The 288,358-nt window shown below is 42.9% G+C and overlaps 1 protein-coding gene across 1 annotated transcript; it reads left to right on the forward strand.

The window, feature by feature from the left end:
* Window positions 1–52,078: 52,078 nt before the first annotated feature.
* Window positions 52,079–222,497, forward strand: LOC126249491 (uncharacterized). Its single transcript, XM_049951142.1, has 3 exons — window positions 52,079–52,240; window positions 180,375–180,623; window positions 222,382–222,497. Exons 1-3 carry the CDS (start codon window positions 52,132–52,134, stop codon window positions 222,495–222,497), a joined length of 474 nt encoding a protein of 157 aa, XP_049807099.1. The 5' UTR covers window positions 52,079–52,131.
* Window positions 222,498–288,358: the final 65,861 nt, after the last annotated feature.

Consider the following 288,358-nt stretch of genomic DNA (forward strand, 5'->3'; position numbering starts at 1 on the left):
CAACCTGAAATGTCGCTTATGCTCTTTGATGCTGGTGTTAATTGATCGTCCAGTCATTCCGACATAAACTTTTCCGCATGTGCATGGTATACGGTATATTCCCGACATTGCAAGTGGGTCTCTTTTCTCCTTCGCCGATCTAAGACACTCTTTGATCTTCCTTGTCGGTTTGAAAATCGTCTTTACGCCGTGTTTGCGCAATATACGGCCGATTCTGTCCGTCACTCTGGGAATGTATGGCAGAAAGGCCGTACCCGACATTTCTTTTTCTGGTTCCTTACTTCGTCGAGTGTTTGGCTCTGTTACACTTCTAATGTAATTTGTGGAGTACCCATTGCTCCTCATAACAGTTTCCAGGTGTTGCATTTCTCGTTTGAGGTGTTGAGGCTCACATATTCGTCGTGCTCTCGTTACGAGCCTACTGATCATGCCTCTTTTCTGGCTCGGGTGGTGGTTTGACAGTTTGTGCAGGTATCGGTCCGTGTGTGTCGGTTTTCGATACACGCTGTGTCCCAGGTTTTCGCCGTCCCTTGTGACCAGCACATCTAGAAATGGCAGTTTCTTGTCCTTTTCTACTTCCATGGTAAATGTTATGTTGGCATGGAGGCTGTTCAAGTGTCTCAGGAATTCACCGAGCTGTTCTTCACCATGGCTCCACACCACGAAAGTATCATCGACGTACCTGTACCACACCTTAGGTTTGCAAGTCGCCGAGTCCAGTGCCTGTGCTTCGAATTGTTCCATGAAGAAGTTGGCCACCACTGGACTGAGAGGACTACCCATGGCGACGCCTTCCAGCTGTTCATAGAAATCGCCATTCCACGTGAAGTAGCTCGTGGTGAGACATGCATGGAAGAGCTTTTTGATGTCTTGCGGAAACATGGGACCGATGTGCTCCAGAGCGTCACTGAGTGGCACTTTTGTAAATAACGAAACAACATCAAAACTGACCAGGATGTCGTTTGGCGCAAGTTTCAGTGTCTTCAGCTTCTCAATGAAATGTCCTGAGTCCTTAATGTATGTGTCGGTCTTCCCCACGTGTGGCTGGAGCGTTTTCTTCCACTTTTGTACACTGCGGTAATGTCATACTCTTGAAGACGTAGTGCCCACCTGGCCAGTCGTCCTATTGGATCTTTAGCCTGCCGGAGTGGCCGAGCGGTTCTAGGCGCTACAGTCTTGAACCGCCCCTGCCGCTACGGTCGCAGGTTCGAATCCTGCCTCGGGCATGGATGTGTGTGATGTCCTTAGGTTAGTTAGGTTTAAGTAGTTCTAAGTTCTAGGGGACTGATGACTTCAGACGTTAAGTCCTATAGTGCTCAGAGCCATTTGATCCTTAAGACCTGTCAACCAACAAAGTGAATGATGGTCTGTAACGACTGTGAATGGCCTTCCATAGAGATACTGTCGAAATTTACACATGGCCCAGATCACAACAAGACGTTCTCTTTCTGCAGTTGAGTAGTTTCTCTCGGCTTTTGTAAGTGTCCTAGAAGCATAGGCTATAACCTTCGCTTTTCCACTCGGAATTTGCAACAGAACAGCAACTATCCCATACCCATTGTCATCTGTGTGTAGTTGTGTAGTTTGTGTAGTTCTGTAGGTGCTCTCTCATCATACAGACCAAGTACAGGGTTAGTCGTCAGAGCTTTTCGCAGCACATCGAAAGAATCTTGTTGAGCGGAACCCCAGATAAATTTAGCATCCGCTTTTAACAACTCTTGCAGTGGCCTGGCTTTGATACAAAAGCCTTTGACAAAACGACGGTAATAAGAACATAATCAAAGGAAGCTTCTCACATCTCTAAAATTTTTATGAATAGGAAATTCCGTTATAGCTCTCAACTTTTCTGAGTCTGGCCGCACACCTTCGTTTGACACAAGGTGTCCAAGTATTTTGATTTCGTTTGCTCCAAAGAGACACTTTCTTGGATTAAGTTTCAGTCCGCCATGTTGGAGACACTTAAGAACGGACCTCAGTCTTTTTACGTGTTCATCGAAAGTCTCTGAGAACACTGCAATGTCATCTAAATAACAAAAACACATCGTCCACTTCAGGTGACTTAGAAGATTATCCATCATACGTTCGAAAGTTGCTGGTGCATTACACAAACCAATAGGCATTACCTTAAACTCATGCAAATCAGCCTCATCTACTTCGATTTGCCAGTATCCCGAGTACATGTACATGGTTGAGAAAGACTTAGCCCCCTTCAGACAATCTAGTGTATCGTCAATTCGTGGAAGGGGGTAAACGTCCTTTTTAGTTATCTTATTAAGTTCCCTGCAATCAACACAAAAGCGCCAACTACCATCCTTTTTCCTGACGAGAACCAATGGTGACGACCATGGGCTCTGCGAAGGCTGAATGATGTCATTCTTCATCATTCTCTCGAACTCGTCGCTAATTATTCGACGTTCCGTTGCTGACACACGGTATGCTCTCTGGCTTATTGGTTGATGGTCTCCAGTGCTAAATCGGTGGTTCACCGTCGATTTCTCTACTTTGGTTTTCACCTGTGGATTGAAGCATTCTGAGAACTCTTGAAGAATGGCAAGTAGCTTCTTCTGTTGTTCCTTGGCGATATCTGGTGACAGTCGAGGTAGAAGATCTTGTCTCGTAGAGGTAGCGCTAATTTCATCCACAGACTCGACATGGGAGGTTACTATGACGCTCAGCTGTTCTGCGATTAACAGCTCAGCGTTTTCTACACACATGCGTCTTGGAAGGATCTGCGGTTCTCGGCGACAGTTAACTGTCCACAATTCACCGAATCCGTTCTTAAACGAGACGACAGACGCTGGGATGACCAAGTTATTCTCCAGTGGTATGCTTCTCTTACATTCCACTACAATATCCATGGGTTGATGCATGGCATGACACGTGACAGTTACCTTTCTAGCGCTGACTGCAGGAATGATCACTTCATCCAGCACACATAGTCTCCACACACTCCGATGCGCATCTTCCTGTCCGCAGTATCTCATCTCGTCTAGCATAATCTTCGAGCGACCACAATCAATAATTGCCTGAGAAGCTTTCAAAAAGTTCCATCCGAGAAATACATCATGACTACAGTCTTGTAAGAAGATGAATTCTAAGGGCTGTGTATGACTACTTATACCCACACGAATGACACATCTTCCTGTAGGTTTTACATATTTCTCATTAGCCACCTTCAGCAAAGATGTTTTGCTGTCGACGAATACGGTTTTCTGCAACTGGCGACGGTACTTCTCCGAAATGAGTGAATATGATGCTCCAGAGTCCACAAGAGCTTGGGCTGGTCGGCAATCTAAAAGGATATCGACGTAGTTTCCTATCATTTTTGTAGTGATCGACGGCGTAGGATTTTTCTCTTCGGCGGCCTCACCTCCATGGAAGGTCGCACCCTTTAGTTTCCCAGCTTGCGGCGGCTAGGTGATCGGCTGGAGCTTCTAAACGGCGATGGAAACCTTGATCGGCCTGTTGGGGAGCGTCCTCTCCAGCGGTTAGCTTGCGGCGATGGTGACCTAAGTCGTCCTACACCCACATCTTCTTGTTCATGTTACTGGCTATGCTACTGGTGAGCGCCAGTTTCCTCGTAGACGGGACTTAGTTTCCCACACGTGGCCTATTGTGTTTATTCGTCTTCTCCCAACGGCACATTATTTATATTTCTGCCTTTGTTATAATAATTATTGCGAAAGCGCGGTGGTTGTCTACCTCCTCTTCCTCTACCACGGCCTTGACCACGATAATTGAATCGTGTATGCTGAACGTCTATACCTCTAATACACACATTCCCATTGTCATTATTTTTGGTTGTATGTATGACTATTAGAGCACCTGCTATAATTCTCCACCTGCTCCTCAACAGCAGGTACTCTCTCCACTCGCTCCAGATACTCAATGGCTCTATCCATATTATCTCTAGGTGCGGGAACTATTCTTTTCTTCCAGTACCAAGGCGGCTTACCTTCTAGTCCCAGAAATGCGGTTTTAAATTAAGAAAGAGTTTTACTTCTAATAATTACGTCTGTAATGCCTTCCTACGAAAGAAATTTTCTCACGTTCTGACAGTGCATCCTCAAAATCTTTCCAGAACTCTAATGGGAGAATTTGTTTGTCTGGATCAAAACGTAAAAATTGACGACATCCGATGAAAACGGCATCAGCTGAAGCAACTTGGTGTATTACAAGAACTACCAGAGGTTACTCTATTTTTTATGTAAATAATATTGGTATTTATTTCTTCTACTTGTATTTCCACTGCTACCACTCGGTCAGAAAACTTTTTGGCAACATACATAATTTCACACAGTCAGATTTGTCTTTCTTAATATCCTTCTGACAAGCGTTTACTTTATTGGTTACTCCCTGAAACCTATTAGAGCAAAGTTTGGATTCGTTGCCTATTCTTTCTGACCACCTCACTTCCATAAGATCATCTGTGCTTTAAAATTTTTACCAACTTCAGCAATTTCGGGTTTGAAAATACTATGGAAATTAATTAGGTGTTGCCCTACTTTAACTTGCAGATCATGGTGGTTAGAATCAATTTTATAATTTAAGCTATTCAGTTTTGAGGTCAGTTCATTCTTTAGTTCTTTACTACTATCCTTTACTTCTTTGTTACTATCCTTTGCCGGCCGCGGTGGCCGAGCGGTTCTAGGCGCTTCAGTCCGGAACCACGCGACTGCTACGGTCCCCTAGAACTTAGAACAACTTTAACCTAACTAACCTAAGGACATCACACACATCCATGCCCGAGGCAGGATTCGAACCTGCGACCGTAGCAGTCGCGCGGTTCCGGACTGCGCGCCTAGAACCGCTAGACCACCGCGGCCGGCTCTGACTGAACCATACTCGTTAATTTCAATTTCGAATTCTGAGGATTCATCGTCAAAGACTGGTTACATCTTAACTTTGACATCATCCTTATCAAATGGTTCAAATGGCTCTGAGCACTATGGGACTCAACTGCTGTGGTCATAAGTCCCCTAGAACTTAGAACTACGTAAACCTAACTAACCTAAGGACAGCACACAACACCCAGCCATCACGAGGCAGAGAAAATCCCTGACCCCGCCGGGAATCGAACCCGGAAACCCGGGCGTGGGAAGCGAGAACGCTACCGCACGACCACGAGATGCCTTATCATTAGAGCCTATTTTTAATAGACTGTTAGAAGCAATTAACAAGTACTTTGAATATTCTTGACTTATTTTAATTGCTTGACCTAAACGAGCGACGCCGACGCAATGAACCAGCAAACATGATGCGATGCGTTGCGATGTAATGCAGGCAGCAGCAGCAGCTGTGGCGGTGCGGATGGCGGTGGATATCTCCTACTGCAGGAGCTCCTGAGGGGTGCGCCGGGGGCACAGTGGCTTGCTGGAAACTTGCAGGTCCATGCACGGTCTTCTTGTAACCGCACCACCGATGGTAGCCGCGATGTAGTGTCGTCTTCTTACCTCCTTTTTTTCACGTTCAAGGTTACTCTGGCTAACAATCACATTTTAGTTTCCATACTCGCGAGCAAATCTTAACACTGTTCTCGTACTGGTTTCGGCATATTTGACTTCGGTATTCTGTTAGTGCCTACCGAACTCCCTCTTTTGAACTTATCACTTTCGCAGTTCAGTTTCCCGGCCAGTTAAAACCACATGTGGGGCGGTGGGTAAATAATCAAAATGGTCGTTACTTCGTTATAATAGGCACTTAAATTGTTTGTGCGTGCTTTAAACTTATCTTCGCCATTTACAAGAGCCTGAAAACTATTTTTGCTGTCAGTCAGAAAGCGATGGAGAACATACTGACCATAATTTCCAGTCTACAGGTCCACATTACTCTTTGGTCTTCACTGAAAGAAAATGTTCCTACTTACTGTTTACTCAGCGGGATCAGGAACTATGACTATAAATAAAGGTTTTGAGTTTTAAGTGAGTGATATGCTCTGCAAAAGTTCACACGAACAAAATATAGTAACATCCATGATAATAATAACAATAATAATAATGATATCCTTTACGGAAATGGCAGTATTAAAAGTTCAGAGGCGACCCCTATCACTAAAAGTTAATTGTTTGCCTTAAAAGTGGAAAATTAATCTCACCACTTGCCACGTGGTTTTTTCATTATTGCGGGCTTCACACAAACAGTTACTTCCATGAAATGGAAGCAATCCAGGATGGTGTACAGTCCTTCCGATTTAATTTCCTACTTTTACGGAAAACGCATTTAAGTTTGCTCAGCTCTGACATCATCCAAGGCACTGACTGACGCCAACGGATTGATATCTCTGTGTGACGTGTCTCTTCTTACTGCCTCTCTGGCTGTATTTGTGTATGGGCGCAACGGATCGCCAAACGGAACATCTGCTAGCAACATCCATAGGCACAGGTAGCAGCACGTAAATGGCTCCTATCTTGGACATGTACTAATTAATAGCTCTGTCCTTTAACAATTTAAAGTCTTCTTAATTTTTATGTAAACGGAGCTAAGCTTGCTTTAGTTACTTAAGAACTTTTAGCTCTACTGCATTTAAACCTTGCTGGTTATAATTTTTAGAATGGAACCAACAGTAGAACATGACCCCTGAACTGCCTCATTAAGATTCCTTGTACTCGTAGTTATTTACAATGTAGTCCTGAAATTTGGTACAGATGCATTATAGTATACATGTAATCGAGAGCTGTAATTAGAACTTTTTATTACAAATCTAAATGATACTTAATCAATCTTGGATAAGGACACTATTGTTCCAAATTTGGCTTTCAGTAAATAACTTGAAAACTAATAGAGGTAGGTTATTGGTGACACCTATTTAATATTTTTACATCAAACTGAGGCTAAATGCGAATTTTCATCATTCTTAGTCTAATATTTAACACCTTCAGTTTTTCGTAAAAACGCCGATTTTGCCCAAAATAATGCTCTAATAAAGTTGATACATGTAACTTTTAATTATGACATACGTTTGGACATTCTGAACAATTTTTAGCTTTGTAGTCTTATTATTCAGCACCACATATTTTTTTCAAGTAGTATATTTTGTCCAAATATTCATTTGATCATTCTGAGTGTTCACATTAATATACTGAAGCATATACTCACGAACTTTGGCAAGTTTATTTTAATTTTTAATTCCACTCTTAGATTATGATGCATCCCTTTGTATGTTAAGCACATGGGTGTTACGATGACGTGGCGCTGGTTGTAGTGAACTGGGGTAAGCCCCGGCACACTCGCTCGCCTCTGTACCTATTACAGTGATACAGCGCATGTTCCACTTGACTCCCTAATCAAAGAGCTGCCTCCTCTCTTCAGACTACCACCCACAGAAGTGGCGCATATTTCCTCATGGCTTCAACACGTCAAGAAATTTTCTTCGACTACATCCACACTGATCTTATGAGCAGCAGGGCCTCACGGCACATGATGTTTACCGACTGATGATGACAGGATATAACCGGAACGTGATGGAATACCATCAACTTGCTATAGCTTGATCCTTGGTTTGACATTCAGTACACCAGGCTCTCCTCGACGTGGACGCCCGGGTGAACTGTTGTCTGTCGGTTATATAAAAACATATGACGCAGAAACGGCTCCATACCGTTAATATGGTCGACTCTACATTCTGCAGACAGAATCGTCTGCTTGATACGGGTGTACATCACCTGAAGTGCGAATCTTTTGTGGAGGTGTGGCCGTTGACAAGAAAAATGCTTACCCTTCTTCTTCACGTGAACCTACATGCAGAGGTCGTACAGTCGCTTCTATTCCCGGATGAGACGTTTTTCCCTAGAACTAATGCCGTGGTATGGATCAAAGGAATGTCGATGTCTTATTTGTTCCACGAGAGTGATAAGAGTATTCTAGATTTTCGGGCTCTTTACAGGAACCTTTTACTCGTCTTCAGCAGTACCCGCACTGTCGACAATAATATGCCAATTTTTTGGGCAGTATTATCTTGGACACTCGCCGCAACTGGGGTGTGCCAGGATGAGAAGGTAACTTCATTGTGAGTATTTAAAAGTTAACACAGAACCCATGACAGGGACATATTGCATTTTTCTTCCAGACAATGTGCTCTGACCTCGCGTGCATGACAAAGGAATCAACTTGTTACTAATTGCATACAACAACGGGTGTGTGGTCTTTTCTTGCTTCCGCTAGATGGGCGGCCTTTTCCTTTTTTTCATTATTGTACATTATATTGTTTTTTCTTATCACAGTGAACGCACTGTGCAAAATATACTTTGATGTGTTCCTCTTTTACCTATTTTTCGTTATTGTACAGTGTAGTGTTGGGAAAAAATTCCAGAAACAAATGTGTGTATTAGATTCTTTTAAAAAATCGGTAAAGGTGACCGCTTGCTTAAAGCAAGAAATATGGCTGTCATAATAAAAAAAAAGGAAAAAAGCGGTTAAGGTGGACAGCTCGCGACAAGTGGGAAACCAGGTTCGAATCTATTGGTACTTAATCAGCATGGTTTCAGAAAACATCGTTCATGTGCAACGCAGCTAGCTCTTTATTCGCACGAAGTAATGGCCGCTATCGACAGGGGATCTCAAGTTGATTCCGTATTTCTAGATTTCCGGAAAGCTTTTGACACCGTTCCTCACAAGCGACTTCTAATCAAGCTGCGGGCCTATGGGATATCGTCTCAGTTGTGCGACTGGATTCGTGATTTCCTGTCAGGAAGGTCGCAGTTCGTAGTAATAGACGGCAAATCATCGAGTAAAACTGAAGTGATATCAGGTGTTCCCCAGGGAAGCGTCCTGGGACTTCTGCTGTTCCTGATCTATATAAATGACCTGGGTGACAATCTGAGCAGTTCTCTTAGGTTTTTCGCAGATGATGCTGTAATTTACCGTCTAGTAAGGTCATCCGAAGACCAGTATCAGTTGCAAAGCGATTTAGAAAAGATTGCTGTATGGTGTGGCAGGTGGCAGTTGACGCTAAATGACGAAAAGTGTGAGGTGATCAGCATGAGTTCCAAAAGAAATCCGTTGGAATTCGATTACTCGATAAATAGTACAATTCTCAAGGCTGTCAATTCAACTACCCGGGTGTAAAAATTACGAACAACTTCAGTTGGAAAGACTACATAGACAAGATTGTGGGGAAGGCGAGCCAAAGGTTGCGCTTCATTGGCAGGACACTTAGAAGATGCAACAAGTCCACTAAAGAGACAGCTTACACTACACTCGTTCGTCCTGTGTTAGAATATTGCTGCGCGGTGTGGGATCCTTACCAGGTGGGATTGACGGAGGACATCGAAAGGGTGCAAAAAAGGGCAGCTCGTTTTGTATTATCACGTAATAGGGGAGAGAGTGTGGCAGATATGATACGCGAGTTGGGACGGAAGTCATTAAAGCAAAGACGTATTTCGTCGCGGCGAGATCTATTTACGAAATTTCAGTCACCAACTTTCTCTTCCGAATGCGAAAATATTTTGTTGTTCCCAACCTACATAGGTAGGAATGATCATCAAAATAAGAGAAATCAGAGCTCGAACAGAAAGGTTTAGGTGTTCGTTTTTCCCGCGCGCTGTTCGGGAATGGAATGGTAGGGAGATAGTATGATTGTGGTTCCATGAGCTCTCTGCCAAGCACTTAAATGTGAATTGCAGAGTAATCATGTAGATGTAGAATCCCGGTCTGAAACAAATTTGCATTTGTTCTGAAACATTCTATAGATGATGCTGAATCACAATCACAGTTTTTAATTATTTCTTAATAAATTATTTCCCATAGAGTCCAGGCAAAAATGTATCTGGAAGAAATTTAGTGGGAGTTTAAATGCAAGGACACCTATTTCGTCCGTGTCGAAAAAATTGAATATATCAGAAAGGTTCAGATACAACGACCAGGCTCATGATTTTGCTAATTACTACGATGGAACTGTTTCTACTATGTCTTACAGCTGACTGTGGACCTGGATGGAAAAATTTGGAAACTTGTGGTAAGTTCCTACGGGACCAAACTGCTGAGGTCATCGGTCCCTAGGCTTACACGCTACTTAATATAACTGATGCTAAGGACAATACACACATTCATGCCCGAGGGAGGACTCGAACCTCCGACGCGGGAACCCCGTGCGCACCATGGCAAGGCGCCTGAGACCGCTCGGCTACCCCGCGCGGCTGGACCTCGCTCGTAATAAAACTGAAGCAGGTTTACATTTCTTGGATAAACGTGTAACAGTAAATGAACTGGATGGCGCGCTGTCAGTTGGCACAAGTTCCTCTCGCTGTATAATTTGACCGAAAAGGAAAAACTCACCTCTGCAAAATTTTAAGTAATTCCAGTAGGGTTTACCCTCTGGACTGAAGAGAGTGCGAGTTATTCCAGTTTTAAAGATGGGAAAACTCGCTGTTGATTTGTAATCATACAGGGTGTTACAAAAAGGTACGGCCAAACTTTCAGGAAACATTCCTCACACACAAAGAAAGAAGATATGTTATGTGGACATGTGTCCGGAAACGCTTACTTGCCGTGTTAGAGCTCATTTTATTACTTCTCTTCAAATCACATTAATCATGGAATGGAAACACACAGCAACAGAACGTACCAGCGTGACTTCAAACACTTTCTAACAGGAAATGTTCAAAATGTCCTCCGTTAGCGAGGATACATGCATCCACCCTCCGTCGCATGGAATCCCTGATGCGCTGATGCAGCCCTGGAGAATGGCGTATTGTATCACAGCCGTCCACAATACGAGCACGAAGAGTCTCTACATTTGGTACCGGGGTTGCGTAGACAAGAGCTTTCAAATGCCCGCATAAATGAAAGTCAAGAGGGTTGAGGTCAGGAGAGCGTGGAGGCCATGGAATTGGTCCGCCTCTACCAATCCATCGGTCACCGAATCTGTTGTTGAGAAGCGTACGAACACTTCGACTGAAATGTGCAGGAGCTCCATCGCGCATGAACCACATGTTGTGTCGTACTTGTAAAGGCACATGTTCTAGCAGCACAGGTAGAGTATCCCGTATGAAATCATGATAACGTGCTCCATTGAGCGTAGGTGGACGAAACTAAAATGAGCTCTAACATGGAAATTAAGCGTTTCCGGACACATGTCCACATAACATATTTTCTTTATTTGTGTGTGAGGAATGTTTGGTCGTACCTTTTTGTAACACCCTGTATATATCTTATAGATTAATATAGATATCCACCTTTGTCTTGGCAACAAAAATAAGTGGTTGATGTGGATATTGAGAAAGTTGATGCAGTTGACCTTTGGTTATTAGCCAACAGGGCGAAGCGGAGCAGTATCCCTCTTAACTTCATTCGCAACCTCATTTTTCTGCTTAATGACAGAGAAATTTTTATCAAGGTTGGTTATAAAAACGTGGGACGTATAAGGGAATCCGACAAGGCCCAGTTCTGTCTCCAATGTTTCATGCTGATGGCTGGTACTGCTACACTACAAGCGACAGCCTGGTAGAAGGGCCGGCCGGTGTGGCCGTGCGGTTAAAGGCGCTTGAGTCTGGAACCGCGTGACCGCTACGGTCGCAGGTTCGAATCCTGCCTCGGGCATGGATGTGTGTGATGTCCTTAGGTTAGTTAGGTTTAATTAGTTCTAAGTTCTAGGCGACTGATGACCTCAGAAGTTGAGTCGCATAGTGCTCAGAGCCATTTGAACCAACCTGGTAGAAGGACATCATAAATCCTACGCAGCGATGAGTCTCAGCCACTGGATGGAGGAAAACGGACAAACCATTTCACACAAATAGTCTGCTGTGAGCATATACACTAGACCACCGGACGCAAACGGCTACGTCTATGACGCTAGGAGCATACATTCTCCAGGTGAAGCCAGTGATGAAATACTTTGGCCTATACATCGAATGTAAACTGCGATGGACAGCACACATAAAGCTAGTAGCGGAAAAATTTGAAACATTAACTTGTTAAGAGCAGTGGTAGACGTAACACAGGGTGCAGACTACAACGCCTGCATGAACACGCATCGTGGCCTAGTGTGGTCACATCTGGAATACGACTCGGCGACGGACATATTACTACTAAAATTTAATAAGGTACAATACAAAGTGCTTAGACTATGTTAATGTGCCATGAAGTCAACCCCAACAAATGCGTTACTTGTGGAAAGTAATGAAGCCGGCCAGAGTAGCCGAGCGGTTCTAGGCGCTACAGTCTGGAACCGCGCGACCGCTACGGTCGCAGGTTCGAATCCTGCCTCGGGCATGGATGTGTGTGATGTCCCTAGGTTAGTTAGGTTTAAGTAGTTCTAAGTTCTAGGGGACTGATGACCTCACAAGTTAAGTCCCATAGTGCTCAGAGCCATTTGAACCATTGAAAGTAAAGAATCACCCCTATATTTGCAGCGTGAACATTTAGCCATAAAATGCCTAATTAAAAACGCTCAATTGTTCAGAGGACGCCTTGTTGTCCTGCATTCAGAAACTTTCTGTAATATGTTACACGTCTAATAACAAGTTGTTTAAGAACCTACCTCCACTAGAAGGGGAATATATAGAGGCAGCACGACAACTTCTCATGTTTGAACAAAGTTACTTCTGTACTGTTGTTAATCCTGATGTCGGATTTGACCTGCCAGTTTATTCAAGAATTTCAAACTACGCATTGCGCGAGCTCCGAGCTAAATACTCACAGGCGACGATCCTCTACGTAGACGGCTCAGAGAACCGGGATGGAACGGGATGTAAATTTTGGGTTTCTCATGTGCAAGTAGGATTTAAGCACAAGCTGCCAAAGGAAATGTCAGTGGTGACATAACGGCCGAGCTTGTGATGACGTTGAATGTGCGATAATGATAGAGGCAGAAGAAATGATTTAAAATTTGTGCCACGGACGGGACTTGAATCCGGGTCTTCTGCTTAGCTATTAATCACCTGCCTAGTAAACAGAAGACCTGGGTTCAATTCCCGGCCGCGGCACAAATTTTAATTCATTTCTTCAGCTTCTATCATTATCGTAGATAAAGCTGAAACTTATACGTCTCATGGAAAATTTAATTATATGTGATCTATAGGTCTTGGATGTCTTTAACTACTTCCACACAGGATTTTGTCCTCGTCCAGAAAGAGTGATTCCAGTACATAACCTCACTGACACACCAAGCAAATAGGTCTCATCACATTTCAAAGGACCCTAAACTAACTGTAAAGCAGCTGATGACGGCAGAATGCTACTGAAACGCGTCGTGCTAATAAATATTGTTAAATAAAAGTGGCTGAAGCCGAAAAATTATTTTGTATGTATTGTAATACAATAGCTGACCTCAAAAAATTCCATACAACATGGAGAAATTCAAGTACAGTAGTGTTTATTTGCACCTTTGTCCTTTGGGCTTCCTGGTTGCGGGGTACATACTGCTGATCTATTGGAACGTAGCCACTCCGATGTGAACTGTTGTCACGTAACGTCGCGGATCACTCCTGCATGGAGGGTTCCGTCGGTGCACAGGCACAGACCACATTAATCAGTACCACTGCTGTTTCAGCATCTCTTGCCCTCAAGCTTTCCTGGACACTGCGTCAGAAATTTTGTCTAGGAATGTGTTAAGCTGACCCAAACATGTGGAGTACCCTGTTGAGTCTTTCTTCGCAAAATGAATAGTGAAGTCTGTCTTATAGTTTACATCTCTGAGTTGCATAGCTTATGAATATATGTGTCTTGCACGGGGGCAAATGTTACAGTCTTTTGTTTCAACCCATCCGTAAACCCGCCAAACGTTACTGAAAACAACAATGTTGATGACATCTTGGGTTGTCGGGTGTTCTGCCGGATATCAGCGTCGTACTTGCACGATATTTCGGTCACGTAGCTCGTAACCTTCATCAGGTGCGACCTGAGACTGTCTCAGGTCGCACCTGATGAAGGTTACGAGCTACGTGCAAGTACGACGCTGATATCCGGCAGAACACCCGATAAACCAAGATGTCATTAGATCGCCGAGAAAGCCTGAAGAGTTACAACAATGTTGATGTTTATGCTAATGATTTATTTATTTATCGTGTCTCAAACAAACAACATACAAAAATGGGCGAAATATAGACACTACAAAACTGAAACAACTGTACAACAGGAAATGGTCAATTTAAATGCACTGATCGTAACTTTTGTTAAGTCCTCTATAGTGCACGAGACTTCGGCAGTTGAGATATTACAGGAAGTGGACTGAGGTCTGCTCAGGACGTTATTCACGAAACGCACACTCCACGTTGAGATATCATCTCTGGAAATGTATTTTGGCCCTTGCGACACAAGAATGGATGCAGTCGAGTGACTTCCAGGTAGAGCATTCTTCTTTGGGGCCATGATGGAGTCCTTCTTCAGGTATACTCTGGTTTCTAGCTCGCCACGTTTGCTGTGGTGGTGCTGTGAGTGTATCAGCTGCCTTAAGAAAACTCTTTTCAGGCCTCAACCATGAACGTGTTTGCTGGTAACTAAACAGAGAATGAACGTAAGAGATAGTTGCTTTGATATTTCCTTTTCTGGAAATTAATTCTCTTAGATTAGAATATGCAAAATTATTATTCTACCAGTTATGCTGTGTGGGTGTGACACTTGGTCTCTCACTGTGCAAAATGAAAAGCCGTTTCGAGTATTTGAAAACAAAATTTTGAGGAAAATTTTCGGAGCAAAAAGGGATGACATTAGCGGAGAGTGGTGAAAACTGCATAACGAAGAGGTTCACGAACTCTATTCAAGCCCTGTCATAATCAGTATTATTAAATCACGTAGGCTGCGATGGGCGGGTCACGTAGCTCGAATGGATGAGGGCAGGGCAGCGCGCAGAATACTGGTAGGGCACTTAGAGGGCAAACGTCCCGTGGGGAGACTGAGGCGTAGATGGGAGGACAATGTGAAGGCTGATTTGAGGAGCCTAGGTATTGAAAGTGAATGGAAGGAAATAGCCCAAGACAGGGACAGATGGCGAAGATACGTTGCTGCGGTAATGGACTCTCGAGTCCGGTATGACCAGTGAGTGAGTGAGTGAGTGAGAATGACAGGAGGAGGGAAAGGAGGAGGAGGAGGGATAGCTGCAGAGAGTCATTATGGTTTTTGCGAATATGTGGGCCGAAGACAGCATGTAATGACGTGGAATGTATCGTTGATTGCTAAATCTACTGCTTTGGTCTCCTGAGATGTGTATCACATGGGACATACGCATTCAGCTATACAGTGCTGAAGTCCTCACAGTCTCCTGTTGTGTTCCCCTGGAATTTCTGGCAACTACTTTCAGCTTAGTGTTCTGATAGTGCTGCTTAAAATACTAGATGCTGACGAACGTAACCGTACGGGTTTTGGAGTCACACAATATTCCAATAACTTTTTTATTTTCAGGAGAGAATTAAACACCTTTTCTTTGCCTCCCTGTTCCTGATATGAAATACACTTGCTTCTGTTCCCGTGGAACGGTGAATCACCAACCTGTTCTTCCACTCCAAAAGCACCAACTAAAAAAGATGCTGCTAGCGACGATTATATAAGCGGCAGGAGCAATGTGAGAACACCTCAGCGCTCCTTGCGACCATATAATTTGATGTCCCACCCTGAACTCGTAATCACTCCTCTTAAAACTTGAAAGCTACCACTAAGCCTCGGAGAGACACCGAAATTTAAGTCTAATTAAAATTTTGTAAGACTTTTAACGAATGGTTAATCGCGCGAACTTGGCCCACGTGCTGTGACATAACTTGGGAGCCCCTGATGCGCGAGGCAGCACACGTGCGCGACCCCCAGCACAGCGCTCTCAGGATTAGAAGCCTACCGCCCACTAACGCTTCGTAGCACAGCAACTTTATAGTGTGCCAGTGTCAAAGAATATCAACATTTCACCGAAGAAAACATCAGACACTAGTTAGAAACATCTCAGTATCTGATGTAAAGCGTATTTCTTCTCCGAAATATACAGAGTCTACTACACTAACTCTAGTGTACCCACCACTGCTCCTATCACTTTCATCAAAACCTCATCTGTTGTTAGAATGAGAAGAGTGCAACAGCTAGAATTTGGGAAGGATGTCATGGAAATTTCCTTGTCCTGGTCAAAGGAACCATCCCAGAATTCACTTTCAATGATTTAGGCGAACGACAAGAAACAAATCTAGATGGCTGGACGGGAAATTAAAAACAAGTCCTACCTAAGGTATCGTCATCGGATGATCGTAATGAAATGCAGAGGGACTTGGACGAAATATCCACTTGTTATAATGAATGGCAGTTCTCTTTAAATGTGAAAAATTGGACACAATGCTTGTAACAAGATAATAAAGTCAGGTGGGATCCCATTGGAATATTTGTGGCAAACATCTGGAGCACGTAAGATTGTTTAATTATTTAGAGATAATATTAATAAGCGATATAAAATTAGACCAATCGGTAATTTCGCTCTTATGGAAGGTCAACGTAAAAGATTCCTAGTGTTCTTCTGTTTTATTTACTTTATTCATTAATGCCATTTATCGTTTGATTACTATCTGACTTTGAATTTCGATTTTTATTAAAATACGGGATAAATCTTTCGTTGTATACCAGACAATTCATGAATCCAATGTGATTTTTACCATGAGTAGGCAAGGTCTATCTATACAGGGTGTCAACGGTATAAGGTGCCAAAATTATACAGATGGTACATCTCGGTGTGCTTGACAAAAAAGTCTAATGACATTTTCTTGTATCATATACTTTATTTCTGTATTATTAAAACCTAATGTTCGTAGGATAGATAGTATACGCATTTCTGTTTATGTAGTCAACCGACAGTACACCGAGTACCGAGCTTATGGCGTACAGTGAGGGGGCGGCCAGAGAAAGGCAACGAGCCGACCAGAGGATTGAAATCATTGGACGTGTACAACGACGTGGTGTGATAATCAGATGGTACCGAAAACAGGAATGTAAAAGGTTTTTGGGTTGTCAAGAATGTGTAATTCCCTTTCCGTGAATTGAATACAACCAGTCTGTTTCTCAAGTCGATAACGAAGGTCGTAGTAGTAATGACGCTGGCCGAAGTGGCCGAGCGGCTCTAGGCGCTACAGTCTGGATTCGCGCGACCGCTGCGGTCGCAGGTTCGAATTCTGCCTCGACCATGGATGTGTGTGATGTCCATAGGTTAGTTGGGTTTAAGTAGTTCTAACTTCTAGGGGACTGATGACCTCAGAAGTTAAGTCCCATAGTACTCAGAGCCATTTGAACCATTTGAAGCAGTAATGACAAGCTAATATCAAACACAATGTATTTCCATTAGTACAAATTCAATCAATCACCAAGTAGATAGTTGTGCATTAATTTCAATCAACTGTTTCACCTTTTTACGGCAATGCAATAACTAACACTAATTCACATTATTTTCCTTCTGTACAACAACATCGTAACGAAAAGAAAACCCATTACTTCGTTTCCTCTTACAACAATACTACAATAAATGTTCGAAATGACCACCATTCGCTTCTACACATGCTTCATTACGGCGAACCCAGTTTCGTCGCACTCGTTCACACACATGCACATTGGCCTTTATGGTATTGGCAGCATCTAAAATGCTCTGCGTCAATTCGTCCACATTATTTACTGGCTCAGCATAAACAGGTTCCTTCATATGGCCCCAAAAGTAAAAATCCAGTGGATTTAAATCAGGGCTGCGTGCTGGCCATCGACGTGGACCCAAACGCCCGATCCATCGTCCTGGAAATCGACTATCCAAAAATCTGCGTACTCTGTGACCAATGTGGGGAGGAGCACCATCGTGGAGGAACCACATGTTATGACGTATGCCTAACGGAATGTCTTCTAACAACGTTGGTAACAATGTTTCCTCTAGAAACGTTCGGTAATAGTTAACAGTCAAACGTGCAGGTAAAACATAGGGCCCAATAATGTAATTATCGAGCATACCCGCCCACACATTTACGGAAAATCGTCGCTGAAAATGTGTTGCCACTACGTGGCGAGGATTGTGTACACTCCATGTGTGCATGTTATGGAAATTAGTTATTCCGTCGCGAGTGAAACACGCTTCATCTGTGACTAGTATTTTGTCGACAAAATCATGCTGCGCACTGTTAACAAAAACCACTCTGAGAATTCACGTCGTGCAGGGAAATCTTGTTCTTTCAATGCTTTTATGCGTTGAATGTGGTAAGGCCGCAGATGCTCCTCTTGCAAAGTGCGATGAACGACAGTGTGCGATATACCCACGTGGCGGGCGATGCTTCTAGTACTCTGAGAAGGATCCTCCTGGATGCGGTCCAGAATTCTTTCCTCAGCTTCCAATGTACTATCGGCGCGTTGTGGGCCTCTGCCTTCTGCGCGGGGCAGTAAAGATCCAGTATCTCTCAATCTAAGGAAATTAAATACGTACTCTTCAGTTGTATTCTGTCATGATGTAACAAAAACGGAAAGCATATCAGAACAGAAGATACGTTTCGCATACGGACGAAAATTTACAAAGGTGCAGATAGCTACTGTACTTTATTAAGATGTAAATGCATAATAATCCAATACAAGTAGAGAATTACAATGACACAAATCTTTGGTGTACAGCAGAATATGTCTTTCGTGCAGGAAGTCGTCGTTGTGGGAAGCGTTCTCGATAAATTCGTACAGCTGCCATCGCAACACCTTTTGCCTCGCCATAAATTAAATGCATATCGTATAGTTCAGCTATAGTAAATCTCCTTTCCATCCTAACAGTTAACAGAGTTACAATAACATCTGCACAGGTTACTCGCCTACTGTCGTCGCTCGGTGTATTACAATGACGCAGCAACTCAGGCCGCAATTGCCTATGTGTTTACGATTTACGCTCGCGATGTCAATACGCGCAGCGGGCAATAACAGGAACCGATTGCTTACGTACGTGCACGGCCCAGTATCTACTTTTACAAAACCATTATCCTGAGACGAACTGTTTTTTTCTGGGACAACCGTAGGAAATACGCAAACATGTTACTAGACTTTTTTGTCAAGCATTGCGAGATGTGCCATCTGTATACTTTTGGCGCCTTATACCGTTTACACCCTGTATACACGTTCCACTGTGTGCAATGTCCTCTGAAGTCACAGCCGCGCGGGATTAGCCGAGCGGTCTAAAGCGTTGCAGTCATGGACTGTGAGGCTGGTCCCGGCGGAGTTTCGAATCCTCCCTCGGCCATGGGTGACTGTGTTTGTCCTTAGGATAATTTAGGTTAAGTAGTGTGTAAGCTTTGGGACTGATGACCTTAGCAGTTAAGTCCCATAAGATTTCACACACCTTTGAACATTTCTGAAGTCACAAAGAAATTTTCTGTTATTCGACCCAGCGATTTACTTGCGATGCCTAATGGAATGCCGGCCGCGGTGGTCTAGCGGTTCTAGGCGCTCAGTCCGGAGCCGCGCGACTGCTACGGTCGCAGGTTCGAATCCTGCCTCGGGCATGGATGTGTGTGATGTCCTTAGGTTAGTTAGGTTTAAGTAGTTCTAAGTTCTAGGGGACTGATGACCATAGATGTTAAGTCCCATAGTGCTCAGAGCCATTTGAACCACAATGGAATATAACTACGCGACTTCATAACGACTGACAGGAAATGAATTACATTCAGCAATTTAAAAGAATTTAGGACAGCTAGCGTTAATAATCACAGGAGGTGGTGTATAGTGGTGGAATGTACGTGGGACAAAAGGCTAATGAATTAAATACCATGAAAGAGGACATTTATTATCAATAAGATGTTCTCTCCCCGCCATTAGCAGTCTTTTAACAAAGCAAGTCATCTTAATAATATGGTTTCTTTGGGGGGTGGGTTCTTAACAAACTTTCTTGACATATGGTTAACTTCTATGGTTGGGGTTGACAGTCATGTAGAATTTTTTTAACGATATTATGTTCGCCGTTGACGCTAGAAATCATTCATTTCACTATTGCAGTTGTGGCGTTTGAGCCATTATCGTATGGTACTGCAAACGATTTTGCTTCAGCACATGTCAGACAAAGGCCGAAATGGCGATAGAGAAATAAATAATTTCCACAGTCAATGGCGAACATGATGTCATTTAAAAACCGCTTGACATAATTCTCTCAGCGAAGGATCGTGTCATCAGAAGGGTGTTATACGGATGCTCTGCGAATGCAGTACAACTCGTTATAGCCGGCAAAGAAAGTCGCTAGAAGATAAGTACTCCCATTAATTCCAACTAATTGCAAGTTGTTGCCATTAAACCTGGCTTGTGACTATTTATTCTACTCAAGAAATTGAGAAGTGCACAATGAAAAAATCCTAACATAGGTGCGTAACGCAATCAAAGTCATCCTTACAAATACTAAATTGAATCCAATAAATTCGTGGAAATGTATAGCGTCTTTTCAACTAAATGAAAGGCAGTTTGTTTTGAGCCGTACGCGTTTCGTTCTTTTACTTGTGAAGCATCTTGAGTGGCCTGTAACATATATGTTTTATGTGTATAATAATTTGTCCTCTATGTATCGTTATTTCAATTTCCCACGAAAGGAATGAACTGACAGCGCATAAAACCGCTCTTAATCCGTAGGTTATACAGATTGTAAAGATGGTTTAAAATACATAAAAACAGATGACAGTAAGTGAAGACTTTTTAAGAACACAGTGTTGGAAAATAATTACGTTTTTTGCAGAAGTGCAGATGACAATATTAAGATTAGAAAAACACACTGGTGGACAATATTGCAGATTTTAAAAAAATTAATGATTTCATATTACATTTAAAATACAATCACTGATGATAATGTGGATGATGCTCTGGTGTATGGGTGACGCTTTTAATGTATGAAAATGGTCGTGGTTATGACGAAGACGAAAGGATGAGTATAACTATGGCACGCTGTGGAAGTGCGGAAGCGACTAAAAATCAGCAAGGTGGAGGAAGTGGGACGGAAGAAAATGAAATGGTGTGAGCTGGAGTGTATTGACTGCGGCTGGAAGGAGAAGTGTATTTCAGGAAGGATTTCATCGCTGGGCAGTGGGGGTGGGTGGAAATTCCGGCGGGAGAAGATGGATGGCATGAAGGAGCATGGAAGGTGAATATAGCTATAGTGGCGCAGCAGGGTAACTGGACCAATGATAAGTTGCTGAATCGAGGGGCGGGCCTAGGTTTTGCTATTAATGTGTCGGATCCGAAGATTCTTGATGAAGAGAAGGTATGGGAAGTTTATGCTTTTATGTGGATTTACCTGCTCGGCCAGGAGATTCAGGTGGTGTTGGACGGAGGCATGGGAGGGGAGGGTTAGGGTTGACGGGGGTGGTGATTGGCTACGTAGGCGCTGTCGTCAACATATTGCAGGAGACATATTGGGGATGGCGGTTTGAGACTGTCTGCTGTGTACATGATGTAAGGGAGGGGTGAAAGGACAGAGCGTTGAGGCACACCTGCAGTAGCGTGGAATATGCAGGAGCAGGCATGGGTGATTCTCACATATCTGTATGTAGGACGGAAGTGAAGGAAGGATGCTATAAGGCGGACGTAGTTAACTGAGAGTGCATAGGTTTGTAGCTTGAAGAGCAGTTCAGAATGCTATACTCAGTCAAAGGCTTTTTGGAGATCAAGAGAGACAAATAAGACGAACTTCCGTTGATTTAGTTGATGGGACATTAGGTGGATAAGGTTAAGAAGTTGATCGTCAATGGAATAGTTGGGACGAAAGCCACAGTGGCTGTTGGGAATGGGTGGGTAGGTTGTAAGGTACTGGTGGATTCGTTGGGCAGGAATGGTTTCAAAGATTGTGCTGATAACTGATATGAGGCTGATAGGTCTGTGTGGGTAGCTTATCAGGTTTCAGGAAGAGGAGGACTTTGCACGTTCTCCAGTGCTCTCACTGGTGAGCCAAAACTTAATGACCACTTACTTAAAGCCTGAACCAGAGATTCCGAGAATTATGTGGCAAGCTAGGCTGTGACTCCCTAGACTTGCGTCGTAGTGTTGACATTTGTAGGATCCCCCTAAATGGGTCAAGTGTGCACTACACATTAGAGACAGATACCTGAGTAGCTGACTTTATGTGTGAAATACGCACAAGGGTATGTAGCGGCAGAAGTATTAATCTCCTAGTGGGCAACTGCCGAAGCACTCGCTATTAAGTGTTAAGAAAGCTGGTTAAAACCTGAAGTTGATAGCAGTGAGACCTTTGGGGATAAGTTAAGCGTATACAGAAGGGATAGGGAAATGGGAAATGGAGGTGGTGTATTTGTCGCAATTGACAAGAAACTCTTTTGGGGATAAGTTAAGCGTATACAGAAGAGATAGGGAAATGGGAAATGGAGGTGGTGTATTTGTCGCAATTGACAAGAAACTCAAATTCACCCAGATAGAAATTGAAGCTACATGTGAGATTTTTTGGGCAAGACTCAGTATCAACGGTGGGCATAAAATTATGACAGGGTCGTTCTATCGACCGCCAGACTCACCTCCTTATCTAACTGAAAACTTAATGGAAAATCTCAGTCGCTGTTACGTAAGTTCCCTAACCATAATGTAATCATTGGAGGAGACTTTGAGGATCCACCAGTCATTTGGGAAAATTACAGTTTTGTTAGTGGTGCGCGTGACAAGACATAGCATGAAACATTACTAAGTGCCTTCTCTGAAAACTGCTCAGGACAGATAGTTCGGAATATATTAGATCTAAGGGCAACAAATAGACCTGACTTCTCTGAGGATGTCCGGTATCACTGCCCGTGAGGCAGTTATAGCAACAATGAGTACCGAAGTACAAAGGACTATTAAAACAAGTAGAAAGAATTGTATGTTCAGCAATATAGGTAAACAAACGCTAATATCATATCTCAGTGCGGAATTTGAAACTTTCAGCTCAGGTTAGGAGCATGTAGAGGAACTATGGCTCAAATTTAAAAGAACATTTTACCATGCACTGGATAGATATGCCAGTAGAACAGTTCATCATGGAAGAGATTATTCATGGTATACGGCCATTCCAAAGAAGCTTATGAGGAAACAGACTGCTGCATTATAGGTATAAAGCAAAGCATAGGGCTATAAATAGACAGACGCTGATTGAAATGCTGTTGGCAGTCGAGACAGCACTGTGTGAAACCATTAGTGACTACCATATCAGAATATTGTCGAAAGAACTTTCACAAAACCGAACAAGTTCTGGTAGTATGTAAAGGCTGTTAGTGGCACCGAAGTTAGTGTCCAGTCACTCATGGACAATACAGGAACTGGAATTAAGAGTAGCAAACCAAAATCAGGAATGCTTAGCTCTGTTTTCAAATGTACCTTGACAAAGCAAAAACTAGCAATACGAGTATTTCTCCAATTTAATTCTCGTACCGGTGAAAAGCTGAGTGAAAGAGATATTAGTGTCAGTGGAGTCGAGGAACAGTTGAAATCTTTAAAACTGAACAAAGCTCCAGGATCCGATGGAATTCCTATCAAATTCTATGCACAATTTGCTGTTGAGCTCGCCTGTTTAGCTGCGTGGTAACGTACTTGCCTACCATGCAACGGGCCCGGGTTCGATTCCCTGCTGGAATGGAGATTTTCTCCGCTCGCGGACTGGGTGTTGTGTTGTCCTCATCATCATTTCCTCCTCACCACCCGCACACAAGTCGCCCATTGTGACGTCGACTGAAATAAGACTTGCACTCGGCAGCCGAACTTCCCCAGATGGGGCCTCCCGCCCAACAATGCCACACGCCCATTAAATTTTCATTTGTGGTTGCGTTAGCCCCTCTATTAAATATAATCTGTCGCAGATCCCTCGAACAATAAACAGTCCCAGTAGCTGGAAGAAAGCACTGGTCATACCTGTCTACAAGAGGAATAGCAGAAGTCATCCACAAAACTACCATTCAGTATCCTGAACGTATTCTGAGCTCAAATATAATTATGCACTTCGAAAAGGAAGACCTCTTCCAAGCCAACCAGCATGGATTTCGATATCATAGATTATGTGAAACCCATCTCCCACTTTCCTCACGTGACATACTGAAAGCCATGAATCAAGGCAGTCAGGTAAACGCAGTACTTCTCGATTTCCGAAAAGTGTGTGACTCAAACGCTTCTTATCAAAAGCACGATCGTAAGGGATATCAGGCGAAATTTGCGACTGGATTGGGGATTTCTTGTTAGGATGTATGCAGTTTGTTATCTTGGATGATGACGTATTTTTATGTGTTCCTCAGGGAAACGTGTTGGATCCCTTGCTGTTCATGTTGAATGTTAATGTTCTTGCGGACAACATTACTTTTAATGTCAGATTTTTCACGGATGAAGCAGTTATCTACAGTAAAGTACAGTCTGAACGAAGCTGCACAAATATTCAGTCAAGCAATGGTAAGATTTCCAAGGGGTGCACAGATTGTAAACTTAATTAAAATGTTCAGAAACGTAAAATTGTGCACTTCACAAAATGAGAAAGCATAGTATCCTGTGATCATAATATCAGCGAGTCACAATTGGAATCGGTAAATTGATACAAATACCTGGGCGGAACACTTAGTAGGGACATGCTATGGAAAGATAAGATAAACTCAGTCGCGGATGCAGCAGGTAGTTTACTTCGGTTTATTGGTAGAATACAAGGGAAATGCAATCAGTCTGCAAAGGAGATGGTTTACAAATCACTCGTGCGACCCATCCTAGAATAGGGCTAAAATATTTGGGACCTGTATTAAAGAGGACTAGCAGGAGATATTGAACGTACACAGAGAAGAGCAGCAAGAATGGTCACAGGTTTCATAATGTGCGTCACAGAGATGTTGAAAGAACTGAACTGGCAGACTCTTTAATATAGACGTAAACTATCCAGAGAAAGTGAACAAAGAAAGTTCGAAAAGGCGGTTTTAAATTATGAAGAATATAATACAGACTCCTACATATCGCACCCAGAGGGATTGTGAGGACATAATTAATTACAGCACCCACAGAAGTATTTAAACATTCCTCCAGCACTCCACACATGAACGGAACGGGTAAAAGCCCTAATAACTGGTTCAGTGGGACGCACACTTCGCCTTGCACTTCACAGTGATCCGCAGAGTATAGGTGTAGGTGTAAATAATGCCCTCGCACCTAGGATGAGTGGGTTTAAAACACCAGTCAACAGACCAATACAATTTTTCCATTGAACCCTAAACCACTTAAATGAAATGTCGAGTTAGTTCTGTTGAAAACGTCCCCATCTCCGTTAGTTTTAAGCATGAACGCCATCCGGACTATATCATCTTTGACGGCTTATTAATCCCTGATATTCCTTTGTTTCGAAATTCTCCGAAAACCTTACTAAACGCGCTCTGTATGATGTCAGGCTAAACACTCAGTAGCCTATAAGTGAATTATGCTAATTCGTCTGCTACAGAGGACTTTTCGTGCGTATCATATCTTCATCTACTTATGCAAAATTAGTCCAGTTATTAGCGCATCGCGTATCAACAGCGGGAAGAACGCCTGCTTAGACGCCTCTGCCCTCGCTATAATTAGTCTACTCTTGTCTTGGCGGTCCATAGGGAGCGCTATGTAGCGGACTGTATTAGATTCCTAGATTCCCTACTTATAGCTGATTCTTGAAACGTTGCAAGTCAGCTTTCTTGCCATCTTTTGCATCCATATCCAAGTGGCTGCCAATTCAGTTTCTGCAGTATGTCCGTGACATTCTCCCATGGATGAAATACATTTACGGCAATTAATGCTACTCTTATAAGTGCGCGTTCAATATCCCCTGTTAGTGTTATTCAGTATGGGTCCCAAACACCTGAGCAATATTCTAGAAAGTGTTACGAGTGATTTGTAAGCAGTCTGCTTTGTAGACTGATGACTTTTCCCAATGGACCGAAGTCTGCCACACGCTTTGCCTACGACTTTGCCTATATGACCATTCCGTTTCATATCTCTACAAATTTTTACACCCCCTCACCCTCCCCTCCCCCCCCCCTGCTATTAGCATGAGTTGACTAATTCAGATTGTAGCTCAGTGATATTGTAGTCAAGAGATACTACGTTTCTTCGTTTTATGAAGTGCACAATTTTACATTTCTACACATTTAATTCAAGTTGTCAATCTTCGTATCACTTTGAAATCTTACAAAAGTCACGACTGAATATTCGTACCGCTTTTCCAGCAGTATTTCATTATAGATAACTGCACCATCCGCAAAAAGTATGAAGTTACCATTGATATTGTCCGCAAGGTCCCGGACTGAAGCACCTAGAACCGCTCGGCCACAGCGGCCGGCTTACGAAGTAGTGCTGGAGGGAACTGACATCATGAATCCTGCTGGGCTGTCCATAAATCCGTAAGAGTACGAGAGGGTGGAGATCTCTTCTGAACAGCACGTTGCAAGGCACCCCAGATATGCTCAATAATGTTCATGTCTGGGGGGTTTGGTGGCCAGCGGAAGTGTTTAATCTCAGAAGAGTGTTTCTGGAGCCACTCTGTAGGAACTCTGGACTTGCGGGGTGTCGCACTGTCCTGCTCGAATTGCCCAAGTCCGTTGGAATCCACAATGGACATGAATGGATGCAGGCGATCAGACAGGATGCTCACGTACGTGTCACCTGTCGAAGCCGTATCTGTGAGTATCAGGGGTCTCATATCACTCCAACTGCACACGCCGTACACCATTACAGAGCCTCGCTGACATTCAGGGTCCATGGACTCATGAGGTTGTCTCCAAACCCGTACACGTCCTTCCGCTAGATACAATTTGAAACAAGACTCGTACAACCAGGCAACCAATTTGCGGAAGGGTTGCACTTGTGTGAAGTTGAACGAGTCTGTTCAGTCATCGTTGGTCCCTTTCTTGCAGGACCTTTTTCCGGCCAAAGTTTTGATGTTCAACCGGATTCCTGATATCCACAGTACACTCGTGAAATGGTCGTAGGGGAAAATCCCCATTACATCGCTACCTCAGAGACGCTGTGTCACATCGCTTGTGGGTCACGTTCAAACTCACTTAAATCTTGATCAGCAGTAACTGATCCAACAACTGCGCCAGACCCTTCTATAGACGTTATCCACCGCAGCGCTGTATTCTACCTGTATTTGAATACGCATGGCTATACCAGTTTCTTTGGCACTTCAGTGTAGTTCTCAAAGCAGCACGCATCAGTCTTGCCACATTACAGATGTACGTGAGCAGTTGGTAACTGATGCGTAAATTCCGAACTAGGAGAGTAACATTTTATACTATGGATTTTCCGATAGGAATACATCGCTTTAACACTTAATTTCTGTATCATTTTCTGTTATTACGGATGCCTCTGTAACTAAGTACACGTACGCACCATCGGCGGGTATATAAATGATTAGAGTCGCAATTCTCTGTGAGAGGAGGAAGACCACCAGACAGCATGAGTGTTGTTTGTCTTTAGCGTTGTTACCAATCGTTGTAGGATGCATAAGACGCGTCGTTGACAGCATCAGATGTTGAGTGATCACTGTGAAGCACATGGAGATGCCGCGTACTCGTGTCACACAGCTATGTCGGCACCTGACAGGAGTGTCACAGTAGGTCTCCATTTGACATAATAGTCGAACCGTGCAATATCCAGATTTTATGGGTATTCAGTGGATCCATCTTGGACTCCATGGGAACGTCAGGGCAGGCATACTCGTCGTCAAAGTTCCTGTCGATCATGTTTGAGCACCGCAAAGGAGGATCGCCGTATGTGCACCAAGCACATCGTAACCCCTTCACATCTGCGCCTCTCTACCGAGAAGAAGTAATGGACAGCATGCAACGCTATGCGTTGTCCTGCACCTGTCGTCGGAGACAAGCAGCAGCTGGACTTGGGAATTAGCGTCCCATGCTTAGGCTGCCCCAACACAAACAGCTGCGTTTGGTGTGGCGACGCGACTGGCAAGCGTGCACTGTTGATGGATGTCGCCGTACTGTGTTCAGCTTTGAATCACGTTTCTACATTAATCCGCACAGCCATCGTCGGCAAGTAAAGTGGAGAGCGCACAGGTACCATTCTTCCACTGTTTTGGAAAGGCACAGCGGGGTTTCTACTGGCGTCACGGTGTGGGAGCCAACGAATATGAAAACAGGTAACGGCTGACAGTGATTGAGTGAACTCTGACGGCACAATGGAATGTCACATATATCCGGCGTCAGCACACGTTGGCTCTCATGTCTTTCGTGCGACTATCCTGGTGCCATTTTCCAACAGGACAACACCCCTCCATATATGGCACATGTTAGCTCTCATGCACTCTCGTGCGGCTATCCTGGTGCCATTTTTCAACATGACAACACTCCCCCATATATGGCATGTATCTCTAGATCCTCAAATCTATCCTCGATAGAATATGTGTGGGACCAACTTAGACGTTAACTTCGTTTCAGTTACGTATCCAAGACATCAAGGGCCAGTGACAACAGCTGTTGACCAGCACGCCTCACGAAATGGTGTAACAGTTTCATGATAAACTTCACTACCGAATTAGTGCACACATCCAGAGGGGGTGCAACGTTATACTAATAAGTGGCCTCAAACAGACAAGTTCTTCGTAAATTTGACTGGAATTTGTAATCACTGTATTACCATCACTTATCCCCTCAACCAGTGAAGTTTCATTTCGTTGCCTACTACCCTTTTGAAAGCCTAACTTTTTTATCAGGCGGAGTACTTGTACTCTACTAAGTGTTTATGGTGTAAAAGTAATACAATATACACCTACAAATACAGAATGCTGTGGCTCCGTAGTGGGAAGTCGCAGTGGATGAACAACGTAATACGAACACATTATCTTCCAAATACACTACTGGCCATTAAAAATGCTACACCAAGAAGAAATGCAGATGATAAACGGGTATTCATTGGACAAATATATTATAGTAGAACTGACATGTGATTACATTATCACGCAATTTCGGTGCATAGGTCCTGAGAAATCAGTACCCAGAACAACCACCTCTGGCCGTAATAACGGCCTTAATACGCCTGGGCATTGAGTCAAACAGAGCTTGGATGGCGTGTACAGGTACAGCTGCTCATGCAGCTTCAACGCGATACCACAGTTCATCAAGAGTAGTGACTGGCGTATTGTGGCGAGCCAGATGCTCGGCCACCATTGACCAGATGTTTTCAATTGTTGAGAGATCTGGAGAATGTGCTGTCCAAGGCAGCAGTCGAACATTTTCTGTATCCAGAAAGGCCCGTACAAGACCTGCAACATGCGGTCGTGCATTATCCTGCTGAAATGTAGGGTTTCGCAGGGATCGAATGAAGGGTAGAGCCACGTGTCGTAATACATCTGAAATGTAACGTCCACTGTTCAAAGTGTCGTCAGTGCGAACAAGAGGTGACTGAGACGTGTAACCAATGGTACCCCATACCATCACGCCGGGTGATACGGTAGTATGGCGATGACGAATACACGCTTCCAACGTGCGTTCACCACGATGTCGCCAAACACGGATGCGACCATCATGATGCTGTAAACTGAACCGGGATTCATCCGAAAAAATCATGTTTTGCCATTCGTGCACCCAGCTTCGTCGTTGAGTACACCATCGCAGGCGCTCCTGTCTGTGATGCAGCGTCAAGGGTAACCGCAGCCATGGTCTCCGAGCTGATAGTCCATGCTGCAGCAAACGTCGTCGAACTGTTCATGCAGATGGTTGTTGTCTTGCAAACAACCCCATCTGTTGACTCAGGGATCCAGACGTGGCTGCACGATCTGTTACAGCCATCCGGATAAGATGCCTGTCATCTCGACTGCTAGTGATACGAGGCCGTTGGGATCCAGCACGGCGTTCCGTATTACCCTCCTGAACCCACCGATTCCGTATTCTGCTAACAGTCCTTGGATCTCGACCAACGCGAGCAGCAATGTTGCGATACGATAAACCGCAATCGCGAAAGGCTACAATCCGGAAACGTGATGGTACGCATTTCTCCTCCTTACACGAGGCATCACAACAACGTTTCACCAGGCAACGCCGGTCAACTGCTGTTTGTGTATGAGAAATCGGTTGGAAACTTTCTTCATGTCAGCACGTTGTAGGTGTCGCCACCGGCGCCAACCTTGTGTGAATGCTCTGAAAAGCTAATTATTTGCAGATCACAGCATCTTCTTCCTGTCGGTTAAATTTCGCGTCTGTAGCACGTCATCTTCGTGGTGTAGCAATTTTAATGGCCAGTAGTGTATATTGAATACTGAGCAGTGGTTTATACGTAGAAGTTTATGTCATTCCACACAAAGACACTTTTACAATTTCTAAACTAAGTCGGAGCATCATAGCAAACATTTTGTGACAAATGAATAGAAAAATATACAATTTATTTCCGTTTTAAAGAATCTTAAGATTCGTCGTCGAGCGGATACATACAATTAGGCAATAAGCCTATCCCACCGACGTCAGTCTGTTGTAGAAGTTTGGAACACGTATTACTCTCGTGTGTTGCGACCTTTATCGAGGCCGAAAATGTCCTCTCTAGGAATGTGACATAGATTCCGCAAACTAAGATCTTGTGAAACACAATTTGCTCTGTTCGTTCATGAGACCAAGATAGCAGTAGACATTGGCACCCAGGTTGTCACCGTGAAACTTGGCTATCGGAAAAAGTTCTGTAGTATTACATAGTTAACAAAAGTTCCACAGTATCACATAATTAAGGAAAGTATGAGCGGACGCAATATCAGACCAACTTTGTGATTGGGCTGATGAGCTACTAGCAAACAGGACACAATCAGCTTCGATAGTAACCAAAGGGAGTGTTACAGTACCATTACTGTTCACAGTATATATGAATGATTAGAGAGGAATTCTGCGTTATGCAAGACACCGTTTTGTAGTTTTGATTTCACCCAAAGATTTGTCAACACTCTTTGTGCTATATTTCGGTGGGTTTATTTTTTTATTTTCTTTCTGCAAAATTGTATGAACAAGTTAATCTCTAAAGAAACTACTGCTACAAAAAATTTAAATTCGTAAAATGAGCGATTACTGTCAAATATTTTACATTAATTTGTATACAATACAGAGTTCAGGCATGTATCACTCAGTTACGGTATTGTTTATTTACTATATATCTAAAGGTTTTAGTTTCATAGTAAATTTGAGAATGAAGTGGATATATACATTCGTTGACATTACTCATATGAAGCGGTTGGTTCAAAATGCTGGTAGCTTTAGATCTACTACACAATCTACAGCATGTCATCTGCAAACAACAAATTTTTATTTATTTTATTTTTAAATTTATTATGCATGTCCGACTGAAAATCATTGTTTATCGGGTTATTTTGCATGTTACATACAGTGTCTGATGTTGTGATGTTTCTTACTTTGTTTGTGTCGAGATAACACGCTAATTTCTTTAGCTGTTGTCTTTACATGTGCATTTTCTCAAATTTGTTCGCCAAGCATAGAGTTTCCGCCGCCGTTACGTGTTGTTATTTCTGTATGGTGCTCATTTCTTTCATGCTCGTGTGTGTGTGTGTGTGTGTGTGTGTCCAAGACAAAGAAAGAGAGGGAGAGAGGGTGGGGGGTGAGGGAGTTATAGACAGATAGGTAGAGTGATGGGGTGAAGTATGGGGTAGGGAAATTTAATTTCAGAGGGTGATCGTATGCAATCTTGCTGTCGGGGCTGTTTGTATAGGTTTTCCATTGTGGGAAAGATTTATTGCACAGTGATATGTGTTTATTTATAACTTTCTTTCCGTGCGCTACTGATTTTTGGATGTGATAGTTTTCGACTGTTGTTAATTTTTGGTACAGGCTGTTACTAGTTTTAAAAATTTTGAAAGTAATTTCTACTGTATGTTCATTTAGTGGTGATCCTGTGCGGTTACCTCACAGAATAGCAAGGGGTAGGCAATTACAGACTTTTATTAAAATTCGTTAAGTTTGCCACGGGCAAAATTAACTCATGCATGACACAGAGATGGAAGCAGGAAGCGAACTGGTGTGAAGCAAGGGGGTCAGGTCAGTGACACATTATGACAGCATCTGCTGAATGAGAATACACATTCAGCAGAAAGAAGACTGAAAGAGAAAATCAAAGGACGTGAGGCAGGCATATCCATTAGCTCGTAAGATATGGTGCAACAAACTCTATCTCTTACACAAGATCATGTAGTGGGGAACTGAGACAGCTGTTGCGGTCAGTACAAACTGATACATGCGCCATAGCCTAATGCTAGCTCCCTTTAAATACTTCTTCTTTCCAGTTCTTATCATGAGTTGATCATTGGGATCGATGGCATTCACAGTAATTGCAAGCAAATACATGATTACTATGCTGTAGTGAATCTATGTCCTAGATGCTCCAGCAACATCTATGAACTAGCTGAAGGTTTCATCAAGATGGTGGTCTTCACCTAATGAACTTATTGCTACACGCTGCCTACCATCTACTGATGAAGAAACTGGCTGTTTTCTGACAATTCAACATCATAGGTTGCTGCCAGCACTGAATTTCAAAATGGAAGCCAGCAACAGGGCCTCTTGGGGTCCATGTTCCTGTGCAACATCCAGGTGCAAGCAGCTGCTGAAATCTATCAGACATGCTGGCTGGCTGGCTGGCTGGTTGGTCGATCTCCTCTCTAGGAGATCGACCAACCACACAAATACCGACATCAGGAACACTGTGAATGGATAATCGAAGATAGTAGTAGTATTCTAAGTGGAGCAAAGGACTCTCCAACAGCCAGCAAGAGACCACCTAGCGATGGGCAACGGCGTCGCCTGCTTGCCGGCAACCCGACGTGGGCCCACTAACATCAGGGTCATTAACATCTTCTCTCGGGCATGCAGATACCGAGCTGACTGGACAGACGTCAGCTAGAATCCAGCATTCAGTCGAATGAAGCATCAGACAAAGCTCGTGTAGAACGATGACTTCTAAACACTATCTATCGCTTGAGCCTTGTCCCGCAGTTACGCAGGGTCAGCCATCGTTAATCGGATTTGGCATATTAATGGTTAAGGGGTGGCCGGATGCCCTTCCTGCCGCCACCCCGTACCCCCCCTGGGACGGAAGTAGTGTACCCCAACTGTCTGCGTCGAGTGTAATCCATGTAATAGTGCGAAAGTGTTCAAATGTCTGCGAGCCGTGTAACTGAGGCGGAACATGGGGACCAGCCCGGTATTCACCTAGCGGGATGTGGAAAACCGCCTAAAAACCACATCCAGGCTGGCTGGCACACCGGCCCTCGTCGTTAATCCGCCGGGCACATTCGATCCTGGGCCGGCGCGCCTACCCGAGTCCAGAAAGCAGCGCGTTAGAGCCCTCGGCTACCCTGGCGGGTGATGACTTCTAAACACTGTGAATAAATAATTAAACTCTAATAATGTATTACTAGCGTCGAAGATGCTTCATGGGTTCCCAGCAACTATCCCGACTTCATGCAGCAGTGTCTCCGCTCGGCCCTTCTGTCAATTCGTGCAGAAGTGTTCACTCCAGCACAGACATCAGATGATTTGGCATTGGGAGTGTTCGAGACCAATGCCTGGAATTTGGAGGAGTGGTCTTCATTTATGAGATTCACACATTGCATCTGTAACTGCAATGTTTTCGTTGCTCGTGATATGGCATAGTTTAAGTGCGCTGATGGGTGTGATATGTCAAAAGAATATTTTGTGAAACCTACAGAACTTAATTATTGTCGGAATTCAAAGAAAATTGCAAAGAAACATATTTGGCACCAGTGACACTTACTACATATAATTTAGTGGGTCATGTTGAAACATGTTCTAAGTTTGTACCAGTAACTAGTTCTACTTGTAGAAGTTGTGGTCGTTCAGCATACGAGTGTATTGAGTGTCATTAGACGATGATCAGGCAAAAGAAGAAGTTGAGTCTAGTTCCGTACACTGTCAGTGGTGTTTGTCCCTGTTTGATGCAAATATTTTCAGTATACATGAGGTAGTGATAAAGTGCACAAAAACGCTAACTGCAAAGCCAGCTACTACTAGTGATAGTATAGCCACTCTAATGGAGCAAGTGTGACAGCTGGTAGAGAAGAATGCTCAATAGAAGATACGCCATGATGATTTGAAGGGTCAATTAGAATCTTTTCGGGCTGTGCAAGACTCACAGTCGGATTCGAGTGACTTTAAGTCGCCAGTAGTAATGTCTCACTTTTCAGCAGAATCTTCAGTAACTAACCTAATCACACCTTTCTCCGGCAAAATGATGGAAGATGTGATGGTATTCATTAATTCTATATTGGCTACAGGCGGAATGAGTAATTCGTCAGATGGAACTAGTCTGTAGATGGCAAATTTACACCTGATGGGTGGAGCCAAGACATACGTGATGTATCACTAAACGCTAAGCAGGACAAGTACATTTGAACAATCAGTGGAATGTTTGCGTCAGACATACCATAGGCAGAATAGTGGCAGGTTTTTTTTTTTAGAGAAAAGTTGAGAGGGTTGACAGAAAAGGACCATGAAACTATAGAGACTTTTTCAGACAGAACCCTTAAAGACAATATGCAAAAATATGAGTTTACAAGAAATGCAGAAACGAATTACGTCATACTGAGGGAGGCAGAAAACAGAGCTCCAGATATTTTTTACGAGGGGGCTGTACCAAAACTACCAAAATTCTTCAACTCTGTGTGCTTCACATTTTGACATGTTGACCCTTCGAGAGTTGTTATGCAACTGGTTGAACGATTTTTCAACTGCTGTACGATTCAAACATTAACAGCAGTGTTTGAAATATGAAACAGAATTTACATCATATTCGCTTTTTCAGGTATAAAAGCAAAAGTAGAATGGGCCCTACAGTCGGTTCATTGCCATGACTCGAGCAGATACTGTGGAAAAATTAAATAAGGTTATTACAAAACCCTGATAAATGTACAGCTATAGTTGTAGATTTAAGTGAAGACAACAAATGTATACTGCACGTTCAGCCTGTACATCGAAAACACCCATTTAACTCACTTTTAAGGAAGCTTGATGACTGCATGACATTAATGTATTCAAAAAATCTAACAAGCCCAGATATTCTAAATATTATGGACCTAATTATTCCCAAATATGTCATGACGAGGAAAGTGGAGATCTAAGGATTCGATGGGAAGAAGAGAAAATTGCTAATGCTTATTACGTGTTCAAGTGGCTAAGACACAAAATGTGTGTAAGCTGCTTTTAGACATTTATAGGGAACTTCCACCCCTATGAACCATGGACCTTGCCGTTGGTGGGGAGGCTTGCGTGCCTCAGCGATACAGATGGCCATACCGTAGGTGCAACCACAACGGAGGGGTATCTGTTGAGAGGCCAGACAAACGTGTGGTTCCTGAAGGGGGGCAGCAGCCTTTTCAGTAGTTGCAGGGGCAACAGTCTGGATGATTGACTGATCTGGCCTTGCAAAACTAACCAAAACGGCCTTGCTGTGCTGGTACTGCGAACGGCTCAAAGCAAGGGGAAACTACAGCCGTAGTTTTTCCCGAGGGCATGCAGCTTTACTGTATGGTTAAATGATGATGGCGTCCTCTTGGGTAAAATATTCCGGAAGTAAAATAGTCCCCATTCGGATCTCCGGGCGGGGACTACTCAGGAGGACGTCGTTATCAGGAGAAAGATAACTGACATTCTACGGATCGGAGCGTGGAATGTCAGATCCCTTAATCGGGCAGGTAGGTTAGAAAATTTAAAAAGGGAAATGGATAGGTTGAAGTTAGATATAGTGGGAATTAGTGAAGCTCGGTGGCAGGACGAACAAGACTTTTGGTCAGGTGAATACAGGGTTATAAATACAAAATGAAATAGGGGTAATGCAGGAGTAGGTTTAATAATGAATAAAAAAAATAGGAGTGCGGGTAAGCTACTACCAACAGCATAGTGAACGCTTTATTGTGGCCAAGATAGACACGAAGCCTACGCCTAATACAGTAGTAAAAGTTTATATGCCAACTAGCTCTGCAGATGACGTAGAAACTGAAGAAATGAATGATGAGATAAAAGAAATTATTCAGATAGTGAAGGGAGACGAAAATTTAATAGTCATGAGTGACTGGAATTCGATAGTGGGAAAAGGAAGAGAAGGAAGCGTAGTAGGTGAATATGGACTGGGGTAAGAAATGAAAGAGGAAGCCGCCTAGTAGAATCTGCACAGAGCATAACTTAATCATAGCTAACATTTGGTTCAAGAATCATAAAAGAAGGTTGTATACATGGAAGAAACCTGGAGATACTGACAGGTTTCAGATAGATTATATTATGGTAAGACAGAGATTTAGGAACCAGGTTTAAATTGTAAGACATTTCCAGGGGCAGATGTGGACTCTGACCACAATGTATTGGTTATGAACTGTAGATTAAAACTGAAGAAACTGCAAAAAGGTGGGAATTTAATGAGATGGGACCTGGATGAACTGACTAAACCAGAGGTTGTACAGAGTTTCAGGGAGAGCATAAGGGAACAATTGACAGGAATGGGGGAAAGAAATACAGTAGAAGAAGAATGGATAGCTCTGAGGAATGAAGTAGTGAAGGCAGCAGAGGATCAAGTAGGTAAAAAGACGAGTGCTAGTAGAAATCCTTGGGTAACGGAAGAAATATTGAATTTAATTGATTAAAGGAGAAAATATAAAAACGCAGTAAATGAAGCAGGCAAAAATGAGTACAAACGTCTCAAAAATGAGATCGACAGGAAGTGCAAAATGACTAAGCATGGATGGCCAGAGGACAAATGTAAGGATGTAGAGGCTTATCTCACAAGGGGTAAGATAGATACTGCCTACAGGAAAATTAAAGAGACCTTTGGAGAAAAGAGAGCAACTTGTATGAATATCAAGAGCTCAGATGGAAACCCAGTTCTAAGCAAAGAAGGGAAAGCAGAAAGGTGGAAGGGGTATATAGAGGGTCTATACAAGGGCAATGTACTGGAGGACAATATTATGGAAATGGAAGAGGATGTAGATGAAGATGAAAAGGGAGATACGATACTGCGTGAAGAGTTTGAAAGAGCACTGAAAGACCTGAGTCGAAACAAGGCCCCGGGAGTAGACAACATTCCATTGGAACTACTGACGGCCTTGGGAGAGCCAGTCCTGACAAAACTCTACCATCTGGTTAGCAAGATGTATGAAACAGGCGAAATACCCACAGACTTCAAGAAGAATATAATAATTCCAATCCCAAAGAAAGCAGGTGTTGACAGATGTGAAAATTACCGAACTATCAGTTTAATAAGTCACAGCTGCAAAATGCTAACGCGAATTCTTTACAGACGAATGGAAAAACTGGTAGAAGCCGACCTCGGGGAAGATCAGTTTGGATTCCGTAGAAATGATGGAACACGTGAGGCAATACTGACCCTACGACTTGTCTTAGAAAATAGATTAAGGAAAGGCAAACCTACATTTCTAGCATTTGTAGACTTAGAGAAAGCTTTTGACAATGTTGACTGGAATACTCTCTTTCAAATTCTAAAGGTGGCAGGAGTAAAATACAGGGAGCGAAAGGCTATTTACAATTTGTACAGAAACCAGATGGCAGTTATAAGAGTCGAGGGGCATGAAAGGGAAGCAGCGGTTGGGAAGGGAGGGAGACAGGGTTGTAGCCTGTCCCCGATTTTATCCAATCTGTATATTGAGCAATCAGTAAAGGAAACAAAAGAAAAATTCGGAGTAGGTATTAAAGTCCATGGAGAAGAAATAAAAACGTTGAGGTTTGCCGATGACATTGTAATTCTGTCAGAGACAGCAAAGGACTTGGAAGATCAGTTGTACGGAATGGACAGTGTCTTGAAAGGAGGATATAAGATGAACATCAACAAAAGCAAAACGAGGATAATGGAATGTAGTCAAATTAAGTCGGGTGATGCGGAGAGAATTAGATTAGGAAATGAGACACTTAAAGTAGTAAAGGAGTTTTGCTACTTGGGGAGCAAAATAACTGATGATGGTCGGAGTAGAGAGGATATAAAATGTAGACTGGCAATGGCAAGGAAAGCGTTTCTGAAGAAGAGAAATTTGTTAACATCGAGTATAGATTTAAGTGTCAGGAAGTCGTTTCTGAAAGTATTTCTATGGAGTGTAGCCATGTATGGAAGTGAAACATGGACGATAATAGTTTGGACAAGAAGAGAATAGAAGCTTTCGAAATGTGGTGCTACAGAAGAATGCTGAAGATTAGATGGGTAGATCATATAACTAATGAGGAGGTATTGAATAGAATTGGGGAGAAGAGGAGTTTTTGGCACAACTTGACAAGAAGAAGGGACCGGTTGGTAGGACTTGTTCTGAGGCATCAAGGGATCATAAATTTAGCGTTGGAGGGCAGCGTGGAGGGTAAAAATCGTAGAGGGAGAGCAAGAGATGAATACACTAAGCAGATTCAGAAGGATGTAGGTTGCAGTAGTTACTGGGAGATGAAGAAGCTCGCACAGGATAGATTAGCATGGAGAGCTGCATCAAACCAGTCTCAGGACTGAAGACAACAACAACAACAACAACATAGGGAACTTAAAGGTAGGCAACATACTTCGAATGCAATTGACTATTGTTTGTATCCTAAGCAAATTGTACCATTGTTATGAGATATTTCACATTGATTTCTCTGGCTATTTCAAATGTTTCAGACTGACGGACTTACTACGAGGGGCGTTCAGAAAGCAAGCTCCGATCGGTCGCGAAATGGAAACGACTATGAAAATCCGATAAAGCTTTGCACAGATGTGTTGGGTAGTGTCTCTAGTATAACCCCAGTTAGCATCACGTCGCTCTTCACATTTCTGAGCTCGCAGTGAGTGCGTAAAGATGTCTAGAAAATAGTGTCTGCCGCCAAGTACGAGGGCCTGGTGAGAAATTTCGCCTGAAGCTATGCAGCTAACATTACATAACTGTCGTGCTGTTTCTTCTTCAAGACAATTCTCAGACGCATTCTGCAGGGGCAATGAAGATGCTCCTGCATCGTTTTCAAATGGAAATGTGAGATTACCCACAATACAGTCCGCAATTGTCTCCCCCTGAGTTTCATCTCTGGTCACATGAACCGCTGTCTTTGAAGACAACATTTTGACACAGACAACGAGGTGTAGGCCAGCGTGGAGAATTGGCGGAAAGCACTGGCGGCTGCCTTCTATGATGAGGCTATTGAAAAGTTGGTACAACGCTATGACAAAAGTCTAAGTCAGAACGGCGACTACGTAGAGAAGTAGCTGAAAGGTGTAGCTAATTGTTACAAGTAAAACATTTCTGATGTTCACTGTGGTTTCAATTTGGCAATCAATCGGAGCTTACTTTCTGAACAGGCCTCGTATTAATTAAGAACCTTGCAGTACGATTAGAAACTATATTCCGGATGCACAGTGTCAAAGTGATGGACCTCCTCCCGTTAATCTGCACTGTGATGGTTGTAAAATGGAACAAATAAAATGATTAATCAATTTATTATTTTTTCCTTCTTTCTTAAAAATAATAGTAATATTTGCAGTAATTGTAGCTTAGCAACTTGGCTGGATTATAAGTAATTGTACTATTTCTGTTTCACCTTACTCACTGAGACAGAGTGACTATGGTGGAAATTGATTAACTTTTAATTCACATTTGAACGACAGGATGGTGTGAATAAATGAATCCTGACTGTTAAATAGGTAATGGCCTGTCGGTAAGATCGAGGCTGCTGCTGCTGTAGAAGGAGGTGCGATTTTCATCACTCAGATGTGTGTGTGTGTGTGTGTGTGTGAGAGAGAGAGAGCATTGGTCAACTCTTGGGAAGAGGCAACCACGAGAAATTCCAACTGGCACGACTCTTATCTTTAGCCCATGTGACAAAGAGCGGCCATTCTCCACTTTTGTCTCGCTCTCATCTATCAGGTATTTGGGACGCTTATGGAGGAAGCTAGCAGGCCAGTTGATGTGGACGGACTGATCTCTCTCCAGAGAGATCAGCTTTGTAGTACGTATTATTTTACTACATATGTACTAATTTTCAATTTTAGTAATATTTTTAAAAAATGCAATGATTCTGTTTTGCAATATTTGCCAGATAATAGTTTCCTGTATATCTTAAATTAACCCTGTAGTGACATTCAACCCTATAGGAGCAACAAAATACATTGGTATTCCGTCTGCGGATTCCATACTTACGGGAGCAGTAGCGGCATACGCAGATACTGCATGAACAGACGAATTTATACATTGTTCTAACTCAGTCACACACACTCTGTGCCCACATAGATAGCTTACAAAGGCATAGAATATTGCTTGGACATCTGCCGGTCAGCAAATCAATTTGGCAATCAATCGGAGCTTACTTTCTGAACAGGCCTCGTATTAATTAAGAACCTTGCAGTACGATTAGAAACTATATTCCGGATGCACAGTGTCAAAGTGATGGACCTCCTCCCGTTAATCTGCACTGTGATGGTTGTAAAATGGAACAAATAAAATGATTAATCAATTTATTATTTTTTCCTTCTTTCTTAAAAATAATAGTAATATTTGCAGTAATTGTAGCTTAGCAACTTGGCTGGATTATAAGTAATTGTACTATTTCTGTTTCACCTTACTCACTGAGACAGAGTGACTATGGTGGAAATTGATTAACTTTTAATTCACATTTGAACGACAGGATGGTGTGAATAAATGAATCCTGACTGTTAAATAGGTAATGGCCTGTCGGTAAGATCGAGGCTGCTGCTGCTGTAGAAGGAGGTGCGATTTTCATCACTCAGATGTGTGTGTGTGTGTGTGTGTGAGAGAGAGAGAGAGCATTGGTCAACTCTTGGGAAGAGGCAACCACGAGAAATTCCAACTGGCACGACTCTTATCTTTAGCCCATGTGACAAAGAGCGGCCATTCTCCACTTTTGTCTCGCTCTCATCTATCAGGTATTTGGGACGCTTATGGAGGAAGCTAGCAGGCCAGTTGATGTGGACGGACTGATCTCTCTCCAGAGAGATCAGCTTTGTAGTACGTATTATTTTACTACATATGTACTAATTTTCAATTTTAGTAATATTTTTAAAAAATGCAATGATTCTGTTTTGCAATATTTGCCAGATAATAGTTTCCTGTATATCTTAAATTAACCCTGTAGTGACATTCAACCCTATAGGAGCAACAAAATACATTGGTATTCCGTCTGCGGATTCCATACTTACGGGAGCAGTAGCGGCATACGCAGATACTGCATGAACAGACGAATTTATACATTGTTCTAACTCAGTCACACACACTCTGTGCCCACATAGATAGCTTACAAAGGCATAGAATATTGCTTGGACATCTGCCGGTCAGCAAATCAAGCTCACTGCACTGTATAGGTCACGACAGTTCGCAGTACTCGAGTGTGTTATGTAAATACACGAATCTCAATTACAGCGTTGCTACCCTATACACATCGATGACAGACATCTTCCTTCCAAAGTAACAGATGTTGATAGGAATATGAGAGCAGCTACACACGGTCGTCACCTCCTCCTGGAGGTACTCCATCATGCTACATCGGTAGTCCTACTCAAACGACGTATATTGGATTTTGGCACCAAGACAATGAACGTTCTCTACTTCTACTATACATTTCAAGTCTATGTTAGGCGCTAACCCTACATTCACTCGCTTCGATATGCTGGCACTCACGTTATTAAATGGCATAAAGTTGCATGAATGGCTGGAAGACCTTGAACAGCAAGTTCAGTAACCTAATTGTAAATGTTTTCCCTATCCTTCACACCCACAGGCACCTTTCCTTCGTGAAGAATGAGAGCTGCGTGGCTAATGGTGACTGTAATGGATGCGTGTGTTCATGGAGGGGATGATGAGAGCAGGCAGAGGGTGATACCCAGTGTGGGCACCAAGGGGGCCTCTGAGCCAACCAAATTCACCAGTCCCACATGTCCTCATTTTATGAGACACAAGATTTGGAATTTAATCCAGACTTAAAAAACAGTATTTCATTTGTGTCCTTAGTCGTATCGCGGCGCTACGCTGAACAGATATTTGAATGTTGTGCAGGGGCAGTTGAATTAGTGAAACTAAACTGCAGGGACTTATCCCTTGCACGCTTCCCGTGAAACTCACATTCCCAACTGTCCACAATTCTACATATGTATTGTATCTGCCCACCCACTCATTACTCGCGCTATTCATCTGTGTCCCCGGTGGCTCAGATGGACAGTGCGTCTGCCATGTAAGCAGGAGATCCCGGGTTCGAGTCCCGGTCGGGGCACACATTTTCAGCTGTCCACATCGAGGTATATCAACAGCACCTGTCGGCAGCTGAGGTTGTCAGCTAGTCATCATTTACATAAATAAATCATATTGTAACCTCCCCCTCACTTATCGACCTTAAAGATAGTGAAAAATTAAACCGCGTGTACCTAACGGAAATGTGAGAAAAGCAATCGTCACCGAAGTTAATCTGTCGGTAAAGAGGGAGGAAAGGGTTTCATCTAAATGAAAGGAAAAATGCAAATGAAATTGGTGGAAATTAATTTTGAGAAAAGGGTAAAATTAATAAAGAAAGTAAATGTGCGGTCGTCACGTTAACAATTAATTGGCGTTAATTAGATATTTGAGATTTGGGGAAAATTACGGTCGCCAGTCCTATGGACAACTACTATAATAACTGAAAAAGAAAGATTAGTGCACATATAATGAGCACTAAAAGCGTGGCAACTGAAGGTTGACACGTGTAGTGTGAAAACTGAATGTTTGTCAGAAGTAATAAATTTCGCTACACTCTGACTTATTTTAGCAAAAGAATTAATAAAACCGGAAAATTGAAAGTTAATTTAGTGACTGAAATTAATAGTGAACTTTGTTTCTGAAGCACTACAAAATTCAATAAAATAAGGTTAGTCTTGGGCTACCTCAACAATGATTTCAAAAGCTACTTAAATATACGCAATTTAGAAATAAGAGGTTTAACTTTGAACTTGAATTAAATTATTCTGATTAACAACAGTAAAATTTAGTATGTAGCCAGCTGTGAATACCTTAACTGAACTTTGAAATTAAAGCAGTGAAATCGAATGATATTACTTTAATGCTGGCGTTTGAAATTCAACGACACTCGGGTGCATTCCGGAAAAGGAAGGGACCCTGCTTGGTAATGCAATTGGGACAATGAGCAACAAAGGTTCATGCTAAGTTGCTGTAATTTTGTTAATGGAATATTTTGAAAAGCTAAGGTCTGCCATGCAGTTCTAAAACTTTACGTGCTTTCGGTATTCCTTGTTGGTTGATTGAAGGTTTCGTGTCGTCGATCGAGGAGGTGGCGGCAGTTACTCATTGTCGGCCGTCGCTGTTGCAGAAGCTGGATGCTGGCGCGCCTTCTTCTTAACAAGGTCACCAGGCGAAACGGGCTCTTGATGTGCGCCAGCTAATGCTTCCCGTCCGCGACACCGTGTCAGAAACTATCATAGCAAGTCCAGCGCAATTACATGCTGCCAAACCCCGAAAGCGCGGCAACTCGCGGGAGCGTCACACAACACACCTGATCAACCGCACTACTCCAGCCAGACTCTCTCTGCCCGCGCTCCATGCGGCAGAGTTAGCCCTGTCAAAGATCGTAAACACTTTGGTTCTCCACACGACCTATCGATGTAATCGTTCGATGGCATAGTTTTCCCTAGGCAAGACCCAGCGTAAAAATACAAATAATATTTACAAAACAAACCAATTATACATCGACATAAATGCATAAGTGTATGTATATTAAAATACTAAAACAATTACAATATATAAAGACAGAGAAATGTCATATCTTCAGGTAACAAAATAAGGAAAAAAATTATAGTACAATAGATGGAAATAGGAGGATATGCATTTCCGGCGTTACAATATGATCTGATGCTGACTGTGTTTTTTTCCAACTAGGGTGCAGGGAAATAGTAGCACAGCCATAGACAATATTTTTATTCATTCCTCGTTACTAGATGTGCATCTGTTAGTAAAAGGGTGAGTGGCCTTTCAGACAATGATGCACAAATTTTAACACTAAAAGGCTTTTGTACTCAAAGAAATGTCACATATAATTAAAAAAATGTAGGAAAGTTAATCTAACGGTAATAGAGAGTTTTTCAGACCTCGGCAAGGAACAAGAGTGGCAGGATGTTTATAGTGCCGATAACACACATGACAAGTATAACGGTTTCCTTAACACATTTCTAGTGCTCTTTGCGAATTGCTTTCGATTAGAACGTTCTAAACGGGATACTAGCAGTAACAGGCAGCCCGGGTGGCTGACTAGTGGGATAAGGATGCCAAGTACAACAAAGCAGGAATTACATAAAAATGTTAAAAGTAGTCACAATCTAGCTACAGTAGCCCATTATAAACAGTATTGTAAGGTGCTTAAAAATGTTATTAAGAAGGCAAAGAGTATGTGATACGCAAATACAATAGCTAATACACAGGATAAAATGAAAACCATATGGTCAGTTGTGAAGGAAGTGTCTGGTCAGCAGCACAAGGTCGACGATATAAAGTCAGTTCGTAGTAAACATATTTCTGTTAGTGATAAATCAGATATATGTCCAGTATTTAACAATCATTTTATGAGCATTGCTGGTGAATTAAATAAAAAATAATTTTTACAGGGAATCATATAACTTTCTTGTCAAATGCCTTTCCGAGATTGATGTGTGAAATACTCCTCTGTGATACAGACAAGAGGGAGATTGAGTCAATAATTAAATCACATAAGACTAAGGACTCTTATGATGGAGTGCGTAGCAAATACTGAAGTACTGTGCTGCACATGTTAGACCTGTATTTAGCCATATTTGTAATTTTTCCTTTACGAATGGTAAGTTTCCAGAACGATGAAAGTACTCAGTAGTAAAGCGGCTTTATAAAAAGGGAGAAAGGGATAATGTAGAAAATTTTATACCTATTTCTATGCCATCAGTGTTTGCTAAAGTTATTGAAAAGACTGTGTATGTAAGGATAATTGATCATTTTATATCACACGATTTGCTATCAAATGTACAGTTCGGCTTTAGAAGTCGTTTAACAGCTGAAAATGTTATATTCTCTTTTCTCTGTGAGGTACAGGATGGGTTAAGCAAAAGTTTTCGGATGCTGGGCATATTTTTTGATTTAACTAATGCGTTTGATTGTGTTGATCACAAAATATTGCTCTAGAAGTTGGACCACTACGGAAAACGGGGAGCAGCTCACAATTGGTTCACCTCTTACATTAACAACAGACAGCGAAAGGTCACTATTCACAACGTTGAGAATGGCTGTGATGTGGAGTCTGAGTGGGGCAGGCACGGTCAAGGGTGGGGGGGGGGGGTGCCCCAGGAATCAGTGTTGGGACCACTCCTGTTCCTTACTTACTTATATATATTATATGCCCTCCAGTATTACAAGTAACTCTAAAATATTTCTGTTTGCTGACGACACTAGTTTGGTAGTAAAGGACGTTGTGTGCAATATTGGCTCGGTTTCAAATAGTGCATTTCATGACCTAAGTTCATGGCTTGTGTAAAATAAACTAACACTAAATCAGAGTAAGACCCAGTTTTTACAGTTTCAAACACACAACTCAAAAAACCTGTCGTTTTAATTTCACAATATGGGCATATAATTAGTGAAACTGAACAGTTTAAATTTCTAGGTGTTGAGATAGATGGTAAGCTGTCGTGGAAAGTCCACGTTCAGGATCTTCAAAGATTTAATGCTGCCATTTTTACTATTCCAACGGTACCTGAAGTGAGAGATCGTTCGACATGAAAATTAGTCTACTTTCCTTATTTTCATTCGCTTATGTCGTATGGTATTATATTTTGGGGTAACTCTTCCTGTTCTAAAATGATGTTTCTGGCTCAGAAACGGGCGCTTCGAGCAATAAGTGGTGTAAGTTCACGAACCTCTTGCCGACCCCTGTTCACGAGTCTGGGTATTTTGACATCGACCTCTCAATATATATATTCCTTACTGTCATTTCTTGTTAACAATATTAGCTTATTCCCAAGACTAAGCAGCTTTCACGCAGTTAATAATCGACAGAAATCAAAGCTGCATTTGGATCGGAGTTCCTTAACTCTAGTGCAGAAATGTGTGCAGTATAATGCTGCATCCATTTTCAATAAGCTACCACTCGATTTCAAAAACCTCTGCAGTAATTCACGCGCTTTCAAATCGAAACTGAAGAGCTTCCTCATGGGTCACTCCTTCTATTCTGTCGAGGAGTTCCTTGAAAAATTAAGCTGATTCTTGTGGTATTGTTGACTGCGTTTACTTAAACTTATGGACAGTTTTTTTTCGCGTTCATAAACATTTATTATTATCTGTTATTACTTTTATGTTGTAATTTCAAGTAGTGACGCCTTCCATGACATTGGAGATTTGCTTCTCAATTTAGTCCTACGGAACGTGACGTGTAAATAAATAAATAAACATTGGCACAAAGACTGGTTATTCGGGTCTTTACGCCACCACCCCTCCTATCCCCTCTGCCTTAAAGGCAGCGGGAAAATGGAGTACAGTGCATTGTATACCCTAACTTGCTCCATGTCCTGCCCACAACCAACGATGCATAACTTCAGTGACCTAACGGGAACTGGTGTATCCACCTTGGCACAGTCTTGACAGTCACATGACAAATATTGACGAAGAGCAGTATTCTGGAGCCACTTAACAGCTGCTCAACGGGTTGAGAAAATTCTGCTAACCCGTCGCTAAACTGTTGCTGCTGGGGTCTATACACTGGCTTCGTTTTTTCAGCCCACAATTCAGTTTTGTGCTGCCGCTGCTGTGGTGTAGGATACTCGAGCGGCTGATTCGATAAATCGGGGGATGCTGCGGTAGCGTGAACACGTGCAAGTCCTGCTCCAACGTAACAGACAGTGCTGATTCCCGCTACACAGCACTACGGAGGCGCTGCACTCTTAAAATAAAAAAGACTCATAAGTAAAATCACATAAAATATATTAATCAATGAATAATAATGAGAAAGATGGATGTAATAATTCTTACATTCGAATGTGGCCCTTTTCTTATTATTTTTATTCCGTCCAGAGTCTGATTTCTGCTGGTGCTTCATGATTACAACGGTGCACAGATCTCGAATGACGAGGCTCACAAATTTTCTCTAAAGAGGAAAGGGGTGAGAGGGATTGGGAGAGGGGAACTTGTTTTCTCACGATTTGTAAGTCATCCTATTGACCTAAATCAGTGAGGAAAGGGTGACCTTGATTTTAGGTCCTGTACCAGTACAGAGGACGGGTGAACTTTATTTTCCCGCCATTTTTATGTGATACAATTGATCTACAGGTGTGGGTGACGGAAGGGAGAATCTTATCTTGACACGTGACGAATATCAGGTTACATACTTATGTAGAATTTACTACACACAATTGGCCCAGAGACGTGGGTGTGGCATCAGCTTACACCGTAACCTTGAGATTAGATCGTTATCTGGCATGTAACTGGTTCACAACCAAAACTCATATCATGTTTTAATAATAATATTCTTACATTTTAGCATATATTAAGTGCATTTTGAGTAAATGAAGAAAACAAGAAACATTGTTCGCAGACAAAATACGTAGAAAAAGACAACTTCTGTTGACAAATTTGCTCTTGTAATTAGATAAACACAGTCTGAAAAAGGACCTTGGGTCCAAACTATTGTAAGCTATCCCACTATAATAATTTTGTCGTGGTCTTCATTTCAAAGGGAGATTTGATGCAGCTCTGCACACCAGATTATGCTGCCAAGCCTTTTCATGTCTGCGTAAGTAATGCAACCTACATCTATTTGAAACTACTTAACATAGCCCTCTGCAATTTTTACTCCCCCCCCCACGCCCCCCCCACGCCCCCCACCCCCCCCACCCTACACACACACACACACAAAAACTTACCTCTACTACAAAACTGACAATTCCTTGAAGCTACCGGATGTGTTCTCTCATACGATTATTCCCTTATTCAAGCTGTGCCATAGCTTCCATTTTCCCCCAATTTAGTTCAGTACCTTCTCGTTAGTTACCTCGTCTGCCACTCTAATCTTCACCCCTCTTCTGTAGCACCACAAATCAAAAGTTTCAATTATCTTCTTATCTGAACTATTTATCGTCCAAGTTTCACTTTTGCACAAGACTAAATTTCAGAGAAATAACTTCAAAAGACTCCCTAAAACTTCATTTTGTACTCGATATTAACATATTTCAAATTAAGAAAATATTTCCTTGTTATTTTTAGTCTACATTTTATATCTTCTTTAGTTCTGACTTCGTCAGTTATTTTTCTGCCCGTTCAGCAAAACCCATACACTACTTTTAGTGTCTTAGTTCGTACTTTAATTCCCTCTGCATCGCCCGATTTAATTCGACTACGTTCCGTTCCTTTTGTTTTAATTTTTTTGATATTCATCTCGTAATCTCTTTTAAGGATGGAATCTTCTGCGTTCAGCTGATCTTCCAAGTCATTTGTAGTCTCTGCCAGAATTATGATGTGATCCGAAAACCTGAAATTTTTAATTTCTTCTCCCTGAAATTTAACGTCCTTTCCCAGCCTCTCCTTAGTTTCCTTTACTGCTTTGTCACCACCGAGCGAGGTGGCGCGGTGGTTAGCACACTGGACTCGCATTCGGGAGGACGACGGTTCAATCCCGTCTCCGGCCATCCTGATTTAGGTTTTCCGTGATTTAACTAAATCGCTTCAGGCAAATGCCGGGATGGTTCCTTTGAAAGGGCACTGCCGATTTCCTTCCCCATCCTTCCCTCCCCCGAGCTTGCGCTCCGTCTCTAATGACCTCGTTGTCGACGGGACGTTAAACACTAATCTTCTCCTCCTCCTCCTCCTTTACTGCTTTGTCAATGTAAATAATGATATGCTTTGTAAAACATGGCACTGGAGTAAAAATTTATGTTTCGCCACTAATTTTCTAACTGATCAGCTTTTTTGTTAATCAAATACAGTCGCCGCATTTGGCTGTTTTATCTTAGATTAGAATTTTCTTGTTCTCTACCGTACAGTTTGCCTGTGTAGCTATTTTCAAGTGCATCAAATTACCTGTCAAAGGAACATATTTGCGTTACAGTCAGAACTTAGTGGACGGTATACTGTTATACCGCAGGTGGTATCTTACATCAAAACCATATAAGTAGCACTGAATGGCATAATCTTTTTTTAAGTCTGGCCACCCAGTTTCATATTAACAATGTATGCCCGTTGACCCTCAGAACTTTATACCCTTGGAGAAGCCAGTCATAAAAAAACTATTTCACCTGGTATGCAGGCGAAATATTCTCAGACTTCAAGAAAAATGTAATAATTCAAATTCAAAATAAAAGCAGGTGTTGACACGCGTCAATATTAACGCCCTATCAGTTTAATAGGACATGTCCGCAGAATACTGCCACGAATCATTTACAGAGGACTGGAAAAACTGGTAGAAGCCTGCTTCTGAGGAGATCAGTTTTGGTTCCGGTGGAATGTACAAACATGCAAGGCAATACAGACCCCACGACTTATCATAGAAGATAGGTTAATAGAAGGAAAGCCTATGTTTATAGCATTTGTAGACTTAGAGAAAGCCTTTGAACATGTTGACTAGGATAAACTCTTAGAAATTATGCCTTAAAACTGCCATCTGGATTTTGCACAAAGGATACGAAAAAGAAGCAGCAGTTGAGAAGGGAGTGAGACAGGTTTATACTCTATCCCTGATCTTATTCAGCATCTGTATTGAGCAAGCAGTAAAGGAAACTAAAGAAAAAGCTGGAACCCAAATTAAAATACAGAGAGAAGAAATGAAATTTTTTCGGGGCTGCCGATAACATTGTAATTCTGTCAGAGAAAGCAAAGGACTTGCAACCGCAGTTGAACAATGGATCGTGTCTTCAACGGGGGATACAAGATGAAAATCAACAAAATCAAACAAGGAAAGCGGAATGCCGTCGAATAAAATCAGGTGGCTCCGAGAGAATTAGATTAGGAAATGCAACACTATTATTAGCGAGTTGGTAGTTGAAGGTTGGAGACACAATATCGATGTTACAGTCTACGGAAACCAGTTCATAGATGTTGACCTCTGATGGAATCGCGTGTGCGCTGTAGTTATCTCCTCGGCCTCAGTTAAGGCCCGAAGATGGTGAATTGAATCATCAAAACTCGTATCTACATAACAAATAACATCGAAAGGACGGCTTACAAACGTGAACGGCCGAATTCCCTCAGACCTTCAATCAGAAGGATTGACTAAGTAACTAACTAACTAACTCCCCCCACACAGGCCATGAAGGCCCAAAGGTACCGACCGGCTGCCGTGTCAACCTTAGCCCACAGGCGTCACTGGATGCGGATATGGAGGGGCATGTGGTCAGCACACCGCTCTCCCGGCCGTATGCCAGTTTCCGAGACCAGAGCCGCTACTTCTCAATCAAGTAGCTCCTCAGTTTGCCCCACAAGGGCTGAGTGCACCCCGCTTGCCAACAGCGCTCGGCAGACGGGATGGTTACCAAGCACGACCGCGCTTAACTTCGGTGATCTGACGGCAACCGGTGTTACCACTGCCGCAAGGCCGTTAGCCAATCAGAATGATGAAAATACAAAAACTAACATTATTAGTTGATTTATGCTATTTCGGCAGTAAAATAACTTATGATGGCCAAGCCGCGCGGGATTAGCTGAGTGGTCTGGGGGCTGCAGTCATGGACTGTGCGGCTGGTCCCGGCGGAGGTTCGAGTCCTGCCTCGGGCATGGGTGTGTGTGTTTCTCCTTAGGATAATTTAGGTCAAGTAGTGTGTATGCTTAGGGATTGATGACCTTAGCAGTGAAGTCCCATAAGATTTCACACACATTTGAATATTTTATGATGGCCAAAGTAGAGACGATATGAAATGTAGACAGGGAATGGCATGATAAACTTTGCTGATGAAGTGAAATTAGATCACGTCGAATATAAACTTAATTGTGAGGATGTTTCCTCTGAAGGGATTTGTCTGGAAAGTAGCCTTCTGAGGAAGCGAAACGTGGACGATAGGTAGTTATATCAAAAACAGAATAGAAGCCTATGGAACTTGATGCTGCACAGGAATGCCGGGCTAGATCGGAAGATCGCATAGCTAAAGAGGAAGCATTCAATAGAAATTGAGAGAAAAGTAATTTATGGCATAACTTGATTAAAAGAACAGATTGGCTGATAGGACACATTCTGAGACCTCAAGGAATTTTCAATTTAGAATTGTCTGGTTGTTGTTGGTTGGTTGGTTTGGGGGAGGGACCAAACAGCGAGGTCATCTATCCCATCGAATTAGGGAAGGATGGGGAATGAAATCGACCGTGCCCTTTCGAAGTAACCTTAGAGGGAAGTGTGTCGGCTAAAAATTGTAGGAGGCCAACAGACGAATGCAGTCAGAAGTTTCAAATGGATCTAGGTTGCAGCAGTTATTCGGAGAGGAGGCTCGCACAGGATAGTGTAGCGTGGAGAGCTGCATCAAACCAGTCTTCAGACTGAAGACCGCAACAACATGACCAGTGCAAACTCTGTCACCCAAATTTCCCTCTGACGATTCATACCATCCAACTGAAAATAGATTCACAGTCTAATCTGTACAGCAGTGAAAAAGAAAAATATAAGGATATCCTAATCAAAGTTAAGACAGCCTCTGAGGTAGATTTTGTCGTTCAAAAATATTTTTCTGCTGTGGACCCTGTTTGCAACTAAAATAATTAAATGCATTCGCTTTGCTATTTTGCGTCAGTATGATTTTAACAGTGTGTGCCAAACTATAGGTGGGACTCAGAGCTGTCGCTTACAGCCATGTACATCATTTGTTTACATCTTGTCGGTTGGTTGGTTTGTGGAGGTTGAAGGGACCAGACTACTAATGCCATCGGTCCCTTACATATTGTCCACCCAATCTATAGCTTAAGACGTGGATGTCACAGTCCGTTGACACCAGTGTGTAGGGTAGAAAGGAAACGTTCTCCGCTGACTACTGGTGTCGGTCACATGTCAGCTCTTCCGGAGTGAGTGGCTCGGCGGCGGTTGCGTCGGCGTCGGCAGCGGGAGGCGGCGCGCCGCTGTGGTGGGGACGGCGTCGCGGCGGTGGGGGGCGCCGGCGGCGGCGGAGGGGGCGGCGTCGCGGCGGTGGGGGGCGGCGGCGGCGGCGGAGGGGGTGGCGTCGCGGCGGTGGGGGGCGCCGGCGGGCGGGCACGTGCGCAGCCAGAAGGCAGGCGGCGGCGCAGGCGGCCACACACCGCCACCATGGTGCAGCGCCCGGAGAATGTACGTCATCTTCCCGGCTGAAGAAGTCGTGGATCTCACGCTCGGCATCGTCACCGAACCGCGCCACCACGGGCTGCTCTGCCCACTCCACCGAAACCTTCTCACAGGTGAACCATTTCGTCTACACTTTTCTTTTCTCTTAGCATTTATCTTCACCTTTTCCCATTTTTGCAATTTTTTGCTTCACGAAACTTAGTGTTACACTACTGAAACTTGCGGGATGGCACAAGTAACATTTTCTCGCTCTGAGAGCTCCACTGTCAATACAATGCGGACTAAACCGTAGTAATTCCAGCGGAGGTACTGAATTGTCGTACCTTATTTCATCCTGGTAATTTACAAATGAACTTTCACCTGTCTCGTAGAAGAGGGACACTATCTAGCTTCAATTTTGAGAGTCAGACACTGTACGTAAAAAAGTGACAGCAAAATTTTATTGTTATTGCGTTAACGGCCACGGGGAATGTAGAGCAATACGTAAACTCACGTGGAATAAATCGAGTATACAGGTCGTTTACTTTTGTTCCATCCATACAATAATATTGGTACGTGTGAGTAATCACTGAATTTCTGTAAAGTAATGAGGTAGAGAATGTGGCGCTGGGGCGCTATCGCGGTCAGTTGCTCCACAAGTGCGACGCTTGCTTCTTGGCGCCGGTGAGCTGCTAGTTGGCACGTGTGACCCGCCACTGTTGTACGGCGCCCAAGTATTGCTGACGCTCGCGGGCGAAAAAGAGGGAAAAAAATTACCTGGCCCTGGTATATATTCTCCGGCTCCGCGTTTCGAAGGAAACAATAGGGAACCGCAGGTACGCAGATTGCAATGCAGTTTAAACAATGGAGTTTTTGATAGTGTTGTGTGTGCGTGTGTGTGTGTGTGTGTGTGTGTAAGCTGATTATTTGCGTGGCCCAGTGGGAGCTGGGGTACTATTTATAACTTCCTCTTCACTTGCGAGCCACACTGAAAACTAACTACCTTTTGTTAATACTGATGCATGCAAGTGCAATCGTGGCTACCGAGTAGGGACGAAATTATAAAACAACGAGCGAATCTTGCAGCGAGACGGAAGCGTGACTGATGGAAGACGTTCGTCTGTAGCGCGTAACGACGTCTACCGCGAAGTAGGCGACAGTAAATATGTTATAGCGGTTTCCAAATACTAGAAGTGTGTCATATTCATGAAGTACGACCTTCTATCCGCTTCTTTTATTACTTTTAAGCAACATCTCTCGTGTAACATTGGCAGCTTAATTGAAAGCTAAATTTTCTCGATGACTAGTATGAGGTGCTCACAACGAAACATTAATCTACTGTTTTGAGTTACCTAAAACGTTCAGTGTGTCGGACGTACTGCTAGAATCTATTCAGTGAACGATATATGTGTTAGGACTGCTCTTCCTCCTGTGTTTCTTTATCGAACATAAACAATAGGTTTTATACTTTCTGTTAGGACTAAAAATTTCCATTTTACAGCTATACGTTCATTTTCCTGTACTGCTGAGAACAGGAGAACTGGTCATTGAGAAAATGTTATCTTTCTTCGATTGAATGAAGTGGAATGCAGACAGATGAAAGGGACATGCCAATTGTTTCATTCTTCCTTGCTGGCAAAATATGATGATGCGGCTATGAAATAGTGAAATATGGTATCACCATAAATAAATAAACTACGACGATTATTCCCTTTTCCGTAGTTCTCACTGCCTAGTATACAAGTACGGTTTTTGAGTTTGCGCCTTTTCATGCAGACTTGTTCCTCACCGTGTCTTTAGGAGGAGTAGGAAACAGACACAATGAAGAAAAAGAAACATACATCTTTCTTGAGTCTGTAACATTATCGAAATAAATTGAGAAAATCTATCAAGCACGTACAGTACATTAAATGAAATTCAATTTTCTGTTGATGTGTGTGTGTAGTAGATGATAAAGCTATTGCTTCAAAACTGACAGTTATAAACTTGTCGAGAAGGAAGTGTACTACAGATTAATCAAACATTAATGATACATAATTACTGTCCCAGACAATTAATGAAATGCGCAGAATATAGTGTTTACTATGAATGTATCTGAAAATTATCGTTAGTTTTTATTAGATACTGTTTATTCGCTTAAATACTCTAGAAATCTTGATCTACAATGTCCATCCGTGTCTTAATCAGTTCCATATTACAAGAACGGGTTCATTGAGAGATGCGATGCAGTTTGAACCGCTGGACTCGAATGGGTGTTCAAGTTATCGTCTAGTTTATGCTAATTGGAGGCGAAATTTTCTCTTGCACCGGTTAAAACTTTACTACAGTTAATAAATAAACCACAAAACTATGCAGCCCATTGCAGAAGTGTGAATTTCCTCCCTATTCTTCCCCATCTGAGGTTCTACTCCATCTTTAACGACCTTGTCAGGGAGTACGCTTTGTATACCACCTTTATTCCGAAGAACAGTTCTGTCATTCAGATCTGTTTAAACGAGGTGGCGCAGTAGTTAAGGCAGTGGACCTGCTTTCGGCCATTCATGTTTTGGTTTCCCGTGGCGAATTTCATGAAGTTTCTTTGAAAAGGGATGCGGTCGTTTCCTTGCCCAGTGTGAGTTTGTGCTCAGTCTCTAATGACTTCGTTGTAGGTTTGATGGTATCTTTCAGTGTAAACAATTTTATTAAAATATCTGTAGACCTCTTAGAAATCATTTTCACCAGCTACAGAAAAGTGAAAGGTAAAGAAAAGAATACGTGATACAAATTCAGGATTTTTCACCGCATCAGTGAAAGGATTTTGCAACTGTTATCGACAATTCCCATTAAAATTAGTTTCCGAACGCTACTAAACATAAAAAAAACAATAAAGGATTTCCAGATGTTGAAACTCCACACAGTTGTCACTTTCTACTCATTCCACTACCGTTCAAAGGGCACTTGCTACATGAAATTTGACGATTAAATAATTTTGCAATTTCAAATCAAAAACTTAATTTTCTGTTACACCACTGAGGAACTGTCAACAGCAGAATCATTAAACGGTATGATTTCTATATGCTTTCTCTTTGTCTTATACCCTTCACAATTCTGGAAACCATTTCAGGACAATAACTTTTCAGTCTGAAGCTGCGAAGGACTTTTTTTAATGATTTTGTAATGCCTTCAGCTGTCATTCTCTTTATTTCATGTTCGATTGTATAATTTCGGCCTAAGAGTATTTTCAAGTATTTTATGAACGATTATTTAGTGATGTATTATACCATGTGCGTCCTTGCTCCTATGACTGCATGTAACTGTCATAAAGTAAATTACAAAATAGCGAAAAACTTTTTCTAATTTATTTTATGACATTTACATGCAGTCATCACAGCAAGGACGTACACTGCATAATATACCACAAAAGAATCTTCTATAAAACACTTGAAAATGGCCTAAGGCCGAAATTGTACAATCGTACATGGAATAAAGGGAACAGCAGCTGAAGGCGTCACGAAACCATTCAAAATATTTTAGGACAAGTTTGATATATTGATCCAATTTTGTCTGCGTCTTTTAATGGATATACAAAAAAGTGCGTTTACCCTTCCATAAGGGGTAAACGTTCTGATTCATTTCAGTATATACCACATGAAATAACAATGGAAATGTGCCTCTATTCTTCGTTTGTACATCAAGGAATACAGACAGATGAAATGGACATGACAGTTATCTAGTTTCTTTGGTAGTTGATTTTAGCGTATAGTAAAGGACATATAGCACTAAAAACAGGTCTGCAGTAATTATAGCGGCTACAGAGGATAATGACAGAGCCAATCACACGAACTATTTGTTAATTACGTTGTCTTCCTTCTATCCATTTCACTCAGCGAATATCGGAACAGAACTCTGCGGCAGGAAGAATAAGGCAAGGATACTTTTACTTTGACAACTACAGTACAAAATAAAATGAAAGACTCTCTGAAGCTCATTTAGTTTCTGATTTTACTTAAATGTGTGTGAAGCATAAAAATAGAACTAAAGCAATCAAAATATTTTAAAAACTTATATCGATCAAGGTTTAACTTAAGCTGACGTACATTACTTATATTATTAATTTGTTCTTCCACATTGTTGCTCAGGATTCGTTAAGATAGTTATTTTGCGTTTCGCGCCTATAAGTAGATTTAAATAGATGTCGTTAATTCTAAATTTTGCAATGAAGGCCAAGTCGCCATCCAAGGCAAAAGGCGCTTCACACATCACGTACGTGGGTTCCAGCATTGATGTTGGAGGCGTCATTGTCTTCTCTGACAATATACAAAATGAAGGCGAGAGTGCGCAGGAGCTGAACGGCGAACTATGGCCTTACAGGGACAGCCAGAGGTATTTTGACAGCTTAAATGATACTTGTGTAACATCATAATCGAGGGGGAAACCAGAAATAGAGAATGTGGAGCTGGCAGCGGCGAACGTGACAATAAATACACTAGTAAACGAATGATTAGCAACAGAAACGAATGAATTCTCTATTTCTGTGTATATAGTACGTGACGATTTGAAAGTGGACGTTCACGTTAACAATCCTCCAAGAGGCAATAGTGTTCCGATCGAGTTCCCAATTACGCCTCAAAGACATAAACAAAACATTAATATACGGCAAGGTCAAGCACTGTAAAGAAAGATTGAGGTTTAACGTTCAGTCGACGATGAGGTCATTGGGGATGGAACACAAGCTCTGACTAGGGTAGGATGGGAAAAACATTGAGTCGTGTCTCCAGATGGGGTTTGAACCGCCTTCCTCCCGAACGCGAGCCGAACGTATTGCTTGCTACTCCGTTCGGTGAGAGGCGTGTAGGTTGATCATTCCTTTCAAAAAGAGAAATAAAGGAAATTATATGTGTGAATTGAAGTGGGAGGCGTGAAACGTTTAAGGTCCCGTCAAGATCGAGGTCATTTGAAGTAGTCAAGGACGTGAAAGGAAATGAATCTGTGACTGCATAAGGACACATCCCAGATTCCACCCGAAGATATTTAGGGAATGCACGGAGAACCAAAAGCAGTACGGCTGGACTAGGATATGAAGGACGGCCTCCCCGTATACGAGACCATTAACTTAACCACTGCACCCTCTTAACCGCGTCAGTTTTAGAAAGAACATTGCGAACTGACTGCCTGAGAATAGCATAGAACTGATCATAGACTTTTATCGAAATAAAAAAAAATGCATGGAAGGTTAGGGTGTAACATGTTATCTGTACCGAGTTCATTAAGCTCGTAATAAAAAAAAAAGTTGAACTGAAAGCTACCTAGAAAATTAATAAGGGTCTCATGTGTGAATAATGTTTATGTGTACTATTACTTATCGCAGCTCCTTTATATGTTCCTCTCTGTGTGTGTCTCTCTCTCGCTCTTTCTCTCTTTCTCTCTCTCTGTTTAAGAAATAACTTCATTAACAGTGAAGTAGAAGCCTCTTGAATAATCTAGTCGTTAACTTCTTTTATAGCAGAACAACTATTTATAAATGCATTGTTTAGTTCCTTTAAACCAACAACTGAAATCTACACGCTACCTTTGTGGGACAGAAGTCTTATTGCTTCATGAATAATTGCCGTCATTTGGTATAAAGATCTCTCGTTACTGGATTGATAGGGAACTGATAGCCCACGAGGAATCACTGCCATGGCCCTCGTGAATATTAACTATTTTATTCTTCACTACACCATTGAACAGTAAAGTGAATGTTCTCGTTCTCTTTGATGCGTAACGCGGAAACTTGGCTTCTAGCGCGTAGAGTAAATTCAGTGATTTCATGCAGCTATTGTGCAGTATACAACATAACATTCGCATTTCTCGCATGATCAAACGATAATATGAAGGCTTTAGATACTCAAGCTCTTCTTAACGCAATTCACGCATACTTTTTCAATCGCAAAGACCCTGTTATTTTCATGTTTCTGTGTGGACAACTGTCGACTAAATTTCTTGCTGGCTCGATTAGTTCACACATTATTATTACATAATTATCTATTTTCTACCGGTCTATATACTTTCTATTTGCTAACAGCTACTGCTTGAGTGCTCTGAGTCATTTTAGTTACTTTTAATATTAGTGTTAGTTTATTATTGATTTGATATGCAATTTTTACACATCTGATTTCGTGCTTTTCAGCTAATATTGAACATCGAATCAAGTAAATAATGACTGGTACTTATCGCAACTCCTCATTACACTGCTATCACAATCGTGAAGGGCGTTAAAACGATACAACCGTGAGAATATAATGATAAATTGCTATCTTTGCAGCAGAAACATTTAACCCACTGAGTCAGCTGTGACCGTCTGCGCACCGTTATCCTAGATTAGATGGGAGCGCTGTGGCAGTCATAAAACAGAAGTCGAAACGAATCGGACAAGTAAATACGACAAAGCTTCCATGTCCTTCTGGGCTGTTTGAGGCAAACAGTAAAGCAGTTTGGGAGCCGACTGTGCTTCATCTATTCAGTATACGAATTTGAATTTAATGCACTTTATTTCGTTCAACTACAAAATAAATCTCTCAATCTGTAGCAATGTGCGGTAAAATGAAGCTCGTTTGATGATGAATATTGTGTGCTTGGTTCAGGACTCGGTCTCTGATATTTGCCTTTCGCAAGAAACATTGTGTCAGCTGAGCCACTTGAACAGTCAAACTGATTGCTTAACGTACAATTAAAGACACTGGATTCGTATTAGTGGAGAGCGTGGTTCAATTTTTCGCACGACCCTCCTGTTTCACTGTTTTTGAGCTGTCCTCAAATCGGTTATCCTTGGACAAAAAACAGGGTTCTCTCTAAATTCACTTCGGTCTCAGACATTAAATTCTCATCTTCCATCCTTACATTCCAGAATATCAATTCTACGAAACGTTGTCTAGAAATGATCTTCATTCACTTTTCCACTAAATTTGTTAGTGGAATCATGGAATGTTTCTACTGAAACATATATTAGAAGCTTCAATGTGTGATGTACGAACGTTTGGAGTTATTACGAGCAACCGTCTTTCCACTGTTAGAACGATAAAGGTGTTACCTTGTCCATTGAACTGTTCATAGTTTCCCATGTTTGCGTGCGAATCTCCGTAAGCTAAACACAAAAAAGTAGTAGGTTCGTGTCATGACCCGGTGCGCTTTAATAAAATCCACGTGATGGAACTACAGGAAATGCTTGAAATTCATACAACACATTACGAAAGGTGGCATCCCCTTTCTGGGATACTAGTCCGGTGAATGACGCAGGAGGGTCCAAGTGATATTTGTGAAGCAGGAGGTTCCTCACTACAGACAACGCCGGGAAAATCTAGCATAGTCTTCCAGGAATCGAAATCGGGATGTAGAGATAAACACCTGCCACATATGACTGAATATGCCATGTAAATTAACCGTCTCACTAATTTGGGTTGTTAGTTGTTGAGAAACTTGCTGCCATTAAAATTGTATGCCGATCCAGCACTCGAAACCGTACCATGGAAATAACCCTGAGGCTTCGAGTATGACATTTTCCCAATCTTTTTTCGGGAGTGCTAGTCTAGAAAATAACAGAGGAGAGCTGTGTGATGTTTGTGAAGCAGGGGAGCGCCATATATAGACATTCTAGCACAAGAAAGATCAAGGATGGTCTGATAGAATCGAAATCGGAATGATCTGTGGAGAATCTAAAGGAGGACGTCTGGACGTAACTTTGAATTCTGCTATCTCAGAACACGAGTTCATTGTTTTAACCACTGCACCGTCTCATTGATTTTAGGATAACGTCTTTTTAGCTGTTTTTCTACCTAGGTACGCCGAAGATAAATGTTAAATCTTATTGAAAACCATATGTCCCTCTTGTGCGCAGCGTTCGTCGAATATATGTTACGGAGAAAAGAACAGTAATCGATTGCTGCTGTTTTCTAAATGTTAAATTATATCAGGTTTTTTCTTCCATACGCAAATGTGCACAATTGGCTGTCTTGTTAACGGACTCCAGAATCGAGAAGAAACTTGAGCTTCATCAGATTTGACGCGATCGTATTGTACTCGACTCCAGCCTGACAACGGTGTAACGTAATAGGCATGAAACCAAATGACGGACGCTTGTTATAATGAGTAGACGCAATTATAGGAACAATTTGATGGAATCTGAAGCATCAGAAGCGTAGACGAGCCAGCAAAACGGACACTGTAAGCGCGTCTAGTTTGACAGCTGGAGCGCTGCGTGCAACTCCATCCCACAGGCTGATATCCGGCACCAGTACAGCACAACGCATCCGCATTCAGCATTCTGGCGGTTACATCGGTTATTAAGGTACCAGCATTTCACATTTGCAATGGCTTTTCTCGCGCTTGTACTAACCTGTGGTCTTGCAACGTTAATCACTTAAATATGTTACCTAGACAAATGCATTTCCGAAATTTCATTACTCTGCATTAACTATTTTTTGGTGTTGGGATTTTTTTCCGTCAGTGTATGTAGTGTAGATTCTTTGAACAAAAAACGGTAACCAGTGGTTAGAAGAAAAAATAAGTCACACTCGTCTACAACGAGGGTAGTAAAAGCGATACACGTAATTACTGTTTAATGTCACTGACATATTAGGATACATTCTGGTCTTCTGTTCTCAACTTAGTGAGGTCTTTCGAACAAAATTACCGATATGACACCCAACATACATTACGAAAAAAACCATTGGCAATGCGAAACCCAGTAAATGCTTTTCTCCTTTGACATTCTGGAAGGATGGATAAAGGAAATCAGGCGGAAGCTGTATTTCTCGAATTCGGAAACGCATTTCATTCAGTATAACTTCACAGCTTATTAAGAACGTACAATCATACTGGATATCGAACAAAATTTATGACGGGATGGAGGACTCGTTGCTAAGGACGGCGCAGCATCTTTTCTTGGATGCAGAGTCTTCGACAGACGTAGAGGTAAATTCAGGTATGCCCCAGAGAAATAGGTTATGAATCTTGCTGTTCGTCTTGTATATTAATGGCCTAGCAGGCAATATTAAGGTAACAGACTTTTTGCAGTTGATACAGTTTCTTTAATGAAGTATTAACAGAAAAACCTGCACAAATATTCAGGCAGATCTTGCTGAAAACCCAAGGAAATTCTGGTCTTACGTAAAATCGGTAAGCGGGTCGAAGGCTTCCATCCAGTCACTCACTGATCAGTCTGGCCTGGCAACGGAAGACAGCAAAACGAAAGCTGAAATTTTGAAATTAGCATTTGAGAAATCTTTCACGCAGGAGGATCGTACAAACATACCGCCGTTTGAGTCTTGTACATATTCCCGTATGGAGGACATAGTGACAGACATCCCTGGGGCTGTGAAGCAGCTGAATGGGTTGAAAATAAATAAATCGCCAGGTCCTGATGGGATTCCAATTCGGTTTTACAGAGAGTACTCTACTGCATTGGCTCCTTACTTAGCTTGCATTTATCGCGAATCTCTTGCCCAACGTAAAGTGCCGAGCGACTGGAAAAAAGCGCAGGTGACGCCTGTGTATAAGAAGGGTAGAAGGACGGATCCTCAAAATTACAGACCAATATCCTTAACATCGGTTTGTTGCAGGATTCTCGAACACATTCTCAGTTCGAATGTAATGAATTTCCTTGAAACAGAGAAGTTGCTGTCCATGCATCAGCACGGCTTTAGAAAGCATCGCTGCTGCGAAACGCAACTCGCCCTTTTTTCACATGATTTCTTGCCAACCATGGGTGAAGGGTATCAGACGGATGCCACATTCCTTGACTTCCAGAAAGCGTTTGACTCGGTGCCCCACTGCAGACTCCTAACTAAGGTACGAGCATATGGGATTGGTTCCCAAATATGTGAGTGGCTGGAAGACTTCTTAAGTAATAGAACCCAGTACGTTGTCCTCGATGGTGAGTGTTCATCGGAGGTGAGGGTATCATCTGGAGTGCCCCAGGGAAGTTTGGTAGGTCCGCTGTTGTTTTCTATCTACGTAAATGACCTTTTGGATAGGGTGGCTAGCAATGTGCGGCTGTTTGCTGATGATGCTGTGGTGTACGGGAAGGTGTCGTCGTTGAGTGACTGTAGGAGGATATAAGATGACTTGGACAGGATTTGTGATTGGTGTAAGGAAAGGCAGCTAACTCTAAATATAGATAAATGTAAATTAATGCAGATGAATAGGAAAAAGAATCCCGTAATGTTTGAATACTCTGTTAGTAGTGTAGCGCTTGACACAGTCACGTCGATTAAATATATGGGCGTAACGCTGCAGAGCGATATGAAGTGGTACAAGCATGTAATGGCAGTTGTGGGGAAGGCGGATAGTCGTCTTCGGTTCATTGGTAGAATTTTGGAAAGATGTGGTTCATCTGTAAAGGAGACCGCTTATAATACACTAATACGACCTATTCCTGAGTACTGCTCGAGCGTTTGGGATCCCTATCAGGTCGGATTGCGGGAGGACATAGAAGCAATTCAAAGGCGGGCTGCTAGATTTTTTTACTAGCAGGTTTGATCATCACGCGAGTGTTACGGAAATGCTTCAGGAACTCGGGTGGGAGTCTCTGGAGGAAAGGAGGCGTCCTTTTCGTGAATCGCTACTGAGGAAATTTAGAGAACCAGCATTTGAGGCTGACTGCAGTACAATTTTACTGCCGCCATCTTATATTTCGCGGAAAGACCACAAAGATAAGATAAGAGAGATTAGGGCTCGTACAGAGGCATATAGGCAGTCATTTTTCCCTCGTTCTATTTGAGAGTGGAACAGGGAGAGAAGATGCTAGTTGTGGTACGAGGTACCCGTATGGTGGATTGCGGAGTATGTATGTAGATGTAGATGTAGATCTCGATGAGTGTTCGAAGTGGTGCAAAGACTGATCACTTGCTTTAAAAGTTCAGAAATTTAAAATGGTACACTTCACAAAATGCAAAAACGTGGTATCGTATGACTAGAGTGTCGGTGAATTGCAGTTGAAAACACCAGTGTGTAACAATTTACGGGGAAATGAAGTAGAATTATCATACGAGAACCCTTTCCCATACACTTCGCAGTCGTATTGGTGTAAATCTAGAGTATTTCATTTCTGTGATTCTTCTGGGAATTATGTGGCAGTTTCTAACGTGATGTGCCAGAGGGCTTCAAAGGAAGGGAAAGTGTTTTGTTCAGTTATACGCAGTGTCAGAGAGATTTTGCGATAATATGCATGTAGCAACTCTGATTATGGTGGCGACGCTTCGTGGCACGAACTCCACGTGACACCGAATTCGATGGAGTTGAACCCGCTCTACATACACTAAATATCCGCCTACTACGTATCGACACAAATATTCAAGAAGAGGACCGACGTCGGGAGACTTGAGGCTCCACAAAAGACACTCATATATGTGTGCTGTTCCTTAAAAGTCATTGTGACACATGTGGGGGTGATGAGATGATACATTGTCAGTGCTGATCGTCCATGGTGCTGTAAGGGAACAAACTCATGCATACGATCAGACGGTAGTTCCTGCATCTTTTGCTGGTGAGACACGACGGAAGATATACTTGGTGATCAGTACCCGAATGAACGGTGCTGTTTTTGCACAGCGGATTCATGCCTTACTTGTAGACTTTGACGTACTTGTACTTTGCCCATGGCAAGTACTAAAGTGTACCGCGTATGATCGGTTCAGGTGAACTTTATCTATGTGTCTAGGATACAGCGGCGTTCTGGTTGGCCCTATGTTAATGACTGTGATACAGGAAGTGCCGTGTGCACGGAACGGCTCCTGTGCTCCACAGAAATGATGTGGTTGTTCACCAGCTCTTGTCCTTCAAGGCTGAACTTCCGCGTTACATGTTGCATTCTGGCCGTGTATTGCTTTTACCATCAGCGACATTCGACTTCGACGCTATCAACAATGTGTTCTTATCCACGGTGTTGGACTCTGGTGGGGGTTATTTTTACTGATACACTCACGACTCGGTGGTATGAGTACCTCGCACCTGCACAATCTCGCAGGTGGAGTGTTCCAACGATTATGTGCGATTATGTCACACGCATTGCCCACTGTGTGCCGCTGTATCGTCATTCCGACGGCAACTTTTTCATTTGACGACTGAACTGCTCCATTCGCCGTGGTAGAAGGAACTACCTGTAATTCAGTTGTTGTTCAAAGGAGGCTATTTTAAACTAATATGCAAGTATGAAGAATTACAGTCCTTGAACACGATTCAGACATCAGCAATTTCACTAAAGTAGTCGGTTGTCGACATCGGCTGTTCTGTGTGTCATCGGACGAACATTAGAAATAGTGTGAGCGTAGCACCATGTTAGTGTTAACATACTGCTTATTATCTTCCCAGACGAAGAGAGTTTATATGTGGTCCATGATAACATACTTACCTCACAAATTACAAAAGCAAAATACATTATTGTTGGAATCCTACAGTACTCTTAAGTTTAAGATTCTGAGATAGTATGATCATCTCATTTATTTAATATATCATGATTTAACCTGAGAAGAATAAAGAAATGTGTAAAGATGGTGAAACAGGATGTTTGATCATATTATGTAAATCAGCCTATGCAGACACTCTAGGTGTTTTTCAGAATGAATATTTCGCTTTGTAGCGGAATTTAGGCTGTTTTGGAACTTCCTCACAAATTAAAACTATGTTCCAGATCAGATTCGTGTCCTGTTCCGGCACACAACTTTAATGTGTCAGGAAGTTTCAATTATTCTGTTGTGTTCGTAGAAGGCATAGTATCTGTCGGAGTCGTTTACTTCTGCAACCATCTAAATAATATTTAACGATTCCATTTCAGAAGGATAAAACAATTTGCAATAACTTTTTGGAGCATATTATGTAAATCCACCTTTACAGGCAAGAATATTGATATATCGATACAAGAAGTAGTATTTGTCGGAGTCGTTGCTAGATTCGTAATGTAAATTACGAAGCAGAGTGTAAAAGTTTCTTGAAACGTTATTCGAATTGCTGCTTTTATTCATACTATTTACGCGTGTTAGGCAGTCAGTGGCAACACAGTCTCAATCAAAAGCGAAATTTTAGGCGTAAGTAGGTATTCTTCACATATTGCTCGAGTTCTATTCTTTTTCGGAAAACTTGTACATGAGAAAGCAAACAAAAGTATTTTCGTGTAAGAAATCTTCATCTTGTTTAAATACACATATGCACGATAATATGAATCTTTGTATTGGTCTATGCAGCAAATGAAACAAAAGATAATGTGCTCCATTGGATGACTGCTAAAACCAACTAATAACTTTGAGATAAAATACATTAAATCCACAGCGATAGGCAGTAATATTGTGCAGATTACATTTTCAATTTGGGGAATCGTGGTTGTTATAGGTCCTTCTGAAAATTTCTGGAGCTAGTAAACGTAGTGTAAGGCCTTTTGGAAACGTGATGGGTATTACTCTGTAATTGGACGAAAGCTCTGGATAAACATGGCGAAAATTGCCATCTACTATAGCGCATTATCTTCGGTGAGACGGTGGCGTTCGATTTTGTCACTTAAGGAGGAACGAGGGGGATCCAGAGTGGGGCATCGGAGTGCTTACAACGAGAGCGGAGTGTGTGATCACAAGACGCGCGCACGGGCACTGGGGGCTTCGTCGTTCAGGAATTAGAGAGTGGAAAAGGCAAGTTTTATGAGCAACATCTCTGGAAGGATGTATGCTCCCTCGAGCAGTAGGCTGGCTGAGGAAAAGCAAATCAGCTAATGGAAGTAAAAATGTCACAGAGATTGTGCGCTGTGCAAATCTTACGCCTGCTGATCATGTAAAGGATCGTTAACAGCTCCAAGCACATGATGTATTACCGTACAATTTTTTCTTGGCGGTGAGTCGGTAGAATACACACCTCTCTTAGCCAAATTTGGGGAACAGAAGCCGACGAAAAGCGCTGGATATTTCCCAGCGAAATAGATACATATTTTGGCACATCATACCCGTTACTGAAATATATCCCTGACGTATATGCAGCATACCCCCGAAAATGTAATACTCGCCTTTTCTGCATTCAATAACTTACCTGCTGTGCCACTTCAGCGTGACGGAAGAAAACGTAAATTGTGTAGAAACGGTTCGTTTAGCGACAAATCAAAACGTCTACGGATTATACCGGAACCACTTACGATCTTATTCTAGCATTTCTATTGTAACGTAACACTGCTCGGTACAATTTTCAAATATCGTGTATGAAAGCGGAAAAATAATAAGTATGTCGACTGGAAATTTTAGTGATTAACAAATACAAAGAACAAGTACTTAATTTTAGTATTGAAGTTGTTAAAGTATGTTGTAGGGGAGTATGCGCAAAGCAGTAAAGCATAGCGCTATGAACGGGGTTTTAACGACAGCAAACAGAAAAAAGGTAAAAGAAATGTTTTACAACATAAAGGCTATGATGTTATTTGCATACAGAAGTAACAAACGAACGAAAAAAACAAAAAAAAGGATAAAAAGGACATGTGAGGAATATAAGCTTGTGAGAAGAGAACCAGATAAGCATTGCTGAACATACGTCTTAGGAATACGAGCTCTGAAATAAAAACAGAATTAGGAATAAATCAATCAAATGAAATTTTATGTATTGCTACCGAACTATAGGAACACACAAAAGGAAAGTAGGAAGATTTGTTGTAATAAGCGTTGTAAAACGACATTACATATACGTGATTACTCTGGAATTCACAATTAAGTGCCTTACAGAGGGTTCATCGAACCACTTTCAAGTTATTTCTCTACACCGTTCCACTCTCGAACAGCGCGAGGGGAAAACGAACACTTAAATCTTTCGCTGCAAGCTTTGATTTCTCTTATTTTATTATAATGATCATTCCTTTCTATGTAGGTCAATAAAATATTTTCGTATCTGGAGGGGAAAGTTGGTGATTGAAATTTCGTGACTCCCTTGTTTTAATGCTTGCCAGACCAATTATAGTATTATGTCCACGGCACTCTCTCCTCTATTTCCCAATAATACAAAATGAGCTACCCTTCTTTGAACTTTTTCGATAACCTCCGTCTATCCCACCTTATGCGGATCCCATACAGCATAGAAATACTCAAGACGAGGACAGACAAGAGCAGTACACGCAGTCTCTTTAGTAGATCTGTTGCGTCTTCTAAGTGTTTTGCCAATTAATAGCAGTTTTTTGTTCGCGTTCCCCACAGAATTATATTTGTGATCGTTACAATTTAAGTTATTCGTAATTGTAATTTCTAAGTATTTAGTTAAATTCTCAACATTTAGACTTGAGTGATTCGTCGTTAAAATCTGGATTCGCAACATTTAGACTTGAGTGATTTGTCGTTAAAATCTGGATGACTTCACACTTTTCATTATTTAGAGTCAATAGCCACATTTTTTTCACCATACAGATATGACGTCTGAATCATTTTTCTGATGGTTACGATCATCTGATGACTCTACAACACGTTAAATAACAGCATCATCTGTACGCATCTAAAGGCGCTGCTTAAATTGTCTCCTACATCGTTTATGTGTATCAGAAACAGAAGAGGGCCTAATACACCTCGTTAGGGTAGGCCAGATATTACTTCTGTTTGACTCGATGACTTTCCACCAGTTAGTACGAACTGCGACCTTTCTGGCAGGAAATCACGAATCCAGCCGCAGAAGTGAGACGATACTCCATAGGCACGCAATTTGATTAGAAGTCTGAGGTGTTTGCTGTTTCTAGACGATGTCGGCGCTGTAATATACTCCTACCTGCCACCAACGCAGATGGAGTCGAACCGTCGATGGAGAAGCTCAACACCTGTTGTAGTGCTCGACTGTCGGATCGAAATCTACGAACAAAGCTGTGCAGTCCTTTACAGCCATGAGAATTGGAAGGCGGTCATTACAAAGTGGGCCGCTTTTTATTCCTTAAAAATGATAAAAAGGCCTGTTGCCTTCTGTATGGAAAATTGTATAACGGAACGAAGACTAGAATTTTGGATAAGGATCGCGCAACGGAAAGCGCTAGCACAGGTGCACGTAATAATGAATCACATGGTGACCAGCAGCCTCACAACATTACTAATCGAAATTAAATAACGGAATTCAGTTAATTTTCTTGTGAGGTAATTTGAATATCGTGATTTGTATTTGGTAATGACTTGCGGAAAATGATCATATACTTAACTTCCAGTAGTATAGATACGGTGACTATAGCTCCCTTTAAACTTTTCCTGTCAGGTTCCATAAACCGAGGACAGAGGATTGATTACATGTCAGGAGAATTTACGGCATGAATGACCTTGAGCACATAACATTATCAAGATAGCAGATACTGTAAAATTCAAAACTCCAAGATGGCGGATGATGGGAAATTAAAAGGAAAGAAGAAAATTCAGAAATGCAAGATGGTGGAAAGTACAACAATTAAAAAGTGCAAGATGGTGAAACTAGCCCAACTGCGATTTGCAACCCCTGCCCCTCACCTCCCCTAGCTTCAGATTTCAGTATTTTAACTGCCATAGAAACAAAACAGGCAGTGGTAGCATATTATTTTAGTGGCCATTAAAATTAAGCAGCCAACCGCATTGTATCCCCAGGGCTGTCATCTTGGCTGTGCTCAAAAGTACCCGAACGACCTGATTTTTTGTTGCATCACATTCAAAAGTATTTATCTAAAAAATTATGTAAAGCCTGTAACTTATGGGTGTAACTTGCAGTATTTCCACGTCTGAAATTTGTCAGCACACACACAAGTGGTTATGTCAAATACTGCAACCTCGTCAGTGAATTTCACTGCTTTTATTATTTGCTTTTTTGCCGAAAAACTATAAATGTGTGTAGTACATTTCACACAGGTCAGTTCGAGTGTTTCAGAATGGATGACTTTTTTATCAACATTATGATGTGTGAGGTCAGAGGTCAGCCTCCTATTAAACTGAAGTAATTTTCAGACGAGATAAATAAAAGCAATGTATTAAATGTTTTGTATTTTTCACACAATAAATCAGTTACAAACCATATTTATCTTTCTCTTGCAGTACAAATTTCATTTTACATTTGCATATATGCACAAGAAAATCAGTCACTGTATGAAGGAGAGCAGTGGTTGGCACACTGGACTCGCATTTGCGAGGACTATGATTCAGATCCGCTTCTGGCCAGCATGATTTACGTTTTCTGTGATTCGCTTCAAGCAAATGTAGGAATGGCTCTTTTGAAAGGGGATGGCCGCTTTCCTTCCCCATCCTTCCTTAACCCGAACTTGTGCTCCATTTCTAACGGCCTCATTGCAGACAGGGTATTTAACTCTAATTTCCTTCCTTCCAATAAAATGAGTCACTATCTCTACATTTATTTCCATCCAATGAAATGAGTCATTATCTTCCAAGTGGCAGTAAACCCCAACTAACTATTTACATTATCTAGAAGTATAAAACACTTATCATCTTGTGCTGAGAAACCTAACTTGTGCCTTGTGATGTACAGGAGTAGGAACCATATGGTACAAGGGTTAAGTAACGTATATGCGAACACAGCATACGAGAAAGTGATTTAATGGCATGGGAAAGACGTTGTACAGAAAACAATTATAATGTACAACTCTGCTGTAACATGTACGCTTGTATTGCATTACAGCACGCTACTGCTAACTCAACCGTTTCACTCACAGCAATGAATTTATGCAACAGTGGTCAATTTAATGATATTTTCTTCGTGTGGGACTAAAGTGATGTAGAAGTTTTTTAAACAAATTACCGCTACTTTACTGTAAATTGTTCATTTATTTTACACAAACATGATTTCGACCTTTGTAGCCATTCTCAATCGCTCATTGAAATGTTAAAAAGTATCTGACCTATCTGTCATATGTTATCGTCGAAAAAATATATTTCTATTACATGATATGGGTACCTATCAAAGGTACGTAATATAGCTGATAATATGCACAGTGAATAGCCATTAACACCTAGTATGACATGCTGAACAGCCTATGTATTCCTGTGACCTGCATTCGTAACTTCTGTTCATCAAGAAATAAAATAAATTGTAGAGTGCAAACGTACTGTAACATGAAAACTTGTTATTACAATACAGCATGCTACCATTAATTCAACTGTTTCACACACAGCAGTGACCACCTACAAAAGAAGGTTCTGCCGCTACGTAGTTAATATGGTAGAGGCGTGAGCCAGCAGTTGCAGGAAGTGCTGGGGAGTGAGTAAAAGGTCACCAGCATTGTGAAGCCTAGAGCAGAGTTGGCTCAGGTGACTGACAGCACAGGGGAGTTACGTAGGAATTTTACGAAGAAGGATCAGGTAGTGGTAGTGGGTGGAGCAGGGAACAGTCTCGATAAGGACGGGGAACATGATAAAGGCAGCTACTCAAACTGGTGGCACTAATGTGCATTTCGTGCAACTGTTTGAGCGTCATGATCGACCTAATCTTAACGCGGCTGTTAGGCGTGTTAACTGGGAGCTGAAGAAGGCACTGGTGGAAGAGGGCATGGGTAACATTGCAGTGCTGCCAGCTGAGTAGATCGGGTATCACTAGGCATGACCTGCACCTCAAAAGATATGGGAAGGGGAGGCTGCCAAAGCTTATAGGTGACAGTGTAGTGGATGGTGGTGGGATCACACATGGGAAAATTCCTGCAGTAGTTGGTGTTTGAGCTGCACCTTTCTTAGATTGAGATCAGCTGATAGGTATACCTGCTTAAAGGCAGTCGCTTTAACTAACGAATAACCTTCAGAGGACGTCATGTTTCCGAGCAGAGAAGTAATTAGCATATTTTATCAAAATATAAGAGGTATTAGAGATGAAGTTAGTGAACTGCTTATAAATGTTGACTCTGAAGTTATCGGTATATCGGAGCACCACTTAAATAATTTGACAATTCAGAGGCTTCCTTTATTAGGATACAGATTAGCTGGCTATTTTTCAAGGAGTTGCTTGCGGAGTGGGGGAGTGGCCATGCACGTAAAACAACAGTATTCCGTTTGAGTCCATAGTCGTATCAAGGCACTGCACCGAACAGATGTTTGAATGCTGTGCATGGGCAGTTGAATTTAGAGAAACTAAACTTGTAATTGTTGCTGTTTATAGGTCCCCTAACTCTGACTTCAGAGCATTTCTGCTCAAGCTAGAGAGGGTTCTTGATTCACTTTATAGGAAATACCAGAAATTAGTTATATGTGGTCACTTCAATATTAAATTTGCACATGACTGTGCAAGAAAAAGGATGTTGGTAGATCTCATAAATTCATATGATCTGATGCAGACTGTGTTTTTTGCAACTAGGGTGCAGGGGAATAGTAGCACAGCCATAGACAATACCTTTATTCATTCCCCATTACTAGATGCGCATCTATTAGTAAAAGGGTGAGTGGCCTTTCAGACAATGATGCACAAATTTTAACAATAAAAGGCTTTTGTACTCGAACAAATGCCACATATAATTACAAATTGCGTAGGAAAGTTAATCCAACGGTAATAGAGAATTTTTCAAACCTGGGCAAGGAACAAGAGTGGCAGGATGTTTATAGCGCCGATAGCACACGTAACAAATATAACCCTTTCCTTCACACATTTCTCATGCTCTTTGAGAATTGCTTTCCATTAGAACGTTGTAAACGGGGTACTAGCAGTAAAAGGAAGCCTGAGTGGCTGACTACTGGGATAAGGATGTCATGTACAACAAAGCGGGAATTATATAAAAATGTTAGAAGTAGTCACAATCTAGCTACAGTAGCCCATTATAAACAGTACTGGCTCTGAGCACTATGGGACTCAACTGCTGTGGTCATTAGTCCCCTAGAACTTAGAACTACTTAAACCTAACTAACCTAAGGACATCACACACATCCATGCCCGAGGCATGATTCGAACCTGCGACCGAAGCAGTCGCACGGTTCCGGACTGCGCGCCTAGAACCGCGAGACCACCGCGGCCGGCTATAAACAGTACTGCAAAGTGCTTAAAAATGTAATTAGGAAGGTAAAGAGTATGTGATACGCAAATACAATAGCTAATTCGCAGGATAAAATTAAAACGATATGGTCAGTTGTGAAGGAAGTGTCTGGTCAGCAGCACAAGGTCGACGATATTAAGTCAGTTCGTAGTAAAAATATTTCTGTTAGTGATAAATCAGATATATGTACACTATTTAACAACCATTTTATGAGCATTGCTGGTGAATTAAATAAAAATTTAGTGTCTACAGGGAACCATATAACTCTCTTGGCCTTTACGAGACTGATGTCTGAAATAGTCCACTGTGATAGAGACAACGGAGAGACTGAGTCAATAATTAAGTCACTTAAGACTAAGGACTCATGGATATGACGGAGTGCCTATCAGAATACTGACGTACTGTGGTGCACATGTTAGCTCTGTACTTAGCCATATTTGTAATTTTTCCTTTAGGAATGATCAATTTCCTGAACGATGAAAGTACTCAGTAGTAGAGCCGCTTTATAAAAAGGGAGAAGGGATAACGTACATAATTTTAGACCTATTTTTGTACTATCAGTGTTTGTTAAAGTTATTGAAAAGGCTGTGCCTGTAAGGATAATTAACCATTTTATATCACATAATTTGCTGTCAAATGTACAGTTCGGCTTTAGAAGTCGTTTAACAACTGAAAATGCTACATCCTCTTCTTTCTGTGAGGTACTGGATGGGTTAAACAAAGGTTCCGTTCGTTAGGCACATTTTTTGATTTAACTAATGCGTTTGATTTTGTTGATCACGAAATATTGCCTCAGAAGTTGGACCGTTACGGAATACTGGTGGTAGCTCATTATTGGTTCACCTCTTACTTTAACAACAGACAGCAAAAGGTCATTATTCACTCTTTTGAGAATGGCTGTGATGTGGGGGTCTGAGTGGAGTAGGGTCAAGGGGGGGCTGCCCCAGTGATCAGTGTTGAGTCCAATCCTGTTTCTTATTTATATAAATGATATGGCACTAGAAGGAGACCAAGAGATGAATACACTAATCAGATTCAGAAGGATGTAGGTTGCAGTAGGTACTGGGCGATGAAGAAACTTGCACAGGATAGAGTAGCATGGAGAGCTGCATCAAACCAGTCTCTGGACTGAAGATCACAACAACAACATGGCACTAGTATTATGGTAACTCTAAAATATTTCTGTTTGCTGATGACACTAGCTTGGTAGTAAAGGATGTTGTGTGCAACATTGACTCGGTCTCAAATAGTGCAGTTCAAGACATAAGTTCATGGCTTGTAGGAAATAAAGTAACGCTAAATCACAGTAATACTCAGTTTTTACAGTTTCTAACACACAATTCAACAAAACCCGACTTTTTAATTTCACAGAATGGGCATATGATTAGTGAAACTGAACAGTTCCAATTTCTAGGTGTTCAGATAGATAGTAACCTGTCGTCGTGGAAACCCCACGTTCAGGATCTTGTTTAGAGATTTAATGCTTCTATTTTTACTGTTCGAACGGTATCTGAAGTAAGTGATCGTTCGACATGAAAATCAGTCAGTATTTTTGGCTCAGAAACTGGCGGTTCGGCCAATAAGTGGTGTAAGTTCGATCACCTCTTGTCGTCTCCCGTTCCCTAATGTGGGTATTTTGACATTGGCCTTTCAATATATATATATTCTTTACTGTCGTTCCTTGTTAACAATATCAGCTTTTTCCCAAGAATAAGCAGCTTTCACTCAGTTAATACTTGGTAGAAATCCAACTTGCATTTGGATCGGACTTCCTTAAATCTTGTGCAGAAAAGTGTGTAGTAAGAACTCAAAAATCTTAGCAGTAATCCACGCGCATTCAAATCGAAACTGAAGAGTTTCCTCATGGTCACTCCTAATCTTTCAAGGGTACCTTGAAAACTTATGCTGATTCTTATGTTATATTGTTGACTGTGTTAACTTAAACTTATGGCTTGACTTTTTTTGGGTTGTTAAACATTTTATTTTTATCTGTTATTGCTTTTATGTTGCAATTGACTACAGTATCAGAACGGAAGATAACAAGAAGTTTGTGAACTTATACCACTTATTGCCCGAACCGCCCGTTTCTGAGACAAAAATATCATTTTAGAATTGGAAGAGCTACCCCAAAAGAAGGTTGTATACCTGGAAGAATCCTGGAGATACTAATAGGTATCAGATAGATTATATAATGGTAAGACAGAGATTTAGGAACCAGGTTTTAAATTGTAAGACATTTCCAGGGGCAGATGTGGATTCTGACCACAATCTATTGGTTATGAACTGCAGATTGAAACTGAAGAAACTGCAAAAAGGTGGGAATTTAAGGAGATGGGACCTGGATAAACTGAAAGAACCAGAGGTTGTACAGAGTTTCAGGGAGAGCATAAGGGAACAATTGACAGGAATGGGGGAAAGAAATGCAGTAGAAGAAGAATGGGTAGCTCTGAGGGATGAAGTAGTGAAGGCAGCAGAGGATCAAGTAGGTAAAAAGACGAGGGCTAATAGAAATCCTTGGGTAACAGAAGAAATATTGAATTTAATTGATGAAAGGAGAAAATATAAAAATGCAGTAAATGAAGCAGGCAAAAGGGAATACAAACGTCTCAAAAATGAGATCGACAGAAAGTGCAAAATGGCTAAGCAGGGATGGCTAGAGGACAAATGTAAGGATGTAGAGGCTTGTCTCACTAGGGGTAAGATAGATACTGCCTACAGGAAAATTAAAGAGACCTTTGGAGAGAAGAGAACCACTTGTATGAATATCAAGAGCTCAGATGGCAACCCAGTTCTAAGCAAAGAAGGGAAGGCAGAAAGGTGGAAGGAGTATATAGAGGGTTTATACAAGGGCGATGTATTTGAGGACAGTATTATGGAAATGGAAGAGGATGTAGATGAAGATGAAATGGGAGATAAGATACTGCGTGAAGAGTTTGACAGAGCACTGAAAGACCTGAGTAGAAACAAGGCCCCGGGAGTAGACAACATTCCATTAGAACTACTGATGGCGTTGGGAGAGCCAGTCATGACAAAACTCTACCATCTGGTGAGCAAGATGTATGAAACAGGCGAAATACCCACAGACTTCAAGAAGAATATAATAATTCCAATACCAAAGAAAGCAGGTGTTGACAGATGTGAAAATTACCGAACTATCAGTTTAATAAGTCACAGCTGCAAAATACTAACGCGAATTCTTTACAGACGAATGGAAAAACTGGTAGAAGCGGACCTCGGGAAAGATCAGTTTGGATTCCGTAGAAATGTTGGAACACGTGAGGCAATACTAACCTTACGACTTATCTTAGAAGAAAGATTAAGAAAAGGCAAACCTACGTTTCTAGCATTTGTAGACTTAGAGAAAGCTTTTGACAACGTTAACTGGAATACTCTCTTTCAAATTCTGAAGGTGGCAGGGGTAAAATACATGGAGCGAAAGGCTATTTACAATTTGTACAGAAACCAGATGGCAGTTATAAGAGTCGAGGGGCATGAAAGGGAAGCAGTGGTTGGGAAAGGAGTGAGACAGGGTTGTAGCCTCTCCTCGATGTTATTCAATCTGTATATTGAGCAAGCAGTAAAGGAAACAAAAGAAAAATTCGGAGTAGATATTAAAATTCATGGAGAAGAAATAAAAACTTTGAGGTTCAAATGGTTCAAATGGCTCTGAGCACTATGGGACTCAACTGCTGAGGTCATTAGTCCCCTAGAACTTAGAACTAGTTAAACCTAACTAACCTAAGGACATCACAAACATCCATGCCCGAGGCAGGATTCGAACCTGCGACCGTAGCGGTCTTGCGGTTCCAGACTGCAGCGCCTTTAACCGCACGGCCACTTCGGCCGGCAAACTTTGAGGTTCGCCGATGACATTGTAATTCTGTCAGAGACAGCAAAGGACTTGGAAGAGCAGTTGTACGGAATGGACAGTGTCTTGAAAGGAGGATATAAGATGAACATCAACAAAAGCAAAACGTGGATAATGGAATGTAGTCAAATTAAATCGGGTGATGCTGAGGGGATTAGATTAGGAAATGAGACACTTAAAGTAGTAAAGGAGTTTTGCTATTTAGGGAGTAAAATAATTGATGATGGTCGAAGTAGAGAGGACATAAAATGTAGACTGGCAATGGCAAGGAAATCGTTTCTGAAGAAGAGAAATTTGTTAACATCGAGTATAGATTTAAGTGTCAGGACGTCGTTTCTGAAAGTATTTGTATGGAGTGTAGCCATGTATGGAAGTGAAACATGGACGATAACCAGTTTGGACAAGAAGAGAATAGAAGCTTTCGAAATGTGGTGCTACAGAAAAATGCTGAAGATAAGGTGGGTAGATCACGTAACTAATGAGGAGATATTGAATAGGATTGGGGAGAAGAGAAGTTTGTGGCACAACTTGACTAGAAGAAGGGATCGGTTGGTAGGACATGTTTTGAGGCATCAAGGGATCACAAATTTAGCATTGGAGGGCAGCGTGGAGGGTAAAAATCGTAGAGGGAGACCAAGAGATCAATACACTAAGCAGATTCAGAAGGATGTAGGTTGCAGTAGGTACTGGGAGATGAAGAAGCTTGCACAGGATAGAGTAGCATGGAGAGCTGCATCAAACCAGTCTCAGGACTGAAGACCACAACAACAACAACAACCCCAAAATATAATACCATACTGTACTGACACGACCCATCACCTTGGAGATTTGCTCTTCAATTTGGTCCTACTGAGCTTGACGTGTAAATAAATAAGTGCTCAATTTAATCATTTAGCCTTTGGTTACTAAATACGCCATCCTGTGTGTAACACGTTATCCACTGTGAACAATGTCAGCCATATTATGTATCTTCAATATGCACTCATCTCCTATAGTACAACAACTGGTCTACAAGACCAGAAATATGTTTTTTCGACAATGACACGTCACAGATGGGTCAGATGTATTTTTACATTTCAATGTACATATGAGAATTACTATACAGCCGAAATCATGATTGTATAAAATAAATGAACAGTTTATAGCCAAATGATGGTAATGTCTTTTGAAAAAGTTCTCAATTTATTTCTAGCATGAAACGCTTATCATCTTTAGACAAAAAGAAGAAGGTTTTCATACTGCTGAAAACCAGTGTGTCTCGTAAAACTATACAAAATATACAAAACGTGAGAAAAATCGAACTAGTGACATCCTAGGAAGGTACAAGATATGGAGCAGATACAATGGTTGCAAAAACAAGTTTTTAAGGGAGCGTTATTTTTAACAACTTGAATTTGTGTCATGAGCAATAGTATCCAAACGATTTGAACATTGCATTAATTGGCGTCATGTTCTAAAGTATCCAAAAGTTTCTTTGGGTGCTTTGATAACGCTTAATTGTTTCTTATAACCAGCAATAATAATACATATGGATGTAGGTTAATGACATAACTGATGCATACCACAGTAATGCTTGCTGTTTCTATAAATCATTCGGGAAAGTACTAGAAATTTCATTAGTCGCTTCACGACTCCCAGAAATGCATCTGACTTGGCGCAATATGACACACATGTCAATTTCTTGCCAGGCAGCCAGGCAATGAGAAGTCTGAACCCGTTGACAAAGCGCTTATGATCGTTGAAACAAACCGCAAATTTTTCTGGCTTGCCTAGGAAAGGCACAGATGCATTTTTGTCGAGTGGGCCATTTATCACAGGCTTGGAGATTGCGAAAGTATCGACTCGCTTACAAAGCGGAAAGATACGTAATAAAGTGAGGGAAACATTAATAGAAGTTAGTCATTAGATACTTCTGTTCTCTGTGCATGTGTCCTCTGTGCATGTGTGCTCATCAGAATACAGTGAAATCTCTATTTTGCAATTTATTGATGAAAAAGAGGAGTTGCCAGATAACTGTAACATCTTCATTGTGCAATATGTTGGTAAAGACGAGGGTTGCTATATAATTATAAATAATTAATCAGTGAGCCATCCATGAAACATGTTAAAAATAATGATGTTTGGATAGAATGGGTTTGTGAGGGTTCAGTTTTTAAAAGTCGAATATGTGTTGTCATAACAGCTAATCAGGACGGGTTTCATTAAGATAATGTATAGTTGTTTTGACATCAGATAGCAAAACGACTTATTGATTGTCATCAGTGGTTAACTCCTAAACGGAAGACAGTTTCACATCCTTTGCTCTGTGCCTTATGCATCCTGATTCAGTAACGAGTTCGTACATTTTAGTTCATAGGCTGACCGATTCAGTAATAGATTGACCATTCAATTTATCTTTAGGTAATTCATCCCCACATTTATTTACAATCGGATTGTTATATTTGTAATTCTCAGGGTAACGTGAAGTACCAAACTACTAAATATCCTTGTAACCAAGTCCTGCAAGTTTTGCTGGAAACCTGTTTAGTATACATCCATAACGAAAGTTTATTAGATGGGTCCTTCATATATCTAAAATAGCCACTGCTACTGTTATTAGCTTATCAAACACTACATTACGTCTGTTTGGATGCGGCTGACCACAAATTCCTCTCCTGTTCCAACCTTTAAACTAATAGTGTTCAGTAATCAATATATCTGCTCATATCTACATTCCCAGAATGACGCTTGTTTTATTGTCTTATCTTTCATTCAATTTGTATAGTTTTACCAAACATACTATTACTCACAAAATTTTCTTTTCAGCTGAAGATAATAAGTGTTTCATACTAGATGATAAACACAGCACTATAGCGTAGGGCCACTACTGTGTGAATAATAGCTAATTTAGCAATAGCATAGCGTAAAGTAGGACAAGTTAACATGTTAAAATATAAATTTGCGCCCTGCACTTTTTTTCTATGCAATGTGTTTCTCATTTCATTAAACCACTTTCTGCCATGCTATGTGCACATGTACGTTACTCAATACAACTACCATGTAGTTTCTAAAGATAAACAACGAAAGTTAGGTTTATCAGCACAAAATATAAACGTTTTATACACTCAGATAAAGATACCTCACCTGAGTGTTGCTATCATATTAATGATGATGACTGATTTTGTCGCGTATGTATGAAAACGTCAATTTACGTGTGAGTTTTGTAAATGCGTGAAAGTGTAAAGATATTGAATGTGATTTTTAACTAATCTATTGTGTGAAAAACATAAAAAAAATATAATAAATCAATTTCAATTATTTCATCTCAAGTTTACTTCAATTTAATAGGGAGACGAACATTAATGTGACAAATTATAATGTTGATAAAATAATCATCCATTCCGAAACACTTGAGCTAACCCACGTCAAATGAACCTCACACAGTTAAAGGTTTTCTGTGAAAGAGCAAATCAGAAATGCAGTTAAATTTACTAATGAGGCTACAGTATTACACACAAAATTTTATTTCATTTTTTCTTTTTGCTGATGTATTTTAGATGTGAAAATCTGCAGATTACAGCCTATACGCATTTTATGGATAAATACATTTGAACATGGCGCTAAACGTTTGGATGCTTTTGAGTGCATCAAGGCTAGTTCCAACCTTATGGACTTTCGAATTTCTTACTTTCTTTCTCCTCATCTTGCATTTTTTTAATCCCCAGAGAGTCCCATCTTGCACTCCTAAATTTCCCGCCATCCACCATCTTGAGTTTCGAATTTCTCGCCACCCACCATCTCGATAACGTTATGAATTAAGCTTCATTGCCCCTTACATCTAGGCAAGTCATTGCCCGTAAGTGTAGGCAACTCCATGAGCAAAAGCCAATGTGAGTTGAGTCTCCATAGCTTTACCGCTACTATGCATATTTTTCATTCAATTAGCGCTTATTGATAACATAAACTAACCGGAATTCAATTAATTGCAACCGTACTGCAGTGAGCCATACCTTAGGAGCTTCGCACTTGGTGGTTCCCTCGTGGATGTGTTAAGCACTTATAATCTATTACATGACATTGGCAGATGTGCCCCAAGTGTGCATACACAGAGCGTAATTTGTGCAGCAGAAGTAATATACAGAAATGGAGGAGTGAACACATGTTCACGGTTAGGCACATTAAAAGGACTATACAGTGCGACCTGTAATGAGACTACGCAAACAGCATCCTGTCCACAAAAACCGGAAGAATGTTCACCAACATAACTGTTGCGAGGAAAGGGCCTATCGTGACTGGCGGCTTGTTGCCTCTTCAATCAGTCCGCGTAAAAAAGAATTAAAACAGTAATTTCGTAAAAATCAATATTCTTCTTCTTGACCCTTCATTGGTTGGGCACTTAGCATGTGCCACCTTCAGAAATTGTCTATCCACTATTCACTCCCATGAAGAAGTGCTGGAAGAATCATAGTTTTGTAAAATTTTACTCTCGTATCTTGCCTGGTCTTATTCTTAAATAGACTGTGAATGGTGCCATATGTTTCCAAGAACCGCCTTTTCTAAGTCAAAACCTTTATTACTGTCTAGGCCAATTTGACTATCAAATAGTGAAAGATAATACTTGTCCTAAAATCATATTATCCACTCTCGGTTGAACCGGATCTTTGTCCTAGAAAACCATCACTTTAGGTTTGGCTTTAGGAACCTCAACGTCGCATTGTTTTTTGCAAAGGCAATTCAGGAAATGGCTATTCACGAAGTGAGGAATAGTATTACGAAACACACTAAACTAATAACCACTTGATGTACGGCCAACAACAGACAGATGCTTCTGTCTAGACGCACGTGGATAACTAGACTCGATACTGTCCTCCATAGCAAACTCAGTTTCGTAAACGTCACTGCACGCACTACCGCACATGTAAAATATGGCAGGAATTTATACGACGCAGCTCTTGTAAAATGTGGATAGACGAAAGATAATCTTAGTACCAAGGGAAATAATCCGATAGTACTCGACTAAAAAATTAGTTGTGTATCATATTGAGCACTTCATATTGTAAAAGCATTTGAAGGCAAAACTAAGAAGCGATATGAAATAGCACGATGTCGTAAAACCATTATAGGGTACGGGAATGAAAGACTTGCATTCGTAGGAAAGGTTTTGGGAAGTGCAGTGCATCTATAAAGGAAATGGCATTCAAAAATTTTATGATACCGATTCTAAAATATTGTTCCAACATTTGGAGCCTTCACAAGTAGGCATTACAATAGACCTCGAACGAATTAAGAGACATACTACTAGGATCGCGAAAGGATAGCGAAACTAATACGAAAAAGTAAATAATGTGCGCTAATTTAACTGGAAAAACCTTGGAAGAAAGCGACGTAGTTCTGGCGAAAGTTTGTTGGGTGAATTTGGAGAAGCGATGTCTGAGGAAGACTGTGCGACCGTTCTGCTGCCACTGCTGCACATCTTGCATAGGGATCATGACAGATTAGGGTGCGTACAAAAGCAAGTAGACAGCCATATTTGTCTAATTCAGTAAGCTAATGGAATAGCACAGAAAATAGCTAATATTGCTAAGATGTGCATGCCATGCATTGGATAGCGACTGAAGACTATACAGGGTGATATCGTGATGATGTTACAGACTTTCAGGAATGGGGAAGAAGGATTAATGTATCAGTTTGAGGTAAGAGCCCTGGTCCAAAAACGACCGAGTCGAAGAATATAAGTGAAAATCGTCCTGATACCTCTGAAAATGGAGTACATGTGCCGGTACTGTTGTCGCTAAGATTTTAGGGTAGGAACTTTCAGACTGGAATATGACAGAAGAACATAAGAGAGAAATTAATCATTAACAATATATTCCCTCGCATTATCTCAAACAGTCTGATGATTATCAGGCATCTTTTGGATTCCGTGCTTGTACAAAGCTACTGATATGGATATAAAGACGTTAACAATCCAAGTTTAAAGTGAATTTTCAAATAGCTCTGAACAGTATGGGACTTAACATCTGTGGTCATCAGTCCCCTAGAACTTAGAACTACTTAAACCTAACTAACCTAAGGACATCACACACATCCATGCCCGAGGCAGGATTCGAACCTGCGACCGTAGCAGTCGCGCAGTTCCTGACTGAGCGCCTAGAACCGCTAGACCACCGCGGCCGGCAGTGAATTTTCGTTCACAAAGAAATTTTCTTGGTGGTTGTTCTATGAGTGGCGAGAACTGTAAACGCTTGACGGTGCTAGATCAGAATAATAAGTGCAGCAGGGATTTATTTCCAGCCAAGTTCCTGGATAAGTTCTATTCTGAAATAAGCAGAGTGAAATGGGCGTCCTCATACAGTAGCAACACTTCATGCAGTCTCCTTGGTTGCTTTCCTTCTTTCTGTTGCCATTGAGATCCCTTACACTAGAAATTTTAATTTATTTAATTGTCCAATCGGCACAGAGTGTTATGGAACATTTTTTCCTTATTTCATTTGAACATGAGATGAAAATATTGGTGCTGGACTGGCATCTGTACTCAAATCTCTCCTTTCGCGTGATGTGACCCCTTTGGAATGATACAGTTTCCCAATTTCGTTATTTCCCCAAGATTCCAAACATACAAGATCTCCACGAAAGGCACAAATATTCACATAACATCATTTCAGGCTCTAGCATGTCTACAACAAACTATTTCTGAAAAAAAAATTATTGCTGACGTTTCGTCGTGGGTTGTCAGCAATAACGAAACGTGGCGATTTTGATTCGTAGTCAGACACATAACTTTTCATACATGATTGCAGGCTCAAATATTCCACTCCTAGCTACTGGTGAAAAAGTAATAGACATTTACGTGACGTCGTGTGTAGTCAACAACCATCATATGCTTTGGTTTGACTCCCAGCCAATATAGAACTCTTTAACACATATCTCTTGGTCCAACATCCGCACGTCTAGCTTGTGACAAAAAAAGTTCGGTATCTAACATTTGCCTGTGCTTAGTTAAAAATTCGCTTAGGTGCTGAGTTCGAATCCCCGCGCAACACAAAATGTTACCACACATCATTTCAAGTTAAATACGCTCACACTTTGTTATTTGTGACTGAAGCCTTATTTAGGAACTTTTGTGTGTAGTTAATGGGGGCGATAGTTGCTGGTTAAGAGTCGAAAGTTCCGATCCAGTACACTGATGTTTGTCAAGTAATTTCAAGTTCAGACTTGCTTTTGAAAAGTCACTTATTGTCATAAATTTGAGCTTACAAGCGTTACATACTGTCTCACCTATGATAACATGTTTCTGATATTTGCAGTATGGTGGCATTAATTTATACCCGTACTGTATGCCATGCAGAGCAATGTTCTCTGGTATTGTCACGTGGTATCCATTTTGTACAATCAAACGACTATACCGAAAAGAGGTTAGATGACCTGCAAGAAAGTTACATTACGTGGGCTGCAAGCAAATCAGGCGGAACGCAACTCAGTTCGTTCGGATACTTTTAAGCATGATAGCGCATATGCAGCTATCCTGACTAACACACTGAGTGAAACGTATCTCACAGAAGTTTATTGTGTCCGTTAAATATCACAGTGCTCTCGTCACTGAACATATTTGTCAGTCACAACATTACAAGGAATCATTAAACAGAGGTTTAAACAGCTTCAGTCACTGATATTTAACCTGAAATGAATTCAACGAATTTTTCTTCATCCTTTTTATACACAACATTCATTTTGCGAATAAGTGTTATTCATAGTGGTTGTAGGGGTTTTGCCGACCAGAGTTATTTGGCGTCAATATGCTATTGAATAAAACACTGTACACACGTCTCACGATACTAGTATATACAGCATTCTATGGCAATGTACTAGGTAATGTATATTTAAAGGTGAGATTCTTGTTTCTGATTTTTAGATAACTTGCTGCCTTCTTTGTGACAGGGAATTTAATTTTTATAGTCTAGCAATAATACGTAAAAACGGCACAGTAACTCTCCCTGCAATTTGTGTCATCCCTCTCATGAAACAGCATACGGCAGAATTCAGACTTTACGCAATTACACAATTTCTGCTTTAAATTGTTATTGCGTCGTAGATTTATACATCTACCAAAGAATGTTAATCAGTTTGTTTCTGAAAACGAACAACAATCAACAATATAGCGAACATGCATGTTAATCAATTTCAGTTTTGATACTATGTTGCCGAAATACATTTAGCTCTAGTTCCATATAGACAACTCTACATATTGATCCTGCAAATCAGCTGCATATATTCGTGTTAAAAACCAGCATAGACGACACTTAAAAGGAAACAGACAGATTAAAATGTCATTACATACATTCATTTGTATTATAAGATACATTAAGTGTCGGCCACTTTTTTTATTTGCTTTACATTACGGATAATTACACAGTGTTGTACATTAATAGTATTTTCCTCATACTGATTATATTTCTGCACGTGTACTGCTTAAATAAAGCGGGTCATACGAACAAAATACATACCCAACTCTTGAATCTGTACAATATTTCAACAGCGATAGCTACATGAATCTACATGCAAGCTTTCGACTAATGATAAAAAAAAACGTCGAAAATACTGAAAAATCTATAGCCAGAGCTAAATGCTGCCGCGTGGCAATATATTGATGACCAGTTTAATTATAGGCGTTTTCGTATTAGAGATCTTTTATTAGAGATCCCCTGTGTAGCTGATGTTGCTAACGCTTCCTAGCGCTGTAGATAGAGGTAGCTGGGTCGACTCCTGCTGGTGGAAGAAATATTCATCATCACCATCTGACTGGCAAGGAGGCAAGAGGCCAGGTCACAAAGTTCCTGCCTACCAGACATTGCATCAATGTTATAATCAGCCGTTTCCCATCCATTGTGGAATGAAAGCTTTCGCTTCACTTTTTTGTGCACTGCAGTCTTCAACAATATGAATTAACTTTATTTCAACAAGATTCAAAATGACATCGACCTACATCTACTAGACGTACTTGGATTTAAGATTCCAGAAAAGTATCTCCTTGCTCCATCTGCCACCCATTTATGTGGTTGTGGGTCGTGTACATTTACATTTTAGTTCAATTGCAGACATAATCCCGTTACCATTGTGATTTGTCCCCTGATCAATTTGTCAGTTTTTCTGCCTCTCTTAATATGCCCAAGATGTGCCTTGCCGTTTGTAACTAATATTTTGAATGGTTTTCGCATTAAAAATTCATGTACCACTGCCAAAACTGGTAATACACGTAGACTGTAAACTTTTCTGACACATCGGTATTTTTCGTTCGAAAAACCTGTTTAGTTTACCGAAAGCACACTAGGAAATTTTCCTCTTCTACTTATTTATTTTACCTTTAATTCAGTCGTTGAGTTCAACTGCGATAAATATAAAAATTCATCCACTATTCCTGACGCATTGAATATAAATTACTTTATTCTTATGATAATTGATTTCATGCGTACTGAAAAGATACTCTCTGAAATTGCCAGTTCCTATACTGGCTGTGATACTCTCTTCCACTGGTAGCGTGTTCTCTCCTTAATATAATCTTAATCATTAAAGGACTATCTGTCTTCGATCATTGACACAACCAAGCCAATGTAGTCAGGTTAAGATAAAACGTTCTACTCTTTATTCAGAAGTATCAAAAATTTCTCCAAAAACTCCTTTCAATAACATAATGCACAACTGATGTATTTTCACATATTCATTTCAAACATCAATTTTAAACAATATAAAAAGATGATACTGACAATGGTGAGCCGATGTTCTTGCACACACTACCGATTTGCTGTGTGGATGCAACAACGGTGAATCATCTGCCGGGAAGTCTTCCATGTGAAATAAACAGATAGAAAACACCAACATTTCAGTACACATATTGTATACGTAATTTTACATGATTAAAGGGAGGTGACAAAAGTCATGGGATACCTCCTAATATGTCGGATCTCCTTTTGCCCTGCGTAGTTTAGCAAATAGACGTGACATGGACTCAACAAGTTGTTGGAGGTCCCCTGCGGAAATATTGAACCATGCAGTCTCTATAGCTGTCCATAATTACAGAAGTATTGCAGTTGCAACATGTTGTGCGCGAACTGAACTCTCGGTTATGTCCCATAAATGATCGACGGGTTTCATGTCGGGCGATTTTGGTGGCCAAATAATTCCCGCGAATTGTCCAGAATGTTCTTCAAACCAATGGTGATAATTATAGCCTTGTGACATGATATAGTTGTTTGGGAACATGAAGTCCATCAAAGTCCGCAGCTCGAGGTCTAGGGCCTAGCGTTGCTGCCTCTATATCACGGGGTCCTGGCTTCGATTCCCGGCCGGATTGGGTATTGCCTCTGCCCAGGGACCAGCTGTTTGTGTTGTCCTCATCATTTCAACATCATTTGTGAGAGTGACTACATTGTATTGTGGAAAGAAAATGGACTGCGTAAAAATTGGGACTTTGTACAGGCGTTGATGACCGCGCAGTTGAGCGCCCCACAAATCCAACATCATCATCAAGTCCATTAATGGTTGTAAATGGTCTTCAAGTAGCCGAACATAACCATTTCGGTCAATGACCTATTCAGTTGCACCGGAGCAACCAGTCCAATCCATGTAAACATAGCCAACACCATTATGCAGTACCTTGTTGTCAACTTGGTCCATGGCTTCATTCAACTTGGTACATAGGTTCATGCAGTCTGCGACACACTCGAACCCTACCATCAGCTCTTACCATGCAATCATGGACTGTGCGGCTGGTCCCGGCGGAGGTTCGAGTCCTCCCTCGGGCATGGGTGTGTGTGTTTGTCCTTAGGATAATTTAGGTTAAATAGTGTGTAAGCTTAGGGACTGATGACCTTAGCAGTTAAGACCCATAAAATTTCACACACATTTGAACATTTTTGAACTCTTACCAACTCCAAATCGGAATTTATTTGACCATGCCACGGTTTTTCAGTCTTCTAAGGTCCAACCGAAATGGTCACGAGACCAGGACAAACCTGCAGGCGATGTCCTGTTAGCAAGGGCACTCGAGTCAGTCGTCTGTTGCCTTAGCCCATTAACGCAAAATTTCGCCGCACTGTCCCAACGGATACGCTCGTCGTACTTCCCACACTGATTTCTGCAGTTATTTCACGCTGTATTGCTTTTCTGTTGGCACTGACAACTCTACGAATACGCCGCTACCCTCGGTCGTTAAGTGAAGGCCGTCGGCCAATGCGTTGTTCGTGGTGAGAGGTAATTCCTGAAACTCGGTATTCTCGGCACGCTCTTGACACTGCAGATCTCGGAATTTTGAATTCCCAAATGATTTCCGAAATGGAATGTCCTGTGCGTCTATCTCAAACTACCATTCCACGTTCAAATTCTGTTAATTCCCATTGTGCGCCCATAATCACGTCGGAAGCCTTTTAACATGAAGCACCTGAGTAGAAATGACAGCTCCCTCAATGCACTGCCCTTTTATAGCTTGTGTACGCGATACAACAACCGTCTGTATACAGGGTGGTCCCGTGATCGTGTACGGGCTAAATATCTCACGAAATAAGCGTCAAACGAAAAAACTACAAAGAACGAAACTTGTCTAACTTGAAGGGGGAAACCAGATGGCGCTATGGTTAGCCCGCTAGATGGCGCTGCCATAGGTCAAACGGATATCAATTGCGTTTTTTTTTTAAACAGGAACCCCCATTTTTATTACATATTCGTGTAGTACGTAAAGAAATATGAATGTTTTTGTTGGTACCACTTTTTTCAATTGTGATAGATGGCGCTGTAACAGTCACAAACATATGGCTCACAATTTTAGACGAACAGTTGGTAACAGGTAAGTTTTTTAAATAAAAATACAGAAAGTAGGTACGTTTGAACATTTTTTTTTTTTTTTGGTTGTTCCAATGTGATACATGTACCTTTGTGAACTTAACATTTCTGAGAACGCATGCTGTTACAGCGTGATTACCTGTAAATACCACATTAATGCAATAAATGCTCAAAATGATGTCCGTCAACCTCAATGCATTTGGCAATACGTGTAACGACATTTCCCTTAACCTTCCAGTAGTTCGCCTTCCGTAATGTTCACACATGCATTGACAATGGGCTGACGCATGTTGTCAGGCGTTTTCGGTGGGTCACGATAGCAAATATCCTTCAACTTTCCCCACAGAAAGGAATACGCGGACGTCAGAGCCGGTGAACGTGCGGGCCGTGGTATGGTGCTTCGACCAATCCACCTGTCATGAAATATGCTATTCAATACCGCTTCAACCGCACGCGAGCTATGTGCCGGACATCCATCACGTTTTAAGTACATCGCTATTCTGTCACGCAGTGAAACATCTTGTAGTAACATCGATAGAACATTACGTAGGAAATCAGCATACATTGCACCATTTAGGTTGCCATCGATAAAATGGGGGCGAATTATCCTTCCTCCGATAATGCCGCACCATACATTAACCCGCCAAGGTCGCTGATGTTCCATTTGTCGCAGCCATCGTGGATTTTACGTTGCCGTATAGTGCATATTATGCCGATTTACGTTACCGCTGTTGGTGAATGACGCTTCGTCGTTAAATAGAACGCGTGCAAAAAATGTGTCATCGTCCCGTAATTTCTCTTGCGCCCAGTGGTAGAACTGTACAAGACGTTCAAAGTCGTCGCCTTGTAATTCCTGGTGCATACAAATATGGTACGGGTGCAATCGATGTTGATGTAGCATTCTCAACACCGACGTTTTTGAGATTCCCGATTCTCGCGCAATTTGTCTGCTACTGATGTGCGGATTAGCCGCGACAGCAGCTAAAACACCTACTTGGGCATCATCATTTGTTGCAGGTCGTGGTTGACGTTTCACATGTGGCTGAACACTTCCTGTTTCCTTAAATAACGTAACTATCCGGCGAAGGGTCCGGACACTTGGATGATGTCGTCCAGGATACCGAGCAGCATACATAGCACACGCCCGTAGGGCATTCTGATCACAATAGCCATACATCAACACGATATCGACCTTTTCCGCAACTGGTAAACGGTCCATTTTAACACGGGTAATGTATCACGAAGCAAATACCGTCCACACTGGCGGAATGTTACGTGATACCACGTACTTATACGTTTGTGACTATTACAGCGCCATCTATCACAAAGCGAAAAAAGTGGTCCAACTGAAACATTCATATTTCTTTACGTACTACACGAATATGTAATAAAAAATGGGGGCTCCTGTTTAAAGAAAACGCTGTAGATAACCGTTTGACCTATGGCAGCGCCATCTAGCGGGCCAACCATAGCGCCATGTGGTTTCCCCCTTCAAGCTAGACAAGTTTCGTTCTTTGTAGTTTTTTCGTTTGACGCTTATTTTGTGAGATATTTGGCCCGGTCACTATCAATGGACCACCATATATATGTGCATATTGGTATCCCATGATCTTCGCCACCTCAGTGTAAGGCTTACCTGATGTCGATCTAGCGAAAACTAAGGATGGTGCTGTTCACTAAATCTGGAGCGCCACCTGTCCTACATGGAATTCTTCTATTAGTTTTTGAATATTGTCTGCGTTAGAGGCAAAGAGATCAGTGACGTCAGCAAACTGAAAGTGTTTCACTTATGTTCCATCAACACATATTCCCTCTTCTTATTATCAACGTAGAAATCAGAAAAGTTCCCTTAGATAAACACGGGATACTTGAAACTGCTTTCGCTGTTTTTAGTTACGAATTTTCCAAATTTCTGTACATTGATAAGCCAAAACATTGTGACTATTTACATAATAGCATGTTTCCACATATGGAACGCCTTACAGCAACGATTCTGCGTCCTTGGTAGGTTAGTGTAAGTATGGGGCACCATTTATCTAGGGACAGGTCACGTAGTTCCAATAAAACTTCCCATTGGTTTGTGGGCGCTGATCTGGCGAGCGATAGCATCCCTGATGTGTTTCATTCCATTCAGACCAGACGAACTTTTCGGCCAAGATATCAACGTGCTTTCAGTATTATGCTCCTGTCCCACTGAAGCATTATTATATCCTGTGACACTGACAGGTATCCTGCTAGAAGATGTCATCGTCGACAGACAAGACATCAAGCATAAAGGGATACACTGGTCCTCATTAATGTTCACATAGTCTACACTTGTCAAGATATCTTCGATTACTACCACCAATTCGTTGGAAGGACAGGTGATGTCACCATTAACATAATACTGCCTCCATCAAATTGCGTCCGTGGGGCAGCGATTTTTTCGACCAGCCGTTTGCCTGGATGACAGCGCAGCTGGACACGACCACTGACCTGGTGTCGCGATTCATCCAACCAGCGGACACGTTTCCACTGATTCACCATCCGGTCTCTACGGTCCTGTGAACACTGCAATCCTAGCTGACGATGTCTTCGAGTCATCATGAGAACACGTAAGGGCCTTCAGATGCGGGAGCCCCATGTTCACCAACGTTCTCGGAGACTAGAAATCTACTCTGTAAGAATCAGCATGGGTTTCGAGAAAGACGATCGTGTGAAACCCAGCTCACGCTTCCTGGCAGAATAAAACTGTGTGCCGCACTGAGACTCGAACTCGGGACCTTTGCCTTTCGCGGGCAAGTGCTCTACCACTGAGCTACCCAAGCACGACTCACGCCCCCTCCTCACAGCTTTAATTCCGCCAGTACCTCGTCTCCTACCTTCCAAACTTCACAGAAGCTCTCCTGCGAGCCTTGCAGAACTAGCACTCCTGGAAGAAAGGATATTGCGGAGACATGGATTAGCCAAAGCCTGGGGGATGTTTCTAGAATGAAATTTTCACTCTACAGCGGAGTGTGCGCTGATATGAAACTTCCTGGCAGATCAAAACTGTGTGACGGACCGGGACTGGAACTCGGGAAGAAAGGATATTGCGGAGACATGGCTTAGCCACAGCCTGGGGGATGTTTCTAGAATGAAATTTTCACTCTACAGCGGAGTGTGCGCTGATATGAAACTTCCTGGCAGATTAAAACTGTGTGCCGGACCGAGACTCGAACTCTTCCAGGAGTGCTAGCTCTGCAAGGCTTGCACGAGAGCTTCTGTGAAGTTTGGAAGGTAGGAGACGAGGTACTGGCGGAATTAAAGCTGTGAGGACGGGGCGTGAGTCGAGCTTGGGTAGCTCAGTGGTAGAGCACTTGCCCGCGAAAGGCAAAGATCCAGAATTCGAGTCTCGGTCCGGCACACAGTTTTAATCTGCCAGGAAGTTTCATATCAGCGCACACTCCGCTTTAGAGTGAAAATTTCATTCTACAGCTCACGCTATTCGTCCACGAGACTCAGAGGGCCATAGACAATGGGTTTCCAGGTAGATGCCGTGTTTCTTGACTTCCGCAAGGCGTTCGATAGTTCCCCACAGTCGTTTAATGAACAAAGTAAGAGTATATGGACTATCAGACCAATTGTGTGATTGGATTGAAGAGTTCCTAGATAACAGAACGCAGCATGTCATTCTCAATGGAGAGAAGTCTTCCGAAGTAAGAGTGATTTCAGGTGTGCCACAGGGGAGTGTCGCAGGGCCGTTGGTATTCACAATATACATAAATGACCTTGTGGATAACATCGGAAGTTCATTGAGGCTTTTAGCGGATGATGCTGTAGTACATCAAGAGGTTGTAACAATGGAAAATTGTACTGAAATGCAGAAGGATCTGCAACGAATTGACGCATGGTGCAGGGAATGGCAATTGAATCTCAAAGTAGACAAGTGTAATGTGCTGTGAATACACAGAAAGAAAGATCCATTGCCATTTAGCTACAATATAGCAGGTCAGCAACTGGAAGCAATTAATTCCATAAATTATCTGAGAGTAGGCATTAGGAGTGATTTAAAATGGAATGACCATATAAAGTTGATCGTCGGTAAAGCAGATGCCAGACTGAGATTCATTGGAAGTATCCTAAGGAAATGCAATCCGAAAACGAAGGAAGTAGGTTGCAGTACACTTGTTCGCCCACTGCTTCAATATTGCTCACCAGTGTGGGTTCCATACCGGATAGGTTTGATAGAAGAGATAGAGAAGACCCAACGGAGAGCGGCGCGCTTCGTTACAGGATCATTTAGTCATCGCGAAAGCATTACGGAGATGATAGATAAACTCCAGTGGAAGACTCTGCAGGAGAGACGCTCAGTAGCTCGGTACAGGCTTTTGTTGAAGTTTCGAGATCATACCTTCACCGAGGAGTCAAGCAGTATCTTGCTCCCTGCAACGTATATCTCGCGAAGAGATCATGAGGATAAAATCAGAGAGATTAGAGCCCACACAGAGGTATACCGACAATCTTTCTTTTCACGAACAATACGAAACTGGAATAGAAGGGAGAACCGATAGAGGTACTCAAAGTACCCTACGCCACACACCGTCGGGTGGCTTGCGGAGTATGGATGTAGATGCAGATGTAGATGTATTCCGAAACACTTGTGCCTGCACCAGCATTGCACTCTGTAGTTAGATCTGCCGCACTTCGCCGCCTATTCTACTTTACACAGCGAACTCCACGTTCTGTGATGAGGTGTGAATGTCCAACACCTTGTCGCCTACTCGTCTTGGCTTCACAGTCTTTCAACAATTTTCAATAGATGCTTTTGACGATAGCACGAGAACTTCTTACCAGCTTCGCCAATAACGAGATGCTCGTCACCAGACAGCAGGTGGTAAAGATCCGTAGTTTGTCAAAGTCCCTCACGCCAGCGGATTTTAACCATTTTCGGTACATATCGTCTCTACAATAGTTCACACTCGTCTCTACTCCGCTCATATGCTTCTCTTACCGCTTCATGCCAACAGACAACATAAAGTGTGGCGGTGGGGGCAGTAGCAATGTTTAGGCTCATCAGTGAATATTTCCTCCAATATAGTAACTCAGTTTGAAACGGCCGCAAGTTTCAAGTGCTGTTGCAATACTGTTCTACATTGTTTTATGGCTTAAAGGCATATGGTACTGTTGTCTGCGTATTGCAGCCTTTATGTTCGTCAGGCACTTGCTTACCATTCAAGAAGATTACACAGTACTCGCAGTTTAGAGGAGTGGGTTTCTAATTCCCGATTCAGATTTCTCGTCGTTTCTGTAAATCGAAGGGAAGTGTCGTGTTGTTAGCTTAAAAAAAAAAAAAAGACTCGGCCTGCTCTTCCCCCGTCGTAAACTACCTGAGCTTGACTTACATATCCATTATGATATCGTCGTCAGCGGAACGTTCAGCCATTCGAGGGGCCTGGGTAGCATGTCTCACTACAATGAACGACCAACGTCAATTCTGAGTGTATCCTAAATACGTCTGTTTGAAAGGTTATGTCATACACTTGAAAATGGCAACACAGTGGAAACTTTACAGTAGCGATCGATACAAAATAAAAGAATATTTTCATGCAAGTAACGACGGCCAGTGCGACAGACTACTGTCACATAGAAAATTTATTTTGGCTGTGGACTCTGTTGCAACTAAACTATTAAGTCTTAACCGTCCTTCCTTTCTAAAATATTATCAGCACAGAAATAATGTACAAATCTACTAAATGCAGATCAGCAGCTCTTCGGATTACTTGCGTAATCATTACGTAGGAGAAAACTGCACGATTCAGAACAGAATAGCAGATGATGGAATGAGAGAACGGGTGAGGTAACCTGTAACTTGACCGAATGACTTCGTCGCATCGTACAGCGGATGAACTTACGTGGATGGCCACTGCAGACTAATCAATCAAACATCACACGTCACCACGTAGTTAACTGTTCATCCTTCCGTTATTGACAGTGTAGGGCTACCATTTCTCACCATGGATTTGCACGGCCGGCCGCGGTGGTCTCGCGGTTCTAGGCGCGCAGTCCGGAACCGTGGGAATGCTACGGTCGCAGGTTCGAATCCTGCCTCGGGCATGGATGTGTGTGATGTCCTTAGGTTAGTTAGGTTTAAGTAGTTCTAAGTTCTAGGGGACTGATAACCACAGCAGTTGAGTCCCATAGTGCTCAGAGCCATTTGAACCATTTTTTGATTTGCAAACAGAATATTCAAGCAAAGACAGCTAGAGGCTATGAAGGGGGCCAATGACTGCTATTTGAAGACACTGATACAGAATAGGACCGGAACCCTGTTGCAATAATAGTGACGATTTGCTGCTTCAACTGGAAGGGTGATACAATCCAGAGCTGTGCGTATAAGGCTTAATCAGAATAGTCTGTGTTCTAGGCGTCTCATCTGATGTGTAGCAACCAGCGTTCGTTTTCCGCCAACATGTATGATGGTCTGCAGATCAATGGACGACGGATGAATCCCAATTAAACTTGAGAAGTGACACGGACATGTTTTGATTCGATGAAAAACCAAAACTTTTTATCATCCGTAAAACATGCCACACAAGACTACCTTCCGACCTGATAATACGTGTTTGGGGTGGGCGCATCTCTCTGTCGTGTCTGTCTAAGTCGTACAGACACTCAGAAAGTTTATAGAGAGAAGATTGCTACTGTTTGCGTACAACCTTGCGTCGCCTTAGTGGGCTATTATTTTATGGTATTAAGTGACAATGCTCAACAATGTTCGTCCGTGGACAACTATCTGCAACAACAAATTCAGTATGTGCAGTGGTTAGTTCATTGTGTCGATTGGAATGCAATAAGGGTAATAATAAGTAGCTACATGACAAATACTAGATTTGTTGTTCGGGTTTTGGAAAAGTTAGTGCATCTGTAAAGAAAATCACACACGAGGTGGTATTGTTTCATATTATAAAGTTCTGCCTCAATACTTAGAGGCCATGTGAAGTAACAATGATGAAAAACATGTAAGTAATTCAAAAATGTGCTGCCAAGTTCGTAACAGGTCAGTATAGTACACATGAAAGTGTAACAGTGATGCTTCGGAACCTTGAATGAAAATTTGTGGAAGAAGGGTAATGTTTTCATTGTCAACTCTATTGATTAATTTCTAGCACCGGCATTCGAGAAAAACTGTCCAACGATTCGCCTGCCACCGACTTACATCTCGCGTAGGGCTCAAGAGAAGAAACCCTTGTATTAGACCGGTAATAGAAAGGGTAGATGATGCAAATGAACAGGCTGACTCCTTCTTCCCAGATATCTCAAAGGCATTAGACACCAGACCACATTCTAGGCTAATGGTTCAAATGGCTCTGAGCACTATGCGACTTAACTTCTGAGGTCATCAGCCGCCTAGAACTTAGAACTGATTAAACCTAACTAACCTAAGGAGAACACACACATCCATGCCCGAGGAAGGATTCGAACCTGCGACCGTAGTGGTCGCTCGGTTCCTGACTTCAGCGCCTAGATCCGCTCGGTTAAAATGGCCGGCTAGTAATGGACACCCCTAAGAATGTGTGATAGGTTCACTAAAGTTCTCAGTATACGTAAATGATTTATCAGACAGTATCAGCAGCACCACCAGATTGTTCATGTTCGATGCTGTCGCCTACGGGAAAACAAACAGATGCTTATGGCAATTAAGTTGAAATGTGTGGAAGAAAGGTGGTGTTGCTCTCATGAAGCAATATTGAGTAAATTTAAAGAAACTGTTTTCGAAGAATCCCTCGCAGTGATAGTGTGAATAAGGGGAGAGAGATTAGGGATCGTACTAAGTCATATAACGATCATGTAGACCTCGGTTGATAAGTGAAAGGAGTAAGACAGAAAATCTGTAACATTGGCAGGAAGTACCATCCGCTATTCACTATACAGTGGCTTAAGGAGTGTATATCCAAATGAAAGATTTCTGTGTGTAGAACAACAGGCTAATGTTTTATTTATGTTCAAATGGTTTAAATGGCTCTGAGCACTATGGGACTCAACATCTTAGGTCACAAGTCCCCTAGAACTTAGAACTACTTAAACCTAACTAACCTAAGGACATCACACACACCCATGCCCGAGGCAGGATTCGAACCTGCGACCGTAGCAGTCCCGCGGTTCCGGACTGCAGCGCCAGAACCGCACGGCCACCGCGGCCGGCTTTTATTTATGTCGTCTCATACATTGATGAGATAAAACATTATGAAAACTGGTCACTGCGAGACTAAATGTCGCTTGGTGGCTTTGTGGGCACATAAGGAAAACACAGGGTGGTTAAAATTAAACTTCCGCTACTTAAGAGGGCCCCTAGGAGAGACGAGTGCTCGTAGGATAATGAAGATTTGTGAAAACATTTGTAAGGACATTCGAGAGACAAACAACGAATCAACCATTGAGAGAAACACATTTCAGTTTCCATACGAGAGGGTAAGGTTCAAGGTTACAAACGTTGCTCGATGTGACGACCACAACAGCCTGATCCTGCAAGATAAAAACCATTTCACGAGATCGCACATTGCGTCCAGCATTCTCAGCCATGGCAAAAATACACAACCGGCCATTAAAATTGCTACACCATGAAGATGACGTGCTACAGACGCGAAATTTAACCGACAGGAAGAAGATCCTGTTCTATGCAAATGATTAGCTTTTCAGAGCATTCACGCAAGTTTGGCGCCGGTGGTGACACCTACAACGTGCTGACATGAGGAAAGTTTCAAACCGATTTCTCATACGCAAACAGCAGTTTACCGGCGTTGCCTGGTGAAACGTTGTTGTGATGCTTCGTGTAAGGAGGAGAAATGCGTACCATCACGTTTCCGACTTTGATAATGGTCGGATTGCAGCCTATGGCGATTGCGGTTTATCGTATCGCAACATTGCTGCTCGCGTTGGTCGAGATCCAATGACTGTTAGCAGAGTATGGAATCGGTGGGTACAGGAGGGTAATACGGTACGCCGTGCTGGATATCAACGGCCTCGTATCACTAGCAGTTGAGATGACAGGCATCTTATCCGCATGGCTGTAACAGATCGTGCAGCCACGTCTCGATCCCTGAGTCAACAGATGGGGACGTTTGCAAGACAACAACCATCTGCACGAACAGTTCGACGACGTTTGCAGCAGCATGGACTATCAGCTCGGAGACCATGGCTGCGGTTACCCTTGATGCTGCATCACAGACAGGAGCGCCTGCGATGGTGTACTCAACGACGAACCTGGGTGCACGAATGGCAAAACGTCATTTTTTCGGATGAATCCAGGTTCTGTTTACAGCATCATGATGGTCGCATCCGTGTTTGGTGACATTGCGGTGAACGCACACTGGGAGCGTGTATTCGTCATCGCCATAATAGCGTATCACCCGGTGTGATGGTATGGGGTGCCATTGGTTACACGTCTCGGTCACCTCTTGTTCACATTGACGGCACTTTAAACAGTGGACGTTACATTTCAGGTGTGTTATGACCCGTGGATCTACCCTTCATTCGATCCCTGCGAAACCCTACATTTCAGCAGGATAATGCACGACCGCATGTTGCAGGTCTTGTACGGGCCTTTCTGGATACAGAAAATGTTCGACTGCTGTCATGACCAGCACACTCTCCAGATCTCTCACCAACTGAAAACGTCTGGTCAATGGTGGCCGAGCAACTGGCTCGTCACAATTCGCCAGTCACTACTCTTGATGAATTGTGGTATCGTGTTGAAGCTGCATGGGCAGCTGTACCTGTACACGCCATCCAAGCTCTGTTTGACTCAACGCCAATGCGTATCAAGGCCGTTATTACGGCCAGAGGTGGTTGTTCTGGGTACTGATTTCTCAGGATCTATGCACCGAAATTGCGTGAAAATGTAATCACATGTCAGTTCTAGTATAATACATTTGTCAAATGAATACCCGTTTATCATCTGCATTTCTTCTTGGTGTAGCAATTTTAATGGCCAGTGGTGTAGCTTCTTCAACATTTTGTGGTACAGTTGCCCGACGGCCTGTCCCAGGAGCAATTCCCAAACCGCAAGCAGAATGTAAGTTCAGAATCGTGTTCTTCAATCCCAGTGAGAGAAGAGGATCTCTACGTATTCCTTTAATGAGTCGATGTTCGCGAAGAGCTGGAGCACTACTGCTGTTGTTTTAATAGTACAACTTTGCGAATAAGGCAGTGCTCACTATGTCCAAACCCATGTTGACTGCAGCTGTAATGCACAGTGATGGTGTTTCAACCCTACGTCGCCGTACCAGTACCGGCGCCTGACGGCAACTCGTGACACTAACACTACTATAACTGCAAATCATGCAGCGCACAGTTTCAACATCATTCTTATACAGTTGGTTAACCATATGGTACATAGTTTTGCATCTACATTGGATCAGTGGCGAAACCTTAATTGTAACCATCCTGTATGCAGGTGCGAGCTCCTCAGAAGACGATCCCTACTTATTCCCATGTTGACCCAATGACGTCGTCAATTATGTCAGAAGCAGGCGTAGAATCATTGAGAGACAGCAAAGGACTTGGAGGAGTTGTCGAACTGAATGGATAGTGTTTGAAAAGAGGTTAGAAGATGAGCATTAGCGAAAATAAGGAAAGGTAATGAAATGTAGTCAAATTAAATACGGAGGGAATGAGATGAGGAAACTAGTTTTGCTATTTGGACAGCAAAATAACTAATGGTGACCGGAGCGGAGAGGACATAAAATTCGGACTAGCAATAATAAAAAAAAAACATTTCTGGAAAAGAGGAATTTGTTAACATATAATATAAATTTAAGTGTCATGAAATCTTTCTGAAAGTATCTGTCTGAACTGTAGCCTTGTACGGAACTGAAATGTAGCCGATAAGCAGTTCTGACAATAATAGAATAGAAACTTTCGAAATGTGGTTCTACAGAAGAATACTGAAGGTTATATGGATAAATCAAATAACTAATTAGAAGGTACTGAATCGAAATGGGAAAAAAATGAGTTTATGGTACAACTTGACTAAAAGTAGGGACTGGTTGATAGGACTCAGGCATCAATAAATCATTATTTTGGGAATACAGGCGAGGGGGGAGGGGGTAGGGGGTAGAAATTTTAGAGATCTAGGTGAGAATATAATAAGCAAGTTGAAATGAATATAGGTTGCAGTGGTTATGCAAAGATGAAGAGGCTTGCAAAGGATAGACTAGAGTGGAGAGCTGCACGAAACCTGTCTTTGGACTGAAGACTGCAACAGCAACATCTAACACAAAAAATTTTAAGTAAAAATCTTTCCGTCAAGATTTATGATAACGATTTCCAAGTGCAGTATATAGCAATGTGAGATTACGGCACCATCAGAGCGCATTATAGTATGCAACAAAAGGAGAAGATATCGACCCTGTTGCATTTGCTAATGAGGAACATTATTGTGAAAATATGCAGGGTACACGAGTTTTCCTCTCGGGCTGTTTTTGATTATTCAGTGTGATCTTGTACCTTTCAGGTTTCCCATAGGATAGCATCTCTCTCTTTTTTTCTCCTCTAACTGACACTCTCTAGGATCGGTCCATCAGTTTCTGAGAATCAAAATTTCCTGATCTGACGTTCAACGACTGACTGCCTCTATCCCCTGACCGTCACTCACGCTTCCATGTTGTACGCACATTTCAGTACTGCATCAACAGCTGTCTCTCAGCGGCTGCTGGTATTTTGAAGGATCGCTTGCACTCACATCCATGGCTCTTAGCAGCCGCAGCCAACGAGTATAAATAAATATACATTTTTCAACGTACAACGTGCGTCACTGAAACCTATACAGTATTTTTCGAAAACCAAAACTTATGATTCTGCCTCGAATTTGCAGCACTGACAGTGTTTTCACAGCTTTCATGAGTTCTTCAATCACGTTTCGTCCTGTAGTTTGTTACTCTATGCACACGTCGTGTTATCTACTTCACTTACGTTAGTATTTATGTTCAGTGTATCATTTTGCTTCTTAAAATGTGCCTATGATTTCAAATAAGACTAAAAAATTGAGAATGTAATGGATATACAGTTATGTTGTGTTTTATGGAGCAGCTTCTGCCGTTGCATTTCTTTCCCTACCGGAGGACGACTATTCCAATAGTACTTACTACTTTGATGGGGACATATCTGCGAAAACATCTGATGTTACCTTACATGAATTCAGTGTTAGACAATTAAAGTTTGTATATGTAAAGTAACATGTAAATTAACTCTGAACTCAAACATCGGGTTTGTAGCAGTTTGGTTAGAAGAAAGAATCATTCAAAAAAAGAAATTATTGAAAAGTATTGCATTAATCGTGAAATCACATCAAGACATATCTTGCAGTAAGTGGAAATCATCATACATGACGCATGAAATCCACCCAGTGTCGTCAGCCGAGAAGATATGCCTCTGGAGGGGGTTGCCAGCGGCAGTGCGGGACGGAAAGAGTTGGGGCCACACAAGAGACTGCTGCTGGACTTCGACAGTGAATCTTGGCGAGTCAGGTCGAATTATGCCAAGATATTGTGTGTGTGTATTGTGTACTGAGCGGGGGCTAGAACGACGTCCCGCCATAGCCCTCAGTGGCTCACAACCCCATAACCACAGCATTTCACCCTCCTCACCTCCGCCCCACACAGAATCCAGGGTTATTGTGCGGTTCGGCCCCCGTGGACCTTCCCTCCCTGCCCCGAAACGTCTCATACCAGACGAGTGTAACCCCAATGTTTTCGTGGTAGAGTAATTATGGTGTACGCGTACAGTCGAGACAGTGTTTGCGCAGCAATTGCCTATATAGTGTAACTGAGGCGAAATAAGAGGAACTAGCCCGCATTCGCCGAGGCAGATGGAAATCCGCCTTAAAAGCCATCCACAGGCTGACCAGCACACCGGACCTCGACACTAATCCGCCGGGCGGATTCGAGCTGGGAAGCAGCGCGTTAGACCGCACGGCTAGCCGACCGGACTTATGCCAGGATATACTGAGATAAGTAATATATTTTATATAGTACACCGAGGGCGGAAGATAGTGCTGAATATTGAATATAAACATACAAGTTCATTTTTTACAAATACAGCATAATAAAACGCGTTTGCACTAGGTAATAAGCGTATATGGTAAGAGATGGTGTCACAAAATAACAGTGGAATTACGAGAGCGTGCTGAAAAATAATGCCTCCATATATTGCATGTGAAAACTCTTAATTATTTTAAATAAAATGAACCTTAATAACATTCTACATCTTTACTCTTCATGCTTATGTATTCATTTCTCAACGTAGTCACCCTGGTGATGAACACATTTCTTCCAAGAAAAGATCAGTTTGCTGATACCGTCACTGTACAATGTTTGACTTTGTTGACGGACCAGCAACCTTATCTCCGCCTACATCCCATCATCACTATCAAAATGAAGTCGTTGATGGAAATAGGATGGGGCCAAGTCGGGACTGTTTGGAGGATGATCGATAACGGTGAACACAAAACGTCTAACTGTTGCACATGTCGCAGTGCTCGTTTGTGGTCTGAACAGGGTGCTTAATGTGTGGACGAACTCGAAACTCGATTACAACAAGGTGTTTCTCGTGCAGTGACGTAGTTACGTTACACACCGCCATGTTACTCGTTACAGTTCAGAGTCCTCTAGAGGCGAAGGGCTGCAAATATGTAGGCATGGAGGATAAAGATGTAGAATGTTAATAACGTTTTCTTTATTTATAAAGCTTGAAGAGTTTTCGCATAAAAATTTTGGAGGTATTAGTTTTCAATACGCCCTCGTAATAAATGATAATGCAGAAGGAGTGACTGTAGGTCTCTCGTATTTCATTAATAATCTGCTTACAAATTTACCTCAGAGAAAGATCGACACACTCCATCACATCTCAACCTCATATTAAGGTAAACGCATTTTTGTTTCAGAAGTTGCAGCATAGTTCTTCAGATGAAAAAATACACCCTTTCAAGACAAGAATTGGGAACGTCATTGTTGTTTACAAGTCACAGGATAACCCATCTTGCATTCTGATTCCATTCATAAACCGTACTCAGATTCAATAATATTGATAGACGTATAAATTTTGTTGCACACAAACATCAACATTTAACAGACAGATAACAGCAGGCTTACCATACTTGGTTTATTACACACAGAATAGACATTTATAACGAAAGGGTACCTTATACTACTCGATACTAGTTTCTCCTAAAATAAAAAAACCTATTATAACACTTCAACATCCTGTAAATTATCCCTTAAGAGCAGCCAGCTATTGAAATGGCGAAGTGGTTAAACAATGCACGCGGTTCATTTCAGACCTGTGTTTAAATCGCTTGAAGACCATTGTCGCGATGTTTCCTTTGGAAAGAACATGACCGATTTACTTCCCGAACTCGAGCTTGTGCTCATCGCCAACAGTATGTTAAACGCTAATCTTTCTTTCTTCCTTCGTGTTACCACCCAGTCCTGATAATACCATGTGAGAAACGGTGTATCTGTTTTCACGAGCTCTGTTAAAATGCTTGCAGAGTTATTCTTCTGTTTAATTACGGGCGTAAATAAACCACGGGGATTCCAGTCCAAGTTGGGAAATCGCCTAATTGACAGACATTCGACGGACCTTGGATGTGTTGGGGTGTGGGTGATGGGGGAGGGTGGGAGGGGGGTTGCGGCGTTGAAGAGACCCAAAATGATGAGCGCAGCAAGGTTTTAGTCAGTGCTAACTTCGATTTTCCAGACTTAGCATTCATTGATTGCTAACAGCGTTGATAAAACTAGCAGGGCTTCGCAGTCAGTGTGTTCGGCGAGCAGCCAGACGGTGAACGCAGGCCTGCGAGCAGCGGGTACCCCTTCCGCCGTCACAGGGAAGAGTGTGGGGAGCCGTGTGGAGACTTACGGAAACAAGGTTCAAAATGGCTCTGAGCACTATGCGACTTAACTTCTGAGGTCATCAGTCGCCTAGAACTTAGAACTAATTAAACCTAGCTAACCTAAGGACATCACACACATCCATGCCCGAGGCAGGATTCGAACCTGCGACCGTAGCGGTCGCTCGGCTCCAGACTGTAGCGCCCAGAACCGCACGGCCATTCCGGCCGGCACGGAAACAAGGAAACTGATCCTGAGGGAAATACGTGGAGGAATCTGAACAATCGTTATATTCCCTGTCACATTGCAGATCAATTAGTTCAACCTACAGGTCAGAGCGAATTTGGTGCCGGAAGCCTTTCCATTTTCCCATTCAGTTGCGTTACGAATCCTGGTTTATTTTCCAACGTGCCTGGCGCTCCCTCCGTAGACACATAAATTAATAAAGTCCATGACAATATTTTTTTTTTTACACTTTCTTCAACGCTGCTAAGAATGTTACATCTAGCTGTGTGCCTGTGGTATATACATTTTCATAAAGCGCTAAATAATATGTAACAAGTTCTTTGCAAATATTTTGGGAGCTAGTTCTGAACGTCGTCTGCCATAGCCTGTGTAGGCGCTCGATTGTCATATTTGCTAATGACACCACGCGAAACTGATCTACCTGAAGTGAACATAAATATTGAGGTGTAACGGTTAAAATCGCTCTGAGCACTATGGGACTTAACATCTGAGGTCATCAGTCCCCTAGAACTTACAACTACTTAAACCTAACTAACCTAAGGACATCACACACATCCATGCCCGAGGCAGGATTCGTACCTGCGACAATAGCGGTCGCGCGGCTCCGGACTGAAGCGCCTAGAACCGGTCGGCCACAGCGGCCGGCTGAGTTGTAACTACCAACTGTTATTTTATTAAGTCACCATCCGTAAAAGTGTGCATGGAGTTTCCTAAAGTAGTACAGTTTTGTAGCTCGTCCGAACGGATTTGTCTTCCTCTTCTTCCTCCTTCTCAGAGATTTTCCTTTTAAGTTTTAAAACCTAAGGGTCTTCATATCTACAGTTTCCGTATTCTTGGACGTGGTGAAGCACGTAGTGCCTCTCTAAATTGAATTTTATGACACTATCCAGTATCTTATGATACACTAAACATTTTGCGTTCTCAACGTTTTGTATAAAGAATAAGATTCCTCTCACTGCGGATTGAAATGAAAAGACATTGTCGGTGTTACATAACGCTGACTCGTGATTTCTACTCTTAAATTACACCGCTGTCGAAAGTGACCATCTCCTATTTCGCAGTTAACTCTTCTCACTTGTCACGACTAAATGCTGTGGGCGCATTTCCGCCACTCCCCATCACGCCACAGCTGGTCTGCTCGCGAGTAGGAGCGTGAGCAGACGTGAGTGCTCACGCTCAGAATGAGCAAGTAGTTTCCTGGTTATCATAGAAAGGTTGCAAATGTTTTTAAAACACACGTGGCGCCCAGTCGTGACACAACCTGGCCATAAATTCCTTGGTGGTGCTGTTTCACTTGCTACCCCTCACAGAGGTGTGGATCGAACAGTTACGTGAATTGTGGGGCCTGGAATATCCAGCTGGGACGGATTGCATGCTAGTCCTTACCAGAAGCATGCTTTTCGTCCAGAAAGGCAATTCCCTACACGCCTTTGAAGAGCCGCAAAATATTGGCATACGGTGTGGTACTCTGTCCTTGCTGTTAACTTAAGTGCTCGAGAGTGATAATGTTGTTGAGGGACCTGGTAATGACTTTTAGGATAAGGCACTTGAGAAATTTCTCCATTACGCCCAGAGAGAATTGGTGACACGGTTTTGGAGAAGGTTGCGGTTGTTAGTAGATTTATGTGGGGTTATTAGTTGAACTGTTCTCCAGACTGTGGGGAGGTATGTTCGAGGCAATTTTTCTGAGCTAGGTAACAACAGTATGAGGTTGGAAATTATCTTCAGATGTGTTATGCTTATTTTGTCAAGATCAAGAGTTCTTGTGCTTTCTGAATATCTGATGTTCGCGCATACAAGAACTCGGCAAAAGGAACAAACACTATTCGTGGCATAATTCCCCTCCCACAGGTGTACATACAGTCTGTCAGTCCACCTATATAACTATGAGTGAGGAGCATAGAGATAACGTGGATGCCAGTGAAAATTTGCTTTTGTTATGTTGGTAGCTTACACGTAGCACAACAACGTTAGTCAAATGTCAACTTGTGCCGCGAAAGATCATTTCTTCTAGCAGTCCATACACACAATGTGTGTTTAGTTCAAACAAAACACTTGGAATACTATGGAGTCATAAAATTTTATGATTTGGAAGATTTATCACCAACAGAAGTCATCCCAAGTTAGTGCTAAGGGACCTGTCCTTCAGTTTAACAGTTATGTGATGAGTGGGTGAATTTAATTCTTTCTGTGAGATAAGAATGACTGAAAATTCTAAAATGTGCACATTTTGGTAATGGACGATCGGTGATTAAAAGGTATGCATTTCTGACACCATAAGCACATGATAAGAAAGAATCGGAACATTTTGCTCGGAGAATTAATTAGGAGAAACCTTTTTTTTAATGAGTACCTCATTTGTTTTATACGTAGCTAAATCAAATGAAATAACAAGTTTTTGTCTATGTCTGAATTCTTTTACAAAGAATCGTACTGGTTCTGTGTTTCAATTTGTTGATTTAGTAGAGACGTGGATCCACCACTTGTAACCATAAACGAAATGGCACTCAAAGCAGTCGAAGTAAGTCGGTGGGCCGGCCGGGTTGACCGAGCGGTTCTAGGCGCTACAGTCTGGAACCGCGCGACCGCTACGGTCGCAGGTTCGAATCCTGCCTCGGGAAAGGATGTGTGTGATGTACTTAGGTTAGTTAGGTTTAAGTAGTTCTAAGTTCTAGCGGACTGATGACCTCAGAAGTTAAGTCCCATAGTGCTCAGAGCCATTTGAACCATAAATCGGTGGGTACGCCTACTGCAAATGTTATGGTTGGCGTTTTTCATGGGACAGAGAAAGGATTATTCTAAGATGAGTTAAATAATAATTACAAGTTGGTAGATTAAATGAGAGATACATCAAAAGGAGACTGGATTTCAAAATAAAAAAAGATCGCGTTTCACCAGGACAGTACAAACTGCCCACTAATGTGCCGAGTCATTATGTCGTCCGAAGATATCTGCAGCATTAACTGTAGGGACATCCACTCTCTTCTTTAAAAATGACATGATCGTGTGGCACTGATGGCCACCCCTCCCCCACCTCCACCCCTCGCCCCCTTCTGGCTCCTGGGGAAGTTCCATCACCGAGTTGACGCTACATTGGGCGGCTTGCGTATCGATGATGAAGAAATGATAAGGAGAACAAGACAACAGTCTATTCCGGAGCGGAGAAAATATCCGACCAGGCCAGGAATCGAGCTGCATAGCACCCATTTTTTTGGGTGGGGGGGGGGGGGGGGGGGAAGGCGGGACAGGAAGCAAGTTACACAAAACTCCTTTACTTGTACAAGAATAAATACAAAAATAAATAAACCAACATTAGACGCTGCACACGAACAAGGCGTGCAAAGTCTTTATTAAAATGGTGTGGAAAAAAAAGAACTAAAACGATGTTAAGAGGTGTGACGCCGTAGAGAAGGAGGGAGGAAGGGGTGGAGGCATGGTGAGACTTGCAGGCATCCTGTCGCTCGGCAGATGGGGCATGGGGGTAGAGTGGGTAGGGGTCAACATGCGAGGCCTGGCCACGGTGTCCTCGGCACCACTACCGGGCAGAACCGCACGAAAGGAGGGCGAAAGCCAAGGAAGGGACAGTAGTGTTCTAAGAGTGACCAGCTTGGTCAGGTATAGTGCATAAAAGCAAGAGGCGCGTGTTGGTTCAAATGGATCTGAGCACTTTGGGACTTAACATCTGAGGTCATCAGTCCCCTAGAACTTAGAACTACTTAAACCTAACTAACCTAAGGCCATCACACACATCCATGCCCGAGACAGGATTCAAACCTGCGACAATAGCGGTCGCGCGGCTCCAGACTGACGCGCCTAGAAGCGCTCGGCCACTCCGGTCCGCCAAGCGGCGCGTGTCTATGCGCCTATCCCGCTGTGGGGTAGGATATAGAAATGGGAGACTCAGACGTCAGTAGCGGAACGGGCGGTGGGAGGGGTGTGGAGAGGGGGAGGTGGGAGGGTGAACGGGAGGACTGTCCGGCCGCTCGCATGTGCCACCATCCGGGCGAGAGTGACGTTAAGATCGCGCGAAGGTAATTGGCGAAGAAGGTGATGTGGCGCGGTCGGCTCATGATTTCATTGTTGGCAGTTTCTAAGTACTGCCAGAAGTCAAGAAGTGGTTTATCGCCATCAGTATACAGCTAAGGCATCATCCATCCCTTGATCCAAACAATCATATGCTTTTTGGTGACGGGGAAATCAGTATCCTCAGGATAGATAAAACTCTATGGGTCAATAGAGTCTAATTTAATGCAGAAGTAGCAGGCGTGTCGACCCTGTTTCCAGACGTCACTGGTGGCAGCGCAAGTCAGGTGGTGGGCATCATCGTCCACGTGACGAATTATACAGAGCGGAGCGTCCAATAATCTGATTGCGTGAAGACGTTGATTTTTGGCGAATTTTCCACACGCAACATGGTACCATGTTGCCCAGACATTGGATGGAAGCAAAGGCTGGTGGACATAACGCCTAACCGTGGGCCACCGTGTCGATGGATGTTGTTCCAGGGTATGCAACGAAGTAGTGGGGTGTAGAAATCTTGAGTTCGAAAAAGGTGCGTGTTCGGTAAGTGGGTGTGAGCGTAACTGAAGTTAACGATGCAATCAGAAATTTGCGCCAGATAGCGGGTAATGTGGCCTACTGGCACTGACGGAGATATGACCGCGGCCATGTCCAACAAGCTGCACATAAGGGAGGCGCCCCAGTTCCAATGCTTGTGCATGGTGGCCATGTTCAAAGACGCAGCTCTAAGTCGAACATTGACAAGGTCAAGGCCCCAGCTCACGAGTGAGCGTTTCGTAACAGACCGTAAGAAAGTATCGAAACGTGGCCTGGAGGCTGCGTACGATAGTTGTTGGCAATGGGAGCACCTGTGCGATGTGGACCATATTCGACGTCACATGTTGATTGAGGCATTCGATACGTTTTAAGGGGGGTAGAACGTCAAACGGGCTGACTTGGAGCAGGAGAGCCACCACAGGACATTTTAATTTCTACTGTCTATACTTTTACAAATAAATTCATAAAACTTTGTCACCATGACCAGGAAGGATTGAGGACTCACACTTATCGCAGTGGAAGTTCAAAAACGTAGCAAAATACCTTTTTTTACATGTGCAATTTCATCATTTTTTCACTTATTACTGGCTGCATTTGTTGCTGTAGGTACACTTTTCTTCCTAAGTAAGAGAGATTCTTCGATGAATTTTTCATAGCATACAAACAGTAGTTACAGGTGTATGAAACTCTAGAATTTTCCAAATCTATTAGAAAACTGCGGAAAAAATTGAGATAATTAACTATAAAACTTTAATTTTTTCTAAACATGAAGTTTAAAATGTAACTGTTCAATCATTTTTTCATAAATTAAATAACTTCAAGAGTTTCATACACCTGTCGCTATGGTTTGTATGCTGTGCAAAATTCATCAAAAAAAAATCTCTTACTTAGGAGGAAAAGTGTACCTATAGCAACAAATGCAGCCAGTAGTAAGTGAAAAAATGATGAAATTTCACATGTAAAATAAAATGTGTTTTGTTACGTTTTTGAGCTTCCACTGCTATGAGTACGAATCCTGAATCCTTCCTGGTCATGCTGTTAAAGTTTTATGAATTTATTTGTAAAAGTATAGACAGTGGAAATTAAAATGTCCTGTGGTGCCTCTCCTGCTCCAAGTCGGCCCGTTTGACGTCCTACCCCCCTTAAGGAATCGAGGAGATTTTGTCGCATTCCGTGCGGGTAAGTTGGGAGTACGCGGCAAATTGATGGCAGCGGAGCGCCACGCGGTGGGGGCGGAAATGATACCAAAGTATGGCAAGTCGTCGTGTGAGAGGTCGCGTCTAATGGGCTTCGCCGAGGATTTAGCCACATTCATGGTTCTGCCCGCCGCAGTTTCATACGTTGATGTCAAATTGAATACTGCTGTGCTCGGGTCCGCGAGCGGATAAACAGGACGAGTTCGTCCGCATAAGAACGACAACGAAAAATGTGCTGTAGCAAAGTGAGACCAGAAAGGTGGATCGTCAGACTCCCGATGTGTGGCTCCAGAGCTATGGCATAGACTAGTGTCGGAAGCGGGCAACCTTGCGTTATGAAGCCGCCTATGGCAAGACAGCCGCTTACCTGGATGAGGGGTTCGCGCTACCGTACACGCGCCGGATGATAGCAATAAAGAGGGATGGAAAACCCGTTCGGCTTATTATGGAGAATAGAAAACGATGCCGCACCTCATCGAATGCGCAGTCAAAATCAGTGGCAACCACAGCGGCGCGGAGTGTGCACGCCGCTGCCAGTGCGATCAAATGCCCTGTGGCCGTTTGTATATTAACTGAGCCACGTGAAGTTGTCGGTTCTGACGGTAGAATGCAAGGGAATATCTTGCTGTAACACGCCACTAAGTTTCGTGTAAAATGTTATAGTCTGCATTAAGCTGAGTTAGGGGTCGTTGATACGCTGTAGTCGCTCCCGGTGTCGGTTTGCGGACGGGTATAATAATTCCCGTGACAAAGGTTGGCAGGTACGGGGTTGTCCGTCGTCAACAGTTCTTGAAGCATTGTCATCCACCGTGACGCCATTAGCGTAAAGAAGGCGCCATGAAATTCTGTCGACGCCAGATGACTTTTTCAAAGCACCTTTCCTGATTTCGTCTTGGACCTCGTCGCACGTGGGCCTCCGTCAGCTCGTCCGCCTCGTCGCTGGCGAGGGTGTGTGTGACCTGCGGTAACACAACCTCGTCAGCACGGGTGCTGGTAGGCTCTTCCTGGTATTGACTATGTCGGCCTGATAAGTGACGTGCTGAGCGCTACTGATGCAGATCTCGGTGACGAGTCGTTATCGCCGTTGTTTTCCATCGCAGGCAATATGACGCATGGTGAGGTGTTCCTGTTCCGCCGAATCTTGACATACGGTCCTCAACAGCGCTCCCTGCGGCCTACGGCGTGTCAACGTCTCGATTTTTGCCTTAATCCTACTGCATTCCCTCTGGGTTTCAGAGGTGGGCCGCCGGGAGTCCAGGTCGCGGAGAACGGCGTAGAAATAGTCGGTAGTGTACTGGCACCACGCTGCTACTTCCTTATTGTTCTGAATCAAGGTACGTCGAATGGGAGGTTTGGCATATTCCAGCCAAAAGTCAACGTTTTGCAGTGCTTAGGCAAACGAAGTTCACAGATGGCCCATGTCTTGGTAACGCCTTGAAAACATTCGGGATCGTGGAGGTGAGATATTTTCAACTTCCACGATGAACGCCTGCACCAGACCACTTGTTGCGGGAGGAGAATTCTGCAGATGTAGGCACAGTGGACCGGTAAGGCCAAAGGCCAACGTTCTGCACCTTGGAGGGCAAGTGTGAGTTCCAGAGAGACGTAAATCCTGTCAAGGAGGCTTGCAAAGTGACCCGTCTGGTAAGTATGTCCAGGTGCGTCACCGTGAAGAACTTGACAAGTGTCGCGGAGCAATAGATTACAGATGACAAGGCTCAGTTTGTGACAGGTTTTGTAATGGCGCATTTGATTATTAGGGTGCAGGACACAGTTAAAATCACCCCCAAGTAAGTAATGGTCACAGGGCCTAACAAATAACGGTGATTTTTCTTCTGAGTAGAAGTGTGCTCTGTCGTGTCTATTTGTGGAGTCTGACAGAGAATAAATGTAGGCAATACGTGTCTCCATTACAATTTTCGCGATGCCTGACAGAAGGTATGTGACATCTCTCATGGACGCAGATGACTACGCGAGGTCCCAGGTGATGAGCAGGGGAGGGATAAGTGTTATAGTCCGCGATGTCCGGAAGTGTGGTCAAGTATACTTCCTGTAGTAATGCGATGTCGACGTTCAGTGTCCAGATCATCTTTAGCAGCAGTTGAATTTTCACTCTGGAGCTAATTTTGTTATTGTTGATCGTTGCTGTTCAGTACGTTTGGAGCCGTGCCGCGTCGTGGAGGGGAATTTCATCATTGGGATCTGAAGAGCGCCGAGGCAGCGGCGAGAAGTGCGTACGCCACTGTCGATGTTGGCGTCGGCGTAACTAGGTCTCCGTCTGGGGTAGCTCCGGTCGTAGGGAGTGGTTCGGGTCGTCAATGTAGTAGCTCTGGTCATAGATAGTGGTTCGGGTCATCGTCAATGTCGTAACTCCACGCCATGTAGGGCGCTTGTCGTTGTGTCTTTTATGTGCTCCGAGGAGGAAGTCTCGGTGACAGTCGTAAAGGTATAGTACATCGCTTCAGGTGTACCTGGGCGAACCGAAGGAGTAGGTACTGGCGCAGACAGATCTAGTTGTCGTCATTCTTGTCGTCGTAGAGGTTCTCCAAGGGCTTGTCGAGCCAGACAGCCTCTGGAGTCTCAGGGGGAGGTGAGTTGTATCTTTCCGCGACCGTACGACGCCTCCTCTTTCGCGGTTTAGCTGAATATTGTTTGGGTGTCCATCCCTCCATATCGGAAGATGAGAAGGAGTCACGGCAGTCTGGGAGGAAGGGCGTCGCGGGGACGATAAGCGAAGTGATGTCCACATCATCAGCCGGGAGGGGATCGGCAGTCGTTACTGTTGTTAGTGGCGTCGATGTAGCTTCAGGTTGTGAGCGTGCCGCATCGGCCGTGGCGTTATCCGTGGCAGCTCGAAGGCACACTGGTACATAGTCCGACAGACGACGGTCGGCGGGAGAAGAAGAGAGGGCCGATGCGTAGGTGATGGGTCAAACCGTCGTCAGAGTCAGAGGGTAGCGGACGGGAGTTGGGTGATGCGCCACTGAAGACACTCAGATCTCAGGTTTCCATCATCGCCTCTGCAGGTACAGGTTTTGAGTTGGCCGTCGTATATTCACATAGTTTACACGTGTTGGTGATTACAGCAAAAAGGCTTACATCTGTTACGACATAAAAGTTTCCTTGGAAGTCTAAAAATGTTCACCTTTCTCTCAGTATTGACTTAGTGCCTATCACATGACATGCGTCATATGCAAAGCGTTGTGGGCATCACGTCCGGAAGGTTCTCTTAAAAGTATACAATGAAATGGATGGGAAAGGGGAAAGGAGATGAGATACGAGGCACGTCAGTGGTTGATGGAAGGATTGGTGGATAGGGTTTACCGTTTCGTCGACGAAAAGAACATTAGGGAGAAAAATGGAAGCAAAACTAATGTTTTCGTCCCGTGAAGTTTGAGGTCACTGGAGACGGAGAAAATTGTCGGATTGGGAAGAAAACTGGCCGTGTCGTGTAACTGTCAAGGAATTTGCAGTAGCAATTTAGGAAAACCCTAGAAATCGGAAATCTGGATGGCAGGAGTGTACACTGGTGGGTATTAAAATTGCAATTAAAATTGTAACACAGCGAAGACGGCATGCAGCGAACGTCAAATTGGCAAGAAGTGTACCGCATGTTTGGATATGCAAATGATTAGCACTTCATAACAAAGTAGGCAGGAGTACCACCATCTGCAGTCTCTATGTAAGCGAATACTACGCAGCGAGTAATTTATTTATTTATTTATTTATTTATTATTATTTTTTTTTTTTTTGTTAGAAGACGGAGAAATGTCTACCAGCATATGTCGGAATTCGACAGAGACAGAATCGCGGCCTGTCGAGACTCCGATTGATCTTTCCGCGATAGTGATGCCCGCGTTGGTTGTGACTCCTCGATTCGCATGCCAATTTGGAATCGGTGAGTTCAGTATGGCTTTGTTGCCACGCCCTATCTCAAGGATCCCACGTGACTAGCACCCGACAGGACACCTATCTCGTTCGCTAGGCCGTGCAGTCTCGTACAGCGATATCACGTACACACAATCAAGAAACGCGCTTGTTTGCAGCAAGAAAAATATCCACACGGATAGTGAGACAACGTCTGGAGCAGCACGGCCTGTCACCATGATGATCATTATTCCCCTGACGCAACAGCAGTGCGCTCAATGAGAACACTGGACACAGGAGCGGCGCCACGTCATGCTTTCAGTCTCGATTCTGCATACAGCATCACGATGGTCGTATCCATGTATGGTGGCTCCGTGGAGAATGAACGTTGCCAGACTGCATTCATCATCGTCATACGAGCCTCGCACCTGGTGGGATGGTATGGGGTGCCACTGTTTACACACCATGATCACCGGGAATTCAGAAAGCAAGCGATCTACCTCTGACGTGTTGAGGCCGGTATCTGTATCCTATCGTTGAGATCTCCGTGACGCCTTGTGACCGAGCGGTTCTAGGCGCTTCTGTCCGGAACCACGAGGCTGCTACGGTCGCAGGTTCGAATCCTGCATCGGGCATGGATGTGTGTGATGTCCTTAGGTTAGTTAGGTTTAAGTAGTTCTAAGTCTAGGGGACTGATGAGCTCAGATGTTAAGTCCCATTGTGCTTAGAGCCATTTGTACCATCTCCGTGACGTTATCAAAAATGGTTCAAATGGCTCTGAGCACTATGGGACTTAACTTCTAAGGTCATCAGTCCCCTAGAACTAAGAACTACTTAAACCTAACTAACCTAAGGACATCACACACATCCATGCCCAAGGCAGGATTCGAACCTGCGACCGTAGCGGTTGCGCGGTTCCAGGATGTAGCGCCTAGAAGCGCTCGGCACCCCGGCCGGCCGTGACGTTATCATTCAACAACATAACGCAAGACTGCATACCGCCCATGCTGTTCTGACCTCCCTTGATACACGCCACCTTCGGATGATGCCCTGGCCAGCACGTTCTCCAGATTTCTGACCTGTTGAAAATGTCGGTCACGGAATTGCTGAGAAACTGGCATAGAGTTGAAGCACCATGGAATGACGTACCCGTATCTGTTATCCAAGCTCGATGCTTAGCTGTGTTGGGGTCATTGTTGCTGCCACTGGCGGCAACTGTATGTACTAAATTTCGCACGTGGACGCCGTCAAATCACCTGCAAAATTAATCGTGTATTCTTCCTGCTACGGTGTACATGCAGAAGCGGTACGCGTATAATTTCGCTTTTTGCTATCCTCCTTCCTGTTGCAATTATAATAAGAAGCTGTGTGGTAGATATATTAGAGACTGAGCATCAGTCTTCAATGGGAGGCCTAGAAAATTAGTCATTATCTTTTCGAAGGAACTATCCCGTATCCGGCTTTCAAGCTGTTTAGGGGAGTGAGGCGCGGGATTAGGCGAGCGGTCTCAGGCGCTGCAGTCATGGACTGTGCCGCTGGTCCCGGCGGAGGTTCGAGTCCTCCCTCAGGCATGGGTGTGTGTGTTTGTCCTTAGGATAAATTAGGGACTGATGACCTTAGCAGTTAAGTCCCATAAGATTTCACACACATTTGAACATTTTTGAGGGGAATGAGGCAAAAACAGATCACGACTGTCTGAGCGGTTATGTGAACCACGTTTCTCCCGACTGCGAGTGCTGTGTCTCACTCGGCCGCTCCGAGCTGTTTACAGATGGATAACAACAAGGGTGCTACGGTACTGAGAGGAGCAGGGGGCTCTAGCGGCCTGTCGGATTGCCGTGTACTCCTCATTTATTCATCCACTTCCTTCGAGGACGACTCACGCGAGAGATGCATAATACATCTGTAAGTGCGACATCGCTACTCACGTATTTGTTGCCACAGTGTGTGTTGCCTGTTGCTAACGGAAAAAACTAACTCACGCAGAAGTTTCTCTAGTGGGAAATTTTCTAATGTTGTTGTTTACTTGCGAAATACTTACCGGTAAACAACAAGAATGTCGATTCCACTCCACAACGTCGCTATTACTGCACAGGAAACACAAAGTCAGATATGTCTGGCTTTAACACTTTTTTACTCAGTTCAACTTACTGGATTCGTAGTAGTACTGTTAGACTGAAGATCGTGAGACAGTGGCATCTGTGTCGTCCTGTGCCAAACCAAATTGTTGGGATGCGAGATTAAAAGAGACTGGTTTCCATAATTAAGGAAAAACTATGAAATTTTCAATAAAATAAATTGTGTATCGAATGTAGTGAAACATATTGTACTGCACATAACACGATATACAACAGGGAAGAGCGCTGTATCTTGGGACACTTCTCAGAGTTTTTCGTTTATCCAACCCTGTAATAATATATTTTACTATTCTATTATTAAATGATGGAATTCACATTTTGTATGCTGTAGTTTTTTACTGGAATTAAAAAACGTACTCCGGAAATTGATTTTCAAATGTGAAAACATGTCCGAAGGCACAACACGGTCATGCTCCTAGGAACAAATATTCGACTGAAATATAAGAGCGTTGCAGTCAAGAAAATCTTTTCAGTACAGTATTTAATAGAGTGTTTCTTACATTATTACTCCAATACTCACTAATAATCAGTAAGTGAAACAGAAGTATTATCAAGAAACCCTTACAAGATAAATACATTTTGAAATAGAAGCTATTGAAAACTAACAGAAATTTCTATTTTCAGGACAGATGAAACTGTTTAGTTACTATAGAAACTCTGTTCATTCGCAAGTATCACGTGTTCCATGGTAAGAGACCTTCTTCTGTTTCAAGGTACAGGCTGGTACACGACAGACGAAGTATCACTTAACTGTCCACATGTTATATAAATAGTTCGAAAAATATATGTAATTTTACCTACGGTAACTCCGCCTCCGTAACTGAGTGATCAGTGCGGCTGGCTGCTGATGTAGAATATGCGGGTTCGATTCCTGGTACTGCCAGGGATTTTTGCTTGGTGTGAGAAGTAGTGTGGGGTAGACTCTGCCTCGTGGGGCCAACTGAAAAGCTACTCATCCGATCAGTAACGGTTCCAAGGTCAAGGAACCCGACAACGACCGAGAGAGCGGTGTGATGACCGTATACACCTCCATGCCGCATCTGGTGAAGCCAATGACAGAGGATGACGCGCCGGTCGGCCGGGACCTATTGGCTCGTCTAGGGACAGAACGTGGAACTTTACCTTTACCTAACCACCATAAAATTATGTACCTGAAGAATTAACCATATATTCCGAAAGGTCTAATATATTATACAGCAATTAAATGTTTAGATCGCGAAATATTTACAATATTTACTTCCTCACGTCTCACAACAGCAAAAACTGTAGAAAATAGCGGGAACTGCTTATTACATTCTTTAGTTCGTATTGCTTCATGTGATTCTAAGATCAGTAACTATACTAAAGTGCTGGCCACAAAACGTCGTATGTTCCTACAACTCTCTCCCCTACATAAAACAGGAAAACGTAGTTTCGGCAAACAATTATTTCTTCCAATTATTAACATGTGTTTAATGTAAAAAAGGGATTTCCCATCATAAAATAAACAGTGTGTAAGGTATGCCGAAACGGAAAGAAGAGTTCAGTTACATGTAAGGAAATTTTAGTAGCATATTATTATCACAGCTCATGTGGAACAACGCAAATTTACATAACTACCATTGATACTGATACACTGATTTCAGTGCGTCTGAAGGGAGAGGACGGCTTCAGTGTATAAACTCCTATGTTGCTAAGGGATCCAGTTTTCCATGGTGGCCGGCACGAGTGGCCGAGAGGTTCTAGGCGCTACAGTCTGGAACCGCGCGACCGCTCCGGTCGCAGGTTCGAATCCTGCCTCGGGCATGGATGTGTGTGATGTCCTTAGGTTAGTTAGGTTTAAGTAGTTCTAAGTTCTAGGGGACTGATGACCTCAAAAGTTAAGTCCCATAGTGCTCAGAGCCATTTGAACCATTTTCCATGCTGTCCTGTACTTTCTTATCACAGGTGAACCTCTGACCTGGGATCGAAGATATGTGAGTCACTTAGGGAGCTATCGGGGCTGTAAAGGTGACGTTCCAGGATCTCCCATCGAAATTTTTGAAGGAGCTCGAAGGTTCTTCTTGGCCACACATCCCGCCTCATAACGCTGACACCACCAGAATATTGTGCACCACACGAGACACTGCTCTCCATACACCTCTTTCACATTGCGATAAATTTGTGAAGCATATTCTCCTTCTGCGCGAAGGAATTGGGTAGCCTCCCTTTGTGCTGATCGAATGGCTCTGAGCACTATGCGACTTAACTTCTGAGGTAATCAGTCACCCAGAACTTAGAACTAATTAAACCAAACTAACCTAAGGACATCACACACATCCATGACCGAGGCAGGATTCGAACCTGCGACCAGAGCGGTCGCTCGGCTCCAGACTGTAGCGCCTAGAACCGCACGGCCACTCCGGCCGGCTTTTATGCTGATCGGGAGAAATCCATCATACAACGGAAACAACTGTCCAGAAATGAGGAAACTCCTGCGAAGCCGTTAATTTTTTTTTTTTTTTTTTTTTTTTGTGCAACTGGGAATACTACTACAATATGTCTCAGTAGAAACATTCAACCACTGGGACCAAAACCTACATTGCTTGAACAAAGATGTCCTTTTCAACTGCCCATACATCTCGGTTCTCACCAATCAAATTCATTTTCGTTTTCAGTCCATACAGTACCGAGAACAGTTAATTCCAAGATGAAAGTTTCACTCTTCAGCTAACACTTCATTGTTGAAACAAGCCCGTAAGCTGTAGTTAAGCGAAATGTTCGTTAGAACATTTCTTCTACCAGTACTAGTCCACAAAGGTATGTGTGAAAGCTTCTGTGAAGTTAAGGAAGTAGCGGTAGGGGAGGGGGGGAGGTGGCTGGCAGACGTGAAGCTGAGAAGGGGGGAGTGGGTCAAGTCGTACCTCGGTAGATCAGTCTGTAACAGCAATGTGCGCTAAGGTCAAGGTTCCGGATTAGAGCACCAGTCCCGAACACAATTTACCAGCTAATTCACTCTGAACATCACTCGCAGTGGTGTATGATCAGTGGCGCAAGACGTAACCCGAAGGTTCGGAGGTTACGAGTACAACTGAATACATGTCTGAGCTTCTGGATGCTAAATAGATGGGAGCTGTCTATCTCGCTAGAAAATTTGCTTAGCTTACATCTACTGTCCAAATGCAATGGATGGCAGTTAAATTGGACACCGCCACATAGGGTGCAGCAACCATTTTGCGCTTACAACAGAGCAGATATGTTGTGGTGCGGTCGCCGCGAAAATTATAAAGCCTTGAGAAGCTTTCTCGATCCATGAAACCGCCGCCCATAAGTATTTTTTTGTATGTCGTCTTCTGAAGCACTGGAAGAACTTATAAATAGCCCTGTATTGCAATTAGGTCTGGTCGTAAATATTGTAGGAAGTCACTTGTCTCTAGCCGAAATGCATGTTTCGTAAGCTGTCTGTAACAAATTATTCCGAATGTTTGCTACGTTAACAAAGAAGTGTGGTTACGTATTTTATGACAAATTTATAAGCGGAACTAATATTCCAGAAGAAATTTTTCACTCCGGAGCGGAGTGTGCGCTAATATGAAACTTCCTGACAGATGAAAGCTGGGTGTAGGACCGAGAATCGAACTCAGGACCTTTGCCTTCGTGGACAAGCGCTCTACCGACTTTTTTTTTCTTCATTAAACCCTTTTGGGTATGGAGCATGGCGGCAGGGAGGACATGGGTCGTCACCCAAGGTCTGGCCTCTGTGTCACCCAGCACACCGATCGGGAACAATGTTCTTTTTTCGTAATTACAAAATAAAGACCATACTAACTAGGTAGAGAAAACCCTACAACAGCTGAGCATGCGGACTGTCCTGGTTGTCTTCTCGTAGGATGAGGAAAATTCTAATCTTACGTCAGGTTGCAGCTCTTGAAGGAAAACAATATCCATGTCTGTCGCCTGTATAGTATCCCTTAACATTTGTACCTTTAAGGGGATGCAAATGCCGTTGACGTTAACGGTACCTATGCTGTATACTTGCGACATCGCAGTTAATTAGTCGGGATGTGGGTGGTCACGGAATCTCCGTGTCCGTGTACTGATTGTCGTCCTGTCACTGGGGTAGCCAGCACACGAGTTAAAGGTCACCTTACTTTCGAGGCCCGTCCGACGCAGCGTCGCCGAGGAACATCGACTGATCATCTCTCTCCTGCATCACATCGTTCAACTCCACTTCTTCATCAAAGTCTCCCAATGGGTACTGCGGTACGAGTTCCCGACGGTTGGCGTGTGCTAGTCCCCGCATCCAGGGGGGTCATCCTGTTACATAGGAGCATCTGTTTCGTCGCCATGCGTTTGGTGCTCCAGGTCGTGCTGGGGCATCTGCGGGACGAGAGTGGTAGCATCTAACGCAGCTGGCAGCGACGTGTTGAGGCCGTCCCCGTTCTCGGACTGCGCACGTCCCTTGTACAGCCCTTCTTCCGTGGACAGTCGCCTCTTCTTACGACATTTGGGTGCCTTTTGTTTGTATTGGATGTGGGTCGAAGATCGGTATGGTCCTCCTGAACCGCCGCTTTCACACTGGGAGAGTGGGTCGATTGTGCCGTCACTTGTTCCTGACCTGATGTAGTTGTGGGGTGACGGGAGTGAGATGCTGCTTGACAGAATGCAAAACTCAGAGTAACTTGAGATGAGGGCCAGTCCTGGTCCACAACCACATCATTCCTCAACGCTTACACTATGTGAAAGGGAGGGACACCATCTGCGGCGTCAGTGTCTGTTTTGCAGGAGGTACCTGCACGAAACGTCTCTGAAGGCACTCCGAGAAAACATATCCTTCTTGTCTTCAATTGAGCGACATACACCGATTAACACACATGAAGGTTTGCGTTTACGGAGAAAGCCAATTGAACAGACTCGCTCCTCAGAGAGAGCTCGCTTATATTTACATAACATACGAGGGCAGTTCAATAAGTAATGCAACACATTTTTTTTCTGAAACAGGGGTTGTTTTATTCAGCATTGAAATACACCAGGTTATTCCCCAATCTTTTAGCTACACAACACTATTTTTCAACGTAATCTCCATTCAATGCTACGGCCTTACGCCACCTTGAAATGAGGGCCTGTATGCCTGCACGGTACCATTCCACTGGTCGATGTCGGAGCCAACGTCGTACTGCATCAATAACTTCTTCATCATCCGCGTAGTGCCTCCCACGGATTGCGTCCTTCATTGGGCCAAACATATGGAAATCCGACGGTGCGAGATCGGGGCTGTAGGGTGCATGAGGAAAAACAGTCCACTGAAGTTTTGTGAGCTCCTCTCGGGTGCGAAGACTTGTGTGAGGTCTTGCGTTGTCATGAAGAAGGAGAAGTTCGTTCAGATTTTTGTGCCTACGAACAAGCTGAAGTCGTTTCTTCAATTTCTGAAGAGTAGCACAATACACTTCAGAGTTGATCGTTTGACCATGGGGAAGGACATCGAACAGAATAACCCCTTCAGCATCCCAGAAGACTGTAACCATGACTTTACCGGCTGAGGGTATGGCTTTAAACTTTTTCTTGGTAGGGGAGTGGGTGTGGCGCCACTCCATTGATTGCCGTTTTGTTTCAGGTTCGAAGTGATGAACCCATGTTTCATCGCCTGTAACAATCTTTGACAAGAAATTGTCACCCTCAGCCACATGACGAGCAAGCAATCCCGCACAGATGGTTCTCCTTTGCTCTTTATGGTGTTCGGTTAGACAACGAGGGACCCAGCGGGAACAAACCTTTGAATATCCCAACTGGTGAACAATTGTGACAGCACTACCAACAGAGATGTCAAGTTGAGCACTGAGTTGTTTGATGGTGATCCGTCGATCATCTCAAACGAGTGTGTTCGCACGCTCCGCCATTGCAGGAGTCACAGCTGTGCACGGCCGGCCCGCACGCTGGAGATCAGACAGTCTTGCTTGACCTTGCGGCGATGATGACACACGCTTTGCCCAACGACTCACCGTGCTTTTGTCCACTGCCAGATCACCGTAGACATTCTGCAAGCGCCTATAAATATCTGAGATGCCCTGGTTTTCCGGCAAAAGAAACTCGATCACTGCCCGTTGTTTGCAACGCACATCCATTACAGACGCCATTTTAACAGCTCCGTACAGCGCTGCCACCTGTCGGAAGTCAATGAAACTATACGAGACGAAGCGGGAATGTTTGAAAATATTCCACAAGAAATTTCCGGTTTTTTCAACCAAAATTGGCCGAGAAAAAAAATGTGTTGCATTACTTATTGAACTGCCCTCGTAGAATATTATAGAATATACTTCTGTTAAGCATATATGTCTATAAAACAAATAATAAAGTATCAGAACCTACTATAAAACGCGAAGTTTAGTAAAAAATAATTCGGATCAAGTGGTGAGAGGACCAGCAACACATCACGTACTTCACTTTACAATTCTGCGCCTCTGCTGCGTACACTATACCAACCATTACTGTTATGCGATCATATCTTGCATCTTGCCTTCTTCTAAAATCTTTAATAGTAGACATGTTATTAACTGACGTTTCACTATAGTAAACTGTACCAACAACACTGTGTTTTCATGGATCCTCAATGCGCCGTTGCTTTAAAACGGCTTACTTTCATAATATGCAAGTTACAATGCTTTCTTTAACCAACAATATAACATTTGGTGTCATTTTATTACAACAAATCGTACAATTCTCGACTGATTTTCGAGAGATCCTTAATTTGTTGGTGCTTAGAAATGGTATGTATAACACATATACATATGGACTTCAAGTGAAAGCCAATATGACGTCTAGCGACTCTGTACTGAAAAGAGGTGGCGTCGTGTAACGTCGGTGGCGTCCTCCCATCCCTCTGGTTTACGTTCAAACGCACGGTGAAAATATCCGACTTAATAGATATTGCTCTGCACGTTTAGAAAGACTCTCCAATGTGTTTTTAACATGTTACGACGTCAGAAACTCGGCACACTCAAGGTTCAACGTTCGAATGCACGATCCGTGTGCCTACGGTGTAAGACCGACTGCCCGACTGAGCTACTGAATCACGACTCAGGACTTCCTCTCATCGATTTGCTTCCGCCAGTACCTCATCTCCTACTTTCCAAACTTCATAGAAGTTCTTCTGCCAGGCTTACCGACAATCATTCTTCCCGCGCACTATTCACGAGTGGAACAGGGTTGGAGGGATCAGCTACTGGTACCGAAAGTATCCTCCGCCACACACCATTAGGTGGATGGCTGAGTATGATATAGAAAAAAGAAAAGTTTCACAGCAACGCACACACAGCTGGAGAGTGAAAATTTCATTCTGGGAACATACCCCACGCTGTGGCTAACAAGGGGAGGCCGCCAATTGTGAAATTCAGATTCGATTCATACTGCGCATAATAAAAGCTCATGGCAAGAGGTGTAATGTGGCAAAGCACCAAGATGCACATCTCAGCCGTTGTCGAGAAAATCGACAGTTAAAAGAAACCGTTGAGGTGAAATACTCTCTACGATAAGTAACTTTTTACAGCGTGGAGGTGCAGCGGTAAGCGCTCGGGTTCGTAATCCGAAGGTCGCCGGATCGAATCTCGCTCCATGCAACTTTTTTTTTAGTATTTGATTTTTGTAATTCATATATATATATATATATATATATATATATATATATATATATAAAATTCCCGGCAATCAGTTGCAACAATTATGCATATAATAAGTTGTTGAAAGTCGTTTGTCGTGGAAAAACTGGCGACTTCGAACATCATTATGTTTTCCGCAAACAAAGTTGTATTACACAAATGTTATTCATTGTCTTCATAATGTTAACCACGTATAGTTAACGGAAGACGTAGAAACGAATACGTATAGCGTAAGTCAAACGTTCGAATTAGAATAGAGACCCCACGAACACAAACTTGCTGTGGCAGGTATGAAATATAAACTCCGTTACTCGCTCGTTACACTTGAAGGACAGATGTTGAATGGGTCGAAACGAGCCGCCCCATAACAGCGTAGTTGCCTGCTATCTTCGAAAGAAGGTAGATGCGGTTCCTAGCGCAACTTATAACATGGTCGAAAATCAGTGCGGACGGGACAGCTTTGGTACACCCTGTTAAACAAACGGAAAAATGGAGGCGGTACAATTGGAGAGCGATCCGCCTTCACCAACATGCATAAGCAATTCATTAATAGTTTTTATATATATATATATATATATATATATATATATATATATATATATATATATATATATATATATATATATATTTCAATTGCAAAAAACTAATAATAAAAAAATATTGCATGGCGCGAGATTCGATCCGGCGACCTTCGGATTACGCACCCCAGCGCTTACCGCTGCGCTACGACGCTGTAGAAATTCATTAATCGTAGAGAGTATTTCACCGCAACGGTTTCTTTTAACTGTCGATTTTCTCGACAACGGCTGAGAAGTGCATCTTGGTGCTTTGTCACATTACACCTCTGGCCATGAGCTTTTATTATGCGCAGTATGAATCGAATCTGAATTTCACAATTGACGGCCTCCCCTTGTAAGCCACGTTTCTGCAGCGATTTCCTTTCTTCCAGGAGTGCTAGTCCTGTAGGTTCGCAGGAGAACTTCTGTGAAGTTTGGAAGGTAGGAGATGAACTGCCGGCGGAAGTAAAGCTGTGAAGACGGGCAGTGATTCGCGCTTGGGTGTTTCAGACGGTAGAATGCTTACTCGCGAAACGCAAAGTCGCAGGTACGAGTCTCGGTCCGCACACGGACGTAATACTGTTAAATGCCTCAACACACTTAGGACGACACACTAAATGATCAACCACTGAAGAGCCTAAACATTATGAGCCCTTGATCAGCAATCCGTAGGTTCACTTTTGGAACGCTATACAGCATCGTTTCGGGGTGGAGTGGATTCGACAAGTCCTTGCTGGGTTTCCGGAAATATGTGGTGCTAGATGTCTACCGAAAGATCACGCAATTCCCGTAATTTATGGGACGTTGATTATGGACGCGGTGCTGGCAACCGAAGCGTCCCAGATGCGTTCCATCGCGGACAACGATTTTGGTCTTGCGACACGGACAGTTGCCCTGCTGGAAGATGCCATCGCGGTCGACTAAGACTATCACAGGTCTCGCGGATGCCCAGATAAATGTTCTCCATCGCATAATACTGCACCCACCGCCCTACGTTCGTGGCGCGGTATATGTTTCGAAGAATCTGGATGATGGCTTATCTGGACACGACCATCGACCTGTTGAAACTAAAAATGTGATTCTTCCGACCAGACGACACATTTCCAATCTTCCACTACCCTATCTCGATAATTCTTTTGCCCACCGGAAACTTAATTGGCAATTTAACGTGAGTCAGAATGGGGACACGTAGGAGTCGGCTACTGCGCAGCGCCATCTTCAAAAATGTGTATAGAACAGTGTGCTCCGCAATCCTTCTGCCTGAATCAGCACTGTACTCTGTCGTTAGATCTGTCACAGATCGCTGTTTATCTTGTTTTACGGGGCGGGATAGTCTCCTACCATCAAGTTCCGCGATAATGCGTCGACATCCAACGTCTTGATGCCCACTCGTGGTTTCACCGCCCTTAACCGCTTTCCATAGATGCTCACAACAGTCGCAACTGAACACAGACCAGTTTCGCTATTCCCGATGTATTCGTCCCCAGACGCTTGGCCCTAACAATATGTCTTTTGCCAAAAGCGTTCATGTCATCGGATTCCCCCGTTTAAGGCTCTTATCGTCGACAGAACCATTCTCTATTCGTTTTTGCTCCGTTTACACATGATGATTCTGTGATGATGTTATAAACTTTCGGGAATGATGCAGGATGAATGTGTCACTCTGAAAATTAATAGACAGTATGCTACTTGATATTTGACTTTGTAAATAAGCTTATTTTGGCTTTATTCCCTTAAACAGCACATCCGCAAACAATTGCATTTATTTATATGTCCTGACGTCGTAGACGGACATAAGGCAACTTTGAAGTTTGATACCTAGTTGTTTATATTGTTACGTGACGTGTATCTATGGAACTGTTATTGATGTGTTTCTAATCTCTAGTGTTTTGATTACCTGTTATTCCTCAAAATTTTTTTAACTACATCAGTTTCAAATTCCTCCAAAATATTCGTGATTGGACCTTTTCGGGTTTTGCGCAGGATTTGTAGTACGTTTTCAATGTTGTTAACTTCGTATTTTTCATTTTTGAGGTGTGTAAAGAAGGTAGATTGGTTGTTATTTGTTTCTCTTGTGTGTTCTCTCAACCAGACGATGAAATTTTTTCCTTCTGTCCTATACAAAATTTTGTGCAGTTATTGCAGTTAATTTCGTAAATTCGAGAGTTTAAGTGTTTCGGGAGTGAACCTTTTAGTGAACGTAGTTTTGTGCTAATATTATTTGTTGTTTGAAAGGTTAATTTCACGTTTGTATTTTTTAGTAGGGAGTTTATTTTATCGGACCACTTCCCCATATCGTTTGTTATTATGTAGATGGGTTTCTTTTTTAATGTAGTTTCTATTGTTAGTGTTATTTTATCATTTATCGGATCATTTTTAGGGTGTGCTGTTTCTTTTGTAGCTGTAAACTATATTAGGGTTACAATTGTTCTTGTATGCGATGTACTCTAGTGAAGTTATTTCTTTATGTATGATCTCCTGTTACAGTGGCAGATTTATGATTCTGTTAATCATGGAATGAATAAATGCATTTTTGTGAGATTTTGGATTTGAAGACGTATGGTTAATTACTTTGTATTCCAGCAGTAGTGGTTTGTTTTCTGTAGATTTCAAAAAATGTGTTTGTAATTATTGTTGGTTATTGTGAGAACCAGAAAGTTTATCGATTTGTTTTTCTTTTGTGTTCAAGAAAATTGTGGTAAATGTATCAATTTGAGGTAAGGGACACTGGTCCGGAAACGGACGAGCAGAAAATTATAAGCAAAAATCGTTCTGATAACTCTGATTGTGGACCTCTTCTACTTCAAGCCCTTTGCTTTCCATAGTTTTGAAGGAGGTAGTATGGACCGAAACAAGAAAACTGGCCAGTAAACATGGCCTCTGAAGTGCTTACCTTAAGAACTAAGGGCACTATTTATCTTTGTTACTATGAAAAACACCTCTTCTACTAAACAAGTGCCTATAGCTCTTAAATGCAGCCGCGCGGGATTAGTCAAAATGGTTCAAATGGTTCAAATGGCTCTGAGCACTATGGGACTCAACTGCTGTGGTCATTAGTCCCCTAGAACTTTGAACTACTTAAACCTAACTAACCTAAGGACATCACAAACATCCATGCCCGAGGCAGGATTCGAACCTGCGACCGTAGCAGTCGCACGGTTCGCCTAGAACCGCGAGACCACCGCGGCCGGCACGCGGGATTAGTCGAGCGGTCTTGGGCGCTGCAGTCATGGACTGTGCGGCTGGTCCCGGCGGAGGTTCGAGTCCTCCCTCGGTCATTGGTGTGTGTGTGTTTGTCCTTAGGATAATTTAGGTTAATTAGTGTGTAAGCTTAGGGACTGATGACCATAGCAGTTAAGTCCCAAAAGATTTCACACACATTTGAACATTTTTTTCTTTTATGCAACTTAGATCCCATATTTAGTAGACAATTTTTCCTTCTTTTGATCCATACCGCTTCCTCCCAAAATACGGTTAGCACAGAGCTTGCAGTAGAAGAGATCCGCTGTCAGAGGTTCAAATGGTTCAAATGGCTCTGAGCACTATGGGACTCAACTGCTGAGGTTATTAGTCCCCTAGAACTTAGAACTAGTTAAACCTAACTAACCTAAGGACATCACAAACATCCATGCCCGAGGCAGGATTCGAACCTGCGACCGTAGCGGTCTTGCGGTTCCAGACTGCAGCGCCTTTAACCGCACGGCCACTTCGGCCGGCGCTGTCAGAGGTATCAGAACAATTTTCGCTTATAACTTTCGACTGTGTCGTTACCGGAGTGGGGTCCCTTATCTCAGATTGATACATTTACCCTTCTCCATCATCGCTGAAAGTGTGTAACATCATCACAGTGATTTTTACCACTGTCGTTCTCCTATTTTTCGTCACGATCCTCTTCAATGACCGTCTGTCACGATCACTCAACACAATTTTCGACCACGTTTTGTGTTCGTGGATGTTGTTTCTCGGATTTCTATGTATATGGTATAAGTCTTCGATATGATACCTCTTGAAGCACCAAACACTTCGGCTGCTTTGGTGACGGTAACACCCACCATACGAGAGCCAACAATTTGCCCACGCTCGAAAACACTTAGCTCCGACATAACGCACGCACATCTACATCTATATCATACTCCACAAGCCACATAATGGTGTGTGGCGGAGGATACTTTTGTCCATTTAATGAGTCCTCCAACATTGTTCTACAAGCGAATAGCGCATGGGAGGAATGATTGCCGGTAAGCCTCTGTATTAGCCCGTATTTCTCGAAGTTTCTCCTGTCTCGAAATTTCAATAGCAAATCTCTTCGTGATGCAGAACGCCTCTCTTGTAACGTCTGCCAATGGAGTTTGTTGAACATCTACGTAATGCTCTCGCGCCGACTGAACGATCACGTAACGAAACGTGCCGCTCTTCGTTGGATCTTCTCTGCCTCTTCTATCAGTCCTACCTGGTACGGATCCCAGACAGATGAACAATATTCAAGAACCGGTAGAACAAGCGCGTGTAAGCCACTTCCTTCGTGGATGAGTTACATTTCCTTAAGATTCTTCCTATGAATCTGAGTCTGGCATCTGCTTTTCCCACTATTTGTTTTATGTTGTCATTCCTCTTAAGGTCGCTCTAGATAGTTACTCCTGGATATTTTAGAGTAGATAATGTTTCCAGCGGTTTGTCATCAACAGCGTAGCTGTACAGTACTGGATTTCTTTTCCTATGTATGCCAAATACATTTATTTACGTTCAGAGTCAACTGCCAGAGAATGTACTAATCATCAATTCTCTGGAGGTCATTCTGCAAATCGTTACTATCTTCTGGCATTGCTGCTTTATTATAGACAGTCGCGTCATCTGCAATCAGCCTTAAAGAGCATCCGACGCTTTCTACTAGGTCATTTATATATACTGTAAACAGTAACGGTCCTATCACATTTTCTGGGGGTACTCCGGAAATTACTTTTACATCTGTCGATTTTGTTCCGTTAAGAGCGAAGTGCTGAGTTCTATCTGCAAGGAAGCTTTGAATCCAGTCGGAAATCTGTTCCGACACTCGATAAGCTCGTTTTTTTCTTTTCACTAAACGGCAGAACGGGACGGTGTCAAATGCCTTCCTGACGTCAAGGAACACGGCGTCAACCTGAGAGCCGTTGTCTACAGCGCTGTGGATGTCGTGCAGGAACAGAGCGAGCTGAGTTTCGTAGGCTCTCTGTTTGCGGAATCCATGTTGATTTTTATAGAGGAGATTTTCATTGTCCAAAAATGTCATAATTCTTGAGCATGTAACATGTACCATAATTCTACAACAGACTGACGTCAACGATATAGGTCTGTAATTGTGTGCATCTGTTCCTACGGCATTTCTTAAAAGCGAATGACTTGCACTTTCTTCCAGTCGCTAGGTACGCTTCGTTGCTCAAGCGATCTACGATAAATTAATGCTGTAAGGGAAGCAAGTTCTTTCGCATAATCTTTATAGAACCTTATAGGTATCTGATCTGACACCTTTCCACTACTAAGCGATTGTAGTTGTTTTTCTATTCCGAGATCGGTTATCTCAAAATCTGCCATTTCGACGCTCGTACGACGATTGGCTGCGCAGAACACTGTTCAGACCAGCACTGACATTTGCAACTTATGGAGGACATTGCACAGGTGCCGCTCGTGGTCAGATACCACAGCGGAACCTGCATGTTTGGCTAGCATCTGTATTTGTGTTCAAGCACGCATTTCACGCAGTGTTTCCATACTTTTGTCGAACCCCCATCCTTCTCACCAATGTCAAGCATTTTTATCTTGCACCACTCACTTGTGGATACAGGGGCGAACGGCGGTATTCATTCCTTCGTATGACCGCTTATTTCTCTTATCTAGTTACCATGATCCTTCGGCGATATATACGATGGAGCCAATAGCATTATTTGTCAGTCTGTCTCGATAGGCCATTTTATAAATATGTACCCAACAGATTTCACGAGAAGAATGTCGGTTCCGTTCAACGAGCTTACTGAACATCTTGTGATGCATCTGTGAAAATGTACTGTCATAAGAGTAATTAGTCGATCCACATTTTAATCCAGATAGTGGTTTTACGGGCATTAATTAGTCACTAATATAAACACAGCACCCAATTTAATTTTGGAAGACATTCTAAATAGGAAGGCATGTAGGATACTCCATTTGTCGGCAACCTTGGACTGGATGAACAAAATTCTGAGCCTAGTGTGGCATTCGTAAAAGCATTAAATAAAGCGGTAGACATCTCGGTAAATAACTAGAGCTAGTCATGGGACTCACTATGTTTAGTATTTTTCCCGTAACGTCAAATGAATATTTCTGGTACTTTGTTTGCAAATGAGATTACGAGTTGTTTTTCCAGGCGGCAGCACCAAATTCAGGGTTGGTTTTAGCTGTAGAAGGGGCTGAACCATTGATAATGCCAGTTAATAGGAAAAAAACATTTTGCATCCACAGCACCGATTGGCGAAAATACCTCAGTTTCCGAAATATTTCGAGAGCTTGTCTGAACTAAATAAAATCAGAATAGAACATGAGCCTTTGTTGATGGGAAAAGGCCGATGTAGGTAATCGGGACGCAATGTGCTATTAGCAGTTCAGAGCGTCTTTGACAATGTAGTGCAGGGATGCGTGCTTTTACGAAGGCAGTGTGCCGTATTTCTGGCTGATCGACAGTTGCCAATTTTGGAGCCGGAGGCACAGTTTTTTAGCTCAGGCGGCCGTTGTTATTTGCCGTCAGTCTTTTATGGAATGGAGAAGTTGGAGGAGATGCTAATCAAAGAACGGGTCTTGGCGAGGTTAAATTGTGCATACACTTTACTGTTTCCGTGATAAATTATGTGTTTGATTTTGGTACGCCTTCCTGAAGTTCAGACTTTTCAAAATTATCCTAATGCTTTGTGTCTGCTATGATTATTGCGGACGTTGCAAGAAGCTAGTTGGAATTCAAACTTTTTCAGTACAGTACAGGTTGTAACATGGAAATGCTCTGAGTTCAGTCTTGTTGCTACAGGGTAATGATCAGTTTAAGCTGTTCTCCTGGGAAAATCAAGGCTGGCACGCTTACCAGAAACTGTTTAATCAGCATAGTCGAGTGGAGGGGTGAGCAGAATCGTGTGCCTGGTAAAGGCCTGGGATTCTTCTGCCACGGCACGGACGTGCTGCCGCGACATACACATAGCTATGAAACTGAGAATGGGAGTGTTAAAACTTCTATTACACTTCCATACCTGCCAGTTAGCATCCCAGCAGCATTTCTCTCGGTTTTTCTAAGACCTTTTTCTTCAAGATGACTTGATAAAACACCGAAGACTGTAGTAGTACTTCAGAATGCGCACTTCGCTTTCCCAGAACTCTCCAAATAAATCTGCATATTCTGTATTATTTATTCTATTACTCGTGGCTCCAGCAAAACGCTCAAGCCACATGGGTGGAAGTGTCCACCAGTGGCTGCAGCCGGCCGAAGTGGCCGTGCGGTTAAAGGCGCTGCAGTCTGGAACCGCAAGACCGCTACGGTCGCAGGTTCGAATCCTGCCTCGGGCATGGATGTTTGTGATGTCCTTAGGTTAGGTAGGTTTAACTAGTTCTAAGTTCTAGGGGACTAATGACCTCAGCAGTTGAGTCCCATAGTGCTCAGAGCCATTTGAACCATTTGAAGTGGCTGCACGAGCACACGTCAGAGTATCTTCCTGACCCGTAGAGTTCTCAGCTCAAAAGTTTGTGCCGGCCGCGGTGGCCGTGCGGTTCTAGGCGCTTCAGTCCGCAACCGCGTGACTGCTACAGTCGCAGGTTCGAATCCTGCCTCGGACATGGGTGTGTGTGATGTCCTTAGGTTAGTTAGGTTTAAGTAGTTCTAAGTTCTAGGGGACTGATGACCTCAGATGTTAAGTCCCATAGTGCTCAGAGCCATTTGAACCATTTTGAACCATCAAAAGTTTGTGAGTTTTCCTAGATCGCCGTATTTTCTGCGTGAATCCTCCGCACACCTTCCCCGTCCCCCCCTCTTAAACTGGGCTGCACTTGCCAGTGTTCGCGGTGAGTGCTGCCTTGTGACCACTTCGACGCCGAAAGACATTATGCCTCTGGGGGTCGGGCTGGTAAAGCAATAATATTTTTCCATTTGTTGCTGGCAAACACATAGGTCTGCTACTTACACACTACAGTATGCCGTACCTCTCCAATGTTGATTTTAACTATAATTCTTTAATTTTATTTAGTACCGATTTCCAGAGAAGTAACATTTCCCTGATAATTCTCTAATTAATACGGCAACACTGTTTACTAATCTTTACTAATTTAACTGCATCCACCTCAACTACTTGCTAATTCGCGGTCCTTTCATTTTGCTTCTGTCCTAGCACAAACGACTACATGTGTTAGCCGGCTGGGGTGGCCGACCGGTTCTAGGCGCTACAGTCTGGAACCGTGCGGCCGCTACGGTCGCAGGTTCGAATCCTGCCTCGGGCATGGATGTGTGTGATGTCCTTAGGTTAATTAGGTTTAAGTAGTTCTAAGTTCTAGGGGACTGATGATCTTAGAAGTTAAGTCCCATAGTGCTCAGAGCCATTTGAACTACATGTGTTAAAATAATAATTATTATTCTTGCCTTGTGTATAATGAGTTTCATGTGTAAACTGGATTGTACTTGAGGTTGACTATACTAGGTTTGTGACGTCCAGCAGTAGCACAACGTTTCTACATCTACATCTACATCTATACTCCGCAAGCACTCTTCTGTTTGTGGCGGAGGGTACTTCCGTAGCACAATCATTTTCCTCCTTTTTCGTTTCATTAGTGAATGGTGCTTGGGAAGAACTACTGACGATAAACTTCCTAATGAGCATTCTGATTTTTCCGTCATGGTCATTTCGCGAGACATATTTGCAAGGAAGTAATATGCTTTGCGATTCTTCTTCGAAGATACGCTCTCGGGATTGCAACATCCAACTTCTCCGTGATACTCAACGCCTGCCTTGTAGCACCTGCCACTGGAGTTTGCTGAGTATCTCCGTAACGCTCTTCCGCTTACTAAACGATCGCATGACGAACCTTGCAGCTCTCCGTTGGATCTTATCTACATCTGCTATTAATTCGACTTGGTAATGGTTCCATAATGATGAACAGCACTCAAGAATCGGTCCAACAAGCGTTTTGTAAGCCATTTCTTTCGTGGATTAATTACATTTCGTTAATATTCTTCCTATGAACGGCAGTCTGTCATCTAGTTTTCCTACGACTACCTATATGTGCTGTTTCACTTCAGGTCGAGCCGGACGGTTGCTCCTACTTACGTTACGGTTATTACAGATTCCAATGGCTTTTCATCAACAGCGTAATGGATTAGTAACGGATCTCTTCGCATGTTTATGATCAATATGTTACACTTACTTACGTTCAGGGTCAACTGCCGGTCCATGCACCAATCATCAGTTCTCTGCAGATCATTGTACATTTCTCTACAGTCTTCTGGCGCTGAAGTCTTTCTATTGTCAACAGCATCGTCTGCACAAACCTCGTAGAGCTTACGTCGTTATGTACTCCATCGTTTATGCACTGTCCAGTCGCATTAATGTGACCACCTGTTAAAAGCTTTAACGACACCTTTTGCGGCGCGGACCGCTGCGAGAAGAGAGTCAGCGGGGTTCAAGGTTGGTTCAAATGGCTCTGAGCACTATGGGACTTAACTACTGTGGTCATCAGTCCCCTAGAACTTAGAACTACTTAAACCTAACTAACCTAAGGACATCACACACATCCATGCCCGAGGCAGGATTCGAACCTGCGACCGTAGCGGTCGCGCGGTTCCAGACTGTAGCGCCTAGAACCGCTCGGCCACCCCAGCCGGCGGGGTTCAAGGAATATACCTACACGGATGTGGAGCCATGGCGACTCCAGTGCTTTGGCCAGCTACGCTAGGTTTCTGGGTTGACGATCCATGGCGCGGACAGCCCGAGCGAGGTGGTCCCACAGATTCTCGATTAGGTTTAAGTCCTGGGAGTTGGTGACCAGGGGAGTACGGTAAACTCATCCTGATGCTCTTCGAACTATGCACGTACACTGCTACCTGTGTGACAGGTTGCTAGTAGATACCATCGTGCCGAGGAAAAACAGACTGCATGTAGTGGTAAACATGGTTCCCAAGGATAGATGCATACTTGTGTTGATCCACTGTGCCTTCCAGAATGATGAGATCAGCGAGGGAACGCCTCGAAAACATTCCCCACATCATAACGATCCCTGCTCCTACCTGGATCCTTCCGACGATTGTTGCAGGGTGTTTGCTTTCCATACAAGCCAACGGCCGTTCGACAGATGGAGCATAAAACGTGATTAATCCGAAAAGGCCACCTGTCGCCACTCAGTGAACGTCGAGTTGCGCTACTGGCGTGCAATTTCCAGTCTGCGTCGCCGATGAACTGCAGTCAGTATGGATGTATCAGGCACCTGCTGTGGAGGTCCATAGTCGGCAACGTTCGATGAACGGTCGTTGAGGAGACACTGATCGTAGCCGTTGGTTTACCTGAGCTGTCAGTTGCTCAACAGTTACACGTCTTTTCACTCGTACTCATTTTTGCAACCGTCGTTCACCCTTGTCCATCCATGGCCCGTGCTGCATCACAGTTGCCTCGGCGCCGGTTTTGGAAAATGCCATTTTGCTTCGTACGGTATACTTTATCCGTGGCGGCACGCTAATAGTTTACGAACTTAGTCCTTCCGGAAATGCTTCCAACCTTGGCCCGAAAGCCAATGATCATACCCTTTCGGACGTCAGATATATCGCTCTGATTCCGCATTACGACAACGACTGCACTGTTGTCCGCATCCCCCTAAGACGCTTTACTTTCCGACCACTGCTAGAAGTGCCATCTGCAGCCTTTGAGTGGTTATTGCACGTCGGCGACAGTGTCCCCCCCCCCCCCCAAAAAAAAACACACAGAAAATCTTCAGGGATAGGTTCCTTACACCAAAACAAGAAAAAAGTGTCTAGTAAACATGGGCTGTAAAATGCATACCTTAAGAGCTACGAGCCCTTGTCCAGTACAAGAGATGTGTTTCACACTAGCAGATATGAACAAGTGCTGGAAGCTCTTAAGGTATAAATTATAGAAACCATGTTTACTGGACTTTTTTTTGCTTTGGTCCATATTACGTCCTCCCAAAATTAGGAAGCAAAGTTCTTGCAACAGGAGAGATCTGTTTCATAGCATCGAAGATGAACAATTGCTCATAGTTCTTAAGATGTGCATTTTACAGCCATTTGCTCGATATTTTTGTCTTGTATTGGTGTAAGAAACTTGCCCCTAAAGCACGTCACTGTTCTTTTGGCACACCCTGTATACTGTAAAGAGTAATGGCCCTATAACACTCCATTTTGGTATTCCAGAAACTACCTTTGCATCTATCGATTTCATCCCGTAAGGAGTAACGTATTGAGTTCTGTATTTCATCTCCTAAAGAGTAACGTATTGAGTTCTATATTTTAGAATATCGTTCCCAATCTGATTCGATACTCCGTAAGATTGTAATGTGTTCACTAAACGACAGAGTTGAACTACATAGAACGTCTTGTGGAAGTCAAGGAACACGGTTTAAACTTGGATGCCTTGTCCACGGTGTTCTGGACATTATGGACGAACAAAACAAGCTGTTTTCCATAAGATCTCTGTTTACGGAAAATATGTTGGTTTTTACATAGGAGTTAGTTCTGCTAAAATGTCATAGTGCACGAAAACAAAACATGTTCCCCAATTCATAAGAGACTGACGTCAGTGATATAAGCCTGCAAGGTTATTCCTAAATACCTCCAGGGCTTCAGAATACGAATGCGCGATAACTACAAGACATACAGGGAAATGACACAAGCGTGTGGCTAGAACATCTCTCCTAATTTCGATTCATAACACAAGCCCTTACGGAGTTGCAAAGCGCAGCACTAGAGGGCAGACGTATCAGAAAATATAAACATATCATACGCTTCATATTGTCACATCGAATAAATTCGCGCCTGGTAATAGGCAGCCCAGTGTACAGATTATCAAAGAGGGCTGCTGTCACTGCACACTCAAGAGAGTCGCACGCACGTATTGCCGTTTGCCGTCTCACAAACGGTGCCAATATTGAGCACCCGTACTGAGAATTAAAAATCTGGAGAAATACTCCATTCACTGATATGTTTCTGTTTTCTATATGTCTTGTAGCTTTCGTGTAGTTGTCTTCTGAAGTCCCGGAGGTACTTATGAATCCATACATATTTTAAAAAAATGGATGTAAGTATACAGGGTGTTCATTTTAACTGCAGACATTCTAATATCTCGAAAACCACACGTCGGATAAAAAAAATGTTATATTTCCTATTTGTTTATCTCGGAGGGGGACATACGATGATACCACACTTGACCCCCACCCCACCCTGCGCTTGGGTAGCGGGAGGCAACTTTGAAATTTTCAGTGTGAATCCCAGTTTTTTATTGCAGATTACGATGCTATGGAAAAATTTATATACTTTTTGTCTAAATAAACTTCTTCGTTTTACCACAGATGGCGCTGTAGTCGGAGGTATAGAAATGTGTACACAATCGTAATTTATGACACGCTACCCAATGGCCATCGAATATCCAAAGGCACGTGGGATCCCACCTCCATACTGCGAGGGTAGGACAGGCCAGTATTTCAAAACATTAGCAAACTTGCATTCCTCCGACATATCGAGAAGACGACTACTCGGCATGCCACTGTGGCTGGGGCTTGAGGCGAAAGCTACTCTACTTTTCCAGTTAGAGTACGTGTTCAAATGTTGTACCGCCGCCTTCAGTACACTTAGTTCTCCACTTTCCAAATGACCGTACACTTGGCAGAAGCATATCTGCGGGAATGTCATCACAAGCGTTTCTGATGCGGACGCCTATGTCTTTACGGCCTGTTGGCACTTTCTAGTACACGTAATCTTTTAGATATCACCACAGAAAGAAATCCAGCGACGTCAAATACAGCGACCTAGCAGGCCAATTAATAGGGACACCTCTGTCGATCCACCGACCAGTGTAAACACACCCTAGTACCTCCTGTGCTTCAACTGCCTAATGCGCTGGGCAACCGTCATGCTCAAACCACATATGTTGTCGACGTCCAGGCCAACATCCTGCGGTAGTACCGGTATTTCCAGTTCCAAAAACGCTCGATATTTGTATCCACTCAAGGCGCCGTCGATAAAATATGGACCAATGAGTTTCTCCTCCATGATGGCACACCATACGTTAACCGACCAAGGACGTTGATCTCTGTTGGACCTTCATGGACAGTGGACATCAGCTGGTTAAGTAATTGTGAATGTCAATGAAATTCACCAACAGCCGTGTAACTTAAGATGTTATTTTATTTTGAGGCTACCAGTTTCAGCATTTCACTATGCTATCAAGTCTTCGAATGAAGCACTAGTGTAACGATTAAACTCACAACATCCAGAGGTTTACGGCCCTATATAACATTTTAGTTTATTTGGAGGGATGCATGTGGGGGCTGTAGATGGCATAGTCAAATGCCGAAACTGGTAACCTTCAAAAACAAATAAAATAACATCTTAAGTTACACGACTGTTGGTGAATTTCATTGACATTGACGGGGACGTTGATGGTCAGCTTGCCGAAACCAGTAGTAGGGATTGTGCACAGTCCCGTAATGCATGTTATGTCAGTTAACGCTATCGTGGTTTGTGAATTTAGACTAACCGGAAAACAGTACCCCGGCAAAGAACGTGGCGGTTGTTTGCATTTGTTGACGTGCCCGTTCACAAAACGCGACCCGTTTATGGAAATCAGCACCTTGAAGTTCTTGATGCAGTGACACTTGGTATGGATGATACTTATGACGGGTATGGATAATACTTATGACGAAGCAGTACTGTGACAGTACTACCTACGGACATACCGTAATCGCGGTTTAGCTGACGTGCGCATATCCGTGGGTTGTGGCGCGCTGCTGCTAGTACACCTATTTCATTAGCTTCTCCTGTAACACGTTTGCTTTGTTTCCTTTTGTCGGTCTTTACGCTGCCATCAAACCTAAAGGCATTCACAACCTTGTAAAACAAAGAACGAGAGCAAGCTTTCTCCGGAAAACGCTCGGCATAAAAGATAATGGCAGCCTCAACATTTCTCCTACATTCTCGGTATTCATTATCATTTAAATTCATTTCTCTGTGGTTGCACTTCTGTTCTCTAAACGATAGGTAGGTTTACAAGCAGTAAACACTGCTCAAGCATTGCAATGTTTAGAGCCGCTATCTGTTCTGCGTCTGCACGAATGTGAGCTCCGGTCGCAGTGTACCACCCGTTATGAGACCTCATAGTTTCCTACACGGCCACGGTGGCGCGTCGAGCGCCCTGTTCGACATGTCGGAGGAATACAAAGTTGCGAATGGGGTTTCCAAACAGATGTCATGAATTACTCGCCTGTCCTACCCTCGCAGCATGGAGGTGGTGTCGCACTTGCCACTGGATATTCAAGGGTCATTGAGCAGCATCTCGTAAATTACGATTGTGTACCCATCTCTGTTCCTCCGACTCCAGAGCCATCTGTGACGAAACGAAGAAAATGATTCAGACAAAACGTATGCATATTTTGCCATAGAATCGTAATCTGCAGTAAAAAACGGGGATTCTCATTGAAGACTTCAAAACTGTCCCCCACCACTCACGCACGGGTTGGGGTGGCGGATCGAGTGTTTAATCGTTGGATGTCCCCGTTCGAGACAAAAAACTAGAATTACAACATATTTTGATCCGATGAGTAGATTCCGAGATATTGCAATGCCTTCAGTTAAAACGAATACCCTGTATATGTGTGTACGTTCCACACTTCCTTCTAAACCAAACTTCGTACACATATCACATATTGTCAGGAAACATAGCTCTGAGGGTAACAAATACCTACACTATTTGATCAAAAGTATCCGGACACCTGGCTGAAAATGACTTACATGTTCGTGGAGCCCTCCATCGGTAATGCTGGAATTCATTATGGTGTTCACCCACCCCTAGCCTTGATCAAAGCTTTCACTCTCGCAGGCAGACGTTCAATCAGCTGCTGGAAGGTTTCTTGGGGAATAGCAGCCCATTATTCACCGAGTTCTGCACTGAGGAGAGGTAAGGCCTCACACGAAGTCGGCGTTCCAAAACATCCCAAAGGTGTTTTATAGGATTCAGATCAGGACTCTGTGCAGGCCAGTCCATTACAGCGATGTTATTGTCGGGTAACCACTCCGCCAAAGGCCGTGCATTATCAACTGGTGCTCGATCGTGCTGAAAGATGCAATCACCATCCCCGAATTGATCTTCAGCAGTGGGAAGCAAGAAGGTGCTTAAAACATCAATGTAGGCCTGTGCTGTGATAGTTCCACGCAAAACAACAAGGGGCGCATACCCCCTCCATGAAAAACATGACCACACCATAACACTACCGCCTCCGAATTTTACTGTTGTCACTACACACGCTGGCAGATGACGTTCACCGGGCATTCGCCAAACCCACACCCTGCCATCGGATCGCCACATTGTGTACCGTGATTCGTCACTCCACAGAACGTTTTCCCACTGTTCAGTCGCCCAATGTTTATGCCCCTTACACCAAGCAAGGCATCGTTTGGCATTTGCCAGCGTGATGTGTGGCTTATGAGCAGCCGCTCGACCATGACATCCAAGTTTTCTCACCTCCCGCCTAATTGCATTCGGGAGAACGACGGTTCAATCCCGCGTCCGGCCATCCTGATTTAGGATTTCCGTGATTTCCCTAAATCGCTCCAGGCAAATGCCGGGATGGTTCCTCTGAAGGGGCACGGCCGACTTCCTTCCCCGTCCTTCCCTAATCCGATGAGACCGATGACCTCGATGTTTGGTCTCTTCCTCCAAACAACCCAACCATCCCGCCTAACTGTCATAGTATCTGCAGTGGATCCTGATACATTTTGGAAGTCCTGTGTGATGGTCTGGATAGGTGTCTGCCTATTACACATTACGGCCCTCTTCAACTGTCGGCGGTCTGTCAGTCAACAGATGAGGTCGGCCCGTACGCTTTTGTGCTATACCCGTCCCTTCACGTTTCCACTTCACTAGCAAATCGGAAACAGTGGACCTAGGTATGTTTAGGAGTGTGGAAATCTCGCGTGCAGACGTATGACACAAGTGACACCCAATCCCCTACCACCTTCGGAGTTCCGCGGAGCGCCCCATTCTGCTCTCTCACGACGTTTAATTACTACTGAGATCGCTGTTACGGAGTACCTGGAAGTAGGTGGCAGCACAATGCCCCTAATACGAAAAACGTATGTTATGGGGATGTCCGAATATTTCTGGTCACATAGTGTACCTATCAAAGCGGTGGGCTGGTGGTGTGGGTGGATAAGCACTGTAGCCCACGACGTGCGAATTTCAAAACTTGGTCGTCCAGTATTTGAGAGTGGGAGCACTTAGTGAGTTGCAAGAAATTTTACAAATACTTTCAGACCTTTGCCAGATTTTTTCTCGCTGACAAACCCCGCAAAATGATGAAATGAGAAAAATCTTTTCGTTTACTACATTTTCGCTATTCGTGCAGTAAAACTGTAGCATGTGCCACTGCATTTACCTACAAAAATATATCATTTTATGCCACATAATGCCACACAGTTCAGGAGATATGATGTCAAAAACACTGAGGTGCGAGAAAAACTGCCACATAATGCACGACTGGTTCTTTTATTACTACTTTAGATCTAATTCTGTTCACAACATACGTCGCAGATCATAGGGAGATATACCAGTGGATGTACCTGCAAAAATGTTATCATCATGTAACACATAGTTCAAGACATACGACATCATACACATCGAGCTGCATCAGAATGAATTGCATGGTGAAATTTGCTAGAGATATAGGTGAAATACACTCCTGGAAATTGAAATAAGAACACCGTGAATTCATTGTCCCAGGAATGGGAAACTTTATTGACACATTCCTGGGGTCAGATACATCACATGATCACACTGACAGAACCACAGACACATAGACACAGGCAACAGAGCATGCACAATGTCGGCACTAGTACAGTGTATATCCACCTTTCGCAGCAATGCAGGCTGCTATTCTCCCATGGAGACGATCGTAGAGATGCTGGATGTAGTCCTGTGGAACGGCTTGCCATGCCATTTCCACCTGGCGCCTCAGTTGGACCAGCGTTCGTGCTGGACGTGCAGACCGCGTGAGACGACGCTTCATCCAGTCCCAAACATGCTCAATGGGGGACAGATCCGGAGATCTTGCTGGCCAGGGTAGTTGACTTACACCTTCTAGAGCACGTTGGGTGGCACGGGATACATGCGGACGTGCATTGTCCTGTTGGAACAGCAAGTTCCCTTGCCGGTCTAGGAATGGTAGAACGATGGGTTCGATGACGGTTTGGATGTACCGTGCACTATTCAGTGTCCCCTCGACGATCACCAGTGGTGTACGGCCAGTGTAGGAGATCGCTCCCCACACCATGATGCCGGGTGTTGGCCCTGTGTGCCTCGGTCGTATGCAGTCCTGATTGTGGCGCTCACCTGCACGGCGCCAAACACGCATACGACCATCATTGGCACCAAGGCAGAAGCGACTCTCATCGCTGAAGACGACACGTCTCCATTCGTCCCTCCATTCACGCCTGTCGCGACACCACTGGAGGCGGGCTGCACGATGTTGGGGCGTGAGCGGAAGACGGCCTAACGGTGTGCGGGACCGTAGCCCAGCTTCATGGAGACGGTTGCGAATGGTCCTCGCCGATACCCCAGGAGCAACAGTGTCCCTAATTTGCTGGGAAGTGGCGGTGCGGTCCCCTACGGCACTGCGTAGGATCCTACGGTCTTGGCGTGCATCCGTGCGTCGCTGCGGTCCGGTCCCAGGTCGACGGGCACGTGCACCTTCCGCCGACCACTGGCGACAACACCGATGTACTGTGGAGACCTCACGCCCCACGTGTTGAGCAATTCGGCGGTACGTCCACCCGGCCTCCCGCATGCCCACTATACGCCCTCGCTCAAAGTCCGTCAACTGCACATACGGTTCACGTCCACGCTGTCGCGGCATGCTACCAGTGTTAAAGACTGCGATGGAGCTTCGTATGCCACGGCAAACTGGCTGACACTGACGGCGGCGGTGCACAAATGCTGCGCAGCTAGCGCCATTTGACGGCAACACCGCGGTTCCTGGTGTGTCCGCTGTGCCGCGCGTGTGATCATTGCTTGTACAGCCCTCTCGCAGTGTCCGGAGCAAGTATGGTGGGTCTGACACACCGGTATCAATGTGTTCCTTTTTCCATTACCAGGAGTGTATGTGTACAATAAGGCGACATTGAAGCAATTATCAACACCTCGCTCAGTTTTAACGAGGTCGTGTAATGGGGCTACGAGAAGCTGGATTTCGCTTCTGTGGTATTGCAGAAATGTAGCCGCTGCATATGATTGCTGGTAGCGGTGGCCACGACAGTGAACAGTCACAAGACGACCCGTCTCCTGAGTCACGTAGCAGTAGCAAGAGAGCTCACTATGCTCGGCGTATGCCTCCCTTGTATCGTACTGCACCTCCAGCAGCAATTTGAGCTGGAGTTGGCTCCACAGTGACACAACAAAATATTACAAATCTAGAATGAGAATTCACTCTGCAACGGAGTGTGCGCTGATATGAAACTTCCTGGCAGATTAAAACTGTGTGCCCGACCGAGACTCCAACTCGGGACCTTTGCCTTTCGCGGGCAAGTGCTCTACCATCTGAGCTACCGAAGCACGACTCACACCCGGTACTCACAGCTTTACTTCTGCCAATATCTCGTCTCCTACCTTCCAAACTTTACAGAAGCTCTCCTGCGAACCATGCAGAACTAACACTCCTGCAGTTCTGCATGGTTCGCAGGAGAGCTTCTGTAAAGTTTGGAAGGTAGGAGACGAGATACTGGCAGAAGTAAAGCTGTGAGTACCGGGCGTGAGTCGTGCTTCGGTAGCTCAGATGGATAGACCTCCACTGAGTTGGGGGGGTGCCTGGCTCCTCCCCCGGCGGTGTCTGAGTTTCAACCGCCTACGATCTATTCTACTTCTGACCTCCGCGGATGGGAGAGCGCGTCGCAGATTGCGCGGATTTTATTTCTTTTTGCTTTTCCTTTTTCCTTTCTTTTTCTTTAACCAGAATTTATATTTCTTTTCTTTTTCGGCGATGTGTTCCCATAATTTTATGATATTAGTGAATATTACAAAAACACATGCAAAAAAAAAAAACAGATGGATAGAGCATCTGCCATGAAAAAAAAAATGGTAGAGCACTTGCGCGCGAAAGGCAAAGGTCCCGAGTTCGAGTCTCGGTCGGGCACACAGTTTTAACCGGCCAGGAAGTTTTATTACAAATCTGTTACTTCGAAGAGATGCCCTGCAGCGCGCATTCCACTCATCCCAACCAACCACAATTTGCGCCCTCAGTGATGTCAAGCGATAGCTCATTGGAGGGTAGGATGGAGGTCTGTTGTGTTTTCTGATGAAACCTGCTTCTGGCTAGGTGCCAGCGATGGCCGTGTGTTGGTTAGAAGGTGGCCAATTGGGGAGCTGCACCCAACCTGTCTGCATGCTAGACACACTGGACCTACACCTGCAGTTGTGGTCTGGATGCGATTTCTTATGACAGCAGGAGCACTCTCGTGGTTACCTCATGCACCCTGAGCGCAAAATTGTACGCCGGTCTGTTGATTCGACCTGCTCTGCTGACGTTCGTGAGCAGTATTCCAGAGGGTGTTTTCCAATGGAATTACGCTCGTACATATACCGCTGTTGTAAACCAACATGCTTCATATAGTGTCAACATGTTGCCCTCGCCTTCTCGATCGCCAGATCTGTCTCCCGTCGATCACATTTGTGACATCATCAAAATAAAAATCTAGCGTTATCTACAAACAGCATTAACCATCCTTGTATTGAGCGACCAAGTGCTACAGCTGTAGGACTCCAGCCCACAAACTGACATCCGGTAACTATGCAACACAATTAATGCACTTCTGCATGCTTCATTCACATTCTGGTGGTTACACCGGTTACTGAAGTACAAGCATTTCACATTTGTAATGTGTTATCTCGCGCTTACGTTAACCTCTGATCTTGCAGTGTTAGTCTCTTAAGCATGATACCTAGACAAATGTATTGCTCAAAGTTGATTACTTTACATTAATTACTTTTTGATGCTGCAATTGCTTTTTCGTAAGTCTAAGACTTCAGTTCGGCGCCTTAAATTTCACATGCACTCACTGAAGAAGGCCGGCCGAAGTGGCTGTGCGGTTAAAGGCGCTGCAGTCTGGAACCGCAAGACCGCTACGGTCGCAGGTTCGAATCCTGCCTCGGGCATGGATGTTTGTGATGTCCTTAGGTTAGTTAGGTTTAACTAGTTCTAAGTTCTAGGGGACTAATGACCTCAGCAGTTGAGTCCCATAGTGCTCAGAGCCATTTGAACCATTTTTTTTTTCACTGAAGAAGTGTGTGCAACATTCGCAAAATTTACTATATTTGTTTACCCATTAATTAATTTTCCTATTCCTCAACATCAGCAGAATTATGTCTATATATGTGGTGGTGCCCATTTCCTCCCCGATGAACCATGGACCTTGCCGTTGGTGGGGAAGGCTTGCGTGCCTCAGCGATACAGATAGCCGTACCGTAGGTGCAACCCCAACGGAGGGGTATCTGTTGAGAGGACAGACAAACGTGTGGTTCCTGAAGAAGAGGGGCAGCAGCCTTTTCAGTAGTTGCAGGGGCAACAGTCTGGATGACTGACTGATCTGACCTTGTAACACTAACCAAAACGGCATTGCTGTGCTGGTACTGCGAACGGCTGAAAGCAAGGGGAAACTACAGCCGTAATTTTTCCCGAGGGCATGCAGCTTTACTTCATGGTTAAATGATGATGGCGTCCTCTTGGGTAAAATATTCCGGAGGTAAAATAGTCCCCCATTCGGATCTCCGGGCGGGGCTACTCAGGAGGACGTCGTTATCAGGAGAAAGAAAACTGGCTTTCTACGGATCGAAGCGTGGAATGTCAGATCCCTTAATAGGGCAGGTAGGTTAGAAAATTTAAAAAGGGAAATGGATAGGTTAAAGTTAGATATAGTGGGAATTAGTGAAGTTCGGTGGCAGGAGGAACAAGACTTCTGGTCCGGTGAATACGGGGCTATAAATACAAAATTAAATAGGGGTAATGCAGGAGTAAGTTTAATATTGAATAGGAAAATAGGAATTCGGGTAACCTACTACAAACAGCAAAAAAAAAAAATAAATAAATAAATAAAAAATAAATGGCTCTGAACACTATGGGACTTAACATCTATGGTCATCAGTCCCCTAGAACTTAGAACTACTTAAACCTAACCAACCTAAGGACATCACACAACACCCAGCCATCACGAGGCAGAGAAAACCCTGACCCCGCCGGGAATCGAACCCGGAAACCCAGGCGTGGGAAGCGAGAACGCTACCGCACGACCACGAGCTGCGGGCCTACAAACAGCATAGTGAACGCATTATTGTGGCCAAGATAGATACGAAGCATACGCCTACCATAGTAGTACAAGTTTATATGCCAACTAGCTCCGCAGATGACGAAGAGATTGATGAAATGTATGATGAAATGTATGATGAGACGAAAATGTAATAGTCATAGGTGACTGGAGCAGCCGGCCGGTGTGGCTGAGCGGTTCTAGGCGCTTGTCTGGAACTGCGCGACCGCTACGGTCGCAGTTTCGAATCCTGCCTCGGGCATGGATGTGTGTGATGTTCTTAGGTTAGTTAGTTTTAAGTAGTTCTAAGTTCTAGGGGACTGATGACCTCAGATGTTAAGGCCCATAGTGCTCAAAGCCATTTGAACCATTTTATTTTTATTTTTACTGGAACCCGATAGTAGGAAAAGAAAGAGAAGGAAACGTAGTTGGTGAATGTGGAATGGGAGTAAGGAATGAAACAGCAAACCGCCTGGTAGAATTTTGCACAGAGCATAACTTAATCATAGCTAACACTTGGTTCAAGAATCATAAAAGAAGGTTGTGTACGTGGAAGAAGCCTGGAGATACTGGAAGGTGGTTAGACAGAGATTCAGGAACCAGGTTTTAAATTGTAAGACATTTCCAGGTGAAGATGTCGACTCTGACCACAATCTATTGGTTGTGAACTGTAGATTAAAACTGAAGAAACTGCAAAAAGGTGGGAATTTGAGGAGATGGGACCTGGATAAACTGAAAGAACCAGAGGTTGTAGAGAGCTTCAGGGAGAGCATTATGGAACAATTAACAAGAATGGGGACAGAAATACAGTAGAAGAAGAACGGTTAGCTTTGAGAGATGAAATAGTGAAGGCAATAGAGTATCAAGTAGGTAAAAAGACGAGGGCTAGTAGAAATCCTTGGGTAACAGAAGAAATATTGAATTTGATTGATGAAAGGAGGAAATATAAGAATACAGTAAATGAAGCAGGCGAAAAGGAATACAAACGTCTCAAAAATGAGATCGACAGAAAGTGCAAAATGGCTAAGTAGGGATGGCTAGAGGACAAATGTAAGGCACATATCACTAGGGGTAAGATAGATATTGCCTACAGGAAAATTAAAGAGACCTTTGGAGAAAAGAGAACCACTTCCAGGAATATCAAGAGCTCAGATGAAGATCCAGTTCTAAGCAAAGAAGGGAAAGCAGAAAGGTGGAAGGAGTATATAGAGGGTCTATACAAGGGCGATGTTGTTGAGGACAATATTATAGAAATGGAAGAGAATGTAGATGAAGATGAAATAGGAGGTATGATACTGCGTGAAGAGTTTGACAGAGCACTGAAAGACCTAAGTCGAAACAAGGCCCCGGGAGTAGACAACATTCCATTAGAACTTCTGACAGCCTTAGGAGAGTCAGGCCTAACAAAACTCTACCATCTAGTGAGCAAGATGTATGAGACAGGCGAAATACCCTCAGACGTCAATAAGAATATAATAAATCCAATCCCAAAGAAAGGAGGTGTTGACAGATGTGAAAATTACCGGACTATCAGTTTAATAAGTCACGGCTGCAAAATACTAACACGAATTCGTTACAGACGAATGGAAAAACTGGTAGAAGCCGACCTCGGGGAAGATCAGTTTGGATTCCGTAGAAATGTTGGAACACATGAGCCAATACTGACCCTACGACTTGTCTTAGAAAATAGATTAAAGAAAGGCAAACCTACGTTTCTAGCTTTTGTAGACTCAGAGGTAGCTTTTGTCAACGTTGACTGGAATACTCTTGTTCAAATTCTGAAGATGGCAGGGGTAAAATACAGGGAGCGAAAGGCTATTTACAATTTTTACAGAAACCAGATGGCAGTTATGATCCAGGGGCATGAAAGGGAAGCAGCGGTTGGGAAAGGGGTGAGACAGGGCTGTAGCCTCTCCCCGATGTTATTCAATCTGTATATTGAGCAAGCAGTAAAGGAAACAAAAGAAAAATTCGGAGTATGAATTAAAATCCATGGAGAAGTAATAAAAACCTTGAGGTTCGCCAATGACATTGTAATTCTGTCAGAGACAGCAAAGGACCTAAAGAGCAGCTGAACGGAATGGGCAGTGTCTTGAAAGGAGGATATAAGATGAACATCAACAAAAGCCAAAAGAGGATAATGGAATGTAGTCGAATTTAATCGGGTGATGCTGCGGGAATTAGATTAGGAAATGAGACGCTTAAAGTAGTAAATGAGTTTTGCTATTTGGGGAGCAAAATAACTGATGATGGTCGAAGTAGAGAGGATATAAAATGTAGACTGGCAATGGCAAGGAAAGCGTTTCTGAATAAGATCAAATATTTTAACATCGAGTATAGATTTAAGTGTCAGGAAGTCGTTTCTGAAAGTATTTGTATGGAGTGTAGCCATGTATGGAAGAGAAATATGGACGATAATAGTTTGGACAAGAAGAGATTAGAAGCTTTCGAAATGTGGTGCTACAGAAGAATGCTGAAGATTAGATGGGTAGATCATATAACTAATGAGGAGGTATTGAATAGAACTGGGGAGAAGAGGAGTTTGTGGCACAGCTTGACTAGAAGAAGGGATCGGTTGGTAGGGCATATTCTGAGGCATCAAGGGATTACCAATTTAGTATTGGAGGGCAGCGTGGAGGGTAAAGATGTGGTGTCACCGCCAGACACCGCACTTGCTAGGTGGTAGCTTTAAATCGGCCGCGGTCCATTAGTACATGTCGGACCCGCGTGTCGCCACTGACAGTGATCGCAGACCGAGCGCCACCACACGGCAGGTCTCGAGAGACTTACTAGCACTCGCCCCAGTTGTACGGACGACGTAGCTAGCGATGCACACTGACGAAGCCTCGCTCATTTGCAGAGCCGATAGTTAGACTAGCCTTCAGCTAAGTCAATGGCTACGACCTAGCAAGGCGCCATTAGCATTACATAGCTTGTATCTAAAGAGTCTCACTTGTATCGTCAAGAGCGATGTACCAAAAAGGATGGATCTCAGAGTACTGAATTCCCTAACGATTTCCAAAATGAAGTGTCCCATGCGTCTAGCTCCGACTGCAATTCCGCGTTAAAAGTGTGTTAGTTCCCGTCATGCGACCGTAATCATGTCGTAAGCCTTTTCACATGAATCATCTGAGTAAACACGACAGCTTCCCCAGTGCACTGCCCTTTTAGCCTTGTGAACGCGATACTACCGCAATCGGTATATGTGCATATTACTATCGCATGACTTGTCACCTCAGTGTAGTGCGTGAGTAAACGCGTGCCTTTCGGCTACTTCCAAGTGGCGTGGTTGTCTTACTACGCCACAACAAAAGATCCTACAGGGAGACCAAGAGAAGAATATACTAAACAGATTCAAAAGGATGTAGGTTGCAGTAGGTACTGGGAGATGAAGAAGCTTGCACAGGATAGAGTGGCATGGAGAGCTGCATCAAACCAGTCTCTGGACTGAAGACCACAACAACAACCATATGATGGTTGTACAACGAGCACTACAATCATAGCTCTCAAACATAAAATTAACAGAACAGAAATCAACGTGTCATCTGTCGAGATTTCCAAGTTATTTGTGACAAGTCATTTTTCACTGTACAATATTTTTATTAGACAGGCTGTAACGTTCTTAATTCCACGCTGACAGGGTGTAGTTGCCGAGGTGTCATTACTCAACTCGAAATTTAAACCGCACACTACACTGAGGTGACAAGTCATGCGATAGTAATATGCACATATACCGATTGCGGTAGTATCGCGTTCACAAGGCTAAAAGGGCAGTGCACTGGGGGAGCTGTCGTGTTTACTCAGATGATTCATGTGAAAAGGCTTACGACATGATTACGGTCGCATGACGGGAACTAACACACTTTTAACGCGGAATTGCAGTCGGAGCTAGACGCATGGGACACTTCATTTTGGAAATCGTTAGGGGATTCAGTACTCTGAGATCCACAGCGTCAAGAGTATTCCCAGAATAACATATTTCAGGCATTTCATGAATTACTTCTCACCACGGACAACGCAGTGGCCCACGTCCGAGAGCAGCGCCGTTTGCATAGAGCTGTCAGTGCTAACAGGCAGGCAACATTGCGTTAAACAACAGCAGAAATTAATGTGGGACGTAAAATGAACATACCCATTAGAACAGTGCGACGAAATTTGGCTTTAATGGGCTTTGGCAGCAGACGACCGACGAGAGTGCCTTTTCTAACGGCACGACATCGCCTGCAACGTCCCTCATGGGCTCATGATCATATCTGTTCCATTGACTGGTCAGATGAGTTCAGATTTACATTGCCAGATCTGATGGTAGGGTTCGAATGAGGTGCAAACCCCATGAAGCAATGGACCCAAGTTGACAACAAGGCACTGTGCAAAGTGGCTGTTGTTGGATTTTGGTTTGTTTTGGGGAGGAGACCAAACAGCGAGGTCATCGGTCTCATCGGATTACGGAAGGACGGGGAAGGAAGTCGGCAGTGCCCTTTCAAAGGAACCATCCCGGCATTTGCCTGGAGCGATTTAAGGTTCAAAAATGGTTCAAATGGCTCTGAGCACTATGCGACTTAACTTCTGAGGTCATCAGTCGCCTAGAACTTAGAACTAATTAAACCTAACTAACCTAAGGACATCACACACATTCATGACCGAGGCAGGATTCGAACCTGCGACCGTAGCGGTCGCTCGGTTCCAGACTGTAGTGCCTAGAACCGCACGGCCGGAAGCGATTTAAGGAAATCACGGAAAACCTAAATCAGGATGGCCGGACGCGGGATTGAACCGTCGTCGTCCCGAATGCGAGTTCAGTGTTCTAACCACTGCGCCACCTCGCTCGGTCAAGCTGGTTGTGGCTCCATAATGATGTGTGCTGTGTTTACATGAAGTGGGCTGGATCCCCTGGTCCAACGGAACCTATCATTGACTGGAAATGGTTATGTTCAGCTACTTGGAGTCCATTTGCAAACATTCATGGGCATTTCCGAACAACGATGTCATGTCACCGGGCCACAATTGTTCGTGATTGGTTTGAAGAACATTCAGGACAATTCGAGCGAATGGTTTAGCCAACCATATCGAACGACATGAATCATATCGAACAATTATGGGACATCGAGAGGTCAGTTCGTGCACAACATCCTGCATCGGCAACCCTTTCGCAGTTATGGACGGCTATAGACGCAGAATGGCTCAATATTTCTACAGGAGAATTCCAATGATTAATTGAGTCGATTCCAGGTCGAGTTGCTGCACTATTCCGGGAAAAAGGAGGTCTGACACGATATTAGGGGGTATCCGATGACTTCCGTCACCTCAGTGTAATGATCTGTGCTTAAGTTTTCGGCGTCAGATAGCTGCGTTCGTTGGGACGGCTTTCTGAACCGCACAGATGCTGGAGTATTCCCTTTGTCGGCAGCCTTGGGGGTATGAAAGAATGTTCACAAAATCCTGTTGTTGTGCACTGAATAGAAGCGATACTGAACGTTAGCGGGGATTTGTGGCAGATCTTGATACGGGGTTCAAAGCATGTGCAGGCACAGGTGTTTTGAAGCGTATTGTTGAACATAGGGCTGTGCAGCAGACGAAATCACGTGTTTGCATGTTGGTCGAACGGCAAGATTACTGTGGACAAATCTGTTATTAACTATGCCCACCCTGGGTCGATGTGGGACAAAGATGAAATACCAAACTTCTTTTATGGGTTAAGGGCATGTTCTACTGTTATCTACATGATGGTTGACATCATGTTTAGTTGCTGTTATGTTCAGTGGGCACTTTGATGCAATTTCTTGGCTCAATAGTGTGTGATGGCACATCGCTGCCATGCAGTTTCACCAAATCAACGTGGATTGTTCCCCATCAGATACAAAAAAAAAAAAACCGTTACCGCACGATATCCCCAATTCCTCAATGAATTGTGCCACTTTGTTTTGGGTCCGGTAGCTGCGTGCTACGGTACTGTGGAACAGAGATTTCATTTTGTACTAGTCTGCAGGTAGGTACCTGAAAACAGGCAAAATATATGTTACATAGCTTTCTTTTATCGAAGTGACAATTAGAACCATATGACTAGCCATTCCACATATTTGCAGTGTAGCTGAGACGAAGCAGATATAACCATATTAATCAGTCATTAAGAATGTCCACATGCAGTTCGCTGCAGGTTCTTTTCGATAACTATTAGCAATCGTAGGGTGCAGATTTTCAAGAGACCGTTCATGACTATTACGACTGTTGAGATCTCCATCTCTGGTGAAGGAAACCTTATCCGAGAAACTTGTATATATAGGATTGTGGTGATTGGCCATACATGACTGCATTACCTACTCTTTCAACACGAAGTCAGAACGAGTAAAAGTCTGCAGATGATGGGCTTCCGTTCCAATATTGCTTACCACGCTATAGTAATAGGGGGAGACTTCAGCTTACCAGCTATAGAATGTGAGAGTAATTCGATCAAAACTGGTGCTAGAAGCAGGGGATCGTGTGACGTTATTCTGTATCTCTTGGCCGAACAGTACTTCGAGTAGATACTTAGAGAACCAACTCGTGAGGGTAGCGTCTTAGGCATCCTAGCAACAAACAGACCTGAACTTTTCGAATCAATTAACTTAGAACAGTGCATCAATGATCGTATGGCTGTGATTAAGTATGGGTGTTGTGAAGACTGGTGAGAAATCGATGAAAATTTTCTTGTTTAGCAAGAGTAACAGGATAAACTGCAGAGTATCTGGGTAATCAACATCAAACATTAGTGCTGAGAACCAAGATGTGGAGCACAAACGGAAAATATTCTAAAGCCTCGTTCAATACGCTTTATACAAGCTTTTTCCGAGCAAGGTTTTAAGGGATGGCAAAAATCCTCCGTGGTTTAATAGCCGTGTTGGAAACTTCCTACGTAAACAAAAAGAGTTCGACACATTCCACTCGGTAGAATAACGTACCACGATATCTAGTGGTAACAAATTAGCTGTACACGCAAGAGCTGTCGTTGGGTGGCAATGAACTACGTCAGGCTCATCTCGCGGTATTTCTCTGTAGAGTACAGATATGAAAATTGGGCATTTTCCTCGCTCCTAATCGCTCGAGGACATTGCGTTGGGGTATGGCGTGCGGAGGTATCAATGCTCGCAGCGGGCAAGCTGTGGTCGAACGAGACACCGTGGGAACGCCACTATCTCTCTTTCTCTCTCTCTCTCTCTCTCTCTCTGTGTGTGTGTGTGTGTGTGTGTGTGTGTGCTTGTAGGCTGATCCTGCTTCTGGATACTCCCATCAGCTGATGGATCAATCAATTAAGTAATGCTGTGGAAAGAGTTGTAAATCTACCATGCGCTATCGTAGACTACGGTAGGTTTCCTAGTATCCTTGGTCAACTAAGATCGTAATCGCGTTACGAGTAAGTTATTTGTGTTGCAACCTAGTTACCTCATTCCGATCGTTTTGTTTGCGTAAGCGATCAGTGTCTTACTAGATTCCCCTCGAAACTAGAAACGGTGAACTGTCTAGAAATTGAGTGACAGTATAAAAAGTGCTGCGTAAACCTATGGAACATTTTTGTTCTGCATGGTTATCTGCTTGTCTGTTACTTAAAAATAAACAGTATTTACAGCAAAATTGAAACTGTCAATGATTAATTCAGGTTTTATCAGAAAATTGTTGATCTGTAACGTGAAACACAGGGATGTTGTAGGAAAAATGGCAGAGATTTACCATTTAGCGGAAGAAAAAGCGATTTTCTCACAAAGAAGCTAGCGTATAAAACGCAAAACAGAAATATATGAAATATCATTTCAACACCTTGTGGAGCTTATATAACACATGTTTCTAATATTTATAAACAACTTTCTCACTTACCAATAATAACAGGAAACTCTTTCTTGTCTTTCATCATGATGAAGAACGTCTTACTGAGTACAGAATAACAGCAATAATTATAAAGATTTTTTCATATCTGTACATGTAAACTGTTCTTTCATCAAAAGCAATTGCTGTGGTTATATAAAAGCGCAGAAGTTACGCGATCATCTAATTTTTACTACTTATAAATTATAATTCATATTTTGTAAGGACATAAAATACACAACAGACTAACAGTGAACGCTGTGTGGTTCTAATTATGTGCCTAACAAACAAGCAAAATACAAAGAGAAGTCGTCGGTTCCCCGTTTCTCTCTCACGCATTATTTTACGTTTCTTTCCCTACCAGGCCGGCCGAAGTGGCCGCGCGGTTCTGGCGCTGCAGTCTGGAACCGCGAGACCGCTACGGTCGCAGGTTCGAATCCTGCCTCGGGCATGGATGTGTGTGATGTCCTTAGGTTAGTTAGGTTTAACTAGTTCTAAGTTCTAGGGGACTAATGACCTCAGCAGTTGAGTCCCATAGTGCTCAGAGCCATTTGAACCATTTTTTCCCTACCAGTGCTACAAACACCACCTATAATCATACCATTTACTAAGTCATTTATGAAGCGTATCAAAACTACCGAACCGTAGTTTTGGACGAGCGCAACTCTAGCTGTAGATGTATACTCCTGGATGGTAGTGGCTATTAGCGACATCATTATGATCCTTAACGGAAAACTGTCTGCTTTATACAATAATGAAAATTTGGAAACAGTTTAAACTTTCGAATGAAAACTAAGTATCTACAAACTCATATAATGGTAGTCGTTTCCGCAATGCAAACACGTTGCTGTTTTTTATAGCGCTATCTGCTTTATTGATTCAAATTTACATGTCTGGATTTTACCATCTAAGAAATTAGAAATCAAACAGAAACAAAATTGTGTCCCGCAAGTAAACATTTCCATGATGTTATGGTACTGGGTATCTACAATCTAACATTCTAAACAAGCTGTACCACCTAGTCTCCGTTTCTTTCTTCAAGTTTGTCTGTATCAAATTCACGTCACCAGTTTTCTTCGTAAAACGAAAATTATTGTCGCAGGGTAAGCCGTGAAATGAACCACAGAAATCTCATTTTTCAAATATTCGTCATCGGAAATTTGGTTCCAGGACAGTTTTCAAAATATGTATAACGCATACATAATGCTGAAGGATTGCAATACCTTGCATATATTAGCGCCTCTATCAGTGATAAATGAAATCCTGTTAAGATGCTGGGGATTTACTCCAAAGTTAAATAATGTTTCCTCAAATTAGTTGTTAAAAATTCTCCAGATGCTTTCGCGTCAGCAAAGTGTGTTGTTAGCAATACCATATTTCACAGTGCCGAATCATGATAAAGGGCGCAGTAATATATAGGTAATACAGTTTCCGATATATGTCGGTCCACTCTATACCCACATGCATTCACGCCTACGCCGTGAACAAAGATTGGCATTATACTTGCTCTGTTTCATCGACTGGTCTTTCAGTGATTCGTGTTGCTGATGTAGAATGAAGCAAAATGTTGGAGACAGTCACGTGTCTCGTTTCTAAGCCTTCACTTAAAATTCTTAAGATAAAATGCGAAAACCACACCTTGATATGGATTTAAATGGTCAAAGTTCTCTGGCACTAACTTCTACGCTCCTTTTAGGTACCGTAGCTTTCACTGAAACTGATAATGAATCAGAATTTCTACATTGTCGTGATCTTCAGAAAGCGCCTCCAGATGTGTGACGGTGGATCTGTGAGACAGATGATTTCCTTCCTTATCAGTCACTAATAAAAGTATCTTCCAAACTCTGCTATGACCAATGTATTACGTAATCAAGATATATTTTTTCGAATCAAGTCTCGTTTACACGTTATACTTCGTCTCTCATCAGCCATTATCCTGCAAGGGCAACAGAGTGGCGAACGAGTAATTAGAGTAGACGACTGAGTGAGATGCTCGAACGAGCATGGATAAAGTCGAGTGCAATTACTCTCTGGGTGCAAAGCAGTGGTATTGACATCTAGTGGATCATCGGGGAACTATAATATGTTCATCATAAGAATAAACCTGATGTAAACATTTCACTACGTATTCTTCCCGCCGGGCGATGTGGCCGAGCGGTTCTAGGCGCTTCAGTTAGAAACCGCGCGACCGCTCCGGTCGCAGGTTCGAATCCTGCCTCAGGCATGGATGTGTGTGATGTCCTTAGGTTAGTTAGGTTTAAGTAGTTCTAAGTTCTAGGGGACTTATGACCACAGCAGTTGAGTCCCATAGTGCTCAGAGCCGGGATCTCCTGCTTACATGGCAGACGCTCTATCCATCTGAGCCACCGAGGGCACAGATCATAGTCCGATTGCAGGAACTATCTCGCGCACGCCTCCCGCGAGACTCACATTCTCACGTATGTCCACACACTACATTCGTAGTGTCCCACCCCAACACATTCAATACTCGTATTAATGTAATTCTAATTTCGTTCTAGACGGCTGCAGGTCATCAATGGTGTCTGTTCTTTCGGACATGCCCGAACTCTTACGGGACTTGGAAGAATGTCTTCCACGAGTAATGAGTGTGTTGGGGTGGGATACTACGGCCGGCCGGAGTGGCCGAGCGGTTCTAGGCGCTACAGTTTGGAACCGCGCGACCACTAGGGTCGCAGGTTCGAATCCTGTCTCGGGCATGGATGTGTGTGATGTCCTTAGATTAGTTAGGTTTAAGTAGTTCTGTGTTCTAGGGAACTTATGACAACAGACGTTAAGTCTCAGAGCCATTTTTTTGGGACACTATGAATGTAGTATGTGGACATACAAGGTGAGATTGTGAGTCTCACGGGAGGCGTGTGCGAGATAGTCGCACTATGATCTGTGCCCTCGGTGGCTCAGATGGATAGAGCGTCTGCCATGTAAGCAGGAGATCCCGGGTTCGTGTCCCGGTCGGGGCACACATTTTCACCTTTCCTCGTTGACCTACATCAACGCCCGTGCGCAGCTGACGGTATTAATATAATTCTAATTTTGTTGCAGCCAAGCTGTCTCGAGTACTGTCAAGTACGATAAGAAAGGTACGTTTTGTGCTGTGCGTCATGCGCACATCGACTTAGCGATAATACGGCACAACAGCTTTACCGGCGTATTTAACTAGTATAGCACTGGCCGGTCAGTTGGTACAGCTAGCCTGCAGTGACGTGGTCAGCTACAGTTCAAACGTAAAAAGACACGAGCAGAGGAGCAATACAGTTCGCATGGCATTTAATTTTTAATCAGAATGAAATAATACACTGCAAATCTCCTACAATACGCTCCTTAGACGACTAGACGAAAACAGCAACACGTTATCGTTTTCACCTAACGTACTATTTTAATTAAAAACAGGAATGATGAAAATTCCTGACTTAAGCACAAGGTAATTTTTCTGCATAGGCTGTGTGCAATGTAAGAGACTATTCGAGGATCTCGCCGTATAGTTAAATATTGAAGCCACTGAAGGTATTACTTACAGTCAGTCGTATGGTAATCTCTTCGCTCCTTCCTTATCCGAATCCGAGAAATACCTTTCAATTCAGGAAATATCGCCTGCTACGTGGATAACAAGCCCATCTACAACAGAATCCACGAAGCCAACCAGGCGCAGCATTTTCTCATCTTCTTTTATGACGAGCCGTTCTGTATCCCGCCAGCGCTCGGCAGAGAAGTGTGAAAAAGCTGCCTGCGTTAGTTCCAGTAAGTCTAGCAGCTTAACGGTCTTGTTACTTCTCGGGTCAAATTCCGCAGCTTGGCTCCAAATCAATTCTGTTTTGTTCATATTGTAATGGTACAGTAGCAAAGGTAAAAATGCATCATTTGTATGATGGGGTCGATGCCGTGAAAATGATTGTCTTTCATATTCCTACGATACTTATCTTCCTCTGGGGTATAAAACGATGGACGTAGTCCAAATAAAGAGGATTTGATTTTTCATTTTTGCCTTAAAATTAAATTGTTATGGTTTCTTAATTTAAACAACTTGTGTTAACAGTCTTTCATAAAACAGAATTTGTATGTGAAATGGAAACAGGAATTTCGCGTCCAATATGTAATTAGAAACAAGAAGACGTGCATTATTCACTAAAAATGATGTTGAGTTTTATAATTGCGAGATGTAGGTATTTCAAATTGAACGAGAAAAAATGGTTGTGAGGAGATTCGAACCAACGCACGCATAATCGCTTGTGGTTCTATTTTCATTACGCAACCAACTGCGCTACACATTCAATGTATATACTTCCATCAACTGTATTGTATACAAGCGCGGGAAAATTCCAAAGCCGATTATCTCCGTAAATTTATGAGAGACATTAAGAACAGCCTATTTCTCGGCACTTTTTAACCGTGTTCCACGCGCGTGTTTCGCTACGGAACAGAAAGCAGCCTCAGCCATTTTCATACTGCGCATTAAAAGCGCGACAATCAGAGCACAACGCTGCAGACGCTGTGACTGTACACGATTTTTGAAATAAAAACTACGTAGCTAAAGCGTGATTAGGAAAAACTTTGACTGCTGTTAATACATTTGAATATCTTGAAGCTCCATTTAACGTAACTTAGAAATAAGGTATCTAATACATACGTAGGGACTACTTGCAAGAGCGTAACAGCACCATTGTACGTGTGCTACGGTTTCTGACCAATCTTCGCGTTTGTGTTTGTTTACATCAGTTTATTCTTATGATGAGCGGATTATACATGCCCCGAGCAGTTCGAGCGACCATGCAGATGCTGACTTCTACTGTAGCGCAATCACCTCGTCTCTTGTAAAGATATCACTCTCGCTGCAGTGGATATGCTTGGTAGTGGCCTAACTTGGAAATGACACTATAACAGTGGGAACAGCAGGAAAATACTTAACTACATTTCAGTACAGTGCACACAATTATTTTTCCAAGGGTTGTCTTTTATTAAGTTCTGTGTTTTTTAACACAGTATGATCAACATTACCCACCATTTATTTCACACTATGGCATTTATGTTGAGCAAGACAGAACACTCGTAAATAATGATGACACCATTCGTAAGTAATAAACATTGACATAACCTGTGCGACCATTCCCAGTGGCCGCCGTCAGTGAATTCTTTAATGATATAATAATTAATGGATCGCACCCCCCCCCCCCCGAACCATGGACCTTGCCGTTGGTGGGCAAGCTTGCGTGCCTCAGCGATACAGAATACAGATAGCCATACCCTGATGGCGTCTTCTTGGGTAAAATATTCCGGATGTACAATAGTCCCCCATTCGCATCTCCGGGTGGGGACTGCTCAGGAGGACGTAGTTATCAGGAGAAAGAAAACTGGAGTTCTAAGGATCGGAGCGTGGAATGTCAGATCCCTTAATCGGGCAGGTAGGTTAGAAAATTTAAAAAGGGAAATGGATAGGTTAAAGTTAGATATAATGGGAACTAGTGAAGTTTCGGTGGCAAGAGGAACAAGACATCTGGTCAGGTGACTACAGGGTTATAAATACAAAATGAAATAGGGGTAATGCAGGAGTAGGTTTAATAATGAATAAAAAATAGGAGTGCGGGTAAGCTACTACAAACAGCATACTGAACGCATTATTGAGGCCAAGATAGACACGAAGCCCACGACTACCATAGTAGTACAAGTTTATGTGCCAACTAGCTTCGCAGATGACGTAATGATTAATGAAATGTATGATGAGATAAAAGAAATTATTCAGATAGTAAAGGGAGACGAAAATTTAATAGTCATTGGTGACTGGAATTCGATATGAGGAAATGTAAGAGAAGAAAACGTAGTAGTTGAACATGGAATGGGGGTAAGGAACGAGAGAGGAAGCCACCTAGTAGAATTTTGCACAGAGCATAACTTAATCATAGCTAACACTTTGTTCAAGACCCATGAAAGAAGGTTGTATACATGGAAGAGGTCTGGAGATACTGGAAGGTTTCAGATAGATTATACAATGGTGAGACAGATTTAGGAACCAGGTTTTAAATTGTAAGTCATTTCCAGTGGCAGATGTGGACTTTGACCACAATTTATTGGTTATGAACTGTAGATTAAAACTGAAGAAACTGCAAAAAGGTGGGAGTATAAGGAGGTGGGACCTGGATAAACTCACAGAACCAGAGGTTGTGGAGAGTATGAGGGAGAGCATTAGGGGACGATTTGCAAGAATGGGGGAAAGAAATACGATAGATGAAGAATGGGTAGCCTTGAGAGATGAAATAGTGAAGGCAGTAGAGGATCAAGTAGGTCAAAAGACGAGGGCTAGTAGAAATCCTTGGGTAACAGAAGAAATATTGTGTCCATTATAATTATCCGGGCTGTTATGCCGTGGTCGGTTGATGAATTCTGAGGTGATTCCCAACGTTTCGTCTCCGACTGCGGGAGACATCTTCAAGGGGGTCCGTAGCTTGATGGAAGGTCCAACACACACACTGGCTCGCTACTGACTGCCGCTAAATTCCGTGAAAGGAGGAAATATAAGAATACAGTAAATGAAGCAGGCGAAAAGGAATACAAACGTCTCAAAAATGAGATCGACAGGAAGTGCAAAATGGCTAAGCAGGGATGGCTAGAGGATAAATGTAAGGATGAAGAAGCATATATCGCTAGGGGTAAGATAGATACTGCCTACAGGAAAATTAAAGAGACCTTTGGAAAAAAGAGAACCACTTATATGAATATCAAGAGCTCAGATGGAAACCCAGTTCTAAGCAAATAAGGGAAAGCAGAAAGGTGGAAGCAGTATACAGGGGGTCAATACAAGTGCGATGTACTTGAGGACAATATTATGGAAATGGAAGAGCATGTAGATGAAGATGAAATGGGAGATATGATACTGCGTGAAGAGTTTGACAGAGCACTGAAAGACCTGAATCTAAACAAGGCCCCGTCTGTAGACAACATTCCATTAGAACTACTGATAGCCTTGGGAGAGCCATCCCTGACAAGACTCTACTATCTGGTGGGCAAGATATATAAGACAGGTGAAATACCCTCGAAGAAGAATAAAATAATTCTAATCTCGAAGAAAGCAGGTGTTGACAGATGTGAAAATTACCGGACTATCAGTTTAATAAGTCACAGCTGCAAAATACTAACACGAATTCTTTACAGATGAATGGAAAAACTGGTAGAAGCCGACCTCGGGGAAGATCAGTTTGGATTCCGTAGATATGTTGGAACACGTGAGGCAATATTGACCCTACGACTTATCTTAGAAAATAGATTAAGGAAAGGCAAATCTACGTTTCTAGCATTTGTAGACTTAGAGAAAGCTTTTGACAATGTTGACTGGAGTACTCTCTTTCAAATTCTGAAGGTGGCAGGGGTAAAATACAGGGAGCGAAATGCTATTTACAATTTGTATAGAAACCAAATGTCAGTTATAAGAGTTGAAGGGCATGAAAGGGAAGCAGTGGTCGGGAAGGGAGTGAGACAGGGTTGTAGCCTCTCCCCGATGTTATTCAATCTGTATATTGAGCAAACAGTAATGGAAACAAAAGAAAAATTCGGAGTAGGAATTAAAATACATGGAGAAGAAGTAAAAACTTTGAGGTTTGCCAGTGACATTGTAATTCTGTCAGAGCCAGCAAAGGATATGAAAGAGCAGTTGAACAGGATGGACAGCGTCTTGAAAGGATGATATAAGACGAACATCAACAAAAGCAAAACGAGAATAATGGAATGTAGTCGAATTAAATCTGGTGATGCTGAGGGAGTCACATTAGGAAATGAGACACTTACAGTAGTAAATGAATTTTGCTATTTGTGGAGCAAAATAACTGATGATGGTCGAAGTAGAGAGAATATAAAATGTAGACTTGCAATGGCAAGGAAAGCATTTCTGAAGAAGAGAAATGTTTCTTAACATCGACTATAGATTTAAATGTCAGGAAGTCGTTTCTGAAAGTATTTGTGTGGAGTGTAGCCATGTACGGAAGTGAAACATGGACGATAAATACAGGGTGATTCAAAAAGAATACCACAACTTTAGGAATTTAAAACTCTGCAACGACAAAAGGCAGAGCTAAGCACTATCTGCTGGCGAATTAAGGGAGCTATAAAGTTTCATTTAGTTGTACATTTGTTCGCTTGAGGCGCTGTTGACTAGGCGTCAGCGTCAGTTGATGCTAAGATGGCGACCGCTCAACAGAAAGATTTTTGTGTTATTGAGTACGGCAGAAATGAATCGACGACAGTTGTTCAGCGTGCATTTCGAACGAAGTATGGTGTTAAACCTCCTGATAGGTGGTGTATTAAACGTTGGTATAAACAGTTTACAGAGAATGGGTGTTTGTGCAGAGGGAAAAGTTCTGGACGGCCGAGAACGAGTGATGAAAATGTAGCATGCATCCAGCAAGCATTTGTTCGCAGCCCAGGAAAGTCGACTCGCAGAGCTAGCAGAGAGCTGCAAATTCCACAATCAACTGTATGGAGAGTCCTACGAAAAAGGTTAGTTATGAAACCTTATCGTCTGAAATTGGTTCAAGCACTGTCTGCAGCTGATAAGATTAAAAGAATCGATTTCTGTGATTTTATCCTTGCTCAAATGGAAACAGATGAATCTTTCGTTTCAAAGATTGTGTTTAGTGATGAAGCAACTTTCCACACTAACGGGAAAGTCAACCGTCACAATGTCTGTATATGGGGCACTGAGAATCCGCGGGAAACAACTCAGTATGAACGTGACTCGCCTAAGGTGAACGTTTTCTGTGCCATTTCAGCCAATAAAGTTTTTGGTCCCTCTTTCTTCGAAGGTGCTACTGTAACTGGACTACAGTATCTGGAGATGTTAGAGAATTGGCTGTTCCCTCAGCTCGAACAAGAAGCACAACAATTCATATTTCAGCAGGATGGAGCGCCACCACATTGGCACTTATCTGTCCGTAACTACCTGAACGTCAATTACCCGAGGCGATGGATCGGCCGCCAGGCAGCCCGTGACAGAGCACTTCATCACTGGCCTCCAAGAAGCCCTGATCTTACCCCCTGCGATTTTTTCTTATGGGGGTATGTTAAGGATATGGTGTTTCGGCCACCTCTCCCAGCCACCATTGATGATTTGAAACGAGAAATAACAGCAGCTATCCAAACTCTTACGCCTGATATGCTACAGAGAGTGTGGAACGAGTTGGAGTATCGGGTTGATATTGCTCGTGTGTCTGGAGGGGGCCATATTGAACATCTCTGAACTTGTTTTTGAGTGAAAAAAAACCTTTTTAAATACTCTTTGTAATGATGTATAACAGAAGGTTATATTATGTTTCTTTCATTAAATACACATTTTTAAAGTTGTGGTATTCTTTTTGAATCACCCTGTAGTTTAGACAAGAAGAGAATATTCTAAATGTGGTGCTACAGAAGAATGCTGAAGATTAGATGGTAGACCACATAACCAATGAGGGGGTATTGAACAGAATTGGAGAGAAGAGAAATTTGTGGCACAACTTGACTAGAAGAAGGGATAGGTTGGTAAGGCATATTCTGAGGCGTCAAGGGATGAATTTAGTATTGGAGGGCAGCGTGGAGGGTAAAAACCGTAGAGGGAGACCAAGAGATGAATACACTAAGCAGATTCAGAAGGATGTAGGTTCCAGTAGGTACTGGGAGATGAAGAAGCTTGCACAGGATAGAGTAGCATCGAGAGCTGCATCAAACGAGTCTCTGGACTGAAGACCAAAACAGCAACAACAGTTAATGGATTTTGCAAACTTTTGAACAACGTGCTTGCATGCACGACCGTTCACTGTGCCCGCTTCTACTAGGCTGCCCACCAATCCCAGCAAAGGAAACTTCGTGCTACCATGCATGGTGGAGCTTCACTTACCGAGCTTCACTTCCCTTTACCGAAATGATCCATATTCACAGGGTGTGTAGGGCACCACTGGGACTTTAACGTACGTTAACAGGAAGACGCAACTCTCAACCGTTTTCGAGAAAACGAAGTTAGGAAGTTTTGAGTCTCGTTATATACTTAGTACGGTCAGTAGCATACAAGAAGGGCGCAGTTGAGCGAATAAGCAGTTACTTCCATAAAGGTAACGTCTACGGATCGGATGTCGTTGTTAGAGTTTTTTTTTCAACGTAATTCTAACAACATATTTATTATAGCTGTGAAAGTTATCAGTATTTAATGATTCACATATTATTTACATAAAATTTATTATGAAAAAAGGAGACTGGAAATAAAAGAAGCATACATGAGAACTTTCAGTCAAATCAGCATAGTTATTTAATCTATATTATTGCATCTACGTTTCTGACAAGTATAATATGTAACCTATGGAGCACTACACGAATCAGGGTGAGAATGATGGTAGAAACATGGAAAACAGTAATTATTTCAACGTACAGTACGTTTGATGAACGCCGAAGTTTTACATGTGCATGATTCTTCTGTGTGTCTATTGCAAAATAAATTTTGTTTACATTCATAAACGGTTCTCAGACATCACACAATTTAGCGTCGTGCCACGCATATCGAAGCATATCACCAAATATTGGTACAGACAACTGACAGTGTACGATTGATTGAATTTTTATGCCATCTTCTCTAGAAGCTATGTGTCTATTCCATTTCATGATGTACGGGCAATTTTGTGGTCGTTTTATAAATTCCTTTGCTTGCATGTAAAAATAAACGTGGCAATGCTGCACCAGCGGAGTACATTTGCTATGAATTACTTTTTAACACTGCACGTTGCGAGAATAAAGTGGAAATTAAAAAAAAAATCTGTAACCACATTCGTTCCACGGACCTCACCCACAAGAAATGCTGAATTCGGTGTTCCGAAATAGTTTCACCACAGAGGGTGAGACTCCAGTGACAGAACTGAACTAAATAATTTGAACCTATTGTTTACACACATTGTTTATTAATAGGGGTGTAACTGCACCACCACTTTTCTTTATGTAGATACTTTGACGTGTGCATTTCACGGGTAAACTGAAACGTAATTATTGATGAATCATCTCCCATACGATTCCAACATCATCTCGTTAAATTATACTAAGTTAAACCTAACTGTGTACCTTCGTTCAGCTTTCTGGATACTACATTCTGTTCAAGATACGTTAACTTCATATGTCAATGTTTCTGTAACGATTAAGATTCCACTCGCGACACCCAATTATCCGCAGCTCGTGGTAGTGCGGTAGCTTTCTCGTTTCCCACGCCCGGATTCTCGGGTTCGATGCCCGGCGGGGTCAGGGATTTTCTTTGCCTCGTGATGACTGGGTGTTGTGTGATGTCCTTAGGTTAGTTAGGTTTAAGTAGTTCTAAGTTCTAGGGGACTGATGACCATAGATGTTAAGTCCCATAGTGCTCAGAGCCATTTTTTTTTCGACACCCAATTATGAACAATACATGAACTCCAAAGTGGATGCATCAAAGACGACTCAATATTGTTTTTATGGCTAGTGCGACACTTTTTGTTGTAAAACATAAGAAGATAACAAATATGATCCGACATTTCTGGCTTCTGGTGTCATAATATCCTACACCAAGCTTCACTTCGTAGTTTGGCTGAGATTGAATTAGATGTTGCGTGACATAAGAAGTGGAGTGAGAGGTAGGCGACAGATGACCCAGTGGGAACCAGTTCCGTGCGAAATTGTGCCAACTTAATAGGAGGATAATTTGATTTTCTGCCATAACAGGAACTAGCGTGCCAAACCTCTAATTTTCAATTATTAATATCTTATATACTAAAGTAAACACATCGTTGTCTAGCATGATAAATACTCTCTCAGTAGTAATCTACCATCCACTTACTTCAGGAATCTTTTTATAATAATTATTATTAACATTAAAATAACGATATTCAGATGGAGCACTTCGTGCATCTTTGGCTCCCACCAAAAGAACGAGCACTGCGAAATGATTCAGGTTGACTAAGTCAGTCGCTTACGAGGGGCTGTGCGGTACAGTTCGTGATAAGGACCATACAATTACGATCTGAGTTGCGCGCCGTATAGATTGATCTTAAATAACCGCGAGTATACGCGTAAGGCAGAGAAGAACGGAGTAGAAGATATGTGACTTATTTTGAGAATGAAACATCTCCAATGTACTGAATGTACCACGATTGTAAGTGCTATTAACATTAACTCTGCCGGCCGAAGAGGCCGAGCTGTTCTAGGCACTTCAGTCCGGAACCGCACGACTGCTACGGCAGCAGGTTCGACTCCTGCCTCGGGCATGGATGTGTGTGATGTCCTTAGGTTAGTTAGGTTTAAGTAGTTCTAAGTTCTAGGGGACTGATGACCTCAGAAGTTAAGTCCCATAGTGCTCAGAGCCATTTGAACCATTTGAACATTAACTCTGGATATTAACTGCATTCATCACATTCGAGTGTTAGTTTAGTTTCGGTCATTTGGTCTGCCATATTTGATTCACACTGTATCGAAGTATGACGTCCATTGTGCGAAAATCTTTGAAGAGGGGTTCTTTGAGGACGTGAGGCTTAAAATTATGACAATTTTGCAGTACCTGAAGGAGCAGACACTGCAGACGATTTGCGGCTGTCCGTAACTGAAGAAATGTACTCGCAAATTGAGAATATGATTAGACATGACCTCTACAATTTATTGATGACACATGGCAATTCGTGTTGGTTCTTGACTCGAACATTTATCGCGAGCGGTCGCTTTAAACAGTTAAAATATGCGTGCTCGCTTCCCGGACATGGTGACATACGGAGGTTTGTATTGCACCTGAAGGCGTGCACAGATAGCCGAAGTGGTGGCAACCGCTCGCGATACACGGGAAATCCAGGTTCGAACCCGCCCTCGTACAAATTTTCATGTGTCACCAGTAAATTGTGGAGCTGAATTCTAATCATTTTCGTATTTTGCGTGTACATTTCTTTCAAAATTATTAGGGAGGACAGTGAACAGTAGAAATGGCAAAAGAGAACTATGTTTGAGCTATGTTAGAATGGTGTTAGAACTGTGATTGTACTGTATTTGGAGTGTGCTTGAATTGTGTTTGAACTAGTGCTAAGAATAACTGATTGCACGTCGTCTTGGGTACAGTGTATGAAAAAAGGCTACAGCCATAAAAAACTATGATAGAGCAATACTCGTGAGCGCGGTCCATGGATTATGTGAATGCTGATGCTAAGAAGATTTCATCGTGCTATGAGACTATGCATCGCGGGACAGCACAGTGGAGCCACAACAGGCAACTGAGAGACACATTAGCAGCGCAGCGAAGCCGAACAAGGTGTTTCCGCAGTTCCCTGGAACAGTATGTCATGCCAGTTTCAGCAGCCCGCAACAGACAGAGAACTTCTCGGCGGCAGTACACAGATCAAGCAGATTAGAGTAATTGTTAAGCTTGCATGGCATAGATTAATGTATACACAATTATAACAAACAGTGTGAGAAGCTTGTAAAGGTGTTGCAGAATCGGTTGTGCTGAGAAATAACTGATAAGGAAGAAATTCTATACGTTGCCCCGTTTCCGAGTTAATTAGAACTAAAGTTACCCGATCAGACCTTTGCCGCGCAAATTGAAAGGGCACACTGGATATAAGTAGCGTCACTTGTTCTCATGGCGTAGATGACAGCGCACGAGGATGCTCAGCCTTTGCCTCGGGTTCGAATTCTACTACCGTCGCATCTCCAATTTTTGTACTGCTCTCTTGTTCGCTTTTACGAAACCAAACAAAGAGTTCGGCGACACCGTCTCGGGCGGGCCACTTGAATTTGCGCACGCAACGGCCTGACTGGATAACTTCAACGTCAATTAACTAGAAAATGGCGCAACGTATCGAATTTTTTCTGAACAATTATTTCTCAGCCCAGCCTCTTCTGCATAACCCTTACAAGCGATTCACACTGTTTGTGACCACTCTGTATAGTGGCTGGTAGACGGAACTGTGTTAACTGGGAATTGTTAGGGTGTATGCTGTAATAATTATTGTGTTAAGAAAGATATGTAAGTGTTCTGTACATTTTTTATTTTACCTGGAAGGATGGCAAATAAGAAGGGTAGTGTTGCAGATCAGACCCAAAATTAGGATCAATCACTGATGTCTATGTTAAGATTATTATTAGCGGGGAAAGAGAGATTTAAAGACAAATTGAAAAGGGGAGTAGGGAAGTTAAAAAAGAATTTAATCGAGAGTTATAAACAGGGCAACGTGACGTTAACAGTAGCTTCAAGGCATTAAGGGGGGAAGGACGTCAAACGGGACGACATGGAGCAGGAGAGGCACAACAAGAAATTTAAATTTCCACTGTCTATACTTTTACAAATAAATTCATAAAACTTTGTCAGCAGGACCAGGAAAGATTCAGGATTCACACTCATAGCAGTTGAAGTTCAAAAACATAGTAAAATATTTTTTAATGTCAAATTTCACAATTTTTTCACATTGTTGGCTGCATTTGTTGCTATAGGTACACTTTTCTTCATAAACAAGAGAGATACTTCGATGAATTTTGCACAGCATACAAGCCATACTTCCAGGTGTATGAAACTATAGAATTTTCCAAATCTATTAAAAACTGTGGTAAAAATTGAGATAATTAACTATAAAATTTGAATGTTTTCTGGACTTGAAATTTAAAGTGTAACAGTTCTTTCATTTTTTTATGAATTAAATAAATTCTAGAGTTTCACACACCTGTAAGTATGGTTTCTGTGCTGTGCAAAATTCTTCGAAGAAGCTCTCTTACTTGATTTAGTACTCATGGGACAACATGAAATGAACACTAGCATTGCTAACGTAGAGTTACTTAGTAATGACTAAACATATGTAATTCAAACACAGTGAGCAGTTCACACGCCGATTGAGGTCAGTGTACTTATGTTGCAAATAATGAAAGTCAGTACACTAACATTGTGTCAGTGTTGGGAACTGAATTCGTCGGGACATCTATATCTCTGATTAATGATACTCTTTGTGAGACATAACATGTTATAAGCTCTTTGTTATATGGATGTCCTGTGACTGTTAAATAGAGTGTTGCGTTAAGACTGCAAATCGCTGCTTACTTCTGTGATTCATGACATAAGACACTGGTGCTGAAAACCGGCGATATTTCCACGATTGCTGCTGTGGCAACACGATTTTTAACGTATTTCATGCGGCAATACCACGAGCAGCTCGCTGCACTGATTTGTCACGCCACGCAACAAACTCTCCGACGACAACCGCCTGCATACACAGTTAAGTTCAACTTAATTATCATGCCACATATTTTGTAGTGCCATTTATAAAGGCAACTAATTACATTATTGCCCCTCTATACTGCTACTGTAGCTGTTCGACTGGCATTCCAACGGATTATCAAATTTTACGCTACGCCTGTAGACTGTTTATGACTGGTGCTGTCATCTGTTGGTTGTTTATCAAACTACGTACTATCTTAATCCGCTTACAATTGGACGATTTCGATCGCTTCACGATGTCTGCCACGGAAAACGCCGATAGCAACTATCCGTTACAAAGCTTGAAAAAGAATACGGATTAGAGCAAGAGCTAATACTACACGTATTTTGAATGAAGTACACAACTTTAATGACACAACTACCATTGAAGATTATGAATATTCCAAAGATCGATTGCAGGAGCTATTATGTACGCTAACAGATCTTGATAACAAAATACACGAACTTCTCGATGACGCTGATTATGCTGCTGATGTGTTCAAACACGACGAATACATAAACGCAGCCAAGCGTTCTATTATACGCACGTCACCGGGAATAGAGAGGAACCTTACGAATTCCATGACCCACACTACCATCAGTGATAAACAATCTGCTACGACCTTCACTTCAGTTGTTCTACCACCTAATATCCGACTGCCCACTATAAAACTTGAGATTTTTCTGGAAACATTGGGAACAAGGCGATGTGGTTTCTGCCAATGATAACGAAGTGTTAGGGAGAAGGTATATACAGGTGGTAACTACGAGATACAGTTTAGCAGTACCATTGCCATAAATGAGACAAGATATAGTACATAAAAGACATTGATAAGAATGCCACCATGTGCAGTAAATGTACGGTAAGTCGAACATTTAATAAAGGTCACATTTAAATGACACGAATGATTAACTCGGCGACTGAATACCTACTTACCCTCACGCTATGTATCGCGTTTTTCTTACGAAAACGTGTTATTGCAATTGAGTCAATAGCATAGCGAAGAGGAATATTCTGAGACGTTGATTTATGTACAGACATAAAAACATACTGATTCACAAACACTGTTCCGTGATTTCTGAAATAAAAGTAATAAAATAATTACGTCATAGGTTTGAGAAAATGAATCTATACCACAGGTAACACTACAGCAATAAGAATGGACCTCTAACTGTCGAGTGAAAGCAACAACATATTATACTGGTAACTGATTTTTCTTTTCTATCACCTTCTGAAAGCATATCGTCAGAAATTATTTGACTTACAGACCGAAGTGTTATTTCAAAATAGCTATGAATCATTTTTGCACGTCTACGTAATTCGTAAGACTACCTGCTATTGTCAAAGTAAAATATATACAGGCTATGTGTAAAAAATTCTCTAAAACTGAAAGTCACAGCTAAATGTGACATTCTGTATTTATGGTAAAGTTTATGTAATTAGATACAAATATTAACATTTTATCTTCACGCATGAGATGACTGGAGCAGCCAAGTGACACTGCGTAACGTAAAGCAGGCAATGTGGCAGGCCGTTAAGACGAATTTAAAGCAGACGCGATGAGAAGGCAGACCAGTGTACACCCATGACTCATGGAGCCAAAGCCATTAGCGTCAGCTGTTCGCTGATACACAGGCACACTCCGACCAGGCTACGTGCTTTAAACTCGGGAGTAGAACAAACATTTCAACAACGATTTCATATTGTAGTTCTGAATTAAATAACTGAAATACGTTGTAACTATTTGTATGACATAATACATATTTATGAAACTGTCGATGAGCAATGAGTATTGTTAAAATGTATGTAATTTAAGCTACTAGTTGATGTTAGCTTTCGGGTCTTGCATGTAATTATGTACAAATCCTCTATGCTATCGTTGGACATAAGAGGAGAGAGACAGAATTATCACTGGCTGTAACATAGGGCTGTCTGATGTCATGCAACGTAAGCGAACACTACAGATGACGCAGTTACGTGCTGCCGCTGGCACAACTACGCCCGTCCCCAATAGCTGTATGAGTTAAAGGAATCGTTCGTCTCCACAACTATGAAAAGGGGTTAAGTGTAACATTTGCTGAAAGAAGAAAGTCAGAGACATATGCGTAAAGCTCTTATAAACTGTTTAAGTGTAGTGTTTTACAAAAACAGAGGAAGACTGCACTACAGTTCCTTCTCTAGATTGTCGCACAGATGACAAAATGGTAGATATCGAAATAGACGACAGAGTGTGGGGCGGCGGGTAGAATTAATTGTTTAACTGTTGCATAAATGTTTGTTTGAATGGAGAAACACTGCATTTCCCGGCCGATGCACCATATGTGGGGCGGCGGATAGAATTAATTAACTGTTGCATAAATGTTTGTTTGAATGGAGAAACACTGCATTTCCCGGCCGATTAACCATATGTGCGGCGGCGGGTGGAATTATTGTTGTTAAATGTTCCTATTATTTAGAATGTTATTTATGCTGTCTTTCCCCGTTCTCAACACTGGCTCTCTAACTACAATATTGGCAACCAGAAAGTGATTAGTAAAACGTGAAGCCTGTAATTAGAATTCCTAGTGCCCACTTCATCTGAGAATACACTTATAGTTACAGCTTATAGCTCTGAGGAATTTAGGAGATTGTCCGGGATTTATAATCAAAAACGGTCGTGAAAAAAAATCTTTCTCTATATTCTGAAAACCACAGATAAAACAAAGAATCCACACAATCTAACTAACAGAGCAGTTCAGTGTCTAATGCGCTGATGCAACTATAACTGTCCAAATTAAATGTCTGAATGAATGCTCGCCATAATTTGATGATTAGGTTCATCAAACGCCACGCTAAATAATGGTAGAATGTTTGTCCCGCGGCGGCACGTGAAACTACGACAATACGCAAACTGAAGCTAGATAATGAAAATCATCCCAGAATTAACACTTCACTTGAAAATGATTTCATGGTTACGCTATCTCGAGTAACTTAATACGGCATCCGAGGCCGTTTGTAGCAATGATACCGACGCGACGCGACTCCCGACACAGATGGTGTGTTATTCAGCGTCTGGAGAGAACTGAGGCCTTCCTCTCTCGCGCAGCATTCTTATATATAAAGCCGGGTGCGGACGGCTAAGGGAACGCCTGATCAAATCGGCTCTCCCGACTAGCCGCTGGGCTAGTAATGCCCCACATTAAGTTACCGAATAAATCATAGCTTCTCTTGCTGATGGCCGATGAAGCTCTTAATTTAAATGTCCATTCAGCACGCAGGTAAGTATTGATAATAAAATTTTGACGTGGCTAAGTTAAATTTTTTGGGCGAGAGAATTAATTTAATTACACTGCACGCAGTAGACGAGCTCTGAACTGGCCCTTTGGAGATACGCTATCGCTATAGTTTTATAGGTATTCAAAAGAAACTTTTCACATCTTCATAGTTATAGCGGATCTCCAACCTACTTAAATATAAACATCCTAGCCTTATTTATTAGCCAACTTAATCTATCTTGCTTCCTTAAGTTTTGAGACGAAAACCAGGAAATCATGAATTTCCACTAAAATTTTAATTTTTGAAAAGTATTGTTTTTATTAAATAATTATGAAAAATGAATCTAATTATAAATTTTGAATTCTCTAGCTCTTTTCTGTTGCGCCAATGATTTTTACAGAAAACGTCCAAATTTCGTAAATGGCTAAAGTTATCGAACTGATATTTAACACACATTAATTTAGTATTACTCCTGACATGCTAGAAATGTTTTACGTTATTTGCTTGATTTTTAAAGTATTGCGCAACATTTATGACGTCAGAGCTAGTTACAGCGGACTGGCTGGCACACAATGGAAAGACTGATGTGAATTTACTACGGCATGAGTAGGCTGCTTCCCTACAAGAGGGATAGAGAAACAAAGTCGCTCAAAAGAGGAAAGGCCGATGGACCTGATGGGATACCAGTTCGATTTTACACAGAGTACGCGAAGGAACTTGCTCCCTTTCTTGCAGCGGTGTACCGTAGGTCTCTAGAAGAGCGTAGCGTTCCAGAGGATTGCAAAAAGGTTCAGGTCATCCCCGTTTTCAAGAAGGGACGTCGAACAGATGTGCAGAACTATAGACCTATATCTCTAACGTCGATCTGTTGTAGAATTTTGGAGCACGTATTAAGTTCGAGTATTATGATTTTTCTGGAGACTAGAAATTTACTCTGTAGGAATCAGCATAGGTTTCGAAAACGACGATCCTCTGAAACCCAGCTCACGCTATTCGTCCACGAGACTCAGAGGGCCATAGACACGGGTAACACAGGTGGATGCCGTGTTTCTTGACTTCCGCAAGGCGTTCGATACAGTTCCCCTCAGTCGCTTAATTAACAGAGTAAAAGCATATGGACTATCAGACCTATTGTGTGATTGGATTGAAGAGTTCCTAGATAACAGAACGCAGCATGTCATTCTCAATGGAGAGAAGTCTTCCGAAGTAAGAGTGATTTCAGGTGTGCCGCAGTGGAGTGTCGTAGGACCGTTACTATTCACAATATACATAAATGACCTTGTGGATAACATCGAAAGTTCAAAAATGTTTCAAATGGCTCTGAGCACTATGGGACTTAACTTCTGAGGTCATCAGTCCCCTAGAACTTAGAGCTAATTAAACCTAACTAACCTAAGGACATCACACACATGCATGCCCGAGGCAGGATTCGAACTTGCGACCGTAGCGGTCGCGCAGTACCAGACTGTAGCGCCTAGAACCGCTCGGCCACTCGGGCCGGCTCGGAAGTTCACTGAGGCTTTTTGCGGATGATGCTGTAGTACATCGAGAGGTTGTAACAATGGAAAATTGTACTGAAATGCAGCAGGATCTGCAACGAATTGACGCATGGTGCAGGGAATGGCAATTGAATCTCAATGTAGACAAGTGTAATGTGCTGCGAATACACAGAAAGAAAGATCCTTTATCATTTAGCTACACTATAGCAGGTCAGCAACTGGAAGCAGTTAATTCCATAAATTATCTGGGAGTACGCATTAGGAGTGATTTAAAATGGAATGATCATATAAAGTTGATCGTCGGTAAAGCAGATGCCAGACTGAGATTCATTGGAAGAATCTTAAGCAAATGCAATCCGAAAACAAAGGAAGTAGGTTACAGTACACTTGTGCGCCCACTGCTTGAATATTGCTCAGAAGTGTGGGATCCGTACCAGATAGGGATGATAGAAGAGATAGATAAAATCCAACGGAGAGCAGCGCTCTTCGTTACAGGATCATTTAGTAATCGCGAAAGTGTTACGGAGATGATAGCTAAACTCCAGTGGAAGACTTTGCAGGAGAGACGCTCAGTAGCTCGGTACGGGCTTTTGTTGAAGTTTCGAGAACATACCTTCAGCGAGGAGTCAAGTAGTATATTGCTCCCTCCTACGTATATCTCGCGAAGAGACCATGAGGATAAAATCAGAGAGATTAGAGCCCACACAGAGGCATACCGACAATCTTTCTTTCCACGAGCAATACGAGACTGTAATAGAAGGGAGAACCGATAGAGGTACACAAAGTATCTTCCGCCACACACCATCAGTGGCTTCCGGAGTATAGATGTAGTTGTAGATGTAGAAGAGAACATCTCTACGACGAGATGATAGTGTGAAACAATGGTTCTGCAATGTGATTACGGACTGCTCTCGCACAATGCCAGTAGAAAAGTAGTTCGTTCGGTTACACTTCAATAATAGATCTACATTGTGAATGCATGAATTGTCACCTAACCGAACAGCATTAGTGTTAATAAGCTTTGGTTGAAAAAAGAACGCGGTATTTCGAAACTTGTCGCCAACATAATAAAACGCAACTGTGACGGAATTACGATAAAGAATTTATATTATCCAAGTTGCTGTCCTGTCCCGCCTTCATGTTGGAAATACATAGGAAAGTATTAAATCATAATTTCAATGTGATTATGGGAATGATTATGCACAATTCCAGCAGAAAAACATTGAATAAAATTTTATTGTTAAGATTTTGTAGTGTAAATGAACTGCTTCATAATGTACCACAGCCTTTAAAGTTCTTTTTATACTTCGCGCTAGAGTGTTGAGTTATAGAAATTAGAAATTGTCATTATAATGAACAATAATTGATTTGCTCCAGTTGTAATAAAATGCTTAAATAGCTAGTTTGAAGGACTACTTCCTTAGGCAGCAACACGTTCATGATTCGTTAATTAATTAAAATGAGAATTTGCTGAAGTATTACATGTGTTAATTAACTATTTTTATTAATATTTTCAAGTAGTGTTCAGTGAACCCAAAAATTATATAAATAAATTTCGGGAATAGGTAGAGACAGAATATCAGTGAAAAAACTACTATTGAGCGGTCGTTGTCTTTTTTCATTTTTGTTCCTTTATCCAAGTACAAGTAATTTCAAAATTTTCTGTTGACTGTACAAACAGTCCAGTTTTGGAAACCTCACAAGGGAAAGGATGTTTAACGTTCCACCAAGCTTCATATCATAGTGTGGTTGAGACTGCATTAGCTGCTGAGTGACTTAAGATGTGCAGTGAGAGGTAGAAAATAGATAGTACAGTGGGAACCACTTCCATGAGAAATTGCTCCAGTTTAGGAGGAGGATAATTTGACTGGCTGCCGCAACATAAATCAGCATACTAAATCTCTAATTTTTATTTATTAACATTTTATAAAGCGCTGTTAACATTTTGTATAGCATGCTGAATATAGTCTCACTAGTACAGTATCATCCGCTTACTTCAGAATTCTTCGTTATAATAATTTTATTAACATTAGAATAACAATATTTAGATGAAGCACTTAGTGTATCTTTGGCTCCCACCAAAAGTGCAAGGCGAGCGAAGTGATTTGGGCTGGTTAATGAGGGAAAATTCCGAAGTGTCAATAACCGATCGTGATAAAACTTGGCGGATTTGTAGAGGGGGCAAAAATAGTGCTATACCTTTTTTGCCTGGTAAAACACACCCCAGAAGGTAATTTCGCATTTTAGGTTTAGAATGAATGTCTTCGATGGTACTCGTATATAAAAAAACATTTTTCATATAAAAGTTAATATGTAATTAATGTTCTTGAAAACTGTATGATCAGCTATCGAAATAATTTGAAATTTTGCAAAATATCCCACCACCAATGATTAATCTTAGAATACGAAAACTTTTGTTACAACATAAATTAAAGAGGCGTTCAAACCACATACATTCCTGTGTAATGAAGTTGGTTTCTGAAATACTATTTTTAGAAAACAAGCTACACACGATGTGCTGTCAGAGTATTTGCAACGTACCTAATTAAAATATCTAATCATTCATAATTATTGTAATTAATTATTTTACTTATATTTGTTTTATGTTTTAAATTGTCAATTTACGTTTTACATTCAGGGTATTTTGTTTTTTAGTTCACCATTTCACATATGTGTGTTCGTTAGCTGAAAATAATAAGTAACCCCTTATTATGATAGAAAATAATTACAGTACTGATAATTTGTAAGGAAATGCTTAAAATGTTAAATTTTTTACACCATGCACATAGAATAACAGAATTTCTTCAGGTAATATACACGACGGAGAAGCCAACATAAAACAAAATTCAGCAGGATTTCAAATTGTTATGGGTGATCCTCTGAATATCCTGATTTGCATCAGGCATATTTCAGCGCATTGTAAACCTTGGCGAAGAGAATTGATTATGTGCAGGTGACTGCATCTTTATTGTACTGTTTCTCAAGTTGAGATCGACATCATAACCATTCAACAGAAGTAGATCTGAAATTCTTTGAATAAAGTTCTTCCAAAGCCATATCCTTTCCACGGCTGTACTTGTGTTATGGAGGCCTTTGGGACCACCGTATGTTTCTTGTACTAGGGTGCGATGGTCAAAACGGATTTTTTCACGTTGACCGCAAGCCTTTTCACAGTTTTAAAAGTAACTAATGGTGAGTTTGAACCGCGAATTTGAGAAGCTCTTTTTGAAGCCCCAAATATCCTTGTGACAGCCTCGAAATCTGGTTAACAAACGTCTTACCAGATTAAAAGATATTTGAAAGACGTTTTCTTTCCCAGTGAGGGAGAAATACCAGTATTATTGCTAGAATTTTGCGGTGGTCATTGCGAAAGAATGGTTTAGAACATCGTACTTGAGGAGAAGGAACTCGTTCATTTGGTAATCGCAACGGTCTCGATGGCACACGTAGAGACGTGGGACGTATGTAGCTTTCGCTGTTTGAAGAGCTTTGTGAGAAGATATGAAGATATAGTTCTGTTGAGTGATTATGATGTCAATCTCCACATAAGAAACAATATAATCAAAATGCTATCACTAGTACATAATGAGATCTCTTCGCCAAGGCTTACCAATAAACTGAAATATGCCTGATACAAATCGGGATATTCAGAGGATCACCCGTGATCATTTGAAATCCTTCTGAATTTTGTTTTACATTTTCTTCTCCGTCGTGTATATTACCTGAAGAAATTTCGTTCATTTTATGTACATGGTGTAAAAAGTAATGTTTTAAGCTCTTCCTTACAGAATAGCATTATTCAAATTATTTTCTATCATAATAATGAGTTATTTATTATTTTCAATTAACAAAATACACCTGTGTGAAACGGTAAACTAAAAAATGGAAAAGAAACCTGGCCTTGACGCAATGGTAACACCGGCTCCCGTCGTATCACCGAAGTTAAGCGTTGTCGGGCTGGGCTAGCACTTGGATGGGTGACCATCAGGTCTGCCGATCGCTGTTGGCAAGCAGGGTGCACTCAGCCCTTGTGAGGCAAACTGAGGAGCTACTTGATTGAGAAGTAGCGGCTCCGGTCTCGGAAACTGGCATACGGCCGGGAGAGCGGTGTGCTGACCATATGCCCCTCCGTATACGCATCCGATGACGCCTGTGGTCTGAGGATGACACGGGGGTCTGTCGATACCGCTGGGTCCGCCAGGGCCTGTGGACGGAGTTTACATTTACATGTTGTAAATACTCGGACAGTACAATGCGCACAACTTATTTTCCAAAAATGTTATTTCAGAAACCAACTTTATTTCAAAGGGATGTATATGATTTGAATGTTTCTTTAATTTATGTTGTAGCAAGATTTTCTAAAATTGACTGGTGGTGGTGGGATATTTTGCAAAATTTCAAATTATTACGAAAGTTGATTATACAGTTTTCAAGAAAACTAATTACACATCAACTTTTATATGGAAAATTTTTTTTATATATCATCGTGTTGAAGATATTCGCTCTAAACCTAACATGTTAAATTACCTTCCGGGATGTGTTTTACCCCTTAAAAGTGAAATTGGGCACAAAAAGTATTGCACTATTTTGCCCCCTGCACACACTCGTCAAGTTTCACCAAGATTGTTTATTGACACTTAGGAATGCTGCCTTGTAAGTCAGGTGTGTACTGTACGGTACAGATTGTGTTATGAGCCGCACGATTAAGATCAACCTAATTAGCTTCTTACACCTCACCTCAAGAGCAATGGACTGACGACCTCTCCGCTACGTCTACGCAGGGACAAGTACATCTTTAGAAGACGTCGGGTGGGTGAACCATTACGGAATGTCATTATTCTGCTTTGATACTGCAGGATACATACACTGACGTGACAAATGACATGAGATACCTCCTAATATCGTGTCGGACATCCTTTTGCCCGTCGTAGTGCCACTGGGCCTGATCACATAGAAGAAGAAGAAGAAGAAGAAGTAGTGCTGCAACTCGACGTGGAATCGACTCAACATTTTGTTGGAAGTACCCTGCAGAAATATTGAGCCATTTTGCCTCTATAGGCTTTCATAATTGCGAAAGTGTTGCCGTTACAAGATTTTGTGCACGAACTGACTTGACGATTATGTTCCATATTTGTTCGATGAGATTCACGTCGGGCGATCTGGGTGCTCAAGTCATTCACTCGAACTGTTCAGAATGTTCTTCAAAGCAGTCGCAAACAACTGTTGCCCGGTGACATAGCGCATTGTGATGCACGAAAATTACAGCTTTGTTTGGGAACATGAAGTCCCTGAATGGCTACGAAATGTCTCCAAGTTGCCGAACATAACCACTTCCAATCAATGATCTGTTCAGTTGGACCAGAGGATCCAGACCATTCCGTTTAAATATGACCCACACAATTATGGAGCCACCACCAGCTTGTACAGTGCCTTGTTGACAACTTGGGTGCATGGCTTCGCGGAGTCTGCGCCACACTCGAACCCTACCAGCAGTTCTTACCAACTGAAATCTGAACTCATTTGACCAGGCCTCGGTTTTCCAGTCGTCATGGTTCCAACCGATATGATCACGAGACCAGTAGAGGCGGTGCAGGCAATGTCGCACTGTTAGCAAAGATATTCGCGTTGGTCGTTTGCTTCCATAGCTCATTAAGTGGCTCCGGAACGCCCTATACTTGCAATGTTAAAATAACGCTTATAAATTACATCTTTCCTCACAAAGTATTTGTGGTAGGAAGTTGAACTTTTTACAGATTATTTATTGGAATATGGGCTACAACTTAACACAGGGATTTTACAAAATTTTAGTTCAGTTATTAAAGATGATTTTTTTCAATTGTAATGAAAATTCACAACATTTTTTTGTAATTTTTTATTTATATATTCAAAAATATACAGTTTTTTTCGAAAAAGGCTGTGTTAAATTATGCAGAAGGTACTGTGTAACATTTACTGAAAGTTTGAAACAAATATGTTTGGAAGATCCTTAGAAAACATGTAATTAGTATGAGAAATAAAAGTTTTGGGAATCGAGCGACAAAGATTGGATTAACTTTTTAGTGCATTCCAGGTCGCACCGAGCGAGGTGGCGCAGTGGTTAGCACACTGGACTCGCATTCGGGAGGACGACGGTTCAATCCCGTCTCCAGCCATCCTGATTTAGGTTTTCCGTGATTTCCCTAAATCGTTTCAGGCAAATGCCGGGATGGTTCCTTTGAAAGGGCACGGCCGATTTCCTTCCCCATCCTTCCCTAACCCGAGCTTGCGCTCCGTCTCTAATGACCTCGTTGTCGACGGGACGTTAAACAACACTAACCTAACCATTCCAGGTCCATAGGATGGAATATCTTCATCCTCTGCAAACTCCTCCTCCAGCTTCCTCTTGTTCCTCGTCCTGTTTACTCTTGCTTGTATTTCTAGACTCTTTACAGCCCTGTCTGCAGCCCGAAGGCGTTCCTTGTCTAAAGCAAGCATCGCTCGTACCATGTTAGAACCTATCTTCATTCCCATATTTCTAAATACCTTGCACCTTACAATGTTGCCATCATTGAAAGTCGCAACAGCATCATACACACCAAAGTGAAGTGTTTCTATTCCAACAAATACAGTCTTGGGGATTCTCGACCATATAACACTATTTACACTTTCATTGGGGTTTTGAGTTTTTCCGTGAATACACTTTTTCAACAGTTCAGGTGCTGCTAAGTCTCTGAAAATAGGTTTTATCACCTCCATTATTGCATGAGACAGACTATGCTTATGAGTGTACACTTCACCAGTTAGCAATCCTTTGTTATATTTACACCAACTGTCTTCTTCTTTGGGACACAAGCTATGTTGGGGATTTTCATCGTCTTTATTGTTTACAGTAATAACACATACCTTTGGCTTTCCAACATTTCTCCTTTTCTTACAAGCCTTCAGAGGATTTCTAATAACTTTACTTTTACTCATTATTATACTTCAACAAAACAGAGACTCAAGAAACAGAATTAATTACGAATATTTTAGAGATAACGACAGAGTAAATAAACATGAAACAATCGACAATCACACCAGCGATATATATTGAACCATCACAGGTTAGCCACAACACATACTTTGTCTCACATCACTAAAATGTACCTGATGAACACGGACGTTAATAATAACACCATTTGACAGCAGTTTAACAGCGCCACAGTGGGTCACGCCCATGTAGAACACATTTCAAAAAAAATTTAAAAATAGTTGTAGTCTTCGGAATTGAATAAATTATATATCTATTAAAAGGTAATAATAGTCTGCAGATTCAGAAAACGCAAAAAAGTAAAAATTGAACTTTTCATGATTTTGAGCCTTTCCGGAGCCCCTTAACATCAAATTTGACCTTACTGTTCTAACGGATACGTTCGTCTTACCTCTGACATTGATTTCTGCGATTATTTCGTGCAGTGTTGCTTGTCTGTCGGAAGCCTTTTCACATGAATCACCTGAGTACAAATGACAATTCCTCCAACGCTCTGCCTTCTTATACCTCGTTTATGCGATATTACCGCCATCTGTACATGTGCATATCGCTACCCCATGACTTTTGTCACCTCACTATGTACGCCTCTCGTATGTCCTGCTTTTTCAGTACAAATGGTAACAGTTACATGTTATCTGTGGTGCCGGCCGGGGTGGCCGAGCGGTTCTAGGCGCTACAGTCTGGAACCGCGCGACCGCTACGGTCGCAGGTTCGAATCCTGCCTTGGGCATGGATGTGTGTGATGTCCTTAGCTTAGTTAGGTTTAAGTAGTTCTAAGTTCTATGGGAGTGATGACCTCAGAAGTTAAGTCCCATAGTGCTCAGAGGCATTTGAACCACTTTTTGTTATCTGTGGCAACACGGAGGAGGGAATGAATGAATGAATGATTGTGAAGGACACTAACTGTATTCGTTACATTCGGTTATTAGTTCAGTTTCGGTCACTCCGACTGCCTTATTTCGTTTATACCATATTGCCGTAATTTGCCTCACAATGTGCTCATTCGAGGACTCGTACCGCATGAAATATTTCTTCCTGACTATTGTTTCCTTATCTCAAAATGTTCGGTTTAGATGTCTCTATTGACTTTTTAAATTTGACACTAAATGATGAGGACAAGCTGTTTATATCTGTATAAGAACCACATTAGTCGGTGTTCACATCTAAGACACCATTCCCGAAAGCAGTTGCAGTGATATGACAAGATCTTCCTCAGGATCGGCCTGGTCGACATAAATAGCATGTGCTAATAAGCGATAGCGTCCCATCATTAAAAAAAAAACATTCTGTTGTTCACAGATCCTGGGACGGAGTCAACCGGACCGGGCCACAAGCAACAACAACTACCGCCACCACCGAAACTACAAGAGCAGCGACAGAAGAACAAGACGCAGCAGACGAAGAAAGAGAAGAGAAAGACGAAACGGCACAAGGATAGCATCGCGATGGCGGGTGGGGGCGAGGCGTCGCTGCGCGAGCTGACGCACCCCGCGCTCAACGAGGCGCTCAAGGCGCACAACGCCGTCACCTTCAAGCTCGTCAGGACCGGTGAGTGTCTCTTGCTTTCATTCTGTACACAGGGTGGTCCACTGGTCGTGACCGGACCAAATATCTCACGAAATAAGCGTCAAACGAAAAAACTACAAATAACGAAGCTTGTCTAACTTGAAAGGGGAACCAGATGGCGCTATGGTTAGCCCGCTAGATGGCGCTGACATAGGTCAAACGGATATCAACTGCGTTTTCTTAAATAGGAACCCCCATTTTTTATTACATATTCGTGTAGTACGTCAAGAAATGTGAATGTTTTAGTTGGACCACTTTTTTCGCTTTCTTATAGATGGCGTTGTGACAGTCACAAACTTATGGCTCACAATTTTAGACGAACAGGTGGTAACAGGTAGGTTTTTAAATTAAAATACAGAACGTAGGTACGTTTGAACATTTTATTTCGGTTGTTCCAGTGTGATACATGTCCCTTTGTGAACTTATCATTTCTGAGAACGCATGCTGTTACAGCGTGATTACCTGTAAGTACCACATTAATGCAATAAATGCTCAAAATGATGTCCGCCAACCTCAATGCATTTGGCAATACGTGTAACTAAATTTCTCTCAACAGCGAGTAGTTCGCCTTCCGTAATGTTCGCACATGCATTGACAATGCGCTGACGCATGTTGTCAGGCGTTGTCGGTGGATCACGATAGCAAAGGTTCATCAACTTTCCCCACAGAAAGAAATCCGGGGACGTCAGATGCGGTGAACGTGCGGGTCATGGTATGGTGCTTCGACGACCAATCCACCTGTCATGAAATATGCTATTCAGTACCGCTTCAACCGCACGCGAGCTATATGCCGGACATCCATCATGTTGGAAGTACATCGCCATAATGTCATGCAGTGAAACATCTTGTAGTAACATCGGTAGAACATTACATAGGAAATCAGTATACATTGCACCATTTAGATTGCCATCGATAAAATGGGGACCAATTATCCTTGCTCCCCTAATGCCGCACCATACATTAACCTGCCAAGGGCGCTGATGTTCCACTTGTCGCAGCCATCGTGGATTTTCCGTTGCTGAATAGTGCATATTATGCCGGTTTACGTTACCGCTGTTGGTAAATGACGATTCGTCGCTAAATAGACCGCGTGCAAAAAATCTGTCATCGTCCCGTAAAGTCTCTTGTGGCCAGTGTCAGAACTGTACACGACGTTCAAACTCGTCGCCATGCAATTCCTGGTGCATAGAAATATGTTACGGGTGCAATATATGTTAATGTAGCATTCTCAACACCAATGTTATGCGCGTAACGGGGCCCCTTAAGGAGATGGCGGCTAAGGAGGGGAAGAAATCCAGTGTGCACTCCGTGTGCATTCCGGGTGGAGTCATTTCTGATGTGGAAAGGGTCGTTCCGCATGCCATGAAGAGCACAGGGTGCAGCCACCTGCAGGTGGTGGCACATGTCGGCACTAATAACGTGTGTCGCTTTCGATCTGAGGAAATTCTCTCTGGATTCCAGCGGCTATCTGATTTGGCGAAGGCTGCCGGTCTTGCTTACGAGATGAAGGCAGAGCTCACCATCTGCAGCATCGTTGACAGAACCGACTGCGGACCTTTGGTGCAGAGCCGGGTGGAGGGTCTGAATCAGAGGCTCAGACGGTTTTGCGACCGTGTTGGCTGCAGATTCCTTGACTTGCTCCATTGGGTGGTGGGGTTTCGGGTTCCGCTGAATAGGTCAGGAGTTCACTACACTCAGCTGGCGGCTACACGGGTAGCGGAGACTGTGTGGCGTGGACTGGGTGGATTTTTAGGTTAGAATGCCTCGGGAAAGTACGGGGTGGGCTGCAATCTCAAAGGGTGCATGGCAAATACAGGACGTGCTTGGATCAAGGAACAGTCGGAATTGTAGTTGTAAATTGTTGTAGTTGTGCTGGGAAAGTCCCTGAGCTTCAAGCACTAATAGAAAGCACAGAAGCTGAAATCGTTATAGGTACAGAAAGCTGGCTAAAGCCTGAAATAAGTTCTGCAGAAATTTTTACGAAGTCTCAGACGGTGTTTAGGAAAGATAGATTAGGCAGAATTGGTGGTGGAGTGTTTGTGTCTGTCAGTAGTGGTTTATCTTGTAGTGAAGTCGAAGTAGATACTCCGTGCGAATTGGTATTGGTGGAGGTTATACTTAACAGCCGAACTAAGTTAATAATTGGCTCCTTCTACCGACCCCCAGACTCCGATGATATAGTTGCGGAACAGTTCAGAGAAAATTTGAGTCTCGTAAGAAATAAATACCCCACTCATACGGTTATAGTTGGTGGGGACTTCAACCTTCCCTCGATATGTTGGCAAAAATACTTGTTCAAAACCGGTGGTAGGCAGAAAACATCTTCCGAGATTGTCCTAAATGCTTTCTCCGAAAATTATTTCGAGCAGTTAGTCCACGAACCCACGCGAATTGTAAATGGTTGCGAAAACACACTTGACCTCTTAGCCACAAACAATCCAGAGCTGATAGAGAGCATCATGACTGATACAGGGATTAGTGTTCACAAGGTCGTTGTAGCTAGGCTCAATACCGTTTCTTCCAAATCCACCAGAAACAAACGCAAAATAATTTTATTTAAAAAAGCGGATAAAGTGTCACTAGAAGCCTTCCTAAGAGACAATCTCCATTACTTCCGAACTGACTATGCAAATGTAGACGAGATGTGGCTCAAATTCAAAGATATAGTAGCAACAGCAATTGAGAGATTCATACCTCATAAATTGGTAAGAGATGGAACTGATCCCCCGTGATACACAAAACACGTCCGAACGCTGTTGCAGAGGTAATGGAAAAAGCATGCGAAGTTCAGAAGAACGCGAAATCCCGAAGATTGGCTAAAATTTACAGACGCGCGAAATTTGGCACGGACTTCAATGCGAGATGCCTTTAATAGGTTCCACAACGAAACATTGTCTCGAAATTTGGTAGAAAATCCGAAGAAATTCTGGTCGTATGTAAAGTACACAAGCGGCAAGACGCAGTCAATACCTTCGCTGCGCAGTGCCGATGGTACTGTTACCGACGACTGTGCCGCTAAAGCGGAGTTATTGAACGCAGTTTTCCGAAATTCCTTCACCAGGGAAGACGAATGGAATATTCCAGAATTTGAAACACGAACAGCTGCTAGCATGAGTTTCTTAGAAGTAGATACCTTAGGGGTTGCGAAGCAACTCAAATCGCTTGATACGGGCAAGTCTTCAGGTCCAGATTGTATACCGACTAGGTTCCTTTCAGATTACGCTGATACAATAGCTCCCTACATAGCACTCATATACAACCGCTCGCTCACCGATAGATCTGTACCTACAGATTGGAAAATTGCGCAGGTCGCACCAGTGTTTAAGAAGGGTAGTAGGAGTAATCCATCTAACTACAGACCTATATCATTGACGTCGGTTTGCAGTAGGGTTTTGGAGCATATACTGTATTCAAACATTATGAATCACCTCGAAGGAAACGATCTATTGATATGTAATCAGCATGGTTTCAGAAAACATCGTTCTTGTGAAACGCAGCTAGCTCTTTATTCGCACGAAGTAATGGCCGCTATCGACAGGGCACCTCAAGTTGATTCCGTATTTCTAGATTTCCGGAAAGCTTTTGACACCGTTCCTCACAAGCGACTTCTAATCAAGCTGCGGGCCTATGGGGTATCGTCTCAGTTGTGCGACTGGATTCGTGATTTCCTGTCAGGAAGGTCGCAGTTCGTAGTAATAGACGGCAAATCATCAAGTGAAACTGAAGTGATATCAGGTGTTCCCTAGGGAAGCGTCCTGGGATCTCTGCTGTTCCTGATCTATATAAATGACCTGGGTGACAATCTGAGCAATTCTCTTAGGTTGTTCGCAGATGATGCTGTAATTTACCGTCTAGTAAGGTCATCCGAAGACCACTATCAGTTGCAAAGCGATTTAGAAAAGATTGCTGTATGGTGTGGCAGGTGGCAGTTGACGCTAAATAACGAAAAGTGTGAGGTGATCCACATGAGTTCCAAAAGAAATCCGTTGGAATTCGATTATTCGATAAATAGTACAATTCTCAAGGCTGTCAATTCAACTAAGTACCTGGGTGTTAAAATTACGAATAACTTCATTTGGAAAGACCACACAGATAATATTGTGGGGAAGGCGAGCCAAAGGTTGAGTTTCAATGGCAGGACACTTAGAAGATGCAACAAGTCCACTAAAGAGACAGCTTACACTACACTCGTTCGTCCTCTGTTAGAATATTGCTGCGCGGTGTGGGATCCTGACCAGGTGGGATTGACGGAGGATATCGAAAGGGTGCAAGAAAGCGCAGCTCGTTTTGTATTATCACGTTCAGTCACCAACTTTCTCTTCCGAATGCGAAAATATTTTGTTGAGCCCAACCTACATAGGTAGGAATGATCATCAAAATAAAATAAGAGAAACCATAGCTCGAACAGAAAGGTTTAGGTGTTCGTTTTTCCCGCGCGCTGTTCGGGAGTGGAATGGTAGAGAGATAGTATGATTGTGGTTCGATGAACCCTCTGCCAAGCACTTAAATGTGAATTGCAGAGTAGTCATGTAGATGTAGATGTAGATGTAGATGTTTTCGAGATTCCCGAATCTCGCGCAATTTGTCTGCTACTGAAGTGCGGATTAGCCGCGACAGCAGCTAAAACACATTCTTGGACATCATCATTTGTTGCAGGTCGTAGTTGACATTTCACGTGTGGCTGAACACTTCCTGTTTCCTTAAATAACGTAACTATCCGGCGAAGGGTCCGGACACTTGGATGATGTCGTCCAGGATACCGAGCAGCATACATAGCACAAGCCCGTTGGGCATTTTGATCACAATAGCCATACATCAACACGATATCGACCTTTCCCGCAATTGGTAAGCGGTCCATTTTAACACGGGTAATGTATCACGAAGCAGATACCGTCCGCACTGACGGAATGTTACGTGATACCACGTACTTATACGTTTGCGACTGTTACAGCGCCATCTATCACAAAGCGACAAAAGTGGTCCAACTAAAACATTCATATTTCTTTACGTACTACACGAATATGTAATAAAAATTGGGGGTTCCTATTTGAGAAACGCAGTTGATTTCTGTTTAACCTATGGCAGCGCCATCTAGCGGGCCAGCCATAGCCCCTTCAAGCTAGACGAGTTTCGTTCTTCGTAGTTTTTTCGTTTGATGCTTGTTTCGTGAGATATTTGGCCTGGTCACTATCAATGGACCACCCTATATACGCAGGCAGCTCTCAATTTTACCAAATATGCCAAGATTTGGATTTTCCAGACGTATAGCCCGCAGTACCGTTGAAATGGTCTAGATTTTACAGCCAGAAGCCACTGTTGAAAAACACTAGGCTTATACGGGTATCATACTCATCATCGTCATCTGACTACTTATCTATGGTTGTCCTCCCGTTTACACCTGAAGGTCTCCTGTTCCCTCCCCTATAGGCGCCGGGCTCCATCGTGCTCCGGTTATGTGTGTGCATCTGTGGCAGAAAAACAGATCAGCTACAGCAGAGCACTGCCTCGATCAAGAAAATACGTGTAGAGCCAACGGATTCTGGCAGTTTATGAGAAAGGAGTCGATAGAAATAAAGATTCAAGGTAATTTCTTCAACAGAGATTAGGGCTATCAGTTTAGTTCGGCGTGGAATCCGTCGTTAGTAGCTGCACAAGAAGAAGGCGCCCAGCAGTGGTCAACATGGAAACAATGCTCACGGAAACAAAAAAACTCTGGCTTCAGCCCCGCCCCGACACAGCTTTCCCACAGCAGGACATCTGCAGATTTTTCGCCAGACCACGATGAGTATTACTTTCGTCGAGATGTCATAATTTTTCTACAGAGATAATTAAACGCTAAAACTACCACCAATGAAATTATACGATAACAGAAGCAAAGACGTCCCAGCGAATATGTGTCAGTAAATCAGCCATTTTAGAGATAACTGCAAATGTGTGGTTACGAGCAGCCAATGACTTCACTATGAAACATTATCTAAATTAGTACAAAAGCATTTGGAATGTAAATTTCTCGACTAAGTCCCAGTCTGACTGGGCACAATTATTCAGGCTCTAGCCCGTAGTGCGCAGTGTGATTATTACCAAAAATCGTCTGCTATGGGTTTAACGTAAACGAATAATGGATTTTCATGTCTACAGCTATGTCAACCTAAACAAACGGTACTTACAAAGGGGGAAACCGACTTTATAAAGTTCTCAAACTGGTTAAACTGCAGCTAACAGTCTCCCATTTACAGTGAGGTTACAAACGTCATGGGATACCTCCTAACATCGTGTCAGACCACCTTTTTCCCGGTGTAGTGCAGCATTTCTACGTGGCATGGACTCAACAAGTGGTTGAAAGTTCTCTCCACAAATACTGAGCCATGCTGCTTCTAGAACCTCCATAACTGGGAAAGTTTTGCCTGGGGAGGACGTCGTGCACTAACTGACCTCTAGATTATGTCCCATAAATCTTACGATCGCATTCATGTCACGTGATCTGGATAGCCAAATCATTCACACGAATTGTCCTCAATGTTCTTCAGACCAGTGGCGAGAAATTGTGGCCCGGTAACATGAAATCGTTGTTTTTGAACAAGAACTCCATAAATGGCTGCAAATTGTCTGTAAGTGTCAGAAAATAACCATTTTCAGTCAATGATCGATTTAGTTGGACCAGAGGACCCAGTCCATCCCATGTAAACGCAGCCCATACCATTTGGAGCCACCGCCAGCTTGCACAGTGCGGTTTGACAACTTGGTCGATGGCCTCGTGGGGTCTGCGCCACACTCGAACCTTAACATCAGTTCTTACCAACTGAAAGCGAAACTCATCTGACCAGGCCACTGTTTTCCTCTCCCCTAGGGTCCAACCGATATGGTTCTGAGCCCAGGAGAGGCGCTGCAGCCGATGTCGTGCTGCTACCAACGGCATTCGCGTCGATCGTCTGCTGCCATAGCCCATTAATGCCAAATTTCAACTCACTGTTCTAACGGATATGTTCGTCGTTCGTCTCACATTGACTTCTGCTGTTATTTCAAGCAGTTCTGCTTCTCTCTTAGCACTGCCAACTCTACGCAATCACCGCTGCTCTCGCTCGTCAATTGAAGGCCGTCGGTCAATGCGTTGTCCGTGGTGAGATTTAATTCCTGAAATGTCGTGTTCTCGGCATACTCGTGACACTGTGGATCGCGGAATTTCGAATTCCCTAACGATTTCCAAAATGGAATGTCCCATGCGTCTTCCTCTAACTACCACTCCGCGTTCAGAATCTGTTAATTACCGTCGTGCGGCGATAATGACGCTGGAAACGTTTTAACACGAATCACGTGAATACAAATAACTTCTCCGCCAATGCATTGCCCTTTTATATTTTGTGTACGCGATACAATCACTAAATGGTTATGTACAAGTACATACAGAAATCCCACGACTTTTGTCACTTCACTTTACGTTGTTCTGTGGGCAAAGCTGCAATAGTTTTGGGGGACAGAGATATACTGTTCTGTGTGGCCAGACGTATTTTTTAGAGTCTTGTGTTTGGTAAAATAGTTCTGGCGCAACGAATATTCATTTTTAATTGACGCTATGAATGCGTTAATGATTATATCGCAGCGGGGGGTAGTAATATTGCTAGCCAAATTTTTCCTGCTGGGAGCACATCATGAGAATACACAACAGAACTGTTAAAATGGAAGGTAACTATAGAACGCGTTACAGATCGAGTACATGCTACCTGCTACCTCCAGTATTGCTCAAAGGTACGTTTGTTTCTGTAAATGCGAGTACAGCGACACATGTATATCTGGATATGTCATCAATGTGCAGAGATGAGACGAGAAGGTGTGTTATGTTCAGAGATGTGGCCAAATTATTCGAAGTTAAACTTAATTTGGTCATGGTGGTACTGAAAATGTTGTTGCATGGCGTTAACATGTAAGCAAAACGGAGCTTTCCGTCTATAGCTCAATATGGCTAAACTAACAACATTTGACAAGTTGGAACTCTGTATTAAAGGTTCTCGACCGATGCAAAATGCTGCCGATAATCTATTTAACGTTGTTCTGCCAGCAAAAGCTTCAATAATTTTTTCGAAACAAAATTAATACATTCTGTATCGTCAGTGGGTTTATGAAGATTTTTACGTTTAGTAAAATTCTTCTGTCAAAAATGTGATTCAGAATTAATTGACGCCATTTGCACATTTAGGAAAATGTTGCAGCGAGCCTTTAATTATTAATGGGAGTCGATGTAATTTTTCCTCCTGTCGAGAGAAAATTCACAGTCGTATTTAATCAACTTAGCACCGAACCGTATCACTACGATACACAACAGGACTACTGTAATAATGCAACAGAATAACGCACTGCGCAGGTAGGGACATCACATCCTTTGCATTAACAGTAACATACACGTTAACTCACAATCTTGAGGCCGAGAATTTAATCAGTGGCTCCTAAAGGAAACACAGTCCGCAATTAATACCTTTTCGTATTTCTCGTAATTGCTCTCCATTTAGCATTCCTAGATAAACACATTATCGGAATAAAAACCATCCGCTACGGTCGCAGGTTCGAATCCTGCCTCGGGCATGGATGTTTGTGATGTCCTTAGGTTAGTTAGGTTTAAATAGTTCTAAGTTCTAGGGGACTAATGACCTCAGCAGTTGAGTCCCATAGTGCTCAGAGCCATTTTTGAATAAAAACCATCGTTTCCACATGAAAGGCGACAATATTCTTACTAATTCTGTTGAATTCGTGTTCTGTCTATTAAATATCAAAATATTTTGATCATGGAAAGCTGTAAAATTAGCCTCGAGTTACGTCATCACAACCAACCATTTCAGTAGTGGAGACGTCAACCTCGTCCAAAAACTACGGCGATTCATTCCACACATGTCTTTAAAAAAACCAGCATGCACTTAAATTATTTCATCGTGAATGGAGGATTGGACAACTAAACTCAAATAAATGTATATATGAGGAAGCGCTCTGTATGTGAATGGGTGGGGATTACTTAATACGTTTACCGTTTCTTGCAAACATCGAATTTATGGAAAACTGTAATGAAATAGCTATTACCAAAATGAAATTATCATTATGCAGCGGGGTGTGCGCTGATATGAAACCTCCTGGCAGATTACAACTTTGTGCCAGAGCGAGACTCGGACTCGGGACCTTTGCCTTTCGCGGGCAAGTGCTCTAGCGACTGAGCTATCCAAGCACGACTCACGACCCGACCTCGTAGCTTTACTTCCGCCACTACCTTGCCCTCGAAAGACAGAGGTCCCGACTTCGAGTCTCGGTCTGGCATACAGTTTTAATCTGACAGGAAGTTTCAAATAGCTATTAGTTTACTGTTGTACAACCTCTCAGTGTCACTCAAGGAAGGCGAAAGCTTTCCTCCCGCTCACCTAACTCATCTAAACGCAGGACTTGCCATGATTCAACACGATTCTTTGCCTACGAAATGGGATTTTATGGCATTTGAGACACGGCAAGCCAGAGGTAGGATAGCCAGCCACAGTAAATATCAATGGTTATCCAAAACAAAGAATATCTCCATTTAAACTATTTTTCAAATAACGGGAGGAATCTGAGGAAGATGAAGGCAGGGCTTAAAGCTGCAGCTGCACTCCGACGTACATTGCCCGTCATCGTAAGCGATGTACGAGGGCGTGATGGGAAGCAATGCTTCCAAACCTCTTACGTGAAAACTCTTAAATCTTTTTCAATAAAACAAACGTTATTAACATTGTACATCTTTATCTTCATGTCTACTCGTATTTGCAGCCTTCTACCGCTAGAGAGCTTCGAACTGAAGCGTGTAACATGGCGGTCTGTAACTTAGATATGTTGGTGCGTGAGACACCAAGCACTATAATCCAGTTTCGAATTTGAAGATTTCGTCCACACATGGAGCACGCTCTCCTTCAGCATAACACGCGAGTGCTGCGACATCTGCAACGATCCGATGCCTTGCGTTCACTGTCATCAATCACCCTCCTGCAGTCCCGACTAGGTCCCATCCGATTTTCATCTGTTTCCTGAACTTAAAGAACACATTCGAGATCTTCACTTTCATACCCTATGAAGAGGTGCATGCGGAGGTGAGGTGGTGAATCCGTCAACAAAGTCAAACAGTCTACATGACGGTCCCAAAAACTAGTCTCTGGTTGGAAGATATGTGTACGTCGCCAGAGTGGCTATATTGTGAAATAAATATGTAAACATGAAGAATAAAGATGCAGAATTTTAATAACTTTTACTTTATTTAAAAAGCTTTAAGAGTTTTCACATAAGAAATTCAGAAGCATTACTTTTCAGCACACCCTCGTACTACTAATGTATCTGCAGCCTGCAAGACGCAGAATATAGACCCATTATCCACATGTGTGTTTGGGAAGTTGGTCCCCGTGCACACGGTCCCATTTGTATCTCGTTACCAACACGACACGATAGAATGGTGTCTCGCTTTGTTCTTTGGCAAGACGCTACGAAGTGTTGAACCTTATGACAGTCGTTTACATATGGTGAGACCAGACCACGGAGCTTCAAAGAGCTCCAGTTCTGTGCACGGTCACTCTCACTGGAAGCTGAAGTGGTGATGTGAGCGGGAATCAATATTGACTGATAAGCCGATCACCATGCCATGAAAAACCATTCTTTGACATAAAAATATTGTTCTCGTTTCTCAACATCCCTTTTCTGCGGAAGTTTTTAAATTGTTCCTATATTTATGGCGCGCAATTTACTTAGAAATACAAGCAGTACAACGGGACGAAACCGGAGAAGCTATAGCTGTAACATAAGAGAACTCAGTCATCCGTAAAGCCGAGCTATTGTAGTTACATCGTTCTCCAAAGTAAGAATTAGTGAAGTTTCTTAAAAAAAAAAAAAAAGAACAGAGGACGGATGCAGACTTCATCGTCCCGTCGACGTCGAGGTAATTAGAGGAAATATCTGCTGGAACTTGACAAGTCTAGCGCTTTACTGAAGAAAATAAAGGAAACGCGAGAACTTAATGAAATGAGGTTTACTCAGTAGCGGAGTGGGCTCTAAAATCAACCATTAGTAGCGGATAAAAACTGCGTGCTAGGCTGAACTGAGACTCCCTAGCGTTCTAATTAGTGAGGCGTCCCAGATCTTCCGCGTCTCAGCAGTCTGTGAGAGTAGCACAGATATCTCGCTTGCGATCAAATTAATTATAATCTTCCACGTGACACTTGAACTCTATACTGTCTCTCATTAACGCCAGTTAAGTGTTCCCATACATTACTGGAAACGACAATTAATATTTAAGTGATGGGAAACAAAGGACGAGCTTAAATAACTCGTGTATTTTTTCATAATAAATGTTATTCTAAATTTTAAAATATTCCTACTGGTCTTTCACAAGATTACCAAACCAACTGTTGAAGAAAAATAAATTATGATAAACGAGTATTCCTTGCTGATGATACAAGCGTCGTAATCAAGTCTAAAAAAAATTCAGCAACATAAGGAAATATTTAAAAAAATACTCAATCGTTTTCAGTAAATACTTTAAAAAAATACAATTTTTTTTCAATTCTGGACAGACAGAATATATGATATTCTGTAACATTGGGACATGGGGAAAAGAGAAGGTGTGAAACTGAATGTTAAAAATTCATGGAATCGCATTTTGAGGAGAACTGCAATTGGAAATCACGTGTTACAGATCTTTTCAAAAGTCAAAGTTGTGCAACATTTGCCCAGCGTATAATTTTGTTTTCAAAGTAGCAGGAACTTGTGATATAGGGTGTATCAAAAAGAATCGTCCGATCTGGCACGTCTATATTACTGGAACTAATAAACATATGTAATGAATTTTGTTTTTTGATGAACGGGAAACTCAAAAACTCATACCTTTTCATAGGTGTTTAATGCACAGCATTCGTCAATGCGGTATTCAAATTGTTCCCTTACTGCAACTAGCATGTCTTGAGTTACATCTTCCAAAGCTTCTGCTATGCGATGTCTCATATTCTCCCATTATGACGTTTCACCTTTCCATTTAAATGGGATGTTGTCTCGTCACTAAATACTAAGCGTGGATGAAAACTTTCATCCGCCATCTTGCCAAGAACGAAATTACAGAACTCCACACACTGTTGTTTGTCACCTTCACGAAGAGCTTGCTGTGGTGTCACCGCCAGACACCACACTTGCTAGGTGTTACCCTTTAAATCGGCCGCGGTCCGTTAGTATACGTCGGACCCGCGTGTCGCCACTATCAGTGATTGCAGACCGAGCGCCGCCACACGGCAGGTCTAGAGAGCCTTCCTAGCACTCGCCCAGTTGTACAACCGACTTTGCTAGCGATGGTTCACTGACAAAATACGCTCTCATTTGCCGAGACGATAGTTTAGCATAGCCTTCAGCTACGTCATTTGCTACGACCTAGCAAGGCGCCATTATCAGTTACTATTGATATTGTGAATCATGTACCGTCCAGACCGACGTTCACCATTAATGGATTAAAGTTAAGTATTCCACCAGCTACGTCCTTTTCACTAAATTCTAATTTCCTTGTCCTGCTGCAGACCTCACGCCAGCCTGCGTGAGCTAAAACGCGTGCCTTTCGGCCTCCTTCTAGTAACACGGTGTTGGCTCTCCTGCCAACCAAAACACTTGCAGTAGCTGAATTTTGTATGTTTTCATGTGTAAACGTCAACGCAACACACGCCAGGCGGACATCGGGGGATGCTGAGGCTGTCGAGCTGCATTGCGAACGTATTTCTGCGGACTCCTTGTGAAACTGTGGCGGATGCGTTCGAAGTCTGTGTCAGACACTCGGGGATGGCCCGGGGGTTTGCGTTTACACAAACAACCTGTTTCTCGGAATTGTCCATGCCATTGTCTAATGCTCTGTGCTGTAGGCAGATCCAGACCATATCTAGTACAAAAGTCTCGCTGAACAGTTATTACTGACCCACACTGAGCAGAACGTCGAACACAAAACGCTTTCTGTTGACCCGACACCATTTGTACTAGAGCTGAAGTGGGCGAACACTTTCGCTACCTAGCGGGAACCATGTAAAACTCGACAGTTTGCTCTTTCCAACAGTATGTTGTTCACGCACAACTGAAATAATGTAATAGTTTGATTTTTTAAATCGGATGATTCTTTTTTATACGCCCTGTATTTTGGAAAATTGCATTCAAAATTTCTTCAGGAGCAATTCAGTTATCATTTTCATACTCAGACACAACTGTACATTGGGAAGAGAGACGTAGTAAGGATTATATCTGGTATTCAACCTCGAAACTATTGCAGGCAGTTGTTTAATAAAGAAAACTAGACGTACCAGTAATAGTCTCGCAATACATTTATTCTCGTATGAAATATGTAATAAAGAACAAGTCACAGTTTGAAACTAATACAGTAATAACATTCATAAATACAACGCTAGGAAGAAAAAGAGCCTATTTTATCCCCAACTTAAACTCACTCTTTCACACGACGAACGACAGTATGGAGCCATAAAAACATTCGACTGTACTGAAAGAGTTGCCGGACAGAAAACAATTTTAAAAACTGAAATCATTTCCGTTTAACAAATCCTCCTGCTCGAAAAATGAATTTCTCAAAAGATAGAAATTTGTATGTAGTTGAGTTATATTTAGTGTATTTGCATGTATCTTTAGATTAAAGAAATAAGTCAGTGACGTACAAGGTTAGCATGTAACCATATATTCATTGAGACAACAGAAAATGTAAATAGCCTTTCAGCGAACGTACATGATCAGCTGGATCAGAGATGACTAAATAAATTGCGACGAAAAAATGAACGTACAAAAATGGAACCAAGTGTGAGACGCTGCATCACGTAGGTTCGTTGAGCTGCAACACACATACGTCCCAGGAGAAATCGACAGTATTGCGGTATATGACAGGAAGAAACAAATGTGTCCTACTACAAGCTCTATGCTTTCAATATTCTGGGAGGAGGTAGTATGCACCAAGACAAGAAAAAAGTGTCGAGTAACCGTGGGGTCTAAAATGCATACCTTAAGTGCTGTGAGAAAAGATGTGCTCCACAATATCAGATATAAACAAATGCTCATAGCTCTTATGGTAGGCCCTTTAGAGCCCATATTTACTGGCCATTGTTTTCTTATTTTGGTCCATACTACCTCCTTCCATAAAAGGGAAAGCAAAGAGCTTGCAGTAGAAGAGATCGGTTACACGGTATCGAAGATGACCAAGTGCTCATAACTCTTAAGGTATACATTTTAGAGCCCATTTTAATAGTGATTTTTGCTCCGAATCACCGTTTCAGTCATATCCATTAATACTGACCAACATCCTGGGACACGCTGCATGTGCACGCAAGAGACGGAACTGTTTACATCCTCAGTCCTTTGTTGTTATTTGAGCGATTTCTTGTGCAGGCGCAGAAAAGAAAAATGGGGGATTCGTTTTAGCGATGACCCGGGCCGAAAATGGGGGGAAATCCATTGATATAAGCGGTTCTGACAAAGGGCAGATTACTATGACCTCTGGGCTTGGAACGAACACTTCGGAAACGGCGAAGCTGGTCAGCTGTTAGCGTGGTATCCTCGTAAGTATCTGTGGAAAGAGGATAAGGGTCGATGAAATCACGAGTAGGCGAAACATTGGACGTTCACATCTCATTACAGAACGTGTAAAGCAGGATATACTGCGACCTGTGGCAGATGTGACGACGTGCTACAATGCTGGTGCAAGCACAAGTAGTTGGGAGCACGTCGTTCAGCGTACATTGTTGAAAACGGGGCTCCACAACAAACTACCCCTACGGACTGTCATGCTGACTCCAAAGATGTCGTCAGTTACGGTCACAGTGAGGACGGGATCACCGAGATCGGACAGTGTATCAATTGAAACATGTTTCCTTGTTGGATAAGTCACGTTCCTTGTTGCACTAGGTCGATGGTCCGATGTCCGGGTATGCCATTATCCAGCCGAACGGTTTCTCGATGCATGCATCGCGAGTCACCAAGATAGCTGTGGACTACTTGAACATTATTGCGGATCACCTGCACTCCTTCAAGCTTGATGTCTTCCCCAACAACGATGGCATCTTACAGCAAGATAACTGTCCGTGTCACAGGGCCATAATCGTGACACAGTGGTTGAGGAGCATGATGGCGAATGCATGTTGATGTCTTAGTCACAAAATTCGCCTGATCTGAACCCAATGGAATACATTTGGGAAGCAGACGGGCACCAGCTCCGGGCTCAACAACCACCGTACACAGTAGCGGGAAATGACGGACCTGTTCATAGACATCTGGTGAGAGTGCCTTCGGAAATGAACCAAAGACTCAACGAATCGAAGCCACGCAGAATCGCTGTATTGTTGTGTTCGAAAACTAGACTAGTACACTGTTAAGCTGGTATTCATAATGTTTTGACTCATGAGTGTATGTCATGGTGCCACCCTAATCTACACGACACCTCTTAACGCTCCACCGAAGTATAGTGCTGGATAAAAAATGCAACACCTTCAAGGACAAGGTAATTTAATTAAGAAGTGAGATGGTAGGTAGTTCATCATTGTAACTGTAGATGATAATAAATTCAGACCAAATGAAACATGTCTCAGTAAAAGGTGGCCCAAAAGTGGCATCAATATACCGTGTTCCCCTCTCTGGCGACACAGCAGGAGTGTATACTCACGAAAATGGGCATAAGGGTCGCGAGTGGCATCCTGCGATAGACTGTCCCAACAATCTTGCCCTTTTTGTTGCAATTCGGCAATGGTTCTTTCAGGCACTGGAGAACGAGTAAGTACCCGCTTCATCATGTTCCATACTTACTCAATTAACGAGAGATCTCGTGATCTTGCTGGCCAGGGTAGTTGTACACCACGATGAACACGCCATCGCAGCAGCCGTATGTAAGGTGCGGTATCCTCCTGAAAAAGCACATCACCTTGCTGTCAAGGAAACAGCAGTGGTACCGGGATAACAGCCTGTGAAATTTAGCGGGCACTGATTAGTTTACCCTACAGAGACCCCAGATATGACCGCGAGTTGCAACTGATGGCCTACCACAGTGTGAAGTCTGGATGGGACCTGTGTGTCGTGGGCGAATGCACTCTGGATTAGGCAGCTCACCAGGTCTACGCCATACACGTGTACGAACCACTCGCTTATATACACAACCCACTCTGAACCTAATCTCAACACTGAAGACAAGAGGACGCGATTCCACTCCCCAGTCAACTCTTTCACGATTACAGAGTAGCCATGCTTGGCGGTTACCAGAATGAGATTTTTACTCTGCAGCGAAGTGTGCTCTAATATGAAACTTCCTGGTAGATTAAAACTGTGCGCCGGACCGAGACTCCAACTCGGGACCTTTGCTTTTCGCGGGCAAGTGCTCTACCATCTGAGCTACCCAATCACGACTCACGCCCTGTCCTCACAGCTTCACTTCTGCCAGTACCTCGTCTCATACCTTCCAAACTTTACAGAAGCTCTCCTGCAAACCTGCGTAGGAGAGAAGTCCGACTGTTTTGGGGCATGTGTGGTGCGGCGGCACATCTTCCGCCAAACATCGTTGTCGAAGCGTGGAGGACCAGGAATGCTGCCGAAGATTGCTGCACGAAATTAAACTCCTCAACAAATCAAAACCATCCGAACGTATAGCCTACTTTGTGATTAATAAGGTGAAGGAGGAAGCAGCAAATGTTTTTATTTCAAATTAAAAAAGATAAATGCAGTATACCAACCTTTATTCCCACTCAGTACTGTTAGTTCCCGATATTCCCGATAGGTAGTAATCGGCGTATGAGTTATTCCAGCAGTCATGGAATCGCATAAGGGTGCAAAGCGTGCGCAGTTCATGAATCTAAATCCGTTACTACAGTTCAGAAAGAATTCAAGACTAAATATTGCAAGCAGTCACCTCTAAGACAACTGTTACTAACAGGTACAATCGTTTCACCGGAACTGACAGCGTATCATGTAGGTCTCTGGGTCAGGATCTGCCAGCAGTCTCGGACGCAGCAATTGAACCAGTTCGCCGGTCGTCGTGGACGAGCGGTTCTAGGCGCTACAGTCTGGAACCGCGCGACCGCTGCGGTTGCAGGTTCGAATCCTGCCCCGGGCATGGATGTGTGTGATGTCCTTAGGTTAGTTAGGTTTAAGTAGTTCTAAGTTCTAGGGGACTGATGATCTCAGAAGTTAAGTCCCATAGTGCTCAGAGCCATTTTTGAACAACTTCGGCAGTCTTAGGTTTGTAGTCCGGGTAAATCAACGAGACGTGCCAGCTTAGAGTTGAATATGCTTAGCGTTACAATGTGATAGGTATTACGGAAACGCCTGTCATTTAAATCCTACAAATTGGAATTGTTGCAAGCTTTAAGAGAAGCTTATGTCGTGAAGTTGTCGCGTATCTGCGTAGCAATGTGCCTGCTTGGACTGAACGTGGTGGAACAATGCCCTGCCCGCCACGACCACTTGGTTTGACGCCACTGGACTTCTGTGAACGGGGTACATTAAAGACAGAGTGTTTGTTCCTCCGCTTCCGGGAAATGATGTCGACGAGCTGCGACAACGAATAACACGAACAAACCATTCATCAAGACTTGCTTAATACGATTCGGCTGGAAATTGTTTACAGATGTGACATTTGTCGTGTTACAAGTATCCACAATGAACATTTGTAAATAAAATTTTAGGATACACTGCAGTCAGTGGTTTATCAAACATTCTTGTAAGTTATTTATTTTTTTCACAACTGAAGTTTCAAGTGGTATGTTGGTACGTTCTTTTCTTGTGTATTATCTATGATTCGTGTGCTATGAAGAATTGTAGGGAATGATTTCTAACATGGAAGTCAACCGGTTCCGGATCCACGTTCATGTAACGTATTTTATTCTTCCACGCGTGGAAAATGTGTCCTGAAAATTAGGCTACAACTTTCTATTAGACCCTGTATAAATGAAGGCTAGTTTGTCATGGCTACGACCCGATATTATGTCAGACACTTTTCGTAAGTAAGTAGTCTTAAGGATTTACACCACGACTGCTCATAAACAAAAAACACAGCCTTGCCTGTTTGTAGTTACAAATAATCATCTATTTTTATGAAAGAATAGTATATGCCTTTATAAGTGAATGACTTCAAATAATGTTTTAGTGTAATAACAGTGAAGTGTGTATAGTTACACGTACCTTGACTATCTGAAACCACAATAAGTACAATGGTAACTGCAGTCTCTAAATGACAGGCACTGTGAACCATGAGGGCCTAAAGCACAAAAACAAAATTCTCAGAAAAATAGATGTTTGTGAAAATCAAATTTATAGACAAACCACCAGTCCCACAAGACTGAATTGGTTTTTCACCAAGTCTCAACAATCTACTTCCTACAAAATAGTAATGTACCCACTATACGAAATATTAATTAATATTTAAGGTTATATTTGTTATTAATGTTAATTCACAAAATTTCCATGTATAGGCTAGTGACAGTAGTGTTTCTTTACAGTTGTAAAGTTTGTAACTTATGTGAAACTAGAATCACAGCATGAAGAACAGATACTAAATTCCTACATTTACCACACTCAATACAACTGTGACCTATTCCACAACTTCGTGGTCCCTGTTATCATCATAGTCATTAAACACATCCATAGGCTTGCGGCTCAGATAAAATTGCCGATACAGCTCCGATTATAAAGTATTATTACTACGTACATGATGTAGACACTAAATTATGTTGTCAACCCTACATAACAACTGAGTAGTGCAGAGCTACAAAATTGTGTTTTGGGCCCTAATGGAAATGGTTATCTGAGATATTGGTGAGACAGCTTTTAGTGAATATTCATATATAAAGTGTGAGGCTACAGATATAGATAAAACTGGTTCACCATAATGTCAATAGATGTCTGGAGCATATATATATATATATATACTACAGTCTCAAGATCGACGATTGTGTGCTTCTGGAGCTTATGAGCCCTCAACGACAAGGTTATCAGCACCCTGTTTACTTGTTGAAGCACTCACCGACCTATCAATAAATCGAAAATAGTGATGGAAGAATGACGATATACGCACACTCACAAAATTATTTAGATCCACAGTGTAATTCGTAGAAAACATAATGCACAGCGAAGGAAACGGTAAGAAATAGCTTGCTGGCAACTAAAGCAGAAATAAAGAAAACAGCGAATAACAAATATTTGTCACGTTATTTTTTCGGATTTCAAGCCCAGTTCCTTCCGTTTTGAGCTAACTCTTCCTTGTGGTCAGCGGAAAATTAATCAATTTGATCCATGGCACACGAAAGATGCAACCATTAGCAAATCCACAATTTCTACGTTTTGATTTGAGATATTCGTATCCAACCAAAAGAAATTCAGCCACATTTTCATTTGTCTATTTTATTGTAACCGAGTTTAATTATAATGAGGGACGAACACAGCAAACAGTAGCGTATCAGACTGTATTTTATTGTGGATCTAGCTAGATTTCAGCTGCAGTATAACACTTGAGCTGATTATATCAAGAAACATTTAGCAGTAGTACAGACTGAAGATTACATGGTAAGGCAAACATACCGTTTCGTGTATATATGTACAGATGTTGAAACTACCTTAAACTATCCGTAGCTAATTTACACTGAGGCTGCTGTTTACAAGCCTGCACAGACATCCACAATGCAGTCAGATATAGCAAAAAGCGCCCCCAATGCTAGTTACCTTATGGTTGAAAATTGCAATTTATATCAGTTCCAGATAAAACTTAAAGTAAAATACAATTTAAAATCTTAAACTAAATTGAGTAAACACTTTCAGGCTGAAATACTGTAAAACAGATACGAAGTCCATGTAATACAGCGCTATCTGCTTAATGAGAAATAATACGAACTGAAGGTGTGTCCTGGCTACTGAGATAATATGACATATGCTAAAGCGCATTCGAAGAGATTTAATAAGTAACGGCTTAGTTTAACTTTATTTACTCTGTAGCTGAAGCCGTTTCGAGAGTAAGGGGAAAACATTTCTCATCGGTGAACTTGTTCTCATGTTCAGAACATGTGTATATACACGCTTTGAAGTGTCTGATTCTTAGGTTTTCTTATTCCTTTAGCACTGATGATGGCTATACAGTAGCTGAATTCCAGCTAGGCCTGAAATAAAATACAGATTGATACGTGACTGTTGCTGTGTTCATCCCTGATTATAATCATTTCGCAGTCATTGAACCCAACGATTCCTAATGGAATCCAATCCCAATTTAATTTCCGTACTTCACTGTCAACTTTTATGAACGGCACCACTAAATACACTGCCTGAGAAAAACGTGAAGCATCCAGAAAGAGAAGGTACGCGATTACATTTCAATGATTACAAAATATTTACAAAGAACAAGGCAGTATGGGCCTCCTCTGGATGTGCCCACTGATCCAGTTGTGAAGGGTGTCATGAAGCTGTTTTATCCTCTCCTGAGGCAAGCTAGCCCACAACTTTTGTAAGTGGTATTTGATATCTTAGGTACTGACACTAAGACGAAGTTGACGTCCAAACTGCTCCCACACATATTCTATTGAACTCTGATACAGCCATCTTGCTTGCCACGGCACTATCTCAATATCAGACAGTTTGTAGACACAGGTGCCACGTGTGGACGATCATTGTCCTCTTGTAAAATGGCATCATCATTCTGTCGCATAAGAAGTAACATGTAGATGTAGGATTTCCACGACGTACCATGATGCTGTCAGAGTTGCCTCAATTAATACAATTACCTGTAGTCTAACCAGATGGCTCATACACAATGAAACCAGTTGTAACACCGCTGTGCCTCACCAAAACGTTGAAAGAATATGACCTCTCCCCCAGGTCATCGCCATACTCGCCAAGAATGGTCATCCGATGTAGTGAAGAACCGCGATTTTTCGCTCAGCACAATGCGACGCCACTGGTCAGTACTCCATGCTTTCCGGTCACGGCACCACTCCAAACGCAGCAGTTCGTGTTGTTTTTAACTGCAGCCTATGCCTGGGACGCTAATTCCCTAGTCTGGATGCTGCTATTTCCGATCAGTGGCGCATAATGCGACAATGTTGCAGGAAGTCCATTACTATTTGCCGGATGACAAGGGCAGAAGTGAACGGATTATGATATGCTTTCTGCCCAACAGGGCCATCCTCGTTTGTGGTGGTCAGACGAGATCGACCGGAAGCTTTATGATGAGTATGCCTGGCCTCACGTTCCCATGCAGTCCAAAAATGGGCCACTGTCACACCTGAATGCCCTACAAATCAGGCAAATGCGCGATTCGACCATCCGGCCAAGTGGAGGCCAACAATGAGCCCTCTTTCGAACTCTATCAGGTACCGATAACTATGTCTCACACCAGCATTCGGCATCTCCGTGTATTTCACAGTGATCACTCAGCATCTGGAGCAGTTCACGCCCCTTACACAATTTACAAGGCTCAGAAACAACATTAATGCACTTTTTGGCCGGTATACCTGTCACAGAGAATTGCAACTCTAATCACTCACATATCTTCCTATGGTGTGTAAGTGTACGAAGTTATGTTGACATTCGATCACGTCTTCTGAGTGCTTTACGTTTTTCAGTCCGTTATTTAAATTAAATGAAACAACAAGTGTAGTGTCACCACTCACTGCCCAGTCAGACAATCAAGGCTATTTTCGAGTACAAAAATAACGTACAAAAGCTCTCAGTGACGACACAGCATATTTTCAACAGAAATTGCCTAAACAGTGACTAGTAACAGTAAACGTGTTGTTCAATTTTGTGACAAAACAGTCACACTAAAGCTAGACCTAAAATGTTCGCATTTACAGTTATTTAAACTTTCTTCCTGCCCAATAATTGCCTCATCACTATGGTGTGATGGGCTCTGAGCACTATGGGACTTAACACTACGCTGTGACAATTTAGCAATAGATATACGGCTTTTTTAGCCGCCTCTGATGTTCCCATTGCTCATAATCCTACTACACACATCAAAAAAGTTTTTCATCACCTCTGTTACGAGAGTTCCGGAACCTATACAGAAAATTTGAATAGAGATCAACATAAACATCATTTACACCCTTTTTTATTGCTCATGAAAACCACACATCGCATGTCGTACCACCATACAGCGAGACCTTCAGAAGTGGTGGTCCAGATTGCTGTACACACCGGTACCTCTTATACCAAGTAGCACGTCCTCTTGCATTGATGCATGCCTGTATTCGTCGTGGCATACTATCCACAAGTTCATCTGTTGGTCCAGATTGTCTCACTCCTCAACGGCGATTCCGCGTAGATCCCTCAGAGTGGCTGTTGGGTCACGTCGTCCATAAACAGCCCTTTTCAATCCATCCTAGGCATTTTCGACACGGTTCATGTCTGGAGAACATGCTGACCACTCTAGTCGAGCGATGTCGTTATCCTGAAGGAAGTCATTCAGAAGATGTGCATGATGGGGGCGCAAATTGTCATCCACGACGACGAATGCCTCGCCAATATGCTGCCGGTGTGATTGCACTATCGGTCGGAGGATTGCATTCACGCATCGCACAGCCGTTATGGCGCTTTCCATGACCACCAGCGGCGTACGTCGTCCCCAAATAATGCCACCCCAAAACAGCAGGGAACCTCCATCCTGCTGCACTCGTTGGCAGTGTGTCTAAGGCTTTCAGTCTGACCAGGTTGCCTCCAAACACGTCTTCGACTACTCTCTGGTTGAAGGCATATGGGACACTCATCGGTGAAGAGAACGTATCAGTCCTGAGCGCTCCATTCGGCATGTTGTTGGGCCCATCCGTACCGCGCTGCATGGTGTCGTGGTTGCAAAGATGGACCTCGCCATGGACGTCTGGAGTGAAGTTGCGTATCATGCAGCCTATTGTGCACAGTTTGAATCGTAACACTACGTCTTGTGGCTGCACGAGAAGCATTATTCAATATGGTGGCGTTGCTGTCAGGGTTCCTCCGAGCCATAATCCGTAGGTAGCGGTCATCCACTGCAGTAGTAGCCCTTGGGTGGCCTGCCATCGACAGTTTCTGTTTCTCTGTATCTCCTCCATGTCCGAACAACATCGCTTTGGTTAAGTCCGGGACGTCTGGACACTTCCCTTGTTGAGAGCCCTTCCTGGAACAAAGTAAGAATGCGGACGCCATCGAACCGCGGTATTGACCGTCTAGGCATGGTGGGACTACAGACAACACGAGCCGTGTACCTCCTTCCTGGTGGAGTGACTGGAACTGATCGGCTGTCGAACCCCTCCGTCTAATAGGCGCTGCTCATGCATGGTTGTTTACATCTTTGGGTGGGTTTAGTGACATATCTGAATAGTCAAAAGAACTGTGTCTGTGATACAATATCCACAGTCAACGCCTGTCTTCAGGAGTTCTGGGAACCGGGATGAAGCAACACATTTTTGATGTGTATAAATGTCATATCATAAAGTTGAGGTCATATTTTGTGGTAGTACTACTCTTAGTCTTCTCCTTCTGGTCGCTAATATTTATATTCCTTATTAAAAGTAAAGATGACAGTTCCGTAAATACTGTTAAATTTTTGTAAAAATTTAAATTTTATTGGTACATCACGTTTACAATTCAGATTATCTCTAGTGTCTTCTCCAGGAGTGAGTGTCGTGAATGACGCTGTGGTGACCTCATATAACAAATAATCGCCTATGACTGTTCTGACTATATTATTGTGACATTATGTCGTCAGAGATCTTGTTGTCAATGTCTGAGAGAGGGATGCTATTGCTGCTACCGCTTCTATTGAAATGTAAACACCTGGAAGAGTTTCTCTGTAGTATCTGAGCGTCGAGAGATCGCTTCGAGGCACCATTAAGATTATAGCCATTGTCCTGCTTAAAGTAGTAGTTGTTCGTGCTAATCTTTGCCTCTTCTTTGATGACAGAATTCCAACAGCTTGACGTGTGGAACAAAACTTCTGTTTCATCAGAAATTTGTTACTTTTATTCGTGAGGCTGTGCTCAATAGTACCAGTTTTTCGAAATTCATATTTTTGAATGAACTATTGGTATTCTAAACCCGTAAGCTATACGAATGGAATGATCGACATAGTTGCTTCCCCTCTCGTATATCATGTTATAGATATCAAAACTGGGGGCAAGACTGTCCTTAGCTGGGCGCTGCATCTCTTTCATCTTCTTAGGCAGAGGGCAAATTGGCCTTATGCTTTGTCTGCACGTAGCACCGCAGAAAGGAAGTAGCGCAATAGGCGGAGCGTATTGTGCATGCTGAGCATCACGTTTACGTTTCTTGGCTGAAAAGAACTTGATAACCTGATCGCTTTAGTCATCCTTTCACAACACATAATTTAGGCTTTCAGTCTTCCAGTCCAAGAGGTTCTTGTCAGAAACATTTCTAGTAAAAAGATTGTCTCACGTATCGAACTGTTAGGACACCGTCATCAAAGACGCCGTAGAGATCAGTAACTTTAAGAGCAAAATCTGTTACAATTTAACGCTATAGGTAATGTGGCTCTAGACGTCGAGAGACTACAGAGAAATTCACGGAATTACTTACGTTACGAATGGCAACGACGCGCCGGTAACACTATCAAAGGCTTTCTCAATTTCAGTGTATGCTACATGAGTTTCTCTTTTAAATTCTATTCTATTCAGTTGCTTCCTTTATCGCCAAAACGGCATCCTTTGTTGCTCGTCTTCTTCTGAATTCTCTTTGTTCGTCGTCCAGTTAGTAGCCGGATATGGCACTCAGTCTGTTATTCAGAAATTTAGCAAATACTTTATACTTTGCATCTAGTAGATACTTTTCCTGTAATTGTCACAGATGACACAGTAAGTTTATTTTTAGTATATGATATTGCCTGTCCTCCTGTGACATTCTAGGCGTCGCGATAATGATCTCTGACTAATAAATGTTGATGGCAAATGTATGTTGTGCAGAATAATATGGTATTTTTGGCTGAATAACTTAGAGATGGCAGCCCCAGCGCCAGTCACAACAGTTTAAGTTTGGTAAACCACTCAGGAACATCGATCTTCAATAGGAAAAAGAGAGAGAGAGAGAGAGAGGGGGGGGGGGAGGGGGGGAGAGAGAGAGAGAGAGACAGAGCCAACTGTGGCAGAATAGCAAGTCTGCCATGCCAAAAAATTTTCCTTACTCAGCATCTGACTACGTCCTGCGCGGATCAGATGCTTAAACAGCTGAACGCGGGAATATCCGGGTTGTGATTCTCAGACACGTGTAAAGAAGACGAAGGATCACAGCATCAGTCGCATAGCATCTACAGAAAGACACTCAAATCTTTAAATGAGCACATCGTGACCGACGAAGTAGCTGAGTAAAGGGACCAAATTCAAACAAATATCGCATTTGATCCGCAACAATAGACTTACAATATCAAAGATGATAGTTGTATCATTGACATTTAGAGTAGTGCCGGTAACTTTTACTGGTGATACATTGAATTATGGATGGTAACTGGACGTTTTAAGGGAGAATTTGGTAAAGAGTACTCTACACAGTGAAAGGAATGAAGGTTGGGATTAACGACTCGTCGACGACATAATCAGTAGATATGGAGTTCAAGCTCGCAGAACAGAAACACAGTGAAGGAAATCGACAGTGTCCTGTGCAAAAGAACCACACCAGCATTTACCTAAATTGATTTAGAGAAATCACGGGAAACATGATCATCGGATCAAAATCGACGTAGCCTTTCCAGGTGTACTAATTTTTTTCTATCAGAGTATTTCGTAATACTGCGTTTTGCAAGCACCTAAGTATACAAGAATTTTTTTCTGAACAGTAAATAATGAAAATTTGTTTACACTATATATACATAATGACTCATTTAATTAATACAATGCTTTTATAGTAGAACTGAAGGTGCCTTCTCTCAGTCTTCGAGTTTTTGTAATAATAGACTTAATCCTATACGATACACACTCATTCAGAGTAAAAGTTTGTGCAGTGTAGCTTGTGCCATGGTTCCTTTGGAAAGTTTCTGTTTGGTTCAGTCCCTTCTATTTCTTCACTGGCTCTGGAGTTGCTACTAAAACAGAACTGCTCTTTCCAACATGGTAATACTCATGTGACAGAAAATATTTCGTGGGACAGAAAATGTTGAAAACTGTTATAATGAGCATGAATGTGCTATAGCCCCTTTTCCCTGGCCTCTACGGTCGTTGAACGAGCGAGGGGGCACAATGATTAGCACAATGTACTCTCATTATGGAGAACAACGGTTCAAATTCACCTCCGGCCATCCAGATTTAGGTTTTCCGTGATTTCCCTAAATCACTCCAGGCAAATACAGCGACAGTTCTTTTGAAAGGGCGCGGCTGATTTCCTTCCTCATCACTACAAAACAATCTGAGCTTGTACTCCATATCTAATGATCTCGTTATCGACGAGACGTTAAACGCTAATCTTTCTTTCTTTCTTTCTTTCTTCCTTTCTTCCTTCCCCTTCCTTCCTTCTACAGTCATTGAGTTCGTACATCACCGAACCTCTGTATTCTGCCTTGCAAACGGAGTTACGTGACCGTTTTTCTTTTTGTAGCTCGTGTTTGTGAAACTGAACTACTTTCTTTTGAAGAATTTTTTAAAACCATCATTAACAACGATTCACATTTATAAGCGTCCTTTCCCAGCGAAATTGAGTCTGTCTTTGGATACCAGCAACATAATAGACGCATATTCGGAATTTTTTCTTCACGTCATCTATGAGTAACTAAGATGACCCCAAAGCGAACTGAAAATGGACTAATTTTGAAAGGAATGGTTCTACCTAAATTATTTATGGTAATATCTCATCAAAAACCGTTCATTTTGTAGATGAGAATAATTCTTATCTGTCTCGTGCAAACAACCTGTTCTTGCTGAATCAAATGTGTTTCACTTAACTGCTTGAGGAATATTCTGTTTTCTACAAATGAAACGTTTATTCCAGAAATTATTTGCTTGACTATCAATACTTTGTCTGTCATGAATCGTTTAGCTTAGGTATTTAATGTTGCATTCAAGAATTTTCAGATTAACACATTGTTTACATTCGTTATAATCAAAGTGTGAAAACTAAGCACTTACCATTATATCTCATATTTATATAGGTGTATTCATTACCTCTTTTCTTACCAGTTCTGGACTATTATACACGGATGTTTCTTAATTTGGGTACAAAAGTACTAACAGAAGATCCAATGGACACACATAGGAGATTGGAAGTTATATATTGTAGTTATGATTAATGTAAGTGATTAGTTAACCTAAAACCTTTGCTATAGAACTGTATAGAGCTAAACTAAATGACTCATAACCAAGCATTTATAGATAAGCAAATAATTAATTCCATCATAATTCCTATATAGGCAATTAAAGACGCTTAAAGCAATTAGTGGAAACTTGTTTAGGTAAGAAATATACATAAAATTCAGTTGGAAAAGGTAAGTAATAGTTATTTTTATCTACAAAAGAAACATCATTAACCCAAGCAAGTGAGGAAGAATGGTTGAAAATATTAAAACACAAATCTTATCAAATATTTACTTTTTATTTTGAAATCACTTGCATTGCTTTTTAAATTCACTCGTGTCTTCAGTTACATAATATTGTCTTAGATTTCTGATTGTGGCAAGTCAAATGCGGTCGTGAAAGCTAACTGGGGTGGTTTTTCTCACAATGGCTTCGAACTGGCAACAATGAAAAAAAAAGTGTGAGCAGCCAAAAAATAAATGGGTAGGCTCAATGTGAACTTCAACCGTTTGACAAATAGCTGTTTAATGTGTGTCTGAGGTACACCACACGGTGTTTTTAATTTCAACGTATTTTACAAAGAGAGCGTATTCCAAAGAATTATCTTCGCTACACCACAATCAGTTTAATTTCTCTTGCCATTAGCACCTAACAATTAATAGCTTGAAGAGGACAGTAAAATATATTTGGAAACTGATCTGTCGCATGTTCTGCGAAAATAATTTAGTAATTTCTCTACGGAAACGTATCTCTTTCTGAATATCGTATTTCATTTTACTGTGGTCTTCGTGTTTTGCCTGGACTGTAAACACAAAAACCTTTCGGATTGTTCGTGTGCTGATCGCGTAATACACTGTAAAGCTTTGTGTGGACTATGTATATTGAACTGCACCGAGCTGACGTTCCATAACGCTATTCAGACTTACCCATCCGTTATCTATTCTAGGGACTGTATGACCTGGTGTATTTGAGCTCTATCACCGTCAATGGTTTTTGCATAACCCTTTCCACTGATGAAACGTGCCTTTTCAGTATTTTCACGAACGGTCGCCGCCAGGTGCTTCTGATGCGTGCAATTATACTACTGAATGAATTCTGTTTACTGTAATATAGCGGAAACATTTACTTAAATTATGATAGGCGAAGCAAAGTATTGTTTTTCGATTGCAAAACAGATCACGACAACAGTGCGTAAACATTACGCTTTAGTCTGTCTACTTACTTACGCGCCGAGAGGCAAAACTTTTGCCGTCATGAAGTTTCAAATGAATGTCGGTTCATTCATGGTAATGTGGTATTTTGAAAGAATAGCACACAAACATCCCCAAAAGCTTTAGAGAGTGAACATTCTACAATGATTACTTACTTTTATGTCAAAATTATGTATTTCAGACATAACGAAGGAAACGAGAACACTAATTTCGTTTTATCCAATATTCAGACTTTTGTCCACTGAACCTCACTATTTTTTTTAATGCAATCGGCCACTGATCCGATAAAACGACTTTTTGTGTGTGTGTTCAGAGTTGTATGTTTAATGTATCCCCAAATTTTATATTTCGTTACCATTCGAAATATATGCGCCGAAGAGAATAATCTTGTACGGTTACTACTCGCTTGCATGCCACAAAGTCTGTCTAATACACTTGACAGGGAAATGGCAGTGGCCCAAGTACCCTATGCTTCCATGGTACTTTCGTCCTCTGTTTTGGTCTCTGAGTAGATCAAAGTTTGTTTCCGATAATTATCCAATCTAATACTGTCAGATAGTAATCCTCTTGGCTATCCATTCATAGATAACGGAATCTAGAAGACACTCCTACGAGAATGCACTACTACCAAGTATCGGGAAAATGTTTAAAAGTTAGTAAGTGTCATTTTCATAACAGTTTTATGCTAACGTTTTACCAGATAAAATGAACAATTCATTGTTCACAGCTGTCTTAAACCAACGATGCTACAAGTCCCCTTAAAAATTGAGGAAGACGAGTGTCGTGCATTAGACAAAAAGTCTCTCGCCACGTTTCTCTATGTTACGGCTAATCGCAGGAACTATTGTAGGGAATTTGATATGGATGTCACTAATAGATATTCTTTAGTAACGTTGGTGTATACAGGGTGAAGGATAATTCCTGACACAAACTTTCAGAGGTTATAGTATAGACCAAAACGAGAAAAAAATGTCTAAAATGCGTACGTTAAAACTTATGAGTCCTAGTTCAGTAGAAGAGATGTGCTTCACAAGGGCGAAGATGAACAAGTGCTCATAGCTTTCAAAGTATGCACTTTAGAGTCCATCTGTAATGGACCTTTTTTATCTCATTTCGGTCCATACTACCACTTCTCAAAATATGGAAAGCAAAGAGTAGAGAAGATATATCTCGCAGTAGCGAAGGTGAACAACAGCTTATAGCTTTTACGGTTTGCATTTTAGAGCCTATGTTTTTCAGACACTTTTTTCTTGCATTGGTCAATACTACCACCTCTGAAAGTTAGTCAGTGGAGCTCTGGTTCACCCTGTATAATCCATTACCGCTACCTCAACAAGTCGTCCATCCGTAATACCCTGCCCACCTCCATTTCATATTCATCACAAAACAAATTTTTTTATCTTCCTTACACTAGTAATTCCTCAACATCAGTCTCTCCACTGAGCAATCACCAGTCCTCAGTTCTGAATCATTTTCGTATTAAAACCCTTTGTCTCACTGCTATAACCGGCAACAAACACTCAACGCTTTACGTTTTAGCTGTATCTGAAAGATAGCTTTGAAAATCCTAAAAGCAATTACGGCCTCTGTTACTCTTCTGTATCGTTCTAGTCCTGTCCATCTAATCGTTGTCCTCAACTGCCATAAATATAAGAACTCATCTACGTCGTTGCTAATTTGTACTATTTTCTTTCGCTATGTCGGTTAAACATTATTTTAGTCTTTGTATCTGGTTTTCAGGCCTGCATCCAAACCGGCTCTATTAAATTCTTTTATTCGTTGTTACAGTTCATTTGTACCGTAGGCAAACGGATGGCTCAGGTATGCTTCATTATCACGTATACCTTTTAGTAACCTGCCAACTTCATTTAGGAGTGATGAAAATAGTTTTGGTCACATCGCACCTCCTTGTCCAACTCCTATTTCAGTTTTGAGTTTCTCACTGTCGTCATGAGATCTAATGAAAGCTGTAGCATTGAGGATTACCGTCGTCATTGTATAGCAGTAGATTGACTCAGTGTCTTGTTGCTAAGGACTTGTAGTACTCAATTCATTGACACTGAGTCAAAAAGTTACCTCAGTATCTATGAATTCCAGACAAAGTTGTAATTCACATTGATTTCCCAGTTAGATAACCTCGTTCACGACTTGCAAATAGTCATTTCTACTACCTCCACTTCTAACGCCAATGTTTTATTTTCTCTGAAAAATGCCTGATGATTTCTCTAGGCGGTTAGTGTTAATGTTAGTGAATTTATTATTTCTTAAAATCATGAACACGTTTCGAAAAGAGCACAGTCGGTCTATTACGTACCGGATGCTCAGACGGCTGGAGAAGGTGTGGTTACAATTTTTGGTTTCGTTACTCAAGACAGTCACATTTTCATTCGTGAGGTTTCTGAAATGTTAAGCACTTCATATCACATTCCACATGTTCCCAAGGTTGTTTGGAGTACGTTGCACAAGTTTCGCCGGGAAGCCCTTACACGTTCTTCATATGATCCCGATCCATCCGCCATGGGATTTCCATATTTTTGGAGCCCTGAAGAAAGACATACGTGGCCGTCGATCTGCTTCGGACGAAGAGGCGACACGCCTGGTTACAGTCATGGTACCGTAAGCAACCGCAAAAATATCTTCCATGAAGGCATTGACCGTTTTGTCTCACTGTGGAATAAATATAAGAGTTATGGCAATTACTTTTGAGATAATAAACAGCTTACTTAAATTTTTCCATCTGTCTTGTTTTCGTTTGACTGCCCCTTATACAATCGCGGACGTCATACCGTAACTGAAATTATACAATAATTCTGTTGTTTCCTTCGGTATAACAAGGTGGATGAATACTAGTACACATAAAACACTTTAGAATCATTAAGATATAAACGTATTTTTTATAATTTACAGTATTAGGTACTGAGCATACCTAACTTTGTAACCGTGAGTCAGTTCCACTAGTGGATTATAATATTTACTGGCAATCAGAGTAGCAATAGCGTCGTGCTAGGTTCGTAGTGTTTCGCTAAGAAGGTCTTCCTGAAGCTCAACGTGATGATCAGAGTAGTTTGAGGCGGAGCTTCGAGAGCGGCGCCTTAGAAAGACGCGCGGTCCGACCACTAATGCAGCAATGAGGTGACGTGAATTTTGTGTCCCCTGTTCGCGTGTGTAGCGCCCCCTGCTGGCGTATGGCGAGCTCTCTGTAGTAATGACTCGCGGGAGGGCCGGGGGGTGGGTGGGTGGGGGGAGGGGGGAAACGGTTTAAACGAATCTTCTGCGGAGAGGTGAGCGGCACGTGACGCATCGTGTGTGGTCGACGAAGACACGGTCAACAGCGCATTCCTCAAATGGCTCTGAGCACTATGGGACTTAACATCTGAGGTCATCAGTCCCCTAGAACTTAGAACTACTTAAAACTAACTAACCTAAGGACATCACACACAACCATGCCCGAGGCAGGATTCGAACCTGCGACGGTAGCGGTCGCGCGGTTACAGACTGAAGCGCCTAGAACCGCTCGGCCACTCTGGCCGGCGCGCATTCCTCCTCCCCGCCCCTGTTCCAGTACAGCGGACTGTAGTCGCTTAGTGTGGCTGCGGGCGACAATGTGGGGAGGTTTGTGCCGTGGTGCTGCTGATGGGGTTTGTTCTGTCGCGACGGTAGATTGCGCCAACCGACCCGGGACCCGGACCCCAAGGAACAATTGCTAAAAAAAACCGGAGGGAGGACGTCCATCCAACGGAACAGGTGGGTGCAGCACTGGCGCTGCTGTGGATACCGAAGGCTGTACGATTGATACAGGCTCGGTGTCCGTGGCTCACTTCGCTGTGAATGGCGACAGATGCTGCGGCAGCGGCAGTGGCTCCTGAGGCAGCAACGGCTGCATATGGGGCAAGGCTTGACCTCTGTGGCAGAGTCAGCTGACGACTCAGGCACGGGCTGCCCGGTGGCGGCAGAATGGGTTACAGGCAACGTTTCTGCGGCAGGATCACAGTAATCAAGAACACGTAGTTAGCTCATTTTGGTGGAGTCGGTAGGTGCCTGTTTTGCCAGGAACTGTATAATGATGTCAGCCAGTTGTCTACGTGACGACGTCCGATTCCCAGCTCCGAGGTTTCTTAAAAACATGATCGAAAACTGCGTCTTTCATGCAGATCTTCGTTGCAAAATTGGTTTCTGAAGTAGATCGTTGATGATGAAATAAATACAGCAGAGTGCAGTGACGACGACCGTGTATTGGTTCTGCTGGCGAAGCGTCGTGAAAGATCGATGCTGAGAAACAACAACGCATTTTCTATCGAGTGAGAAGCATGATCCTTGAAACTGTGAATGAAATGTTCGGTGTCACCGTTCGATTGAGCAGAGCCGGCCAGAGTGGCCGAGCGGTTCTAGGCGCTACAGTCTGGAACCACGCGACCGCTACGGTCGCAGGTTCGGATCCTGCCTCGGGCATGGCTGTGTGTGATGTCCTTAGGTTAGTTAGGTTTAAGTAGTTCTAAGTTCTAAGGGACTGATGACCTCAGAAGTTAAGTCCCATAGTGCTCAGAGCCATTTGAAACATTTTTTTGATTGAGCAGAGAATGGTGCCGTTTGGATATGATGAATCTCATTTTCTTAGCAACATTGTTGATATTCAGACTAAGAAAAGAACGGACCATTGTCCGAAACAGTTGTTCTTGGCAAACCTTCTAAGCAATGGGCAGAAGCGGGAGCTTTTATTCTGCTAGCAATAGTTGTCGAATTCACTGAAATGACAAATAGATATCTACTGTATAATCCGATCAGCCGCTGTGTGTTCCAGAAACAACGAACAAAATCAATGGGAATGTGTTGCCAATGAAAAATTCCCGGCTTGGCGCTGCCTGGTTACCTGCGGATGCGTGGCGGAGTGCGCTCTTCTGTTCCACCTGCTTAGAGATCCCGAGCTACGTACAATACTGGCGTGCTAGCTGCTTAGTCCTAAAAATGGTTCAAATGGCTCTGACAAGGGAACCTCCCCATCGCACCCCCCTCAGATTTAGTTATAAGTTGGCACAGTGGATAGGCCTTGAAAAACTGAACACAGATCAATCGAGAAAACAGGAAGAAGTTGTGTGGAACTGTGAAAAAATAAGCAAAATATACAAACTGAATAGTTCATCATTCGATAAGCAACATCAAGGAGACTGGGAAGGCAGGAGCGCCGTGGTCTCGTGGTAGCGTCAGCAGCTGCGGAACGAAAGGTCCTTGCTTCAAATCTCCCATCGAGTAAAAGTTTTAATTTTTTATTTTCAGTTTATGTGACAAATTCTTATGTTTTCATCACTTTTTTGGGAGTGATTATCAGATCCACAAGAAAACCTAAATCGGGCGAGGTAGAAGAATCTTTTTACCCATTCGCCAAGTGTACAAGCTAGGTGGGTCGACAACATATTCCTGTCATGTGACGCACATGCCGTCACCAGTGTCGTATAGAATATATCAGATGTGTTTTCCTGTGGAGGAATCGGTTGACCTATGACCTGGCGATCAAATGTTTTCGGTTCCCATTGGAGAGACACGTCCTTTCGTCTACTAATCGCACGGTTTTGCGATGCGGTCGCAAAACACAGACACTACACTTATTACAGTGAACAGAGACGTCAATGAACGAACGGACAGATAATAACTATGCAAAAATACAGAAAGTAAAATTTTCACTCGAGGGAAGATTTGAACCAAGAAGCTCTCGTTCCGCAGCTGCTCACGCTACCACGGGACCACGGTGCTCCAGATCCCACGATCTCCATGATGTTGCCTATGTGGCCCATCGACTACTCAGTTTGTATATTTTGTTTATTTTTTCACAGTTCCACACAACTTCTTCCTGTTTCCTCAATTGATCTGTGTTCAGTTTATCAAGTCCTATCCACTGTGCCAATTTATAACTAAATCTGAGGTGGGTGCGATGGGGAGGTTCCCTTGTGAGCACTATGGGACTTAAGTTTTGAGGTCATCAGTCCCCTAGAACTTAGAACTACTTAAACTTAACTAACCTAAAGACATCAAACACATCCATGCCCGAGGTAGGATTCGAACCTGCGACCGTAGCGGTCACGCGGTTCCAGACTGTAGCGCCTAGAACCGCTCGGCCACTCCGGCCGGCCTCAGTCCTAACGATTCTCAAATGTCCTCTATGTAATAGTTTCGAATCATGGTGCTGCAGTCACGTGGGAATCATGATTTGTGTTTGTTCATTAGGAGTATGCAATAAAATTACTCCACTCTCAAGAGAAAGGTTGCTGCGTTGTGCATAGTATTTGTATACTACTACATCTGAAATTGATTTCGGATTTCGAGGCCAGCCCGTCTGAATGTAATATTTGAGCAATCGTAGTGTTCAGTAGCTTGTTCGATCCGGCTCCCATCAATGGGAAAAGTTTGCAGTGCTTGCGAATCTGCATGATCAATTTGAAGATAAGAAGAACCTTCTGTAGCACCGAGTTCCGCATTATTTTTCATACGTAAGCGAGACAGGGCGGCTGCGTTTGCACACTCTGTCGTAGGGTTTTTTTTTTTTTTTTGGTTTGGGGAAGGAGACCAGACAGCGAGGTCATCGGTCTCATCGGATTAGGGAAGGACGGGGAAGGAAGTCGGCCGTGCCCTTTGAAAGGAACCATCCCGGCATTTGCCTGGAGCGATTTAGGGAAATCACGGAAAACCTAAATCAGGATGGCCGGACGCGGGATTGAACCGTCGTCCTCCCGAATGCGAGTCCAGTGTCTAACCACTGCGCCACCTCGCTCGGTGTCGTAGGGCGAAGGAGAATTTTATACTGGTAATTTCAGAGACGTACTGACGAAAGTTGCAGTTTCTGTGCTGCACAATGAGGCACATCTTTCGTCGAATGAAAGGAGCAGTCAGCGGCTTATGATCTATCACGAGAAAAAAAAATTTCTACCATGGAGACATTGATGAAGTTTCGTGATGGCTAAGCCTCACATTTAGAGGTGACTTCACTTGATCTGAGCCGTGGTCAATGTCTTAGATGTTAATGCTAAGGGGTGTTCGGTGTTTCCAGTCTTGTGAGATAAAACTGTCCCTATTCCATTTGATGATTCATCAACTCAAAAATGTTCCAATGTGTGTGAATTCCTAAAGGACCAAACCGCTTAGGTCATCTGTCCCTAAACTTACAAATAACTTAAACTAACTTAAATTAACTTATCCTAAGAACAACACACACCCATGCCCGTGGGAGGACTCGAACCTCCAGCGGGAGGGGCCGCGTAGTCCGTGACATGACGCCTTAAATCGCGTGGCCACTCCGCGCGGCTGTTCATTAACTCCAAGCACTAATGTTTTTTTGCGAATCTAAATGAATAAGGCATGGGCTACTAAGCAACGCATTTTTCAACCTTTGAAATGAGACTGTTCGCATTCTCAAGTCAATAGAAAGGATGATTTGTACGGCGAACACGATGCAAAGGAGTTGCTATTTGCTCTGTGTTCAGAATAAATTCGGGGATAATGAGGAGATTAGTGTTTAACGTCCTGTCGACAACGAGGTCATTAGAGACGGAGCACAAGCTCGGATTAACAAAGGATGGGAAAGGCTATCGGCCGTGTCTTTACAGAGGAACTATCGCTGCATTTGCCTGAAGCGATTTGGGGAATGGAAATTTGTGGTAAGGTCTTATGGGACCAAACTGCCGAGGTCATCGGTCCATCGGTCCCTAAGCCTACACGCTACTTAATGTAACTAACTTATTCTAACAAGGGAACCTCCCCATCGCACCCCCCTCAGATTTAGTTATAAGTTGGCACAGTGGATAGGCCTTGAAAAGCTGAACAAAGATCAATCGAGAAAACAGGAAGAAGTTATGTGGAACTACAAAAAAATAAGCAAAATATAGAAACTAAGTAGTCCATGTGCAACATAGGTAACATCAAGGAGAACGTAAGTGGAGGATCGTCGTGGTCCTGTGGTTAGCGTGAGCAGCTACCGAGCGAGGGATCCTTGGTTCAAGTCTTCCCGCGAATGAAAATTTTAATTTCTTTATTTTCGCGAATTTATGATCTGTCCGTTCGTTCATTGACGTCACTGTTCACTGTAATAAGTTTAGTGTCTGTGTTTTGCGACCGCACCGCAAAACCGTGCTATTAGTAGACGAAAGGACGTGTCTCTCCAATGGGAACCGAAAACATTTGATCGCAAGGTCATAGATCAACCGATTCCTCCACAGAAAAACATGTCTGATGTATTCTATAAGACACTGGTGACGGCATGTGCGTCACATGACAGGAATTTGTTGTCGACTCACCTAACTTGTACACTTGGCGAATGGGTAAAAAGATTCTTCTACCTTGCCCGATTTAGGTTTTCTTGTGGATGTGATAATGACTCCCAAAAAACTGATGAAAACATAATAGTTTGTCACCTAAACTGAAAATAAAAAATTAAACTTTTCACTCAAGGGAAGACTTGAACTAAGAACCTGTCGTTTCGCAGCTGCTCACGCTAACCACGGGACCACGACGCTGCGGTGCTAGTGTTATCCTTGATGTTGCATATCTTCCGCATGGACTACTCAGTTTATATATTTTGCTCATTTTTTCATAGTTCCACACAACTTCTTCCTGTTTTCTCGATTAATGTGTGTTCAGTTTCTCAAGGCCTATCCACTGTGCCAACTTATAACTAAATCTGATGGGGGTGCGATGGGGAGGTTCCCTTGTAAGGACAACACACACCCATGCCCGAGGGACGACTCGAACCTCCGACGGGGACAGCCGCGCCGACCGTGACAAGACGTCTTAGACCGCGCGGACCGTGACAAGACGCCTAAGGCCGCACGGCTGCACCACGCGGCGTAGTAAGAATAACAATTGTGGTGTCACCGCTAGACACCACACTTGCTAGGTGGTAACTTAAATCGGCCGCGGTCCTGTAGTACATGTCGGACCCGCGTGTCGCCACTGTGGGATCGCAAACCTAGCGCCACCACAAGGCAGGTCTCGAGAGACTGAGGAGACCTCGGCCCCCAGTTGTACGGACAACATAGCTAGCGATTGGACGTGCTAAGCCTTGCTCTCATTTGCCGAGAGATAGACAGTAGAATAGCCCTCTGCTAAGTTAACTGGCGACCACCTAGCAAGGCGCCATTTGTATCAGTGCCTATAGCTTACTAATATTCAAGAGAGATGTATTCCAAGGACTAATTAAAAGTTAAGTAACAAGCATCTACGTACTTTTCTTCTTATTCATTTATAAGTTCTCATGTGCCAGACTTCACGCCCGTCTGCGTTAGCCTTGCGTGCCCTATCGGCTACAGCATTGTGTCTAGGCTGTATGGTCTAGATACAACAACAATGGCAATAATAATAGCAGTAATAATAATAATAGCAACAACACTGCTACTTTTAACATTTTTTAAAAGCGATTATAGTTCAGAATACCTCACGCCTCGCCACTTATTCAGATTGTGAGATCATTCAAATCTCCATTTGCTGAAGTCTAATTTGAAGTGAAATAGAATTTGCCTTGCGTTTCTTTGGCAGGCACAATTTATGTATATATCCTGACTTGAGACAGTGGCAGCATTCCAATTGGCAGAATAAGCAGTGTTTGCGATCATGCGTGACATTACATTTCACACAAAACTTCGGAGCGCGTGAATGTGCCGTGTAAGTGGCTGGGCGCCTCATTCACAGCTTACGCCGTGGCTTGCAGCTGTTGTCAACACGAGCTATGAGCGGCGGAGCCCTCTTAGAATTAGCCACAGTGTTGCAACAACAGGCGCGATAAAGTCAAGTTCCGCGAAGTCTCTTACTACTTCAGCTTCGATTACTTGAAGTGCATCACTGAGGCAAGGATTGCGATGCTTTACAATCTTACGCTGTATTCCGTTGTCTCCAAGGTTCAGAATAATAGCATCGCGAACCGTTTCATCTTGGAAAGAAGCTCCAAAAGTGCAGTTAAAGTTATATTTCCTAGTCATGCCCGCCGGCCGGTGTGGCCGTGCGGTTCTAGGCGCTTCAGTCTGGAACCGTGTGCCGCTACGTTCGCAGGTTCGAATCCTGCCTCGGGCATGGATGTGTGTGATGTCCCTAGGTTAGTTAGGTTAAAGTAGTTCTAAGTTCTAGGGGACTGATGACCATAGATGTTAAGTGCCATAGTGCTCAGAGCCAGCCCTAGTCATGCCCTCGAGTTGAGCGATTCTTTCCTTGTAATAGTGATTAATATGACGATGCGTACGAAAAAATTTGAAACGATCAGCATCTACAAGAATCGGAGCTTCAAAAAATTCATCTAACGTCAGAACGACTTCCTCATTGGGTAGGGTTTGGGACTCTACTTGAGGGAACAATTTCCTACATATATAAAAAATGTGCACTCTTACTCAAGAAAAAATGTCGCTTGTGATTTTGTGAGATGCAGAGTGCTGCTCGACCTGTATGCGGTAGTCCTTCCATTGCTCTTGGTTTTCATAAAAAGAAGTGGAAGGGAGGAGGTGGCACATGGCCGCCGAAATTCTCTGCTACAGTCGGCCTGGCTTGCTGTGCTTCCTCCAGTTTGGTAATACTTGCTAGCAAAGTTTGGATTTCTTGGCTCTGAAACTCAATAGGCCCTAAGAGCTGTGAGTGGTTGTTCTCCAGAAGTTTCACATAAAATTTAAATCACTTCAAATATAGATATAAAAAAGCTAGGAACAATGCAAAAATGAAATACAGACGCTTTCAGTGCCTGGCTGTTTATAGAAAAGAAATATTTCAATCAGTTTCGCTGACACTGAATGAAATATTGATTAGTTGAATATGCAGAGATGTCGAATCTTCTACAGTGAGTCCATGTAGTCACTAATCCCATCCTCATAGACGGAAATGGATTATGTTCGTCGGTGTAACGAGATGGGTGAACACTCTAGAACACATAAAATGCTGTGAAATCATTAAAAAAAATGGCTCTGAGCACTATGGGACTCAACTGCTGAGTTCATTAGTCCCCTAGAACTTAGAACTAGTTAAACCTAACTAACCTAAGGACATCACAAACATCCATGCCCGAGGCAGGATTCGAACCTGCGACCGTAGCGGTCTTGCGGCTCCAGACTGCAGCGCCTTTAACCGCACGGCCACTTCGGCCGGCGAAATCATTAAAAGGTTAAGGTATTTATTCACAACTAGCTGAGTACCTAACATTGCACGGATATGTATTTATTCCACTCTTCTATTAGTCCAGACTGAAATACGGCAAAGATCCCGAGTTTGAGTCTCAGTCTGGCACGCGGGTTTAATCTGCCAAGAAGTTTCAGTTTCGTTCCTATTAGTCCATCTCCCCCTACCCCCTCTCTTTGTCCACCACCCACTATGTCCATCTCCTCCTGCCTCTCCTTCTGTTGAACCTTTCTTACCCCTCCCTGGTCTTTCCCCTTCTGTCCAGTTCCTCCTCCTACCTCTCTGTCTACCTCATACTCCTTCTCCTCCTCCTCCTACTCTGTCTGTTCATCTCCTCTTTCCCCTCTCAGCCTATCTCTTCCTCCCACTTTCTCTATCGGTCTCCTCCTCTCCCCTCGATACCTACCCACCTTATCCTAGTTCTCTCTCCACGTTATCACGCTTATCCAAAAAGGCGGCTTGTGATTCTTACCCCCACAGTATTTCTTTCCAGGTTCTAACTAACAAGTGTACCAAACGTGGCTGAAATGGTTCCAGGGGTTTAGAATGAGGTTTTTAACTGTGGCTGTGCCTGTGTATGCATACTTAATATATACTTCAAATGTATTTAACATATTTCACACGTATTTGTACACATGTTTCACCTGTATCTCTAGCGAATTTCGCCCTGCAGCCTCGTTTTCAGGCAGCTCAGTTTTTATGATGTGCTGTACAATAATACCATTTTGCAGGTACATTCCGTGGTATATTTGGATTCTGTATCCGAAATGTTTTGCAAATATAATTATTAGTTAAGAATAAATTAAAACGTCATGTTTGATTCTGTAGTTTCCCACGCATTTCATCTTCATGACGTCATATCTTCTGAACTATGTGTCGAAAGCTATAAGCGAAAATGAGAAAATGCAGATTTGCTGTTGGGCTGCTGTTGGTGACAGAACGCGTGCTCTAAAACACCTTGAAAGGTTAATTTGACTCCGTCTTCAGACCATTCACACCGTTCCCCATGGCCTTCTCGTTCTGGCTTCTTCTTAAATCTAGGCCTCACCATATATAGGCCATAACACCCGACTGAGGCCTCAAAGAAAAGAATGGTGCCATATCAAGACAAATGAAATTAAATTTTATAATTTTAACACATGCTCTAGAGCTAACTACTGATAGGCAAGTATCTTCAACTTTTTTATTATTTCCTTCCTGTTTCCGTACAGTTAGCTACAAAAAGCATCCAAAGAAAACAGCTTGCGGACAGAAAGACAAAGTAAACACATAGCAGCTTGGCCCACAAAACAATTATATTCAACTGTTGCCACATAAAAATACTGTAACAGGACAGACCATAGTAGTGCCCAGAGCCAACAACAGAGCGCCAGGACCTGGGAATTCCCCACCGTCGGATGACGCTCTGCCACTTCAGCAACTCAACAGCATCTAGTTACTTCCGTATCGCCACTTCCACTCGTCAACTACCTGGGAGTGGTCCAGCCTTCATAAACTTCTGTAGTTTTACCATCTAGCACATGACAACAGCCGGACCTCAGTCACTGGCCTCTATTCCAGACATTTACAAATGGTACAAATGGCTCTGAGCAATATTGGACTTAACATCTAAGGTCATCAGTCCCCTAGAACTTAGAACTATTTAAACCTAACTAACCTAAGGACATCACACACACCCATGCCCGATGCAGGATTCGAGCCTGCGACCGTAGCGGTCGCGCGGTTCCAGACTGAAGCGCCTAGAACCGCTCGGCTACAATGGCCGGCTCCAGACATTTCTGTGTCACACACAAACACAGCCTGTTCCACAAAGTCAGCTCAGAGGAGCTGCCTTTAAACCCCTAGTGCATGTCGTGGTCGATCAGCTGGAGAATGTTGCTGCGCCCGACCTGTGTCAGTTGCAGCCTTGAAGCCACTTACTATGTCGCATCCGTAAACGCCGACGCCCGACTACGAACCTATCTAACCGTTCCAGTACTTGGCTGCTCTGCATTCTATCGCCACCACGCGAATTCGTCACCTGGATCCTGCTGCCGTCTCACAGCCGGAGCACTATGGCCTGCTACCCACCTCTGTGCTGTCGGTATTCGCCAGTTGCCCGCCACTGCTCTCCAGTCAGAGTCAGATTGTGCTGTGCTGCGACCTGCCGAACAGTGGAAGACGACACTGTCTGCTCCGTGCTCGGTAAAAGCCTTGTTCCTTGCGTGGCCGCCACCGCTGACTCACCGAACATCGTGCCAAATTCGCCGCGTCAGTGCGCCGCCTCCTGAGCAGCGCATGTATCCCGCATGCTGTTTGCTTCGCCTTCCCCGCCCACTGCTAAGTTAGGAAATATTACAAGCCGATGCGAAACCATGCCAAAAATAAGGACATCTCCGAATGACTGTTCAAGTTTTATGGATTAATACAGAACTGTTTGTGGTAACCATTTGTTTGTATGCAGCTTCTTACTACGTCATGCCAAGCCATCAAAAGAAACCAGGACGTGCCAAGTGGAAATGGAGCCCATCCTGACACACACCAAGACAACGCCCATCAGTCGGCAGCGGTCATTTGTACAGCAACACTGCAGAACAGTGTTAGGTGTCATCCTAGCTGTACCACCCGTACCCTCTGGCCCGCACTAACTCTCTATTCCCCTAACACAAAGATAAAAGTCCCTCACTCCAGTGCACATCTTCAGTAGCCGTAAGCAGCATGTACATGCCTGGAGCAGTTCATGAAAGATTGGAAAAGGGCACAGGTCATCCCCGTTTTAAAGAAGGGACGTCGAACATATGTGCAGAACTATAGACCTATATCTCTAACGTCGATCAGTTGTAGAATTTTGGAACATGTATTATGTTCGAGTATAATGACTTTTCTGGAGACTAGAAATCTACTCTGTAGGAATCAGCATGGGTTTCGAAAAAGACAATCGTGTGAAACCCAGCTCGCGCTATTCGTCCACGAGACTCAGAGGGCCATAGACACGGGTTCCCAGGTAGATGCCGTGTTTCTTGACTTCCGCAAGGCGCTCGATACAGTTCCCCACAGTCGTTTAATGAACAAAGTAACAGCATATGGACTATCAGACCAATTGTGTGATTGGATTGAAGAGTTCTTAGATAACAGAACGCAGCATGTCATTCTCACTGGAGATAAGTCTTCCGAAGTAAGAGTGATTTCAGGTGTGCCGCAGGGGAGTGTCGTAGGACCGTTGCTATTCACAATATACATAAATGACCTGGTGGATGACATCGGAAGTTCACTGAGGCTTTTTGCGGATGATGCTGTGGTATATCGAGAGGTTGTAACAATGGAAAATTGTACTGAAATGCAGGAGGATCTGCAACGAATTGACGCATGGCGCAGGGAATGGCAATTGAATCTCAATGTAGACAAGTGTAATGTGCTGCGAATACATAGAAAGAAAGATCCATTATCATTTAGCTACAATATAGCAGGTCAGCAACTTGAAGCAGTTAATTTCATAAATTATCTGGGAGTACGCATTAGGAGTGATTTAAAATGGAATGATCATATAAAGTTGACCGTCGGTAAAGCAGATGCCAGACTGAGATTCATTGGAAGAATCCTAAGGAAATGCAATCCGAAAACAAAGGAAGTAGGTTACAGTACGCTTGTTCGCCCACTGCTTGAATATCTTCAGCAGTGTGGGATCCGTACCAGATAGGGATGATAGAAGAGATAGAGAAGACCCAACGGAGAGCAGTGCGCTTCGTTACTGGATCATTTTGTAATCGCGAAAGCGTTACGGGGATGATAGATAAACTCCAGTGGAAGACTCTGCAGGAGAGACGCTCAGTAGCTCCGTGCGGCCTTTTGTTGAAGTTTCGAGAACATACCTTCAACCGAGAACTCAAGCAGTATATTGCTCCCTCCTACGTATATCTCGCGAAGAGACCATGAGGATAAAATCAGAGAGATTAGAGCCCACACAGGAGCATACCGACAACCCTTCTTTCCACGAACAATACGAGACTGGAATAGAAGGGAGAACCGATAGAGGTACTCAAGGTACCCTCCGCCACACATCCTCAGGTGGCTTGCGGAGTATGTATGTAGATGTAGATGTAGATGTAGAGGAATGTATGGGATATCATATGTAACATACGTTGTGCACATGCTGTTTCATTTGTATCATCTACTAAACAATTTAAACACTTTTACCTGCTATAGGTCCTGGACTGTGCGGCTGGTCCCGGCGGAGGTTCGAGTCCTCCCTCGGGCATGGGTGTGTGTGTTTGTCCTTAGGTTAATTTAGGTTAAGTAGTGTGTAAGCTTAGGGACTGATGACCTTTTCAGTTAAGTCCCATAAGATTTCACACACACCTGCTATAGTAGTAGCGAAGCGTTTTTTAAGTTTTGTCGTCCTGATATCTTAGAGATTCCAGTGCCGCATTTGCTGAATAAAGTTATTTTGATGGATGTTCACTTTGTGAAATTGAATTAATTGCATTTTAATGGATCTTACACATTTATATGCTACGGTAACATTCTCATTAATTAACGTTTGTTACTAGGGTGTACAATCTGTCTTGTTCTCGGATTTTTTGGGTCACAGTTGTTTTCAGGTGTGGTGGGGCTATTTCCAGCAATGAATAGTGCTTTTGAATTAATTGTGCAGTTACGTATTTCTGTGTCTGTTTTCAACTTGAACTATAAAGAAGCAAACGCGTAACGGCGGCGTAACACACTTATTTAGAAATAGTCGTTTTCACTCCAAGTAACCACCAAATAACTTCTGCAAATTAACTGCCGTGAGCCCAAAAACTCTGAAGAGTGCTACAATAGTGTGCCTCGGCAACATTTTACACAATAATAAACGTCATTACACGTTTAACCGCCACTGAGGGTAACGCTATTGCCCCTAAACATATTTTTAAATAACTAAAAAGTCTAACATAAAGCTGGACCAGCAACAGTAAGTAATTATACCAGTTTTCACCGGCCGTTCTTTAAGTAATAGCCGGAGACGCCGACTGTGTGACAGGGTCTGTAGGCGATGGCCAGAGGCCTTTCGAATGCGCCACCTCGTTCGATAGATCGAAAAAGTTTCCGACAAAGGCGAGCGCGGCCTGTAATGCAGCGCTGGGCTGCTAATTTCCTGAAAGCAAATAAAGCCTCTGTGTAAATACCAATAAAAATAAAAAAATAAACGTTCAGGCGTGGAAACATAGCAGCATCGTTTGAACCGCAGTGAACACGCTCATGACCTTTAATGCACATAGACCAGCCAAAGACCTATCCGATATTCAGTTAACTCCCGTTTAGTCGTCTGACGTCCACCTTTTAAAAGACAGATTTTCACTGTTTTTATTTTCGGTCGTAGTTGGGTTAACATTCAAATTTATTGGTGACTGGGTTCGAACACAATATTCCAACTCAAACCATTAACTGAATCTTAGTCGTATGGCGCGTCATGAAGTAATCTAATAGGAAAGTTATGAACAGTTCGCATTTATACATTTCATTCATTTAGCTCCATGAACTACTCTGTACTCACTCACCTGACCACAGACTGCAGAAGAGTGGATATCACTTCTCAATGCAGCACTTCTCGAACAGATGAAGTTTCGAGGGATTTGATGAATTCAGCTACATTCAAAGCTATAACTATTTCAAAGAATAAAAACAGAAATGAACTTCTCTCCGTAATGTCAATTTGACAGGCTTGATAAAATAATCAAATAATCGCCTTACGGATGTTGTAGCTCTTCTTAGTCTCCGTGCTTGCAAAGAAAATTGGAGACGAATTCCTCCATATGCAAGACACCGTTTGCTTTGTTTTGCTTTACCCAAACATATTGAAATCTTTTCTGTCTTCGGCGTTTTTTGTTACCAGCACAAAATAATTGACAGCATCGTGCGAGACAGAATAATAAATAAAAACCTGCTGAAGATAGCACAGAAAGTGCTGTAAAATGTCTAATAAGCGCAAAAATAAATGAACTATGTCTTGCATAAGGTGGAGTTTCTTTCCAAAACTATCAGGATATATGTTGTTGCAGAAGCACCTTGTCCTAGCAAGAGGTAAACTGTATAACATATTTTGTTAGTGATATCTATTGTTCTGAAAACAAGAATGTTCCACTTTAATAGTTCTGTTGACATAAAAGATAAATTAATTAGAGTTTTAATGCAGTTGCGGCCGCGCGGGATTAGCCGAGCGGTCTCAGACGCTGCAGTCATGGACTGTGCGGCTGGTACAGGCGGAGGTTCGAGTCCTCCCTCGGGCATGGGTGTGTGTGTTTGTCCTTAGGATAATTTAGGTTAAGTAGTGTGTATGGTTATGGACTGATGACCTTAGCAGTTAAGTCGCATGAGATTTCACACACATTTGAACATTTTGAACAATGCAGTTACGACAGAAAAATAAAAACAAATTAGTCAATAACTAGGTGCTGATCCTTGTAGTAACGCCATATTGGATTTCGATGACATAACAGTTTTCTGGCAGACTTTCACTGCAACAGAAATTTTAGCTCACTTCACGCTGTTAACTCACATAACTGCCATTAACATCGTAGTTGCGCAATTAGCGACTCGAAATAATTTTATTATTTTTCATTTTAATTTTTCCTTGTATTTCTTAAGCTATTGTAATAATTATTACACTTCTTTGTGTTGTTATAAGGAGATGAGTGTCTCTTCCTGTCATACTGATTTTGTTTCTCGTTGATTTCACACAAACCACTCCACGTGAATTCAGGGATCTATATCAACAAATGCACGCAGCATGTAAATATGCAGTTTATAAATAGAGAATTTCATTTCGTTATTCCAGCCAGTAAATCATCTGATGGTGCTACTCACACTGTCTGGTACATGACTTAATACATTGTATTGACATCAGCAGTCATGATATTTCGTTTCCTTTGCGTACTCTCGACTTAAATTTCGTTTCCAGTGAGCAGTTACCATCTAGGGCAACGTGCTGGGCCCTACGAAACACATGCCGATTCGTTCAGCATTTCCACAGCCGACTCGTTTGCATCCTCCGTACTAATCTGAGCTTACACTGCATCACTATTGATCGCAATTTCGATAACACGTAAATTAAGATTAATTTTTTCCATTTTGCAATTTTGGCACAGTCGCATACTGCATTGCTTGCTATACTTAATACCTTAGATGTCGAATTTTACTCGTCTGAATTTTTCTCGTTTTACCTTTTTTTGTTTCTGTCTTACAGAATTCAATATATAGTTCATTTTTTCCCAGCGCAAGACCGAAATATTTACTTACTTTTTCAAAGACTATGTTTCCGCCCTTCACTGTTAACTTTATTCTGAATCACATTGACTCCAATTTTGACAGTATCGCCATTTCCACATAGAAAATATCGTGTTTAAGAAGACGTAAAAGACCCTTCCTTTGGCATATACAAACATTTTATGCCATGGAGATCATAGTTCGTCTCTAAAAACTGTTCTGCTGCATCTGCACAGGTTTTAGAAAATAGTGCAGTGTTATACAAACATAAATATTATAACAGCGACTGTCAGCTGTTTGATATGTGCATAAACACTAACATTTCCTTTCCAAAATGATCTCATGGTCAAAACTGCAACGAAGTGATTTGTGAAAAAAAAAAAAATACATCACAGTGAACCCAGTTTGACATGTGCGCACGAATATTTCCACATGTAAATGAACCTGCGGTCGAAAATATAAGGGCCTGCAATAAATAGTGCCCGTATTTTTCTCTCAGAACATATTTAGTCTTAAGAGTTAGAATTTGGTGACAATATCAAGTCAACGTGGATATTGCATGTACTATTTCTCTACTTAGTCTCGATCACTTTCTATGGCCATACGACAGCGTTGTGTAAGGACATGTGTTCCTCTTGATAAAAGCTCTAGTCCTATATTCGTAGCTATGTTCTGACTGCATGAATTACGCTCTCGACATCTTCAAAGTATGTTCCACTTAGAGAATCGTTTATTTGGTCAAACAGATGGATGTCCGAGGGTGTTACGTTTGGGCGATGTTTTCCCAGGTTGTGAGACGTCTGTGCGGGTTACATTGTCGTGTTGGATTCTTGTCAGACGGAAGACGTCGGAAATGGTTTTGAGTATGTTCAGGGTCTTCACAAATGCCTCTGAATTAATGGTTGACCCTTTTGGCAACTCATCCACGAGACTGTCTTCATGACTTTCCCAGTAGAGGAAGCTACCGTAACTTCCTTGTTGTTTGGCGATTGTGGGTGGTGCCACTTCAGTGAATGCCTTTTTGTTTCCGGCTCAAATTGATGCACCGGGTTTCGTCAATGTAATGATCCGTGATAGAAAAGCCTCTCCATTAGCCTCTAAATGATCCAACTGTCCAGATGAAGTAGGCATTTGTAGGCTCCGTCTTGAGCATTCATTTGAATATTCAAATGTCTCAGTTACTGCACACACCTTTCCAACGCTGACCGATAGCTGTAGAGCCAGTTGAGTTGTGATACGCCGGTCAGCACGAATAATGACATCCGTGCGATTCACAATGTCCTGAGCAGTGGCTGTGACAGGACGTCCCGAACGTGGCCTGTCATGGAACACAGTTGTTTCAGTTCTGACCCTTTAACCCTCTTTACCCGTCGCCCGACAGTACTCCTACCGACTGCATCATTCCCATATACAGCACACAAACTCTACAGGTGTTGACTATGGCTTCCTTTTTCTCAATCAAGAATTTAATTACAGCAAGCTGCTTGTAACGAGTGTCTTGCGTAGACGCCATTTTGATGGCTCACTACGGCTCTGCGACCTGTCGGGAACCTCGCCCACGTCCAGAAGAGATATCAAATTTGAATCACCTACATGGACGTTCCTCTCTATATGTTAACGGCTGAAAAAAAAAGCATTATTTACTGAACAATTTGCGCACTATCGTGGTGACTGGAAGTAGAGTTAACAAAGCGGAAAATAACTCCTTCACAAAATACTACATGACTTTTAATCCAGCAAAAGAAAAGATAATTATTTACTAAGTTATTATGTATGAGTCTATGTTTCCCTTATATTCCACTAATAAGTTTCATTCACCTCTTCGTGTTACCAGTTTTTTTATATATCTATCCTACATAACTCAGTATAATGTTCAATTTTGTTCACTTTCAGATGAACCTTTACGAATATCTGTTTTTGGGACCGTTGTGTTGGTGTTTGACTCATGTTCTGTGTTATAATAGGCGATCAAAATGTTTCAGTTCGAAGATCACACAGTCCATAATCCGTGTGGCAATTAGGCAAAGTCGCTGTGAGCATTGAGACAATCAGCCCACCTATGCATCAGGTTGAAGATACCCGTTTGGTAAAACACTATGTCCAGCTGCGTGAAGAATTTCGTACGTGCCCCCTGCACGTCATCTTCCAACAGGAATCGTCGACCCTTCAACGCCTTTTTTAAGGGACCGAAGACTTGATAATCGCATGGGGCGAGATCAGGACCATAGGGCAGGTGCTCGAGTGTCTCCAACTTAAGTTGGCGTAACTTCTGCGTTACGACATGTGAGATAAGGGACGTCCGTTATCATGAAGCAGCAGCATCCCTTGTCGCAGATGTTTTTCCACAGGCATGATGCCCCATACGCGTTCTTCATTGTCCTATGGAAAAGAATAACAGTACGCTGGTTCTGTTTGGACGCATTTGGTAAAAATGCCACCATAGTTCACGTTTCCGCATTTACCGCTCGCACGTCTGAAAGACGCGAGTGTCGCACTAATCACTTTCCTATATGTCGCTGCTTACATGCCCGCATCGAAGTCGCCCTGTGTTGCATATACGCTGCTGCAATCCCACCAAACGGAAACTTTTTTATCGCCTCGTATGTATACACGACTCAGGATAAGTAGTTTCCTGCCGAACATCATTATTGATTATTACGTACTGTGTGAAAAACTACATTCTATGAATCTGAATCAGACAAGCGAGCCTCTGAATTATTCATCGTTTATTAAACTAGCTTCAACGGGCCTCTCGCCAGCATAAAATTACAAACTCAGTTACTAAATGCAAAAACTTAGTTTTGAAAGTGACGGAGCGCCGACAAACTTCCCTTGAAAATTGTAAAAAAAAAAAAAAAAAATGCGATAAGGAAACATTCTGTCCCTAGTGCAATTAATCATGTGGCGGGAAGCACTGAAACAGCGGCGATCTGCAAACCTGTGTTTCATTTCTACCATGACGGTTCTAAATCGTGCTATAGCACGGCGATTAAGGACAGAGTCGTGCTGCAGAATTTTCATAATATCTAATATCAATGCCAACTGTGGATAAGTTGTTAAATATTCATTGCACAGTACCTTCTGCAATATGTTCGTTAGTTACTTGACCTCGCGCGTGCATTAGGCAACAGAATGAACACACGAATCCTGTGAAGTGCCATGTTGAAATTATCTTGCCTAGATATCATGAACTAACAGCATCAGGGAGGCTGTGCACTCTTATTCAGAATCACTGTTAAGCGATGTGACAAATCGCCTCTGAAGGCAACGGTAAGTCAGTGTCCTAGGAAAACCATTATGTCTACCTTCAGTTTTTATTTTGTGTATCCGTAACATTTCTTAAAAGTTGTTGTTGTTGTGGTCTTCAGTACAGAGACTGGTTTGATGCAGCTCTCCATGCTACTCTATCCTGTGCAAGCTTCTTCATCTCCTACTACACTCTACATTCTTCTGAATCTGCTTAGTGCATTCATCTCTTGGTCTCCCTCTACGATTGTTACCCTCCACGCTATCCTCCAATACTAAATTGGTGATCCCATGATGCCTCAGAACATGTCCTGCCAACCAATCCCTTCTTCTACTCAAGTTGTGCCACAAATTCCTCTTCTCTCCAGTTCTATTCATTACCTCCTCATTAGATACGTGATCTACCCATCGAAGCTTCAGCATTCCTCTGTGGCACCTCATTTCGAAAGCTTCTATTCTCTTCTTTTCTAAACTATTTATTGTCCATGTTTCACATCCATACATGGCTACACTCCATACAAATACGAGGGCTATTCGGAAAGTAAGGAACGATAGGTCGCTAAATGGAAACCACAATGAAAATCAAAACTGCATTATTTGCAACAGTTAGGTACAACTTCCAGCTACTTATCTCCATAGCTGCCGATCCGACTTCGACGTTTGTCATAGCGTTGAAGCAACTTTCCAATACCCTCGTTATAGAAGGCAGCCGACAGTGCTTTCCTCCAATTCTCTACGCTGGCCTACAGCTCGTTGTCTGTGCCAAAATGTTGCCTTCATAGCCAGCGGTTCATGTGAGCAGAGGGAGACAATTACGGGCTGTATTGCGGGTAATCAAACATTTCCAATTGAAAACGATGCACGAGCATCTTCATTGCCCCTGCAGAATGCGGCTGACAATTGTCTTGAAGAAGAAAACGCACGACAGCTATGTATTGTAGGCTGCATAGCTTCAGGCGAAATTTCTCACCAGGTCCTCGTACTTGGCGGGAGAAACTATTGTTCTAGTTATCTTTATGTGCTCCCTGTGTGCTCAGAACTAAAAAGAACGACGTAATGCGATCGACAGGCATACTAGAGACACTTCCCAACACACCTTTGCCAAACTTCATCGCATTTTCACAATGGTTTCCATTTCGCGACCGATCGTTCCTTACTTTCTGAATAACTCATCCACTACTTTAAGTGTCTCATTTCTTAATCTAATTCCCTCAGCATCACCTGATTTAATTAGACTACATTTCATTATCCTCGTTTTGTTTTTGTTGATGTTAATCTTATATCGTCCTTTCAAGGCACTGTCCATTCTGTTCAACTGCTCTTCCAGGTCCTTTGCTGTCTCTGACAGAATTTCAGTGTCGTCAGGAAACCTCAAATCTTTTATTTCTTCTCCATGGATTTTAATTCCGACGCCAAATTTTTCTTTTGTTTCCTTTACAGATTGAATAGCATCGGGGATAGGTTACAACCCTGTCTCACACCCTTCCCAATCACTGCTTCCCTTTCGTGTCCCTCGACTCTTATAATAGCCATCCCGTTTCTGTACAAATTGTAAATAGCCTTTCGCTGCCTGTATTTGACACCTGACACCTTCGGAATTTGAAAGAGAGTATTCCAGTCAATATTGTCACAAGCATGCAAGATGATGCAGAAGGGCAAATGCATCAATTTTAAGTGAAGAAGCCTGGTCCGGAAACCAGGCCAGAGGTGTTTTGACACAACTGCCGTTAAGAATTCTAGCGTGAGAATTGTGAAGAGTCACAGTCATAGATTTGCAATTAAATAATCGGTGATTGGTTAAAAAGCCCGTATGTCGTACTTTCCTTCTTAAGTGCCCCAGGGTACATTGTATTTCTGAGAGATATATTCCCGCATTGCGGAAGGTCACCATACACCTGTATGTTTCAAACATGGTGGCGCCACAGATCACTTTGCTCCATTTTCTCGTGAACAACCGGGTCAGTCGCCCTCTCGAGGTGATTAGGAAGAGGACGTCCTGTTTAGTCAGCCTCTTGCACCGAAACTGTTGAGTGCCGCTTTTGAGTAGTTGTAAATATAGTACTGTGTACAAGTTTTCCCGATAAACAGTACTAACAAAGTAAGTGTGTTTGGGTTTTTATGGTCAGCAGAACAAGGATAAATTGGAAATTCTCATTTTCACTTATAGTATTCGATTCAGTCATTTCCTTGCCGGGATTCCGTATCTCACATTGGTAATATAGCCTTCTTACAAGTCATACGGTATAACGGGTGTTTACATACAGGTTTTAAAACTATTATGATATATAACTGGACGAAAGGACCAATAGTCCGCAGTATCTGTATTAATTTAAGTCGATTAGAGACCTACTCAACCGGTTTCACAACTTTTAAGTTGCATCTTCTGGTGCATATCTGTAGTCGAAATTTTATAAATTAATACCTTGGTAATGGGGAAATGAAGTTCTCTCAGATATCTTAAAGTACTGAGTGAATAGACTTAGACAAGGTAGAAAATATTACGCATGTACTTAGGAAAGAAGGTGTGGATCACATGCGCCCCACAAAGAACGGGCCTACACGTATTTAATAAACAAGACTTGTAATTTCATACCAAAATGAGGTTACTTACAAATCTATAGTGAGTTTAGTAACAGTCTGCGTGGTTGGGAAAAATTCTCATCCTTCCTCAAGTGATAAAAGCCTTCATGAGTAATGAAAAAGCGAAGGAACAGAATTGGGAATAAAAAAATAAGAATCAATTATTTATTAAATACGGATACGCGCGTTGTTTGTGGAGCGTATGTGAACCACACCTAGTCTCCTAACTTGGTGCATAATATTTTCTTCCTTGTTTACATATATTCGCTCAGTACTTTAAGGTATGTGAGATAACTTCATATCCCCGTTATCAAAGTATGAATTTATAAAATTTTCTATAGAGATATACACCAGAAGATGCAACTCAGAAGTTACGAGACATGTTGTGAGTCTCTAATAGACTTAAATAAGTGCAGTTATAGTGGACAAGTGCACTTTTTAGTCAATTTTATATTTGAATAGTTTCAGTACCTACATCTAAAAACCCGTTATACTGTATGAATTGATCTATCAATTATGTATAACTTCTTAAGTTGTGGCTGCCCTGGTTTTAAAATTATTTTCTCCCAAGTCCCTGAAAGTTTGTATCAACATCACAGATACAGCCTAGATACTACGAATTACATGCCAATGTATTTGTAGAACTCTGTGTATATAAAGTTTGTATCCAGTGAGCTGTATGAATTATATTTTAACTATTTAGAAAAGAAGCAGTAACGGCACATTTAATTTACTGATGTACACGGCGACTCAGATCCATTGATTCGGCTTACGTGACAGCGTCTACTCTCCGAAATCACAAAGGTTAGCACACTAAATATTTCACGATTACTGGGAGAGCAAAGTGACTAGAAGGGTCATCAAGTGCGGTTAGTGCAGAAAAAATGCAGTGTGTTTTACTTCACCAGTTACAACATAAAAAGAAAGCTAGCTACACTGCGATACATTTAATAAGTACTTATACAAAAATGAAATTTTGCTTCCGTTCAGGAAGAACGTGACGGGAGCTTGACGTGAATCCTCTAGCAAGAGCTGGCTGGCGTAGCTCCTTGACGTATCGGCGTTCTGCTCGGGCCACATCAGCACAGACAGAGGTCAGCTGTCCCATTGAATTCCGTCGGCTCGTCTCCGCTTCTTTGGGAGCGTCGTTCAAAAGCTGCCTCCAGGCCAAAAGAGCCTGAGGGACGCCTTGTAAGGCTGTCTTCCGACTACTTGCAAACAGGCACCGAATTGCGTTCGCTTCAATACACGTACTTCTATCGATCAGCGCGGGTTCAGAAGTCTTACTTCGGCAAACTACGTTCACTTTGCAAAGGTAATTTCACTTCCATTCTGAAAATTATGCACGTCTTAGTGAGCTATTTATGTGAAATAAAGTTAATCTGTTTGTTCCATGGACCTGTATCTCAGATCGAACCCTAAGAAATCACAGAGGAAACTTTATCGATCATACTAACCCCAGAAATTAACCTCTAATGTTTTCATAGAAATCTTTCTCTTTGTCGGGGCTTTTACGTTGCATCATTTATCCATATTTAAGAAGCCGCCATTTATTGCACCAAGCTGAAATTCTGTCAAAGTCTTTATGCATTTTCTGACGATCGGCCAACGACGAAACTGCTTTAGACAATAGCATTGCCATAAATTAATCTAATAATCAGTTTGTGTGCGTTGAGAATATTAATAGTTCTATTATGTTTTGTTGGGGCACACCAGATTTCAGTTTTATTTCTGTTGATTCGCCATTCAGTACAACGCGTTGCATTCTGTCACTAGAAACCCGTGAAATTAATCACAAATCAATGAAGATTCTGCGTGTGTTTGTATTTTGGCAGCCGCGCGTGGTTGCTTGCGGTGTGGGGCGCCTTGCCACGGTTCGCGCGGCTTCTCCTGTCGGAGGTTCGAGTCCTCCCTTGGGAACGGGTGTGTGTGTTGTCCTTAGTGTAAGATAATTTAATTTAGATTAAGTAGTGTGTAAACCTAGGAACCGATGACCTCTGCAGTTTGGTCCCATTGAACTTACCTCAAATTTCCAATTTTTTGTATTTTGGCTATATTGTGGTACAGTGCTGAACATTTTTCGTAAATATAGGGTGACCTTATCAGTCTTGTTGCTGCATTTCCAGCTTTAAAGATATCGTCTGTCAACAAAGCGAGCTGTTTCCCACGAGTAGTTTTACTTACACCCATGCTTCTTTTGCTTCGTCCCGGCAGTCGTCTGAATTTCCGGACCCAACAAAGGAATCTAGATCATAATGCCGGATGCAGGTTTGCTTGCCATTCCACCTGAATTTGAGACCAATGTGTCACCACGCCCAACGTCTATAGTGACAGTTATGCGGAAATAATATTTTAGCAACGTTTAGGAAGGAAGATTGGATTTAGCGGCCCGTCGACACCGTGGTCCTTAGAGACGGAGCACAAGCTCGGATTGTGTCAAGGATGGGGAAGGAAATTGGCCGTACCCTTTCAAAGGAACCTTCTCGGCATTTGCCTAGAGCGATTTACGGAGATCAAGGAAAACCTATATCTGGATGGCCGGAAGCGGGTTTGGACCGTCGTCCTCTCGAATGCGAGTCCAATGTGCCTCGTTCGGTCATTTAGTACAAATATTACATTCTTCTCTAAACGGTGCGGCGTTCGAATGGGAAATGACATATTATCCCAAAAATTCTGTTTTAACTTTATTTTATCCCTTTTCTCTCACAAAACAGCGATTACTTGTTAATGGACATACACACTGGACACGTATTCCTCAACAACTTTCTCCTTCCTTTATAAATATTTTCCTTTCTACGATATGAACACTGAAACGTGCAAAATTTTAAAATGAATCTTGCTAAACATACACTTCCGTAACTTGGGTTATATGTTTGTAGCACATCTAGATATGTAGGTGTGCCAAACAGATGACACTACTCTCATTACTAAGACACTAAATATCGGAACATGTTAGTGCACGACTGTTTCGGTCTGGACTGTGTCCTTGCTCTCTAATCATCATCATCTCGATCGGTCAGCTGAGTGCGAATGGAAGAGCAAGACTTTTATTTCTCCGCACGCAATGGCCTCTTTCCTCGTGGTGTGCGGCAGCTGTGCCTTAAGTGTAGATGGCTTTAAAGGCTGTGTGTATGGTGTGGTGTCATGTTTGTTTTGTATAATGGTGAGAGAATGGAGAGGCTGAAACCCGGCGCGAGCACGTAATTCTCTCCTACCCAATGACACCAAGGGGACTGCCGCACTTCCCCAACCGACGGACAAATTATCACAAATAGCATCACATGCTCTAAATTCATGGGAGGAGTATTCTATACCCGCAGTAAGCAGGAAATGAGCTGACTGAGGGCTATTATCTTCTATCTACTATTCTCTACGCCCTATATACGACTGAAAACCAGACAATGACTACGTACAGCTGTACACGGATAACACCGCTTACTGTCGAAATTTCGACCACCACCGGATTTGAACCGTCTAGGTTACCGCACAAGGCTGTAGCGACCTGAGCAATGGGGGAGGGTCAGTGGATGAGCGGTTTCATGCTGGTGTGTTGTTGCGCTCCGCAGGAAGGCAGAAACAGAAGAGCTCCTGCGGAACGACAAGCCCAAACGACCTTCATAAATGCTTTGAGGATTGGAAGGAAGAAATGGAGACGTATGTAGACTCAGACGGTTCCTATTTTGAATGTGAAACACTTCTAATTAAACATATTTGCTAACCGCACAAATCTGCAATGTCAAACTCATGATGTCAGCACTCTTTTACATTATCCGCCGGAGCTCAAAAATACGTCTTACATCTTCGAAGTCGATAAACAGCCACAGAAAAATTCCTTTGTAGCGCGAGCAGTCTCGTTTCTTTTAGTTCAGAACTAATGCATAAATTCTGTGCCGACAGTAAATTTATTTCTTGTTCCTTTGACGGCTACATCATAGGAAGAAAGATTTTTCCAACTGTTATTTAGACTAATTACGTCTACACGGGAGAGATATGTGAGTGACTGCGTAATTACCCCTCTGAATACCGCTTCTTGGAATGTAGTAAGTAGATTTTCGCAAGATAGACTTGTTATTCATATTTTCTGCATTTCATATTTTTCAGTGTTCGCGTTGCGCCCAGGAAATACCCTTCACACTAGTGTGTATTGACGACTCCAGCGACGGAGGTGCACGAGCTTCGATTCACTGTCTGGGTACTTGGATAATACGGATTGTCTACGAAAGAGATATTTTATAAAATGCTTACGAGCCCTATATCGAAATATCGCTCAGTTGTAAGAGACACGAATTAAGTGAGAGAGAGGTAACATACGAATATCGTTCCGCCTCTAAAAAAATCGTGCTTGCAAGGGACGTCTCTTTGCTCGAAAAGGAATTGGTAGTTAAACATTTGTACACAGAACCACCGCACATTTCTAACCATGCCTGCGACGGCATGTGATTGTGTCGCTCCTGCTCTGTACACAACAGCGCTTTCCCTCTTCGTGGAGGTAGGGGGCAGGGCGTGATGGGGGTTGTGATGGAGGAGGTGAGGGTTAAATACGCCAGTCAGTCAGTTATTTCAGCAAGTAGTTGAAATGTTTAAAGTGCGTGTGTCAGTATTGTCGAACACAAGCAGCAGAAATGAACGAAACACCTTTACACTACTGGCCATTAAAATTGCTACACCACGAAGATGACGTGCTACAGACGCGAAATTTAACCGATAGGAAAGAAGATGCTGTGATATGCAAATGATTAGTTTTCAGAGCACTCACACAAGGTTGGCGCCGGTGGCGACACCTACAATGTGCTGACATTAGGAAAGTTTCCAACCGATTTCTCATACACAAACAGCAGTTGACCGGCGTTGCCTGGTGAAAAGTTGTTGTGATGCCTCATGTAAGGAGGAGAAATGCGTACCATCACGTTTCCAACTTTGATAAAGGTCGGATTGTAGCCTATCGCGATTGCGGTTTATCGTATCGCAACATTGCTGCTCGCGTTGGTCGAGATACAATGACTGTTAGCAGAATATGGAATCGGTGGGTTCAAGAGGGTAATACGGAACGCCGTGCTGGATCCCAACGGCCTCGTGTCACTAGCAGTCGAGATGACAGGTATCTTATCCGCATGGCTGTAACGGATCGTGTAGCCACGCCTCGATCCCTGAATCAACAGATGGGGACGTTTGCAAGACAACAGCCATCCGCACGAACAGTTCGACGACGTTTGCAGCAGCATGGACTATCAGCTCGGAGACCATGGCTGCGGTTACCCTTAACGCTGCATCACAGACAGGATCGCCTGCGATGGTGTACTCGACGACGAACCTGGGTGCACGAATGGCAAAACGTCATTTTTTCGGATGAATCCACGTTCTGTTTACAGCATCATGATAGTCGCATCCGTGTTTGGCGACATCGCGGTGAACGCACATTGGAAGCGTGTATTTGTCATCGCCATACTGGCGTATCACCCGGCGTGATGGTATGGGGTGCCATTGGTTACACGTCTCGGTCAACTCTTGTTCACATTGACGGCACTTTGGACAGTGGACGTTACATTTCAGATGTGTTACGACCCGTGGCTCTACCCTTCATTCGATCCGTGCGAAACCCGACATTTCAGCAGGATAATGCACGACCACATGTTGCAGATCCTGTACGGGTCTTTCTGGATACAGAAAATGTTCGACTGCTGCCCTGGCCAGCACATTCTCCAGATCTCCCACCAATTGAAAACGTCTGGACAATGGTGGTCGAGCAACTGGCTCGTCACAATACGCCGTGCTCTACTCTTCATGAACTGTGGTATCGTGTTGAAGCTGCATAGGTAGCTGTACCTGTACACGCCATCCAAGCTCTGTTAGACTCAATGCCCAGGCGTATCAAGGCCGTTATTACGGCCAGAGGTGGTTGTTCTGGGTACTGATTTCTCAGAATCTAAGCACCCAAATTGCGTGAAAATGTAATTACATGTCAGTTGTAGTGTAATATATTTGTCCAATGAGTACCCGTTTATCATATGCATTTCTTCTTGGTGTAGCAATTTTAATGGCCAGTAGTGTATGTTTGGAACGTTTTAAATATTGTAACGTGTAGTTCCGGCGTTACGCAACGGCAGACGATGTAGGGCAGACTGATGGCACTTTCGCAATAGTTTTGGTGGATCTGATAATTCAGATACATGAATATACACTCCTGGAAATTGAAACAAGAACACCGTGAATTCATTGTCCCAGGAAGGGGAAACTTTATTGACACATTCCTGGGGTCCGATACATCACATGATCACACTGACAGAACCACAGGCACATAGACACAGGCAACAGAGCATGCACAATGTCGGCACTAGTACAGTGTATATCCACCTTTCGCAGCAATGCAGGCTGCTATTCTCCCATGGAGACGATCGTAGAGATGCTGGATGTAGTCCTGTGGAACGGCTTGCCATGCCATTTCCACCTGGCGCCTCAGTTGGACCAGCGTTCGTTCTGGACGTGCAGACCGCGTGAGACGACGCTTCATCCAGTCCCAAACATGCTCAATGGGGGACAGATCCGGAGATGTTGCTGGCCAGGGTAGTTGACTTACACCTTCTAGAGCACGTTGGGTGGCACGGGATACATGCGGACGTGCATTGTCCTGTTGGAACAGCAAGTTCCCTTGCCGGTCTAGGAATGGTAGACCGATGGGTTCGATGACGGTTTGGATGTACCGTGCACTATTCAGTGTCCCCTCGACGATCACCAGTGGTGTACGGCCAGTGTAGGAGATCGCTCCCCACACCATGATGCCGGGTGTTGGCCCTGTGTGCCTCGGTCGTATGCAGTCCTGATTGTGGCGCTCACCTGCACGGCGCCAAACACGCATACGACCATCATTGGCACCAAGGCAGAAGCGACTCTCATCGCTGAAGACGACACGTCTCCATTCGTCCCTCCATTCACGCCCGTCGCGACACCACTGGAGGCGGGCTGCACGATGTTGGGGCGTGAGCGGAAGACGGCCTAACGGTGTGCGGGACCGTAGCCCAGCTTCATGGAGACGGTTGCGAATGGTCCTCGCCGATACCCCAGGAGCAACAGTGTCCCTAATTTGCTGGGAAGTGGCGGTGCGGTCCCCTACGGCACTGCGTAGGATCCTACGGTCTTGGCGTGCATCCGTGCGTCGCTGCGGTCCGGTCCCAGGTCGACGGGCACGTGCACCTTCCGCCGACCACTGGCGACAACATCGATGTACTGTGGAGACCTCACGCCCCACGTGTTGAGCAATTCGGCGGTACGTCCACCCGGCCTCCCGCATGCCCACTATACGCCCTTGCTCAAAGTCCGTCAACTGCACATACGGTTCACGTCCACGCTGTCGCGGCATGCTACCAGTGTCAAAGACTGCGATGGAGCTCCGTATGCCACGGCAAACTGGCAGACACTGACGGCGGCGGTGCACAAATGCTGCGCAGCTAGCGCCATTCGACGGCCAACACCGCGGGTCCTGGTGTGTCCTCTGTGCCGTGCGTGTGATCATTGCTTGTACAGCCCTCTCGCAGTGTCCGGAGCAAGTATGGCGGGTCTGACACACCGGTGTCAATGTGTTCTTTTTTCCATTTCCAGGAGTGTACATTTGACTGCTCAACTGATGTTACCCTGATGGGATAGTGGATGAATGAAACGACCTTATTGACTATAACGCAATTAATAATGTTCAGGATTGTATTGTTAGTGGCAGTGGTGGAAATGTTCTTCTCAGATAGAAGATAACAGTTCTGGTGACTATGAAACTTCACCAGAAAGGAAAACGAGTACTGTTAATTTTTTTTAAAAAATAGGAACTTTTTGAAGCTGTTTGTGATTATCATACACTTCCACGTATAGCTACGACCTACAGTTCGCTATTGAAGAGACATCAACCTATAAAAAGCACATCGAACGTCAAAGTAATATTTGATTATGTGGAGGGAAAAAGACGTAACGAACACCCATTTCGAGGAAGCAACGCAATCAAAGAATTGGAAACAAAACTACACATTCTATGCCAATTTCACCAAGCAACGAATGAAGGAAAATGTGTGCATTACTAGCACCTGAAATGCGGGAGAGTGCAACAAGCTAGAGAAATTGGGCACACAAAGTTTAAATGCTTTGCAGCTTTCATAGCACATTTCAAGAAACAATACAGAATGTGCCGTAAAGACGTCACTGCTTTCATGACAGCCAGAGATGTACAGGAAAACCAAGATATTCGGAAGTGTGGAACCCATATTGTCGAAAAAGTAAAACAGAAAATTGGAAGTTTCTAGGTACAACCACACTGCATTTGAAACGCTGATCAGATTGGATTTAATCATGAACTAACTTTTGGTGCGACACTATCTAAGGAAATAGGGAAACTCAACAGTTGCCTTGTTCCAGTCTGTACACAATACAACTCATAGCCATACAATAGACGTTAGACTTTCAATGAGTGAACACCTAATAAAGAACTGTATATTTGTCTTCAGGTAAAACTTCAGTCAGAAAGTTAAAAAGTCTATAGAAGACAATCCTCTACCAAACACACATATTGGGCGTAGCACAAATGGGAAAATGTCAACAGACGATTTAAAATCCATTTCGTGTGTTATTAATAACAATGTTGCAAATAACCAGAAGTGTATACTGCTTTGTGATTCTTGGAGTACTCAGAAGGTCACAACTATTCTATTACTGGCGTCCTGCTTGACACAGTTAAGTCGTTTAAATCTGTGGGCGTAGCGTTGCAATGCGATATGAAATGAAACGAGCAGGTGAGAACTGTGGTAGGGAAGACAAATGGCAGACTTCGATTTATTGGGAGAACTTCAGGAAAGAGTGGTTCACCTGTAAAGGAGATCGCATATAAGACGCTGCTGCGATCTGTTCTTGAGTACTGCTCGAATGTTTGGCATCCGTACCATGTCGGATTGAAGGAAGACGTCGAAGCAATTCAGATTTGTTAACGGTAAGTTCGAACGACACATAAGTGTTGCGGAGATGCTTCGGGAACTGAAATGGGCATCCCTGATGGGAAGGCGACGTCCTTTTCGAGAAACACTATTGAGAAAATTTAGAGAACCGGCATTTGAAGCTGACTGCCCAATGATTTCACTGCCGCCAACATACACTGCGCATAAAGACCACGAAGATAAGATTCGAGAAATAGAAATAGTTAGTGACTCTATATATACATCTCCTCCTCTCTCTGTCCTTCTCGTCATCTCGTCGTCCCCCTCTTTCTGTCCAACTCTGCTCCCTCCTCTCTCTGCCTATCTTCTCCTCCCCTCCTCGCCTTGTGCATCAAAACCTTTAACATCTGTCAGTTCATCTCCTCCTCCCCCTTGTCTCTGCCTACCCCATCCTCTGGCCTCACACTATCCACATCATCCCCCCCCCCCCGCCCTGTCTCTCTCTCTGCTCACCATGCCCGTTCGCAACTATACCCCCTGAAACGCATTCCGTTACTACCCATACAACATGCCGCCCATGCAGAGCATCCTAGTTGTCAGGCGTTACCAAACATTTCCATCACCACCCCCATCCCTGCCGATCAGACTGACAAGAAGGGGAGTTAATATTGCATTATCATTCAGTTCTAAACTTTCTACGCTATGTTTAAAATTCTAGGACTCGAGCACATCTTGAATTTTGTTAAATGTCAACTGGAAAATTTGTACTGTACAAACAGACAGACAAGAAAGCGACCTACTAAAAACATGGTAAGAAAATGATATGTCACGACTAATGAAAATTTGTCACAGACCAGGATTGGAAACTATGTATACTACTTTTCATTAGTATTCACCTTAATCGTTGGGCATCCAAGCACAGCCCAGGCCTGATTCAAGCTTTCATTCTCAGTGGTTTTTCCAAATGTGATTCTCGACACTATTGCCAGAGATTCTCCCTCGCAGTATGTAGAAAGAACAACATTGGGGCTCCTCTGCCACAAGAGATTTTTTGGGTTAGTTTTCGATACGTCCGGAAATGCTGAATGCGGAGTGTACAAATAACTTGCAAATGAAAATTCCATTTCGGTTTTTGTGGTTGGTCAACGTGTTTTTTAAGATTAACGTCGAAGGTTTTCGTTTATAGGAAGGGTCATTGGAAACAGCCTGTGGCTCGGACAGGGCGCCCCACGCAGACTTTCTGGCTCGTGTTGAGAACGTGCGGCAGATTCGTTTGAGGCCATTCTTCAAATAGAGCTACTAACCAGTCCTGGAAGAAGTACGACGTTTCCAAAGTTGCGACCCTTATTCACTTAGTTCACTATCGAAGCTTTTCATGTATTTGCGAGCAGTATGCCACGTTCAGAAGAAGCAGCTCCATTCAGTCGTTATAATGAGATCACTTTACATGCAAATCAGTTTTTTGTTCCTCAGACTTGTGGTTAGAGATGCATAAAGGTTTGTGAGATTAATGATGTATCAAAGGTGACTCGTTCAGTACATTTTCCTCCCCAATATCTCTTCATTCCATCGCTCCTACTACTTCTCTCTGTTTCCGTTATTTTAATGTTGATACTGGTATCAGTCCACAAGATCTATCCTGCACTGCAGCGTACGTATTTTATTTTCACTTATTCCCACTTTCTTTCCAATTGCTCCTTAATCGTTTCATCCAGATGTTCCACGTTAAGCACGTTGCGTTTCATATCCTCTCTGTCAATGTGTAGTACTCCATCTTCGTCATGAGCCAGGGAAATCTCAGTGGAATTCAAGTGGAGTATTATCCATTATTATTTTTGAGCTGGTAGGTTATTTCCCATGGTGGACCATGATTTTTAGTTTTCCTTGTTGATATTCGAAGGTAATAGTCTCTTTTCTAAACTTATATTTTGTGTTGTGTTTTTGTTTCTCATCTTCACTTTCTTCCAAAATTGTAACATCATCTGTATGCATAAGGATATTAACATACCTAATTCTATGAATATGTGTACCCATACTTACGTCCTGTCTTCAGTTCTTAATCATATTTATATATACATTAAATAAGGTTGGTGACTGGCAACAGCCTTGTTTAAGTCCCTTATTGGTAGCGATTTCTTCAATTTTATCATTGCCAACTTTTAGTGTTTTTTCAGCGTCCTTATATAAACTTTTCATAGCTTTATTAAGATGTATAGGATATCCAGCTCTAGTCATTATGTCTTCACACTGTCTAAAGCTTTTTCGAAGTTAACCAAAGCTATATATCTCTCTAAATTGACTTCTCATCCTTTCTCTAAAATTCTTATTATGATAAACATATTATCTCTGCATGAACGGCGTTTCAGAAATCCACTTTGTTCTTCTAGTAGAAGAGTCTTGTTATGGTTCTCATACAATTGAGTATTTTCGCAAATATTTTACAGTTTGATTTTAGGAGGCTAATTCCTCTATAATTTTCACAATTTTTTATTTAACCTTTTATAAAAACTGACTCTACTTCCAGTATTTTCCAAGAGTCTGGGATTTTACACCATTGCCAACATTGATTAAATGAATGTAATAATCTGAAATCACAAAAGGGACCGGGATATTTTAAAAACTCCCTATTAATACCAAATGTCCGTATGATTTCCTGTTTTTCATACTTTTTAAAAAAAATGGCTCTGAGCACTATGGGACTCAACTGCTGTGGTCATAAGTCCCCTAGAACTTAGAACTACTTAAACCTAACTAACCTAAGGACAGCACATAACACCCAGCCATCACGAGGCAGAGAAAATCCCTGACCCCGCCGGGAATCGAACCCGGGAACCCGGGCGTGGGAAGCGAGAACGCTACCGCACGACCACGAGATGCGGGCATACTTTTTCAAATTACTTGCAGTTCTTATACTGCGACCGAATCCAACGTACTATTACGTAATGTCACCTCTTCCTCCATCAACTGTTTCATTAGTTTATAGGCGAACGTTTGCGTCCGATTGATATCCTGTTGTACTTTAGTTATAAAATGATCTCATGTCCGTTGGTGTTGTAGCCTAGGTACTTGTTTGACACGGTTCCGACGACAATACAGTGAAACGAAATCATATCAGTGCAATTAGTCAGAAAAGCTGATTCCTCAATGTAATAAATATGTCTTAACTAACAGAAATTTTCATTAGTTACGATGTAATAAGTTTCGAGTTCAGTAATTGTCACTGACATCATTTAAGTTATTCTATTTTTATTAATTACAGCCCCATCATCCTTTCGTATCATTTCAGCGAATCTAATTCGAAAGTGAACAACATTTCGTGAACTGACCGAAGTAACCTGCCAATTTTTAATTAAAAGGACGCCCACAATAGCACTGCATGATTTGTGTCTCTATGTAAAGCCGATAGAAAAGGCAGAAGACTCCGGAAGAAGACAAAGTGGTTCTGCTGGCAGGATGTGCGGATGTGCAGCTGTCGCACTGCACCAGAACTGAAATGAAGCTAGCGACAATAAAGTTGCCGGAATCGAGTGCTGGCTGCAGAATATGAAACGGCCGGCGGCATTCTTCACCTGCGGTGGCTGGCCGCCAGGCACACCTGCAGAAATAGCCCCGCGGCAGCCATTGTGGCGCGTGCTGCCTCTCTCGCCGCCACGCATACAACCGATTTGCATTTCACGCTGCTCGTCCGGCGTGTCCGGGCTGGGGACAGAGCTTTGCGCTCACGTATTCATATGCCGCCACTCGGCGTGCCGGATCCGGCCGCGCGTGCAATCGGGTGGCCACTACTTCCGCTCTTTCCATTCGGTTCTCAGAAAGCGAGGTGGAACAAGAGACGTCGTCGCGAAAAAATTGTACTGTTAAATTTCCGAGAAGGCGTGTTTCACAAAGAGTCAGGTATCGTGTTACTTTAATCCACACATGAGTGTACATCGTTAAATAACGGGGGCGGAAAATCAGAATCTTACCACCAGTCGTCGATGCCACGCAAAATTCGTGAACGGAACAGGAAAAGTCCGAGAACGAGGTGAATGTAAATGTTAAAGAAGGAAAAGCCAACAAATACCCCTTTATAAAAGAAAATTGTTTCTTCCATAACAGCTTGGGAAGGGCTGTGTAGATATTCAGATGGAAAGTATTACGTCCTTTACACGATGAATGGCTTTAGCAACATGTCATATGGTAACGTTTTCATGATACTCGACACCCTACATATAGCAAATATTTTTAAAATTGACTGTGTACATGTATAGCTACACCTACATACATACTCCGCAAGCCGTCGTACGGTGCATGGTGGAGGGTACCCTGTACCACCTCTAGTCATTTCCTTTCCTGTGCCGGCCGGTGTGGCCGAGCGGTTCTAGGCGTTTCAGTCTGGAACCGCGCGATCGCTACGGTCGCAGGTTCGAATCCCGCCTCGGGCATGGATGTGTGTGATGTCTTTAGGTTAGTTAGGTTTAAATAGTTCTAAGTTCTAGGGGACTGATGGCCTCAGATGTTAAGTCCCATAGTGCTCAGAGCCATTTGAACCATTTTTTTTCCTTTCCTGTTCCTCTCGCAAATAGAGCGATAGAGCGAGGGAAGAACTACTTTGTAAAATCCTGCGTACGAGCCGTAGTTTCCCATATCTTATCTTCGTGGTCTTTACGCGAATGTACGTTCACTGCCGTAGAATCCTTCAGCTGTCGTCCTCAAATTCTGGTTCTTCAAATTTCTGCAATAGTGCCTCGCGAAAAGAGCGTCATCTTCCCTCCAGGGTTTCCCATTTGAGTTCTGATCGAACATAGCGGTAACAATACTAGCAGCATACCTCTGAACTGCGTCCATGTCTTCCTTTAATCCAACATGGTGGGCATCCCAAACATTCGAACAGCACTAAGCAATGGGTCGCACTAGCGTTGTATACGCCGTCTTCTTTATGACCTACACTGTCCCCGAATTCTCCCAATAAAAAGAAGTCGAGAATTCTCCTTCCATACTACGAACCTGACGTTTAACTATAATGGAGGGAATCTGCATAGGCGGCTCACAAGAAGAAAATCATTGTCATATTTGAGTAATAGATACCTTGCATCAGAAACCATATCATGTTGTCTTTTTGGAAGAATCCTTTTTCAGTGTGTACTAGTGTAATTTAAATCAATCATATGATGGCTGGGCATCAGCGGTTTTCATTTAATGTAGAATGACCAGTTTCAACGCTTAAGTAATCAGCATACAGAAAGATCGTCTCTGCTGTACGCTAAAGTATTAAACCAAAATGACGATTACGATAAAACATGGACATATCAAATAGTTCAAATGGCTCTGAGCACTATGCGACTTAACTTCTGAGGGCATCAGTCGCCTAGAACTTGGAACTATTTAAACCTAACTAATCTAAGGACATCACGCATATCCATGCCCGAGGCAGGATTCGAACCTGCGACCGTAGCGGTCACTCGGTTCCAGACTGTAGCGCCTAGAACCGTACGGCCACTCCGGCCGGTAGGGACATATCAATTGTGAAGAAACATGTAAGTAACGTTGTACCTATTGTAGGTCTTATACATATCGGGACTGAAATAGTTCTGCGTTACTGATGTGCCCATACTTTATCATGATTATATTTTAAACCTCTAGTTTAATATTCAGGATGTAATAGTGATCATCCTCCTTTCTGTCGGACTGGCTGTCTGATGATGACTTAAACGAAACATAAAAAGTACCGATTTACATACAGGCATCCCGCAGGTGTAGTCGTAATAAACTGGGCTTCATTTGACTATATTTAAGCGGCTACTGTATTCAGGTTTTTTTAAGTTTGTCTCCTACAAAAAATGGTCAACTGGCCGAATCTGGTCCAGAAATAAATTTAAATATCCGCGTTCTAGCCCTAGACGGCCCAGTCGTTCCCGGTCGGCCACCATGTCGTCCTCTGCCAATAGTGACATAAGATACGGCATGGAGGGGCATGAATGAAGTCAGCACACTGATCTCCTCGGTCGTGTCCGGGTTTGCTGGCCTTGGAACCGCTACTAATCGGTCGAGTAGTTCCTCATTTGGTCTCACGAATCTGACTGCACTTCGTACCCGTCCTTCCGCCAGGGAAAAAAGTCCCTAGGAGTAGCGGGAATCGAACCCAGGTCCGTCGCCTGGCTGTCAACTGCACTGACCACTCCGCTACGGAGGCAAACCTAGAAACAAGCATTGATGCTTTTTACAGAAGACGTCTTTCAATAAATATTTGGAGGCTATGGAGCACGACTTTAAGGATCAGAAACATCCTGTCAGTTTCTTCTTGCTACAAACAATTCTAATGAAATAAAGAAGTCTCTTTATAGCAAAGTACCGAAAGCTAATTTCCCTACACAGCTGCTGTAGACATCTCTTTATCTAATGAAAAGCCCTTAAACAGACATTAATTAATAAATTATTGATGGTGTACAGGAGCAACCATTCAATTCATCTTCAGACGGCTTGCATGATTTCGCCAAAATAAATTTTCGTTGGGTTAAAGGTGATTTGCTCCAGGCGAAACAACAAAGCACAGTTTACGACAGTGTGACAGCCCGTTTACTTCTTATATCTTTAATTACATCTTTCACCTCTTGCAGTGTTTGTTGACTTGAAAAAATGCCGAGTTGCACCGTTGTCCGAATCCACATTAACTAAGTCAGTTCAAAGGCCGGAGGAAGGCAAAAGCATACCACTTCCAACGGGATCATGTCTATTAAACCATTGTGGTGCTCAAAACAATCTTCGGACCGATGACTGCTTTACTTTTAATAATGGCGGCTGCGCTACAGAAAGCAAATTACGTGAAATGTCTGCCTCGAACATTTGTTTTTGCAGTTTTTGTCATTTGACTCATATTCATGTTGTAGTTTGTATTTACACATACACGCGCTTGTTTCATTATTATAACTTTTACTGCGTCAAAAAAAAAATAATAGCAATGCGCACCATGTGTTTTGACTTATTTGAAACACATGGAAACAGAGTGATTGCAAAGTTCACTGGTACCCAAAATTAAATAAACAATCCGCTATTTCCCCATCCTGTGTCTAATTCGCGATATAATCACACAAACTGTCAACAGATGTCTGTGCGATCGTGTGCTGCACGGAAGATGATATTCCGGTCAACGGACAATCACGCCAGCGATGACGTGAGACCCTCTTTCAAACGGGGTAATGTTTGCCGCGTAGTCCCACACCGACAGTCGCTGTGAACACAGTCGCAGACAGGACAGTATGGCACAGGTAACACGACTACCAGACTCTCTGCGGTCGAGGGCCATAGGAAGAATGGAAGCAGGACAGCCGCAAAGTGGTATGACCCGATGAGTTAATGTGAATCGTTCTGTTGTTTCTCGGACGTGGTGACAGTTTATGAGAACGAAACTGTATCGCGAAGACCAGGGTATGGCCGGCCACGTGCGACATCAGAAAGAGAGGATCGTTATTTGGCTGTAAGGGCTCGTCGGTACCGCCTTAGTACTGCACGGAAACTGGTATCTGACGTGGTAGCATCTACTGGACGTGTTGTGTCGAGGAAAACGGTGCAGAAAAGGCTTCGGCAAGTGGCCTTTATTGTTGGAGACTTCCTGTGTGTGTACCCCTGACGCGTCTACACAGAAGGAAACGTCTAGAATGGAATCGTCAATATGCCTCCAGGACGGTCGGACAGTGGGCCAATGTTCTTTTCACAGGTAAGTCCCGATTTGGTTTGGAGAGTGATTCTCGACGGATTCGTCTCTGGAGGGAATATGGAACACGATCTTGGGACCTAAACATTGTCGACAGAAACCGATATCGAGGAGGATCCCTTATAGTTAGGGGAGGGATTATGTTGACCACTCGAACATCTCTTCATGAAATTGTACAGGTGGATCGGTAACGTTTACCTACTGTCACGTATCGTGACGAGACCTTGGGACCTCATGTGGGGTTGTTACGAGGTACTGTGGGCCAAAGCTTCGTAATGATGTACGATAATGCTCGAACTCATGGAGCACGGGTGGTTGATGTTTTCTTGGAAACGAAAGATATTGCACGCATGGCGTGGTCTGGTTGTTCTCACGATTTGAATCTCGTAGAGCATGTCTGATATGCACTAGGTAGACGGGTCTCATCACATTAGCATCCACCAACCACTCTCCAAGACTTTCGAGCAGTTAAACATGATTAACGGACATTCCTGCCTCAACACGAGAGTGATGACGTCATTCACAGCATGCTCCGTCGTTGTCAGGCATGTGTTACTGCCAGAGGTGGTCACACCCCACACTGAGCACATTAACCAGTTGTCGGAAAGTCTGTGCAAATCCGTTAAGTTGGAAAAAACAAAGAATATTTTTGTCTTCCGTTATGCATGTCGCAGTTATTTACGCTCTGTATTCTTTACATTGTTTCTACTGTACTATCACCTGTTTACACTGTTTTGTGGAAAAATAAACGCAACCTTGCATGATTTCGGTTTGTTGCTTTAATTTAGGACTCCAGTGCAGATGAGTGCCATGACAGGTTACAATGACAACTGCTGATTGTATGAAAATATTGGTGGCTACAAGATGTGTCGGTCTCGTTACCTTTCCACAGGTTAATCTTTCCAATAATAAAATTGATGTGCGGGCTCAACGACTGCGGGTTACAAAATATTGCAATGTAGCAATGAATATCGTTTACCACGGTTGGGTGCAGCACTTCTTCCGGATTTAATATCCTGAGCCGTTCAATCAAGGCTATCTATGTTTTCGTGGAAGCCGTTTTGGAGACAAACTACAGTTCATAGTAATAAATCTCTTAGAAACCGACAAAAATAGAGAATAATATAAATTTCTGTTTTTTTTTTTTAAATGGCCGTTACTCTGACATCTGCAGTGACGATGCTCTTCAATCATTATCCTGATGGAAATGGTAACAGTAATTCCTTTCCCTATAAAGTATGTCCACAAGCTTTCATTCAATCACAAGTTCACTTGTCTCCTCGATGACTTTGTGATGCAAAATATTTTCATTTTGTTATCTCGTATGGCGTCATATTCGGGGCAACACTCTGCACTAACAAAACATTCTTGGACCAGAAAAGGGTGGTCAGAATGATTCGGGAACTTAAAATAGACACTTGTTCAGGTGTTTCGGAATTCTAACTCTCCCCTCGCTGTACAAACAGGGTAAGTTACCTGCCCCTGCTTATGTCATTTTATGCAATCCTCAATGTTATATCTGACCTTCATAAACCACGAACGGGATTTTCGTATTATTTCGGGCGCTAGGTGCAAGCTAGTAGTCCTACAGAGAGAAGTAATCAAGACCTTTCAGTAGGAAATTTAAATAAGTTTTTTGTGCTGGGATATGTTTTCACTAGAGACCGTACCATTCGAGCTATTCAAGAAAAACGTACAAATATAAACTTCAAACGCACCCCCACTCTCACAGTCAGCCCCCACCGGTGGATATTTCTCGTATGTTGTTCGTAGCTTTCCGCCCTACCACTGCACAGAAAATTGCGATTGCTCGTATTATTTCCTACATCCGAACTTTTTGGCCTTTACTGACTTGCTTTATTACGCCACCGGCTTGGTTCACCGCTTCCAAATTGTAAAATTGAGATTTCTGTAAATTTTCCATAATGCTTTTGTGAATTTTAACAGCATAAAACAACAATTATAACCATATATTCGTCAGGCCTTCTGTCTGCGAAACTACTATATATGTAGCGTTTAAGCTTTGATAATTACTCTCATGGACAAGATTAAATTAATTACGCTAACGGAACAGATAACTATGCTGGTGGCGTAATACCCCAATCAATATGCGCCAAAAAAGGTGGGATATCGGGAGCAGTTCGTGTAGTTGGAAAATTTGTAGAGTGATACCAGGGAGTGCCACGAACAACAGACTAGAAATACTGATTGGTGATGGATGAGCGTGGGAATGGTGGTGCGTTTGAACGTCACTTTTGTATGTTTTTATTGAATGACTAAAACCAGCGAAAACGTATCTCATTACAAAATTTTACTACATTAAATTTACTACAAAAACGTCTTGTTCAGTAGGCCGTTGTGGCGAACGGTTCTAGGCGCTTCAGTCTGGAACCGAGCGACCGCTACGGTCGCAGGTTCGAATCCTGCCTCGGGCATGGATGTGTGTGATGTCCTTAGGTTAGTTAGGTTTAAGTAGTTCTAAGTTCTAGGGGACTGATGACCTCATACGTTAAGTCCCATAGTGCTCAGAGCCATTTTTTTGTCTTGTTCATTTTGTCTGTAGTAGTAATAGTTCGCGCATGGCAAGCGAGAGAATATGGAAATCTCGCTCGTAGTTCATGAAGGCCAGAGTAACGATATGAGTTGCATAAAACGACGTCGGTAGAGGCAGTTGAATCACCCTGTAACTTCCCTCACAAGATTTGTTGCTAAGAATATTGACTCATGTAGAAGAAACTGCTGCGTTCATTGAGAAAACGCGAGACGAAAAATCGAATATAGATATCGATAACACTTTCTTAAGCATTGTGCAGAACCTATGCACTATTCATCAGGTTTAATTTTCATCAGAACTAAAAAAAATAAGTGATGGACTCCAATTATTCAAATTCAGATTGAAAGTTTCCGTGTGGCACACTCGTGCTGCACATGAGTTCCTTGCAGTTTTTGGAAACTTTCTCGCAATGTGTTGTTTATTCAGATACATTATTACAATTTTTCCATACCCTATTAGTTCTTTAATTCTGTTGTTTATAAATTGTATAATCAGCGACCTGTAATCTAGGTGCTGAATCGTTCTACGGTCATGTAGGTGTAGAACCCAAGATCCCCCGAAACCTTATTCATAAATAAGTAAATAAAGCCATTAGCGTTGCTCTAAATCACTTAAAGAAATTGACAGGATGGTTCCTTTCAAAACGATTCAGTGGGTTACATTCTCCAATCCGAGAGTGTTCTCCGTTCCTAAAGACAGCGTCGCCGAGCTGTAAACCCTAAGGTACCTTACTTCTTTCATAAAGCGTATGCGTGTGTGTTGCAGTAATTGAAATGTTGCACTTAAGACGTTTGATGTTATCATAATATAAAAAAAGGAAACTGTGTTCACCTAATCCGAATAAATGAACATTTATTTGATAGAAAGGGATTGGGTTTTTATGTCGTCTGCTCCTCAGATCATAAAACGAAGATGAAAGCAATTAATTTGTAACATCTCACGTATCACGGATTTCTAAACATTACTGTCGCACTACTGATTCGATGTTTTCTTTTTAATAGTTCGTTTCAGTTAGAACTTTCGATATCGATCCTTAACGAACATTTGTTGTTTTATTATTCACTTTTTGAAAGTTTGAACACAGCGAAATTCATTAATTTCGTGTTTATAATTTACATTTTATCAACAGAATAGGGATATTCCTATTATTTTATAAGAGTTTCAAAATCATGTTACATCACAGATATTTCACTGGAAGCGGCAAATGAGCCAATATAAAAAGGAATAACACGTTAAAACATCTGAAATTGATGTTTGGTATTGGATATAACGGTATATTCGCTATGGGCCTATGAACAGACGAATATTATCCTGTACTGCTCTACGGAATATGTGAGCACGTTTATTACGCATTCTGAGCAGTAGTGATCATATCTCAGAGTCACAGATGAAGCGGTATAGTCGTCGTGCACCTGCAGTAAAATCGGTGTAAAGTGAGCTCTTTCATTAGAAAGAGTCGGCCAGCAGTAACACGCATCCGCTCGCGGCACGGCCGCTGGGGCCTGGGGGTGGGGGTAATCTGTCGGCCGGCTGACACTGATGGACAAGCGCACCTCATCGCTTATCCGCGATTTCTCGTCGTGCCTGTGGTCAGCGCAGCGAATTTCATGGAAATTGGCCTGTCTATCACTAGTCACTTCAATTTCGTTGTAGGACCTCGACTTTCGAACAGGCCCCGCCCGTGTTAACCATGTCCCCGCGGTTTCAGCTGTGTGTCGGGCTGTATATTAGCTGCAAAATGGAATAATTTTCATTGAAAACGTTACAGTCGTCTTTCACACAACTCCGTAGAAGCCTGTTCACAATATAGAGGTCAGTGCTCATTCAGTATCACTGTATAGTACAGTATCATAATCACTTCAGAATAACCAGTGAAGGCATGGGCTTCAAAACTTCTTTCACTCATTCTGATTTAGGTTATCGGTTGTTTTCTTAAATCAAAGCAGTCGCACCCTAGCATCATTCATTCAAAAGACCGCAGCTGATTCGTTTCTTTATCATTGTCCACTGCCAGCTGAGTCTACATCTCTAAAGTCTTCGATGTGGCTGGCACGTTAAACCCTGGCCTTATTGAACGATAGTATTAGCACGAGCAGTAACCAGTCGGGATTAACAGTACCATCCCGTCACTGTAGCGATAAGAGACGAACTGTGAGAGTGAAGACAATATCACGTGTACGGTTGATAGTTTCGCCATCGGCAGCAGCACGTCTAGGTGTTTCGGAAATATGTCACGTCGAGAAGGTCGTTAGCTGTCTGTGGGATATAACTACACAGAATGGAGAGAGGATCGAGAATTCGTATTTCGTTATGAAACCATAGTTTTCCGACGACTGGATACAGCTATTACAACCATCTGAACCTGAGAATTCATTTAGGAACCCTATTAGAGAGTGTCTTGTCGTGTAAGACGATTCTGGTATTATTTATCAGCCGGGATCCCGTCATTGTTAGGCTCTCTGCTGTGTTGTCGGCTGTCGTCAAAGAGTCGGTCTTGGTTTAAACTGTAAGGCGTCACTCCGTATTGTTCAAATGTATGTGAAATCTGATGGGACACAACTGCTAAGGTCATCAGTCCATAAGCTTACAGACTACTTAACCTAAATTATCCTAAGGACAAACACACACACCCATTCCCGAGGGAAGGACATCACAAACATCCATGCCCGAGGCAGGATTCGAACCTGCGACCGTAGCGGTCTTGCGGTTCCAGACTGCAGCGCCTTTAACCGCACGGCCACTTCGGCCGGCTACCCCGACATCAATATGGGATATGATCGCCATGCACACGTACACAGGTCGCACAACGGGTGGCATACTCTGGACCAAGTGGTCGAGCCGCTGCTGGGGTATAACCTCCCATTCTTGCACCAGTGCCTGTCGGAGCTCCTGGAGTGTCGTAGGGGTTTGAAGACGTGCAGCGATACGTCGACCGAGAGCATCCCGGACGTGCTCGATGGGGTTTAGGCGTGGAGAACAGGCAGGCCACTCCATTCGCCTGATACCTTCTGTTTCAAGGTTCTCCTCCACGATGGCAGCTCAGTGGGGCCGTGCGTTATCATCCATCAGGAGAAGAGTGGGACCCACTGAACCCCTGAAAAGGCGTACATACTGGTGCAAAATGACATCCCGATACACCTGGCCTGTTACAGTTCTCCATCAAAGACATGCAGGGGTGTACGTGCACCTATCATAATCCCCCCTCCCCCCCCCCCCCCCACACACACACACCATTGGCTCACGCCAAATGAAAACCCGGCGAGAATCTGTGTTCAGACTATATCTGGACTCGTTTGTGAACATAACCTGGGACCACTGGACAGCTGTCCCAGTGGCTGCGGTATGGTCCCGAACAAGGCTATCTGCAGTACTCCGTGTCCGTATGCGGGCACTGATGGTGAGATATCGGTCTTCTTGTGGTGTTGTACACTGTGGACGTTCTGCACTGTAGCGCCTGGACACGTTTCCTGTCTGCTGGAATCGTTGCTATAATCTTGGGATCACACTTTGTGGCACACGGAGGGCCCGTGCTACAACCTGCTGTGTTTGATCAGCCTCCAGTCACCCTAGAATTCTACTGCTCATAACGTCATCTATGTGTGTTCTTTGAGCCATTTTCAACACACAGTCACCATTAGCACGTCTGAAAACGTCTGCACACTTACTCGCTGCATCGTACTCTGACGTGCACCAACACACCGCTGCGTATGTGGACTGCTGCCAGCGCCACCGTGCGACGACCGCAGGTCAAATGCACCGCATGGTCATACCCCGAGGTGATTTAAAACCGCAAACCACCCACCAGAGCGTTGTTTCACTATGTATCAGCATTATCCTTAATTTATGAGCATGAGTGTATATATAGAAAGAATGACATGGCCACTCACACGTGTATGCGTGGACTCGAGGATTGCCGAGGCACGCACAGATCAGGGTGGGTGATGCAGAATGGTGTAGCAAGTAGGTAGCGTTGTAGTTAGTCGGCAAAGCTCGAGTTCTTTCGAGGCTGCCAGTAACATATCTAACAACGCAAGATGAAAGTTGTTTATTTGGAACTTGAGTTAATTCCCTTCATTTTACACTACTAACCATTAAAAGTGCTACACCACGAAGATGACGTGCTACAGACGCGAAATTTAACCGACAGGAAGATGATGCTGTGATATGCAAATGATTAGCTCTTCAGAGCACTCACACAAGGTTGGCGCCGGTGGCGACACCTACAACGTTCTGACGTGAGGAAAGTTTCTAACCGATTTCTCACACACAAACAGCAGTTGGCCGGCGGCATCGTATCGCGACATTGCTGCTCGCGTTGGTCGAGATCCAATGACTGTTAGCAGAATATGGAATCGGTGGTTTCAGGAGGGTAATACGGAACGCCGTGCTGGATCCCAACGGCCTCGTATCACTAGCAGTCGAGATGACAAGCATCTTATCCGCATGGCTGTAACGGATCGTGCAGCCACGTCTCGATCCCTGAGTCAACAGATGGGACGTTTGCAATACAAAAACCATCTGCAAGAACAGTTCGACGACGTTTGCAGCAGCATGGACTATCAGCTCGGAGACCATGGCTGCGGTTACCCTTGACGCTGCATCACAGACAGGAGCGCCTGCGATGGTGTACTCAACGACGAACCTGGGTGCACGAATGGCGAATCGTCATTTTTCGGATGAATCCAGGTTCTGTTTACAGCATCATGATGCACGACCGCATGTTGCAGGTCCTGTACGGGCCTTTCTGGATACAGAAAATGTTCGACTGCTGCCCTGGCCAGCACATTCTCCAGATCTCTCACCAATTGAAAACGTCTGGTCAACGTTGGCCTAGCAACTGGCTAGTCACAGTACGCTAGTCACTACTCTTGATGAACTGTGGTATCGTGTTGAACCTGCATGGGCAGCAGTACCTGTACACGCCATCCAAGCTCTGTTTGACTCAATACCCAGGAGTATCAAGGCCGTTATTACGGCTAGAGGTGGTTGTTCTGGGTACTGATTTCACAGGATCTATGCACGTAAATTGCGTGAAAATGTAATCACATGTCAGTTCTAGTATAATATATTTGTCCAATGAATAATCGTTTATCATCTGCATTTCTTCTTGGTGAAGCAATTTTAATGGCCAGTAGTGTATGTTATTTTTTCAGTCGATTCTTATTTTTCAAATGTTTTGTTTTATTTCTACATTAATATTAGTAATGGTTGCTGTTAACATGATTTACTACTACTTACGTAATATAAAACATCGTATGTCACCATGATTAATGAATATGTACGACCTGTTTAGAGTTCCCAGATAACAGGTCTAAAATTGGTAACAGTTATTTGAATTAAACTGAACTGAGTGTGGTTGGTTGGAAAATTAGACGTCGGGCATTCATAAATAGCCAGTTTTGGATGAAGGATTTACTCCGAAGGTACATGCACCGATAACTGAAGTTCTGACAATGTGCACACGATACTAGCCCTATCTACTACTTCTACACATTTCTATAGCTCAGTCCCTTCCAAAATATTCTAATAATAATGAAGGGTTCCAATATGTAAGCGGTTTTGTACGACGCAGCTAATATTTCACTTTGCTTTCAAGTATTAAATTCCTACTTGCTCTGATCTCACTCACACTGCAATTGCAATCACTCTATTATCACAAGCTTCTGTATGAGTTCACCATTGCCGATTCCTTGCAGTACAGTAGTCTTTTAATTATGTAACAATTCCCCCGATACGAAATTAATAATGTATTTCAAAATTATTTTAACTGCGATTGCGTTTCTCATACGTACGCGCTCTACGCGACTGATAGGTCTGGAGCGACTGCCTGACTCCTCTCGCGCCTAATGATCTCCAAGTCTTCTAGAACTGTGGGGCATCTCCGTCAGCAATGCTGCTGCTCTGTAGCAAAGAAGCGTAAAGGTAGGTTAGATCCGTCAAGTACAGGATCAATATCTATATCTTTACAACATAGACTATGTGGTTCGCGGCAATCTCTTGCCTCGGTTACGACACTTAAAACACAATGACTGCTTAATGACTTAACAGTGTGAGCCACGTTTTGAGTCCTCCAGTTCTAGGAATAAGGGGCACTACGGAATGTGTGACGTTTTAAAACCACCACGGTTAACAAATAAATTACAAATTCATTTGCAACTCTGGGGGCAATAATTGAGCTCACGATGGGTTTCGAAGTAATGTCTTTTGTTAGGAAAATAATTCCTGAGGGGCCAGTCGTGAACTGTTTCAGAAGAGTTCCCTTTATAAATTAACGTTTATCAAGTTTAGTTGTAGGGTTTGTTACATGCAGCATAAAATGAATTTATGTAGCTGACTGGTAAACTAGACGGCACTCTAGTTTATGGTTTCAGATCAAAATATTTATATAAAGAAACGGAAGTATTTTGCGGCTAAAAGCTGTTAACGCGGAAACGCAAGTTGCAGCCAGTGGACACAGTGATTTACTATGATCCCACTAAATGAGTCACCAAGTTCATTCCCTACTCTTATTACTTCTTTTATGACGACGCCAGACGAAAACAGCAGGGTCCATAAAATAAAATGCTTCGCGAAAACATCCGATTCCTACATTGGTTACGACGTACCTGCACCTACCTGTGAACATTCTCAGCATATCATCAGTAAGGAAGCCGAGCGAAACCCACCGTACTTCGACGTGAACCAGGCTGCAATTAAAGTCACTAATCTACGTTTCGGGAGAAAGTTTTCACACGAAATGAAAGGTTGGAAATAATATCCTTCATTAATATATTCTGAAACTTTGGTGAACAAGTATCACTACCAAGCCCGTGCTAGTCTTAACACAGTCACTCACAATACCTTTCACTCACGTTAGCAAGTTTATGGTGTTGCATTTCCCGAAAACGTAATGGCTACAAAAATACGGACTGTTTTTGTTTGAGAATGCTCGCCAAATATGAAGTCTGTCGGCACATAATGCAGTCACAGTTTTTAGCCACCGACCTGCTCAATACGCCACGCGAAATATATGTCTTTTCTCGTCACAAAATTCACTTAAAAATTCCAAAATTTCTACACACTCATCGGAATAATTATGCCGTCACTTTACAACACTTTTGATGTATGAAACACTGCTAGATCCGGCAACTTATCATTTCCATCGGAACTACTGCTACACACGTCCGAACTGTTTCATGGCTGGGCTCCGACTCCTCCCTAGAATACTCTGTCTTCTCTACCAGCAGAGAAAAGGCGCGCGAAGAATATTGCTTTACCATTGGTCAGTTTACTCAACAGCCAATAGCAAAACAACATTCTCCCGCGCCAGTCCGCGCTTTTCATCAATAACCAATCACAAAATAGTAAACCTAACGACTACACTTTTTACCGACGTAATTATCTAATATGCTGAAGTTTTGTTTATGCATAAAGTTATTTACTATTGTTATTTATACCTGAATTAATTTTCCCTTTACCATGAACTCACTTTACAAATCTATTATACAAAAATCCCTTTTGTCCACATCCATACTTCTTCGAAATGTTCCCACACTAAATCCCACTACATAACTCGTTAAACAATTATCTTCATACTAACCTTAAACCACACTCACGCATCATTCATACTGCTAAAACACATTTATAACATTTTACCTACACAAAAAGACATAATAACACTTTGTGAAAATACTAGAACAGTTTATGAAAAACATTCTATTACTTTAATGCTCTCTAGTGGGCACAATCGAAACTAAATCAGTCCCCTATCCAATATTGTCCTCTATCGGCTGATACAGAAACTACGTGCGACTCCAGTCTCGCGTCATCATCTGTCACTATCCAGCTCTGAGACACATCTCCCACTTAACCGCCTCCAAGGCAAGATCGGTATACGGCGCTACGCCTCATGGTTTCTGTCGCAAAATTATTTCCAATCGGCAGTTGTATACTCTTACCCTTACTCCATGGCGTTACAGCCCGTGTAGGGCCTTGGCCTTCTGGACAATCTCCTCCCATTCTTCTCTGTTGGCTGCCTTGGCTCTCCATCTTCAAACTCCGATTCCTCTCATGTCCTCCTCCACGTTGCCTCGGTCTCCCTTATACGGTGTCAACCTGGTCTCCTTTGAAAACTTTGAGTGTGCTTCTCTCCACCGTTCTTTCTACGTGTTCCAACCATCGTAGTCTATTACTCTCTATTTCTGTCAGTTGTTGTACAACTCTCTGATCTCATTATAGGCCGGCCGCGGTGGCCGAGCTATTCTAGGCGCTTCAGTCCGGAACCGCGCGACTGTTACGGTCGGGCATGGATGTGTGTGATGTCCTTAGGTTAGTTAGGTTTAAGTAGTTCTAAGTTCTAGGGGACTGATGACCTCAGATATAATTGTCAGCCCCATCTCGGCCCCATATGTTTTTAATGTTTCAAGCTTTTCTTCCAGGTCCTGTTTCCTTATGGATAACAAATCAGTACTATCTGCATATGCAAGATCCTGCGTCACTCTATTGAAGTGTTCCCCCAGGGTTGCCGCTTTGTGTCTTTCACATTACTCTCTCCAAGGCGACATTAAACAGAATAGTGGAGAGCACATCACCCTGTCGCAATCCTTGGTTAACTTCAAATGCCTTTGATAAAGTGCCTTCAACCTTTACTTTACATACTGTTCTTCTCAAAGACATTTGGACCAGTCTTATTACTCTGTTGTGTACTCCTCCGTCTTGCAGCGCCTTCCAGAGTTGATCCCTTTTCATACTATCATAAGCTTGTTTGAAATCAATGAACAGCTCGTAGACATAGGTGTTACAACATTTCTCAAAGATCTGTCTCATGGCAAAAAACTGATCTGTAGTGGATCTTTTAGTTCTGAAACCACACTAGTAATCTCCTAGATACTCTCCTACATATGTACTGATTCGTCCCGTGATAATCTTCAATAATACTTTATATACTATACAAAACAGTGCAATTCCTCTCTAATTTGCACAGTCAGCTTTGTCATGTTTCTTATGTATAGGGCAGAGTATAGCTGTGTTCCACTGTTCGGCATATTTGCTTTCTACTTTCTGCAGCTTTATACTCGCTTAGAACTCACCAGCGAGTCTTGGACGTCACCTCTGAACTCACCGTCTCCGTGTACCTGCAAACTCGACTCGTGAGTCCTACTCATCACCCTTGTACGTTGTCGAGCACAAGTGGACTCGACTCGCTCAGAAAGGAGGAGTAACGAGTTCACAAGTATAACCGTGGACTCGCGGCATTGCAGCTACATACACAACGGATTTGGAAGCAATTTCCGCCATTCAACTGTAAATTACTATTCGGTTATTTCACACAAACATGATTTCGGCTTTATAGCCATTCTCAAGTCCAAGATGAAATATCACGTGATGTCCGACCGGTCTAAATGACAGAAGCAAGTTATATAACAATATAACGACTGATCGGTTAGCAGTGAACATTTTTCTGCCCATACATACATGTGTATAGATATTTTCGAAGACTGCTGTAAATTTCTTTTAATATTTATACAGAGAATGTCTAACAATTACGTTTACATATACGCCCTTTCTAGGTTTTACGGAGTCTGTAAAGACAGTACCAGAGAACATGACATGAGCGTGAAGCGCACTATCTAAATGGTAGTTGATTATTAAAGTAAATTACAGAAATGAATGATATGCTACACAACTCGTGTTAGCCCACAAACGCAAGTTACAATCACCAAAGAAATACGGAAGTATCGCACTTTTTCGTCGCGGGGATGTAACAGTGACGTTGCTCTGTCTTAAGTTTTCGTTTGACGCAGCACTTACGTTTTCCCATGGTGGAGGTGGAATAAACAAGATTACAACCAATTTTTTGCATTGGTCGCAATTTCTATGTTTTACGTCTGTTTTATTTGCTAGAACAAGCCGCATTTATAAGAGGGATGGATGTAGTTGTATGCCATTTGCATGCGTTTCCGCTGCAACGATTTTGAATTCCGTGCACACACTTACAGAATTTGGTACCAAAAATCATTCGAGGGGTATGCCACTATGATTCTCTAGAGAAAGAATGGTCTTTGTGATATTCTTGTCGCCTTTATTGGCGAATAATTTACAAATTGTAGACGCATTTGGACATCTTAGTGTCGTTTGCAGGGAACACAACGAGGAGGTAGTACATTTCCGTCCTCCATTCAACTTATTTACAATATTTACAAGATTGTCAACGAGTATGACGTGCATTCAACTTATTTTCAATATATGCATAATAACAAATGGTTGTTGCAATATTTACATAATTTCAAATGATTGTGACATTTTCTACTTCAGTGTAATTTCTGTGCGTAGGTCTCACACCTGATTTTCGGTTGCCATCAATGTGGAGGCTTTTTAAAGCATTTGAAAATGTATCGTCAGTCTTAACTGCTGATTTGTTTCTTCTTTTCCCATCGTAATTTAAATTTAATCGGTCAAATCGGAGGCTGTTGTACTCTGCGTCTTCTCGAAGATTTTTTACTTATGAGAAAACATGTGGATGTACTTTTGATATTAATATATTTATCCTTCGGTTCCATCCTACAGAGGCTTTATTAGTGTGATGGCGCCTTCCACTGCAATTCGCCGTATCTCTTGGCATATGCACGTTATCGAGCCACCGATCCACGAAAAAGTCGTAGAAATTTTTAAGCTTTTGTTTTTCAGGTGTGCTCTTCTGACTATACAGCCAACCATCATCTAACGTTTCAAAGGGAAGATGTACTACAGCTGACCACAATCTTAAGTGAGAGTATATGTTTTCGTTTTTCTTACAGACATGAACCAGGCCGATGTACTGAACTTACTTCCATAAACATTGATTGAAATGATAACTGCAACCCATAGTCTCTGTTTCAGGAAACAAACTGCTGGCTGGTAGGACAATAGCAATTTCGAAGGTTTTTCTAAACAAAAGAAAGCAAAACAAAAGAGAGAGAGAAACACGGTCAGATAACTGGAATAGTATAGGTTTCACCTCAACAGCTTGTAAGATGGCGTGAGTTATAATCAACCGCCTAAACTGCTTGCTCGAAGTAGCCTTCCTCAGTAGTAAATCACACGCACCAGTGGAGAGGCGGGTGTATCCTACTTCTTCAACATCTGTTCCCAAGTCCACTACTTGAAATATTTTCCGCTCCGCAGAAATGTCAACCCAATCCCTCTCGGCAAAAGTGTTACTCCGTGTAACTGTCTCAGTCTCAATCCTTTTCGCCCCAGCTCAGTGCGGTAGCCAGTGCTTATCAGTCCGTGGCTTGACGTTCCTGTTTCCCCTCATATACGCCCACAGAATTTCTCCTATACCTTTCATACTCTTTGCTCACCACGCTAAGCTGTTTCTAGCTGTTTTTGGCACTCATAGCTAAATGACACCGAGATAGCATCTCTTCTCTTGCTATAATTTCACAGCTCGCTCAGATCCAACGTGGCAGAAAGCTGCAACATTATCCAGAGCTTAGATTTAAAACTTAGGGAAACTTCCCTTTAGTCAAAAGAATTGTATGTGCAATACTCTCATCACAAAATTGCTATTTTTAGTTGTTCAATGTTGTTATCACTAGATAGCCACTAGATCCTGAAATAAATATAGATTAAAAACTGAAAATCAGCGAACGTATGTCATGCAATGTGCAGTCATGGGGAGCTTTTAGTCCCTCACCATGTGTCAGTGAACACAGAGTTAGGTAGCGCAGTAGGTAGGGACACAGCAGTCTTATTGAAGAGGTGCGACGATGAAATATTCGTTCCGCCAACCACATTTTGTTTTCTGTTGCTTCCCTAAATCATACCAGATCGACACAGGAATGGTTCTTCTGCACACCTCACGAGTTACAACTGCTTGACGAAAAAAGTGAAGCAACCAGAAAGGGAGGAGGGAACTAAGCGAAACTTCACGGGTTGAAAGGCTATTAGATGCTACTTCAGTGATTACAAAACTGAGTCAAAATTACAAAGAATTTAGGAGCATCGCACCATTTGTCAGTATGACATTGCACCCTGTTTGGCCTGGATGCACGAAATGATTCGGTTGAGAAGAGTGTGATAAATACGTTCTGTGCTCTCCTGAGGCAAGCTGGCACACAACTGTCGTAATGCTCCTTGATATCCTCGATACTGTCACTGGGACTGTGTTAAGGTAAGAGCTTGACCCAGCTATTAGGGGACAAATCTGGGGATCTTGCTGGCCACAAGAGGACCTCAGCATCAGGCAGGCAGTTCATAAAGACAAGTGCAATGTGTTGACGAGCTTTATCTTGTTGATAAATGACACCACTTTAATATCTCATCAGAGGTAACACATAAAGACGCAGGATGTTTGTGGCGTACTCTCGATCACAACCAACCAAAACTTTAAGCTGTACCCGATGGCTCTCCATACCGTGATGTCAGCAGTAACATCGCTGTGCCTCGCCAAAACGTTGGAAGAATGGGATCTCTTCCCATGTCGCCGCCATATTTACTGGAGATGTTCGTCCAGAGAAGTGCAGAACTAAGATTCACAGCTGAATACAGTGTGACGTCATTCATCAGCACTCCTTGCTTCCCGGTCACGGTGCCACTCCAAATGCAGCCGTTTGTGTTGCGATGTTAATGGAACCCTACACATACGACGGTAATTCCGTTTCAGCTGCTGCTAGTCTCCAATCAATGGTGCTGGATAAAACAGTTTCAGGAAGTCTATAACTAGTTGTTAGAAGTGTGGCGCAGATATGAAGGGGTTGGATGTGTGTGCTGCACAATATAGCGACCCTCCCTTGTGGTGGTCAGATGTGGCCGACCGGAACCTTGACGACGAGTATACCTGCCCTCAAATTCCAACATCGGGCAACTGTCAGATTAGAATGCCCCACAAATCTGGATAATGAACGACTTTCCAGTCAGCCTAATGGAGCCTGACAATGAGGCCCCTTTTGAAGTATGTTATGTGGTGATTGTGGTGTCACATGTCGATGGCACCCCACGGGATCTTTAAGCTGGCAACAGAACTGCAAGTTTCCGTCAGACGCCGATAGCGATCGTGCGGGATCCGGCAGACCCAATGGAGCACGCCCACTAAGCCACACCTCCAGCAGCTCCGTACCATGAGCGCCCCCTGCCGCTGCAATAGAGGATGGTCGGTGGCAGCCCTCAGTCCACTCGCACTTTGAGCATCCTCCCTAGGACACATTATGCAGACACTGCCTCGTCATGGCTCCAACTCCATCATTCGTGCTTTAGTTCAGAGATTCTCCTCCTTGTTGCTGTTGTATGAGCTGGACTCTGTCACATGCTGCGTTATTTGGAATGAGTCTTCATAGACTTAAAGAAATACAAGTTAAGTAAACTTTCTGTTTACTAACTTGTTCGCTAATCATTTCTGCTCCTGTCCAGCTTTCTTACGAAGACAGATGTTGCACCACTCTGTAGCTCACCTTTCTTTACCATTGTCTATGAAATCGTACACAACACTGATAGTGCTGTTTCACACAATTATGCGGCGTCTCTGAGCCATTCACAATGACCACTCACCATCTGACGCTGTTCACGCTCCTTACAGGCCCTACGAAGCCTTGTACCAACACTAAACATGAAAACCACTTGTGTACTCTGGTGGCCATTTTATCTGTTAAAGCTCAAATCGTGTACGTATCCGCCAGTGGTGTGTAAGTGTACGAACAATGAGATCGGCTCATGTATTAACCCGATATTCCGTGTTTCTCAATTGGTAGTCTGTGATATAACAAATACACCGATATCCTACGTTAAGCAATTAACAAGGAGCGATTTTTTAACAAATACACAGATATCCCATGTTACACAATTAGCACAGCGTGATATTTTAACAATTACACTGATGTTCCACGTCAAACAATTAGCAAATTGCAAAAAATATGCTGTTGCTACATACCAAGTCTATGTTTCACTGTAAGGAACTTACCACTGCGTTATTAATGGGTTAAAAACGATGATGTTACTATCATGCTGCATTAGAGGAGCCTGACACTATAAGATTACAGTTGGTTTGTAAATAACTGCGCCAAATTGTTGTATGAACGTTTCTGCAGACAAGACATTGGTAAAAGCTACAATGTAAACCATTTTCTGCGCTAGTGCTGCTGCTACCACTATCACCGGACAGAGGATCAGAATAGGATAGACACGCACTTCATTTAAAACAAACTGAAAGTCTGAGGTGAAGTTCTGCATGTAGTCATCTCCACACATTCACGTACAACTCTCCAGATAGCTGGTGGAGGGTTGACTGCTGCCGCCGCTGCCTCGCACACATGGTAACAATGTGTGACAGCGGGAGCTACTACTCGCTGGAGAGAGAGATCGAGCCAGGCTGAGATACCACCACATCTGTGAATATGAGACCAGCGCCTCTCTACTTCACATATGAGACACCGAGTCCTCCCAGTGGTTGACCAGTGTTCACACACGTCACAGAGTCAACAGTCCCATCTCCAGCCGCGGTAAGACCGGCAGGCTATTTCCAGTACTTATTCATTATTTACATTCAGTCGCCTTGACATACTAATGCTGCTAGCGAAGTTCTACTTTACAGTAACTATTTAAGTCAAATGTACTAAAAAAATGTTCAGGCATATTTGCTATGACAACTTTACAATGAGTTGATTCATGGTGAAAGCCTGACCACAATTAACAGCTATGATGAAATCAATGAATTTGACTTTTGTTTATGTGTATAGTGGTAAACTATGTTCAATGTATCTAATGAGCTGTCTAATGACGCACTGATCGTGTGCCACATGTCACTGTGCAAGACACGTCCTCATGTTCGTCCCTAAAAGGTGTTGTCATATCTCGTTACCGAACATAATTCTCTATGAAGAAAAAAAAAAAAAGAGCAATGAAAGCTGAAAATAAATATAAAAATGATGGTGGTCCTTCAGTAATAATGTGACTCTTTGTGTAACTTTTTTCGACTTCTCATTTCCTACACATGTGGAGTGGGCGGACCTTAGAGAAACTCTTTCATGAAATTCTCTGAGTTTAGAGACTGGCAACGGTGGTCCCTAATTGAGAGCGAAAAAACCTGTTACAGACGTATCTTTGTAAGTAGTGATATATTTAGAGCTCCAATTGCGTCGTATTATTTACTAATAATTTTGAGTGCAATTGCTTTCTTATAATTTCCCGTACTCTGCTATATTTTCCGAAAATATCAAGAGGAATACATCAGAAACACTTGAAAATCGGAATCATTTACCGAAATGTGTTATCCTGGTGATAAATAATTCTAGTTTAGATCAGTCCGGATGGCAATACTTGCTATTTTACGGCTGTTACTAACTTTGGCCACTTATACCCAACAGCATAGTGAGACTACAACACATTTCAACATATACTGTTGTGTATTCGTAACGTTAGAGTAGTAAGGAGTCCGATTCGCTGGTGAAGGCTACACCTAACACATCGTAAACATAAGAAATCAACCAATCACGTAGCGCGATTTTATCAGTAGTGCCAGTATGTGCTCTAACTTTAGGAGCCTTAACTGGAAATGACATCATGGTAACGTGACCAGCTTCTAAACGTAAAGCGATCTAGTGGTCGGATCAGCATTACATTCTTAAGCGATTCCTCATACATAAAGTAATGAACGACTAGCTCCAATACCAAGAATTATAGCAATTGTGCAGAAACAATAAAGTAGGAAAAATGCGTGAATTTATTTGTATGTGATTCGAGGGTACACAGGGTGTGGTTATGATAACATATGTGTACAACTATATATTCAATTGTCATTTATGTATTGGATTATTTAGGTATGAAAGTGCAATATAGTGTCTTATGTAGAATTCGAGGAACGAGAAACCTAACTTGACTGGCAAATGCTGTACTTTACATGTCTTCGTTTGACGGACTCAGTGTCAACAGGGAATGCTACTTGATTTTTTCAATTTTGCTTTAAAATCGTTGAAATTTTACTTTAAAATAAGCTTAATAATAGTTGTATCGTATAGCGAATTTGCGAGGCATGGGTGCTTGTTGCAGGCATCTTAATGCAGGCAAATTTAACATATAGCATATAAATGGGTGAACAGACCGGCTGCTGTTCTATTACACTATTAATGAAAAATCACTGGATATTGGCAGCTGAGAGCTTGCTACTCGTGTTGCACATGGAAACCGAGCAGTTTTCTCCACTTGTATAGCTCATAGCTCACAGATATTGGGAAAGCATACCATGGCATTCAGAATCTAAATATAGAGTATCTGACAAATTACACTCCACCAGTATAACATCAGTAATAAAAGGGCTTTTAAATCTTTCTCTCTCTAATTTATGGTACGAGATTAAGGACCTGGGATACTACTATTATGAAAACTTATCCCAGTACGTCACGGAAAATTAAAATACTGATTATTATGGAATTCCGTGATGGGCGAGAGAAATGTTCAAAGACAGCAAACCTGAGCAAAAAACACAGATAAATGAAATTAATGATTACTGTCAACAGGTGTCATTCAAGTATACACATTATGAGTTTACCGTCTATTAATATCGTGAGGCACGATACATCAAGCTACTGAAGTGACTGCCGACGTTATTGTTCGAAGGTAATTGATGAATCAACCTAACACGATTCTTACGTAAAAATTATACGTAAAGAATGGCAAGAAATGATCAGTAAGTCGCTCCCAGGTGTTTCTGCTTATCAGTAATGAACAGGTAACGAAAGAACACGAAACGTAGAAATCTGCAACAGTTAAACAAGAAAGTACACCACAGAAAGGAGAGAAGAAATGAAATGACATATAATTTGTTTTAAGACAAAAGATATACAAAATTCGATTCAGTGTGGCCTCTAGTAAAAGTCTCCGCCCAAACGATTTTATTATGATTTTACATACAAATCGTGTTTTTACATAGTATAAAAATCACAGTATATCAGAGTGTTAATATGTTTCTATCGGTATGTTTTACATCAGTCTTTACACGGTTACGAAGTCACATGGGGCAATGTATGTGGGTATTTCATGGCTAGCATATATAACGTTATAGTTTGAGGGAAGAGGAGTTAGTGCAAGTCAGCAACTTTTTTCCCTACATTCTTGTGTATAGAAGTAGTTTCCAGCTCTTCAGCAAACGAATGGATGCTTACCAGTTTACACCATAACATATGCATACAGCAGGAGATTATTGTAAATACTGCTAGGTAGTATTAAAAATACGTAGCACAACATCTGTGCAACACCTGTATCATCTGTGTTAACAATATCCTCCTGTTTAATGAATATACAATTACAAAATTTAGATAGACAAAACAGTCTACAACCTTTTTTGGTCATGATTGTCGGGGAGGCGTACTTCAACGCCAGATACCTCTTGTGTGTTCTTATTACTCTAGTAGACAATTTGCAGAATGCGACATATATGCTTTATACTCGAAATTTTTAATTGGGGATGGTTTAAGTCTGCGCTACACAGTAGTTCTTTTAGATATTTTTCATCTCGTAACAGATTTCCGATGCATATTCTATCACGTTATCAAGGTTCTGGATTGAGAAAAATATGTTTCCCCTGCTTTGATATAGCACTTACGTGTAACGTGTATCTCATCTTTGTTGGGGTCTGTATTAACAAATTCCACATATTTTATGGGAAGGGAATTAAAACTATAGGCAGCACATAGTTAATAACCTTTTTCTTGGTCCTGATTGTGTGGAAGGTTTACTTCTACTACAATCAACTTTTATGTGTCCTTATTACCCCCAGTAGACACGAAATCTTTAATAGGGATTTAAATCTGTTCAGCGCATTGGTTGCTTCAGGTCTTGCTATAGAATTTCTGTGTGTGTTATATCACCTTGAAAAGGTCCTGGATTGAGAAAAATATATTTCTCCAACTTTAATATGACACACCACCACATGGGAGATGAGTGGTATAGAGTGCGGCGATCATAATTAGCAAAAATGCTGTTTTTTGGCATTTAATACGTTCAGACAGGCACACACAGTCCAATCTATACTTATAAATCGTAGCTCCTAGTGAGGTAATACCATGATCTTTAGCCAAGGAAGATGTAAGAGTTATATTTGTTGTTAACAATAACATTACTTCTTTTCTGGTAGTCTTCCTCTTGTGTACAGAAGCCACGATTTGATGTTAGGTAGTAACACGTCTCTATTTTGTTAAAAATCCCAGCAAAGTCTTGCGTTATATCCACATCCATAAGGTGATAATCGTTTATACAAAGCTGATGCAACACTCCAGGCACATCCATTAGAACATGCGTTTTAACGTTGACCAACTCTACATTATATGACATAGCCATAGATTTTTTATTTTTCCTTGAAATGATTTCCATCGCCTCTTTCTTAATTTTTATGATATGCCTATTGCTCATGCAGTACTGTCCACATGTAGGAGAATAAGGCAGTTTTCTCTTGACACGAAGTCTCTACAGTATCCGGACTTTCTGCTAATAAAGCACACATTGATATGTGGTCTCATTCCTCTGCTGTAGATAGAACTTACCCTGAAGTGCTACAGCTTCTACCAGTAATTCCTATTGCTCCCTCTGTATGATGCTTTTTTATAAATGTATTTATAAAACAATATAGGCAAGGAACCATAATTGGTATGTCACAGATGGTTTCTGTGGTAACAGAATCGGATATTTTTCGATGCAATACCCCCCAACACTGCTTGAAGTCGCTCCTTGTGGAGCGTGTAGTACAAGCTTCTTCTGGCACGTTCTACCCAAATTGCGGAGCAGTTGTTTTAACGATGATACAGACTCAAATGTTTTACCAACAGCATGCTGTGAGGAATAAAATGGCATTTTTAACTATGCAGAGTACCGTCCATGTCAACAAACCGTGGCATTGTCTATCGATTCTACACACCTGGAAATGGAAAAAAGAACACATTGACACCGGTGTGTCAGACCAACCATACTTTCTCCAGACACTGCGAGAGGGCTGTACAAGCAATGATCACACGCACGGCACAGCGGACACACCAGGAACCGCGGTGTTGGCCGTCGAATGGCGCTAGCTGCGCAGCATTTGTGCATCGCCGCCGTCAGTGTCAGCCAGTTTGCCGTGGCATACGGAGCTCCATCGCAGTCTTTCACACTGGTAGCATGCCGCGACAGCGCGGACGTGAACCGTATGTGCAGTTGACAGACTTTGAGCGAGGGCGTATAGTGGGCATGCGGGAGGCCGGGTGGACGTACCGCCGAATTGCTCAACACGTGGGGCGTGAGGTCTCCACAGTACATCGATGTTGTCGCCAGTGGTCGGCGGAAGGTGCACGTACCCGTCGACCTGGGACCGGACCGCAGCGACGCACGGATGCACGCCAAGACCGTAGGATCCTACGCAGTGCCGTAGGGGACCGCGCCGCCACTTCCCAGCAAATTAGGGACACTGTTGCTCCTGGGGTATCGGCGAGGACCATTCGCAACCGTCTCCATGAAGCTGGGCTACGGTCCTGCACACCGTTAGGCCGTCTTCCGCTCACGCCCCAACATCGTGCAGCCCGCCTCCAGTGGTGTCGCGACAGGCGTGAATGGAGGGACGAATGGAGACGTGTCGTCTTCAGCGATGAGAGTCGCTTCTGCCTTGGTGCCAATGATGGTCGTATGCGTGTTTGGCGCCGTGCAGGTGAGCGCCACAATCAGGACTGCATACGACCGAGGCACACAGGGCCAACACCCGGCATCATGGTGTGGGGAGCGATCTCCTACACTGGCCGTACACCACTGGTGATCGTCGAGGGGACACTGAATAGTGCACGGTACATCCAAACCGTCATCGAACCCATCGTTCTACCATTCCTAGACCGGCAAGGGAACTTGCTGTTCCAACAGGACAATGCACGTCCGCATGTATCCCGTGCCACCCAACGTGCTCTAGAAGGTGTAAGTCAACTACCCTGGCCAGCAACATCTCCGGATCTGTCCCCCATTGAGCATGTTTGGGACTGGATGAAGCGTCGTCTCACGCGGTCTGCACGTCCAGCACGAACGCTGGTCCAACTGAGGCGCCAGGTGGAAATGGCATGGCAAGCCGTTCCACAGGACTACATCCAGCATCTCTACGATCGTCTCCATGGGAGAATAGCACCCTGCATTGCTGCGAAAGGTGGATATACACTGTACTAGTGCCGACATTGTGCATGCTCTGTTTCCTGTGTCTATGTGCCTGTGGTTCTGTCAGTGTGATCATGTGATGTATCTGACCCCAGGAATGTGTCAATAAGGTTTCCCCTTCCTGGGACAATGAATTCACGGTGTTCTTATTTCAATTTCCAGGAGTGTACATTTTAGCGCTGAAATCATGGTTCCCTAATGCTGACCAATTCTTTTCGTAGGAAGAGTTGAGATTGCGAAGTCGTAATATTAAGAACTGTCCTGATAAAGGAAATAAGGAAGATCCAAAGAAGAGTAGCATGTTTCGTCACTGGGTCGTTTACTAAGTGATCAAGTGTCAGACACTGGTCATGCTGGGTTGGGAAAATAAAATTGGCCCAGGAAGCATTTCATGCACCTTAAGATAGGCAACACAGTTCACTCATTTGGGCAGATGATGTAAACTGTATTGCCTATCTTAAGGTACATAAAATGTTTTCGAGGCCATTTTTTGTTCATACGGTACATCAACAGGCCATACGCTACGAGAGAGGCGTTGTGAATCGCAGTGCTCGTTACTGTTTTTCTGAGAGTCCACGTTCCTCTAACAAGGGAACCTCCCCATCGCACCCCCCTCAGATTTAGTTATAAATTGACACAGTGGATAGGCCTTGAAAAACTGAACACAGATCAATCGAGAAAACAGGAAGAAGTTGTGTGGAACTATGAAAAAATTAACAAAATATACAAACTGAGTAGTCAATGTGCAAGATAGGCAACATAAAGGACAACATCAGCTGATGAGTGCCGTGGTCTCGTGGTTAGAGTGAGCAACTGCGGAACGAAAGGTATTTGGTTCGAGTCCTCTCTCGAGTGAAAATTTTACATTCTTTATTTTCGCAAAGTTACGATCTGTCCGTTCATTCATTGACGTCTCTGTTCACTGTAATAAGTGTAGTGTCTGTGTTTTGCGACCGCACCGCAAAACCGTGCGATTAGTAGACGAAAGAATGTGCCTCTCCAATAGGAACCGAAAACATTTGATCGCAAGGTCATAGGTCAACCGATTCCTCCACAGGAAAACACGTCTGATATATTCTTTACGACAATGGTGACGGCATGTGCGTCACATGACAGGAATATGTTGTCGACCCACCTAACTTGCACACTTGGCGAATGGGTAAAAAGATTATTCTACCTAGCCCGATTTAGGTTTTCTTGTGGATCTGATAATCACTCCAAAAAAACTGATGAAAACATAAGAGTTTGTCACATAAACTGCATCAAATGAATGCAACAGTTTCAGAGTCGCGCAGTTTTCCCTGTGCTCTGTCAAAACATATGTTTTTTACGTTTTCAAATGTTTCCGTGTGTAGACCGTCAAATTCTGTATACGTCCATGCAAATCTGAACATGTCCTGGAATTTTGGAAAGCGAAGTTGATTATGAGTGAGTGCTTGAACTTTGATAATTATCTAAAAATAAAAAATTAAAATTTTCATCCGAGAGAAGATTGGAACCAAGGACCTCTCGTTTCAGAGCTGCTCACGCTAACCACGGGACCACGGCGCTCATAAGCTAACACACTCCTTGTTGTTGCCTACCTTGCGCATGGACTACTCAGTTTGTATATTTTACTTATTTTTTTCATAGTTCCACACAACTTCTTCCTGTTTTCTCGATTGATCTGTGTTCAGTTTTTCAAGGCCTATCCCTGTGCCAACTTATAACTAAATCTGAAGGGGGTGCGATGGGGAGGTTCCCTTGTAAGAATGAATCAATATATGCTTCCTCCTTAAGCTGACTTGCAAAATGTTCATGAAGACGAAACAAGTGAGATTCGAGCACGCACAAAGATTTGTAAACAGTCGTTCAACCGGTGAATCATTAGGAAAGGAACAAGGAAGGAGGAAAGTGATACTGGTACACGATGTACTCTCCACCATACACTGTAACGTGGATTTTGCAGTACAGACGTAAATATAGAAACTTCTTTGAGCTTCTCCAGAAACGTATGGCTCCAAATTAACCAGACGAGGGATATAAAATTGGTGTGCGTAACTACTATGTACATTTATTGTGGTCTCTTTCAAATTAGGACCCATCAGAGTCCGACGATTTCTGTTGCCGATCCTACCTTTCCGAATCTCGTTTCCCCTGTGGCGGCACTGGATCAGCGGTGTGATTGCATTCCGACGGAGCACAAGAAATGAACTGCACATCTACTGAATTAGATGCGATCCGTTTTCAAGAAACTTGTCGCAGTGTAAGCACACAGTTCAAGGATGAAAACAAGCCAGACACTAATATACTACTGGCCATTAAAATTGCTACACCACGAAGATGACGTGCTACTGACGCGAAATTTAAGATGCTGTGATATGCAAATGATTAGCTTTTCAGAACATTCACACAAGGTTGGCGCCGGTGGCTACACCTACAACGTGCTGACATGACGAAAGTTTCAAACCGATTTCTCATACACAAACAGCAGTTGACCGGCGTTGCCTGGTGAAACGCTGTTGTGATGCCTCGTGTAAGGAGGAGAAATGCGTACCATCACGTTTCCGACCTTGATAAAAGTCGGATTGTAGCCTATCGCGATTGCGGTTTATCGTATCGGGACATTGCTGCTCGCGTTGGTCGAGATCCATTGACTGTTAGCAGAATACGGAATCGGTGGATTCAGGAGGGTAATACGGAACGCCGTGCTGGATCCCAACGGCTTCGTATCACTGGCAGTCGAGATGACAGGCATCTTATCCACATGGCTGCAACGGATCGTGCAGCCACGTCCCGATCCCTGAGTCAACAGATGTGGACGTCTGCAAGACAACAACCATCTGCACGAACAGTTCTACGACGTTTGCAGCAGCATGGACTATTAACTCGAAGACCATGGCTGCGGTTACCCTTGACGCTGCATCACAGACAGGAGCGCCTGCGATGGTGTACTTAACGACGAACCTGGGTGCACGAATGACAAAACGCCATTTTTTCGGATGAATCCAGGTTCTGTTTACAGCATCATGATGGTCGCATCCGTGTTTGGCGACATCTCGGTGATCGCACATTGGAAGCGTGTATTTGTCATCGCCATACTGGCGTATCACCCGGCGCGATGGTATGGGGTGCCATTGGTTACACATCTCGGTCACCTCTTGTTTGCATTGACGGCACTTTGAACAGTGGACGTTACATTTCAGATGTGTTACGACCCGTGGTTCTACCCTTCATTCGATCCGTGTGAAACCCTACATTTCAGCAGGATAAAGCACAACCGCATGTTGCAGGTCCTGTACGGGTCTTTCTGGATACAGAAAATGTTAGACTTCTGCCCTGGCCAGCACATTCTCCAGATCTCTCACCAACTGAAAACGTCTGGTCAATGGTGGCCGAGCAACTGGCTCGTCACAATACGCCAGTCACTACTCTTGATGAACTGTGGTATCGTGTTGAAGCTGTATGGGCAGCTGTACCTGTACACGCCATCCAAGCTCTGTTAGACGCAATGCCCAGGCGTATCAAGGCCGTTATTACCGTCAGAGGTGGTTGTTCTGGGTACTGATTTCTCAGGATCTATGCACCCAAATTGCTAGAAAATGTAATCACATGTCAGTTCTAGTATATTATATTTGTCCAATAAGTACCCGTTTGTTATCTGGATTTCTTCTTGGTGTAGCAATTTAAATGGCCAGTAGTGTATGTTAATGCTTTTCAATGTGACGCATGAGATTTTTGATAGTTTTGAGCATAACCTAGATGGCTACATTGTGGATGTCCTTTGGTAAATGAATGCTGTTCTGTGATTGGCAGTTTCATTTTAAAGAAAATATTCCTGTCAGCGCCGTCTTGCATTTTTAAGCATTTACACTAGCTATTTCATTTTTAATGGATGCACAAAATTTCCTAACGAGTGACACTTTGCATATTCTTAAATTAGCACCATCCCTGAACTCATGTGCTCAAACTCATTGATGACGCCAGGCGTGCACATGTCAAGGTCATTGATGGCATCATGCATTCACGGGATAATACAACATACGACGTTACCATAGTTTAATGTCCGTCAAAGTGGTTCATAGTCGCCATAGATACTCTACTTATTTTCCATAGTTGTCAAATTCCAACTTCTGCTACGTCTCAAGTAACCACAATGTCAAAGTTTCCTTAAATTTTTACCTTTCTTCCTTATAGACTGTAGGCTATGTAGATCATCTGTCGTTCACTATGGGTCATCGTTAGGCTAAATTTTATTTTTCTTGAAATGCGAGTGTTAAATTGTGTTTTCATAATGACTTGGTAGATTCCGAATATATAAACGCGTCAACATAGTAAAAAGTTTACGCGTTGTCAACAATCTAGCGATGTAACAAGCCAAAATTGCACCGTAGAGAGTAAAATTTTGTACAGCCAGTTGTAGTTGATTATGTGTTGGGATTTCGCACGTTAAGCGCTCATTAAAGTTTTATTCTGGTAGTGGTATGGGTGGGTACCTGAGATGTAGCTCAGCACGAATGTCTTTTTGCTGCATTCGCTTGCATTATTCATGTCTTTCCAGACCGGGATATTAAATACTTCTTACGTTAAACTATAGAACGATCTGATTTACCGAATAAAACCCGTCACTTTATTTAGCTGACTCCTAATCGCTCCTTCACGTTACTCTGTCCTGAAAACTGGATTCAGTTAAATCCTGCACTGAGAAGAGCAGTTTCCTCGAGAGAATGATGTACGCCTCAGTCGTGCAACCGATTAAACCACGTTAAGTGTACTAATAATGTCTCTGAATACGATGTGATATAAAATCAGGCCAGCGTGTTACCGCATAGCCGGCCGCGGTGGCCGAGCGGTTCTAGGCGTTCAGTCCGGAACCGCGCGACTGCTACGGTCGCAGGTTCGAATCGTGCCTCGGGCATGGATGTGTGAGATGTCCTTAGGTTAGTTAGCTTTAAGTAGTTCTAAGTTCTAGGGGACTGATGACCTCAGATGTTAATTCCCATAGTGCTAAGAGACATTTGAACCATTTTTGTTACCGCATACAAACACGAACACGAGGAGCACCATAAGGCCCCAGTGTTCTTAGTCATTACATATTCTTACGCACGATGCAAGCGTATGATAATCCAACGTGTATACGGTGCAGGAAAACAGTCCGCTCAAACAAGGCTGTTATCGTGTTACTTGTAAGACAGTACATGAGAAAAAGCGAATAGTGTCTACAATGTATCAGTAAACATAAGTGCTTCTTTGCTTTTACTGGAGTGTTTGGGAAATGTACGAGTCTTCTGATAAATTTCTTTCTAGCACATACAGAAGACAGTACAACAGCACTGACACAAACAAATTTGTAAGAGGCTGTAGTCAATTACTTCATGCTACGTTCCTTAACAACCCACGTCTGGCTTCAGATGATACAGATAATACAAATTCAAATCATTATCATGGATATCTTATTTGGATCAAGATAAACAAATTTATACATGAGCTCTAAAAACCTGGTTTCAATGATAATGAGCTAAGTGGACCATACTTATGAAGTTTAAAATTCTAGCGAGGCTCGCTCGCAACAATGATCCTTCAGAAGATTACTGAGTTATTTATAATTGCCAGCTGTTGATCCGAATGGGGGAAACACCGTAATTCTAAGACGATCCACACAATATGCTGCTGACTGGAATTATCTCCATATTTAATTGTCTTAATTAAACGTGAGTTGTATTCTTGTCGGTCTACGCGTCAGACGCACTCATTATAAGTCTGTACGAGAAGAATTAAAAAAAAGTCGGATAAGTGCCCGTTGGACTCGTACACCGAGAGCCCCATACAGACTTAAATATGTATATACACTCCTGGAAATTGAAATAAGAACACCGTGAATTCATTGTCCCAGGAAGGGGAAACTTTATTGACACATTCCTGGGGTCAGATACATCACATGATCACACTGACAGAACCACAGGCACATAGACACAGGCAACAGAGCATGCACAATGTCGGCATTAGTACAGTGTATATCCACCTTTCGCAGCAATGCAGGCTGCTATTCTCCCATGGAGACGATCGTAGAGATGCTGGATGTAGTCCTGTGGAACGGCTTGCCATGTCATTTCCACCTGGCGCCTCAGTTGGACCAGCGTTCGTGCTGGACGTGCAGACCGCGTGAGACGACGCTTCATCCAGTCCCAAACATGCTCAATGGGGGACAGATCCGGAGATGTTGCTGGCCAGGGTAGTTGACTTACACCTTCTAGAGCACGTTGGGTGGCACGGGATACATGCGGACGTGCATTGTCCTGTTGGAACAGCAAGTTCCCTTGCCGGTCTAGGAATGGTAGAACGATGGGTTCGATGACGGTTTGGATGTACCGTGCACTATTCAGTGTCCCCTCGACGATCACCAGTGGTGTACGGCCAGTGTAGGAGATCGCTCCCCACACCATGATGCCGGGTGTTGGCCCTGTGTGCCTCGGTCGTATGCAGTCCTGATTGTGGCGCTCACCTGCACGGCGCCAAACACACATACGACCATCATTGGCACCAAGGCAGAAGCGACTCTCATCGCTGAAGACGACACGTCTCCATTCGTCCCTCCATTCACGCCCGTCGCGACACCACTGGAGGCGGGCAGCACGATGTTGGGGCGTGAGCGGAAGACGGCCTAACGGTGTGCGGGACCGTAGCCCAGCTTCATGGAGACGGTTGCGAATGGTCCTCGCCGATACCCCAGGAGCAACAGTGTCCCTAATTTGCTGGGAAGTGGCGGTGCGGTCCCCTACGGCACTGCGTAGGATCCTACGGTCTTGGCGTGCATCCGTGCGTCGCTGCGGTCCGGTCCCAGGTCGACGGGCACGTGCACCTTCCGCCGACCACTGGCGACAACATCGATGTACTGTGGAGACCTCACGCCCCACGTGTTGAGCAATTCGGCGGTACGTCCACCCGGCCTCCCGCATGCCCACTATACGCCCTCGCTCAAAGTACGCCAACTGCACATACGGTTCACGTCCACGCTGTCGCGGCATGCTACCAGTGTTAAAGACTGCGATGGAGCTCCGTATGCCACGGCAAACTGGCTGACACTGACGGCGGCGGTGCACAAATGCTGCGCAGCTAGCGCCATTCGACGGCCAACACCGCGGTTCCTGGTGTGTCCGCTGTGCCGTGCGTGTGATCATTGCTTGTACAGCCCTCTCGCAGTGTCCGGAGCAAGTATGGTGGGTCTGACACACCGGTGTCAATGTGTTCTTTTTTCCATTTCCAGGAGTGTATATACATACTGTGTGTGTGTGTGTGTGTGTGAGTGAGTGTTCCCATAATTACTTGAATCTAGGTTTGCAAGTAATTCGAAAATCCAGTGACTTGTTTAAATGTACTAGTGCCGATATTAATGGTACGTTCGCAAGGACAGTGAAGCCATGTTGTTAGCAGTGACAGTACCAATCATTACTACCGATAGTCTTTAATTATTGTCGCAATTCTTAATAGACAAAGAGATTTATGGTATCAGAAACCAGTTAAACTTAGTACGATCGGCACCAAGCAGAAATTATCAGCACATTATGCGGAGCTTTTGGAGAAGAGCATGTGAAAAGAGAACCGCGCGGGACGCATTTGAAGAAAAGCTAGCTGCCCTAGTTCGCTAATGAGCTCTGCAAACACCTGAGCAACAACACATAGAAACTTGACGAGTGTGATATTGCGTCTACTGTTTCATATATGAGGAACTGAAAATTATGAAGAAACTCCCAGAGTCCCATAATGAGTATCTAAGAAGGGGAAAAGACTAAATGACGACGTAATACTACATTAGTAAGTCAAAAATAGCTATCACCAACTGCACAGAAAAAAATTCTATCTCAGTAAATGTGGTGTCACCGCCAGACACCACACTTGCTAGGTGGTAGCTTAAATCGGCCGCGGTCCATTAGTATATGTCGGACCCGCGTGTCGCCACTGTGTGATCGCAGACCGAGCGCCACCACACGGCAGGTCTCGAGAGACGTACGAGAACTCGCCCCAGTTGTACGACGACGTTGCTAGCGACTATACGGACGAAGCCTTTGCTCTCATTTGCCGAGAGACAGTAGAATAGCCTTCAGCTAAGTCCATGTCTACGACCTAGCAAGGCGCCATTAGCCTTAGATAGCTTGTATCTAAAGAGTCGCACTTGTATCGCCACAATCTCCAGATGTCTCATCAAGAACGATGTATACAAAGGAAGGATTAAAAGTTAAGTAGTCCAGAAGATATGTACTTTTCTTTATAGCATTCATTAAGTCTCCTGTTTCAGACCTCACTCCATCCTTCGTGAGTTAGCGCGTGCATCTTGGCCGCCTCTTTCAATTAGTGTGCGTAGTGTTGGCAAGTCTGCCGACACTACAGTAAACTAGTTGGCAGATATAATACAACGGTCATGAACGAAATTATGAAACGCAGCAATGAAAAAGAAATCCTTCCTTTTCTGCGGTTCATAGAGTTTGAGAAAGCTTTTGACTCAGTTCCAACGAAGCGTATACCGAAAGATCTTGAGTAACAATACACTGATTCAACTTGCATTAGTACACTGATCAGCCCAACCTACCTAGTAGCCGGTATGTCCACCTTTGGTACGGATAACAGCGGCGACGTGTCGTAGCATGGAAGCAGTGACGCCTTGGTATGTCGCTTGAGAGAGTCGGCACCACATCTGCACACACTAGCCGCCTAATTCCTGTTAATTCGGTGGAGGGCGGCGATGAGCTATGACGCCACGTTCAATCACATTCCAGATTTGTTCGATTGGGTTAAGATTTGGAGAGTTGGGGGGCCAGTACATCAACTGGAACTCACCACTGTGTTACTCGAACCACTCCATCACACTCTTGGCCTTGTGACATGGCGCATTATCTTGTTGAAAAATGCCACAGCCGCCGTGAAACATGATCGTCATAAAGGGGTGTACGTGGTCTGCAACCAGTGTACGATACTCCTTGGCCGTTATGGTGCCTTGCACGAGCTTCACTGGACCTGTGGATGTCCACGTGAATGTTCCCCAGAGCGTAATGTAGCCATCTCCAGCTTGTCTCCGTCCCGCAGTATCTGTGCAGTTGTCAAGGAGCTGTTCTCCTGGAAGACGACGGACTCGCGCCCTCCAATCGGCATGATGAAGAAGGTGTCGGGATTCATCAGACCATGCAACGCTCAGACTCTGCGCTAACGTCCAGCGCCGATGATTACGTGCCCATTTAGTCGTAGTTCCCGTCGGCCGTGCAGGCCCATCGGTAGGAGTGTTCGGTGCACTATGTGTTCAGATACACTTGTACTCTGCCCGGATTTAAATCTGATGTTAGTTCGGCCACTGTTCGCCGCCTGTCCTGTTTTACCAGTCTGACCAGCCTAGAACGTCCGACATCTGTAGTGAGGGGTGACCGTCCAACCCCATGACGTCTGGACATGGTTTCACCTTGGTTTTGCCACGTATTGGAGACACTCACCACAGCACTGCTCGAACACCCGACAAGTCGTGTAGCTTCCGAAATGCTCGTGCCGAACCTCCGAGCTATTACAACCTGTCGTCGATAAAATTGAGATAGAGATTGATGTACTCTTACTGTATGATCTGTGTTCAAAACCTAAGTGCAATTTTACTTCTTCTGGTGTTGCATTAGTTTGATACGTGCGATTTTTCATTTGTCTTGCAAAATATGTCTAAAATCTTTCTGTTCAGTTTTAGCCATATCTGATGTTTATTCTGTAGTTAGCTGTCAAAAAAGTTGCCTGTGTTTAGGCAGTATCGGCGATTATTTATTTTGTATAAAAATGGGAAGAGAATTTGTATTAAATTTTGCTGTAACGATGGAATTAAGTGGAAAAAGTTTTAGAAAAGTTAAATACTGCTTTTAGTGAGTCCGCTATGATTAAAACAGGGGCTCATGAGTAGTTTTTTGCGTTTCTAATAAGGCTGTGAATCGTTACAGTTGACCTGCACCCTTGACACTCCACCAAATAATCAGCCGACAAAATTGTGGAAAAAGTGAAAGAAATTATTATGGATGATCACAGAACCATAATCAGAGCAGTCATTGATGATGCTGGTGTATGAATAGTGATAGTACACTGTACCATCTTGTCAGGCACCACACGATGAGTTCCGGAATATGTATATAGATATCAAATGGCACGTTCCATGGAATGTTTACGCATATTTTGCGTATGAAACATATGACAGCACAATTAGTTCCAAACATCGGCGATTGCAAGATGTTTATTAGACGGTAGTTAAAGTAAGCAACTATGCAGAACAACTAAAACGTATCATAATAGGTGGCCATTTATGGATATGACATTGAATCTGAGGTTCAATCATCCGAGGTTCAATCATCCCATTGCAAGCTTTCTGGATCGCCAAGACCGCATAAAGCTCGGCAAGTGCGGTCAGATGTGAAGGTTATGTTCACTATATACTTCCATTGTAACGACTGGTGCACCATTAGATCTTGCCATGAAGTTGAATGATCAATAAAGAGTACTACTTTCAAGTTCAATGCAGTTTGCATGAAGCAATCTGAAAGAAACGCCCGGATAGGTGGCCAAGCGTGTTCATCGCTCTTGTTTCACGATAAGGCACTTGCTCAAATGTCGTTGCTTGTTTGTGGAATTTTGGCCAGAAATAAGACTGTGATGAAGCCCCAGCCTCTGTATTCGCCAGATATGGTCTCATATGGCTTTCTTGTGTTCCTAAAAACTAAAAAAAAAACCATAAAGTGCGGTAGTTTTACAAACACACATGAGATTGAAAACGCATCGCTGAGGGAGTTACAGCTTATCCCATACATCGAGTTGAAGACGTTTTTGGGGATTGGAGCCGGCCGTGGTGGCCGAACGGTTCTAGGCGCTTCGGTCTCGAACCATGCGACCTCGGGCATGGATGTGTGTGATGTCCTTAGGTTAGTTAGGTTTAAGTAGTTCTAAGTTCTGGGGGACTGATGACCTCAGCAGTTAAGCCCCATAGTGCTCAGAGTCATTTGAACCATTTGGGGACTGGAAAAAGCACTGACACAAGTGGATAATACACTTTTTTGCAATATTTGAAGACGAAAGTAAGTATCGCTTGATGTGTTAATCCCAAGCAACATAGTTCTCTGGAATTTGGACCATACATAGAATGATCTGCTATAGTACTGTACAGCAGGTTACTGAAAGAAATAAGCAAAGAAACAGAAATGGCATTTTTATTCAAAGACGATAATTATACTTAAGTCACTGCGATTTATGGTAGTTCCCTGGACATTAAATGAGGCGGCAAATGGTTCTTAATAGGTGCCTGTGATGACCGCGGACTAAACTGCATGCTTCGTAATGTGCTCCCATGCTGGCCACAAGGTTGGTAAGGAGTTCTCGTGGTAGGACGTTCCATTTCCGCACCAGTGCAGTTGACAACTGCTGGATGGTCGTTGGTGCATGTGGAAGTGCTGCAGCGCGTATCCCCAATGCATGCCACAGTTCCTCGATGTGATTTAAGTTAGGGGGAACGGGCAGGCCATTTCATTCGCTGAAGATCCTCTCGCTCCAAGAACTCCTCCTCATTCGCTGTTCGATGCCGTCGCGCATTGTCAGGCATTAAAATGACGTCAGAGCCGATGCACCCCTGCAAAGACGCACACGGAGAAGAAGCACAGCGTCTGATAACGTTGACAGGTGAGTGTGTCGTGTTCACAGATTTGGAGGTCAATACAGCAATGCAACATTGTGCCTACATACACCCTACCACCTGGACCACCAAAACGATCACGTTAGACATTGTTCCTGGGTGTGTTACTTGATCCCAACCTTAGAAATATGAGGGTGTGTATTTAATCACTACTCAGACTGAATTTACTCTCATCCGAGAACAGGACGCGACCCTACGCGTTGGTCCAGTCCTATGCTCTTGGTATAATCGCGGCCGGTGCCGCCGATGTGTGGGTCTCAACGCAACGCAACGTACTGATCGTCGGGCAGCAGTGACTGTGGTGCTGAATGATCCCCACGCACGTGAAACCTTGCTGTGAGAAATATAAAACTACAGTGCACTACACTACGTCCATCTTCCAGCTTCCCCATGATTGTTCTCAGTATGAATCATCCAGATGTTGTCTCGGTCATGTCTTAATGAAGAACACCACCACAGTGCACCGTAGCTGCTCGCTGAATTGACAGACACAGTCTTTTCCTGCTCATTCAGCTGCCCCGCGTTGGTGCTATAGTCACGATTACCTCGCGCCATGTGGAGTTCAACTTTCTGTATGCATCTGGGAGACCCCTGGCAACGTGCTCCCGCATTTTCATTCGTTCCCACCGAGTACTTAACATGTTATATTACTTTATCTAGCTCCTCCTTAAATTTTTCAGAGCATTTGGGTCTATTTTGAAGGAGATAACCTTGATGTGCATAAACAAATAAAATTTTTCCCTAACAACAAAAAATTCCTATTATTTCTTGAGTAATCTTGTACAATGCCCACATTAAAAAGGAAATAGAACAAAATGAGATTTTCACTCTGCAGCGGAGTGTGCGCTGATTAAGCTCTGCAAAGTTCGAAGAAGAGCGTCTGTGAAGTTTGGAAGGTGGGAAACGAGGTACTGGCGGAACTCAAGTTCTGAAGATGGGTAGCTCAGTCGGACACATTCTTCCCTTAACTGTCACCATGGATCACAGTTTCCAGGCGGCGTGCGGACAGTTTTTGAGTGTAGGTCACGCACTCAAAAGTCCGCTACACTACTTTAACGGCGCCTTCATTGCCAGGGGGCCTCGGGGTGACTCACGTCCATAACCGCGCGAGGGCCTTATACCTACGGACGGCACGACTCGCATGGACCGCGGCCAGCACCAACTTGACGGGGACCCTGCTTCAGATAGCCGCGCCCCGAGACCTTCGACAACCAGTCACCGTGGGCCACATAGCTCTGTCTCTTGCCCACATCCGAGATTTCCTGGTCGAACTGAGCTACGTGGGCCGGCCGGGGTTGCCAAGCGGTTCTATGCGCTACAGTCTGGAACCGCGCGACCGCTACGGTCGCAGGTTCGAATCCTGCCTCGGGCATGGATGTGTGTGATGTCCTTAGGTTAGTTACATTTAAGTAGTTCTAAGTTCTAGGGGACTGCTGATGACCTCAGAAGTTAAGTCCCATAGTGCTCAGAGCCATTTTTTTGAGCTACGTGGCCGAGGATCTACCAAGGACGAGGGCGCCGAGCACGAGAGACCACTACCGCATCTATCAAATCTATCTAGTACGACAACCCCGTAACAACGTCGAACAACAACACCCGACCATCTGCTCTACCAGGATGTGGTGAGCCGACCACACCCCATACCTGCCCACGTATGCTCCTTCCTTGTGGTATGTGTTGGTGAACGGCAAATTAGCCACGCACCTCCATTCCATGCATCTCACTGACGACCCTTTGTTCCCGCACTGCGCAGTCATCGATTCGGACGCGCACCGCTTGAAAACTTGCTGCGAAAGGCAAAGGTCCCGAGTTCGAGCTACGGTCCGGCATCAGTTTTAATCTTCCAGGAAGATTCGGGAAATAGGACAGGTTGTCAAATGCCTCGTTTAATATTATTTCTATAGATGTCGTGCAAATATGAAGCATGCAATTTAAACAATAAAAATAATAAATGACAATTGATTGAACCCTCTGCTGCCGACAGGTGTTGTTGATATACCTCCATGGGGACAGCAGAAAATATGTGCCCCGACCGGGACTCGAACCCGGGATCTCCTGCTTACATGGCAAACGCCCTATCCATCTGAACCACCGATTACACAGATGAATAGAAGGCTGTCTATTAGGTACATTACTTATGTAGATTGTGGACAGTTGGGAATGTGGGTCTCATGGGGAGCGTGCAAGGGATAAGTCCCTGCATTCGCGCTCTTCGTCTGTTTCCTCGGTGGCTCAGTGGGATAGAGCGTCTGCCATGTAAACAGGAGTTCCCGGGTTCGAGTCCCGGTCGGGGCATTTTCAGCTGACCCCATCGAGGTATATCAACACCACCTGTCGGCAAATGAGGGTTCAATTAATTATCATTTATTCTAGAGAAGCTGACGGTCATCAGTGGTATCTGTTCTTTCGAGAACAGTTACTATCTTCATATATATAAAAATAATAAAAGTTAGCTCATGGAACCAATCGATGAGATTCCACATTTTGGACAATATAACGATCTTTCCCGTCCTTGCACGGGTAGCACTAAGTACATACGGCAAGACGACAGGTAATCTATACTAATATATAAATACAAGTCGTTGTTTAACATTGTTATCAAAAATCTGGAAAATACTTCTACTATTTACTTCATATTTTACCCGATCTTCTAATAAAAAGTTCGGACGGACCAAAACTATACTTTTTCAGTATATGTGGTACATAAGTATACATATTCTGCATAAAGGGGAAAAGTTTTTAGCAAAAATCTAGAAACGTTCTTGACAATTTTGCTTCAAATTTTTAGATGATTCTCTAATGAACGTTCAGTTGGACAAAGGCTGTTTAATTTTTTTAATATATAAACTACAGGAATATATATGTGATGTGTAAAGAGGAAAGATTGTTACCAAAAAACTCGAAAAGTTCTTCGCCGATTTACTTCGTATGTTCATATGTAACGCTACGCTAATGAACATTCGGGTGGACATTATATAAAGGAAAAACGTTACCAAAAATCTCGGAAAGATCTTGACTAGTTTACTTCAAAATTTTACACAGTACTCCAATACTATTCGGAAGAACATAAGCTGTATCCTTTTTTAAATGACAACATTCAGATTTTCTGTTAAAGCTGACTACGACGAAGAAAACGGTGTGTTATGCGGTGAAAATGTGAGATTCCGATTTCTTCCTGGCAGTCAGTTTCAACTGGGATAGGAGGGCATGTAAACCATTGGACGAAATGTTTCTCTCATAATATTCTTTCTCTTAAAAATTATGTGTGCAAAACAATGTACTGATTTGCTTTCTTCCTCGCCATTTATTTTACAGATGAAAGGAAAGTTATATTTATGGATTAGCAGCTTATGGTTAGAATACAACGATGGAATCTGAGGCTTGCAAACTTTGTAATCCGTCCATTCGATCTTCACAGATACACCAGATGGAGAGGTCTCTCACGTAACCTGTATACTTATGATCCCAACATATTTGCCCATTCATTTTAAGCGACATGAGTTCCCAATGAATGTTTGGTTCGTAATAACAGTAAACAAGGCTCAAGGTCAAAGAGAGTGGTAAGAGAACAGAGAGTGGGAGGAGGAGGAGATGGACAAGAGAGGGGCATGATGAGATGAGCAGAGAAAAAAAGGGGGGGGGGGCGAGGAGTCGAGGACGTAGATCCAGTTGCCATACATACTGCAATTAGCAATTGCAAATCATTGTCGGTTTCACTAGTAAATTGTTTCCACAAACCTTCATCGTTAATCAGTCTGTCTATTAGTGAACACCGTATCAGAATCCCTGCAGTAGTTCCTGAGATCAGCCTTCACTTATAGACACAACAAACACAGTTGGGGCTTCAATTTAGTAACATGTATAGATGACGAGAAAAACTAGATGGGCAATAAAATAAATAAACAGAAAAGTGGACATGGTCTGGAGTCCTTGCCGGAATGTAAATAGGGTTTTCTAAACAAAGTTGTTGATGTGTCTGAAAAGGGAAGTTGACAGGCAGTCCGTATTACCAGTTTTGACGTGCGCCAGAGAGACAGGGTCTTTCAGTGAAAAAGCCATTAAAAGAACCGAGGGTTTCTCAGTGAGCTATGGAGGGATGTATGCTGAAAAATATTAGGAATGGTTGTAAAATAAAAATGGACTTGGAACAGGATTTTTAG

This window comes from Schistocerca nitens, chromosome 3 (genome assembly GCF_023898315.1).
Source record: "Schistocerca nitens isolate TAMUIC-IGC-003100 chromosome 3, iqSchNite1.1, whole genome shotgun sequence".
Taxonomy (NCBI): Eukaryota; Metazoa; Arthropoda; class Insecta; order Orthoptera; family Acrididae; genus Schistocerca; species Schistocerca nitens.

Excerpts from the sequence above, each read along its gene's own strand:
- LOC126249491 (XM_049951142.1), top strand. The coding sequence starts at position 52,132 with ATGTACGTCATCTTCCCGGCTGAAGAAGTCGTGGATCTCACGCTCGGC. Across the intron at positions 52,241-180,374 it reads CCACCGAAACCTTCTCACAG|ATCCTGGGACGGAGTCAACC; the intron begins GTGAACCATTTC and ends TGTTGTTCACAG. Across the intron at positions 180,624-222,381 it reads CTTCAAGCTCGTCAGGACCG|TGGAAGACGACACTGTCTGC; the intron begins GTGAGTGTCTCT and ends CCTGCCGAACAG.